The sequence below is a fragment of the Monodelphis domestica genome, chromosome 5, assembly GCF_027887165.1.
Source record: "Monodelphis domestica isolate mMonDom1 chromosome 5, mMonDom1.pri, whole genome shotgun sequence".
NCBI classification, from domain to species: domain Eukaryota; kingdom Metazoa; phylum Chordata; class Mammalia; order Didelphimorphia; family Didelphidae; genus Monodelphis; species Monodelphis domestica.
Window position 1 is genome coordinate 87459171 of NC_077231.1, and position 288358 is coordinate 87747528.

General features: G+C 38.7%; 4 protein-coding genes across 12 annotated transcripts; 3 read left to right on the forward strand and 1 right to left on the reverse strand.

Moving 5' to 3' along the window:
- The first annotated feature begins 31973 nt into the window (after window positions 1-31973).
- Window positions 31974-88217, forward strand: LOC103100157 (mucin-16-like). Of its 3 annotated transcripts, XM_056798740.1 has the most exons (16): window positions 31974-32081; window positions 33615-33731; window positions 45676-45714; window positions 59888-60015; window positions 60137-60204; window positions 61319-61488; window positions 62226-62264; window positions 63411-63527; window positions 70280-70378; window positions 71107-71739; window positions 72255-72368; window positions 80308-80435; window positions 80559-80626; window positions 81717-81889; window positions 82592-82627; window positions 86342-88217. In XM_056798740.1, exons 1-16 carry the CDS (start codon window positions 32036-32038, stop codon window positions 87784-87786), a joined length of 3420 nt encoding a protein of 1139 aa, XP_056654718.1. In that variant the 5' UTR covers window positions 31974-32035; the 3' UTR covers window positions 87787-88217. The 3 variants fall into 3 exon arrangements, with proteins under 3 accessions (XP_056654718.1, XP_056654716.1, XP_056654717.1); XM_056798738.1 differs by having other exon boundaries at window positions 80308-80626; XM_056798739.1 differs by having other exon boundaries at window positions 80311-80626.
- Window positions 64451-148471, reverse strand: LOC103099991 (transient receptor potential cation channel subfamily M member 2-like). 2 transcript variants are annotated; one of them, XR_008912138.1, is made up of 3 exons: window positions 148169-148471; window positions 78879-78962; window positions 64451-65876 (listed from the first exon to the last, which is right to left on the reverse strand). XR_008912138.1 is itself a non-coding variant. In XM_056798746.1 (2 exons), exons 1-2 carry the CDS (start codon window positions 148460-148462, stop codon window positions 65850-65852), a joined length of 321 nt encoding a protein of 106 aa, XP_056654724.1. In that variant the 5' UTR covers window positions 148463-148471; the 3' UTR covers window positions 64451-65849. The 2 variants fall into 2 exon arrangements, 1 of the variants encoding a protein (XP_056654724.1); XM_056798746.1 differs by lacking the exon at window positions 78879-78962.
- Window positions 134142-185511, forward strand: LOC103103158 (mucin-16-like). Of its 4 annotated transcripts, none has more exons than XM_056798741.1 (16): window positions 134151-135816; window positions 139214-139252; window positions 155047-155174; window positions 155296-155363; window positions 156480-156649; window positions 157436-157474; window positions 158661-158777; window positions 166696-166794; window positions 167523-168155; window positions 168671-168784; window positions 171995-172042; window positions 179041-179168; window positions 179292-179359; window positions 180451-180623; window positions 181327-181365; window positions 185055-185511. In XM_056798741.1, exons 1-16 carry the CDS (start codon window positions 135795-135797, stop codon window positions 185360-185362), a joined length of 2193 nt encoding a protein of 730 aa, XP_056654719.1. In that variant the 5' UTR covers window positions 134151-135794; the 3' UTR covers window positions 185363-185511. The 4 variants fall into 4 exon arrangements, with proteins under 4 accessions (XP_056654723.1, XP_056654722.1, XP_056654719.1 ...); XM_056798743.1 differs by having other exon boundaries at window positions 179044-179168; XM_056798745.1 differs by lacking the exons at window positions 179292-179359; window positions 181327-181365; window positions 185055-185511 and having other exon boundaries at window positions 134142-135816; window positions 180451-180600.
- A 30034-nt stretch (window positions 185512-215545) lies between these two features.
- On the forward strand, window positions 215546-258505 carry LOC100020306 (mucin-16-like). 3 transcript variants are annotated; one of them, XM_056798748.1, is made up of 13 exons: window positions 215546-221103; window positions 231774-231901; window positions 232023-232090; window positions 233207-233376; window positions 234152-234190; window positions 235379-235495; window positions 240791-241423; window positions 241939-242052; window positions 250626-250747; window positions 250871-250938; window positions 252029-252201; window positions 252905-252940; window positions 256630-258505. In XM_056798748.1, exons 1-13 carry the CDS (start codon window positions 221079-221081, stop codon window positions 258072-258074), a joined length of 3138 nt encoding a protein of 1045 aa, XP_056654726.1. In that variant the 5' UTR covers window positions 215546-221078; the 3' UTR covers window positions 258075-258505. The 3 variants fall into 3 exon arrangements, with proteins under 3 accessions (XP_056654726.1, XP_056654725.1, XP_056654727.1); XM_056798747.1 differs by having other exon boundaries at window positions 215547-221103; window positions 250623-250747; XM_056798749.1 differs by lacking the exon at window positions 252905-252940 and having other exon boundaries at window positions 215547-221103; window positions 250623-250747.
- Window positions 258506-288358: the final 29853 nt, after the last annotated feature.

Below are 288358 nucleotides of genomic sequence, written 5' to 3' on the forward strand. Positions count from 1 at the left end.
AGTCTCTGTGTACAAGATTTTCCTGGATCTGCTCTTTCACTCTGCATCATTTCCTGGAGGTTGTTCAAGTCTCCGTGGAATTCCTCCACGTTATTATTCCTTTTAGCACAATAGTATTCCATCACCAACATAGACCACAATTTGTTCAGCCATTCCCCAATTGAAGGGCATCCCCTCATTTTCCAATTTTTGGCTACCACAAAGAGTGCAGCTATGAATATTCTTGTACAAGTCTTTTTCCATATTATCTCTTTGGGGTACAAGCCCAGAAGTGCTATGGCTGGATCAAAGGGCAGAAAGTCTTTTATCACCCTTTGGACATAATTCCAAATTCACAACTCCACCAGCAATGAATTAATGCCCCTACTTTGCCGCATCCCCTCCAGCAGTCATTACTTTCCATAGCTGTCATGTTAGCCAATCTGCTAGGTGTGAGGTGATACCTCAGAGTTGTTTTGATTTGCATCTCTCTGATTATAACAGATGTAGAACACTTTTTGATGTATTTATTAATAGTTTTGATTTCTTTGGCTGAGAACTGCCTGGTCATGTCCCTTGCCCATTTATCAATTGGAGAATGACTTGATTATTTTGTACAATTGATTTAATTCTTTGTAAATTTGAGTAATTAAACCTTTGTCAGAGGTTTTTATGAAGATTGTTTCATACTTTGTTGCTACCCTTCTAATTTTAGTTACATTGGTTTTGTTTTTACAAAAGGTTTTTAATTTGATGTAGTCAAAATTATTTATTTTACATTTTGTGACTTTCTATGTCTTTCTTGGTTTTAAAGTCTTTCCCTTCCCAAAGGTCTGACATGTATACTATTCTGTATTTACCTAATTTACTTATAGTGTCCTCCTTTATGTTCATGTCAGTCACCTATTTTGAATTTATCTTGGTGTAGGGTGTGAGGTGTTGATCTAATCATTATCTCTCCCACACTGTCTTCCAGTTTTCCCAACAGTTTTTATCGAATAGTGGATTTTTGACCCAGAAGCTGGGATCTTTGGGTTTATCATATATTGTCTTGCTGAGGTCACTTGCCCCAAGTCTATTCCACTGATCCTCCTTTCTGTCTCTTAGCCAGTACCAAATTGTTTTGATGACTACTGCTATGTAATATACTTTGAGATCTGGGACTGCAAGGCCCCCTTTCTTTGTATTTTTTTTCATTATTTCCCTGGATATCGTTGATCCTTTGTTCTTCCAAATGAACTTTGTTATGGTTTTTTCTAAATCAGTAAAGAAATTTTTTGGAAGTTCTATGGGTATGGCACTAAATACATGGATAAGTTTGGGTAGGATGGTCATTTTTACTATATTGGCTCCTTCTACCCATGAGCAGTTCATGTTTTTCCAATTGCTGAAGTCTAGTTTTGGTTGTGTGGAGAGTGTATTCTAGTTGTGTTTCTGTGTTTGTCTTGGGAAATAGATTCCTGGGTATTTTATTTTGTCTAAGGTGATTTTGAATGGGATTTCTCTTTCTAGTTTTTGCTGCTGAACTATGTCGGAGATGTATAGAAATGCTGATGACTTATGCGGTTTTATTTTGTATCCTGCAACTTTGCTAAAGTTGTTGATTATTTCAATTAGCTTTTTGGTTGAATCTCTAGGATTCTTTATGTAGACCATCATGTCATCTGCAAAGAGCGATAGCTTAGTCTCCTCCTTGCCTATTTTGATGCCTTCCATTTCTTTATCTTCTCTAATTACTACTGCTAGTGTTTCTAGTACAACGTCAAATAGTAGAGGTGATAATGGGCATCCTTGTTTCACTCCTGATCTTATTGGGAATGCATTTAGTTTATCCCCATTGCAGATGATATTGGCTGATGGTTTTAGATATATACTGTTTATTATTTTTAGGACCAACCCTCTTTTTCCTATGCTTTCTAGTGTTTTCAATAGGAATGGATGTTGGATTTTATCAAAGGCTTTTTCTGCGTCTATTGAAATAATCATGTGATTTTTGTTGGTTTGCTTGTTGATATGGTCGATTATGTGGATGGTTTTCCTAATATTGAACCAGCCCTGCATCCCTGGTATAAATCCTACTTGATCATGGTGGATGACCCTTCTGATCTCTTGCTGGAGTCTTTTTACTAGTATCCTCTTTAAGATTTTTGCATCTATATTCATTAGGGAGATTGATCTATAATTTTCTTTCTCTGTTTTTGATTTGCCTGGTTTTGGAATCAGTACCATGTTTGTGTCATAAAAGGAATTTAGTAGAATTCCCTCTTTCCTTATTATGTCAAATAGTTTGTATAGTATTGGGGTTAACTGTTCTCTGAATGTTTGATAGAATTCACTTGTGAATCCATCGGGCCCTGGGGATTTTTTCTTAGGGAGTTCTTTGATGGCCTGTTGGATTTCATTTTCTGATACGGGATTATTTAAGAATTCTATTTCTTCTTCTGTTAGTCTAGGCAGTTTGTATTTTTGTATATATTCACCCATATCACCTAGATTACTGTATTTATTGCCATATAATTGAGTAAAGTAATTTTTAATGATTGCCTTGATTTCCTCTTCATTGGAGGTGAGGTCCCCCTTTTCATCTTTGATGCTGTTAATTTGCTTTTCTTCTTTCCTTTTTTTAATTAGATTGACCAGTACTTTGTCGATTTTGTTTGTTTATTCAAAGTACCAGCTGCTAGTCTTATTTATTAAATCAATAGTTCTATCACTTTCTATTTTATTAATTTCTCCCTTAATTTTTCGGATTTCTAGTTTGGTTTTCTGCTGGGGTGTTTAAATTTGATCGCTTTCGAGTTTTTTTATTTGCATTTCCAATTGATTGATTTCTGCTCTCCCTAGTTTGTTAATATTGTAAACCTTAAAATTTCTTAGACTTATGAATGTTGGAAATTTTCCCCATTGGGGAATCTTATACTTGAAAAATTACCTACTGATATAGTAAGAACTCTATTGGAATGTGAAACTCCTTGATATGGGAGGATCCTTCTCCTCCCTACTTTAGACTACTTTAGGACAGAAACCTTTTGCTAAAAAATGGAAAGGGCTTTGACCTATGCTTATGGATAGAACAGGAAGTTCTTTGAGTCATGATTGATTTTAAAATTGATACAATGGGATACTAACTATCTATAAATGTGGGGCAACTTGTAAACTTGCTTAAACCAAAAAAGGAAAAGATTTAATCAGAGTCTTCCTCTTGATGAAATTAAGACAACCCAAGAATGTTTTCTAGGGTTCAGATCAATTGAAGAGACTGAATCTACTCCGCTGTGAATTCAAATGGGCTGTCTTTTTTAAACATCTACAGTGATTAGTAGATGTGAGAACTGAGGGGAGGGAACTTAGATTTTTCCTTTAAAGATAGCAGGGTCTGAGCCAGGTGGGGGAGGCTTGAAGGAGTCTTTCTCTGGAGGCGTTTAACGGAGAACTCAGGGAGAGAGGCTGGAAGGAGAGAGGCTGGAAGGAGAACTCAGGAGGTGTCAGGAGTAGATTCTCTGGAAGGAGGCTTTCTTGAAGGTTCTTGGAGGAGCTCTTGGAGACTCTGTTGGTCTTGGGAGAAGGATTTGGGGAGACTCTCTCTTTGAGGAAGGACACTGGCCTAGTGTCATTAGAACCTTTACCTAGACAGATCTTGGGTGAGTCATAAAACAAACTGACTGATTTCTCTCTTAGGACTGAGGTCTAGGCCTTATTGGCTTGAGGCCCTTCATACTTATTCCTTTCTTACTTTCTCTCTTTTTCTATTGAATTATCAGTGTATTATGAATTAAATTTCTCTATAAAACCCAGTTGGCTTGGACATATTCATAATTTGGGAATATATTCCATGGCGGCCATCTTATATTAATTAAAACAAGACACTGTAGGAAACATATTTCAGAGGTCATAATTGTTATATATTTCCCTGGCTCCCAAACATTTTAATTATAACAAGATATGCACTCAGGGATATGAATTTACCTCTGATTACCACTTTGGCTGCATCCCAAAAAATTTGAAAGGATGTCTCGCCTTTGTCATTTTCCTAGATGAAATTATTAATTCTTTCTGTGATTTCTTCTCTAACTAAACAATTTTAGAGTATCATATTGTTTAACTTCAAATTAATTTTTGATTTGGTTTTCCATCTACTGTTACTGATCATTATTTTTATTGCCTTGTGATCTGAAAAGGCTGCATTTATTATTTCTGCTTTTCCGCATTTGTATGCCATGTTTCTGTGACCTACTGTATGGTCAATCTTTGTGAATGTGCCACATGGTGCTGGGAAGAAGTTGTATTCCTTTTTGTCCCTATTTATTTTTCTCCATATGTCTATTAACTCTAATTTTTCTAAGATTCCATTCACCTCTTTTACCTCTTTCTTATTTATTTTTTGATTTGATTTATCTAAATTTGATAATGGTTGGTTCAAATCTCCCACTAATATGGTTCTATTTATTCCTTCAATTCTCCTAGTTTCTCCATTAGAAATTTGGGTGCTTTATTATTTGGTGCATACATGTTGATTAGTGATATTTCCTCATTATCTAAAGTCTCTTTTAACAAAATATAATTATCTTCCCGTTCCCTTTTAATCAGGTCTATTTTTGCTTTGGATTTATCAGATATCATGATTGCAACTCCTGCCTTCTTTCTATCAGTTGAGGCCCAGAAGGTCTTACTCCATCCTTTAATTCTGACCTTGTGGGTGTCTACCCGCCTCATGTCTGTTTCTTGAAGAGAACATATGGTAGGGTTTTGGATTCTAACCCATTCTTCGATTTGTCTACGTTTTATGGGTGAGTTCATCCCATTCACATTCAAAGTTATATTTGTGAATTTTTAATTCTCTGGCATTTTGATATCCTTCCCTAATTCTAACCTTTCTTCTTTAGCTCTAACCTTTTAATCCAGTGATTTACTTTAAAACAGTCCCCCTTGTCACCTCCCTTGATATGTTTCCCTTTCTAGCCCCTCCCTTTTTGTTCCCTCCCCCTCCCCCCTCTCCTTCCCTCCCCTTTTGTTTTCCCTCCCCCCCCCCTTGGTTTTCCCTTCTCCCTACCCTTGTTGGGTAAGATAGAATTCAAGATCCCAATGAATCTGAATGTTTTTCCCTCTCAGAGATGATTTCCCTGAGAGTAAGGTTTAAGTAAAAACTCTCTTTCTCTCCTTATTATAGAACTTTTCTTCCCCTCCCATTCCCATGTGAATCTTTGTGTGAGAAAGATTATTCTATTTGATTTTTCTTTTCCCCCTATTTTCACATTACATTTTCCATATATTAATATATATAGATTGATATAAATGTAGTCCTTATAGAAGAGAGTTTGAATAAATGAAAAGATAACAATTTTCTCCTTTTCCCTTTCCATCATATTTACCTTTTCAGGTATTCCATGCTCTTTGTTTTTCAATATCGAACTTTCCAAAGAGCTCTGGTTTTTTCTTTGCAAAAAGTTGGAAATCTTCTATTTTGTTGAATGCCCATACTTTCCCTTGGAAGTATAGAGTCAGTTTTGCTGGATAGCTGATTCTTGGTTGAAGACCCAGCTCTATTACCTTTCTGAAAATCATGTTCCATGACTATACCATTTCTGGATATTGTCAGTTGAGGATTTAATGCAGGAGTGGATCTGTGGAATTTTCAGGCTCTAATTTACTCTCTTGTTTAAGAATATCAGGGAAGTTTTCTAGGATAATTTTCCTTTTGTCTTGATTTTCCAGTAATCCAATAATTCTTAAATTGTCTCTCCTGAATCTGTTTCCTGGTCTGTTGTTTTATCAATGAGGCATGGTATCATATTTTCCTCAATTTTTTTCATTCTTTTGATTTTGTTTTATAGAATCTTGCTGCCTTGTGAAATATTTTGATTCCAGTTTTTCAATGTTTATTTTTAAAGACTATATTTAATCCCTAAATTTTTTATCATCCTTTTCTGTTTCATCTATTTTTTTATAGGTCACCTTTCACTTTCTTTGCCTTGTTTTCAAGCTGATTAATTATGGCTTTGAGGATTGTTATTTTCTTGTTTCAGTTCATGTGCCTCTTTCCAGATGGTCTATTCTGCTTTTTAAGGTTTTTCCCCAAATTTTCTTCAGCCCCTCTTAATTATTTTTTGAGTTCTTTGAAAGCATGAGTCCAATTTCCTGGAATTCCTGAGATTTTGCTTGATGTTCTTTTGTCCTCCTCTGTTCCATTTGTTCTTTCTTCATTACCTGAATAGAAGTTGTTGGTTGTAATTACTTTTTTCTTTTTCACTTCTATTTTTTCCTTCTTTCTGACTCCTTATTGGCTATATTCTTGCAGCTCTGTTCATTTCCTGAATCTATGAGTTTGGGCTTTTCTGCCATGAAGGGATGACTTCTCTGATCTTCTGATTAACTGAATTAGGCTGATGGAATTAACCTGTTGTATTAATGATCCCTGAGAGCAGATCTTCCCTTGCTGTTAGCATAATCTGAAGGTGAAATTGAAGCTGTAGGTAGTTATCCTTGTCCTTCTCACTTCCTTTCTTCCAGCTGCCTGGTCAGAATCCTGAGCTTCCTGTGGTGGTACAAAGGTACTCTGTCATGGTTGTAGCCTTCTCCTTGGGATCCCCAGCTGCAGGATTCTTACTGCTGGTCTCAGCACAATAGGTGCTGAGTGGAGGAGGAGTAGTGTTGGAGGTTGAGCTTTTCTGTCTCCTGGAGTTTTTTCCTTCATTATCTATAGATTGGATAAATTCAGTTTAGATGACCTACAGAGCTCAGTGAGCTGTGAGGTCAAGCAGGGGCCCCAGATGGAGGAGTGAAGGAAGGCAATGACCAGGCTTCCCTCCTCTCTGCCCTTCTCCTCCAGCACTGCCTCTCTGCCAGCTGTGGTAATAACCCTGAGCCTAGGGTAGTAGCTGAAGCCCTTGCTCTGGGATCTCAGCAACCACCTCCTTCTCAGCAGAGTAGGTGGTGTAAGGGAACTGGAAATTTCCTTTTTCTATTCCTTAAACTAAGAATTCAACCTTCTCTGTGTACCTTTTAAGTTGAATCAAGTAGGAGGGTACCATAACTCTGTCCTGTTGTTGTATTTGGTTTTCTGACCACCTCAAAGAGCTTTGTCTTTCATTGCTGTGGATGGATTTTTCATAGAGGATTTGACTTTTGCTGCTTCTAAGACACCAACTTTACTCTTCCCCATTCCCTCACTTCCTAATTCTTTGCCTTCCCCCACAAAAGAGCTGTTTAAAATTTTTTGTATATGCAAATACTTCGCCCCCTTTTTTTTCTCCTTGATTTAATAACCAAATAATTGCATTACTAGCTCAAAGAGTATGTGCTGTTATAGGCCTTTGGACATAGACCAAGCTACTCTTTGGAATGGTTGAATCAGTTCACAACTCCCACAATGAGGCATTAATGTCTCAACTTTTCCATATCCTCTCCATGTTTTGTCATTTTACTTTTCTATCATAAGAGCAAATCTCATAGGTTGTAAGGTGGTACTTCAGGTTTGTTGTACTTTGAATTTCTCTAAATAATAGTGATTTAGAGTATTTTTGAATGTCTAGAGTTACATGTCTAAAGAGAGCTTTAATTACTTTGCCTGAGAATTCCCTTTTCATATCCTTTGACCATTCCTCAATTGGGAAATGACTTGTATTATATCAGTTTTGTGAAGGGTAATTTGATAGAGATCACATGAGAATTTGAACCTTCTTGAACACCTTGTCTCCAAGCTATGCTTTTACTCTTACAAATCTGAATTAGTGGAACCTGGAAAGAAGACACTTTTCAGAAGTATTGAAAGCAAAGGTCCACCCTATTACCTCATTCCTTCTAATTCTTTTACCTAAGCTGTTTTGTTTGGGAGAGGGGTATTTTAAATTTCATCTTAACAACATGATCTCGCCTGCCTGAAATCTATATAAGGTTCGATATACCCCTTAACCCCAATGGACCATGTTAAAAACCCGTCTTTCAGACATAAGTGCAGTTCTGCTGGACCATAGTCTAACATGGAATGAGACAGTGAACCATATTTTTAGAGCTAAAGAACTGTATTTAGTTATGAATTTGCACAAGGCAGGAATAGGAGAAAAGTAACCAGGTAGATGTTGTCTCCAACTAGGTCCCTCTCATAGAAAGCTGGACATGGTGATAAGTGAACAAGATGGGCAAAGGACTCTTGTTATGGGATGGACTCAAGGAAGTCCTTAAGCATCCATGAAAATGCTTCTGAACATTGTGACAGTAGAGTTGAGAAACTGGAATTACGAGGGGAGTGTAAGGAATGTTGGATTTAGAATCAGAAGAAATGGACTCATATCTTGACTCTGTTACTACTTAAGTGAACTTGGGAAAGTTATTTACTCAAATCCTTAGTTTCTTATTCTATCAAATGAGAGAGTTTAACTAGATGAACCACAATGCCCCTTCCAGCTCTAAACCCAAAGAGTTCATTTCCCACTAGAGCCAAGGAAAGAATTGAACCTCTTACCACCTAACTTGACCTAACATAACTACCTTCTCTGCTTGTGGATATAGATCTGGGCTCTCATTCTGAGATGGGAACTGAATGGGAAGAATTAGAAGGAGATCCATATGCTGCCTAGCCTGATCTTCTTCCATGAGCAGGAATCCCCAAGTCTGCTGCCTCCTCAAGGCTTTTCTCCCTTTTGAGTACTGCCCTTGTAGCATACAAGCTCCCTTAATGGAGACTTGAGATTGTCTTGGCTCTCTCAGAAGTGACATTACACTTGGAAAAATGTGACCACTCATCGTCTAAAGGAAGAATAAGATCTCCCTGTCTCCTGTCTTCTTAGAACCAGCATTAAACACAATTAGTACCACAGTGGAGATTTTGTTCGTTTCTTGGTCTTGACCCTATTCTTGGAGGGAACTTGGGTGAGTGAATAGCTGGCTTTCCTTTCCTGCCATCTGGAGAGGGTTTCATCCCAGCCAAAGGTCAACAAGTCCTGGCTGAGTCAAACACTGGAGTAATATTCAGATAGATAGGCTAAATGTCTTCTCTACCTTTCTGTATTTCTCTACTTTCAATCAATCTCTTTTGTAAATAAAAGCTATTAAAAAGTCATTTCAACTTTGAGCAGTACTACTTTAAATTGGTGACCACCATATTATTTATAATGTTCACGTGTTTTATTCAAAGTATTAAAATTTAATTCCTACAGTCAGAATTGGAGATGCCAGGTCAGATTCTACTCTTTCCCCAGGCATGGGGGTCAACTCTTCTTTCATTTCCTCATGCTTGGTCATGGGGGTCAGCTCTTCTTTCATTTCCCCAAGCTTACATCTGAGAAGCAAAGTGGATCTTCTCATATGACCATATCTCCAGGCCCCATGAATCTCAGGACCGATGTCTCAATCTCTAGGCCAGCCACCAGTTCAGGGTTGTGTTCACCTTCCCAGGGAAAATCAAATGGGAAATTGATTCCAGGTCAACTGCCCCTCTGCCCACCTGACTGCCAAACTTCATTAGCTCAGCTACTGAGGCAAACACCCCAAGGCTAGGGCACAACCATCAGGGACTGGCCTGCCCTTCAGCTCTCCCCTGACAAGGGACTCTAATTTTCTTCTGCACACATACTGACTCATGAACAAGTTTATCTAGATTTATGATCAGGTATCTAATGACATCAGACAACAACATTCTCACCCGGGTCACCACCTTGACTGAGGCAGCTAGACTTTTTCTGTTCATTCCCAGAGGCATGTACCTCTGGCAAGCTGCATTTGCTGTCCAACCTCACCTTAGACTCTTCTTCTATGTTCAACCACTTGTAAACCTTAAAATTTCTTAGACTTATAATTATTGGAAATTTCACTATTGGGAAATTTCATACTTGAAAAATTTCCTATTGATAGTGGAACTCTATTGGAATGTGAACCCCATTGGCATGGGAGGTTCCTCCTCCTCCCTTCTTAAGATTACTTTAGGACAGAAAGCTTTTGCTGAACAATGGAAAGGGCTTTGACCTATGCTTAAGCATAGAACAGGAATTTCTTTGAGTCATGATTGATTTTAGAATTGATACAAGGGAGATACTTGGAATGACAGAACCAGGTCTTGGAAATTGCAATCTCCACCCTACTCTGTCCTAACAGGATTTAGGAAGGGCTGCAGCATAGATCAAAATTTAATTATTCCAATCTCTACCCTACTCAGGGTAACAGGATTTAGGAAGGGCTGTAGCAAAAGATCAAGATTTAATTATTTGAGAATATGAACTTCAACAGACATGTGCAAAGCCACAGACCTCTGGGCGGTCCTGGGTTAAACTAGAGCCACCATTGGCACAGGGAAAATGATGGACAGTGATTGGTAGGTGTGAGAACTGAGGGGAGGGAACTTGGATGGTTTCCTTAAAGATAGCGGGGTCTGAGGACTAAAGAGGAGTGGTTGGAGAGTTTGGGCTCTGAGTGGTTGGAGAGGTGCCCTGAGAAGCTTGCTCAGAAGGAAGGTGGTGGTGGAGACCTCTGAGACTGTTTCTCCGTTTTGGTCACGTGAGTAATAGGGACTGATCTCCTTTCTTTGCCTCAGCTATCTAAGGGCTTGGGCCTTTTGGCCAAGCCTAAACAGAATGGGTATTTAAGCCCTATTCCCTTCTCTCCCCTTTCTCTCTCCCTCTCTCTCTCTATCTCTAATTCCTTTCTTCCTCCTGTTTGTAATTAAACTCTATAAAAGGTTGACGGCTGACTTGAGTTTTCATTTAGGAATTACATAGCTGAATTCCTTGGTGACCTTAAATTAATATATATCAGTCTTTTAAAGTGATTTCCTTGTCACATTGTGGCTGACCACACGGGAGTCTAAAGAATTCTCTCAATAAACTTCTGAAATTCCTTGCCTTTTTTCTATACCGTCTCACCACTTAGTCCCTTTTAACAAAAAACTTGGCTTAAAGACACAGCTGCTAGAATACATGAGTATGAAAAACTTTTTCTCTCTTCTATTTTCTCCTTAAGTTAAATTGGAATCAGCAGTTTTTATTTTTCTTCCCTTTAATCTTTTTTTTTTATTTTAATTTTTTTTAATATTATTTTATTTGGTCATTTTCATACATTATTCACTGGAAACAAAGATCGTTTTCTTTTCCTCCCCTCCCCTTCCCCCCCCCCCCCACCTTTCCCTCTCCCATAGCCGACGCATGATTCCACTGGTTATCACATGTGTTCTTGACTCGAACCCATTTCCCTGTTGTTGGAGTTTGCATTATAGTGTTCATTTAGAGTCTCTCCTCAGTCTTATCTCCTCCAACCCTGTAGTCAAGCAGTTGCTTTTCAGCGGTGTTTTTACTCCCACAGTTTATCCTCTGCTTGTGGGTAGTATTTTTTTTTAGATCCCTGTAGATTGTTCAGGGAAATTGCATTGATACTAATGCAGAAGTCCATCACCTTTGATTGTACCACAATGTATCAGTATCTGTGTATAATGTTTTCCTGGTTCTGCTCCTTTCGCTCTGCATCACTTCCTGGAGGTTGTTCCATTCTCCATGGAATTCCTCCACTTTATTATTCCTTTTAGCACAATAGTATTCCATCACCGACATATAACACAATTTGTTCAGCCATTCCCCAATTGAAGGGCATCCCCTCATTTTCCAATTTTTGGCTACCACAAAGAGGGCAGCCATGAATATTTTTGTACAAGTCTTTTTGTCCATTATCTCTTTGGGGTACAAGCCCAGCAGTGCTATGGCTGGATCAAAGGGCAGACAGTCTTTTATTGCCCTTTGGACATAGTTCCAAATTGCCCTCCAGAATGGTTGGATCAATTCACAACTCCACCAGCAATGAATTAATGTCCCCACTTTGCCACATCCCCTCCAGCATTCATTACTTTGCATAGCTGTCATGTTAGCCAATCTGCTAGGTGTGAGATGATACCTCAGAGCGGTTTTGATTTGCATCTCTCTGATTATAAGAGATGTAGAGCACTTTTTCATGTGCTTATTAATAGTTTTGATTTCTTTGGCTGAGAATTGCCTGTTCATGTCCCTTGCCCATTTGTCAATTGGAGAATGGCTTGATTTTTTGTACAATTGATTTAGTTCTTTATAAATTTGAGTAATTAAACCTTTGTCAGAGGTTTTTATGAAGATTGTTTCCCAATTTGTTGCTACCCTTCTGATTTTGGTTACATTGGTTTTGTTTGTACAAAAACTTTTTAATTTGATGTAATCCAGATTATTTATTTTGCATTTTGTAACTCTTTCTAATTCTTGCTTGGTTTTGAAGTATTTCCCTTCCCAAAGGTCTGACATGTATACTATTCTGTGTTCGCCTAATTTTCTTATAGTTTCCTTCTTTATGTTCAAGTCATTCATCCATTTTGAATTTATCTTGGTGTAGGGTGTGAGGTGTTGATCTAAGCCTAATCTTTCCCATACTGTCCTCCAATTTTCCCAACAGTTTTTATGAAATAGTGGATTTTTGTCCCAAAAGCTGGGATCTTTGGGTTTGTCATATACTGTCTTGCTGAGGTTGCTTGCCCCCAAGCTGATCCTCCACTATTCCACTGATCCTCCTTTCTGTCTCTTAGCCACTACCAAATTGTTTTGATGACCGCTGCTTTGTAATATAGTCTGAGATCTGGGACTGCAAGACCCCCTTCCTTTGTATTTTTTTTCATTAATTCCCTGGATATCCTTGATCTTTTGTTCTTCCAAATGAACTTTGTTATGTTTTTTTCTAAATCAGTAAAAAAAAATTTTGGAAGTTCCATGGGTATGGCACTAAATAGATAGATGAGTTTGGGTAGGATGGTCATTTTTATTATATTGGCTCGTCCTACCCATGAGCAGTTAATGTTCTTCCAATTGTTCAAGTCTAGTTTTAGTTGTGTGGAAAGTGTTTTGTAGTTGTGTTCATATAGATCCTGTGTTTGTCTCGGGAGATAGATTCCTAAGTATTTTATTTTGTCTTGGGTAATTTTGAATGGGATTTCTCTTTCTAGTTCTTGCTGCTGAGCTGTGTTGGAATTATATAGAAATGCTGATGACTTATGTGGGTTTATTTTGTATCCTGCAACTTTGCTAAAGTTGTTGATTATTTCAATTAGCTTTTTGGTTGAATCTCTAGGATTCTTTATGTAGACCATCATGTCATCTGCAAAGAGCGATAGCTTAGTCTCCTCCTTGCCTATTTTGATGCCTTCAATTTTTTTTCTTCTCTAATTGCTACTGCTAGTGTTTCTAATACAATGTCAAATAATAGAGGTGATAATGGGCATCCTTGTTTCACTCCTGATCTTAATGGGAATGGATTTAGTTTATCCCATTGCAGATGATATTAGCTGATGGTTTTAGATATATACTGTTGATTATTTTGAGGAATGACCCTTCTATTCCTATGCTTTCTAGTGTTTTTAGTAGGAATGGGTGTTGTATTTTATCAAAGGCTTTTTCTGCATCTATTGAGATAATCATGTGGTTCTTGTTGGTTTGCTTGTTGATGTGGTCAATTATGTGGATAGTTTTCCTAATGTTGAACCAGCCCTGCATCCCTGGTATAAATCCTACTTGATCATGGTGGATGACCCTTCTAATCACTTGCTGGAGTCTTTTTGCTAGTATCCTATTTATGATTTTTGCATCTATATTCATTAGGGAGATTGGTCTATAATTTTCTTTCTCTGTTTTTGGCCTGCCTGGTTTTGGAATCAGTACCATGCTTGTGTCATAAAAGGAGTTTGGTAGGACTCCCTCTTTGCTTATTATGTCAAATACTTTGTATAGTATTGGGATTAACTGTTCTCTGAATGTTTGATAGAATTCGCTGGTGAATCCATCAGGCCCTGGGGATTTTTTCTTAGGAAGTTCTGTGATGGCCTGTTGGATTTCTTTTTCTGATATGGGATTATTTAAGAAAACTATTTCTTCTTCTGTTAGTCTAGGCAATTTATATTTTTGTAAATATTCATCCATATCACCTAGGTTGGTATATTTATTGCCATATAGTTGGGCAAAGTAGTTTTTAATGATTGCCTTAATTTCCTCTTCATTGGAGGTGAGATCCCCCTTTTCATCCTTGATGCTATTAATTTGCCTTTCTTCTTTCCTTTTTTTAATTAAATTAACCCGTACTTTGTCTATTTTGTCTGTTTTTTCAAAGTACCAGCTTCTAGTCTTGTTTATTAGCTCAATCGTTCTGTCACTTTCTATTTTATTAATTTCTCCCTTAATTTTTAGGATCTCTAGTATGGTTTTCTTCTGGGGGTTTTTAATTTGTTCATTCTCAAGTTTTTTGATTTGCATTTCCAATTCCTTGGTCTCTGTCCTCCCTAATTTGTTAATATATGCACTCAGGGATATGAATTTTCCTCTAAGTACTGCCTTGGCTGCATCCCATAAGGTTTGAAAGGATGTTTCGCCGTTGTCATTTTCTTCAACAAAATTGTTAATTGTTTCTATGATTTCTTCTCTAACTATCCGATTTTGGAGTATCATGTTATTTAATTTCCAATTAATTTTTGATTTGGTTCTCCATGTACCCTTGCCGATCAATATTTTAATTGCCTTGTGATCTGAAAAGGCTGCAGTTAATATTTCTGTTTTTCTGCATTTGAGTGCCATGTTTCTATGACCTAGTGTATGATCTATTTTTGTGAATGTGCCATGTGGTGCTGAAAAGAAGGTGTATTCTTTTTTGTCCCTATTTATTTTTCTCCATATGTCTATTAATTCTAATTTTTCTAAGATTTCATTCACCTCTTTTACCTCTTTCTTATTTATTTTTTGATTTGATTTATCTAAATTTGATAGTGGTTGGTTCAAGTCTCCCACTAATATGGTTTTACTGTCTATTTCCTCCTTCAATTCTCCTAGTTTCTCTATTAAAAATCTGGATGCTATACCATTTGGTGCATACATGTTGATTAGTGATATTTCCTCATTGTCTATACTTCCTTTTAGCAGAATATATTTACCTTCCCTGTCCCTTTTGATCAGGTCTATTTGTACTTTGGCTTTGTCAGATATCATGATTGCAACTCCTGCCTTCTTTCTATCGGTTGAGGCCCAAAAGGTCTTACTCCGACCTTTAATTCTAACCTTGTGAGTGTCAACCCGTCTCATATGTGTTTCTTGAAGACAACATATGGTAGGGTTTTGGGTTCTAATCCAATCTGCTATTTGTCTGAGTTTTATGGATGAGTTCATCCCATTCACGTTCAAAGTAATGATTGTTATTTGTGGATTCGCTGGCCTTTTGATATCTTCCCCTAGTTCTGACCTTTCTTCTTTAGCTTTCTTCTTTTGAACCAGTGAGAAAGTGTCATTCCCCTAGTCCCCTCCCTTGAGATGCTTCCCTTTCTAGCCCCTCTCTTTTTATGCTCCCTTCTCCTCCCCCCTCTCCTTCCCTCCCTTTTTGTACTCCCTCCCCCCTCCCCCTCCTTGATTTTCCTTTCTTTCTTGCCCTAATGGATAAGATAGAATTCAGGATCCCACTGGAGCTAGATGTTCTTCCCTCTCAGATTTGATTTCACTGAGAGTAAGGTTTAAGTAATTCCACTTCACGCTCTCTTCCTCTCCTTCTCATATGAGAGTTCTTCCCCTCCCCTTCCCATGTGTATCTTTATATGGGAAAGATTATTCTATTGATTCCCCCCTATTTCTTGAAGTTAATCTTAGTATTATCGTGGTTCCCCCCTCCCTTTTCCTTTCTGTGCCCCAACTTTCCCCAAATCTTCTTAATGCCCCAATCTTTCCCTATGCATGTTTCTTCTAACTACTCTTATGATGATACAATTTATGAGAGTTATACAAAACATTTTCCCCACATATTAATATATATAATTTGATGTAAATGTAGTCCTTATAGAAGAGAGTTTGACTTAAAGAAAAAGATAAGATTTATCTCCTTTTCCCTTTCTTTCATATTTACCTTTTCATGTTTCTCTTGCTTTCTGTGCTTGGATATCGAACTTTCCACAGAGCTCTGGTCTTTTCTTAGCAAATGCTTGGAAATCTTCTATTTTGTTGAATGCCCATACTTTCCCCTGGAAGTATATAGTCAGTTTTGCTGGGTAGTTGATTCTTGGTTGGAGACCCAGCTCTCTTGCCTTTCTAAATATCGTGTTCCATGCTTTGCGGTCTCTTAGTGTATTAGCCGCTAAGTCATGTGTGATCCTTATGGGAGCCCCCTTATATCTGAAGCTCTTCTTCTTGGCTTCTTGTAGGATTTTCTCCTTTACTTGGAAGCTCTTGAATTTGGCAATTACATTCCTAGGCGTTGTCTTTTGGGGATTTAGTATACAAGGTGTTCTATGAATCCTTTCTATTTCTATTTTGCCCCCTTGCTCCAGAACGTGGGGGCAATTTTCTTTTATAATCTCCTGTAGAATAATATCCAATTTGTTGTTTACCTCTGGTTTTTCTGGGAGACCGATAATACGGAGATTTTCTCGTCTTCCTCTGTTCTCCAGGTCTGTGACCTTCTCAGTGAGATATTTTATGTTTTCTTCCAATTCATTAATTATTTGGGTTTGCTTTATTGATTCTTGCTGTTTTATCATCTCACTTTCTTCGAGGTGCTTAATTCTGGTCATTAGGGACTGGTTTTGCTTTTCAGCCTTGTCTGCCCTTCTATTGGATGCTTTGAGTTCTTTTTCCAAGTGAGCATCCTTATATGTCAGACAGCTGATCTCTTTCTCCCATTTTTCTTTCCAGGTTTCCATCTTTTGGATAAGTTCCAGTTTGAGATCTTCCAGAGCTTGTTGATAGTTTCCATTTTGGGAGGCGTGTTCTGAATTTTTTTGGATTTCCTCCTCATTCTCCTCTTTTCCTTGGGTACTTCCACCATAAAAGTTTTCAATAGTCAGTTTTTTCCCTTTCTTCCTGGAGGCTTGATTTTGGGCCATGTGAGCCATCCCTTTGGTGGTTTTATTCCCCTTTCCATTTTGGTCTGGGGTCTGGGTTATATGAGCGGTTTTTCTGTGAATTTAGGTTGCTTCAGACTAGTTCTTCCCAGCCTCCAAGCCCAGGTATTCAGCTCCGCCCAGATAATCAGCGCGTGGTCCGCGTTGTTCAGCGAATCCCGCCCCAAGTACAGTTCCGCTGGATTCTCCAGTGAAAGCGCCCTGAGACGTTTTTTCCTGGCAGTCCCCAGATCCCAAGGACCCTGGAGTGCCCCCCCAGACAGAGACGCTCCCCACTCACTCGCTGTCCCGGTGAGCGCTCACGTAGCTCACTCTGGTTTAGTGGGGGAGGTGGGGTGGGGGAAGGGCGGCTCAGTTCACTTTTCTGTGCAAGCTTTTCCTTCTTATTTTAGTGTGGAAATGTTCAAGCCCCATGTACCTTTGCCTCTGTGGGGTACTGGGGAGTCCTTCTGTTCCTCCAAAGGTGATTTTATGCTCCTTTGATGTAGTCTATTTCGTTCAGTGCCGGGGAGAGGAAGCGTGTGGCTTATAGATTGCAGCCATGATTACCCGGAAGTTCTCTTCCCTTTAATCTTAAGGGACAGCTGGGTGGCTCAGCGGATTGAAAGCCAGGCCTAGAGACAGAAGGTCCTGGGTTCAAATCGGACCGCAGATACTTCCCAGCTGTGTGACTCTGATAGGCAGAAAACAGCTGTTTTAAATCTCAGCAACAAGACCCTAAAGTCCTGGCTGGAAGAGCTGTTTCTAAATATCCTTTCCCTTAAGGAACAGCTTCCTGGATTAGGGAAAAAAAACCTGTGGAAAGCTTGTTGCTTTGCCCTGCTCCCCACATGTTTTGTGAAATTACAATATATATATATATAAATGAGTACTACATTCTTTGACAATTATATGGCAGCTGAAGAATTAGGGGCATTGAGGAATGAAGGATACCTCCAAATTTTTATATTAATAGGTACTGTCATTTTTGTACTCCTCAATACTATATTTAGAGATGCTAAAATAAAAATTATTGAGGATAAAATAGAAAAAATTGAGGATAAAATGCAAGCCCAATTAGAAGATCTAAAATGTTTCTTACAGGATCAATGGGCAAACACTCAATCTACCAGAAACAGACCTGTTTCTGAACCTTTGAATGAGGACATTTCCCTCCCTGAAATAGAGATGGAAAACACCTTCCCTATAGCCCAGTTAATAGACTGCTTCTCTCGTGTAGTGCAAATCTTGTCTGAATTTAATCCCCAAAAACCTTCCCCTGCAATCCCAGTTTCTCATGTTCCCTCTCCTACAGAAAACCAAATTCCAACACAAAGGAGATCTTGTCCTCCTAGAGAAACCTGTCCTTGTCAAACTGACCCACAGGTACAAAATTCAACTAGAGGCCTGTTTCCTCTAAGAGAAGTACCTGAAATTGGACGGAATGGGGATGTGGTGACTTTAAGACATAGGATACCGTTTACTCCCCAAGAAATAAATGAATTGACACAAAATATCCCCACATATGAACAAGATCCTTTTCTAGTAACAAAAAAGATGGGAGACATATTTTTTCAGTATAATTTGTCTTACAAGGACATTGAGAACTTACTACAGGCTTTTTTAAGTGAACGTGAAAAAAATAAAATAATTGCTCATGTTTTGTTGACATTTGTTGACAAAACCTGGGGGCGTAATGCAGCACATTGGCCATCTCAGGATCCCGAATGGGACTATAACAATCCTGAGGATTATCTACAACTATACCCTTGTAGAGAGGCCATCCTCACGGCAATGAAGGAATGTGCAGACAGTACAGATAAGTGGATGGAACTGGAAAAAATTAAGAAAAAGGAAGAAGAAGCACCCTCCAGATTTTTGGATAGAATTATCGAGTTTAGGGACAGATACTTAGATTGGGACTTAACTAAAGAGAGTAGTTTAAGACAAGTTAGAAGAATCTTTGTAAATAACTCTTGCAAAGTAATTAAGAATTATTTTAGAACACAATGCCCAAGATGGTCAGATATGGATCTTGAAGAATTGCGAAAAACAGCTATATATGTTTTAAAGGGAAACAAGGAAAAGGAGGAAGAAAATGATGATGACATGGAGGAAATGAAGAAAAAAATGAGATATTTAATAGATAGGATGACTAAATTAGAAAGTGGGCATGATAATGAACCAACGACAATTGCCCCTCTCCAGAAATCCAATTATCAATCCACTACTTGCCACTTCTGTGAGAAGAAGGGCCACAAAATGATGGAATGTAGAACCTTTCTTAAGATGATAGGAAGGAATACACAGTTTAATAATAGCTTTAGAAATAATAACTATAGACATGATGATAATGGTTATAGAAACCAGAATTCTAGAAATTATAATAATGACTATGGAAATAACTATAATGAATATAGAAATCAGAACTTTAGAAACCAGAATTATAGAAATAGGAATTGGGAAAATAATGACATTGCTCAAAATGAAGAAAATGATAATACTCAACAACAATATATGAGAAATGGAGCTCGTCCAAAACATACTCGAGGTGCTAATGACCCTCAGAGAGGTGCCCTTCAGGAGGGTGCCCAAGGAACTTCCTAATATAATGAAGATGATTCTTCTTAGATTGTATTGATTTTGTTGATATTAATTAACCTTTTTCAGTTTTTTTTTTCTCCTCTCCAAATAGTAGGAAAGAATGAACAAAGAACTTAAGACTATGATTGGCAAATTATGCACTGAGACCCATTTAAAATGGCCTGAAATTCTCCCTCTGGCCCTATTTTATCTTAGAAGCAGGCCTAGAGGAGACTTACATATTTCACCATTTGAGATGCTTTTTGGACATCCACCTATACAGGCTAAGCCTTTCTCCCCGGCTTATACATCGCTATTAGGGGGAGATATTACTATTGCTTCCTATATACAGGAGTTACAGCACAAACTATGTGAACTTCATGAATCCAGAGCTGCAGTACAAGCTGGACCATTAGACTTTTCTCTGCATGACCTGAACCCAGGAGATAAAGTTTATATCAAGAATTTCAAGCGAACTGGAGCAACTCAACCTTCATGGGAAGGACCATTCCAAATATTATTAACTACTCCAACATCTATAAAGATTGGAGAAAGGGACTCTTGGATTCACTGCTCACATGTGAAGAAAGCATCTTCTGCTGAGACTGATTGACTGTATCCTATCATATGAATTGTGACTCTATCTTATCATATGAATTGGAGATAATAATCCATAGACAAATGGAAGCTGTTTTTTTTTCAAGAATATATTGAATTACTGATTTTTTTCTCTTATTTTTATTATTTCTTTTCTTTTATTTTTTGATCAGAATATTTGATTTTTTTCTCATTTTTTGTACTGAAGGTACACAGAATTAATAGTAATATTATTTTTCCCTGCAGTAATATAAGTTAATATATATATACTTTTGCTATAATATCAATATATGCCTCAAAGCTTTAAACTATGGGAACCTGCCATTTATTGATAAAATATTATAGGACTGTGATTAATGTTTGTGTCTGATTCCAGGAAAAGGGATAAAAACAAGGAGCACAGACTAAACCTGAATAGTGCCAATAGAGCACACAAGAAATATTAAAGTGAGACTCGAGGTTGCGATGCTTAACTTATGTTTAAGTCGTAGGAATTCCTTGTATCTACACTCTTTATGAAGTACTCAAACAAGTACAAAGCTTGACTATCATGCTGGCTCCCTATATCCCTGAATGGAAAAAATCAGACAAGGGAATGACATTTCCCCATCAAAATAGAATTCTAATTCTTTTCTTCTTATATTATGGCAACTTCCTGTAGTCTTGGCTACAAATGGCTAAGTGAAATATTACTGCATTCTGTCCTACATACTTGTGGGATAGAAATTACTTTTAACTGGACCTATACACGACCTATTTTGAATTTTTCTTATGTTTTTATTATTTTTCTATTCTTTTGATAATTGACACATACATCCCCATAACTGAACATTGCATTCTGAGCTAAACTTGATATTTTTTTCAATACTACTTCAGGGGGGATTGTATTTTAATTTAAAATCTAAGAATTTTTTTTATTTTTGAATTTTTTTCATTTGTTTGTTTGAGATTGTATTTTTATAAAAACCCAAGAATTTTGAATTTTGTTTAAGATTTTACTGTTATAAAAATCAAAGATTTTGATTCCGTTCGAGAAAAGATCTTCAAGATAAAAGCTTGAAATTTTTATATCCAGAGAATGAACTGTTGCAGAACGATGCAGAAAACCTACACTTCATCAAGAAGATTAAGAATGAACTTTGGATGTGATTGATTGGACTCAACTTTTGATTGAACATTTATTGTAACTGTACACATTTATGCCAAAAGGGACTCCCCTAATTTGGGTTTCTGTCAATGCGCCTGGCAAACATTGGTTTTGCTTTCTTTTCTTTTCTATTTCCTCTCTCACTATTCTAATTTGTCTTAGAAAATTGAATATTGTGTATATCTTTAGTTAGAAGTGAATTTAGAACTACAAAATGATTATGTTAAATGATCAATGGGGAGACTAGTCTCAAAATGATCATCAGGGGGGATTGTAAACCTGAAAATTTCTCAGACTTATAATTGTTGGAAATTTCACTATTGGGAAATTTCATACTTGAAAAATTTCCTATTGATAGTGGAACTCTATTGGAATGTGAACCCCATTGGCATGGGAGGTTCCTCCTACTCCCTTCTTAAGATTACTTTAGGACAGAAACCTTTTGCTGAACAATGGAAAGGGCTTTGACCTATGCTTAAGCATAGAACAGGAATTTCTTTGAGTCATGATTGATTTTAGAATTGATACAAGGGAGATACTTGGAATGACAGAACCAGGTCTTGGAAATTGCAATCTCCACCCTACTCTGTCCTAACAGGATTTAGGAAGGGCTGCAGCATAGATCAAAATTTAATTATTCCAATCTCTACCCTACTCAGGGTAACAGGATTTAGGAAGGGCTGTAGCAAAAGATCAAGATTTAATTATTTGAGAATATGACCTTCAACAGACATGTGCAAAGCCACAGACCTCTGGGCGGTCCTGGGTTAAACTAGAGCCACCATTGGCACAGGGAAAATGATGGACAGTGATTGGTAGATGTGAGAACTGAGGGGAGGGAACTTGGATGGTTTCCTTAAAGATAGAAGGGTCTGAGGACTGAAGGGGAGTGGTTGGAGAGGTGCTCTGAGAAGCTTGCTCTGAAGGAAGTTGGAGGTAGAGGCCTCTAAAAATGTTTCTCCATTTTGGTCACATGAGTAATAGGGACTGATCTCCTTTCTTTGCCCCAGCTATCTAAGGGCTTGGGCCTTTTGGCCCAGCCTAAACAGAAGGGGTATTTAAGCCCTATTCCCTTCTCTCCCCTTTCTCTCTCCCTCTCTCTCTCTATCTCTAATTCCTTTCTTCCTCCTGTTTGTAATTAAACTCTATAAAAGTTTGACGGCTGATTTGAGTCATTTAGGAATTACATAGCTGAATTCCTTGGCGACCTTAAATTAATATATATCAGTCTTTTAAAGTGATTTCCTTTTCACACACTCCACATCCTAGGGTAGCACCTCTTCTCCTGGAATTACCCCATTCTCTGGGGCCCCAACAACATTTTTTACCCACACTGTCTCAGAGCAGAACAAAGGATAGATAGCAGAACAAGGGAGATAGGAGAACAAAGGAAATTATTTATATATGTCATCCTCAATTGACAAGGAGACCCAGTGGACATCTGCCTCTTCCCCCTCAGGGTCCACACTCACAAGCAGACATCCCTCCCTCATCTCTGCTTCAGGCTTTGATGCTTTCATTTCAACCCTATTCATGAGTATTTGTGCTCTCTCCCCTCCTATCTGGAGGGTCAGATTTGAGGTGGGGGAGGTGGATTCATTTGTGTCTTGATGGTTGATGAATCCCTGTGTCTTTAACAGGAAACCATGTCCCTCCTTGATAGTTCCCCCTCAGGTTCTCTATTTCCATCCACTCAAGATCCCTGACCTCTGTTGAGCCCTCTAGTTCCCCACACTGGTAATGAGGGTAGCCTTGCGGTCTTTGGGGTTAAAATGACCCTCTCCATTGGGTAAAAATTGCACTTTTTCATTCTTATCAAATACTTTTGATGTGATACAGAATTGGACTGTGCAATGTGTATAATCCTGGAGGTTCTTTAAGGAAGGGATGAAATTGTTAGGGTCAGTGTTGCAGACCACCCAAGGAGCACGCGAAGACAATGCAATTCAAGCAGGGAAAAGCCTTTATTACTAGTACACTATCACTAGCATGCTAGGGCACAGCTCAGCAAAGCAGTTCCATCCTCCCAGAGTTGGGACTCTACATATATACCTCACAATATTACTTAACCTGGAGGATTGTTTAAACCCTAGAGCACTTTATGGCTAGTTATTTCTCTGAAATGTTGCAACAGTTCTGAAACACCCTACCGTCAGCTATCTGCTGAAATGTTTGCAACTGGGCAGCATAGCTGGAGGATGTGTTTATCAAATGGGTTGGAGGTCCTGTGTCCCTTTTCCTTTACTTCATTCCTCACTTTTTTCAGGGACCGCCATGAGGAATCATCCTCATGGGAAAGGCCTCATCCCGGGGGAACCCTCTTCTGTAGCCATGGGTAGATCCAGGGCCCAAAGGTTAAGAGGAAGAGAAGTACTAGGAGGGGGCCTACAAATGCTGAGATCAAAGTCGTGAGCCTGGGGGATGTCTCAAAAACTTGCAGGTACCACGCCTCAGATTCGGACAGAGCCTGGTCGCAGGAACATAGGCTCTTCTGAAGTTCTGCCAGGAACTCTCCAATATGGTCTGTGTAGAAGCAACACCCCTCCCGAAGGGCAGCACAGAGAATAGAAGATCTAGCCCTCTCCAGTTAAGACCTTTGAGTCTATGGAGTCTTTAGCTACACAGGAGGTCAAACCTGAGGATGCGCACAACCATTGGGCGCCTTTGGGTGGGAGAAGGTATTTACTGTTGCTAGGAGTCACGAGGATGTAAGGGAGCAAAGGAATTTCCCTGACAATATTCAGCCCGAGTTTCTTGGGGTACAATGCCCATGTCATCTCCCCCCTCTCCTAATATGTAAGTGAAAAGGGATGGCGGTCTCTGTCTTCTGTAACTTCTTCACAGCTGAGAATGGGCATAGAGTATTCCCTGCCTATGTTAGGAGAGAGAGAGGTATTGACTGTAGGCCACGTCCAGAGCTTCAGGCTGGGATGCTCGCCGTGGTTAGGGTGGCATCTGGCATTGGGGTGACTCTCATGAGTGCTTTTACCCTAGAAGCAACTAGGGAGATGACAGGGTTACAAATACAAAGTCCACAGTCCCCACAGAGGAGTAGACAAAAATGGAGTGGTTGCTAATCTCCTTAAGGCCTCAGGTCTTGAATATACCTCAGAGGCACTGAGACCTTGGGCTAGAGGCCTGGGGTTCTCTCCACCTTGGGGGTGCTACATAGAGACCCAACAGTTAGAGGGCCCCACTTTGGCTGCTTCTTCTCCAAGCTGAATCAGAGAATTATATGTCCAGCTGGCTGGGCATGCATGATTTAAAACATAGAAGAAGACCCAAAATTTAAGGAAAGATATAGTTATGGCCATGTAGTTAAAGGCTAAAGTAAAAGGGGTTAAGAGTGCAGAGAGGGAAAGGCTGTGGGCACAGGGTCTTAGGGACATGTCCTCAGTGAGTGCCTGGGTCCTAGGTAGATGGGAATCTGGGCAAACACTAGAACACCAGAGAGAAACAGAGATTACACATTTGTCTTTGCGGATCTTAGCCAACAGACTTTTTCAGAAATCATCTTCTGACAGGAATAGATCCCTTTAGGAAATGGGATTCCTGAGTTGTTTGCAGAGCTTGTATGTGATGTCTTTGTTAAAAGAATATCCTTTTGCAAAACACTCATTAACTATAACCTCTATAAACACTTGAGTAACAACACTTTACAGATGTATTCCTTTACCTCAGATTCCGGGGGAAATTCAAGGAAGCTTTGAGCTATATTTCCAAACTCAAGATCCAAACCTCAACTGTGGTAAAATTAAGACTGCAAATACAAGTCATCTATGAATAAACTTCACCTACTTCTCAAAGTATGTTCCCTAACAATTTGAGAATGTTCAATTATTAACCTAATAGGTTGTTTGGGGAAATGGAAACTTTAATTTTCCAATTTGTATTATGTGCTGATTATGGGAATGTCACAAAGGTAGAAGGCCCAAAAAGGGAAAATATCTCCTCATGTCACAAAGGACACAGTGAGTGACTTCATGTACCAAGCAAAGCTGTCACTGCCATTATTGTTTCACTCAATTGGCAGTCTAGATGGTCAGGAAAGTCCAGTCCAAGGTGAGCTTTGGGCTGCCTTCTCTAACCATCCTAGGACTGTCTTTCTCCTTAGAGCACTTGCCATTGGATCCCAGGAGCCTTCTTCTGTTCTCCTGAAAGGACAAGTCTGACCCCATTACAGCTTCATAGAATTGCTGCTTATCCGCAGTCCAGAAACAAATTTCCATACCTTCAAACAAGCTTTTCTGACCATTTGCCCTCTCTAAGGATTCCCTGAAGCCTATGAGTCTACATAGCAATTATTCTTGTATATTTTGGCAATGATCAATTTATCACAATTTAGTCACAAAACCTGAACAGGAATGTTGAACTCATGAGCTCTACAGTAAACACAAGTCAGGGCCAGATCCAATCCTGACCTTAGGCCATCTGAAGAAATTAAGACAAGATCAGTCAGGAATTTCTCTAAGGAAGCTTTATGGACTTTAGATCAAAGTCCCTTCCTTCCAAATTCAAATCCAACACACTATCCCACCTTCTCTGACTAACTCATATCAAACAAACATTGGTGGTATTACTTCAATTTCTAATCAGTACCCCAAACGAATTCTGATTTAAAGGATTACATCATGGAAACACTGTCTGTAGCATAGTGCTCATCCATTATAAACTTCAGTTCATAGTACAAATTGGTAAACTGAGGTAACCACTGAGTATTGAACAAAATCTGTGGCACAGGTTTACAATGAGCTTTTGTTTACATCCAAACAATACTTAAAATACATATTTTAGCAGCAACTCCCATAAGAATTGTAAAATTCTGAGCAAGTATTTTCATATATATGTCATTTTCAACTTCCTATCCACTCTTTGGCTACTATGTGCCACAAATATCTTTATACAGATCAAAAATGTAATCAAGATGTCAGCCAATAAATCCCCAAAACTTGTGTGAGGTAACACCAATTACATATCACCCAACTCATTTTATCACTCTGGACATGGAATGTTTGCATTAACATCCCACAGCTTCAAGCAAGCATCTTGGTCAGACAGGGCTGACAACATTCACTTGCTGGAGCACCTGAAAACCTCCAAAATGTACAATTAAAATGTACTCATCTTCAAGTTCTAACACACAGTGATTGTCAACCTTTTGACGTCCCTATTTCAGGCCCTAAGTATCAGTGTGGAACTATTATAAAAACCTCTTTCTCTTTCCTGTGAGCAAGGAAGGGGTTAATAGCTTCTGAGCAATTGATCCTAAGGCTGTTTGGCTTGATTTAGATTTTATTACTTAGCTACCTTGTCCCATCCTTCTTTGCCAGTGAGCTCACTATAATTTAAAAGTTTGAATGCATTGAACCCCTTTTCATAATGATTCACTCTCAATAGATTTCAGTTTGAACCCCACAACTTCCAAATAACTGTGATTATGTCCTTTAGCGATGTTTCAGTGTAACTAGACTGAAGTGCGTAGCATTTTCCTGTACTTCTCTCAAACCTGTCCAAAGTAGAATAGAACCTTCAATTTAGTTTTCTTTTAACTCAAAATATTGCTGCATTCCTAATTAAATTCCATCAATATTATTCCAATTATATCTATTTCATTCCAGAATTCATAGTATCAGTTAGTATCTCTATTCATTACTCTTATTGAAGTGGAGCACTTCATAAAATGAATCCAGACACTCCCAAAATTCAATTATGAACTTATATAGATAGGTTATAAGACATAAAGTTATTTCCTTTCACATACAGGTTCTTATTTGGCAGGCAAGCAAACCTTATCACAGACGTAGTTATGCTTAGAGGTCAGTGAGGAGTGGACAATCCTTAGGTTTGTCCTCAGGGGTTGGTTACTTTCACATGTACTTAATCACTTCTCCTCTAGTTAGCTGCATGTTACCTGGCATTCCAGCCTGACCTCTTTGATATTCCTGAAATTCCTTTTTTTTCCCCCCGACCCTCCTAATTCTTATCCTTTGGCTAATTATAGTCCATTCCCTGGCCTGCCTAACCTGCTTGACCTCCTGGGGGTGGGGGGGAAGGGGAATGGGTTTGTTTCCTGAGAAGAATGTAGGAAGGGATATATCTACTTTTTCTCCTTCAATTTAATTGTCTTCTCTTATTGGGAGACTACTTCATTATTTCTTCTGGCTTCTCTTCTGTACCATTATTGTAAGTAGAGGAAAGGCACTAGACTGTATTTAATCCTCATGACAAGCCCTCTCAATTTCAGGGCTGCTTAAATTTGTCTTGTTAAGGACATACAGTTTGCATATCATAAGCCCTTAACCTTTTTAGGTGGAACAAATACAGTACAAATGCACACATAATTTTTGCTGAATACATGTTCATCTCTAGATCACAAATTCCTTTCTATGCATTTTAAAATAATTCCTATGACCGTAGTCAAATAAAATACTGTTTAGCTCAGTATTAGTATTATGAAATCCTAAGCACAGATTACCCACTTTGAAAACTTCTTGTGTTACATGATTTCTAGTTCTTACAGCACAAGCATTAAAATAAAACTGATCTGAAAGATCCCCAATTTTAAATCCTAGAATAAGTTGTTCTCAACAACATAACAGTTTCTTCTGGATGACTTTTACATCTATAAAGTAGCCATACAATTTCTGTCCTCATAGAATAAAACATTTCTTCTCTGTGTCAGGCAATCACATTTGGACAATCCTCAAAAAATCACCGAAACCATTATGCATTGCAATATCTAACAAAACAACCCTCTAACCATGAGTTTTTTGTGCTCAATAAAAATTCTGGCTAACATTTCACATGTACTGACAAACACCACAATACACTAAATTTGCACCATATCAAAATCATTAGCAATCCTCCCAAGTTGAGAATTGATTTTAAATGCAAATTGCTAACTGTGGAGTAAAAAATCTCCCTTTTCTGCTCAGAATTTCTCTCTTTCGCACCTTTAGGGGACCATCCAAGGGAAGAAAGAGGGAAATATAACTGAACAGGTATTTGCTTTTGTCCTCTGCTAAGGAATTTTGACAGTGGAAAGCTCAAGCATGCAACTCCACCCTTCTTTTCACATAGAGAAGAGACAGTGAAAAAGACAAAGAAAAACAGTAACATACAAAGGTGTGACAAGCATGCTTTGAGAGGAAAAAATAGGCGTTTTTAGGATCCATTCTTAAGAAAAAAATATTTGCAGGGAGAAAAATTCATTAAAACAGTTTCAGCATACTTGGGGAAGCTGTGATGAGCTAAGCCATCTGATTGGCTGATCTGACTTTCTTGTTTCCTCTCTCTCTCTGAACTGATCTTATAAAAAAAACCTGACTCTTTTTGACTGAGATTTCTTAACAAAATGCTCTTGGAGTATCTGGCCAGTTGAGCTGGAAGTGAGCTGTTTCCTGAGTCTGCCTGATTTTCTCAAGGAAGGAACTTTTAAATCCCCTCCTATTCAGATTCTCTCTCCTGCTTAGGAGCTTGCTGCCAGAGCAAGCACAGCCCCTCCCCCATAACCTAGCCCATTGAGATGCAGGTGTGGGAAGTGGAGGAACAGCCACTACATTCCCCACCTTACCTTCATTCCCAATTTATGGGCAAGGGCTTTGAAGTCCAGATAATGGCTCAGAAGCAAGTCCAGGGGGACTGACTGTCCCTGGCCCATGACTGGGATGGAGGAAAGGATCAAGGGTAAAAAAAGAAGAGGAAGAGAACAAGACAGAGAAGCCTTAAGCAGAGTGCCAAAAAGAGGATTTTTCTGTGGCTCAGTAACAAAGAGAACAAGACAGACAAAGAGACAAACAGGCAATGAAGAATTCTCTTTCAACTCCCTCCTTTTACTTGTCCTGTGCCTGCAGTGCACAGTCCCATTCACTTAATTGGTGCCCTAGTGCGTCCACTTCGGGACTTACCTTGCTGGGGACTCAAACCCCAGTCTCAGGGACTTGCACCCTGGACCACCAGAGACTTGAACGCTGGTGCCCCCGACACAATGTCAGGGCAGAGGGACTCAAACCCACTTATGTTCAGGATGAGATTTCAAGACACCGGACAATTCTCCCCATCCATCTCACCGCAATCACTTCCCACAGTTCCCTATGTGGTTCCTCGCAGAAAAACGGGAAATTCATATACTTGGTGGTACACACTCAGAAACAAGAGGATTAGGATTTTTTCCCTGGGGGCTTGGCATAGGACAACCCCTACAATCCGGGGGTACGGGATCTCTTGTCCACTAAGCCTTATGTCCAACCAGAGTCCAAATCTCCCTATACACATTCATACAACCATTCACACTTCCCCAGTCTCACCTCTTGAGAATTGTCACAGGGCCTGGAAAAAGAGCTTCCCTTGTCACGGTGGTCCTCAGGGGGTCACTGGGATGAGCCTCCAAATGTTAGGGTCCAAGTTGCAGACCACCCAAGGAACACACAAAGACAATGCAATTCAATTCAAGGAACACACAAAGACAATGCACACTATCACTAGCATGCTAGGGTACAGCTCAGCAAAGCAGTTCTGTCCTCCCAGAGTTGGGACCCTACATATATACCTCACAATATTACTTAGTCTGGATAATTGTTTAAATCCTAGAGCACTTTATGGCTAGTTATTTCTCTGAAATGTTGCAACAGTCCTGAAACACCCTACGGTCAGCTATCTGCTGAAATGTTTGTAACTGGGAAGCAAAGCTGGGGTATGTGTTTATCAGATGGGTTGGAGGTCCTGTGCACTTTTTCCTTTACTTCAAAATAACCAAAGACACAGAGATTATGCATGAACCTATGGGAGATCTTAGGTCTTTTTATGATGCTTCATATCTGAGGGGACTCCTTGCCTGGCATACAGCAAATAATCAGAAAATATATACTGATGGATAGATTGAACAATTCCCTTTTTTGCGAGCATCAATGAGAAATTGGGTGCTGGCACCCCCATTACAAGCTCAACCTTACAGGAACATACCAAGTTAACAGCCAGCCAGCCCTAGTGCCCACCACTACTGTCAGTGTTTCACGTTAGGAAAAGTCTCTCCTGTCCCCCCTGTACTGGCTAAATCTTCAGGAATGCTTGATTTCTCTTTCTTCCTTTTTGGAAGGTCTCGATTTCATGGATAATTCTTGGGCCCTAGAATCCTTTATTCCTCACAAAATTTAATTCTATCTTCCTCGATTTCTCTATTTAAAACCTTTTCCAATTTCTATTCCTTTGGGATTGTGAATTCGGACACTTCCTTTGGAAGAATTAGGGGAAGCAATATTTTGCCTATTGCTTTTCTTTTTTAAATTTTATTCAATAGTTTAAAAAACTCAATAAAACAAACATATCTATACACAATGAACAAGATTGTACATAAATGAAGTTACAAATCTCTGCTATGTTTAACTTACTTTTCTTCACATATAAATAATAAATTCTGAACACAAGTATCCTTCCTCCTCCCCACCCTATCTGCATCAAAGAAAGTATTATATGGGAGACCAGTATGTTTATACAATTTAAATCTTTAATGTTTTTACCTTTCAGTTTACATGCTGGAGGTAATATTCACAATTTATTCTTCTAGTATTAATTCTGTCATTGTGTATAGTGTTCTCTTGGTTCTACTCATTTCACTATTCATTAGCCTGTGTAGTTCTTTCCCAGTTCCTTAAAAATTTCCCGGTTCATCACTACTTACAGCATAGTACTGTTCAACCACAATCATGTACCACAATTGGTATAGCCAATTCCCAATTAATGGGCATCCCTTCAGTTGCCAATTCTTTGACCCCACAAAGTGAGTTACTTTAAATCTTTTAGAACATATGAGTTCTTTTCCCTTTCCTCTGATCATCTTGGAAAACAGACACAGTTATGGGATTCCTGAGTCTATACAATTTTATGACTATATGCGTAGGTCTGAATAACTCTTCACAATGGATGGATTGGCTGGTTTACAGTTCCACCAACAATGTATTTGTTCTTTTTTTCCACATCCCCTCCAATAATTGCCCTTTGGTCAGTTTAGCCAATCTGATGTGTATGAAAGAATATCTCAGAAGTTGGCATTTCTCTAATCACTAGTGACTTGGAGCACTTTTTTCCTATAACTATATATGGCTTTGATTTCTCCATCTAAAACTTGTCTATTTATAACTTTGGGCCATTTATCAATTTGGGGATGGCTGTTTTTCTTACAAACACCACAAAGATCTCTATATGTTTGACATTTGAGTGTATAAAAATGTCTTCCCAATTTTCTGCTTTCCTTCTAATCTTGACAGAATTTATTTTATTTCTACCAAATCTTTTCAAATTAATGCACTCAAAATTACCCCCATTTCACATTTCACAATGCTCTCTGCTCAGTCTACCAATTCCCACTATGAATTGTGCTACAGGGATACAATGTCCAGAGACACCCCCAAACAATCATTTCTTTTCTTTAAGGACCATCCCATCCCCAGAACTACTGAAGCTTCTTCAAGAGAGTCTATGGACACTAACTTTCTCCCACATCATTCCACATCAGTTGAGTCTAAAGGTATGCTAGACTCTGATCCTTCCTCAGACATCAGCCCAAAAGGGATCTCTTTTCTCTTTCCCCCCATGGGCACCCCTAGTGAAGCCACAACTTCAGGGTGGGAACCTATCACTAGCAGATATCCTGAAACTAGTCCATTCAACTGCTTCCACAAAAAGATCTCTTCTTCAGGGAAAGGCATTAGCTGAACATTTACTATTTTCATCTGACTCAGTCTCTATGAGCAATGTTCCCATTTCAAAGGCATCACATGCAGTTGATTCTGACATCACAATGAAGGCCCCTATAAAAAAATTTACTCAGCTCAGTTGGGCTACCTTGGACTAAGGTCCCCATCAACCCTTACCTTTTTCATTTTCTCCCCTGAACAATGGGTGCAATGTGCACCCATATGCATAGGAAAAAGAAAAAAGCAGGTAAAGTCTTTGGTTCAGTTCATGGTCCTTCATGAACTCTGTTTCTTCTCTGGAAGATCAGGGTCATGTTTGAGTTGGGGAGGTTGATTACTTTCTGCTTTAAGGTTGGAAGAAACTATATATATTTAACATGAAGACATTCCATTCTCTGATAGAGCCTCCCCTGGAGAATTTTGGATTCTAATGGTCACTTTAGTTTCTCCTACTCTTCTTCAATGTCATCTTGTCTTCCTTGAGCCTCGAATGATCCTTCCTTTCCTCACTTTGGTCAAAGCCTTTACATAGGAGTTAAAATTGGGCTGTGGTAAGTGCCTTGGGGCAGTTAAGAAAAGGGATAGATTGATCAAGGATACTCAGATTTTTTGTATGGACTTCTGTAGAACATCCTTATCTGAATGGGCTCTGCCTGGTATACAGTAATTCTCAATAAGTATGTGCTGAATAAGGGATTGACTGAAATCTCTTTTTTAAAAGTATGAGCAACAGCCTAGGTCTCAACACTGCCACTGGCAGACCTAACGTTACAGGAAGATACCATATCTCCAGCCAGTGAGTCCCTGGTGCCCATTACCAGTGCTAGTACTTCAGGTTTGTAAGAGTCAATGTCTGCTGACTCTGCTGGACAAATGTACATGGGACCCAGTTTCTGTTTCCTCTTTCTGAGAGTTCTCCATCTCATGGATATTAAAGTGCTATTCTTGGTTCTTGGTGATTTGCATTTGAATTTCCATTTCTGGGAACATTTTTGTTCTTTCTTCCTCAGTTTCTCTCTTTGGAGCTTTCTCCTAAGTATCTATTTTTCTTGATTGAAAGTAGATGGCCCTTTTTATCCTTTGGAAGATGTAGGAGAAGCGAGAGTTTGCCGGCTGCTTCTCTAGGAGGCTATTTGAGGAGAGTGAACATTTGTCAGTAGATGACATGTACTAGTCTGCCAAGGGGAGTCATTCAAAGGAAGAGGATTTGAGGAAGTGGTCTTTGCAGCCCAGGAGGGAGTAAGAGCACATTGCAGACAGGTCTTGTTCCCACCACCTCCAGTGGATTCACAAGGAAGCATCAACTCCTGCTGGGGATCTTGTTAGTCCATGGGAATCACTCCTGACTCTCTCCTTTCACAATCTGTATTGGTGGACCTGACTTCAGGGGTTTTACGATATTCTGTCATGGTCACTCCAGTTCCCTTTCAGACTGTCTGGAAGGGAGTCATTTGGCACTCAAAATAACTTCTTCCCCTCCTTACTTTTTTTGTCTTATCTTTTCTCCTTCTCCACTCCTACCTTCCTATTGGCTCAAATTGACTGTCATTATTTTGGGCAATTGATTTAAGTGATTCAATGGACTTTGAGAAAGAGGGACCTGTGGGGCCAATACAAGGAAGTAAAGGAGAGAGAGAAAGAAGACACAGGCAGTATATTTTGAATGTTGAATCTTTCTAAACAATTTTTGTACTTTGCCTTCCTCATGATGGTACTCAAGTCAATAAATGTTAATAAGTGTTATTTGATTGACTTTCTGACTGACTTCCTTTTCCCATAGAGTTAAACAGAAGACTAGCTTCTGGAAGAAAAAAATTTGACACATCTTTGCCTGATGGTACCATCGCCCCATCAGATGACTCCTCGGTGTCCACAATGACTGCCAACAATACTTCAGGTCAGTAGAAGCCTCCTTTTTGCCTTCTCTGTTTGACAGAAATTCTTTCCTCCCAGGTCATCCTTCCTCTTTTAAGGGCTTTCCATTTCACCATTATTTGTACTGCTTTTCCTTCATCTCATATTAATTACGTGGTTGATACAGTTGAATGAAGATAGTAGGAGGAAAAATTTGTGGTCTGAAGTCTCTTTATTTTTCAAAATGTTAGAATGAAATAGGTAGAAGAAGAAGGTTGTTAAAAGTTTTAATCACAGGGACCAGAGTTCACTGGAAGAAGATTACAAACAGTTTGTTTTTCTCAGAAGCCTTCTTCAGTATATGCTCTGTATAGGCTTTGTAGTAAGACTCTTAATATTTGAATTAAACATCGAAGCTCATCTATCACTAAGGGTTTTTTGATCATCAGAATAGATGATTACTTCTCCAACTCGTGTGTTGGATCTACCTGCTATTCCTTGAGTATCCATTTCTTTTCCATTACATCAATATTGAATATCTTTTCTATATTTTCCCCTAGGATAATAACTTGAGTTTTCAACCAAAATACCACCTGTTTATTGGCATCAGTTTGAGCACAAACAAATTTACTTATGATAGGCAATGTATTCAATTCAGCCTCAAACTCTTATTAGAGCTGCATGACCGTGATCAAATCAGTGGCCCTTAATTGCTGCCTGCCTCAGTTTCCTCATCTATAATATGGTGAATTTAAGATGAAATAATCAAATAATAGTAGCCTTTATAAGCACAGTGGTTGTCATACAGTGTTATTGAAACATTATTATTAGCTCTATATTATTTATATATATATATAATTTTTATATATATTATATTACTATATAATATAATTATAATATATATTTCCTCTGTAATGCCCTTCAGGAGAGAATACATTGCAGAACATCAGAGGGTTAGAAAATATATAAGTCTGGAGGGGAACATCAAGTTTATTTAGTACAAAGACCCCATTTTACAGATGAGGTTTGCCCAAAGTCACAGCAGGAGTAAGTATCCAAGTTAGGAATTGAACCCAGGTATACAGTGCCTTCTATTTCTTGAGCTCCTTCCATTTTACCATGTTGTCTCCTGGGTGAAATCTCTCCCCTGGCTTTTTCCTCTCTGGGTGCCTATTTTGGGCTACTTTGGAGCTTGGATTTCCAAGTTATGTCTCTTAAATCAGTCTTGTCTCCCTCAGATCACTATATAGGAGGGTAGCCTGCCTAAGTGGTCTGTGTGGCTCCACTGCTTGTTGGTGAAAACGGAATAGTCCTATTGGTCCTGGGATATCCAAATCTGAGATATAGTTTTGTAATTGGATTTTCCCTGGAGTCAGAGTAAATATTAATAACAGAATGCATACAATCTTAGGCTGTGAAGTGAGTACCATGCATTTGCTACCTTGCACACTATGAGTTAATCATGACAGATCCCTGGACCCCTCCCTCATTCCTTCCTGCAGACAAAGTAGCTGATGTGGTGTGCACCACACAAATGCTAAACCCAAGAGCAGCAGAAGGTCCTGTAGCAACTGACAAACAGCTTTCTAGCACTCAGCCACCCTCAGTTCTAATCTGGCCTCAGATATCTCCTGACTGTGTAACCCTGTACAAGGCATTTAACCCTCATCGCCTAGTCCTTACCACTCTTTTGTACATATAGTATGTATTGTTTCCAAGGCAGAAGAATGTAAGGGTTTAAAACATGCCCTTAACTATACAGGTTAGTAGATGCTGTGACAAGGAAATCACTTTAAAAGACTGATATATATTAATTTAAGTTCACCAAGGAATTCAGCTATGTAATTCCTAAATGAAAACTCAAGTCAGCAGTCAACCTTTTATGGAGTTTAATTACAAACAGGAGGAAGAAAGGTATTAGAGATAGAGAGAGAGAGGGAGAGAGAAAGGGGAGTGAAGGGAATAGGGCTTAAATACCCCTTCTGTTTAGGCTGGGCCAAAAGGCCCAAGCCCTTAGATAGCTGAGGCAAAGAAAAGAGATCAGTCCATATCACTCACGTGACCAAAATGGAGAAAGAGTCTCAGGGGCCTCCACCTCCAGCTTCCTTCAGAGAAAGCTTCTCCGAGCACAACCTCTCCAACCAACCACCCCTAGTCCTCAGACCCCGCTATCTTTAAGGAAACCATCCAAGTTCCCTCCCCTCAGTTCTCACATTTACCAATCACTGTCCATGTCTTCCCTGTGCCAATGGAGGCTCTACCTTATCCCAGGACAGCCCAGAGGTCTGTGGCTTTGCACATGTCTGTTGAAGGTCATATTCTCAAATAATTAAATCTTGATCCTTTGCTGCAGCCCTTCCTAAATCCTGTTACCCTGAGTAGGGTGGAGATTGGAATAATTAAATTTTGATCTATGCTGCAGCCCTTTCCATTGTTCAGCAAAAGGTTCCTGTCCTAAAGTAATCTTAAGAAGGGAGGAGGAGGAACCTCCCTTGCCAATGGGGTTCACATTCCAATAGAGTTCCCACTATCAGTATGAAATTTTCCAAGTATGAAATTTCCCAATGGTGAAATTTCCAACATTTATAAGTCTAAGAAATTTTAAGGTTTACAAAGCCCCTGATGATTATTGGGGACTAGTCTCCCCATTGATCATTTAACATAATCATTTTGTAGTTCTAAATTCACTTCTAACTAAAGATATACACAATATTCAATTTTCTAAAACAAATTAGAATAGTGAGAGAGGAAATAGAAAAGAAAAGAAAGCAAAACCAATGTTTTGCTAGGCCTATTGTCAGAAAGCCAAATTAGGGGCAGTCCCCTTTGGCATAAATGTGTACAATTACAATAAATGTTCAATCAAAAGTTCAGTCTAATCAAATCATATCCAAAGTTCATTCTTGATCTTCTTGATGAAGTGTAGGTTTTCAGCATCTTTCTGCAACAGTTCATTCTCTGGATATAAAAGTTTCAAGCTTCTTTCTTGAAGATCTTTTCTCAAACAGAATTAAAATCTTTGAATTTTTTATAACAGTAAAATCTTAAACAAAATTCTTGGATTTTTATAAAAATACAATCTCAAACAAACAAAAAAAATTCAAAAAAATATTCTTAGATTTTAAATTAAAATACAATCCCCCCTGAAGTAAGTATTAATAAATACATCAAGTTTAGCTCAGAATGCAATTTTCAGTTATGGGCTTGTATGTGTAAATTATCAAAAGAATAGAAAAATAATCAAAAACATAAGAAAAATTCAAAATGGGCCTTGTATAGATCCAGTTTAAAGTAAGTTCTATCCCACAAGTATGTAGGACAGGATGCAGTAATATTTCACTTAGACATTTGTAGCCAAGACTACAGGAAGTTTCCAAAATATAAGAAGAAAAGAATTAGAATTCTATTTTGATGGGGAAATGTCATTCACTCGTCTGATTTTTTTTTCCCTCAGGGATATAGGAAGCCTGCATGATAGTCAAGCTTTGTAATTGTTTGAGTACTTCATGATGATACAATTTATGAGAGTTACACAAAACATTTTCCCCACATATTAATATATATAATTAGATGTAAATTTGGTACTGGCTAAGAAACAGAAAGGAAGATCAGTGGAATAGACTGGGGGAAAGCGACCTCAGCAAGACAGTATACGATAAACCCAAAGATCCCAGCTTTTGGGACAAAAATCCACTATTCGATAAAAACTGCTGGGAAAATTGGAAGACAGTGTGGGAGAGACTAGGAATAGATCAACACCTCACACCCTACACCAAGATAAATTCAAAATGGGTGAGTGACTTAAACATAAAGAAGGAAACCATAAGTAAATTGGGTAAACACAGAATAGTATACATGTCAGACCTTTGGGAGGGGAAAGGCTTTAAAACCAAGCAAGATATAGAAAGAATCACAAAATGTAAAATAAATAATTTTGACTACATCAAACTAAAAAGCTTTTGTACAAACAAAACCAATGTAACTAAAATCAGAAGGTAAACAACAAATTGGGAAAAAATCTTCATAGAAACCTCTGACAAAGGTTTAATTACTCATATTTATAATGAGCTAAATCAATTGTACAAAAAATCAAGCCATTCTCCAATTGATAAATGGGCAAGGGAAATGGATAGGCAGTTCTCAGATAAAGAAATCAAAACTATCAACAAGCACATGAAGAAGTGTTCTACATCTCTAATAATCAGAGAGATGCAAATCAAAACAACTCTGAGGATAAACTATGGGAGTGGAAACACTGAGAAAAAGCAACTGCCTGAATACAGAGGTTGAGGGGACATGACAGAGGATAGACTCTAAATGAACACTCTAATGCAAATACTATCAACAAAGCAATGGGTTCAAATCAAGAAAACATCTAATGCCCAGTGGACTCACGCGTCGGCTCTGGGGGGTGGGGAGGAGGAAAAGAAAATGATCTATGTCTTTAACGAATAATGCTTGGAAATGATCAAATAAAATATATTAAAAAATATTTCTGGCACTATTCAGGTTTAGTCTCTACTCCTTATTTTTATCCCTTTTCCTGGAATCAGAAACAAACATTAATCACAGTCCTATAATATTTTATCAATAAATGGCAGGTTCCCATAGTTTAAAGCTTTGAGGCACATATTGATATTATAGCAAGAGTATATATATATTAACTTGTATTACTGCAGGAAAAAAATAATATTAATATTAATTATGTGTACCTTCAGTACAAATAATGAGAAAAAAATCAAATATTCTGATCAAAAAAGAAAAGAAATAAGAATAATAAGAAAAAAATCAGTAATTCAATATATTCTTGAAAAAACAGCATCCATTTGTCTATGGATTATTATCTCTAATTCATATGATAAGGTAGAGTCACCATTCATATAATAGGATAGAGTCAATCAGTCTCAGCAGAAGATGCTTTCTTCACATGTGAGCCGTGAATCCAAGAGTCCCTTTCTCCAATCTTTATAGATGTTGGAGTAGTTAATAATATTTGGAATGGTCCTTCCCATGAAGGTTGAGTTGCTCCAGTTGGCTTGAAATTCTTGATATAAACTTTATCTCCTGGGTTCAGGTCATGCAGAGAAAAGCCTAATGGTCCAGTTGTTCTGCAACTCCGGATTCATGAAGTTCACGTAGTTTGTTCTGTAACTCCTGTATATAGGAAGCAATAGTAATATCTCTCCCTAATAGCGATGTATAAGCCAGGGAGAAAGGCTTAGCCTGTATAGGTGGATGTCCAAAAAGCATCTCAAATGGTGAAATATGTAAGTCTCCTCTAGGCCTGCTTCTAAGATAAAATAGGGCCAGAGGGAGAATTTCAGGCCATTTTAAATGGGTCTCAGTGTATAATTTGCCAATCATAGTCTTAAGTTCTTTATTCATCCTCTCCACTTGGCCTGAGCTCTGGGGGTGATATGGAACATGGCATTTTAGAGTTATCCCCAAGCAAGAATATATTTGGTTTAAGACAGAATTGGTAAAATGACTCCCTCTATTGGAGTCAATATGTGCTGGCAGGCCAAAATGAGGAATGATTTCTTTTAAAAGTATCTTTGCAACAAAATCTGCTGTGGCTTGAGTTGTAGGAAATGCTTCCGGCCATCTGGTTAGTTGATCTACAATTACTAGACAAAATTTATAATGTCCAGCCTTTGGCATCGTTATGAAATCTATCTGTAGATGTTCAAAAGGTGTGTAAGCCAGAGGACATCCCCCAAAGGCTTTTCCACAATATGCATGTTGGTTATATGCATGGCAGATAGGGCAGGCTGAACATACTTTAGAGGCTATAGTAGTTATACCAGGGGCTATCCATACTCTCTTGACAGAGTCCACGATGCCCTGGGTGCCATAATGACCATTTTTATGAATAGATTGGCAAATTTGGTTATAGAAACTTCTAGGGAGCAGGGGTTTTCCTTCAGATGACACCCATACTCCATTAAACTGTTTTGCTTTAAATTTTTGTTTCTATTTTTCCACTTCCTTTTCATTATAGGAAAGTGATAAATTTAAATTATCAGTGGTTGTTAATGTTAAAATTAATCCAGGTCCTTCTATGGCTGCTAGTTTTGCAGCGGCATCTGCTCGGTCATTTCCTCTAGAGACAGGGTCAGAGCCACCTGTATGGGAAGAGCAATGAACTACAGCTAGGTCTTTAGGCAGTTTGAGAGCAGAAAGAACTTTATTAATAATTACTGCATTAGCTATGGATTTTCCAGCTGAGGTTAAAAATCCTCTTTGGAGCCATAGCATCCCGACTGAGTGACAAATGCCAAAAGCATACCTAGAATCCGTATAAATTGTTGCCTTTTTATCCTTGGCAATTATACAAGCTTGTTTTAGAGCTATGAGTTCTGCTCCTTGAGCATTAAAGTTAGAAGGTAGTGAAGCTGACCATTCAGTGGCAAATTCTGAGACTAAGGCAGCTCCAGTGTAACGTATGCCATCCCTCATAAAAGAGGAACCATTGGTAAATAAAATCAGATCTGCATTGTCTAAGGGAGTATCCAAGAGATTATCTCAAGGCTTTTCTGCCATGGACACTAATGTTTCACAGTTATGTAATGGTTCTCCAGAAGTGGGTAAATCTGGAAGCAAGGTGGCAGGGTTAAGAGTTGAACAGCGTTTCAAGGTAATATTTTCACTATTTAATGAGGTTATTTCATACCTTGTAATTCTCTGATCCGAGAATGCCTGTGTTCTATGTTTTATCAATAATGCTTCTATCTCATGTGGGCACATTATTGTTAATGGACATCCCAATGCTAAATCAACGGATTTTGTTACTAGTAAGGCTGTAGCAGCGACTCCTCTAAGGCATGGTGGTGCTCCTGCTGCTACTTGGTCTAGTTGGGCAGAATAATAAACAATTGGGTCCTGAGAAGGTCCCAAAGTCTGGGTTAACACACCAGAGGCTAGTCCTCTTCGCTCATGCACATATAAAGTATGGCTTGTTGTAATCTTGTTGTTGAACCCAGGACCTTCTGTCTCTAGGCCTGGCTCTCAATCCACTGAGCCACCCAGCTGTCCCTTAAGATTAAAGGGAAGAAAAAGAAAAACTGCTGATTCCAATTTAACTTAAGGAGAAAAGAGAGGAGAGAAAAAGTTTTTTATACTCATGTGTTCTAGTAGCTGTGTCTTTAAGCCAAGTTTTTTGTTAAAAGGGACTAAGTGGTGAGACGGTAGAGTAAAAAGGCAAGGAATTTCAGAAGTTTATTGAGAGAATTCTTTAGACTCCCGTGTGGTCAGCCACAAATGTGACAAGGAAATCACTTTAAAAGACTGATATATATTAAATTAAGGTCACCAAAGAATTCAGCTATGTAATTCCTAAATGAAAACTCAAGTCAGCAGTCAACCTTTTATGGAGTTTAATTACAAACAGGAGGAAGAAAGGTATTAGAGATAGAGAGAGAGAGGGAGAGAGAAAGGGGAGTGAAGGGAATAGGGCTTAAATACCCCTTCTGTTTAGGCTGGGCCAAAAGGCCCAAGCCCTTAGATAGCTGAGGCAAAGAAAAGAGATCAGTCCATATCACTCACGTGACCAAAATGGAGAAACAGTCTCAGGGGCCTCCACCTCCAGCTTCCTTCAGAGCAAGCTTCTCGGAGCACAACCTCTCCAACCAACCACCCCTAGTCCTCAGACCCCGCTATCTTTAAGGAAACCATCCAAGTTCCCTCCCCTTAGTTCTCACATTTACCAATCACTGTCCATGTCTTCCCTGTGCCAATGGTGGCTCTACCTTATCCCAGGACAGCCCAGAGGTCTGTGGCTTTGCACATGTCTGTTGAAGGTCATATTCTCAAATAATTAAATCTTGATCCTTTGCTGCAGCCCTTCCTAAATCCTGTTACCCTGAGTATGGTGGAGATTGGAATAATTAAATTTTGATCTATGCTGCAGCCTTTTCCATTGTTCAGCAAAATGTTTCTGTCCTAAAGTAATTGTAAGAAGGGAGGAGGAGGAACCTCCCTTGCCAATGGGGTTCACATTCCAATAGAGTTCCCACTATCAGTATGAAATTTTCCAAGTATGAAATTTCCCAATGGTGAAATTTCCAACATTTATAAGTCTAAGAAATTTTAAAGTTTACAATGCCTCCTCTTTGCTTCCTCTCCTGGAGAGTGATTCCTTCCTACTCTTTGCAGAAAACCCAGTGAAATCACCTCCAGAGACTGCAGTGAAGATACCTTTGTGAAGGGCACTTGGCTTCAAGCCTTTGTGGCAATAATGCTCTTTTGATCTCTCTTCCTAGGCATATTATATAGGGCTTCCTCTTTCCCCTGGGAGAAATATTTTCGGTTTGACCAACCAATGTAGGCCAGGATAAGAGCCCTTAATTAAGCCTGACCATCTATTGCATTCCCTGTTCTCATCTGTGCCTTCTTTAGACTTCATTTGGGATGAAACAAGGATATTGGTAAAAATAAAACATGGATCCCTTCAGAAACTTTTCTATGATTGGTAAATTTCTAATCAGAATTGGAGGCAGGTAGCCACCTGCCAAAGATAATGGCCTGTTTTTCTATGGGACCTAGCAAGCCACCATCAGGAGTTTTGGGTAGAGTCTGTCCCAGCCTAGACAAATGGACTTCTAGCCCCTGAGTCTACTGTCCATGTTGCATTAGAGAACTCCTCTATCCCTCCTCTGCCGAGGGTTTACCATTCCTGAGGTTTCATTTTCTGCTTTGTGGCAGTAATTCACTGGTTCATCTTTAGAATCTCAGAGGAACAGGCTTCTTGAGAATTGGTTTGGCCATAGCTTTCAAGTCCCCAAGGATTATTGAATGAAAAGCAGGTTATACTTGAGAAAGAGACTGGACTGAGTCCCACCCATAACTGCAGAATCCCCACTCCAGAGTAGCCAACAAGCATCCCCAGTGCAGCATTTCTAACTTTTTCAGTAAGATTTTACATAGAGGAGAACCCACTACTTTCTGGGGCAGCCTCTCATTTTGGGGCAGTGCTCAGTGGTAGAAAGTGATTTCCTGACACTCAACCTTAATTTCTCTTTGTTCTTTTGCATCTATTGCTTTTGTTCTTCCTCTGGGTAACAAACCAAAATAGTGTTTCCAAGAAAACACTTCCAAAGGAAAACCATTCAAATACTTAGAAAACAACCATCATGTTCCCTTTGAGCCATTACTTCTCTGAGTTAAAGTTCCACAGTTACTTCAACAGATACTTAGTGGATATGGTGTTGAGATGTTTTTTCATTCTGGTTACCCTCATAGGATCAGTTATCTAGAACTTGAAAGGGCCTTGGATTTATCTTGTGCTAATGTCTTATTTCAATGTAAAGGAAACTGAGTCTGAGGATGGACCTTGGTAAACCACTCCAGAGAAGCAGGATGCCCAGACAGTAACAGAGTCAGGCTTATCTCAACATCTGCTGGTGGAGAAACAAGCTCATTTCTGTCTACAGAAGGACCAAGTGATGGTAGAAACAGTGTTCAGCCTTTTTTTCAGAGAACACAGATGCTCCTGGAATCACTCAGAATGCATGTATTCCACAGCCCCACAGTCAGACAGGGGCTCCACTTCTTTGCCTAGCCTAAACAAAGGAACCAAGTAGTCCAGGACTGTCCCTTCACCCTTTGTTAGGAGTATGATGAACACTGCCATGATTGGAGCTCAGATTAGCCCAATTGTACCTTTTTCAAAGGAACCCACTGAGTCCCCACTTCCTAAGAGGGGGGACTCCCTCTGTTGCACCAGTGACTGAATTCAGAACCAGGACAATGGACAGCTCAGTGGTGTTTCCTCCTTCTCCCCCAGTTCCCCAGAATGGGAGGCCATAGAGTTGGTAGTTTAACTGTTTCATAGCTCAGTACACTCACATCTGGACAGTCTCCCTCAGAGGAGCTTGACTGGCTGTCTTCATGGCAAGTCCTGTGAAAGGGTCCAACCCAGAGCCAGATATTTATACTGCTTTCATCCAAATCTCAATTACTACAAGAACTAGGATCATAGAGTGTGTCTCAAACTTGACATCAACCAGTGAAATACCAGCTATGTCCACCAGAAGCAGCTCCCCAGCTTTTTCTGAAGGAAGAATGGGCACTCTATGGCCCTAAGGCTCAGAAGTCACAAGTCTCTCACAACTTCAGCCCGACTTGGCACATGACACTCTTTTCCCTCCAACTCCTATTCCAGTTATTCCTGTAGCCTCTTCCAGTTATACCCATGGCAAAAGAACAGGAGATCTGCTGAAACCGCTACTAGTAACAAACAGACAACTCTGTCTCTTAGCAGCAAAGTCAGACATAATCCTTTCTTCTATGAGCACTGTCACTCGAGCTCCAAGCACTGAGTCAGAAAGCAGCACAAGTCACCCCTTGACCAATTCTTTTTCTGAAGACCCCAAGGTGTCCTTAACCACTGTTTCTGCAGAAAAATCCCGATTAGTCACCTCTATTAAATAGCATCCCTTGACAATCACAGCCCATGGCGGCCAACATACAGAATCAGAGAAAATCTCTCTAATCCCCTTACCCACAGGGATCACAGCCAGAACTTTTACTGTCAAGGTGACAAACAGTACCTATCCTCAGCAATTTCATTGCTCAGCTCAACACCTGAAGTGAATTCAGTTCTGCCTCCTAGTACAATTCCACGGGATATCCCAAAGAGTTTAAGGTCATGACTCTGGAGAGACAGGTGGACTACTGTAAAGATTAAAATTTTGGGGAGACTGAAGCAAGATAGAAATTAGTTTATCTCTGCAAGGAATATTATATTTTTATGAGGTTTATTGAAGAATAAAATATAAAGAAAACACAAGTAAGAAAAGCACGTGTCTAGGCCCAGAGAGCCTATACACGACCACTCACATCTTGCCTGCTAGGTGGAGAGCCGACCACTCACATCTTGCCTGCTAGGTGGAGAGCCGCATGTGCTCTGAAAAGGAAGTAAAAAAGAAGGCTGAGCCTATTCACAACCAGGTTTAAATACCCCATCTCACTCTCGGCCCAGGTGAGAATTCAGTGAGATTCGAGGGCATTCTGGGGAAGTGGAGCAAGGATTTCTGGGGAATGAAGTCCTGGATTCAAGTCTATTTTTACATTATGCTAAACACAGTGACCACTGCCAATGCTGATTCAGGTTCAAATCCAGCTGCTGGGAACCAGGGTGGAGCTATGTATAACTCAAATTCCATTAGTCACCAAAACTCACAAGGGAGGGACATAGAATCCGTATTATTTTTTCATCCTATACTTTAGTCCAGTGGAACTAATTCAATATCAGCTTCCAATTTGATGCCAGGACTAGGGGACAGCCAATAGTCTATGGGTAACATAGGCACAGAGGCCAGCCATTAACTGTGCAATCTCATATCCTCGTATTTATGCAGCACAAACATATGAGTGTGCTGTGGACATTGTCACCCTCAATGGAAAGTAGTCTTTGAGGCCAAGGGTTGTGTCATTTTCCTCTTTGCATCTATAGATTTAAGCACTGAATATTTGTGGATTTGTTTGACAAGGAGACACTGGGGTCTCAGGAAAACAGGCCAAGGAAACAGAGGTTGGACCTCAGACATGTGTCCCATGAAGTGATCTCTTTTAAAACCTGACACCTAGCTTTCTAAGCTCTTGGACTTGGATTTAATCATCTAGGAGGTCTCTTGCAGCTCTAAAAATAATAACTAACATCTATATAATGCTTACTTTGAACCAGTCCCTATGCCAAGTGCTTGGCAAACATCTCATTCAATCCTCGCAACAACCTTTGAAGGTAGGTGCTCTTATAACCCCTATTTTTAGGATGAAGAACTTGAAGCAGTCAGAGTCAAGTGATTTGCCCAGAGTACCAGAACTAGTAATGTCTGAGGCTAATTTTGAACTCAGGTCTTTCTGACTCTAAGTCCAGTTCTCTGTCCACTGCACTACTTAACTATTGGATCATAGGTAGATTTATTTTCTTCTGTTTCTCTCCTAAACATAGTCTCTCCTCTCATGGCTGTTTTCTCTCCCTACAGGTTATAAACATCAAATGAGCTTCCCTTGCTTCACAAACAGTGAGTATTCTTATCCTGGCACTGAACAGAGGATACAGTTTGTGCATCCTGACCTTGTTCCAATAGCATCTTAGGAAAGAGAAGCTGGGATAGGAGGGCCAAAGAGAGAGAAAGACACAGAAAATCCTGGTTCCTTTCTCATATTTCAATCCCCACATGTCACCCTGTGACCATGTGAAACAGAAATAGTTTCCCTTGTATTTTATAGCCCCTCCCTATGATCATACATGCTTATCTGGTCCATAGTTTTCATTCATGATCTTTCTTCCTCAGTGCCTCAGAGAAAAACCATCACTTTAGCATTCTCTCTGACTTCATCCTCAGTTCCTCTCACTGCAGGTAGCATTCATTTGAATTTTTGATGAATGCTGGTAAATTTTGCAGCATTTTTTATGAAGTTGAAGCTAGCTACTGGTCCTAGACTCATAAGATGACAGACTTACATCTATAAGTGAACTTCCAGGCTATCTCGTTCAATCTACTCATGATAAAATTAAATAAAAAATTTCCAATGGAAAAAAAGCTATCTTTTCTACCTCCCCTTAAACTATAACTGTAAGAAATACTTATAATCTAATAAAACAAATTATTTCATTAGCCATTTCATAAACATATATCCTATTCTGCCCCCTGAATCCAACACCAATCTGTTCAAAAGTATGCTTCATCAATGATTCTCTGGTATTCTGATTAGTCATGGTAGTGATCAGAATACTTAAATCTTTTAAAGTTATTCATTTTTATGATGTTGTTATTGTATACATTGTTCTTCTGGTGCTACTCACAAGTCTCCTCAGGTTTTTCTGAAAATATCTCAAAATTTATTTTTAAGAAAGCCATGATTTTCTGTCTGAAAACTGGTAGTAAGTATCCATTCCAAGGCAGAAAGAATGTTACAAGCTAGGCAACTGGGGTCAAGTGACTTACCCAGAGTCACACAGCCCAGAAGAATTTCAGGCCACACTTGAACCCAGGACCTCATAACTCTAGAGGTGTCTCTCAGTCCATGGAGTTCTTTGTTCCTCTTCCATAATTTCTTATAGCAAAATAATATTTCATCACACTCATGAACATCAGAACTTGTTCAGTCATTCCCCAACTGATGAGAATATCTCCTCAACTTCTATTCTTTAGTATCCATTCATTCCAATCTTTGCCACATTAAAAATGTTTGGAATATATTCCTTAGGATATCTGGTTCTTTTTCTTTGAACTCTTTGGGATATAGATCTAGTAATGATACTTTTTCAGTCAAAGGGCATACGCATAGTTTCCTGGCATATTTCTAGTTTACTTTCTTAAAATTTGACTCCAATGTACAGCACTGCTCTAACAATAGTATATTAGTAGACCATTTTCTCTATTACCCATATTGGTCCTTTTCCTTTTTTCCAGCATTTCTAATCTTATCGGCTTATGTGAAACATCTAAATTATTTTAATTTTCATTCTATAATTATCAGTTATTTGGACAATTTCTTCACATAGATACAGTTTCTTCATTGAGACTCCCTATTCATAATCTTTGACTAGTATTGGAGAATCAATTTGATTTTTTCAAAATTAAGTTTTTCTGTTATATGTAACAACAGTTTCTAAATTTTTTTTAAAATATATTTTATTTGATCATTTCCAAGCATTATTCGTTAAAGACATAGATCATTTTCTTTTCCTCCCCCCCCACCCCCCATAGCCGACGCGTAAGTCCACTGGGCATTAGATGTATTCTTGATTTGAACCCATTGCTTTGTTGATAGTAATTGCATTAGAGTGCTGTCCCCCTTTTCATCTTTAATGCTGTGAATTTGCTTTTCTTCCTTCCTTTTTTTAATTAGATTGACCAGTACTTTGTCTATTTTGTTTGTTTTTTCAAAGTACCAGCTTCTTGTCTTATTTATTAAATCAATAGTTCTATCACTTTCGATTTTATTAATTTCTCCCTTAATTTTTAGGATTTCTAATTTGGTTTTCTGCTGGGGGTTTTTAATTTGATCGCTTTCGAGTTTTTTCAATTGCATTTCCAATTGATTGATCTCTGCTCTCCCTTGTTTGTTAATATAAGCTTTCAGGGATATGAATTTGCCTCTGATTACCGCTTTGGCTGCATCCCAAAAGGTTTGAAAGGATGTTTCGCCATTGTCATTTTCCTTGATGAAATTATTAATTGTTTCTATGATTTCTTCTTTAACTTAACAGTTTTGGAGTATCATATTGTTTAATTTCCAATTGGTTTTAGATTTGGCTTTCCATGTACCATTACTAATCATTATTTTTATTGCCTTGTGATCTGAGAAGGCTGCATTCATTATTTCTGCTTTTTTGCATTTGTGTGCTATGTTTCTGTGACCTAATGTATGGTTAATTTTTGTGAATGTGCCATGTGGTGCTGAGAAGAAGGTGTATTCCTTTTTATCCCTATTTATTTTTCTCCATATGTCTATTAATTCTAATTTTTCTAAGATTCCATTCACTTCTTTTACCTCTTTCTTATTTATTTTTTGATTTGATTTATCTAAATTTGATAATGGTTGGTTTAAGTCTCCCACTAGTATGGTTTTATTGTCTATTTCTTCCTTCAATTCTCCTAGTTTCTCCATTAGAAATTTGGGTGCTATATTACTTGGTGCATACATGTTGATTAATGATATTTCCTCGTTGTCTAGAGTCCCTTTTAACAAAATATAATTAACTTCCCTATCCCTTTTGATCAGGTCTATTTTTGCATTGGCTTTATCAGATATCATGATTACCACTCCTGCCTTCTTTCTATCAGTTGAGGCCCAGAAGGTCTTACTCCATCCTTTAATTCTGACCTTGTGGGGGTCAACCCGCCTCATGTGTGTTTCTTGAAGACAACATATGGTAGGGTTTTGGATTCTAATCCATTCTGCTATTCGTCTACTTTTTATGGGTGAGTTCATCCCATTCACGTTCAAAGTAATGATTGTCATTTGTGGACTCCCTGGCATTTTGATTGCCTTCCCTAATTCTAACCTTTTCTTCTTCGGCTCTACCTTTTAGTCCAGTGATTTACTTTGAATCAGTCCCCTTGTCCCCTCCCTTGATGTTTCCCTTTTTAGTCCCTCCCTTTTTCTTCCCTCCCCCTCCCCCCTCTCTTTAACTCCCTTTTTGTTCTCCCTCTCCCCCTCCCCCCTTGGTTTTCCCTTCTCCTTACCCTTGTTTGGTAAGATAGAATTCAAGATCCCAATGGATCTGGATGTTTTTCCCTCTCAGAGTTGATTTCCCTGAGATTGAGGTTTAAGTAACCCCCCCCTCTCTTCCTCTCCTTCTTATAGGAGTTTTCTTCCCCTCCCCTTCCCATGTGAATCTTTGTGTGAGAATGATTATTCTATTTGGTCTTTCTTTACCCCCTATTTATACATTACATTTCCCCCACATATTAGTATACGTAGATTGATATAAATGTAGTCCTTATAGAAGAGAGTTTGAGTAAAAGAAGAAGATAACATTTTTCCCCTTCCCTTAATATTTACCTTTTCAGGTATTCCTTGCTCTTTGATTTTCAGTATCAAACTTTCCACAGAGCTCTGGTCTTTTCTTTGCAAAAAGTTGGAAGTCTTCTATTTTGTTGAATGCCTATACTTTCCCTTGGAAGTATATAGTCAGTTTTGCTGGGTAGCTGATTCTTGGTTGGAGACCCAGCTCTCTTGCCTTTCTGAAGATCATGTTCCATGCCTTACGATCATTCAGAGTAGAACTTGCAAGGTCTTGTGTGACCCTGATTGGCATTCCTTTATATCTAAATTGTCTTTTTCTGGCTTCCTGTAGGATTTTTTCTTTTGTTTGAGAGCTTTGGAATTTGGCAATTACATTCCTGGGAGTTGTCTTTTGGGGGTTTAGTGTAGAAGGTGTTCTGTGAGCTCTGTCAGTGGCTGTATTGCCCCCTTGTTCTAGAATCTCTGGGCAATTTTCTTTGATTATATCTTGTATCACCATGTCCAGTTTGGTGTTTATTTCTGGCTTTTCTGGGAGTCCAATTATTCTTAAATTATCCCTTCTCCCTCTATTTTCCAGATCTATCACCTTGTCGGTGAGATATTTTATGTTCTCTTCTAATTTCTTGGTGTTTTGGCTTTGCTTTATTAATTCTTGCTCTTTTACACGATCGTTGTCTTCCAGCTGCCTGATTCTGGCCTTTAAAGCCTGGTTTTCCTTTTCAGTTTCATCATACCGGTTTTGTAGATGCATGAATTTCTTTTGCATTATTTCCAACTTTTCCTCCCAGAAGGCTTCCATCTTTTTGGTCATTTCTGATTCAAATTCTTCATAGGTTTGTGGAGAGTTTCCATTTCCTTTGGAAGGTTTTGGAGCATTTTCTTGTATATTATCTTCTATCTGCTCTGTATTTTGTATTTTGGCTCCATAGAATGTGTCCAAAGTTGCCCCTTTCTTCTTATTTTTCTTGGTATTTTGGGGCTTCTGTGCTTCTGTGGAGTTTGCCATCTCTGAATGTGGAGGATTAGCTTTTCTTATCTCTGTCTGGTGTTCAGAAGCTTTAGTCCTGGGCAGATGGTTCTATGAGCTTTCCCTGGGTTAAACTGAATATGCCTCACTGGAACTAGAATGGAAGGGTCAGACCACGTTGCTTTCCGGAAGTTGCCTTCAGAATCGCTGGCCGTGAGGCTGTTTTGTTGGCCTGCGGGGGGATGGGCTGCAGCTTCCCCAAGCTCCGAGGGCAGGGACTTTCACTGAGACTTTGATAGCAGGATCCAGCCCCTGAGGCTGTCTTGCTCCAGGCAGTGACTTTCACTGGGACTCGGATAGAGGGCCCTGAGGGTTGTTGTTCCGAGGACCCTGCTCTCTGAGCCGGGCCGGGCTGCGGCTTCCCGGAGCCTTGGACTCTGTGCTCCTACCCCTGAGGTCCGAGTGATCTCGGGTTCTGGCTTTTGAGGGGAGCCGTACCTTTTGAACCGGGTCCAGGTCCAGGAGGAGGGTTCCCAGGGTCTGGGCTGTTGATCGTTTTGAATTTCGGCGCCTTAGGAGCTTATAGTTTGAGATCGGTCGGGAAGGGTTTTCCAGAGATCTGAGCTTTAGCTTTCTCTAAGCCGCCATCTTAACCGGAAGTCCCCAGTTTCTAAATTTTTTAAGGATCATTGAGACACAAATTCCCCCACCCACTCCCCAATTTTGAAATAGTAAGTAAATAATATGTAGATTTTACATATGTAAATATATAAAAATTTTGCATATTAAACCTTTTATGAAATGAAACTGAAATTTAAAAAAATTATAAGGTGAAAATGCTCCTGTTTTCTTCTGGATTTAGAATTCATCAGTTCTTTTTCCCTGGAAGCAGATGGCATTTTAAAAAATCACGAGTCCTGAGGGAAAGTTTTGGATCATTATATTGCTGAGAAATAACTGTTATTCACAGTTGTTCATTTTACTGCATTACTGTCACTGTCTTCAATGTCCTCCTGGTTCTGTTTATTACCCTATGCTTTAATTCCTGTAAATCTTTCCAGGTTTTTCTGAGTTCCTCCTTTTTTTTTCTAATATCACAATAGTATTCCATAACAATCATATAATATAACTTTGTCATTCCCCAATTGATGGATATCCTTTCATTTGCCAATTATATACCCCTCATATCCCCCTCATATCCCCCAAAAAGAGCTGCTTAAAATATTTTTTGCACATATAACTTCTTGCCCCTCCCCCCCTTTTCATCTCTTTGGTAAAGAAACCTAATAATGGTATTACTGGCTCAAAGAGTATGTACTGTTATAGGCCTTTGCCTTTGGGCATAATTCCAAATTGCACTCTAGAATGGATAAATAAGTTCACATATTCCATAAAAGGGCATTAGTGTCTCAACTTTTCCATTTGCCCTCCAAGTTTTGTCATTTTCTTTTCTTCCATCATAGGAAATATTTTTTTCATTGTAAATTATTTATTTAATCAATTTTGAACATTATTCCTTGGTTACAAGAATAATATTCTTTCCCTGCTTTCCGTCCCCCCAACCTTCTAGTAGCTGACATGCAATTCCACTGAGTATTACCTGTGTCCTTGATAAAACCCCATTTCCATGTTGTTGGTGTTTGCATTAGGATGTTCATTTAGAATCTTCATCCCCAATCATATCGCCTCGACCCATGTAATCAAGCAATTGTTTTTCTTCTGTGATTCTTTTCCCACAGTTTTTTACTCTGAATGTGGATAGTGTTCTTTCTCATAGATCCCTCCGATTTGTTGAGGATCACTGCATTGCCACTAATGGAGAAGTCCATTACATTCGATTATACCACAGTGTATCGGTCTCTGTGTACAATGTTCTCCTGGTTCTGCTCTTTTCACTCTGCATCAATTCCTGGAGGTCATTCCAGTCCCCATGGAATTCCTCCACTTCATTATTCCTTTGAGCACAATAGTATTCCATCACCAAGAGATACCACAATTCCTTCAGTCATTCCTCCAAATGAATGGCATTCCTTCCTTTTCCAATTTTTTTGCCACAATAAAGAGCCCCAGCTCTGAATATTCTTGTACAAGTATTTTTCCTTTTTATCTCTTTGGTGTACACACCCCAGCAGTGATCAAAGGGCAGAGAGTCTTTTAAAGCCCCTTGGTCATAGTTCCAAATTGCCTTCCAGAATAGTTGGATCAATTTACAACTCCACCAGCAATGCATTAATGTCCCAACTTTGCCACATCCCCTCCAGCATTCAGATTGGATGAATAAGTTAACAAATTCCACTACAGGGCATTAGTGTCTCAACTTTTCCATATCCTCTCCAAGTTTTGTCATTTTCCTTTTCTTCCATAATAGCCAATCTCTGATGAGTTGTAGAGTGACAACTTAGAGTTGTTTTAATTTGCAATACTCTATATTATAGTGGTTTAGAACATATTTTGCACATCTGAAGAGAACATTAATTACTTTAAGAATTCCCTCTTCATCTCCTTTGACCAATTTTCATTTTGGGAAAGATTTGTATTCTTGTACATTCTACTCATTTCTCTACGTATTTGAGAAATAAGTCTCTTATTAGAGAGATGTGTAAATTTTTTTTTTTTGCTTCATTTTGATTAGTGAATATGAGAGTCTCCATCTTATTTACTCCTGGTTATGTTCTGGCCTCCATTTCCCCCAATTTGCGCTCTTTTCTTATCAGTTCTTTTAACCCCTTCTCTTACTCCCTTCACTTCCTTCTGTAATGCAGGGTAAATAGATTTTTAATACACACACATATGCTTTTTTTTCTTCATCTTTTGATTTTCTTTGATTATTTCTTGATATCTCATGGAGTCATTATCTTCCACTTTCAGAATTGTCATTTTTAATGTCTGATTTTTTTCCATTTTTATTTTTTAATTAATTAATTAAGAATATTTTTCCACTGTTGCATGATTCCTGTTCTTTCTACCTCCTGCCTCCCAGAGCTGAAAAACAATTCCACTGCATTATACAATTATTATTTTTCAAAACCTATTTCCCAATTACTAATAAAGTGATTTTTAAAAGTCAAAATCAGGACTTCTGGGTTAAGATGGCTGCTGTGTCTAAGCAGGACTTTTACTCTCCAAACCACCAACCAATATAGAATACCTCAAAAGGACAAAAAACCAAGTTCAGATGAAAAAAGGAATACCACAGTAGAACTCAGCATTGAAATGACAGTCGGAGCCAGCGAATCATAATCTGAATCAACTCTAGCTCCTTGGGAACTAATTAAGACCACCAGGGACTTCTTACCCCAGAAAGCAGCTAAACTTTTAGAACTCCAGAAGACTGAAGTTTGTAAACCTTGGGTACAGAGATAGAGCAGGGAGATATATCACCTCTAATTAAGAGGCAATTCAGGTAATCATTAAAAACTATTTTGCTCAATTATCTGGCAATATAAATATGGAAATCTAGGTGATATAGATGAATATTTACAAAAATATCAATTGCCTAGATTAACAAAAGAAAGCATAGAATACTTAAATAATCCCATATCAGAAAAAGAAATTGAATAAGCAATCAAAGAACTCCCTGAGAAAAAATCCACAAGACCAGATGGATTGACAAATGAATTCTATCAATCATTCAAAGAACAACTAATCCCAATACTATTGAAAATATTTAAAATAATGAGAAAAGAAAAAGACTTCTACCAAATTCCTTTTATGACACAAACATGCTACTGATTCCAAAGCCACATAGATCAAAAACAGAGAAAGAAATCTACAGACCAGTCTCCCTAATGAAAAATTTTAAATAGAATATTAGAAAAAAGAATCCAGCAAGTCATCATGAGGGTTATTCATTATGATCAGGTGGGATTTATACCAGGAATGCAAGGATGTTTCAGTATTAGGAAAACCATTCATATAATAGACCATATCAACAAGCAAACCAACGAAGTAACATTATTATCTCAATAGATGCAGAAAAAGCTTTTGACAAAATACAACAGTTATTCCTATTGAAAACACTAGAATGCATAGGACTAGAAGGACTTTTCCTAAAACTAATGAACAGTATAAATATATCCAAAACCATCAGTAAGCATCATCTGCAATGAGGATAAATTAGAATCATTCGCAATAATAAAAAGAGTGAAACAAGGATGGGCCCTATATAACCTCTATTATTTAACATTGTACTAGTAACACTAGCTATAGAAATTAAAGAAGAAAAAGAAATTTATTAAAATAGGCAGTGGGGAGAACAAGCTATCACTCTTTGCAGATGATATGATGGTCTACTTAAAGAATCCTAGGGAATCCACTAAAAAGCTGATGAAAAAATCAACAACTTTAGAAAAGTTGCAGCATACAAAAGGAACCCACATAAATCATCAGCATTTCTATATATTTCCAACACACACAGGCAGCAGATGTTAGAAAGAGAAATTCCATTTAAAAGCACCCTAGACAATATAAATTAATTAGGAATCTATTTGCAAAGACAAAGAGAGGAATTATACAAACACAACTACAAAATACTTTCTACCAAACTAAAACTAGATCTAAACAATTGGAAAAATATTAATTGATCATAGGATTAGCTAACTTAATAAAAATGATCATCTTACCCACATTAATTTACTTATTTAGTGCCATGCCTATGAAACTACCAAGAAAACTTTTTTCTGCATTTGAAAAAAAAAACTATGACAAAGTTAATTTGGAAGCACAAAAGATCAAGAATATCAAGGTTAATAATGAAAAAAAATGTGAAGGAAGGTTGCCTAGCAGTACCAGATCTTAAACTTATACTATAAAGCAATGGTCATCAAAACAATATGGTACTGGCAAACAGACAGAAGGAGAGGATCAGTAGAATAGGCTTGGGGTAAGTGACCTCAGGAAGACAGTCTATGATAAACTCAAAGGTCCCAGCTTTTGGAACAAAAATGCACTATTTGACAAAAACTGCTGGGAAAATGGGAAAATAGTATGGGAGAGATTAGGTTTAGATCAGTATCTCACACCCCACAACAAGATAAACAAAGAATGGGTGAATGACTTGAATATAAAGAAGGAAACTATAAATAAATTTAGTGAACACATAATAGTATACTTGCCAGTCTTTAGGAAAGGAAATAATTTAAGACCAAGCAAAAAATCACAAAATGTAAAATAAATAACTTTGATTACATTAAATTAAAAAGGGTTTGTTCAAACAAACCAATGCAACCAAAATCAGATGGGAAGCAAAAATTGGGAAATATTTTTTATAAGAAACCACTGACAAAGGTCTAACTAATCCAATATATAGACCTTAATCAATTGTATAAAAAATCAAGCCATTCCCCAATTGATAAATGGGCAAGGGATGGGACATGAATAGACAATTTTCAGATAAAGGAATCACAACTATCAATAAGCACATGAACAAATGTTCTAAATCTCTCATAATGAGAGAAATGCAAATCATAACAACTATTATTTACCACTTCACACCTAGCAGATTAGCTAACATGAAAGCAAAGGAAAATAACAAATGTTGGAGGGGATGTGGTAAAATTGGGACATTAATACATTACTGGTAGAGTTGTGAATTGATCCAACCATTTTGGATGGCAATTTGGAACTATGCCCAAAAGGTTTTTAAAGACTGTCTTCCCATTGATCCAGCCATATAACTGCTGGGTTTATAATTCCCCAAAGACATCAAAGGGAAAAAGACTTGTACAAAAATAATTATAGCTGTGTTCATTGTGGTGGCAAAAAAGTGAAAAATGAAAGGTGTTCCCTTCAAATGGGGAATGGTTTAACAAATTGTGGTATCTGTTGTTGATGGAATAGTATTGTGCTATAAAGAATTATGAACTGGAAGGATTCCATGTGAACTGAACAACCTCCAGGAAGTGATGCAGAGTGAAAAGAGCAGAACCAGGAGAACATTATACACAGAAACTGATACACTGTGGTTCAATTGAATGCAATGGACTTCTCTATTAGCAGTAATGCAATGATCCAAGAGAATTCTGAGGAACTTTTGGGAAAGATAGCTATCCACATTCAGAGGAAGAACTGTGGGAATAGAAACACAAAAGAAAAACATCTGCTTGATTACATGGGTTGTTGGGGATATGATTGGGATGTAGACTCCGAACAATCACCATAGTGCAATCAAAATTTGGAAACAGGTATTCATCACTATATATTTCCTTAATACATGTGACTTAGAATCATTTTGTAGTCCTTATCTTTCCTTGATAAATCAATGACACAAGTAAAACGCAGTGGAATTGTGTGGTGGCTATGGGGGAGGAGGAGGGGAGGGAAAGAACACGAACCATGTAACCATGGGAAAATCTTCTAAATTAATTAATTAAATGAATTTTTTTCATTTCAATGTAAAAAATATAATGTCCAAAAGTCAAAATCCCCAATCATTATCCCAATCAGATCATATGATGAATCATAAGTTTTTCTTAAGCATTTCTGCAATCACCCCTCTTTCTCTGGATGTAGGTAGCATTCTCTTATAAGTCCCTATAAATTGTCCTAGAACCTTGCATTGCTACTAGTAGAGAAGTTCATTACATTTGATTATGACACAATGAATCAGTCTCTGTGTACCATGTTCTACTTCTGATCATTCTCTCTGCATCTTTCTGAAGGTATCTTTCTGATTCACATGGAATTCCTTCAGTTCAACAATCCTTTCAACACAATACTATTCCATCACCATCAGATACCACAATTTTTCAGCAATTTTCCCATTGATGGACAACAGATGATTTTCTTGAGTGAGGTTTTGTAGTTCATATTCCCTTTGGCCAATTGTACTATCTAAAGTTGTTTTCCTCAGCAAATTTTTATACCTCTTTTTTTCTCCTAGTGTTAATTTTGCCTTTCAAGAAATTCTTCAGTGTATTTTTGTGTATCTTGTTCCATATAGCCAATTCTACTTTTTGAAAGAGTTCATCTCTTCTTTGAATTTTTATAAAATGTCTTTTACCATTTCGTATATTCTGATTTGAAAGATGTTCATTTCTTCAATATTGTTTGTGCCTTCTTTAATAAGGTGTTGACTTTTTACATGAATATCCTATATCACTGTCATCACTTCTCCTGAATTTTCTTCTACCTCTCCTACTGGATCATTAAATCTCTTTTTTGAGCTTCTTCCATCAATTCTTTTTTAGGCTTGAGAGCAATTCTTATTTTTATTGCAAAGTTTGCATGCAGAGGCATTGATTTTGTGTAGACTTCTACTGAGTTTGTGTTTTGGTTTTCTCTGTCACCAAAATAGCTCTCTGTGTTGAATTTCTTTTTCATCTTTTTGCTCATTTCCAGCCCTTTCCTTTCCATTTAAAAAAGACAGTTAAAATTGAATCTGTACCTGTGGTGATGTGAGTACTGCTCCAAGTTTAAGGTTCTTTGTACAGCTGCCCTCAGAGTTAAATCTGGGGATCAATCTGCTTACGGCCCTTCAAATTTGGAATCATGAAAGCAATGGTGTTTTCAATACCCTTCTGCTCTATATTCTGCCTTGTGAGTAACCTTAAGCACCCTTTTCTCCCCTGGAACAGTGACCAGGGAGAGTCTGATTCTCTCCTGTGGCTACAAGCACTGGTCTCTGCTAGCCCTCTCCACCCTGAGAATCTCTCCCACAGACTGGGATCTGAATATAAGCAATGCAACAAGAATTGCCTTAAGAGTGAGTGAAGGGACCCCATGTAATCTCCTTCTAAGCAATTGTCTGATCCCCCACTCATTTATTATCTGGGGCTTAATGCTCTAGAAGCCTTTCCTGTTACTTCAGTTGTGGTCAAGGCCTGCTGGCTTGGTGGTCCTGCCCTGGTGCAATGTGTTCCACTTCTACCTCTACCACAGTCCATCCCATCTGTCCTGCTAGCTTTTCTAAGTTGTTTTGTGCTGGAAAATCAGTTGTCTTTTTTGTGTTATAATACTGCTCCAGAATTCATTGTAAGACATTTTATCAGGATTTTAAAGGGTAATTTGATAGAGATCAGGTGAGAGATCACTATATTCTCTATCAATTTGACTCTGCACTTGGCTTTTATTCTTATAAATTTGAATTAGAAATGAGACCCCTAGCAGAAGAATTTGAAGCAAATATTTTTCCCCTCAAATACCTGATTCCCTTCTAATTTTACTACATTGGTATTGTTTTGAGGGGAAAACAATTTAATTTCATGTAAGCAACATTATCCATTTTACCTTGCTGTCCTATATATCCCTCATGTGACCATGAACTCTCCCCTGTCCATTAATATGTGAGTCAAAAATTTCCCCGTTACTCTCATTTCTTTTATATCAACTTTTGTATCTAAATCATGAACCCATTTGGAATTTATTTTGTTATGTGATGCAAGAATATTGGTCCATTCCTAATTTCTGCAAAATGAATTTTCAGTATTTTCAGGAATTTTTGTTATGTAATCAGTACTTAACATTGAAAATGGATTAACCTCCTCATTTTACTTGTGAGGAAACTAAGGCAAAAACATAGGACGTGGCAGGGCCACAATTTGAACCCAGGTCTTCTTTCAAGATATGTTCCATGGTCTCTCACAATGTGAGGTGTTACTCCTCCTTTGTGTAATGAATCAGTTGAGAAATAGAGTTGAGACCTGCTATGTGCTCAGTCCCACATGCCTAGGAGTCACATAGCAGTCTGCCATTGCATGGAGGCTTGTTTATTACATAGTTTAGTGATCACATACTTCTTTGGCACACAGTCAATTTTATACATATATGTTTCCATGCAACTTAACAGCAAACACCAAGCCTAAGTAAATACTCAATGAAACATTGTTGCTATAGATGAATGACATAACAACAGTGTGATCTAGATGTTAGTTATCCCTGATCTTAGGATAGTCATTGTTACTTTTGGTCAGCTTTCACAATCAATCACAATTACTTAGGATATGGATAACAAAACATTTCATACCTAGGTGCATGATTAGAAGGTTAATTTGAGACAGACCAGATTTGGGGTTTCCTTCAATTTACATGTTCAATTTTTTTTGGTGTTACTTTAAAGCACCTGGCAATGTTGCCTGGTTTCTATCTGCAGTGGAGTGTGTCTTGAAGGTTATTGATGTTCTTGGCTTCCCTGGCTTGTAATAAAAGTGAATGTAACAGTGGAGATGAAAAAGAAGGGGGATAATGATCTTTATGTTTATTTCTGTGAATGTAAACTTTTAGGGTAATAATCTGGGAGGATTAAGGTATGGTATGTATATGTGTGTTAATCCTATAAGTATTTGCTCTCATAGTACTTCTCCTGTATTGGGGAGGAGACAATCATCTTAACGAGACCATTGTAGTAAGGGATGTTGGAGAGAGAGAGAAGTCACTGAGAGGGATCAGTGGGAACCTCATTTTCAAGGAGCTGCCTTGCCAGGCTCCCATCTCCCAAACTGTGACTTTGCCAGACAGTAAGGATTTGTCAGCTTCCCTCAGTCTTCTAACTCCAAGTCCACAATTTTTAACACTGCTAAAAAAATTGTGTATGGCTGGAGGGATCCTCAGAATTTCATTAGTGGGTTCATTCTGCTGAGATTTCCTCTGAGGAAGGACTTGAACAGTGCCACCTGGAACAATGATGATGATCATTGTAATGATCATCACAATAACTAACTTTTAGATAGAACTTGAAGGTTTACAAAGCATTTCCTCTCATTTGAATGACATTTGCAAGTCTCAGCCAATGGGATACCTTTCCTTTTGTACAGTATCATGGAGCTCTTGCTACAAAACCTTCAAACTCAGCTTCACTATTACCAACATGTTTTACACAACAAAGATGAATCAAAAGGACACCAGAACATTCAAGGCTGCTGAGCATATCCTACAAATCTTGGTGAGATTCTACTCCCATTCCCTTCTACCTCCTCTGTCCCATGCTACCTTCCTTAGCCCTGTGTATTCAGGCTTGTTCTAGCCAGGTATACAGAAGTCCCCTTCTCTCTTTTTGTTTCCAGCTCAAGGTATTGTTTGGAAGCAGCAAGCTTGGCTCTCAGTATTGTGGATGCAGTGGCCTTTCACTGAGGTGAGATTCCTTCAAGACATCATCAGCTCAGATATTAGGGACCAGCAATTTCCATTTCACTCAGATGTTGCCCAGGCTGTTTCTTCTGCTTCTTAATAGAAATTCCTTCTTTCCCAAGCTGTAATGGATAAAATCTTCCAACCAAGAAGCCATTAAAATATTTTAGACTCCTTATTCTCTTTCTCAGGTAGAAAAATATTCATTCCCCATTACTCTTTCCAAAGATAAGTTTGCAACTGTTTTCACTTTATAACTCCACATGAAAGGAATAACCTAGGAGGCATCAAATGAGTGCTTAGAAAATGATTGATTAATAAATACATATCAACATTACCTTTCTCTAGAATCATATATAGGCTCCAAGCTGGAAGGGACAGTAGAGGTAACCTGGACCATTCTCTTCATTTACAGATGAAAAAATGAAGACCCAAGGAGATCCCAATAACTTTCCCCAGGTCAAAAATAGTCAGAGTTTGAACACTTGATCTTTGATTTTAAATTCATTGTTCTTTCCACTACTCTAAAGAAACTACTGAAAATAATCAGACCCCACAGACACTTGTAAACATACAAATAAGTGATGTTACAGAGCACTGCCAATTCCGTTGTCGTGGATAAGGTGGTAAGTGTGGAATCAGAAAGAACAGAGTTCAAATTTTCTCTCACTTACCAGATGTGTGATGCTATGCAAGTCACATAATCTGCCTTAGCCTCCATTTCTTTCCTCTATAAACTGAGAGGGCTATATTTGATGGCTTCCAATGTCCTTTTCAACTTTAAATCTACAATCATCTCTAAACCTTTATTCCAAGTCAGCCACTTCTCTCAAGAGTGTTCTCTGAATAACTAAATTTCAGAAACTAAACCAGTGGTGTCAAACTCAAAAGGAAATTTCTAAAGCCACTAAATTATACATCAGCAAGGTCCCTATAGCCTGCATTTTGGCTCAGAAAAACATATACATTTATATATATACATATACATATATATATGTATTACTTTATAAATTAATAAGCTAACACATTAAAATTAGATTGGCACTACCCTTAATATAGCTCATGTGACTCCTAGGAAGGTCTGTTTGAAACCACTTGTCTGAAACATTAATTTCCAGGTCTCTGAAGAACAGCATAGCAACTGGAGTAGATATACTCTGCACTTTCAAGAAGGACTCCTCCAACCTTGTCCTGGACAAAAAGGTGGTTTCCTGGGAGCTGACTGAACAGCTCTGTAGAAGAGAGCTAAAACACCTGGTTATAGACAATGATAGCCTTATTGTGAATGGTAACTAGCTTGACTTTTGGGATATGTGCCTCTCTTTCTCTGGGTAGGTTCCCTTTCCAGAAAACAACTCACCTGCCCCAAACTCTTCTTTCCTTTCGGGTCTCCTTTGTTTTCATGGTTTCTCTCTCACTCCTGGGAGCACTGGCCCTCAAAGTGGTGACAAACTATGAAGACATGGGGAGCTCACTTCTCAAGATCAGAAGAGACTGGATTGTTTTTAGACTCCTTCAACAAAGAAGTATGCCATGAATGCCTTCTTGAATGCTGAAGCACCATTTTTCCCCTATGGGCCCCAAACCAACTCCTCTCCATTACTCCTTTAACTTTTTTGCCCACAAAGAGATACCCTACTCAAATTCTCTTCCTCCCTCTCTCCCCCCTCTATCTTTACTTCCCTCTCTCCTTCTCTCTCCTTCTTACTCTCTCTCTCCTTCTCTCTCTCTCTCTCTCTCTCTCTCTCTCTGTCTCTCTCTCTGTCTCTCAACTTTCTTTATTTCTTCTATCTTTTCTCCCTCTCTTTTCTCTTTCTTTTTTGGCCTTCTTTTCTGTACCTTTCCCAAAATCTTGTGTTTATGTCTTCTGTCCCATTCTCTTTTTTTCCTCTGCTATTCTCTTCTTGTCTTCCCTCCTTTCATCTGCTGTCCCTTGCCTCGTCCTTCCCTGCCCTCATCTTCTCTCCAAAACTTGTTCCCTCTGAATTTTTCTTTCTTCTTTTCTTTTCCCTTCTCAAACTACAGGGTATCAACATAAGCTGCCAGGAATCAGATCCACAAAGAGTAAGTTTTAGATTTCTTTATTGTCTGTATCTATATTTATATCATTCTCTTTAATGAGACCCTACAATGAAAGATTTTTTTTATTTTTTTGGAAGGGATTAATGTAGGGCAGAGGATTAAAAGTGGTGTTAGGGATTCTTAGAATTAGATACACTATTAGATATGGCCAAAGTTTAGACTTCATTTACTCATTTGTCTATTCTCTTTTTGCTACTCAAAATATATATAAATAGTTCAAAAGGGAAAATTATCCCATGGGCCTGGGAAAGCAGGCTGTCCCTATCTCTTTCTTGTTCAAAATTAAGAGTCAGACCTTGTGGTCTTTGTAATCTTCTGATACATTGAGGGGATCTCCCAACATTCCAGAGAGACTTGTGGCTCTCCCTTATATTCTTCATTCACCAAAGTTGCCCAATAGTTTTCATTAATAATGTTTTTATTCTCTGCACCTTCAATAACTACACTCTCTCAAACCAGTGTCTTGCTCGGTTGCTCTCAGATTTGAGACTCATCAGAAAAGAGATGATAGATAAATTTATGTGAGTTTATGAGCACTGTTCAAAACCTTGTAGGGCACCTACAGGAAGGACTTAATTAAGTAAGAATCCAGCAAAGGAGACTAAAACAGGATAATCAGAAAAGTCCTAGGACAACCAGGAGAGTTTTGTTATGAAAATTAGAGAATTTGGGTATCAAGGAGTGCAGAGAGCTTAAGAAGAATGAGGATTAAGAAGAAGGCCATTAAGAGATTTTTGCAATTTCATTTGAATGATGAAGTTGAAAACCAGACTGTAGTTAAAAAAAAAGAGTAGGAAGAAGGGAAGTAGAAGCACCTTTCATAGATAGCATTTTCAAAAATTTCAATCCCAAAGGGAAGAGAGAGATAGGAAATGATAGCTATCAGGGATAGATGGATAAAATGAAGGCTGTTTTTCATTTGGGGTTGAAGGAAAGCTGCCAGTAGATGTGGAGAGTTTGAAAACAAAATGAAACAATGGGAATACTAGAGAGATTCTCTGCTGGGTGAAGGATGAAGTAAAGAGAGCACATATTTTGGCATTTCCTTCAGAATATATGGGGACAACATATTGTCCTTTCTACACCCACTCCTGTGGCTGAGATATATGTTTTCATCTATTGTTCTAGGAAGTGAGGTTGGTATAGGACCTGTCACCCATATCCCAGACCATGGAGAACCAGGAAAAATCATGACATCACTGACTAGTGGCCTCCTGATCCGTGAATCCCCTGTAAATGCTATAGGTAAGAAAATATATTTTCTTTCTTTTATACTGGCATTTATCTTTGCTTTGGGCACTTGTTTTCAATTTTGAGATATGGAGTGACCTTCATAGTCTGAGAACAGGACAATCACTTATGGGCGAAGTTTGTCATTAGGTTGTAAGATTTGACAATTTCCTCTGTCCTATTGCTTTCTGCCCTAAAATTTGCTGTGATAGTAGCCTTTGGATGAAGATCTCATGGGGGATTTTGCTATTTCTTTTGTTTGCTTGGGTGTATACATATAATAGCCTATTCTTTTTCTTTGATCATTTCTCAACTGTGGAATGACTCTTTTAAAAATAATTTTGTTAATTTATAAAACATATACATTCATAATGTGTATTAAATATTATATAGGACACATAAAATTTATAATTGTCCCCTCCAATGTAGAAATGTTTTCTTTGTTCCTTATGTGAAAAATTCCCCCATTCTAACTCTTCCATCCCTCTTCGTCCAGTGCTTCCCTCTTTATCATCCCTTCATTCTTTTTTGGAAATCATTCCAATATCATAGACTGATACACATGCTGAAATAGAGAAATATAAACTGAGGAAATTATTTCTTTAGCAATGACTACTCTGGCTGGCTTATGACTATAGAGAGTTGCTAGAGGGAAACTTGAAAACTGTTTGGGAGTAATGGAGGTAGTAATGAGAAATGCTGAGGGATGCTATTACAGGGATGCTACCACACAGGGGAACTGCCCTGGGGAATGCTCTGAGATTTGCCTACTGATCCCTACTGATGGCTGATGGATCAGTATCTGTTTCTAACTTCCTCCTCCCCTTCACTCCCTCCCTTCTCCAACACTCTCCTTCCTGCCTCCCTCACCTCCCACTTCTTCTTGAAGCTTTTGGCTTCTTCCCTCCTCCCTTGAGTAAAGTATAAAGATACTCTTTTCTTTTCCTTTTTCAAGTCAAGGGGTTTATTGGGATAACAGGATAGGAAACTGAGGTAAGAGGGATGAGGATTTCCCTCATCTATAATGAAGGGAGAATTTGAGGGTTTGAGAGAGTAGTCCATTCACAAACTGTGACTCTAAGACAGAGAGATGAAGGACAACAGCTGTTTAAAATCTTCTTTTACTTCACAAAGTCAGCAAGGTCTCTCAGCTTAATTAACCCCAGACAGAAAACAAAGTCCAAAGTCTCCCAGTTTCTCCTGTCCAGCTCAACTCTCAAAGAGACAACCAACTCCAAAAGCCAATTTCTCCTTCTTCTCCTCTCTCTGTCATAGTTTCTCCTGGCCAGCTTAACTGCCTGAGTCAGAGAGCCAAAGTTAAAGCCAAGTTTCTCCTTCTCCTCTCTGTGGCCAGAAACCCCCAACTGCCACTCCTGGGAACATTCCATTTGGAACCTTCCTCTTGATTGACAGGCAGGTTAGGTCCCCAGCTTGTTTCTTGCATCTTGGCTTACAAGTCCTCTCTCTCTCTCTCTCCATGTCTCTACCGCAAAGCCCCCCTTTTATTAGCAAAAAATGTAACTTTCATTTTTCAATGATACTTACCTTAATAATTTTATCTATCTTAACTCTTTGCTATCTGAAATATACTCTACCCCCCCCATTACAAAATGCTAAACTCATCTTAGCTGTTCTATCGAAATGCTAAGCTAAGAATGGGTTATAGGAAAATGGTTACATGAACATAGTTTCACATAACAAAGCAAATAACAATTTCCAAATCATCTCAACAATTCCCCTATCATTAAGAATATGCAAATATTCTAATTCCTAATGTCTATAAATTCACTAAGTAAAATTTCCTATCACTAATAAATGCTAACCTACAATCATAATACAATATAACTTCCATGCTTCAGAACTTCTATGTCTCTACTTTCTTAAGCCTTAAACAAATTCAATAGGCTATTACTAATGTTAGTAGTTAGACTATTAATAAACTTACTCTAAAAAGTTAGCTCGTTAGTCAATTAGTAAGTTTAGTACAGATTTAAATATATACATCATTCTAAATTTCTGTGCAAACTCATGCAGAAAAGGATATTACTTTCTGTTTGAATTTCCCACAAAAATTTCTCATCAGTGTGTCTTTGTTATCATGCATGTCATGTAATTACCCATTCCATGGATATCTTATTTTGCTATGTAGGATGTACATGCATACATGTGGTGTTTACATGTATGACACAGTCTTACACTTATTCATGGCCAAAATTTCAAAGTTCCAAAGTCCTTCCATGTCCATTCATGTTGCCTGTAGAAACTCTTCCATCCTTTCTGCTCAACATATCACTCTTCTGTCTTCCATCACTTGATTGAAGACTTGTGTTCTTCAAGTCAGGATCCACTGCAATAATCAGGAACCTGGGAACACACAAACAAACCACGAACATGTGTGCAAGTTAGATTTTTACATATGTGTGCAAGTAAATGTGAAAAGTTACTTTTGCATGGAAGTGAGATGAAATTTTTGAGTAACAGAATGTATCAATTTTTTGTGTGTGCAAGTAAGATAACATGATTTTCTTCATGAATGGGGGTAAGCTTTTTGCATTTGTACATCTTCGTGTTTACAAGTTAGGTCAACTTGTGTTTTTCCTCATGCAAGGGGGTTAGCGTTATGCATAGGTTTTCAAGTCTTTGGTAAGAATAATGACATCAATTTTTTTTTTCTTTCAAGGAGGTTTATCATATGGTTACTGTATGTAGTTCTTGGATGGTTACTATATGTAGAATTTGGAGATAGTTCTTTTTGTTTTGTTACTATGTCAGGCAGAGACTTTTATATCTTATATTGAGGCTTTGTGGCTGCTAATCTTTCTCATGCAAGGTTTTACTTTCATATTACTGTGTTACTGTCTGTATATTTTCAGGGTTCTATCCTTTCATTATTTTAACTTGTGCAGGGGTCTCTCTACTCTATTCTGGTGGCAAGTATTCATGTGCTTTCCTGTGTTTCTGGTAGGGACTGCATTTGCTTATCAATTATTTTCCTAGGGCTACTCAATATTATGGTTGTGATGCAATTTCACATGTGAAGCATGGAACCATGGATCTCTTTGATCAACTTTTATAGCTATTGGGGTTGTCATTATGACTGTAGTAGGTCCAATCCATCTTGGTTCTGTAGGAGATTCTCTATTAAAGTTCTTGACATAAACTTTATCACCTGGTTTTATCTTGGGCAATGAAAAATCTAGTGGTATTCTTTGCACAAGCAAACCCAGTTTCCTTAGTTCTTCAATCCTATGTTGTATCTGTTTTAAGTATTCATGAAGAACACATTCACCTCTTAACATGGATACAAGTAAGGTGGCTTTACTGTCCTAAGATGCCAAAGAGGGCTGCCCATACAGAATTTCAAAAGGTGATAGGTGCAGGTCAGTCCTAGGCCTGGTTCTAATGTTGAAGAAAGCAAGGGACAAAACATCTGCCCATTTTAAATGTGTTTCTGAACAGAGTTTACCTATTTGTGTTTTTAACTCTTTGATCGTCTGTTCGACCAGCCTGGAACTTTGGGGCCGATAAACTGAATGGTAACTGCACTTAATCCCCAAGTTCTTATAGATTTCTTGTAGAACCCGGGAAGTGAAGTGGGTCCCCTTGTCCGAGTCAATGGTATTGGGAATGCCATGTCTAGGTATAATCTCCTTCAATAGAAATTTCACTACTGTAGCTGTGTCACTTTTCTTATACGGACATGTTACAACCAATCTAGTCAGTCTATCCAATATAACCAATGCATATTTGCATCCCCTTTCCTTAGGCATGTTGATATCATCAATTTGAATACAGTGGAAAGGCATATAACTGAGTGGTCTGCCTCCCAATGCAACACTCTTAAAATGTCCTTGATTTTATCTCCTGCATGTTTCACGTGCCTTGACTAGTTCTAATGGCATTTGTAGTCATTCCTGGTGCTGTCCAATATCTCTTTATGCTATCCAAAATGCCTTGTACTCCGTAATGTCCCTTTGCATGAATTACGGTGCATAGATGTTGATAGAACTTTTTAGGGAGAATAGGATTACCCCCATGAGCAATACAGATGCCTTTGATCAGTTTAGTAGCTGCTCTTTCCATGAATGTATCTCTTCTCTGTCATAGGCTTTAGTAAGATTATTCCTTTTGATCAGAGAGAAATGCAGCACATGGTGGGAACCGAACCTAACAGCATACTTTGATGTTATGTCTGCTCTTTCATTGTTAGGGATATCCTGTCCTATCCATGAGTGTGTACCTTACAATGAATTATGGCCACCTCCTTAGGAAAGTCTACAACATTAATAATACTATCTATAAGATTGCCATATGCAATTGGTTTCCCAGCTGAAGTTTTATAACCTTTGTTTTTCCATATGTATGATGACCAATGCACAGTGGAGAAAGCGTAGTGTGAATCCAGAAATATATTAGCTTTTTTCCCCCTAGCTAATTCCAGGGCCATGAGCATAGCCTTAAGCGTGGCTCCCTGGGTGCTGACATGAATTGGCAACGATACATGCCAAAGCATTTTGTCATTGTCAACAACCGCTGACCCTGAGAATGTCTCTCCCATCACGAACATAGGAGGACCCATCTGTGTATAACTCCATTTCTGAATTGATAAGAGGTGTATCTTTCAGGTGTTCATTTGGCCTATGCATGAGTTCTACTATCTGATCACAATCATGCAATACTACTCCACCCATTGGCAAATCAGGGACCAGAGTTGCTGGGTTCACCTGTACAAATCTATGAATTGTGATGTTATCATTGCCTAACAAAATGACTTCATACTGGGATATTCTTGCATCGGTGAATGAATATGTAATCTGTGACCTTAACAGTTTTTCAATTTCGTGTGCAGAATACACCAGAATACACATATCTGTGGGTATGTCATATTTAGAAGTCACAACTTGAATTTTTTCAGGTTCTTCCTCAAGTTGCTCCAAGTAACAACGGATAGTGCTTCAGTGAATTCTTGGGTAGATGCAAAGAAATTACCCCATATTTTTCACATTGTAATGTTGCCTACATCTTGCACAAAACATCTTGTCCTAAAGATTGGCTAGGCATGATGAAATCAACAAGAAGTTATGATCTATGGTGAGAGGAACTAGTTTAACCATAGTGCTTTTGAGCTCAGGGACCTATTGTCTTTGTCCCATTGCTCCAGCTACAGAAGCCATACCCCCTATGTAGGTATCCCCTGGACTTGTCTTTAGGACAGACTTTGAAGCACCAGTATCCAAGAGAGCCTTAAGGTTTTTCTTCCACACCTTAATCCATACCTATGGTTCTGGCCTGTGTGTAGGTAAAGAGTTTATTGCCACCGAATTAGTACTCGTGTCTTTGCTACCCTCTGCCAGCTGCATATGTAACTCAGTTAATTCTTTTTGATTTGATCCATTCCCAATGAAGTCTTCAATGGTACATGAAGCTAAACCATCACAGTAGCTTTGGCTGGATATCCCTTTGCCACTTAGAATGCTGACTTCAAGCCTGCCTTTTGAATTCTTGGTGGTTATTCCAATTGAGAAGAATTCCATTCCATCCTGCTTTTCAAATTTAACTGAAATGTCACCTCCACTACTTTGAATATGATAATTATTTTCAAAAGTAATTTCAGCTTCATTATCAGTTAGTTTTTACTTAACTAAATCACTCAGTACTGGATGAAAGGTACTAGCTTCTCGATTCCAATTAGATGTCATTTCTGAGGGTATATCTGCCATAAAGCTCTTGGGAGAATTAACTAAGTTAAATGGGACTTCATCTGTGAATGTTTCTAGAGTCTTGTCATATTTAGCAACAGTAAACTTTAGGGAATTGAAATTATGATTTTTGGTATTAGTCACTAACTTTTTCTTGAGTTCTTGTGACTCTTTCTTTTTCTTTTGCATAATTCAATACTATTATCTATTCTACCCTGGAAAAATTTCTTAAGGAACAATCTGATTTCCCTTACAGACTTTTCCTGTGTGGGTACTATAGGTCTTATCAAAGTCTCTCATCTCATTTGCAATTGGAGATGTTATTTCATTAATCTCTGCCTCATTTTCTTTAATCTGGCTCTGCCTTTCTCTTGCTTTATTGAAATGGCTATCATTCATAGAGCATTTTCTTATACCAATTTCACTATTTCCCAAGCTTTTTCTATTATTTTTATCTGTAGCCTCATTATTACTACTTTTTCTACCTCCAAGTGTCACCCTATGTGCCTGGCTTCATAATTCTCTTCTAACCACATCTGAATACTTTGACTTTGCTCCAGTTGTTATAGCATTTTGTATTTCTCTCAAATCAGGAGCTTGCTCTGAGGACTTTAACTTGCAGTGTGAACAGTAAGTAGATTTCTTGTATCTAGTTTCGGCATTATGTTTGTCTCTGTTATTAATCTTATGTTTCTTCTTCAAAAAGCAGCTTCTAAACCAGACTGTATAGTTAAAAAGAGAATAGAAAGAAGGAAAGTAGAAGCACCTTTTATGAGCATCCTCAAGGATTTCAGTCAGAAAATAGAAGAGAGACAGGAGAATATAGCTTTCAGGGACAGGTGGATAAAATGAAGGGTTTTTTTCCAGATGGGGAAGTAATAAAGCTGTCATTAGATTAGAAGAGTTTGAAAAAATGAGAATATGGGAGTACTAGAGAGATTCTCTGCTCGATGAACGATGAAGAAAAAGAGCATATTTTGGAGTTTCCTTCAAAATATAAGGGCACAACATATTGTCCTTTCTACCCCGAGTCCTGTGGCTGATTTATGTTCTCACTTATTCTTCTAGAGAGTGACATTGGTGTAGGGCCCTTCACCCATATCCCAGAACATGGAGCACCAGGAGACATGACATCAGTGACCAGTGAATCTACTGTATGTGCCATGGGTAAGAAAAGATTTCTTTTTCTATTATATTGGTATTCATCCTTGCTCTGGGCCCTTGTTTTCCAGGTTTGAGATATGATATGGACTCATCTTCATAGTCTGAGAACAGGAGGCTCACTGATGGGGGAGTTTGTGATTAGGTTGTAAGACCTGGCAACTTCCTCTGTCCCATTACTTTCTGCCCAGATGTATTCTGTGATGGCAGCCTTTGGATGAAGAGCTCATGGAGGATTTTGTCCATTTCTTGTGTTAGTTTGTGTGTATACATATAATTTACTAAGATAAAAGTCAGCTACTGGAGGACAGGCTTTTCTATGCCCAGCACCTAAAACCCTGAATGGGGTACCTGATTCTTAACAAATGATTACTGCTTCATTTTCCATTTAACCTGAGCAGATATCTATCAGGCAGTTTGTCTGAGCCATGCGCCTTATCTCATCTGAGGGCAAGATGACAGGACAGATCCATCTATATATCAGTCTCAGCTTATTTAATACTTTCTCATGGTGGCCATTCACCCTAGAGCACAAGGAGATCCTAATTCCTGTCACAGTCTTTTTGTTTTGAAAGTGCTTGTCAGGGAGAAGGTGCTAATGTGAGGGGTTGGGGATTGGTTGCTCTTCTCAGAAAGTTCAAAATCCTCACAGGCTCTGGGGATCTCTGTCCAAATGACTCCAAACTTCCCCCATCAACTCTTAGGCATACTTCAACTAACTGCTTTGGTCACAGGATTCTCTACTGAGACTTCAGGGACACTGAAGAAAGTGAGTGGATCTGACCAGGGAAGAGAACCAACAAACTCCACCAGTATCCCTATGACTGGCTTTATCGGGAGAGATTCCATTGATGACACTGAAAAGGACATATGTGTCATGGAGACAACTCCAAGAGCCACAGCCACTCAAGACCTACTTCTCACTGTGCCCACTGGAGAAGGTGACCTCATCCCTGGGATGCACAGGAGAACTGTGTCCTCTCCCACCGAAACCTCAGTTCCATCTGAGATATCCTCTGGAGTCACCATTGCCATTGCAAGGACCTCACTCTCCATGACTCCAGTAGAAATCACAGCTAGGTCCGGCTACAGTGCTCCCTTAAACATCAGCCTAAGCAGAAGAACAGCTTCCCTTGAGCCTGCTACTTCGTTGGAGGACCCAAGGCCAGCCGGCCTGACTCCAGAAACTGAGAGAAACCCACAGGCAACACCAACTCCAGCTATCACCCTGCCTCCAGCCAGCACACAGGAAGTTTGCACAACAGCATCTCCCAGTCCTCCTGACACAACCACAGAGGGCAGCAGTGTCCAGGCAGGGACAGCCTCTGTTTCTGATCAGGTGCCTTCCACTTCCAGCCTCTTCCCAAGTAAGCATATTTTAAATAAACTTCCCAGGGAGGGAATTGGGGTGTGGTCTTGGAGGGAATGGAGAGTGTCTGTCCAGGGAGGGTTAGTTTGTGCCTTTCTAAGGGGAAGGGTCTTCTTCCCAGGTCCTTCCTCTCTTTAGCCTTCCATTGAGCCACTGTAGGGACATTTTCTTGGTTCCATATCTGTTGAATTAGTGTCATCTCTCCAGGCTTCCTCAACTCCATGCAAGGATAGTTTCACAGTCCCTGTGCTAAAGTGATTCTCCTCTTCTTATTGATGGGATTCTGATTCCACTTGATTTAGTGGAACCTCATGATTTAACATATATGGGGATTGTCCATCAGTGAGTCCATGCTTTGAAGGGGAAAATTTGATTATTTATCCTGTGGGGAAAAGTCAGAGAAGCCATGTATTTTTGGTCTCAGCAGTTAGTAGCAACAATGTACTTTCCTTTGGGAGTCCACTAATAAAGACTTGACTGAGCTCTGGTTTCTCCCCTCCTCTCATCCTGTAGGAGGTGATGCTGGTGTGTTGCCAGTCACACATGCCCAAGGCCATGATGCACCAGGAAGCACAGTAGCACCAATAAGTAGCCCCCTGACCCCTGTGTCTACTATTATTCCCTCAGGTAAGTAGGTACCTCCTCTCTGTCTCTGTGTTGGAGGTTTATCCTTTTTAGGGCCTTGTTTCCCAATCTTACAGAGGAAACATGAAATTATTTTAGAGATCAATCCTCAAGAACTCTTCTGAACCTCTGATTCCTTTCTATGTATAGCCTAGAGAAGAGAAGTTTTAGAGGTAGGAGTGAGATTCCCACTGCTAAGGTCTTTTATATAAGCAACCATAGGTATAAAGTTGGAAGGAAACTTTGAACCATCAGGTATTATAGATAGCCTCTCATTTTACTGATGTGGATACTGAGGTTTAGAGAAGTAAAGTAATTAGCTCAGGGTGACCGGATATGACTGGAAGGGACCCTTAAAGGTCATCTAGCTGGATCCCATCTTTTTACATATTGGAAAATTGGGGTGGAGAGAAGTTAAGTGACATTCCCTATGACACAAAAGTAGAAAGCAGCAGACGTGAGATTTGAACCTAGGACTCTATTATGCTGTATTTCAAGGTCAAGAGGAGAAGTCAGCCCTAACACCTCACATTGAATGGCTTCCACTTTGGGAAAGATTCCTTCTATGAACTCTCCCAAGTTCATAGCAGAGAATGTGTTTTTACATTTTTATTTACATCTTCAGTATTTAGGATAGAGCTGGGCACATGATAAATACTTAATTAATGGAAACTAATTGATTGCTTTGATCTAATGAGTAGATTTGTGAGATTCAGTGTATTAAAAAAACTTATACACCTACCAAATGAACTTGCCTATGGAAAAGTGAAGGAGAATGGAATAAGCAATTACGTAACACCTACTATGTGCCAGGCACTTTGACTAAGCATTTTTTATAGAAATAGTATCTCATTTGATCCACAGAACAACCCTAAGTGTTGGGCTTTATAGTTAGCCCCATTTTTCAGATGAGAAAAAGATGCAAGCAATGACTGCTTGACTTTCCCAGGGTCATACAGCTAATGAGTTCTTAGGTCACATTTGAACTCAGGTCTTCCTGACTCCAGGCTCAGCACTATCTCTACTGTGCCAACTAATTGCTTATATGGTCTGAGCCACAGAGTTCCTGGTGTCAAGAGTCAGGAATGGAGACAGATCCAAAGGCTGTGCTCTTTAGCAGTGAACTTGGGGAAGGTGGATGCTGCAGATATGGGCAAATCACTTTATTTCTATCAGCCTTGACTTGCCAAAGAGGAAAAGAATGGTTCTGGGACCTTCCCTTTAAGGTATGATTTCATGACCTTCTCCCTCATCTTAGCTTAATAGTTCACTTGGACCTTTGGTGATTGATTGCACTTGGCACACCCATTTAATACTGAATCCCAAGAATTTGCCTCTAGGTTTTTTCCTTTCTGAGAAGTTCTTGAACCAGGGATGCCTCTTGGTCACTAGTTTATGGATTGATTCCTACACATTAGCTCTGTGATTCCTGTGACCTGGTCCTACTCTACTATGGCCTCTGAGTGTTTCCAAGAACTTCTGTAGCCAGGAGATCCTAGATTGGTCAGAGGTCAGAACTGAAAAACTGGACCTCTCTGATGTCATTGTCTCCACATGGCTCCTGGCAGCCCTTCAGCCTGGTGGACAAGGTCAAATTTGGAGTTCTAGGTGTGATGATGTCATAGTTAAAATAGTTGTTTGTCTTAAACTGTACTGATTAAAATAGTGGAAGACTTAAATTGTAGTAAATAAAAGAGTGGATGAGTAAGTTGTGACCACAGAAAATATGTTTTTAAGACAGTGTCTTGTTTTAAATCAAATATAAGGTGGTCGCCAGGGAAAAATTCCCAATTATTAGAATATACCCAAGTAAACTGGGTTTTATAGAGATTTTAATTAATACAACGAGGAATTAAGAAAGAGAGAGAGAAAAGGGGAATAATGAGAAAAGGATAGGCTGGCCCAGGGCAGCCCTGGCCAACCTAGGCCTAAGCCTTAAGAGAAAGATCAGTCAGTCCTTAATCACTCATCACAAGATCTGTCCAAGCAAGGATTCTAGTGACACCCGGCCAGCTTCATCTCAGCTGATTCCACCAGCTCAATCCTGAATCTGAATGTCATCTGAATGAATCTGAGCTCCTATTTAAAGGGAATTTTCTACTATGTCTCCTCCCCTAAGTTCTCACATCTACCAATCACAGTAGACATTTTTCAAAGGACAGACCATTCTTAGTTCACACCTGATTAGAGTAGAATCTCTGAGTAAGTTTTCATCTCTTTGCTCCTTGTAAAATTCACAAGCTGCCTGACCTTTATAGGTACTTAGCACCCCTTTGTATTAGTTCTAAAAATAGGCATGGCTTAAGAACTTTTTGTCTTACTATAACTATGGGTTGACATACTTTGTATGTAAAAGTATCTTGTATCAAAAGTATCTTTCAATGTTTCAGCAAAGACTTTACAACTTCATCTTCCCCTAAGGAATGCTTGAGTATGGTGAAGTGGAGTTCTCACATTCCTGTTTTAAGTACCTTCACTGCCCAAATGGTGAATGGTCCAAATGGGGAATGGTCTTAACCCAACCTCATGAAGTAGAGTCTGAGAAATTTTAAGGTTCACAATGGGAGATGAAGATGAGGAGACAAGTGTCTCTAGATCAGTGACTCCTTACCACCTGGCCTTGCAGAGGATGAGTCCAGCTGATGCCAATAGCAGAGCCAAGCACCAGAAAAACAAGCAGGGCAGAGGGAGCATCAGTAACAGCAGCGGTGGTGGCGGTGGCCTTGAAGTGCCCCCACACACCGGCATGGCTTCCAAAGAATAATTTTTAATAATTACAAATATCCTCTTTCCATTTCGATATATTTAAACATTTTAACTCTTTAATGAGTCCATTCAATTTTCTCTTTTTGATTTACCATTTTGGGCTTCTCTTCTGTATCATGTTTGGACATAAAATGTTTTATTTTGGTCTGACTTATTCCTCAGGAATACTTGGAAATCTTCTATATTATTGAATTTCCATTTCTCCCCTGAAAAAATGTACTCAGTTTTGCTGGATAGGTGACTCTGGCTTACAAACCCAGATCTTTTGCCTTCCTGAATATCCTATTCTATAACACTCAATCCTTCAGTGTAGAAGCTGCTAGATCCTGTGTGATCCTGATTTTCAGTTTCATGGTATTTGAATTGGTTTTTATGGCTGCTTACAGTATTACAGTATTTTCTTTTTATCTTGATGGCTCTTGAATCTATTACATTCTTGAAAATTGTCATTTGAGCATTTCTTTCTAGAGGTGATCTGTGAATTCTTTGAATTTCAATTTTATTTTTGTGTCTGACAATATCTCAGGAGTTTCTTTGGTAATTTCCTGTAGTGTGACACCCTACACCAAGATAAACTCAGAATGGGTGAATGACCTGAATAGAAAGAAGGAAAGTATAAGCAAATTATGTGAATACAGAATGGTATACTTGTCAGATCTTTGGGAAAGGAAAGACTTTTAAAATCAAGCAAGAGCTAAAAAAATCACCAAATGTAAAATCAATCATTTTGATTACATCAAATTCAAAAGCTTTTGTACAAACAAACCTAATGGATCCAAAATTAGAAGGGAAGCAACAAACTGGGAAACAATCTTCATTACAAAAACCTCTGACAAAGGTCAAATCATCCAAATTTATAAAGAACTACAGCCAATTGTACCAAAAAACCAAGCCATTCTCCAATTGATAAATGTGCAAGGGTCATGAATAGGCAATTTTCAGTTAGAGAAATCAAAACTAGTAAATAAGCACATGAAAAAGTGTTCTAAATCTCTTATAATCAGAGAAATACAAATCAAAACAACTCTGAGGTTATCACCTCACACCTAGCAGATTGGCTAACATGATAGCAAAGGAAATAATGAATGCTAGAGGGGGTGTGGCAAAGTCTGGACATTAATTCATTGCTGGTGGAGTTGTGAATTGATCCAACCATTCTTCAAGGCAATTTGGAACTATGCCCCCAAAGGGTGCTAAAAGACTGCCCTTTGATCCAGCCATAGCACTGCTGTGTTTGTACCCCAAAGAGATAATATAGAAAAGGACATGTACAAAAATATTCATAGCTGGGCTCTTTGTGGTGGCAAAAAATTGGAATATGAGGGGTTGCCCTTCAATTGGGGAATGGCTGAACAAATTGTGGTATATGTTGGTGATGGAATACTATTGTGCTCAAAGGAATAACAATAAAGTTGAAGAATTCCATGGAACTCTGGACTGGACTGGAACAACCTCCAAGAAATGATGCAGAGGGAGAGGAGCAGAACCAGGAGAACACTATACACAGAGCCTGATACACTGTGGTACAATCAAACGTAATGGACTTCTCCATTAGTGGCAATGCAATGACCCCGAACAACCTGGAGGAATCTACGAGAAAAACTGGAATTCACATCCAGAGGAAACACTTTGGGAGAAAAAACACCAAAGAAAAAGAACTGCTTGAATGCCTGGGTCGAAGGGATATGGTTGGGGATGCAGACTCTAAATGAATATCCTAGTGTAAACAACAACATGGAAATAGGTTCTGATCAAGGACACAAGTAATACCTCATGAAATTGCGGGTTGGCTGTGGGAAGGGTAGGTGGAGTGGAGGGAGGGAAACAATGTGATTACTGTAACCAAGGAATAATGTTGTAAATTGACTAAATATACTAATTCAAATGGAAAAAATAAATAAAAGGCATGTTAACATTAACATTTAAAAATTAATATATAAATATATTTTGAAAATACAAGATTAAGTGTTCTTTTCATCAGTGAGTTCTTATACCACTTTTTAATATAGCTCCAATTTTGCCGTTCTAGAAGTTCTTCTTCTGTGCATTTTTGTATATCTTGTTCCATATGGCCAATTCTGCTTTTCAAAAGAGTTCCTCTCTCCTTTGAATGTTTATGCATCTCTTACCACTTTGTCTATTGTGATTTTACCCCCATTTGAATTAGTTTATTTAGTCAATTTAGAACATTAGTACTTGTTTACAATAATCACATTATTTCCCTACCTCCCTCTTCATTTGAGGTGGTCTCCCTATTCATCTTGGATACTGTCAATTAGATTTTTTTCTTTCCTTTTTTTAATTAGACTGTCTAGTATTTTGTATATTTTATTTGTTTTTTTTCAAAGTACCAGTTTCTAGTCTTATTTATTAAATCAATAGTTCTTTGACTTTCAATTTTATTAATTTCTGCTTTGATTTTTTGGATCTCTAATTTAGTCTTCATCTGAGGAGTTTTAATTTGTTTGCTTTCTAGATTTTTAATTTGCATTCCCAATTCATTGACCCTCTGCCCTTCTTAATTTGTTAATATATGAACAGACATCAGAGAAGTAACTAGAGAGGGAACATAAAGCTGGCTGCCTGGCCAGAGCTGTGTAGATCCTCCATATTTGCTCCAGCCTTACAAGAGGTGATGGCCTCAGAGCACACCCAGCCCAACCAATCTGAACTTAATCTCATCAAAAGTCTTCAGAACTCAGGGAAGTCCAGGGTCCACACCCCTTCCTCATTGACTGCTGGACTTTAATCCAATCAAAAGACTCCAGAGGACAGGGAAGCTCAAACCCCCAACAACCCTCCCCAACAGACTGCACCAAGAGATCTTCTGTCACAGCTCCAAGAGGGGAGACTGACAGAAGCCCCGAAATCCCCCCAAAATGAGAGGATCAAGATCACAGACAAATATAGGGAGCAAAGAAGGGGTGAATATGAGCAAAGAACAGAAAAAGAAGAAAGAAATTACAGTAGACAGCTTCTACACAGTGAATGGAGCAGAGGGGGAGGGATCAACAATCGATAAATCAGAAATCCCAGCGAATTGGATACAGGCTTTGGAAGAACTCAAAATGCAATTCAAAACACAATTAAGAGAGGCTGATGACAATTTTAATAGCAAGATAAGTCATCTGGAAACAGAAAACAGTGTCTTGAAAGCCAAAATTAATCAGCTGGAAAACAAGGCAAAGAAGATGAGCCATTGTGCTCAAAGGTATAGTGAACTGGAGGAATTCCATGTGAACTGGTACAGCCTCCAGGATTGATGTAGAGGGATGGGAACAGAACCAGGAGAACATTGTACAGAACCAGGAGACTGATACACTGTGGTAAAATCAAATATAATGGACCTCTCTATTAGTCACAATGAAATGATCTAGAACAATTCGGAGGGATTAATGAGAAAAAACACTATCCACGTTCAGAGGAAAAACTCTGGGAGCAGAAACACAGAAGCAAAACAATTATTTGACCATATGGGTCAATGGGAATATGATTGGGGATGTAGACTCTAAATTATCACCCTAGTATTATAAACATCAATAATATGGAAATAGATTTTGATCAAGGACACCTGTAAAACCCAGTGGAATTTCACACTGGCTCTGGGGGGTGGAGGGGGGGGAGGGGGAGGAGTGAGGGAGGTGAGGGAAAGAACGTGATTCATGTAACCAGGGAAAAATATTCTAAATTAACTAATTAAATTAAATATAAAAAATAAAAAGAGACAGTTAAACTTGGAATCTGTACCTGTGGTGAATGGAGCGCTGTTCTCAGTTTCAGATTCTTTGTGCAGCTACAGTATACTCTCTGGGGATCTATCTTCTTTCAGTTCTTCAAATGTGATATCATGCAAACAAAGGTGTTTTTAATAGCCTTCTGATCTAAATTCTGGTTTCTGAGTAACCCCAGCCATTTCCCCCCACTTTGAAATGTGACCAGGGAGAGTCTGCTGCCACCCCCCCACCCCCGTGGCTACAAGTACTCCTGTCTGCTCACACTCCTCCACCTTGAGATCTCCCCCACAGATTAGGATCTGTTTCTGAATATGAGCAATGCAGCAGGAGAATTGCCTTCACTGTCAGCAAAGGGATTCCTGTAATCTCCTTCTGAGCCACTCTCTGATCCCTCAACCCCTTATTGACTGGGGATGAATGCTCCAGAAGCCTTTCCTGTTGCTTCAGTTGTGGACAAGTCCTTTTGGCTTGATGGGGTCTGCCCTGGTACACTGCTTTACTTCCACCTCCACCTCTGTACACATCATCTGTCCTGCAGGTCTTCAAAGTCGTTTTGTGCTGGAAAATGATTTGCTTGTCTTTTTTTGTGATATACTCCTCCAGAATTCATTTTAGGACATTGTATCAGGTTTTGGGGTGGTAATTTGATAGAGATCAGATGGGGGATGTGTATCTTCTCCACCAACTTGGTGAGACTCTGCCCTTGGCTTCTATTCTTATACATTTGAATTATTGGAAATTGGAAATGAGACCCTTATCAGAAGAATATGAAGCAAAGATTTTTTCTCTCCAGTTAGCCAATTCCCTTCTCATTTTACCTACATTGGTCTTGTTCTGGAAGAAAACCCAATTTTAAGTTAGCAACACTCTCCATCTTATCTTGCTGTCCTATCTATCCCTCATGTGCACATGAACTGTCCCTCTGTCCATTAAAATGAAAGATACAATTTTCCAGATAACTCATTTTTTTACATCAACTTTTAGGTAGCTTGCTCATATTCCCATTTGGAGTTTACTTTGTTATGTAAAGCAAGAATATCGGTCTATCCCTAGTTCTCCTGGACTAATTTTCAGTATTACAAGCAATTTTTGTTAAGTAATGAGTTCTTACTCTTGAAACTGGATTAACCTCCTCATTTTACGTGTGAGGAAACTAAAGGCAAAAACATAGGATATGGCAGGACCATGATTTGAATCCAGGTCTTCTGACTCCCAAGTCCACAATTTTTAATACTGCCAGAAAAAAGTATAGTAGAGGTATCCTCAGTTTTCCTCTGAGGAAGGACTAGAATAGTGCCACCTAGAATAATGGTCATGATCATGATAATGGTCACCACAATAACTAGCATTTAGAGAGATCTTTAAGATTTACAAAGCATTTTCTCTCATTTGAATAACATTTGTAAGGCTCAGACAATTGGGTATCTTTCCCTTCTTTACAGCAGCAGGGAGATACAACTGGAAGAGCTTCACCCTTAACTTCACCATCACCAACATGTTTTATACAACCAAGATGGCTCAAAGGGATTCCAGCACATTCCGTCTTCCTGAATTTTTCCTGCAGCGCCTGGTGAGACTCAACCCCTCCACACCCCTCTTCCTCCTTGCATCCATGCTTCCTTCCTCATCCCTGGGTATACAGACTTCCTCTAGCCAGGTACTCAGAAGTTCCCTTCTCTCTTTTTGTTTCCAGTTCAAGGTATTGTTTGAAAGAAGCAGCCTTGGCTCTCAGTATTGTGGATGCAATGTGACCTTGCTGAGGTGAGAATCTTGAAAGCCATGAGCTCAAATAGCAGGGACCATAACATTCCCATTTGACAAAGATCACACACAGGCTGCTGCTGCTTCCCAATAGCAATTCCTTCTTTCACAAGCTGTAATGGATTCACCACCACCACCACCCCCACCCCCCCAACCAACAAGCCATTAGAAATATTGTGGGCACCTTCTACCTTTTCCCTGGTGGAGAAAAACTTCTTTTTCCACAAGTCTTCCAAAGACAAGGTTGTAAGTTTAATCACTTGAACTTTATAACTCCATGTGAAAGAAATAACATAGGAGGCACCAATAGAGTGCTTAGAAAATAATTGATTAGAACATATCAACATTCACTGTCTCTAGAATCATAGGATTATAGAATGGAAGCTTAAAGAGATAGTAGAGGCCATATGGACCACTCTCTTCATTTACAGATGAAAAAATGAAGACCCAAGGACATTCCAGTGACTTTTCCAAGATCAAAGATATTGTCAGATCCAGAATTTGAACACAGGCCATTTGATTTTAAATCCAGTGGTCTTTGTACTACTATAAAGAAACTACTGAAAATAATCTGATCCCATACACACTTGTAAACATAGATGTGAGTGAATTTACACAGCACTGCCAATTTCATTGCAGCAGATCAGAGTGCTGAGCTTGAAATCAGGAAGACCTTAGTTCAAATTCTCTCTGAGACTCTTAGCAGCTGCGTGACCGTCAGCAAGTAACATCATTTGTCTTAGCCTCAATTCCTTCATCTTTAAAATGATAAGGTTGGTTTTGATGCCTTCCAATGTCCTTTTCAACTCTCAAACTATTATTCTCTCCAAACCATTGTTCAAAGTGGGTCACTTCTTTCAAGAGTGTTTTCTGAATAATTAAATTTCATTAATTAAACCAAAGGTGTCAAACTCAAAAGGAAACAACATCACTGTCCCCTGCATGTTGACTCAGAAAATTATGCATATTTATATATTCCATCATCAACACTTTAAAATTATAGAGGAACAGTACTACACTATAGTCTTGTTCAAGTGATTTTCAGGAAGGGCCATGTTTGATATCTCTTGTCTAAATCATCAATTTCTAGGTCTATGAAAAATGGGGCAGCAACAGGAGTGGAGGTTATATGTTTTTATAAGGAAGTTTTCTCTGTCCCCATCTTGGACAAGAAGAAGATTTACCAAGAGCTGAGTCAAGAGACTAATGGAATAACAAGGCTTGGACATTATATTCTAGATAAGAAAAGCCTCTATGTGGATGGTGAGTAGCCCAAATTGGGACATACATTTTTATTTCTCTAGGTGATTCCATTTCCAGAAAACAACCCACCTACCCCAAATTCTTCTTACCTTTTTAGACCACCTTTATTTTCATGGTTTTTTTTCTATCCCTCCTGGGATGCTGGCCCTCAAAGTGGTGACAAAATATAGAGATATGGGGGTTTACTTCTAAAGATCATAAGTGGCTGGATTTTTCTTAGGCTCCTATAACAAAGGTGTATGCCATCAATCTCCCTTCCTTGTGATTGAGGAAGTGCCTTGAATGATAAAGTGCCATTTTACCAACCCTGTGGGCCCCAGAACATCTCTCCATTGCTTCCTTCAACGTTTGCCCAGATACCCTACTGAAACATTAATGTTTACTCTCTCTCTCCCACCCTCCCTGCTCCTCTCTCTCCTCTTCCCTCAACCATTACTTTTCCTCCTCATTTCATTTCTCCTTCATCTTTTCTCCCTTTTTTTATTCTTCTCTTTTCTCTATTTCCCCTCTCCTCTTGTCTTCACTTCCCTTCTGTCCAATTCTCTTCCATTCTGTTCCCTTCTCCTCTCCTCTCCCCTCCTTTCATCTCTGTTTCCCTGCCTTCTTTCCCTCCCTTCTTCCCTTCCCTCCCCCGAATCTCTCCTTCTCTCCTTCCCTCTGAATTTCTTCCTCCTCTTTTTCTTCTCCCCTTCCCAACTATAGGGTATAACCCTCAGATGCCACCCCGCTCCACAAAAGGTGAGTTTAAAATTTGTTACTTTCTCTATATTTTGACCTTTTTTTGGAAGGAGGGGAATAGGGAAGAGGGGAAATGGGTTTGGGGGGTTCAGAATGAAGTGTACTGTTAGAAATGGCCAATGTAGAGCCCTTCATTACTTCATATATCTATGTGGGTTATTTTGCTACTCAAAACATATACAAATTGTTCAAAAGGGTAAAAATTAATCCAATAGGACATGGAAAGCAGGTTACCCCATCCGCTTCTCATTCAATATTTAGTCAAACCTTGTGGTCTTTGTAACCCTGGTACAAAAAAGGCATCTCCAAGGATTTCAGGGAGACTTGTGCCCGTCCTCTATGATCTTCATTCAGTAATGTTGGCCAATGGTTTTCTTTTTTTTTTTTTTAATTTAATTTTTTTGTTGTTGTAATACTCACTTTATTTCCCTCCCTCCCTCCAACCACCCTTTTCCAGCAGCCGAATTGCAATTTCATTCGGTATTAATTGTGTCCTTGATCAGAACCTATTTCCATGTCCTTGTTTGCATTAGAATGTTCATTTAGATTCTACATCCCCAACCATATCCCTTCGACCCATGCATTTAAAGCAGTTCTTTTTCTTTCGTATTTTTACTCCCACAGTGTTTCCTCTGAATCTGGATACTGGTTTTCCTCGTAGGTTCCTCAGAGTTGTTCAGGGTCATTGCATTGACACTAATGGAGTAGTCCATTACATTTGATTGTACCACAGTGTCAGTCTCTGTGTACAATATTTTCCTGTTTCTGCTCCTCTCATTCTGCATCAATTCCTGGAGGTTGTTCCAGTCCCCATGGAATTCTTCAACTTTATTGTTATTCCTTTGAGCACAATAGTATTCCATCACCAACATATGCCATAATTTCTTCAGCCTTTCCCCAATTGAAGGGCATCCCCTCATTTTCCAATTTTGGCCAACACAAAGAGCGCTGCTATGAATATTCTTCTACAAGCCTTTTTCCTTATTATCACTTTGGGATATAAACCCAGCAGTGCTATGGCTGGATCCAAGGGCAGAAAATGACCTTTGGGGGCATAGTTCCAAATTGCCCTCCAGAATGGTTGGATCAATTCAGAACTTCACCAGCAATGCAATAATGTCCAGTCATTGCCAACACCTCCTCCAGCTGTCATGTTAGCCAATCTGCTAGGTGTGAGGTGATACCTTAGAGTTGTTTTGATTTGCATTTCTCTGATTATTAGAGATTTAAAGCACTTTTTCATGTGTTTATTAATAGTTTTGATTTCTTTGGCTGAGAACTGCCTATTCATATCCCTTGCCCATTTATCAATTGGAGAATGGCTTGATGTTTTGTATGATTGGTTTAGCTCTTTATAAATTTGTGTAATTAGACAAACACAGGAACTATATGAACACAACTACAAAACACTTTCCACAAAGTTAAAACTATATCTAAACACTTGGAAAAACATTGATTGCTCATGGGTGGGATGAACTAACATAATAAAAATGACAATCCTACCCAAATTAATTTGGCACTTATGGCACTTATTTAGTGCCATACCCATTGAACTACCAAAAAACTTCTTTACTGAATTAGAAAAAACCATAACTAATTTCATTTGGAAGAACAAAAGATGCAGGGAAATCATGAAAAGAAAATGCAAAGGAAGGAGGACTTGCAGTCCCAGATCTCAAACTATACTATAAAGCAGTGGTTATCAAAACAATTTGGTACTGGCTAAGAGACAGAAAGGAGGATCAGTGGAATAGACTTGGCGTAAATGATCTCATCAAGACAGTTTATAACAAACCCAAAGACCCCAGCTTTTGGGACAAAAATCCACTATTTGATAAAAACTGCTGGGAAAATTGGGAGACAGTGTTGGGAGAGTTTTGGGTTTCGGATTGGGAGAGATTAGGTTTGGATCAACATCTCATATTCAGAATGGGTGAATGACTTGAACATAAAGAAGGAAACTATAAGTAAATTAGGTGAACACAGAATAGTATACATGTCAGACCTTTGGGAAGGGAAAGACTTTAAAACCAAGCAAGACTTCGAAAGAGTCACAAAATATAAAATAAATAATTTTGACTATATCAAATTAAAAAGCTTTTGTACAAACAAAACCAGTGTAACTAAATTCAGAAGGGAAGCAACAAATTGGGAAACAATCTTCATAAAAACCTCTGACAAAGGTTTAATTACTCAAATTTACAAAGAGCTAAATCAATTGTAAAAAAAAAATCAAGCCATTCTCCAACTGATAAATGGGCAAGGGACATGAACAGGTAGTTCTCAGCCAAAGAAATCAAAACTATTAATAAACACATGAAAAAGTGTTCTACATCTCTTATAATCAGAGAGATGCAAATCAAAACAACTCTGAGGTATCATCTCACACCTAGCAGATTGGCTAACATGACAGCTATGGAAAGTAATGAATGCTGGAGGGTATGTGGCAAAGTAGGGACACTAATTCATTGCTGGTGGAGTTCTGAATTGATCCAACCATTCTGGAGGGCATTTTGGAACTATGCTCAAAGGGCGATAAAAGTCTGTCTGCCCTTGGATCCAGCCATGGCACTGCTGGGTTTGTACCCCAAAGAGATAATAAGGAAAAAGGCTTGTACAAGAATATTCATAGCAGCACTCTTTGTGGGGGCCAAAATTGGAAAATGAGGGGATGCCCTTCAATTGGGGAATGGCTGAACAAATTGTGGTATATGTTGGTGATGGAATGCTATTGTGCTAAAAGGAATAATAAAGTGCAGGAATTCTACGGTGACTGGAACAACCTCCAGGTAGTGATGCAGAGCGAAAGGAGCAGAACCAGGAAAACATTGTACACAGAGACTGATACACTGTGGTACAATCGAAGGTAATGGACTTCTCCATTAATGTCAATGCAATGTCCCTGAACAATCTGCAGGGATCTAAAAAACACTATCCTCAAGCAGAGGATAATCTGTGGGAGTAAAAACACTGATGAAAAGCAACTGCTTGACTATAGTGGTGGAGGGGATATGACTGAGGAGAGACTCTAAATGAACACTCTAATGCAAATACCAACAACATGGAAATGGGTTCGAATCAAGAACACATGTAATACCCAGTGGAATCATGCATCGGCTATGGGAGAGGTGGTGGGAGGGAGGGGGAGGGAAGAAAAGAAAATGATCTTTGTTTCCAATGAATAATGTTTGGAAATGACCAAATAAAATGATGTTAAAAATAATAAAAAATAACTTTGTGTAATTAGACCTTTGTCAGAGGTTTTTGTAATGAAGATTGTTTCCTAATTAGTTGCTTCCCTTCTAATTTTGGTTGCATTCACTTTGTTTGCATAAAAACTGTAATTTGAGGTAATCAAAATGATTGATTTTACATTTTGTGATTTTTTCTAGCTCTTGCTTGGTTTTAAAAGTCTTTCCTTTCCCAAAGTTCTGAGAAGTATACTACTCTGTCTTCACCTAATTTGCTTATAGTTTCCTTCTTTACATTCAGGTCATTCACCCATTCTGAGTTTATCTTGGTGTAGGGTGTGAGATGTTGATCCAAACCTAATCTCTCCCATACTGTCTTCCAATTTGCCCAGTAGTTTTATCAAATAGTGGGTTTTCGTCCCCAAAACTGGGATCTTTGGGCTTATCATAGATTGTTTTGCTGAGGTTATTTTCCCCTACTCTATTCCACTGATCCTCCTTTCTGTCTTTATATCCTTTCTAGAATCAGTCTACCACCATGGGACCAGAAGATGGAGGAAACTCTACCGAATGAATGGGCATCTGTTTCAATCCAAACGTTTTAACAGAAGAGCCTACTGTGGCCAGTGCAGTGAAAGGTTATGGTGTCTCGGAAGGCAAGGCTACAAGTGTATCGACTGCAAATTACTGGTCCATAAAGGTTGTCATATTCTTGTATCACAGACCTGCAAAAGGCATATGGATTTGGTGATGCCATCCCAAGAACCTCAAGTAGAGGATAAAAATGATAAAGTTGACCTTCCCTCCGAAGAAAATGATGGACTCGCTTATGTTCCCTCAACCTGGAAACATGACAGCCTTAAAGATGATTCTGGGGACATTAAGCCAGTTATCGATGGGATGGATGGAATTAAAATATCTCAGGGGCTCGGGCTACAGGACTTTGATTTAATCAGAGTTATTGGACGGGGGAGTTATGCCAAAGTTCTCTTAGTGCGATTGAAAAAGAATGACCAGATTTATGCCATGAAGGTAGTCAAAAAGAAGTTCGTCCATGATCATGAAAACACCAACTGGGTGCAGACAGAGAAGCATGTATTTGAACAGGCCTCCAGTAACCCTTTCCTTGTTGGCCTGCACTCCTGCTTCCAAACAAGAAGTCACTTATTCCTTGTCATCGAGTATGTGAATGGAGGGGATCTTCTGTTTCATATGCAAAGGAAAAATAAGCTTCCGGAGGAACACACCAGGTTTTATGCTGCTGAAATATGTATTGCTCTAAACTTTCTCCACGAACGAGGAATTATCTACAGGGACTTAAAACTAGATAATATCCTCCTAGATACTGAAGGTCACATCAAATTAACAGATTATGGCATTTGCAAGGAAGGTTTGGGCCCAGGTGACACAACAAGGACTTTCTGTGGGACACCAAATTATATTGCCCCTGAAATCCTAAGGGGAGAAGAATACGGGTTCAGTGTGGACTGGTGGGCTCTTGGTGTCCTGATGTTTGAGATGATGGTAGGAAGATCGCCATTTGATATAATCACAGACAAATTGGACATGGCCACTGAAGATGACCTCTTCCAAGTTATCCTTGAGAAGCCTATTCAAATCCCCAGATTTCTCTCTGTCAAAGCTTCCCGTGTTTTAAAAGGATTTTTAAATAAGGATCCCAAAGGGAGGCTTGGTTGCCAACCACAAACGGGATTTTCAGATATCAAATCTCATATGTTCTTCCGTAGCATAGACTGGGATCTGCTGGAGAAGAAGCAAGCCCTCCCTCCATTTCAGCCTCAGATAACTGATGATTATGGTCTGGATAACTTCGATACACAGTTCACCAGCGAACCTGTGCAGCTAACCCCAGATGATGAGAATGTAATAAAAAGAATAGACCAGTCAGAATTTGAAGGATTTGAATACATCAATCCTCTGTTGCTTTCTACAGAAGAGTCAGTGTGAAGAAATGGCATCTCCACTGTGGATAAATAATGTGAATGAACTATTAAATTTATCCATAACTACAGTATATGCATGCAAGGATGGGGAACTGTAAGGTTTTGAGTGGAGACCAATGATTTTTTAAAAAATTGCTGCTGAAAATCAAAGAAGAGAATAGATTTTGGTGGGTATCTTCCTCTACGTAATACTAGTTTTCAGTTTGGGGCACTGACATGATTGGCTTCTTTTCTGAGGGAATGTGCACATGTGCTTGCTTCCCCGAAAAATCTCATGTTTGTTACATCCTCGGGAAAGGAATGTTCAAACGACTTTGAAGGTGCAAACTTTCTGCAGAACAAAACTTGATGCAATGGCCAACAATTTCAAGAAAATTTGTGTAATATCCTGAAGAATAAAATGTTACAGTGGTGTTGAACCTCAAAAAAAATTAATTTTAATTTGCATGTCCAATTCATTGATCTCTGCTCTTACTAATTTGTTAATGTATGAACTCAAGGATATACATTTCCCCCTGAGTACTGCTTTGGCTGCATCCCATAGGTTTTGAAAGGATGTCTCATCATTGTCATTTTCTTCACTGAAATTATTGTTTCTATGATTTGTTCTTTGACTAATCAGTTTTGGAGAATCATATTGTTTAATTTCCAATTAATTTTTTATTTACCTCTCCATGTACCCTTACTAATTATTATCTTCATTGCATTGTGATCTGAGAAGGTTCCATTTATTATTTCTGCTCTTTTGCACTTGTTTACAATGTTTTTATTCCCTAATACATGGTCAATTTTTGTTAATGTACCATGTGCTGCTGAAAAGAAGGTGTATTTTTTGTCCCTATTTATTTTTCTCCACACATCTACTAACTCTAATTTTTCCAAGATTTCATTTATTTCTCTTACCTCTTTCTTATTTATTTTTTGGTTTGATTCATCTAGTTCTGATAGAGGATGGTTCAGGTCTCCCACTAGTATAGTTTTTCTATCTATTTCATCCTTGAGCTCCACTAGTTTCTCCTTTAGAAATTTGGATACTGTGCAATTTGGTGCATACATGTTGAGTATTGATATTTTCCTCATTATCTACATTCCCTTTATCAGAAAGTAAGTACCTTCCCTATCTCTTTTAACTAGATTTAATTTATTCTTACTTTGGCTTTGTCAGATATCATGATTGCGACTCCTGCCTTCTTTTTATCAGTTGATGCCCAATAGATTTGGATCCATCCTCTTACTTTCACCCTATGTGTATCTACTTTCTTCATGAGTATTTCTTGGAGACAGCATATGGTAGGGTTTTGGATTATTATCCACTCTGCTATTAGCTTGTGTTTTATGGGTGAGTTCATTCCATTCACATTCAGAGGTATGATAATCAGCTGTGTATTTCCCAGCATTTTGATTTCTACTTCTAGCTCTGCCTTTTCTTCATTCACTATTTCCTTCTACACCAATCTTTTTTTTTAATTAGTCCCATTAGTTCCCACCCTTAATATACTTCCCTTTCTACCCCCCTCCCTTCTTATTCCCCCCTTATTTTCATTACAGTATTTTTAAAATAATCTCTCACCCTCTCCCTTCCTTATACTGCTTCCCTCCCAACCAGTCCATTTGTTGCCCTTCTATGCCCCTATAGGGCACGAATCTATTCTCTGGCCCAATGGATTGGATTGTTCTTCCCTCTTTAGGTCAATTTCAATGCACGTGAGATTTGAGTATTTTCTATCACCAACATTTTTACCTTTCCAGTGTGTTGATGTTTTCCCTTCTCCCACCATGAGCTTCTTTGTGACAAATAAGTTTATTCCCTTTTGTTTCTTTTCCCATTTTTTTATTATTAATCTCTTTTTAGCTATAATTTTGTATATATATATACACACACATGTATATGTATTTATGTATATATATATATATATATATATATACCTATTTATATCTTGTTATTTCATCCTATACAGTTTGTCACTGTTCCCTCAAAGTGTAGTTCATCTAGCTTCCAAGTAGATAACAACACTTTTTAAGATTACCAATGACCTCTTGTCTTATAGGGATATATATATCATTTTAACTCATTGACTCTTAAAACAGGGTTTTTTTGTTGTTATTCTGTTTTGTTTTTCTTTTTCCCTCTTTTTAAATTATATTTTGATGATTCTCTTGAGTTCTGTGCTTGGACATCAAATTTTCTGTTCAGGTCTGGGCTTTCCTTTGAAAATTCTTGGAATTCTTCTATTTTTTTGAATGATGATACTTTCCCCTGTAAGAATATAGTCAGTTTTGCTGGGTAATTGATTCTTGGTTGTAGACCTAGTTCCCTTGCTGTCCAGAATATCATATTCCATGCCTTTCGGTACTTCAGTGTAGATGCAGCCAGATCCTGCGTTATCCTCACTGTGGTTCCATGGTATCTGAATGACTTCTTCTTGGCAGCTTGTAATATACTGTCTTTGGTATGATAGTTTTTGAATTTGGCTATAACATTCCTGGGTGTTTTCAGGGAAGCATTGTGGGTGATTCTTAGCAAGCTCAGTTGCCCAGCAAAATTCGTCAAACTGATCCAGCTCTTTCATGTCTACATGACAGGGGAAGTCCTATCTGGTGGAGAGACTTCCAATCGCTTCAACATCTCCAATGGCGTGAAACAAGGCTGTGTCCTTGCTCCAGTTCTATTCAACCTATTTTTCACCCAAGTATTACAACATGCTGTGATGTATCTAGACCTGGGTGTCTACATCAAATACCGACTAAATACCAAAGAACTTTGAAGAGACTAAAGGCTATGTTTTAAGGCATTTCAGACTCTCCAATGATTTATAAAAATCTCTATTCTATTGCATTTTTTGTTTAAGGTTTAACTTGGTGATTTTAAGTTCATATATTACTGGAGTCAATATTATTGTTATACTGTTCATTTAATGTACTGAGTTTTGACTACTGTTATATTCTGTTGTTTTCCCCCTATAACTGTGCTAAACAAATATTATTGAATAAGCCGATATGTGAAAAAAAGTTTTTTCCTATTTTTCCCTTTGCAAATTGTCATATAGAGGATAGATAGACTTCAGCAGAACTGGTTATAATTGTATAAGAACCTTTGGAAAATTTAATGTGCTAAATATCTCAACTGATTTCAAGGGATTTTTTAAACATGATTTTTGGAATTTTTCTTAACAATCTCTGGTCATTTTTGCCTGCCCCTACCATGAGGTAAGGCCCCTTCTAGTAGCTGAAGTGAAATACATTTTATAACCCCCAATCTTTCCGCATTTCTAAATATGTGAATGGAAGTAGGGGCAGTTAATCTCAGGGAATTTGTACCCCTAAAAAAGCCTCCAAAAAAGGAGCACCTCTCATTTATACTCTTCAGCTCACTACTTTACTTCCACCAGAATGATATATAGATTTCTTGATTATGTTCTTAACCCAAGATGAGTTTTACTTTCTTTTAAAATATGTTTATTACCAAGGTTGAAAGATTGCTGCTTTTGTAAAAACTTGTGACAAATATCCATCAGTTCATAGGTTTTAAAATGCCATACAGCAACTTATGTGAAATAGGAAAGTGTGTTTGTTTACTATTGTAATTAATTGGGCTATTGAGAATTTTGGGGATATTGATATCTACATACTTATACTACTATTCTTTATTTTAAAAAAATGTTACCTTGTTCAATTCATTTGCCTTATACTCACAGTGGAACATGGCCAGATATAAAGAGGAAATTGATCTCATTTTTGGTGAGAAAGCCTTGTATTATATATTTTCTTTTCTGACACCGTGTCAATGATTATAAGCTACATTTTTGAATTTTTTTAAAGCTCTTTTATTTTTTCAGTTTTTTTTTTATTTTTTTCTCTCTTCTTTATATTTGAAGCACATGTCACCAGTATTAAGATTTTCTTTAACCTTTTGATTTTTCAGTACTATAAGTTTAAGATACATTAGCTAATGCATGCCTTAAAAAGCTTGTGACTATAAAAACAATGCCACTAATTATTTAAATAAATGATGGGACTTTGCTTAATGATTCTGTCTGATTCCAGGAAAAGAGATACACACGAGAGCCATTGCACAGGGCCAAAGAAAAGCCAATCCAGGATGGATAGATGCACTTCTAGGCCAATACAAAGGTTTTGAACCTAGTGTGATACTTGGGGGTGCGACACTTGACTCATGTTAAGATGTAGGCCTTCCTTGTGTCCACACTCACTCTGAAGATACTCACAGACAAGTATCCTCAAAACCTTGGCTCTGATAATCTGGTGCCCTTTTCTGCCTCTCATAGTGTGGTACCTTTCTGTAGTCCTGGCTACTGACTGGGTAAATGCATCATTGCTTAGATCATTTTGATTGGGCCCTGATTCAAGGAACTGTTATAGATTTATTTTTCTTTTACGTAGAATTTTTTCACATAAGACTTTGATAATCTATATTTTCACCCAGAATTTTTTCTTTTTAATTTGGATTTTCTGATATCTTTTTAATATCTCTTACCAATTGGTTCATATACCTGATACCTCAACCATGCATCCCTAAGTGATCCTGTTTTTTTAATCACCCTCTTAATGGGGGGAATGTAAAAAAAAATCATTATTTAAATTGCAAAGTTTAAATTCCTTTTGAGAAGAATTTTAGGTAAGGAAAGATGCTACCTCTCTGAATCCAGAACTGAACTATTGGAGAAAACACAATGAAGAAGCCTCCAGACCACAAACTGCACAAAATTGAACTTTGGGTGTGGTTGATTGAACATTTATTTGTATGTATACTTTCATGCCAAAGGGGACTGTCCCCTAACTAACTCGACTGCCCCCTCATTGGCAATGCATCCAGCAATTATTGATTTTGTTTTTTTTCTCTTATCCTCAAATTACTGTAATGTTTAAGTTGATTATGTTTTCATGATCCTTTTTGGGGAAACTTCTCTCCCCAATGACGATCAAATGGGGGTATGTAAAAATAGACTCAAATTCAGGACTCCTTTCCCTAGAATCCTTTGCTCGACTTCCCCAGAGTGCTTTGTAATCACACTGAATTATCACCTTGTTGAGAATACAATTGATTATTTAAAGGAGTTCTCTGCCTACTGAGGGGTCTTTTGGACTTCCTTTTTGGAGCAGAGGTGGCTCTTTTCATAATGTAGGTGAGGTGTCTAGGCAAGAGGCCTAGACATGTGTTTTCTTATCCTGTATTTTTTTTAATCCTTAATCTTTAATAAACCTCATAAAATATAATACTCCTTGCAGAGAGAAAAACTAATTTCTACCTGCCTCAAATTCCTAAATTTTAACTGTTACACTCCAGAGTCATAGAGAAACTCAGAGGAAACACCAACTCCAGCTATCATCCTGCCTCCAGCCAGCACACAAGAAGTTTGCACAACAGCATCTCCCAGTGCTACTGACACAACCACAGAGGGCAGCAGTGTCAAGGCGGGGACAGCCTCTGTTTCTGATCGAGTACCTTCCACTTCCAGCCTCTTCCCAAGTAAGCATATTTTAAATAAGCTTCCCAGGGAGGGAATTGGGGTATGGCATTGGAGGAAATGGGGAATATCTGTCCAGGGAGGATTGGTTTGTGTCTTTCTAAGGTGAAGGGTCTCCTTCCCAGGTCCTTCCTCTCTTTTACCTTCCATTGAACTACTGGAGGGACCTATCATTACTGCCATATCTATTGAATTAGTGTCCTCTCTCTAGGCTTTTTTTTTTCTCCCTGAAAGGGCAGATTCACAATCCTTGTGTTAAAGTGATTCTCTTCTTCTTATTGATGGGATTCTGATTCCACTCAGTCTAACTTATGTAGGGATTATCCATCACTGAGTCAGTGCTTTGAAGGGGAATTTTTTTTTTATTCATCCTGTGGGGGAAAGTCAGAGAAGCCATGTATTTTTGGTCTCAGCAGTTAGTAGTAACAATGTGCTTTCCTTTGAGAGTCCACTAATAATGATTTGACTGAACTCTATATTCTCCCCTCTTCTCTTCCTGTAAGTGGTGATGCTGTTGTGGTGCCAATCACACCAACCCAAGGTCATGGAGCACCAAGATGCACAGTAGGACTGATAAGAAGTACCCTGATTAGGCCCCAGGGAAATTCCGGTTAAGATGGCGGCTTAGAGAAAGCTAAAGTTCAGATCTCCGGAAAACCCTTCCCGACCGATCTCAAACGATAAGCTCCTAAGGCGCGGAAATTCAAAACGATCAACAGCATAGACCCTGGGAACCCTCCTCCTGGACCTGGACCCGGTTCAAATGGTACGGCCCCCCTCAAAAGCCAGAACCCGAGATCACTCGGACCTCAGGGGTAGGAGTGCAGAGTCCAAGGCTCCGGGAAGCCGCAGCCTGGCCCGGCTCAGAGAGCAGGGTCCTCGGAACAACAACCCTCAGGGCCCTCTATCCGAGTCCCAGTGAAAGTCACTGCCTGGAGCAAGACAGCCTCAGGGGCTGGATCCTGCTATCAAAGTCTCAGTAAAAGTCCCTGCCCTCGAAGCTTGGGGAAGCTGCAGCCCATCCCCCCGCAGGCCAACAAAACAGCCTCATGGCCAGCGATTCTGAAGGCAACTTCCGGAAAGCAACGTGGTCCGACCCTTCCATTCTAGTTCCAGTGAGGCATATTCAGTTTAACCCAGGGAAAGCTCATAGAACCATCTGCCCAGGACTAAAGCCTCTGAACACCAGACAGAGATAAGAAAAGCTAATCCTCCACATTCAGAGATGGCAAACTCCACAGAAGCACAGAAGCCCCAAAATACCAAGAAAAATAAGAAGAAAGGGGCAACTTTGGACACATTCTATGGAGCCAAAATACAAAATACAGCAGATAGAAGATAATATACAAGAAAATGCTCCAAAACCTTCCAAAGGAAATGGAAACTCTCCACAAACCCATGAAGAATTTGAATCAGAAATGACCAAAAAGATGGAAGCCTTCTGGGAGGAAAAGTTGGAAATAATGCAAAAGAAATTCACGCATCTACAAAACCGGTATGATGAAACTGAAAAGGAAAACCAGGCTTTAAAGGCCAGAATCAGGCAGCTGGAAGACAACGATCGTGTAAAAGAGCAAGAATTAATAACGCAAAGCCAAAACACCAAGAAATTAGAAGTGAACATAAAATATCTCACCGACAAAGTGATAGATCTGGAAAATAGAGGGAGAAGGGATAATTTAAGAATAATTGGACTCCCAGAAAAGCCAGAAATAAACACCAAACTGGACATGGTGATACAAGATATAATCAAAGAAAATTGCCCAGAGATTCTAGAACAAGGGGGCAATACAGCCACTGACAGAGCTCACAGAACACCTTCTACACTAAACCCCCAAAAGACAACTCCCAGGAATGTAATTGCCAAATTCCAAAGCTATCAAACAAAAGAAAAAATCCTACAGGAAGCCAGAAAAAGACAATTTAGATATAAAGGAATGCCAATCAGGGTCACACAAGACCTTGCAAGTTCTACTCTGAATGATCGTAAGGCATGGAACATGATCTTCAGAAAGGCAAGAGAGCTGGGTCTCCAACCAAGAATCAGCTACCCAGCAAAACTGACTATATACTTCCAAGGGAAAGTATGGGCATTCAACAAAATAGAAGACTTCCAACTTTTTGCAAAGAAAAGACCAGAGCTCTGTGGAAAGTTTGATACCGAAAATCAAAGAGCAAGGAATACCTGAAAAGGTAAATATTAAGGAAAGGGGGAAAATGTTATCTTCTTTTACTCAAACTCTCTTCTATAAGGACTACATTTATATCAATCTACGTATACTAATATGTGGGGAAAATGTAATGAATAAATAGGGGGTAAAGAAAGACCAAATAGAATAATCATTCTCACACAAAGATTCACATGGGAAGGGGAGGGGAAGTAAACTCCTATAAGAAGGAGAGGAAGAGGGGGGGGGGTTACTTAAACCTCAATCTCAGGGAAATCAACTCTGAGAGGGAAAACATCCAGATCCATTGGGATCTTGAATTCTATCTTACCCAACAAGGATAAGGAGAAGGGAAAAGCAATGGGGGGAGGGGGAGGGAAGAAAAAGGGAGGGACTAAAAAGGGAAACATCAAGGGAGGGGACAAGGGGGACTGATTCAAAGTAAATCACTGGACTAAAAGGTAGAGCCGAAGAAGAAAAGGTTAGAATTAGGGAATTAGGGAATTTTACTCATCCTGTGGGGGAAAGTCAGAGAAGCCATGTATTTTTGGTCTCAGCAGTTAGTGGTAACAATGTACTTTCCTTTGAGAGTCCACTAATAATGATTTGACTGAACTCTGTATTGTCCCCTCTTCTCTTCCTGTAAGTGGTGATGCTGTTGTGGTGCCAATCACACCAACCGAAGGTCATGGGCAGAAAGTCTTTTATCGCCCTTTGGACATAATTCCAAATTGCCCTCCAGAATGGTTGGATCAGTTCACAACTCCACCAGTAATGAATTAATGCACCTACTTTGCCGCATCCCGTCCAGCAGTCATTACTTCCCATAGCTGTCATGTTAGCCAATCTGCTAGGAGTGAGGTGATACCTCAGAGTTGTTTTGATTTGCATCTCTCTGATTATAAGAGATGTAGAACATTTTTTCATATGTTTATTAATAGTTTTGATTTCTCTGGCTGAGAACTGCCTGTTCATGTCCCTTGCCCATTTATCAATTGAAGAATGGCTTGATGTTTTTTACAATTGATTTAATTCTTTGTAAATTTGAGTAATTAAACCTTTGTCAGAGGTTTTTATGAAGATTGTTTCACACTTTGTTGCTACCCTTCTAATTTTAGTTACATTGGTTTTGGTTTTACAAAAGGTTTTTAATTTGATGTAGTCAAAATTATTTATTTTACATTTTGTGACTCTTTCTATGTCTTTCTTGGTTTTAAAGTCTTTCCCTTCCCAAAGGTCTGACATTTATACTATTCTGTATTTACCTAATTTACTTATAGTGTCCTCCTTTATGTTCATGTCAGTCACCCATTTTGAATTTATCTTGGTGTAGGGTGTGAGGTGTTGATCTAATCGTAATCTCTCCCACACTGTCTTCCAGTTTTCCCAACAGTTTTTATCGAGTAGTGGATTTTTGACCCAAAAGCTGGGATCTTTGGGTTTATCATATATTGTCTTGCTGAGGTCACTTGCCCCAAGTCTATTCCACTGATCCTCCTTTCTGTCTCTTAGCCGGTACCAAATTGTTTTGATGACTACTGCTATGTAATATAGTTTGAGATCTGGGACTGCAAGGCCCCTTTTCTTTGTATTTTTTTTTCATTATTTCCCTGGATATCGTTGATCCTTTGTTCTTCCAAATGAACTTTATTATGGTTTTTTCTAAATCAGGAAAGAAATTTTTTGGAAGTTCTATGGGTATGGCACTAAATAGATAGATAAGTTTGGGTAGGATGGTCATTTTTACTATATTCGCTCCTCCTACCCATGAGCAGTTCATGTTTTTCCAATTGCTCAAGTCTAGTTTTAATTGTGTGGAGAGTGTTTTGTAGTTGTGTTCCTATCATTCCTCTGTTTGTCTCGGGAGAATGATTCCTAGGTATTTTATTTTGTCTAATGTGATTTTGAATGGGATTTCTCTTTCTAGTTTTTGCTGCTGAACTATGTTGGAGATGTATAGAAATGCTGATGACTTATGTGGGTTTATTTTGTATCCTGCAAATTTGCTAAAAGTGTTGATTATTTCAATTAGCTTTTTGGTTGAATCTCTAGGATTCTTTATGTAGACCATCATGTCATCTGCAAAGAGCAATAGCTTAGTCTCCTCCTTGCCTATTTTGATGCCTTCAATTTCTTTACCTTCTCTAATTACTTCTGCTAGTGTTTCTAGTACAATGTCAAATAGTAGAGGTGATAATGGGCATCCTTGTTTCACTCCTGATCTTATTGGGAATGCATTTAGTTTATCCCCATTGCATATGATATTGGCTGATGGTTTTAGATATATACTGTTTATTATTTTTAGGAACAACCCTCCTTTTCCTATGCTTTCTAGTGTTTTCAATAGGAATGGATGTTGGATTTTATCAAAGGCTTTTTCTGCGTCTATTGAAATAATCATGTGATTTTTGTTGGTTTGCTTGTTGATGTGGTCAATTATGTGGATGGTTTTCCTAATATTGAACCAGCCCTGCATCCCTGGTATAAATCCTACTTGATCATGGTGGATGACCCTTCTGATCTCTTGCTGGAGTCTTTTTACTAGTATCCTCTTTAAGATTTTTGCATCTATATTCATTAGGGAGATTGATCTATAATTTTCTTTCTCTGTTTTTGACCTGCCTGGTTTTGGAATCAGTCCCATATTTGTGTCACAAAAGGAATTTAGTAGAATTTCCTCTTTGCTTATTATGTCAAATAGTTTGTATAGTATTGGGGTTAACTGTTCTCTGAATGTTTGATAGAATTCACTTGTGAATCCGTCGGGCCCTCAGGATTTTTTCTTAGGGAGTTCTTTGATGGCCTGTTGGATTTCATTTTCTGATATGGGATTATTTAAGAATTCTATTTCTTCTTCTGTTAGTCTAGGCAGTTTGTATTTTTGTATATATTCATCCATATCACCTAGATTGCTGTATTTATTGCCATATAATTGAGTAAGGTAATTTTTAATGATTGCCTTGATTTCCTCTTCATTGGAGGTGAGGTCCCCCTTTTCATCTTTGATCCTGTTAATTTGCTTTTCTTCTTTCCTTTTTTAAATTAGATTGACCAGTACTTTGTCGATTTTGTTTGTTTTTTTTCAAAATACCAGCTTCTAGTCTTATTTATTAAATCAATAGTTCTATCACTTTCTATTTTATTAATTTCTCCCTTAATTTTTCAGATTTCTAGTTTGGTTTTCTGCTGGGGGGTTTAAATTTGATCGCTTTCGAGTTTTTTTTTTATTTGCATTTCCTGTATGGTTGCGAGACATGGACACTGTACAGGAAGCACATGAAACAGCTGGAGCAATTCCACCAACACTCTCTCCGGTCAATCATGAGGATCCGATGGCAGGACCGAATCACCAACCAGGAAGTCCTCGACAGAGCCAACTCCACCAGTATTGAAGCCATGATCCTCAAAACCCAGCTACGATGATCTGTACACGTCATCCGCATGGACCCACAGCGAATACCAAGACAGGTATTCTATGGTGAACTGTCAGCTGAACTCAGGAAATAAGGCCGACCAAAGAAAAGATACAAGGATCAGCTAAAGTCAAACTTGAAGTGGGCTGGCATTACACCAAAGCAACTAGAACTTGCTGCCTCTGACAGAAGCAGCTGGCATACCCACATTAACCATGCCGCCACCACCTTTGAAGATGAATGTTGTCGACATCTTGCTGCTGCGCATGAACGCCGACACCAGGCCACAACTGCACCTCCCCTAACAACTGGCGTTCCATGCCCCATGTGCCACAAAGTTTGCCCCTCAGTCTTTGGACTTCAAAGCCATATGAGGGTATATCGTAGATGAAAACACACAAAGACAATTGTTATTCTCGGTCACCAAGAGACAACGACAATATTTGTGTCATTAAAAGATTTTGATAAAACTCCTTCTTTGCTTACTTTGTCAACTAATTTGTATAGCATTTGGATTACTTGTTCTTTCAATGTTTGATAGAATTCATTTGTGAATTCATCTGGCCCTGGAGATTTTTACTAAGGGAGTTCCCTGCTGACTTGTTCAATTTTGTTTTCTGAAATGGGATTGTTTAAGTATTCTATATCCTCTTGTTAATCTAGGATATTTATATTTTTGTAGAGATGCACCCTTTTCACTTAGATTGTCATATTTATTATCATATATTGGGAAATAATGTTCTGAGTAATTGCCTAAATTTCCTCTTCATTAGATGTGAGGTCTTCCTTTTCACCTTTAATATTATTAATTTGATTTTCTTTGTACTTTTTTATTAGATTAATCATTACTTTCATTAATTTATCTAGTTAGTGTGTCTTTTTAAGTAAAAGCTCCTAGTCTTTTTATTAGTTCGATAGTTCTTTTACTTTCAGTATTATTAATTTCTTTTTTGATTTTTAGAATTTCCAATTTAGTTTTATCTGGGTATTTTAAATTCATTCTATTTCTAGTTTTTTTAAGTTGCATGCCCAATTCATTGAACACTTCCATCTCTGATATGTTGTTTTATGCACTCAGGGATATAAATTTTCCTCAGAGCACTCCTTTGGTTACATCCCACTGGTTTTGATATGTTGTTACCTCATTGTCATTCTCTACAATGAAGTCTGTAATTGTTTCTTTGATTTGTTCTTTGACCCACCACTTTTGAGGAATGAGATTATTTAATTTCCAATTAATTTTAAATCTGCCTTTCAACAAGCCCTCATTATTTTTATTGAAATAGGGTCTGAAAAATTGCATCCCTTCTGTTTTTCTACATTTGTTTGCACTGTTTTCATGCCTTAGTATCTGGTCAGTGATTGTATATGTACTATGTGCTGTTGAAAAGATGCTATATTCCTTTTTTCCCTATTTACTTTTCTCCAGATCTATTAGCTTTAATTTTTCAAACATTTCATTGATTTCCCTTACTTCTTTCTTATTTATTTTTTGGTTTGATTTATCTAGTTCTGAAAAGAGAAGGTCAAATTCCCCCACTTGCATGGTTTTTGTTTCTATTTCCTCCCTTATCTCCTTTAGAAATCTGAATGCTATACCTTTTGGTTCATATATGGTGAAAACTAATATTTCTTCATTTCTTCTGCATTTCATCAGAATGTAATTACCTTCTTTTCCTCTTTTAATGAAATCTATTTTGGGGTTAGCTTTGTCTGAAATCATAATTGTTTCTCTTGCCTTATTTGTCTCAATTGCAACCAAGTAAATTCTGCTGTACCCTCTTACCTTTAACCTGTTTATGTCTACCTGCCTCAAGTGTGTTTCTTATAGAGAACATAAGGTAGGATTATAATTTTTAATCCATTGTGTTATCCACTTCCATTTTATTGGTGAGTTCATCCCATTCACATTCATGATTATGATTACTGTTTGTCTGTATATTCCCCTCCATTTTGATTTCCTCCGTTGATTGTGCCTTTTCTCTTATCCCCTCCCCTCTTTTAAACTTTTCTTTTAGTCAGTTTCCCCCATTTCACCTCCCTTTTATTACTTCCCTTCCCACCCACTTCCCTCTTATTATTCTCTTCTCTCTATAGTGCCTTTTAAATGACCCCAGAACCTCTCTCTTGCTTGTATTGCTCCCCTCTCCACCAGCGCATTTATTACCCTTCTACTTCTTTATAGGGAAGGAAACAATTCTCTTCCCCAGGGGATCTGATTGTTCTTCCTCTGAGTCAATTCCAATGAGGGTAAATTTATCTGTCACCGACCTCTTCAGCCCTTCCATTACATTGATCTTCTCCCCTTTTCCCCCATGTGTTTCTTTATGAACTTTGTGTTTGCCAATGTTTTTCTCTTTTCACATTTCTCTTAGTATTAACCTCTTTTTTACTAGTTTTTAATATTTTTTGATATATAATCCTATACACTGTACCCTCTAAGTATACTTCTTTTTTCAATTTATGTATTTATTTATTTAGTCAATTTAGAACATTATTCCTTGGTTATAAAAATCATATTCTTTCTTTCCCTTCCCTCCCCTCACCCTTACCGTAGCTTACACACAGTTCCACTGGGTAGTACATGTGTCCTTCATCAAAACCTATTTCCATGTTGTTGATGTTTGCATTAGGATGTTCATTTAGAGTCTATATCCTGAATCATATCCCCTCAACCCATGTAATCAAGCAATTGTTTTCTTTCTACATTTCTACTCCCACAGTTATTCCTTTGAATGTGGATTGTGTTTTCTTGTAGATCCCTCCAAGATGTTCAGAATCACTGCATTGCCACTAATGGATAAGTCCATTACATTCAATTGTATTGTACCACACTGTGTCAGTCTCTGTGTACAATGTTCTCCTGGTTCTGCTACTTTCACTCTGCATCAATTCCTGGAGGTCATTCCAGTTCTCTGGAATTCCTCCAGTTTGTTATACCTTTGAGCACTATGTTATTCCATCACCAACGTATACCAGAATTTGTTCAGTCATTCCCCAATTGAAGAGCATTACCTCATTTTACAATTTTTTGCCACCACAAAGAATGTAGCTAGGAATATTCTTGTAGAGGTCTTTTTCCTTACTATCTCTTTGGAGTACCAACCCAGCAGTGCTATGGCTGGATCAAACGGAAGACAGTCTTTTAGCACCCTTTGAGCATAGTTCCAAATTGCCTTCCAGAATGGTTGGATCAATTCACAACTCCACCAGCAGTGCATTAATGTCCTCACTTTGCCATATCCCCTCCAGCATTCATTACTTTCCATTGCTATATTGTTAGGCAATATGCTAGGTATGAGGTGATACCTCAGAGTTGTTTTGATTTGCATCAATATGATTATAAGAGATTTAGAACACTTTTTCATGTGCTTATTAATAGTTTTGATTTCTTTGGCTGAAAACTGCCTATTCATGTCCCTTGCCCATTTATAAATTAGAGAATGGCTTGATGTTCTGTAAAATTGATTTAGCTAGCTTTTTATAAATTTGAATAATTAGACCTTTTCAGAGGTTTTTGTTATGAAGATTGTTTCCCAATTTTTGCTTCTCTTCTAATTTGGGTTGCATTGGTTTTGTTGATACAAAATATTTTTAATTTGATGTAATCAAAATTGTTTATTTTACATTTTGTGATTTTTTTCTAAATCTTGCTTGGTTTTAAAATTTTTCCTTTCCCATAGATCTGACATGTATGCTATTCTGTGTTCACCTAATTTGCTTATAGTTTCCTTCTTTATATTCAAGTCTTTCACCCTTTCTGAGTTTATCTTCGGGTAAGGTGAGGTACGTTGATCCAAACATAATCTCACCCATACTGTCTTCCAATTTTCCAGGTAGATTTTATCAAGTCATTGATTTTGATCACAAAAGCTGGGATCTTTGGGTTTATCATAGACTGTTTTGCTGAGGTCACTTACCCCATGATTTCCCTGGATATCTTTAATCTTTTGTTCTTCCAAATGAACTTTCTTATTATTTTAAATAGTACAGAAAAAAGTTTTTTGTTAGTTCAATGGGTATGGCACTAAATAAGTAAATTAATTTGGGTAGGATGGCCATTTTTATTATGTTAGCTCATCCTAACCATGAGCAATTTATATTTTTCCAATTCTTTAGATCTAGTTTTAATTATGCGGAGAGTTTTTTGTAATTGTGTTCATATAGTTCCTGTTTTTTTCTAGGCAGATAGATTCCTAAGTATTTTATATTGTCTAGGATGATTTTAAATGGAATTTCTCTTTCTAATTCTTGCTGCAGAGACATGTCGGAAATATACAGAAATGCTGATGACTTATGTAGGTTTATTTTATGTTCTTCAACTTTGCTAAAGTTGTTGATTATTTCAACTAGCTTTTTATTTGATTCTCTAGGATTCTTTAAATAGACCATCATATCATCAACAAAGAATGATAGCTTGGTCTCCTCATTGCCTATTTTAATACCTTCAATTTCCTTTTCTTTAATTCCTACTGCTAGTTTTTCTAGTACAATGTTAAATAATTGAGGTGATAAAGGGCATCCTGGTTTAACTCCTGGTCTTATTGGGAAGGCTTTTGGTTTATCCCCATTGCAGATGATATTTATTTGTTGATGGTTTAAGATATATACTCTTTATTATTTTTAGGAAAGGCCCTTCTATTCCTATGCTTTCTAGTGTTTTCAATAGGAATGAGTGTTGTATTTTGACAAAGCCTTTTTCTCCATCTTTTGAAATGATCAAGTGATTTTTGTTGGGTTTCTTGTTAATATGGTCAATTATATGGATGGTTTTCCTAATATTGAACCATTCTTGCATTCCAGGTATAAATCCTAACTGGTCATATTGAATAACCATTGTGATCACTTGCTGGAGTCTTTTTGCTCGTATCCTATTTAAGATTTTAGCATTCATTAAGGAGATTTTGGTCTGTAGTTTTCATTCTCTGTTTCTAACCTGCCTGGCTTTGGAATCAGTACCATATTTCTGTCATGAAAGGAATTTGGTAGAATTCCTTCTTTGTTTTTTCTGTCAAATAGTTTGTTTAATATTGGCATTACTTGTTCTTTGAATGTTTGATAGAATTAATTTGTGAATCCATCTGCCCCTAGGGAATTTTTCTTAGGGAATTCTTTGATGGCTTGTTCAATTTCTTTTTCTGATATGGGGTTGTATTAGGTAGTCTGTTTCTTCCTTATTTAGTCAAGGCAATTTATATTTATTTATATATATATTCATCCATGTCACTGAGATTGCCATATAATTGGGCATAATAATTTTTAATGTTTGCCTTAATTTCCTTTTCATTAGAGGTGAGGTCTCCCTTTTCATCTTGGATACTGTCAATTTGGTTTTATTCTTTCCTTTTTTAAATTAGATTGATTCGCACTTTGTGTATTTTATTTCTTTTTTCAAAGTACTAGCTTCTAGTCTTATTTATTAAATCAACAGTTTTTTGACTTTCAATTTTATTAATTTCTCCTTTGTTTTGTAGAATCTTTAATTTAGTCTTCATCTGAGGATTTTTAATTTGTTCACTTTCTAGTTTTTTAATGTGCATGCCCAATTTATTGACCTCTGCCCTCGCTAATTTGTTACTATATGAATTTAAGGATATATATTTCCCCCTGAGTAACTCTTTGGCAGGATCCCATAGATTTTGAAAGAATGTTTTCTTCATTGTCATTTTCTTCAGTGAAATTATTGTTTCTATGACTTGTTCTTTAACTAACTGATTTTGGAGAATTGTATTGTTTAATTTCCATTTAATTTTTTTCATCTGCCTCTCCATGTATCTTTACTAATTATAATTTTCATTGCATTGTGCTTGAGAAAGTTCCATTCATTATTTCTCCTCTTTTGCAGTTTTTTTGTAATATTTTTATACCCTAGTAAATGCTCAGTCTTTATGAATGTGCCATGTGCTGTTGAAAGGAAGGTGTATTCCCTTTTGTCCCTATTTATTTTTCTCCACATGTCTACTAACTCTATATTTTATAAGATTTCTTTCCCTTCTCTTACCTCTTTCTTATTTATTTTTTTCTTTGATTCATCTAGTTCTGATAGAGGAAGTTTCAGGTCTCCCATCAATATATTTTTTCTATCTATTTCATCCTTGAGCTTCACTAGTTTCTCCTTTAGAAATTTGGATGCTATGCCATTTCGTGCATACATGTTGAGTACAGATATTTTCCTCATTATCTATACTGCCTTTTATTAGGATGTAATTAACTTCCTTATGACATTTAACTCGATATAGTTTTTCTTTGGCTTTGACAGAGATCATGATTGTGACTCCTGCCTTCTTTTTTTTTTTAAAAATAATTTTATTTGGTTATTTACAAACATTATTCAATGGAAACACTGATCATTATCTTTTCCTCTCCCCGCCCCCTTCCCACCACTTCTCCCATAGTCGGCTCACAATTCCACTGGGTTTCAGATGTGTTCTTGGTTCGAACCCATTTCCATGTTGTTGATATTTGCACTAAAGTGTTCATTTAGAGTCTCCCCTCAGTCATTTCCTCTCAGCTACTGTAGTCAAGCAGTTGCTTTTCATCAGTGTTTTTACTCCAGTAGTTTATCCTTTGCTTGTGGATAGTGTTTTTTAGATCCCTGCAGATTGTTCAGAGACATTGCATTGTACCTAATGGAGGAGTCCATTACCTTTGATTGTACCACAGTGTATCAGTCTCTGTGTACAATGTTTTCCTGGTTCTGCTCCTTTCACTCTGCATCATTTCCTGGAGATTGTTCCATCTCCGTGGAATTCCTCCACGTTATTATTCCTTTTAGCACAATAGTATTCCATCACCAACATATACCACAATTTGTTTAGCCATTTCCCAATTGAAGGGTATCCCCTCATTTTCCAATTTTTGGCTACCACAAAGAGCGCAGCTATGAATATTCTTGTACAAATCTTTTTCCATATTATCTCTTTGGGGTACAAACCCAGCAGTGCTATGGCTGGATCAAAAGGCAGAAAGTCTTTTATCGCCCTTTGGACATTATTCCAAATTGCCCTCCAGAATGGTTGGATCAGTTCACAACTCCACCAGTAATGAATTAATGCATCCACTTTGCCGCATCCCCTCCAGCAGTCATTAATTTCCATAGCTGTCATGTTAGCCAATCTGCTAGGTGTGAGGTGATACCTCAGAGTTGTTTTGATTTGCATCAATCTGATTATAAGAGATGTAGAACATTTTTTCATATGTTTATTAATAGTTTTGATTTCTCTGGCTGAGAACTGCCTGTTCATGTCCCTTGCCCATTTATCAATTGGAGAATGGCTTGATGTTTTGTACAATTGATTTAATTCTTTGTAAATTTGAGTAATTAAACCTTTGTCAGAGGTTTTTATGAAGTTTGTTTCACACTTTGTTGCTACCCTTCTAATTTTAGTTACATTGGTTTTGTTTTTACAAAAGGTTTTTAATTTGATGTAGTCAAAATTATTTATTTTACATTTTGTGACTCTTTCTATGTCTTTCTTGGTTTTAAAGTCTTTCCCTTCCCAAAGGTCTGACATGTATACTATTCTGTATTTACCTAATTTACTTATAGTTTCCTCCTTTATGTTCATATCAGTCAACCATTTTGAATTTATCTTGGTGTAGGGTGTGAGGTGTTGATCTAATCATAATCTCTCCCACACTGTCTTCCAGTTTTCCAACAGTTTTTATCAAATAGTGGATTTTTGACCCAGAAGCTGGGATCTTTGGGTTTATCATATATTGTCTTGCTGAGGTCACTTGCCCCAAGTCTATTCCACTGATCCTCCTTTCTGTCTCTTAGCCAGTACCAAATTGTTTTGATGACTACTGCTATGTAATATACTTTGAGATCTGGGACTGCAAGGCCCCCTTTCTTTGTATTTTTTTTCATTATTACCCTGGATATCGTTGATCCTTTGTTCTTCCAAATGAACTTTGTTATGGTTTTTTCTAAATCAGGAAAGAAATTTTTTGGAATTTCTATGGGTATGGCACTAAATACATGGATAAGTTTGGGTAGGATGGTCATTTTTACTATATTCACTACTCCTACCCATGAGCAGTTCATGTTTTTCCAATTGCTCAAGTCTAGTTTTAATTGTGTGGAGAGTGTTTTGTAGTTGTGTTCCTATCATTCCTCTGTTTGTCTCGGGAGAATGATTCCTAGGTATTTTATTTTGTCTAATGTGATTTTGAATGGGATTTCTCTTTCTAGTTTTTGCTGCTGAACTATGTTGGAGATGTATAGAAATGCTGATGACTTATGTGGGTTTATTTTGTATCCTGCAAATTTGCTAAAAGTGTTGATTATTTCAATTAGCTTTTTGGTTGAATCTCTAGGATTCTTTATGTAGACCATCATGTCATCTGCAAAGAGCCATAGCTTAGTCTCCTCCTTGCCTATTTTGATGCCTTCAATTTCTTTTTCTTCTCTAATTACTACTGCTAGTGTTTCTAGTACAATGTCAAATAGTAGAGGTGATAATGGGCATCCTTGTTTCACTCCTGATCTTATTGGGAATGCATTTAGTTTATCCCCATTGCAGATGATATTGGCTAATGGTTTTAGATATATACTGTTTATTATTTTTAGGAACAACCCTCCTTTTCCTATGCTTTCTAGTGTTTTCAATAGGAATGGATGTTGGATTTTATCAAAGGCTTTTTCTGCGTCTATTGAAATAATCATGTGATTTTTGTTGGTTTGCTTGTTGATGTGGTCAATTATGTGGATGGTTTTCCTAATATTGATCCAGCCCTGCATCCCTGGTATAAATCCTACTTGATCATGGTGAATGACCCTTCTGATCTCTTGCTGTAGTCTTTTTACTAGTATCCTCTTTAAGATTTTTGCATCTATATTCATTAGGGAGATTTATCTATAATTTTCTTTCTCTGTTTTTGATCTGCCTGGTTTTGGAATCAGTACCATGTTTGTGTCACAAAAGGAATTTAGTAAAATTTCCTCTTTGCTTATTATGTCAAATAGTTTGTATAGTATTGGGGTTAACTGTTCTCTGAATGTTTGATAGAATTCACTTGTGAATCCATCGGGCCCTGGGGATTTTTTCTTAGTGAGTTCTTTGATGGCCTGTTGGATTTCATTTTCTGATATAGGATTATTTAAGAATTCTATTTCTTCTTCTGTTAGTCTAGGCAGTTTGTATTTTTGTATATATTCATCCGTATCACCTAGATTGCTGTATTTATTGCCATATAATTGAGTAAAGTAATTTTTAATGATTGCCTTGATTTCCTCTTCATTGGAGGTGAGGTCCCCCTTTTCATCTTTGATGCTGTTAATTTGCTTTTCTTCTTTCCTTTTTTTAATTAGATTGACCAGTACTTTGTCGATTTTGTTTGTTTATTCAAAGTACCAGCTTCTATTCTTATTTATTAAATCAATAGTTCTATCACTTTCTATTTTATTAATTTCTCCCTTAATTTTTCAGATTTCTAGTTTGGTTTTCTGCTGGGGGTTTTTAATGTGATCGCTTTCGAGTTTTTTTTTTATTTGCATATCCAATTGATTGATTTCTGCTCTCCCTAGTTTGTTAATATTGTAAACCTTAAAATTTCTTAGACTTATGAATGTTGGAAATTTCCCCCATTGGGGAATTTTATACTTGAAAAATTACCTAGTGATAGTAAGAACTCTATTGGAATGTGAAACTCCTTGATATGGGAGGATCCTTCTCCTCCCTACTTTAGACTACTTTAGGACAGAAACCTTTTGCTAAACAATGGAAAGGGCTTGACCTATGCTTATGGATAGAACAGGAAGTTCTTTGAGTCATGATTGATACAATGGGATACTAAGTATCTATAAAGGTGGGGCAACTTGTAAACTTGCTTAAACCAAAAAAGGAAAAGATTTAATCAGAGTCTTCCTCTTGATGAAATTAAGACAACCCAAGAATGTTTTCTAGGGTTCAGATGAATTAAAGAGACTGAATCTACTCAGCTGTGAATTCAAATGGGCTGTCTTTTTTAAACATCTACAGTGATTAGTAGATGTGAGAACTGAGGGGAGGGAACTTAGATTTTTCCTTTAAAGATAGCAGGGTCTGAGCCAGGAGGGGGAGGCTTGAAGGAGTCTTTCTCTGGAGGAACTTGACGGAGAACTCAGGGAGAGAGGCTGGAAGGAGAGAGGCTGGAAGGAGAACTCGGGATGAGTCAGGAGGACATTCTCTGGATGGAGGCTCGCTTGAAGGTTCTTGGAGGAGCTCTTGGAGACTCTGTTGGTCTTGGGAGCAGGATTTGGGGAGACTCTCTCTTTGAGGAAGGACACTGGCCTGGTGTCATTAGAACCTTTACCTAGACAGATCTTGGGTGAGTGATAAAACAAACTGACTGATTTCTCTCTTAGGACTGAGGTCTAGGCCTTATTGGCTTAAGGCCCTTCATACTTATTCCTTTCTTACTTTCTCTCTTTTTCTATTGATTAATCAGTGTATTATGAATTAAATTTCTCTATAAAACCCAGTTGGCTTGGACATATTCATAATTTGGGAATATATTCCCTGGCGACCATCTTATATTAATTAAAACAAGACACTGTAGGAAACATATTTCAGCGGTCATAATTGTTATATATTTCCCTGGCTCACAAACATTTTAATTATAACAACATATGCCCTCAGGGATATGAATTTACCTCTGATTACTACTTTGGCTGCATCCCTTAAAAATTTGAAAGGATGTCTCGCCTTTGTCATTTTCCTAGATGAAATTATTAATTGTTTCTGTGATTTCTTCTCTAACTAAACAATTTTAGAGTATCATATTGTTTAATTTCCAATTAATTTTTGATTTGGTTTTCCACGTACTGTTACTGATCATTATTTTTATTGCCTTGTGATCTGAAAAGGCTGCATTTATTATTTCTGCTCTTCCGCATTTGTATGCCATGTTTCTGTGACCTACTGTATGGTCAATCTTTGTGAATGTGCCACATGGTGCTGAGAAGAAGGTGTATTCCTTTTTGTCCCTATTTATTTTTCTCCATATGTCTATGAACTCTAATTTTTCTAAGATTGCATTCACTTCTTTTACCTCTTTCTCATTTATTTTTTTATTTGATTTATCTAAATTTGATAATGGTTGGTTCAAATCTCCCACTAATATTGTTTTGCTGTCTATTTCTTCCTTTAATTCTCCTACTTTCTCCATTAGAAATTGTAGCAGTCCAGCCCATAGACATTATGGGGAGACAAGGAATGTGAATGAGCACATGGCCATCCTGTGCATGGCAATAAATTTTATTGCCAGCGTGGCTGAAGTTTAGGCACGAAACCTTGCTTTCCTTTGTCTCACTCTCCCGGGCATAATAACCCCACCTTCACCTTGTCATAAGTTGCATTATCCAATGGGAATACCCCAGGTAACTCATCCATATGTATTGAGGTATCATATAACTATTCAATATGTATTGAGCTGTCAAGACTATAAATAAACGAGCCACAGTAAGCTCCGCCCACTTGAAGAGCATCCACAGGTTTGATAAGGAGCATCTTCTCCCCTGTCTCTCTCTCTTCTCTATCTTTCTCACTAAGGCCTGGTCTTTAGGCCAGGCCTGCCTTACTTCCTCTCTTTCTCCTAATGCTACCTAGCATTATCTATCTCCTGTTGTTTCTGATCTCCATTCCATCTGAGGTAGCATTATCCTCTGACCAGTATAGTGTTAAATTGAGATCATTGGGTGGTTTAGGCTGAATAACACTCAGTGGTCAGAGCTTAGCTGTGGGCTCATACAAATAATATTTGTCTACTGACTCAATTACTCACATCTCTAAAGTCGGTTCGTTCACGCCCTTCTCGGGATCAAAACTTCTACTCTATCTCTATCCTCTCTTTCTCACCCTTGCAGCCTCTCGCAGGCCGGGAGGCCATATCTGGCGCCCACGTGCCTAGGACCCACACCTGGCCCTTTCTCGTGGCATTCTACCTTTATTTCTCACGGCAGTAGGGAGGGCGCGCCCCAAGACGCGAAGGATTTCTCAGGCTTGGCGGAACGGAGCCAGAGGACGATCCCTTTGGGTCTGCCCAACGGAAGGTGAGTTGTTCTCAGAGATGGGTTTGACTATTTCCTCCCATGCAGGTTATATACGACTCCTCATGTTGTTAATTGAACAGGGAGGTAGGAAGGTCTCTAAAGCGCAGATCAAAGCCTTGCTACAGGTAATTCAAAAGGCTTTCCCAGCCTTCCCATCCATGGGGACGCTAGAAGTTGCTCAATGGGACCATATACGTCAATCCTTAACGGACTATCAAAAGGAAGGTAACAGAGTCAGGAAAACGGTATTTAACACCTGGTCAATTATCAGAACTATTCTAGAGGATTTAGCTATTCAAACCTCTAATGCAGGGGAGAAGGAATCTCCACAGACTCAGGAATTAAAAAAGCAGGATCTCAAATCCACTGCTCCTGAGGTGACTGATGGGGGAAGGGAAGGAGAGTGTTCAGGATGGTCTGGGGATCCTCCAGAGGCCCCAGGCTATAATTCAAAGGAGAGTAAAACAAAAGCGTCATTTACAACTCCAAAGCTGTATCCTTCTTTAAACACTCTGACCCCTCCCCCTCCCACCCCTCCCCCAGACTATGGGTTGGCTTCACGAGCCTCTCTCGTGGCCACCCCACCCCCACCTTGCTCGCCTGAAGTTTCTAAGCCTGATTCACTCAGGAATGAGCCAATCTCGCCTACTCAAAAAGGCAAGGAGGACATTTCTGCTTTCCCAGTCAGGTATATAGAGGACCGTGAGGATGCCAACAGACACATTGCTCAGCATAAGCCCATAGACTGTAAGGTCTTGAAAATGCTCAGAAGCAGCGTATTGAAAAACGGGGCAATCGCGCCATTCCCATTAGCGCTCCTCAGTAATCTGACTCAACAGACACTCACACCGGCTGACTGGTACCTGGCAGCCGAGTCCGCCCTCAGCGGAGGTGACTATTTGACCTGGAAACTGAAATTCCATGATCTATGTTCCCTACAGGCCTCAGAGAACAGGCAGGCAGGTATCAATGTGCCCTTTGAACAATTGGTAGGGCAAGGAGAATTCGAACCTATTGCTAGGCAAATCGCAGCAACAGAGCAGGTTTTTAGCCAGATAGCCAGCGCTGCCACTAAGGCATGGAGAGCCCTACCCGGGAAGGATTCAGAGAGCCTGTACACAGAGATTATCCAAAAGCAAAACGAATCTTTTGCTGACTTTGTGGATAGGCTCAGTACAGAAGTCCGCAGACATATCCCTCATGAAGATGCAGCTAAGGTTCTCATTAGGGACCTTGCTTTTTTTTTTTTTTTTAAATTTTAATATTATTTTATTTGGTCGTTTTCATACATTATTCACTGGAAACAAAGATCGTTTTCTTTTCCTCCCCTCCCCCCCCCCGCCTTTCCCTCTCCCATAGCCGACGCATGATTCCACTGGTTATCACATGTGTTCTTGACTCGAACCCATTTCCCTGTTGTTGGAGTTTGCATTATAGTGTTCATTTAGAGTCTCTCCTCAGTCTTATCTCCTCCAACCCTGTGGTCGAGCAGTTGCTTTTCAGCGGTGTTTTTACTCCCACAGTTTATCCTCTGCTTGTGGGTAGTATTTTTTTTTAGATCCCTGCAGATTGTTCAGGGAAATTGCATTGATACTTATGGAGAAGTCCATCACCTTCGATTGTACCACAATGTATCAGTCTCTGTGTATAATGTTTTCCTGGTTCTGCTCCTTTCGCTCTGCATCACTTCCTGCAGGTTGTTCCAGTTCACATGGAATTCCTCCACTTTATTATTCCTTTTAGCACAATAATATTCCATCACCAACATATACCACAATTTGTTTAGCCATTCCCCAATTGAGGGGCATCCCCTCATTTTCCAATTTTTGGCCACCACAAAGAGCGCAGCTATGAATATTTTTGTACAAGTCTTTTTGTCCATTATCTCTTTGGGGTACAAGCCCAGCAGTGCTATGGCTGGATCAAAGGGCAGACAGTCTTTTATCGCCCTTTGGGCATAGTTCCAAATTGCCCTCCAGAATGGTTGGATCAATTCACAACTCCACCAGCAATGAATTAATGTCCCCACTTTGCCACATCCCCTCCAGCATTCATTACTTTGCATAGCTGTCATGTTAGCCAATCTGCTAGGTGTGAGATGATACCTCAGAGTTGTTTTGATTTGCATCTCTCTGATTATAAGAGATGTAGAGCACTTTTTCATGTGCTTATTAATAGTTTTGATTTCTTTGGCTGAGAATTGCCTGTTCATGTCCCTTGCCCATTTCTCAATTGGAGAATGGCTTGATTTTTTGTACAATTGATTTAGTTCTTTATAAATTTTAGTAATTAAACCCTTGTCAGAGGTTTTTATGAAGATTGTTTCCCAATTTGTTGCTACCCTTCTGATTTTGGTTACATTGGTTTTGTTTGTACAAAAACTTTTTAATTTGATGTAATCCAGATTATTTATTTTACATTTTGTAATTCTTTCTAATTCTTGCTTGGTTTTGAAGTATTTCCCTTCCCAAAGGTCTGACATGTATACTATTCTGTGTCCGCCTAATTTTCTTATAGTTTCCTTCTTTATGTTCAAGTCATTCATCCATTTTGAATTTATCTTGGTGTAGGGTGTGAGGTGTTGATCTAAGCCTAATCTTTCCCACACTGTCCTCCAATTTTCCCAACAGTTTTTATGAAATAGTGGATTTTTATCCCAAAAGCTGGGATCTTTGGGTTTGTCATATACTGTCTTGCTGAGGTTGCTTGCCCCCAGTCTATTCCACTGATCCTCCTTTCTGTCTCTTAGCCAGTACCAAATTGTTTTGATGACCGCTGCTTTATAATATAGTCTGAGATCTGGGACTGCAAGACCCCCTTCCTTTGTATTTTTTTTCATTAATTCCCTGGGTATCCTTGATCTTTTGTTTTTCCAAATGAACTTTGTTATGTTTTTTTCTAAATCAGTAAAAAAAATTTTTGGGAGTTCCATGGGTATGGCACTAAATAGATAGATGAGTTTGGGTAGGATGGTCATTTTTATTATATTGGCTCGTCCTACCCATGAGCAGTTAATGTTCTTCCAATTGTTCAAGTCTAGTTTTAGTTGTGTGGAAAGTGTTTTGTAGTTGTGTTCATATAGATCCTGTGTTTGTCTCGGGAGATAGATTCCTAAGTATTTTATTTTGTCTTGGGTAATTTTGAATGGGATTTCTCTTTCTAGTTCTTGCTGCTGAGCTGTGTTGGAATTATATAGAAATGCTGATGACTTATGTGGGTTTATTTTGTATCCTGCAACTTTGCTAAAGTTGTTGATTATTTCAATTAGCTTTTTGGTTGAATCTCTAGGATTCTTTAAGTAGACCATCATGTCATCTGCAAAGAGTGATAATTTGGTCTCCTCCTTGCCTATTTTGATGCCTTCAATTTCTTTTTCTTCTCTAATTGCTACTGCTAGTGTTTCTAGTACAATTTCAAATAATAGAGGTGATAATGGGCATCCTTGTTTCACTCCTGATCTTAATGGGAATGGATTTAGTTTATCCCCATTGCAGATGATATTAGCTGATGGTTTTAGATATATACTGTTTATTATTTTTAGGAATGACCCTTCTATTCCTATGCTTTCTAGTGTTTTTAGTAGGAATGGGTGTTGTATTTTATCAAAGGCTTTTTCTGCATCTATTGAGATAATCATGTGATTCTTGTTGGTTTGCTTGTTGATGTGGTCAATTATGTGGATAGTTTTCCTAATGTTGAACCAGCCCTGCATCCCTGGTATGAATCCTACTTGATCATGGTGGATGACCCTTCTAATCACTTGCTGGAGTCTTTTTGCTAGTATCCTATTTAAGATTTTTGCATCTATATTCATTAGGGAGATTGGCCTATAGTTTTCTTTCTCTGTTTTTGGCCTGCCTGGCTTTGGAATTAGTACCATGCTTGTGTCATAAAAGGAGTTTGGTAGGACTCCCTCTTTGCTTATTATGTCGAATAGTTTGTATAATATTGGGGTTAACTGTTCTCTGAATGTTTGATAGAATTCACTGGTGAATCCATCAGGCCCTGGGGATTTTTTCTTAGGCAGTTCTTTGATGGCTTGATGGATTTCAATTTCTGATATGGGATTATTTAAGAAAACTATTTCTTCTTCTGTTAGTCTAGGCAATTTATATTTTTGTAAATATTCATCCATATCACCTAGATTGGTAAATTTATTGCCATATAGTTGGGCAAAGTAGTTTTTAATGATTGCCTTAATTTCCTCTTCATTTGAGGTGAGATCCCCCTTTTCATCCTTGATGCTATTAATTTGCCTTTCTTCTTTCCTTTTTTTAATTAAATTAACCAGTACTTTGTCTATTTTGTCTGTTTTTTCAAAGTACCAGCTTCTAGTCTTGTTTATTAGCTCAATAGTTCTGTCACTTTCTATTTTATTAATTTCTCCCTTAATTTTTAGGATCTCTAGTATGGTTTTCTTCTGGGGGTTTTTAATTTGTTCATTCTCAAGTTTTTTGATTTGCATTTCCAATTCCTTGGTCTCTGTCCTCCCTAATTTGTTAATATATGCACTCAGGGATATGAATTTTCCTCTAAGTACTGCCTTGGCTGCATCCCATAAGGTTTGAAAGGATGTTTCGCCGTTGTCATTTTCTTCAACGAAATTGTTAATTGTTTCTATGATTTCTTCTCTAACTATCCGATTTTGGAGTATCATGTTATTTAATTTCCAATTAATTTTTGATTTGGGTCTCCATGTACCCTTGCCGATCAATATTTTAATTGCCTTGTGATCTGAAAAGGCTGCAGTTAATATTTCTGCTTTTCTGCATTTAAGTGCCATGTTTCTATGACCTAGTGTATGATCTATTTTTGTGAATGTGCCATGTGGTGCTGAAAAGAAGGTGTATTCTTTTTTGTCCCTATTTATTTTTCTCCATATGTCTATTAATTCTAATTTTTCTAAGATTTCATTCACCTCTTTTACCTCTTTCTTATTTATTTTTTGATTTGATTTATCTAAATTTGATAGTGGTTGGTTCAAGTCTCCCACTAATATGGTTTTACTGTCTAATTCCTCCTTCAATTCTCCTAGTTTCTCTATTAAAAATTTGGATGCTATACCATTTGGTGCATACATGTTGATTAGTGATATTTCCTCATTGTCTATACTTCCTTTTAGCAGAATATATTTACCTTCCCTGTCCCTTTTGATCAGGTCTATTTGTACTTTGGCTTTGTCAGATATCATGATTGCAACTCCTGCCTTCTTTCTATCGGTTGAGGCCCAAAAGGTCTTACTCCAACCTTTAATTCTAACCTTGTGAGTGTCAACCCGTCTCATATGTGTTTCTTGAAGACAACATATGGTAGGGTTTTGTGTTCTAATCCAATCTGCTATTTGTCTGCGTTTTATGGGTGAGTTCATCCCATTCACGTTCAAAGTTATGATTGTTATTTGTGGATTCGCTGGCATTTTGATGTCTTCCCCTAGTTCTGACCTTTCTTCTTTAGCTTTCTCCTTTTGAACCAGTGATTTACTTTAGGTCAGTCCCCCTAGTCCCCTCCCTTGAGATGCTTCCCTTTCTAGCCCCTCCCTTTTTATGCTCCCTTCCCCTCCCCCCTCTCCTTCCCTCACTTTATGTGCTCCCTCCCCCCTCCCCCTCCTTAATTTTCCTTTCTTTCTTGCCCTAATGGATAAGATAGAATTCAGGATCCCACTGGATCTAGATGTTCTTCCCTCTCAGATTTGATTTCACTGAGAGTAAGGTTTAAGTACTTCCACTTCACGCTCTCTTCCTCTCCTTCTCATATGAGAGTTCTTCCCCTCCCCTTCCCATGTGTATCTTTATATGGGAAAGTTTATTCTATTGATTCCCCCCCTATTTCTTGAAGTTAATCTTAGTATTATCACGGTTCCCCCCTCCCTTTTCCTTTTTTTGCCCCAACTTTCCCTAAATCTTCTTGATTCCCCAATCTTTCCCTATGCATGTTTCTTCTAACTACTCTTATGATGATACAATTTATGAGAGTTACACAAAACATTTTCCCCACATATTAATATATATAATTAGATGTAAATGTAGTCCTTATAGAAGAGAGTTTGACTTAAAGAGAAAGATAAGATTTATCTCCTTTTCCCTTTCTTTCATATTTACCTTTTCATGTTTCTCTTGCTTTCTGTGCTTGGATATCGAACTTTCCACAGAGCTCTGGTCTTTTCTTAGCAAATGCTTGGAAATCTTCTATTTTGTTGAATGCCCATACTTTCCCCTGGAAGTATATAGTCAGTTTTGCTGGGTAGTTGATTCTTGGTTGGAGACCCAGCTCTCTTGCCTTTCTAAATATCGTGTTCCATGCTTTGCGGTCTCTTAGTGTGTTAGCCGCTAAGTCATGTGTGATCCTTATGGGAGCCCCCTTATATCTGAAGCTCTTCTTCTTGGCTTCTTGTAGGATTTTCTCCTTTACTTGGAAGCTCTTGAATTTGGCAATTACATTCCTAGGCGTTGTCTTTTGGGGATTTAGTATAGAAGGTGTTCTATGAATCCTTTCTATTTCTATTTTGCCCCCTTGCTCCAGAACGTGGGGGCAATTTTCTTTTATAATCTCCTCTAGAATAAAATCCAATTTGTTGTTTACCTCTGGTTTTTCTGGGAGACCGATGATACGGAGATTTTCTCGTCTTCCTCTGTTCTCCAGGTCCGTGACCTTCTCAGTGAGATATTTTATGTTTTCTTCCAATTCATTAATTGTTTGGGTTTGCTTTATTGATTCTTGCTGTTTTATCATCTCACTTTCTTCTAGGTGCTTGATTCTGGTCATTAGGGACTGGATTTGCTTTTCAGCCTTGTCTGCCCTTGTATTGGATGCTTCGAGTTCTTTTTCCAATTGAGCAGTCTTATCTGTCAGACAGCTGATCTCTTTCTCCCATTTTTCTTTCCAGAAGGTTTCCATCTTTTGGATAAGTTCCAGTTTGAGATCTTCCAGAGCTTGTTGATAGTTTCCATTTTGGGAGGCGTGTTCTGAATTTTTTTGGATTTCCTCTTCATTCTCCTCTTTCCCTTGGGTACTTCCACCATAAAAGTTTTCAATAGTCACTTTTTTCCCTTTCTTCCTGGAGGCTTGATTTTGGGCCATGTGAGCCATCCCTTTGGTGGTTTTATTTCCCTTTCCTTTTTGGTCTGGGGTCTGGGTTATAAGAGTGGTTTTTCTGTGAATTTAGGTTGCTTCAGACTAGTTCTTCCCAGCCTCCGAGCCCAGGTATTCAGCTCCGCCCAGATAATCCGTGCGCCTTGTTCAGCGCAGCCCGCCCGAAGTCCGCTGGCTTCTCCAGTGAAAGCGCCCTGAGACGTTTTTTCCTGGCAGTCCCCAGATCCCAAGGACCCTGGAGTGCCCCCCCAGACAGAGACGCTCCCCACTCACTCGCTGTCCCGGTGAGCGCTCAGGTAGCTCACTCTGGTTTAGTGGGGGAGGTGGGGTGGGGGAAGGGCGGCTCAGTTCACTTTTCTGTGCAAGCTTTTCCTTCTTATTTTAGTGTGGAAATGTTCAAGCCCCACGTACCTTTGCCTCTGTGGGGTACTGGGGAGTCCTTCTGTTCCTCCAAAGGTGATTTTATGCTCCTTTGATGTAGTCTATTTCGTTCGGTGCTGGGGAGAGGAAACGTGCCGCGTCTAGATTGCAGCCATGATTACCCGGAAGTCCGGGACCTTGCTTTTTTAAATGCTAATGAACAGGCCAGAAGAGCTTTAGCTCCCATTAAAGCTACAGGGACCCTGACAGATTTTTTAAGAGCATGCCAAGACATAGGCATGGGTGAGACACGATCTATTTTAACAGTACGTGAGCAGCCGAGAATGCCTAAAGGGCAATGCCATGCGTGCGGCAGGAGAGGTCACTATCGTAGAGCATTTCCAAATAAAAGAACAGGAAAGACCCCAGATATCTGCCCCAAATGCGGAAAGGGCAGGCATTGGGCTTCTGAGTGCAGAGCTGGCAATAAGCGAAGTCTTCCCAACACAGGGTCTAACACCCAGTTAAACTAGACTTCGGGCCAGCCTTGAGCCCAGGAGTAAATCAGGGCAGAACCATGAGGTATTCTTTTCGATTCCCTATAATTGCAGCCGAAAGCATAGTATTAAAAGAGAACTCAGAGCCTACTTGGATTCCAGCTAGCTTTCGTTTCCCAGTACCTCAAGGTGCTAAAGGGTTAATACTAGGCAACCCTGACCTCATTGCAAAAGGTTTAGAAATCTTTCCTACATTGTTTCAGGATAAGGGGACCAATGGGCTCCACATCCTGGCTGCTGCAAAGCCAGCATTTTGCATTTCAAAGGACACTAATCTAGCTTACCTGACCATATTCCCTGAAGCTGATTTTTCTCTAAAGAGCAAGCTTCAAAAAAGCAGCCTTGACTCCACAACCCTAGGATTGTTTTGGTCTCAAAAAGTGACTCAGGATAGGATGGTAATGTCTTTGTTTGTAGAAGACAGGGTTATCTCAGGCATCCTGGATTCTGGAGCAGACATCTCGGTGATCTCTGCTACGGATTGGCCAGAATCATGGGAAGTCATTGAACCTCACCAGAAGTTAATAGGCATAGGCACGCCTGAGCATATTCTCCAATCAGCGAATACTTTATCGTGGTCTGATAGTGAAGGACATAGAGGTATATTTAAACCTTATGTACTAGATATTGCCCAATCTCTTTGGGGCAGAGAGGTTATGTCCGCTATGAACATAACATTGACCACATCGGACAAACTGCACACAGAATTTGTGGGTGCGGCAAGCGTCTTCCCGCTATTCGCTGACCCTATCACGTGGTTAAATTCCAAACCCATTTGGATTAACAAATGGCCTATATCTAAGGAGAAATTAGTACATTTAGAGGCCATAATACAGGAACAATTAAGCTTAGGTCACATACGAGAATCAAACAGTCCCTGGAACACCCCGATTTTTCTGGTGCCAAAGAAGGCAGGGAAGTGGAGGCTAGTACATGATCTTAGGAAGATCAATGAACAGCTAGTGGACATGGGGACAAGGCAACCGGGATTACCTTCCCCGGGTCCGATTCCCATAAACTGGAATCTGATAGTTATAGATTTGAAGGATTGTTTTTTCAATATCCGCCTGTCCCCACAAGATTGTCACAGATTCGCATTCTCTGTACCCTCAATAAATTATAGTACTCCTTTCAAAAGATACGAATGGCTCTGCCTTCCACAGGGCCTTCGTGTCAGTAGTTGTTTATGCCAGAAATATGTAGCTTATGCCCTAGAAAAGGTTAGACATAAACACGCGAAATATCACATAATCCAATATGTGGATGACATTCTGTTAGTGGCGCCATCTAGTGGCGAGGTGGAGATATTGCTCTCAGATGCCACCAAAGCTTTAACAGCGGCAAATCTGGTGATCTCTAAGGAAAAGATTCAAACCACGCCCCCTTACAAGTACCTAGGAACGCTAGTGTATGATCAAGAGATCTGACCACAGAAAATTGAGATTCGTAGAGATTCCCTGAATACGTTGAACGACTTCCAGAAGTTGTTAGGTGATATTAATTGGCTCAGACCTTTTCTAAAAATCTCTACAGGACAGTTAGAAAACCTCTATGCCACTTTAAAGGGAGATGCTGCTTTATCATCCCCTAGAACACTGTCTCCCAAAGCGGAGGAGGAGTTAAAGGTAGTGGAAGAAGCGGTGTCAAAAGCCAGATTGTATAGAATTGATCCATCATTACCCTTAATAGCATCTGTTCTACAGACAAGGTATACTCCCACAGGTGCTTTACATCAGGATCAACACATCATAGAATGGATTCACTTAGCCAATCAAGAAACTAAATCCCTCACTAGCTATCTAGAACTTATCATTTTACTGATTACTTTGAAAATTGAGGACTTACTAGAAGTGGACATGGCTGGTTCTAGACTTGCTATTGAAGCAGGTCCTATACAGAACACGCAGTGGAAGATAGTGGCTGCCACACAGCCAATATACACGTTTAAGGTCAAGGTGAAAAACTCAGGACTTGATCTTGAGTATGACAGTCACATCAATGTCACTGCATGTGTTTTTGCTCCTTATGTAATGCTAGTAGGTAACAGCCTTCGAATTTTTAAAAATGACCAAGGTCTATATGAGATCAACTGCACAAAATGTCGACTACATCAATGCCTTAGTCCTAAAAACCAAGATTCATATGTTGCTATTATGTATCATCCACCTTTAATGTGGGTACCTGTCGACTTGACAGAGACGTGGGCATCTACGCCTACTGTGCACATTGTTCAAAAGGCATTTAACATGGTTATACACAGGTCCAAGAGAATGGTCTTGGAAGTTATAGGAGCCGTAGTCTCAGTAATTGCCATGATCACATCACTAACCACGGCAACATTGGCATTAACTTCCTCTATCCCGAACCATGAGTTCATACAGGAAGTGGTGTCTAACTCTTCCAAATTATGGCACACTCAGCAGAGTATTGACTTAGCTTATAGAGATGAGCTGGACAGTTTAAAAGATGCTGTGTTTTGGTTAGGTAAAGAGGTTGAAGCTTTACACGCAAGAATTACTTATCCCTGTCATTACAATCAAACGGGTTATTGTATTACTCCGTTGCCATATGATAATGTGTCATATGAATGGCAACTGATCGTTCAGCACATCAAGGGTGCTTGGGGAAGTCATAACAGCACCTTGGACATTATTAAATTGCAACAGCAGATCAACAGATTAGACCAAATTGTATATGAGAATGAGGCTGCAAACATAGCTGCAAATTGGGAAGCAACTTTATCTTCCCTGGATCCCCAAAATTGGTTTGGTAGAGCTAACTTAACCAGCATTGGTACTATCATTTTATTCATATTATTGGCTATTGGTTTGATTATACTTTGCAGCAGAAGCTGTAAAAACAGAGCCTACATTCAAGGCATACTGCCAGAATTGGCACGGTCTTATCACACTAGGCAATTGGTGCCTGAAAATGTTGAATTGAACACGACCGTTCCATGAAAGACCAGAGTATCATGATATTTTACATTCCAATCTTTGCTATATACTGAGAATGTGAAGGCATGTTTGCTATGTCACATGTCTGTCCCTCCTGAATTGTTCAGAGAGGATGTTTTTTCTTTAAAGGGATCTCTCCCACCACACAATCAAAAAGAAAAGGGAGAGGAATCTTATACAGATCAGTATTTCTAAGAAATCTTACAGAGATCAGTATTTTGCTATAAGATCAGTATTTATATTTTTAAAGGACACTTTTTAAAGTCACTTTTGATTGATCAACCTTGATTTTTTCTTTTACACTATTAAGGCCAGAACTTTGAGTATAAAGAAGGTACTGTTAATGCTCTGATCCAAATTATGAAGGTGCAAAGATTTCTAGAATTACAGTCACCTTACGGTCAGTAAACATGAGAACATGACAGCAATTGTTAATTTTCAGTTGACCATTCTGGAGAGTGATGTCTGATTGCATGTAAGGGGAATCACCCCACCTCCCCCACTAAACCAGAGTGAGCTACCTGAGCGCTCACCAGGACAGCGAGTGAGTGGGGAGCGTCTCTGTCTGGGGGGGCACTCCAGGGTCCTTGGGATCTGGGGACTGCCAGGAAAAAACGTCTCAGGGCGCTTTCACTGGAGAAGCCAGCGGACTTCGGGCGGGCTGCACTGAACAAGGCGCGCTGATTATCTGGGCGGAGCTGAATACCTGGGCTCGGAGGCTGGGAAGAACTAGTCTGAAGCAACCTAAATTCACAGAAAAACCACTCTTATAACCCAGACCCCAGACCAAAAAGGAAAGGGATATAAAACCACCAAAGGGATGGCTCACATGGCCCAAAATCAAGCCTCCAGGAAGAAAGGGAAAAAAGTGACTATTGAAAACTTTTATGGTGGAAGTACCCAAGGAAAAGGGGAGAATGAGGAGGAAATCCAAAAAAATTCAGAACACGCCTCCCAAAATGGAAACTATCAACAAGCTCTGGAAGATCTCAAACTGGAACTTATCCGAAAGATGGAAACCTTCTGGAAAGAAAAATGGGAGAAAGAGATCAGCTGTCTGACAGATAAGACTGCTCAATTGGAAAAAGAACTCGAAGCATCCAATACAAGGGCAGACAAGGCTGAAAAGCAAATCCAGTCCCTAATGACCAGAATCAAGCACCTAGAAGAAAGTGAGATGATAAAACAGCAAGAATCAATAAAGCAAACCCAAACAATTAATGAATTGGAAGAAAACATAAAATATCTCACTGAGAAGGTCACGGACCTGGAGAACAGAGGAAGACGAGAAAATCTCCGTATCATCGGTCTCCCAGAAAAACCAGAGGTAAACAACAAATTGGATTTTATTCTAGAGGAGATTATAAAAGAAAATTGCCCCCACGTTCTGGAGCAAGGGGGCAAAATAGAAATAGAAAGGATTCATAGAACACCTTCTATACTAAATCCCAAAAAGACAACGCCTAGGAATGTAATTGCCAAATTCAAGAGCTTCCAAGTAAAGGAGAAAATCCTACAAGAAGCCAAGAAGAAGAGCTTCAGATATAAGGGGGCTCCCATAAGGATCACACATGACTTAGCGGCTAACACACTAAGAGACCGCAAAGCATGGAACACGATATTTAGAAAGGCAAGAGAGCTGGGTCTCCAACCAAGAATCAACTACCCAGCAAAACTGACTATATACTTCCAGGGGAAAGTATGGGCATTCAACAAAATAGAAGATTTCCAAGCATTTGCTAAGAAAAGACCAGAGCTCTGTGGAAAGTTCGATATCCAAGCACAGAAAGCAAGAGAAACATGAAAAGGTAAATATGAAAGAAAGGGAAAAGGAGATAAATCTTATCTTTCTCTTTAAGTCAAACTCTCTTCTATAAGGACTACATTTACATCTAATTATATATATTAATATGTGGGGAAAATGTTTTGTGTAACTCTCATAAATTGTATCATCATAAGAGTAGTTAGAAGAAACATGCATAGGGAAAGATTGGGGAATCAAGAAGATTTAGGGAAAGTTGGGGCAAAAAAAGGAAAAGGGAGGGGGGAACCGTGATAATACTAAGATTAACTTCAAGAAATAGGGGGGGAATCAATAGAATAAACTTTCCCATATAAAGATACACATGGGAAGGGGAGGGGAAGAACTCTCATATGAGAAGGAGAGGAAGAGAGCGTGAAGTGGAAGTACTTAAACCTCACTCTCAGTGAAATCAAATCTGAGAGGGAAGAACATCTAGATCCAGTGGGATCCTGAATTCTATCTTATCCATTAGGGCAAGAAAGAAAGGAAAATTAAGGAGGGGGAGGGGGGAGGGAGTACAAAAAGGGAGGGAAGGAGAGGGGGGAGGGGAAGGGAGCATAAAAAGGGAGGGGCTAGAAAGGGAAGCATCTCAAGGGAGGGGACTAGGGGGACTGACCTAAAGTAAATCACTGGTTCAAAAGGAGAAAGCTAAAGAAGAAAGGTCAGAACTAGGGGAAGACATCAAAATGCCAGCGAATCCACAAATAACAATCATAACTTTGAACGTGAATGGGATGAACTCACCCATAAAACGCAGACAAATAGCAGATTGGATTAGAACACAAAACCCTACCATATGTTGTCTTCAAGAAACACATATGAGACGGGTTGACACTCACAAGGTTAGAATTAAAGGTTGGAGTAAGACCTTTTGGGCCTCAACCGATAGAAAGAAGGCAGGAGTTGCAATCATGATATCTGACAAAGCCAAAGTACAAATAGACCTGATCAAAAGGGACAGGGAAGGTAAATATATTCTGCTAAAAGGAAGTATAGACAATGAGGAAATATCACTAATCAACATGTATGCACCAAATAGTATAGCATCCAAATTTTTAATAGAGAAACTAGGAGAATTGAAGGAGGAATTAGACAGTAAAACCATATTAGTGGGAGACTTGAACCAACCACTCTCAAATTTAGATAAATCAAATCAAAAAATAAATAAGAAAGAGGTAAAAGAGGTGAATGAAATCTTAGAAAAATTAGAATTAATAGACATATGGAGAAAAATAAATAGGGACAAAAAAGAATACACCTTCTTTTCAGCACCACATGGCACATTCACAAAAATAGATCATACACTAGGTCATAGAAACATGGCACTTAAATGCAGAAAAGCAGAAATATTAACTGCAGCCTTTTCAGATCACAAGGCAATTAAAATATTGATCGGCAAGGGTACATGGAGACCCAAATCAAAAATTAATTGGAAATTAAATAACATGATACTCCAAAATCGGATAGTTAGAGAAGAAATCATAGAAACAATTAACAATTTCGTTGAAGAAAATGACAACGGCGAAACATCCTTTCAAACCTTATGGGATGCAGCCAAGGCAGTACTTAGAGGAAAATTCATATCCCTGAGTGCATATATTAACAAATTAGGGAGGACAGAGACCAAGGAATTGGAAATGCAAATCAAAAAACTTGAGAATGAACAAATTAAAAACCCCCAGAAGAAAACCATACTAGAGATCCTAAAAATTAAGGGAGAAATTAATAAAATAGAAAGTGACAGAACTATTGAGCTAATAAACAAGACTAGAAGCTGGTACTTTGAAAAAACAGACAAAATAGACAAAGTACTGGTTAATTTAATTAAAAAAAGGAAAGAAGAAAGGCAAATTAATAGCATCAAGGATGAAAAGGGGGATCTCACCTCAAATGAAGAGGAAATTAAGGCAATCATTAAAAACTACTTTGCCCAACTATATGGCAATAAATTTACCAATCTAGGTGATATGGATGAATATTTACAAAAATATAAATTGCCTAGACTAACAGAAGAAGAAATAGTTTTCTTAAATAATCCCATATCAGAAATTGAAATCCATCAAGCCATCAAAGAACTGCCTAAGAAAAAATCCCCGGGGCCTGATGGATTCACCAGTGAATTCTATCAAACATTCAGAGAACAGTTAACCCCAATATTATACAAACTATTCGACATAATAAGCAAAGAGGGAGTCCTACCAAACTCCTTTTATGACACAAGCATGGTACTAATTCCAAAGCCAGGCAGGCCAAAAACAGAGAAAGAAAACTATAGGCCAATCTCCCTAATGAATATAGATGCAAAAATCTTAAATAGGATACTAGCAAAAAGACTCCAGCAAGTGATTAGAAGGGTCATCCACCATGATCAAGTAGGATTCATACCAGGGATGCAGGGCTGGTTCAACATTAGGAAAACTATCCACATAATTGACCACATCAACAAGCAAACCAACAAGAATCACATGATTATCTCAATAGATGCAGAAAAAGCCTTTGATAAAATACAACACCCATTCCTACTAAAAACACTAGAAAGCATAGGAATAGAAGGGTCATTCCTAAAAATAATAAACAGTATATATCTAAAACCATCAGCTAATATCATCTGCAATGGGGATAAACTAAATCCATTCCCATTAAGATCAGGAGTGAAACAAGGATGCCCATTATCACCTCTATTATTTGACATTGTATTAGAAACACTAGCAGTAGCAATTAGAGAAGAAAAAGAAATTGAAGGCATCAAAATAGGCAAAGAGGAGACCAAATTATCACTCTTTACAGATGACATGATGGTCTACTTAAAGAATCCTAGAGATTCAACCAAAAAGCTAATTGAAATAATCAACAACTTTAGCAAAGTTGCAGGATACAAAATAAACCCACATAAGTCATCAGCATTTCTATATAATTCCAACACAGCTCAGCAGCAAGAACTAGAAAGAGAAATCCCATTCAAAATTACCCAAGACAAAATAAAATACTTAGGAATCTATCTCCCGAGACAAACACAGGATCTATATGAACACAACTACAAAACACTTTCCACACAACTAAAACTAGACTTGAACAATTGGAAGAACATTAACTGCTCATGGGTAGGACGAGCCAATATAATAAAAATGACCATCCTACCCAAACTCATCTATCTATTTAGTGCCATACCCATGGAACTCCCAAAAATTTTTTTTACTGATTTAGAAAAAAACATAACAAAGTTCATTTGGAAGAACAAAAGATCAAGGATACCCAGGGAATTAATGAAAAAAAATACCTAAGGAAGGGGGTCTTGCAGTCCCAGATCTCAGACTATATTATAAAGCAGCGGTCATCAAAACAATTTGGTACTGGCTAAGAGATAGAAAGGAGGATCAGTGGAATAGACTGGGGGCAAGCAACCTCAGCAAGACAGTATATGACAAACCCAAAGATCCCAGCTTTTGGGACAAAAATCCACTATTTCATAAAAACTGTTGGGAAAATTGGAGGACAGTGTGGGAAAGATTAGGCTTAGATCAACACCTCACACCCTACACCAAGATAAATTCAAAATGGATGAATGACTTGAACATAAAGAAGGAAACTATAAGAAAATTAGGCGAACACAGAATAGTATACATGTCAGACCTTTGGGAAGGGAAATACTTCAAAACCAAGCAAGAATTAGAAAGAATTACAAAATGTAAAATAAATAATCTGGATTACATCAAATTAAAAAGTTTTTGTACAAACAAAACCAATGTAACCAAAATCAGAAGGGTAGCAACAAATTGGGAAACAATCTTCATAAAAACCTCTGACAAGGGTTTAATTACTAAAATTTATAAAGAACTAAATCAATTGTACAAAAAATCAAGCCATTCTCCAATTGACAAATGGGCAAGGGACATGAACAGGCAATTCTCAGCCAAAGAAATCAAAACTATTAATAAGCACATGAAAAAGTGCTCTACATCTCTTATAATCAGAGAGATGCAAATCAAAACAACTCTGAGGTATCATCTCACACCTAGCAGATTGGCTAACATGACAGCTATGCAAAGTAATGAATGTGGAGGGGATGTGGCAAAGTGGGGACATTAATTCATTGCTGGTGGAGTTGTGAATTGATCCAACCATTCTGGAGGGCAATTTGGAACTATGCCCAAAGGGCGATAAAAGACTGTCTGCCCTTTGATCCAGCCATAGCACTGCTGGGCTTGTACCCCAAAGAGATAATGGACAAAAAGACTTGTACAAAAATATTCATAGCTGCGCTCTTTGTGGTGGCCAAAAATTGGAAAATGAGGGGATGCCCCTCAATTGGGGAATGGCTGAACAAATTGTGGTATATGTTGGTGATGGAATACTATTGTGCTAAAAGGAATAATAAAGTGGAGGAATTCCATGTGAACTGGAACAACCTCCAGGAAGTGATGCAGAGCGAAAGGAGCAGAACCAGGAAAACATTATACACAGAGACTGATACATTGTGGTACAATCGAAGGTGATGGACTTCTCCATAAGTATCAATGTAATTTCCCTGAACAATCTGCAGGGATCTAAAAAAAAAAATACTACCCACAAGCAGAGGATAAACTGTGGGAGTAAAAACACCGCTGAAAAGCAACTGCTTGACCACAGGGTTGGAGGAGATAAGACTGAGGAGAGACTCTAAATGAACACTATAATGCAAACTCCAACAACAGGGAAATGGGTTCGAGTCAAGAACACATGTGATAACCAGTGGAATCATGCGTTGGCTATGGGAGAGGGAAAGGCGGGGGGGGGGGGGGGGGAAGGGGAGGAAAAGAAAACGATCTTTGTTTCCAGTGAATAATGTATGAAAACGAACAAATAAAATAATATTAAAATTAAAAAAAATAATAATTGTCTACTGACTCAATTATTCACATCTCTAAAGTCGGCTTGTTCACGCCCTTCACGGGATCAAAACTTCTACTCTATCTCTATCCTCTCTCTCTCACCTTTACAGCCTCTCGCAGGCCGGGAGGCCATATTCACTCTCAATAGCTTTCAGTTTGAACCCCACAACTTCCAAATAACTCTGATTATGTCCTTTAGCGATGTTTCAGTGTAACCAAATTGAAGTGCGAAGCATTTTCCTGTACTTCTCTCAAACCTGTCCAAAGTAGAATAGAACCTTCAATTTAGTTTTCTTTTAACTCAAAATATTGCTGCATTCCTAATTAAATTCCATCAATATTATTCCAATTATATCTATTTCATACCAGAATTCATAGTATCAGTTAGTATCTCTATTCATTACTCTTATTGAAGTGGAGCACTTCATAAAATGAATCCAGACACCCCCAAAATCCAATTATGAACTTATATAGATAGGTTATAAGACATAAAGTTATTTCCTTTCACATACAGGTTCTTATTTGGCAGGCAAGCAAACCTTATCACAGATGTAGTTATGCTTAGAGGTCAGTGAGGAGTGGACAATCCTTAGGTTTGTCCTCAGGGGTTGGTTACTTTCACATGTACTTAATCACTTCTCCTCTAGTTAGCTGCATGTTACCTGGCATTCCAGCCTGACCTCTTTGATATTCCTGAAATTCCTTTTGTTTCCCGACCCTCCTAATTCTTATCCTTTGGCTAATTATAGTCCATTCCCTGGCCTGCCTAACCTGCTTGACCTCCTGGGGGTGGGGGGAAGGGGAATGGGTTTGTTTCCTGAGAAGAATGTAGGAAGGGATAGATCTACTTTTTCTACTTCAATTTAATTGTCTTCTCTTATTGGGAGACTACTTCATTATTTCTTCTGGCTTCTCTTCTATACCATTATTGTAAGTAGAGGAAAGTCACTAGACTGTAATTAATCCTCATGACAAGCCCTCTCAATTTCAGGGCTGCTTAAATTTCTCTTGTTAAGGACAAACAGTTTGCATATCATAAGCCCTTAACCTTTTTAGGTGGAACAAATATAGTACAAATGAACACATAATTTATAGCTGAATACATGTTCATCTCTAGATCACAAATTCCTTTCTATGCATTTTAAAATAATTCATATAACCATAGTCAAATAAAATACTGTTTAGCTCAGTATTAGTATTATTACATCCTAAGCACAGATTACCCACTTTGAAAACTTCTTGTGTTACATGATTTCTAGTTCTTACAGCACATGCATTAAAATAAAACTGATCTGAAAGATCCCCAATTTTAAATCCTAGAATAAGTTCTTCTCAACAACATAACAGTTTCTTCTGGATGACTTTTACATCTATAAAGTAGCCATACGATTTCTGTCCTCATAGAATAAAACATTTCTTCTCTGTGTCAGGCAATCACATTTCGACAATCCTCAAAAATTCACCGAAACCATTATGCATTGCAATATCTAACAAAACAACCCTCTAACCATGAGTTTTTTGTGCTCAATAAAAAATCTGGCTAACATTTCACATGTACTGACAAACACCACAATACACTATATTTGCACCATATCAAAATCATTAGCAATCCTCCCAAGTTGAGAATTGATTTTAAATGCAAATTGCTAACTGTGGAGTAAAAAATCTCCCTTTTCTGCTCAGAATTTCTCTCTTTCGCACCTTTGGGGGACCATCCAAGGGAAGAAAGAGGGAAATATAATTGAACAGGTATTTGCTTTTGTCCTCTGCTAAGGAATTTTGACAGTGGAAAGTTCAAGCATGCAACTCCACCCTTCTTTTCACATAGAGAAGAGACAGTGAAAAAGACAAAGAAAAACAGTAACATACAAAGGTGTGACAAGCATGCTTTGAGAGGAAAAAATAGGCGTTTTTAGGATCCATTCTTAAGAAAAAAATATTTGCAGGGAGAAAAATTCATTAAAATAGTTTCAGCAAACTTGGGGAAGCTGTGATGAGCTAAGCCATCTGATTGGCTGATCTGACTTTCTTGTTTCCTCTCTCTCTCTGAACTGATCTTATAAAAAAAACTGACTCTTTTTGACTGAGATTTCTTAACAAAATGCTCTTGGAGTATCTGGCCAGTTGAGCTGGAAGTGAGCTGTTTCCTGAGTCTGGCTGATTTTCTCAAGGAAGGAACTTTTAAATCCCCTCCTATTCAGATTCTCTCTCCTGCTTAGGAGCTTGCTGCCAGAGCTAGCACAGCCCCTCCCCCATAACCTAGCCCATTGAGATGCAGGTGTGGGAAGTGGAGGAACAGCCACTACATTCCCCACCTTACCTTCATTCCCAATTTATGGGCAAGGGCTTTGAAGTCCAGATAATGGCTCAGAACCAAGTCCAGGGGGACTGACTGTCCCTGGCCCATGACTGGGATGGAGGAAAGAATCAAGGGCAAAAAAAAAAAGAGGAAGAGAACAAGACAGAGAAGCCTTAAGCAGAGTGCCAAAAAGAGGATTTTTCTGTGGCTCAGTAACAAAGAGAACAAGACAGAAAAAGAGACAAACAGACAATGAAGAATTCTCTTTCAACTCCCTCCTTTTACTTGTCCTGTGCCTGCATTGCACAGTGCCCATTCACTTAATCTGTGCCCTAGATCGTCCACTAAGGGATTTACTTTGTTGGGGACTCAAACCCCAGTCTCAGGGACTTGCACCCTGGACCACCAGAGACTTGAACCCTGGTGCCCCCGACACAATGTCAGGGCAGAGGGACTCAAACCCCCTTATGTTCAGGATGAGATTTCAAGACACCGGACAATTCTCCCCATCCATCTCACCGCAATCACTACCAACCGTTCCCTATCTGGTTCCTCGAGGAAAAACAGGAAATTCATATACTTGGTGGTACACACTCAGAAACAAGAGGATTAAGATTTTTTCCCTGGGGGCTTGGCATAGGACAACCCCTACAATCCGGGGGTACAGGATCTCTTGTCCACTAAGCCTTATAAATCCAACCAGAGTCCAAATCTCCCTATACACATTCATACAACCATTCACACTTCCCCAGTCTCACCTCTTGAACATTGTCACAGGGCCTGGAAAAAGAGCTTCCCTTGTCACGGTGGTCCTCAGGGGGTCAAAGGGATGATCCCCCAAATGTTAGGGTCCAAGTTGCAGACCACCCAAGGAACACACAAAGACAATGCAATTCAAGCAAGGAAAAGCCTTTATTACTAGCACACTATCACTAGCATGCTAGGGTACAGCTCAGCAAAGCAGTTCTGTCCTCCCAGAGTTGGGACCCTACATATATACCTCACAATATTACTTAGTCTGGATGATTGTTTAAATCCTAGAGCACTTTATGGCTAGTTATTTCTCTGAAATGTTGCAACAGTCCGGAAACACCCTATGGTCAGCTATCTGCTGAAATGTTTGCAATTTATCACATGGGTTGGAGGTCCTGTGCACTTTTTCCTTTACTTCAAAATAACCAAAGACACAGAGACTATGCATGAATCTATGGGAGATCATAGGTCTTTTTATGATGCTTCATATCTGAGGGGACTCCCTGCCTGGCATACAACAAATAGTCAGAAAATATACACTGATGGATAGATTGAGCAATTCCCTTTTTTGCGAGCATCAATGAGAAGTTGGGTGCGGGCACCCCCATTACAGGCTCAACCTTACAGGAACATACCAAGTTAACAGCCAGCCAGCCCTAGTGCCCACCACTACTGTCAGTGTTTCAAGTTAGGAAAAGTCTCTCCTGTCCCCCCTGTACTGGCTAAATCTTCATGAATGTTTGGTTTCTCTTTCTTTCTTTTTGGAAGATCTCGATTTCATGGATAATTCTTGGGCCCTAGAGACTTTTATTCCTCATAAAATTTAATTCTATCTTCCTCAATTTCTCTATTTAAAACCTTTTCCAATTTCTATTCTTTGGGATTGTGAATTCGGACACTTCGTTTGGAAGAATTAGGGGAAGCAATATTTTGCCCATTGCTTTTCTTTTTTAAATTTTATTCAATAGTTTAAAAAACTCAATAAAACAAACATATCTATACACAATGAACAAGATTGTACATAAATGAAGTTACAAATCTCTGCTATGTTTAACTTACTTTTCTTCACATATAAATAATAAATTCTGAACACAAGTATCCTTCCTCCTCCCCACCCTATCTGCATCAAAGAAAGTATTATATGGGAGACCAGTATGTTTATACAATTTAAATCTTTAATGTTTTTACCTTTCAGTTTACATGCTGGAGGTAACATTCACAATTTATTCTTCTAGTATTAATTCTGTCATTGTGTATAGTGTTCTCTTGGTTCTACTCATTTCACTATTCATTAGCCTGTGTAGTTCTTTCCCAGTTCCTTAAAAATTTCCCGGTTTATCACTACTTACAGCATAGTACTGTTCAACCACAATCATGTACCACAATTGATATAGCCAATTCCCAATTAATGGGCATCCCTTCAGTTGCCAATTCTTTGAACCCACAAAGTGAGTTACTTTAAATTTTTTAGAACATATGAGTTCTTTTCCCTTTCCTCTGATCATCTTGGAAAACAGACACAGTTATGGGATTCTTGAGTCTATACAATTTTATGACTATATGTGTAGGTCTGAATAACTCTTCACAATGGATGGATTGGCTGGTTTACAGTTCCACCAACAATGTATTTGTTCTTTTTTCCCACATCCCCTCCAATAATTGCCCTTTGGTCAGTTTAGCCAATCTGCTGTGTATGAAAGAATATCTCAGAAGTTGGCATTTCTCTAATCACTAGTGACTTGGAGCACTTTTTTCATATAACTATATATGGCTTTGATTTCTCCACCTAAAACTTGTCTATTTATAACTTTGGGCCATTTATCAATTTGGGGATGGCTGTTTTTCTTACAAACACAGCAAAGATCTCTATATGTTTGACATTTGAGTGTATAAAAATGTCTTCCCAATTTTCTGCTTTCCTTCTAATCTTGACAGAATTTATTTTATTTCTACCAAATCTTTTCAAATTAATGCACTCAAAATTACCCCCATTTCACATTTCACAATGCTCTCTGCTCAGTCTACCAATTCCCACTATGAATTGTGCTACAGGGATACAATGTCCAGAGGCACCCCCAAACAATCATTTCTTTTCTTTAAGGACCACCCCATCCCCAGAACTACTGAAGCTTCTTCAAGAGAGTCTATGGACACTAACTTTCTCCCACATCATTCCACATCAGTTGAGTCTAATGGTATGTTAGACTCTGATCCTTCCTCAGACATCAGCCCAAAAGGGATCTCTTTTCTCTTTCCCCCCATGGGCACCCCTAGTGAAGCCACAACTTCAGGGTGGGAACCTAACACTACCAGATATTCTGAAACTAGTCCATTCAACTGCTTCCACAAAAAGATCTCTTCTTCAGGGAAAGGCATTAGCTGAACATTTACTATTTTCATCTGACTCAGTCTCTATGAGCAATGTTCCCATTTCAAAGACATCACATTCAGTTGATTCTGACATCACAATGAAGGCCCCTATAAAAAGATTTACTCAGCTCAGTTGGGCTACCTTGGACTAAGGTCCCCATCAACCCTTACCTTTTTCATTTTCTCCCCTGAATGATGGGTGCAATGTGTACCCATATGCATAGGAAAAAGAAAAAAGCAGGTAAAGTCTTTGGTTCAGTTCATGGTCCTTCATGAACTCTTTTTCTTCTCTGGAAGATCAGGGTCATGTTTGAGTTGGGGAGGTTGATTACTTTCTGCTTTAAGGTAGGAAGAAACTACATATATTTAACATGAAGACATTCCATTCTCTGATAGAGCCTCCCCTGGAGAATTTTGGATTCTAATGGTCACTTTAGTTTCTCCTACTCTTCTTCAATGTCATCTTGTCTTCCTTGGGCCCCAAATGATCCTTCCTTTCCTCACTTTGGTCAAAGCCTTTACATAGGAGTTAAAATTGGGCTGTGGTAAGTGCCTTGGGGCAGTTAAGAAAAGGGATAGATTGATCAAAGATACGCAGATTTTTTGTATGGACTTCTTTAGAACATCCTTATTTGAATGGGCTCTGCCTATAAGTATGTGCTGAATAAGGGATTGACTGAAATCTCTTTTTTAAAAGTATGAGCAACAGCCTAGGTCTCAACACTGCCACTGGCAGATCTAACCTTACAGGAAGATACCATATCTCCAGCCAGTGAGTCCCTGGTGCCCATTACCAGTGCTAGTACTTCAGGTTTGTAAGAGTCAATCTCTGCTGACTCTGCTGGACAAATGTACATGGGACCCAGTTTCTGTTTCCTCTTTCTGAGAGTTCTCCATCTCATGGATATTTACAGAGCTATTCTTGGTTCTTGGTGATTTGCATTTGAATTTCCTTTTCTGGGAACATTTTTGTTCTTTCTTCCTCAGTTTCTCTCTTTGGAGCTTTCTCTCCTAAGTATCTATTTTTCTTGATTGAAAGTAGATGGCCTTTTTTATCCTTTGGAAGATGTAGGAGAAGGGAGAGTTTGCCCTCTGCTTGTCTAGGAGGCTATTTGTGGAGAGTGAACATTTGTCAGTAGATTAAATTTAATAGTCTGCCAAGGGGAGTCATTCAAAGGAAGAGGATTTGAGGAAGTGGTCTTTGGAGCCCAGGAGGGAGTAAGAGCACATTGCAGACAGGTCTTGTTCCCACCACCTCCAGTGGATTCACAAGGAAGCATCAACTCCTGCTGGGGATCTTGTTAGTCCATGGGAATCACTCCTGACTCTCTCCTTTCATAATCTGTATTGGTGGACCTGACTTCAGGGGTTTTAAGATATTCTGTCATGGTCACTCCAGTTCCCTTTCAGACTGTCTGGAAGGGAGTTATTTGGCACTCAAAATAACTTCTTCCCCTCCTTACTTTTTTTGTCTTATCTTTTCTCCTTCTCCACTCCTCCCTTCCTATTGGCTCAAATTGACTGTCATTATTTTGGGCAACTGATTTAAGTGATTCGATGGACTTTGAGAAAGAGGGACCTGTGGGGCCAATATAAGGAAGTAAAGGAGAGAGAGAGAGAAGACACAGGCAGTATATTTTGAATTTTGAATCTTTCTAAACAATTTTTGTACTTTGCCTTCCTCATGATGGTACTCAAGTCAATAAATGTTAATAAGTGTTATTTGATTGACTTTCTGACTGACTTACTTTTCCCACAGAGTTAAACAGAAGACTAGCTTCTGGAAGAAAAAAATTTGACACATCTTTGCCTGATGGTACCATCGCCCCATCAGATGACTCCTCGGTGTCCACAATGACTGCCAACAATACTTCAGGTCAGTAGAAGCCTCCTTTTTGCCTTCTCTGTTTGACAGAAATTCTTTCCTCCCAGGTCATCCTTCCTCTTTTAAGGGCTTTCCATTTCACCATTATTTGTACTGCTTTTCCTTCATCTCATATTAATTACATGGTTGATACAGTTGAATGAAGATAGTAGGAGGAAAAATTTGTGGTCTGGTCTCTTTATTTTTCAAAATGTTAGAATGAAATAGATAGAAGAAGAAGGTTGTTAAAAGTTTTAATCAAAGGGACCGGAGTTCACTGGAAGAAGATTACAAACAGTTTGTTTTTCTCAGAAGCCTTCTTCAGTATATGCTCTGTATAGGCTTTGTAGTAAGACTCTTAATATTTGAATTAAACATCGTAGCTCATCCATCACTAAGGGTTTTTTTGATCATCGGAATAGATGATTACTTCTCCAACTGGTGTGTTGGATCTACCTGCTATTCCTTGAGTATCCATTTCTTTTCCATTACATCAATATTGAATATCTTTTCTATATTTTCCCCTGGGATAATAACTTGAGTTTTCAACCAGAATACCACCTGTTTATTGGCATCAGTTTGAGCACAAACAAATTTACTTATAATAGGCAATGTATTCCATTCAGCCTCAAACTCTAATTAGAGCTGCATGACCCTGATCAAATCAATGGTCCTTAATTGCTGCCTGCCTCAGTTTCCTCATCTATAATATGGGGATAGCACATACTTCCTAGGGTTAATTTCTGAAAAAATAAGATGAAATAATCAAGTAATAGTAGTCTTTAAAAGCACAGTAGTTGTCATACAGTGTTATTGAAACATCATTATTAGCTCTATATTATATATATATATAATTTATATGTATATTATATTACTATATAATATAATTAAAATATATATTAACTCTGTAATGCCCTTCAGGAGATAATACATTGCAGAACATCAGAGGGTTAGAAAATATATAAGTCTGGAGGGGAATATCAAGATTATTTAGTTCAAAGACCCCATTTTACAGATGAGGTTTGCCCAAAGTCACAGCAGGAGTAAGTATCCAAGTTAGGAATTGAACCCAGGTATACAGTACCTTCTATTTCTTGAGCTCCTTCCATTTTACCATGTTGTCTCCTGGGTGAAATCTCTCCCCTGGCTTTTTCCTCTCTGGGTGCCTATTTTGGGCTACTTTGGAGCTTGGATTTCCAAGTTATGTCTCTTAAATCAGTCTTGTCTCCCTCAGATCACTATATAGGAGGGTAGCCTGCCTATATGGTCTGTGTGGCTCCACTGCTTGTTGGTGAAAACGGAATAGTCCTATTGTTCCTGGGATATCCAAATCTGAGATATAATTTTGTAATTGGATTTTCCCTGGAGTCAGAGTAAATATTAATAACAGAATGCATACAATCATAGGCTGTGAAGTGAGTACCATGCATTTGCTACCTTGCACACTATGAGTTAATCATGACAGATCCCTGGACCCCTCCCTCATTCCTTCCTGCAGACAAAGTAGCTGATGTGGTGTGCACCACACAAATGCTAAACCCAAGAGCAGCAGAAGGTCCTGTAGCAACTGACAAACAGCTTTCTAGCACTCAGCCACCCTCAGTTCTAATCTGGCCTCAGATGTCTCCTGACTGTGTAACCCTGTACAAGGCATTTAACCCTCATCGCCTAGTCCTTACCACTCTTTTGTACATATAGTATGTATTGTTTCCAAGGCAGAAGAATGTAAGGGTTAAAAACATGCCCTTAACTATACAGGTTAGTAGATGTTGTGACAAGGAAATCACTTTAAAAGACTCATATATATTAATTTTAGGTCACCAAGGAATTCAGCTATGTAATTCCTAAATGAAAACTCAAGTCAGCAGTCAACCTTTTAAGGAGTTTAATTACAAACAGGAGGAAGAAAGGAATTAGAGATAGAGAGAGAGAGGGAGAGAGAAAGGGGAGAGAAGGGAATAGGGCTTAAATACCCCTTCTGTTTAGGCTGGGCCAAAAGGCCCAAGCCCTTAGATAGCTGAGGCAATGAAAAGAGATCAGTCCCTATCACTCACGTGACCAAAATGAAGAAACAGTCTCAGGGGCCTCCACCTCCAGCTTCCTTCAGAGCAAGCTTCTCCGAGCACAACCTCTCCAACCAACCACCCCTAGTCCTCAGACCCCGCTATCTTTAAGGAAACCATCCAAGTTCCCTCCCCTCAGTTCTCACATTTACCAATCACTGTCCATGTCTTCCCTGTGCCAATGGAGGCTCTACCTTAACCCAGGACCACCCAGAGGTCTGTGGCTTTGCACATGTCTGTTGAAGATCATATTCTCAAATAATTAAATCTTGATCCTTTGCTGCAACCCTTCCTAAATCCTGTTACCCTGAGTAGGGTGGAGATTGGAATAATTAAATTTTGATCTATGCTGCAGCCCTTTCCATTGTTCAGCAAAAGGTTCCTGTCCTAAAGTAATCTTAAGAAGGGAGGAGGAGGAACCTCCCTTGCCAATGGGGTTCACATTCCAATAGAGTTCCCACTATCAGTATGAAATTTTCCAAGTATGAAATTTCCCAATGGTGAAATTTCCAACATTTATAAGTCTAAGAAATTTTAAGGTTTACAACCCCCCCTGATGATTATTGGGAGACTAGTCTCCCCATTGATCATTTAACATAATCATTTTGTAGTTCTAAATTCACTTCTAACTAAAGATATACACAATATTCAATTTTCTAAGACAAATTAGAATAGTGAGAGAGGAAATAAAAAAGAAAAGAAAGCAAAACCAATGTTTTGCTAGGCCTATTGACAGAAAGCCAAATTAGGGGCAGTCCCCTTTGGCATAAATGTGTACAATTACAATAAATGTTCAATCATAAGTCCAGTCCAATCAAATCATATCCAAAGTTCATTCTTGATCTTCTTGATGAAGTGTAGGTTTTCAGCATCTTTCTGCAACAGTTCATTCTCTGGATATAAAAGTTTCAAGCTTCTTTCTTGATGATCTTTTCTTCTCAAACAGAATCAAAATCTTTGAATTTTTATAACAGTAAAATCTTAAACAAAATTCTTGGATTTTTATAAAAATACAATCTCAAACAAACAAAAAAAATTAAAAAATTAAAAAAAAATTCTTAGATTTTAAATTAAAATACAATCCCCCCTGAAGTAAGTATTAAAAAATATATCAAGTTTAGCTCAGAATGCAATGTTCAGTTATGGGGTTGTATGTGTCAATTATCAAAAAAATAGAAAAATAATCAAAAACATAAGAAAAATTCAAAATAGGCCTTGTATAGGTCCAGTTTAAAGTAATTTCTATCCCACAAGTATGTAGGACAGGATGCAGTAATATTTCACTTAGACATTTGTAGCCAAGACTACAGGAAGTTTCCATAATATAATGTTTTCTCTCCCTACAGGTTATAAACATCAAATGAGCTTCCCTTGCTTCACAAACAGTGAGTATTCTTATCCTGGCACTGAACAGAGGATACAGTTTGTGCATCCTGACCGTGTTCCAATAGCATCTTAGGAAAGAGAAGCTGGGATAGGAGGGCCAAAGAGAGAGAAAGACACAGAAAATCCTGGTTCCTTTCTCATATTTCAATCCCCCCATGTCACCCTGTGACCATGTGAAACAGAAATAGTTTCCCTTTTATTTTATAGCCCCTCCCTATGATCATACATGCTTATCGATAGTCCATAGTTTTCATTCATGATCTTTCTTCCTCAGTGCCTCAGAGAAAAACCATCACTTTAGCATTCTCTCTGACTTCATCCTCAGTTCCTCTCACTGCAGGTAGCATTCATTTGAATTTTTGAGGAATGCTGGTAAATTTTGCTGCATTTGTTTATGAAGTTGAAAGCTAGCTACTGGTCCTAGACTCATAAGATGACAGACTTACATCTATAAGTGAACTTCCAGGCTATCTAGTTCAATCTACTCATGATAAAATTAAATAAAAAATTTCCAATGGAAAAAAAAGCTATCTTTTCTACCTCCCCTTAAACTATTACTGTAAGAAATACTTATAATCTAATAAAACATTATTTCATTAGCCATTTCATAAACACATATCCTATTCTGCCCCCTGAATCCAACACCAATCTGTTCAAAAGTATGCTTCATCAATGATTCTCTGGTATTCTGATTAGTCATGGTAGTGATCAGAATACTTAAATCTTTTAAAGTTATTTATTTTTATGATGTTGTTATTGTATACATTGTTCTTCTGGTGCTACTCACAAGTCTCCTCAGGTTTTTCTGAAAATATCTCAAAATTTATTTTTAAGAAAGCCATGATTTTCTGTCTGAAAACTGGTAGTAAGTATCCATTCCAAGGCAGAAAGAATGTTACAAGCTAGGCAACTGGGGTCAAGTGACTTACCCAGAGTCACACAGCCCAGAAGAATTTCAGGCCACACTTGAACCCAGGACCTCATAACTCTAGAGGTGTCTCTCAATCCATGGAGTTCTTTGCTCCTCTTCCATAATTTCTTATAGCAAAATAATATTTCATCACACTCATGAACATCAGAACTTGTTCAGTCATTCCCCAACTGATGAGAATATCTCCTCAACTTCTATTCTTTAGTATCCAGTCATTCCAATCTTTGCCACATTAAAAATGTTTGGAATATATTCCTTAGGATATCTGGTTCTTTTTCTTTGAACTCTTTGTGATATAAATCTAGTAATGATAATTTTTCAGTCAAAGGGTATACGCATAGTTTCATGGCATATTTCTAGTTTACTTTCTTAAAATTTGAGTCCAATGTGCAGCACTGCTGTAACAATAGTATATTAGTAGACCATTTTCTCTATTACCCATATTGGTCCTTTTCCTTTTTTCGAGCATTTCTAATCTTATCGGCTTATGTGAAACATCAAAATTATTTTAATTTTCATTCTATAATTATCAGTTATTTGGACAATTTCTTCACATAGGCACAGTTTCTTCATTGAGACTCCCTATTCATAATCTTTGACTAGTATTGGAGAATCAATTTGATTTTTTCAAAATTAAGTTTTTCTGTTATATGTAACAACAGTTTCTAAATTTTTTAAGGATCATTGAGACACAAATTCCCCCACCCACTCACCCATTTTGAAATAGTAAGTAAATATTATGTAGATTTTACATATGTAAATATATAAAAATTTCCCATATTAAACCTTTTATGAAATGAAACTGAAATTAAAAAAATTATAAGGTGAAAATGCTCCTGTTTTCTTCTGGATTTAGAATTCATCAGTTCTTTTTCCCTGGAAGCAGATGGCATTTAAAAAAATCATGAGTCCTGAAGGAAAGTTTTGGATCATTATATTGCTGAGAAATAACTGTTATTCACAGTTGTTCATTTTACTGCATTACTGTCACTGTCTTCAATGTCCTCCTGGTTCTGTTCATTACCCTATGCTTTAATTCCTGTAAATCTTTCCAGGTTTTTCTGAGTTCCTCCTTCTTTTTTCTTATATTACAATAGTATTCCATAACAATCATATATTATAACCTTGTCATTCCCCAATTGATGGATATCCTTTCATTTGCCAATTATATACACCTCATATCCCCCTCATATCCCCCCAAAAGAGCTGCTTAAAATATTTTTTGCACATATAATGTCTTGCCCCTCCCCCCCTTTTCATCTCTTTGGTAAAGAAACCTAATAATGGTATTACTGGCTCAAAGAGTATGTACTGTTATAGGCCTTTGCCTTTGGGCATAAGTCCAAATTGCTCTCTAGAATGGATAAATAAGTTCACATATTCCATAAAAGGGCATTAGTGTCTCAACTTTTCCATTTGCCCTCCAAGTTTTGTCATTTTCCTTTTCTTCCATCATAGGAAATATTTTTTTCATTGTAAATTATTTATTTAATCAATTTTGAACATTATTCCTTGGTTACAAGAATAATATTCTTTCCCTGCTTTCCCTCCCCCCAACCTTCCAGTAGCTGACATGCAATTCCACTGAGCATTACATGAGTCCTTGATAAAACCCCATTTCCATGTTGTTGGTGTTTGCATTAAGATGTTCATTTAGAATCTTCATCCCCAATCATATCGCCTCGACCCATGTAATCAAGCAATTGTTTTTCTTCTGTGATTCTTTTCCCACAGTTTTTTACTCTGAATGTGGATAGTATTCTTTCTCATAGATCCCTCCAAGTTGTTCAGGATCACTACTTTGCCACTAATGGAGAAGTGCATTAGATTCGATTGTAGCACAGTGTATGGGTCTCTGTGTACAATGTTCTCCTGGTTCTGCTCTTTTCACTCTGCATCAATTCCTGGAGGTCATTCCAGTCCCCATGGAATTCCCCCAGTTAATTATCACTTTGAGCACAATAGTATTCCATCACCAAGAGATACCACAATTCCTTCAGTCATTCCTCCAAATGAAGGGCATTCCTTCGTTTTCCAATTTTTTTTCCACAATAAAGAGCCCCAGCTATGTATATTCTTGTACAAGTATTTTTCCTTTTTATCTCTTTGGTGTACACACCCCAGCAGTGATCAAAGGGCAGAGAGTCTTTTAAAGCCCCTTGGTCATAGTTCCAAATTGCCTTCCAGAATGGTTGGATCAATTTACAACTCCACCAGCAATGCATTAATGTCCCAACTTTGCCACATCCCCTCCAGCATTCAGATTGGATGAATAAGTTAACAAATTCCACTACAGGGCATTAGTGTCTCAACTTTTCCATATCCTCTCCAAGTTTTGTCATTTTCCTTTTCTTCCATAATAGCCAATCTCTGATGAGTTGTAGAGTGACAACTTAGAGTTGTTTTAATTTGCAATACTCTATATTATAGTGGTTTAGAACATATTTTGCACATCTGAAGAGAACATTAATTACTTTAAGAATTCCCTCTTCATCTCCTTTGACCATTTTTTCATTTTGGGAAAGATGTGTATTCTTGTATATTCTACTCATTTCTCTACGTATTTGAGAAATAAGTCTCTTATTAGATAGATGTGTAAATTTTTTTTTTGCTTCATTATGATTAGTGAATATGACAGTCTCCATCTTATTTACTCCCGGTTATGTTCTGGCCTCCATTTCCCCCAATTTGCGCTCTTTTTCTATCAGTTCTCTTAACCCCTTCTCTTTTCCCTTCACTTCCTTCTGTAATGCAGGGTAAATAGATTTTGAATACACACACATATGCTTTTTTTCATCTTTTGATTTTCTTTGATTATTTCTTGATATCTCATGGAGTCATTATCTTCCACTTTCAGAATTATCATTTTTAATGTCTGATTTTTTTCCATTTTTATTTTTAATTAATTAATTAAGAATATTTTTCCACTGTTGCATGATTCCTGTTCTTTCTACCTCCTGCCTCCCAGAGCTGAAAAACAATTCCACTGCATTATACAATTATTATTGTTCAGAACCTATTTCCCAATTACTAATAAAGTGATTTTTAAAAGTCAATATCAGGACTTCTGGGTTAAGATGGCTGCTGTGTCTAAGCAGGACTTTTACTCTCCAAACCACCAACCAATATAGAATACCTCAAAAGGACAAAAAACCAAGTTCAGATGAAAAAAGGGATACCACAGTAGAACTCAGCATTGAAATGACAGTTGGAGCCAGCGAATCATAATCTGAATCAACTCTAGCTCCTTGGGAACTAATTAAGACCACCAGGGACTTCTTACCCCAGAAATCAGCTAAACTTTTAGAACTCCAGAAGACTGAAGTTTGTGTACCTTGGGTAGAGAGATAGAGCAGGGAGATATATCACCTCTAATGATGAGGCAATTAAGGTAATCATTAAAAACTATTTTGCTCAATTATCTGGCAATATAAATATGGAAATCTAGGTGATATAGATGAATATTTACAAAAATATCAATTGCCTAGATTAACAAAAGAAAGCATAGAACACTTAAATAATCCCATATCAGAAAAAGAAATTGAATAAGCAATCAAAGAACTCCCTGAGAAAAAATCCACAGGACCAGATGGATTGACAAATGAATTCTAACAATCATTCAAAGAACAACTAATCCCAAAACTATTGAAAATATTTAAAATAATGAGAAAAGAAAAAGAGTTCTACCAAATTCCTTTTATGACACAAACATGCTACTGATTCCAAAGCCACATAGATCAAAAACAGAGAAAGATATCTACAGACAGTCTCCCTAATGAAAAATCTTAAATACAATATTAGAAAAAAGAATCCAGCAAGTCATCATAAGGGTTATTCATTGTGATCAGGTGGGATTTATACCAGGAATGCAGGGATGTTTCAGTATTAGGAAAACCATTCATATAATAGACCATATCAACAAGCAAACCAACGAAGTAACATGATTATCTCAATAGATGCAGAAAAAGCTTTTGACAAAATACAACAGTTATTCCTATTGAAAACACTAGAACGTATAGGACTAGAAGGACTTTTCCTAAAACTAATGAACAGTATAAATATATCCAAAACCATCAGTAAGCATCATCTGCAATGAGGGTAAATTAGAATCATTCCCAATAATAAAAATAGTGAAACAAGGATGGGCCCTTTATAACCTCTATTGTTTAACATTGTACTAGAAACACTAGCTATTGAAATTAAAGAAGAAAAAGAAATTTATTAAAATAGGCAGTGGGGAGAATAAGCTATCACTCTTTGCAGATGATATGATGGTCTACTTAAAGAATCCTAGGGAATCCACTAAAAAGCTGATGAAAAAATCAACAACATTAGAAAAGTTGCAGCATACAAAAGGAACCCACATAAATCATCAGCATTTCTATATATTTCCAACACACCCAGGCAGCAGATGTTAGAAAGAGAAATTCCATTTAAAAGCACCCTAGACAATATAAAATAATTAGGAATCTATTTGCAAAGACAAAGAGAGGAATTATACAAACACAACTACAAAATACTTTCCACCAAACTAAAACTAGATCTAAACAATTGGAAAAATATTAATTGATCATAGGATTAGCTAACTTAATAAAAATGATCATCTTACCCACATTAATTTACTTATTTAGTGCCATGCCTATCAAACTACCAAGAAAACGTTTTTCTGCATTAGAAAAAAAAAACTATGACAAAGTTAATTTGGAAGCACAAAAGATCAAGAATATCAAGGTTAATAATGAAAAAAAAATGTGAAGGAAGGTTACCTAGCAGTACCAGATCTTAACATTATAATATAAAGCAATGGTCATCAAAACAATATGGTACTGGCTAACAGACAGAAGGAGAGGATCAGTAGAATAGGCTTGGGGTAAGTGACCTCAGGAAGACAGTCTATGATAAACTCAAAGGTCCCAGCTTTTCGAACAAAAATGCACTATTTGACAAAAACTGCTGGGAAAATTGGAAAATAGTATGGGAGACATTAGGTTTAGATCAGTATCTCACACCCCACAACAAGATAAACAAAGAATGGGTGAATGAATTGAATATAAAGAAGGAAACTATAAATAAATTTGGTAAACACATAATAGTATACTTGCCAGTCTTTAGGAAAGGAAATAATTTAAGACCAAGCAAAAAATCACAAAATGTAAAATAAATAACTTTGATTACTTTAAATTAAAAAGGGGTTGTTCAAACAATGCAACCAAAATTAGATGGGAAGCAAAAATTGGGAAACATTTTTTATAAGAAACCACTGACAAAGGTCTAACTAATCCAATATATAAAGGCCTTAACCAATTGTACAAAAAATCAAGCCATTCCCCAATTGATAAATGGGCAAGGGATGGGACATGAATAGACAATTTTCAGATAAAGGAATCACAACTATCAATAAGCACATGAACAAATGTTCTAAATCTCTCATAATGAGAGAAATGCAAATCATAACAACTCTTATTTACCACTTCACACCTAGCAGATTAGCTAACATGAAAGCAAAGGAAAATAACAAATGTTGGAGGGGATGTGGTAAAATTGGGACATTAATACATTACTGGTAGAGTTGTGAATTGATCCAACCATTTTGGATGGCAATTTGGAACTATGCCCAAAAGGTTTTTAAAGACTGTCTTCCTTTTGATCCAGCCATATAACTGCTGGGTTTATAATTCCCCAAAGACATCAAAGGGAAAAAGACTTGTACAAAAATAATTATAGCTGTGTTCATTGTGGTGGCAAAAAAGTGAAAAAAGAAAGGTGTTCCCTTCAAATGGGGAATGGTTTAACAAATTGTGGTATCTGTTGTTGATGGAATAGTATTGTGCTATAAAGAATTATGAACTGGAAGGATTCCATGTGAACTGAACAACCACCAGGAAGTGATGCAGAGTGAAAAGAGCAGAACCAGGAGAACATTATACACAGAAACTGATACACTGTGGTTCAATTGAATGCAATGGACTTCTCTATTAGCAGTAATGCAATGATCCAAGACAATTCTGAGGAACTTTTGGGAAAGACACCTATCCACATTCAGAGGAAGAACTGTGGGAATAGAAACACAAAAGAAAAACATCTGCTTGATTACATGGGTTGTTGGGGATATGACTGGGGATGTAGACTCCGAACAATCACCATAGTGCAATCAAAATTTGGAAACAGGTATTCATCACTATATATTTCCTTAATACATGTGACTTAGAATCATTTTGTAGTCCTTATCTTTCCTTGATAAATCAATGACACAAGTAAAACGCAGTGGAATTGTGTGGTGGCTATGGGGGAGGAGGAGAGGAGGGAAAGAACACGAACCATGTAACCATGGGAAAATCTTCTAAATTAATTAATTAAATGAATTTTTTTCATTTCAATGTAAAAAATATAATGTCCAAAAGTCAAAATCCCCAATCATTTTCCCAATCAGACCGTATGATGAATCATAAGTTTTCCTTAAGCATTTCTGCAATCACCCCTCTTTCTCTGGATGTAGGTAGCATTCTCTTATAAGTCCCTATAGATTGTCCTAGAACCTTGCATTGCTACTAGTAGAGAAGTTCATTACATTTGATTATGGCACAAGGAATCAGTCACTGTGTACCATGTTCTACTTCTGATCATTTCTCTCTGCATCTTTCTGAAGGTGTGTTTCTGATTCACATGGAATTCCTTCAGTTCAACAATCCTTTCAACACAATACTATTCCATCACCATCAGATACCACAATTTTTCAGCAATTTTCCCATTGATGGACAACAGGAGATGATTTTCTTGAGTGAGGTTTTGTAGTTCATATTCCCTTTGGCCAATTTACTATCTAAAGTTGTTTTCCTCGGCAAATTTTTATACCTCTTTTTTTCTCCTAGTGTTAATTTTGCCTTTCAAGAAATTCTTCAGTGTATTTTTGTGTATCGTCTTCCATATGGCTAATTCTACTTTTTGAAAGAGTTCATCTCTTCATTGAATTTTTATAAAATGTCTTTTACCATTTCGTATATTCTGATTTGAAAGATGTTCATTTCTTCAATATTGTTTGTGCCTTCTTTAATTAAGGTGTTGACTTTTTACATGAATATCCTATATCACTGTCATCACTTCTCCTGAATTTTCTTCTACCTCTCCTCCTGGATCATTAAATCTCTTTTTTGAGCTTCTTTCATCAATTCTTTTTTAGGCTTGAGAGCAATTCTTATTTTTATTGCAAAGTTTGCATGCAGCGGCATTGATTTTGTGTAGACTTCTACTGAGTTTGTGTTTTGGTTTTCTCTGTCACCATAATAGCTCTCTGTGTTGAATTTCTTTTTCATCTTTTTGCTCATTTCCAGCCCTTTCCTTTCCATTTAAAAAAGACAGTTAAAATTGAATCTGTACCTGTGGTGAGTTGAGTACAGCTCCAAGTTTAAGGTTCTTTGTACAGCTGCCCTCAGAGTTAAATCTGGGGATCAATCTGCTTTCAGCCCTTCAAATTTGGAATCATGAAAGCAATGGTGTTTTCAATACCCTTCTGGTCTATATCTGCCTTGTGAGTAACCTTAAGCACCCTTTTCTCCCCTGGAACTGTGACCAGGGAGAGTCTGATTCTCTCCTGTGGCTACAAGCACTGGTCTCTGCTAGCCCTCTCCACCCTGAGAATCTCTCCCACAGACTGGGATGTGAATATGAGTAAAGCAACAAGAATTGCCTTAAGAGTGAGTGAAGGGACTTCCAGAAGGAGCACCTGCCCCGCCCTCGCCCCGCCCCTCGGCCGCGGCATGGCGGGGGGCGGGGAGGCCAGTTTTTCCTCCTTCCGCCTTATGCTCCCAACCCTTCGGGGGGCCCTTATGGCCATTGCTGCGCCCAAACGCTGCTCAAGTGGGCCGACGTGGAGGCGCCTGGCAGCCGGCAGCCTCCAACTCCCTCCTGGGCCTCAGGAAGCCCTCATTGGCCTGCTCGCGACCGCCCCCCTGAAGGCCCTGCGGGAAGGGGCTCTCCTGGGCCCTACCTGCCGCGTCTCCTCGCACACCAGGGAGAAGAGCCAGAAGTAGATGACGAGCTCCCGCCAGGATGGCAGGGGCTGGAAGTCGACCATGAGCACGTAGGCGAAGAGCCAGAGGAAGGTGAAGTAGGACAGGATGTTCAGGTGGAAGATCACCACTGGCGCCGTGAAGAAGGCTCGGAAGCGGGCTAGGCAGCTCACCAGCTGGAGCCTATTCTCTCTGAGGGGAGCAGAGCGGAGGGACACCGATGGGCCATGGCCGTCACCCTGGCTTGGCCTGGAGGGACCCCGAGACTCCATCCCGCTGAAGAGCCTCCCAATCTGGATTTGAATCCTGCAGGTGTGGCTTTGGGCAAGTTTCCTGGTCTGTCTGGCCTCCCTCTCCCTCTCTGCAGACTACCGGGCCTGAGCATAGGCTCTCCCCCCGAGGAAAGAGCTGGCGGGAAAGGAATAGCTGTGGGCACTGCACACAACCCTACCAGAATGGTCCTGCTGGTGCAGCTTCCGCCCCTGCCCCTGCCCCTGCCCAGACCGACCTCAGCTCTGCCTAGCCAAAGGCCAAAGAGGCAGAGATTCTGCTTAGGGCAGTAGCCCAACCCCTTTAAGGCCACACATCCTCGCTTAGCCCAGTCAGAGGACAAAAGAATGGAACTAGAGCATGGGAGCGGGATGGCCTGGGAAGAAGAAGAGGGAGAAGAAGGAGAGGAAGAGGATGGAGAAGAAAGAGAAGCAGAAGCAGAAGAAGAGGAAGGAGGAGAAGAGGATGAAGAGAAAGAGGGAGGAGAGGAAGAGGAAGGAGAAAAAAGAAAGAAGAGGAAGGAGGAGGAAGAAAAAGGAGAGGAGGAAGAAAAAGGAGAGGAAAAGGAAGGAGAAGAAGAAAAAAGCAAGAAAAGGAAGAAGAAAGAGGAGAGAAAGGAGAAGAAAAAGAAGCAGAAGGAGGAGAGGAAGGAGAAGAAAAAGCAGAAGAAGGAGGAGGAGAGGAGGAAGAGAAAGAAGAAGGAGAGGAAGAAGAGAGGAGGAGGAGGAAGAAGTTGAAGGAGGAGGAGGAGGAGAGGAAGAACAACTGACCAGAAATAAAATATAAGTGAAGAATAGTCTGAAAGAAATGGTCTCTTTGTATAGAAGCAAAATCCCCTCATCTTGAAAGCAGGATGTGTGGAGTCTAGAACAACCACAGTCCTCTCAAAACATTTCAAGCAAACCGTAACCAAACATCTAAATACTTGACTGCAAGAAATAATCTACTAAAACATCCCAGAAATTTTGAACACAGGAAAAATGCACCAATTGACATCTTAAGGGGAAATTTTGTTTTAAACTCCAAGATATATAGTAGTTAAACTCAACAATTTTAGGTACTTAAACTTAGCAAAAACACCTGCTGCAAGTGACCAGGAGAAAAACCTTCTAATAAAAAGAAAAGAAAATTAGAACAGCACAAGACTACTTTGTATTCACCAGAAATCTCAGGAGCAAATGGAATAATATATTCCAAAAAGCAAAGGAGCTCAAGATGCAACTCAAAAGGACACACCTTATAAGCCTTAGCCTAATCATCAATGATAAAAGAATAATCAATTCAGTAAAATAGAGACATTTGAAGCATTTTTGAAGGTGATAGAAGCTTAGATATGAGCAGATTATTTGACTTGTAAACACTATTGCAACAACAAAAATAGAAAAATGATAAATAAAAATGCAGTGGGTAGAGAAATTAATAAAATCAAAAGTGATAGAACTATTGATTTAATAAATAAGACAAGGAGCTGGTACTTTGAAAAAACAAACAAAATAGACAAAGTACTGGTCAATCTAATTTAAAAAAGGAAGAAAGAAAAGCAAATTCACAGCATTAAAGATGAAAAGGGGGACAGCACCTCCAATGAGGAGGAAATTAAGGCAATCATTAGAAATTACTTTGCCCAATTATATGGCAATAAATACACCAATTTAGGAGAAATGGATGAATATATACAAAAATACAAAACGCCTAGACTAACAGAAGAGGAAATAGAATTCTTAAATAATCCCATATCAGAAATTGAAATCCATCAAGCCATCAAAGAACTTCCTAAGAAAAAATCCCCAGGGCCTGATGGATTCACCTGTGAATTCTATCAGACATTCAGAGAACAGTTAATCCCAATACTATACAAACTATTTGACATAATAAGCAAAGAGGGAGTTCTCCCAAACTCCTTTTACGACACAAACATGGTACTGATTCCAAAACCAGGCAGGTCAAAAACAGAGAAAGAAAACTATAGGCCAATCTCCCTAATGAATATAGATGCAAAAATCTTAAATAGGATACTAGCAAAAAAACTCCAGCAAGTGATCTGAAGGATCATTCACCATGATCAAGTAGGATTCATACCAGGGATGCAGGGCTGGTTCAACATTAGGAAAACCATCCACATAATTGACCACATCAACAAGCAAACTAGCAAGAACCACATGATTATCTCAATAGATGCAGAAAAAGCCTTTGATAAAATACAACACCCATTCCTATTAAAAACACTAGAAAGCATAGGAATAGAAGGGTCATTCCTAAAAATAATAAACAGTATATATCTAAAACCAACAGCTAATATCATCTGCAATGGGGATAAACTAGATGCATTCCCAATAAGATCAGGAGTGAAACAAGGATGCCCATTATCACCTCTACTATTTGACATTGTACTAGAAACACTAGCAGTAGCAATTAGAGAAGATAAAGGAATTGAAGGCATCAAAATAGGCAAGGAGGAGACCAAGTTATCACTCTTTGCGGACGACATGATGGTCTACTTAAAGAATCCTAGAGATTCAACCAAAAAGCTAATTGAAATAATCAACAACTTTAGCAAAGTTGCAGGATACAAAATAAACCCACATAAATCATCAGCTTTTCTATATATCTCCAACACAGCTCAGCAGCAAGAACTAGAAAGAGAAATCCCATTCAAAATCACCTTAGACAAAATAAAATACCTAGGAATCTATCTCCCAAGACAAACACAGGAACTATATGAACACAACTACAAAATACTCGCCACACAACTAAAACTAGACCTGAACAAATGGAAAAACATTAACTGCTCATGGATAGGACGAGCCAATATAATAAAAATGACCATCCTACCCAAACTTATTTATCTATTTAGTGCCATACCCATTGAACTACCAAAATACTTCTTCACTGATTTAGAAAAAAAAACATAACAAAGTTCATTTGGAAGAACAAAAGATCAAGGATATCCAGGGAAATAATGAAAAAAAACACATACGATGGGGGCCTTGCAGTCCCTGACCTAAAACTATATTACAAAGCAGCAGTCATCAAAACAATTTGGTACTGGCTAAGAAACAGAAAGGAAGATCAGTGGAATAGACTGGGGGAAAGAGACCTCAGCAAGACAGTATACGATAAACCCAAAGATCCCAGCTTTTGGGACAAAAATCCACTATTCGATAAAAACTGCTGGGAAAATTGGAAGACAGTGTGGGAGAGACTAGGAATAGATCAACACCTCACACCCTACACCAAGATAAATTCAAAATGGGTGAGTGACTTAAACATAAAGAAGGAAACCATAAGTAAATTGGGTAAACACAGAATAGTATACATGTCAGACCTTTGGGAGGGGAAAGGCTTTAAAACCAAGCAAGATATAGAAAGAATCACAAAATGTAAAATAAATAATTTTGACTACATCAAACTAAAAAGCTTTTGTACAAACAAAACCAATATAACTAAAATCAGAAGGGAAATAACAAATTGGGAAAAAATCTTCATAGAAACCTCTGACAAAGGTTTAATTACTCATATTTATAATGAGCTAAATCAATTGTACAAAAAATCAAGCCATTCTCCAATTGACAAATGGGCAAGGGACATGAACAGGCAATTCTCAGCCAAAGAAATCAAAACTATTAACAAGCACATGAAGAAGTGCTCTACATCTCTTATAATCAGAGAGATACAAATCAAAACAACTCTGAGGTATCACCTCACACCTAGCAGATTGGCTAACATGACAGCAAAGGAAAGTAATGAATGCTGGAGGGGATGTGGCAAAGTAGGGACATTAATTCATTGCTGGTGGAGTTGTGAATTGATCCAACCATTCTGGAGGGCCATTTGGAACTATGCCCAAAGGGCGACAAAAGAATATCTACCCTTTGACCCAGCCATAGCACTGCTGGGTCTGTACCCCAAAGAGATAATGGACACAATGACTTGTACAAAAATATTCATAGCTGTGCTCTTTGTGGTGGCCCAAAACTGGAAAACGAGGGGATGCCCATCAATTGGGGAATGGCTGAACAAACTGTGGTATATGTTGGTGATGGAGTACTATTGTGCTAAAAGGAATAATAAAGTGGAGAAGTTCCATGGAGACTGGAACAACCTCCAGGAAGTGATGCAGAGCGAGAGGAGCAGAACCAGGAGAACATTGTACACAGAGACTAATACACTGTGGTATAATCGAACGTAATGGACTTCTCCATTAGTGGCGGTGTAATGTCCCTGAACAACTTGCAGGGATCCAGGAGAAAAAAACACCATTCATAAGCAAAGGATAAACTATGGGAGTGGAAACACCGAGAAAAAGCAACTGCCTGAATACAGAGGTTGAGGGGACATGACAGAAGATAGACTCTAAATGAACACTCTAATGCAAATACTATCAACAAAGCAATGGGTTCAAATCAAGAAAACATCTAATGCCCAGTGGACTTACGCGTCGGCTATGGGGGGTGGGGTGGAGGAAAAGAAATTGATCTATGTCTTTAACGAATAATGGTTGGAAATGATCAAATAAAATATATTTAAAAAAATGCAGTGGGTAGATCAGTCAGCCTCAAAAAAAAAAAAAAGAGTGAGTGAAGGGACCCCATGTAATCTCCTTCTAAGCAGTTGTCTGATCCCCCCACTCATTTATTATCTGGGGCTTAATGCTCTAGAAGCCTTTCCTGTTACTTCAGTTGTGGTCAAGACCTGCTGGCTTGGTGGTCCTGCCCTGGTGCAATGTGTTCCACTTCTACCTCTACCACAGTCCATTCCATCTGTCCTGCTAGCTTTTCTAAGTTGTTTTGTGCTGGAAAATCAGATGTCTTTTTTGTGTTATAATACTGCTCCAGAATTCATTGTAAGACATTTTATCAGGATTTTAAAGGGTAATTTGATAGAGATCAGGTGAGAGATCTCTATATTCTCTATCAATTTGACTCTGCACGTGGCTTTTATTCTTATAAATTTGAATTAGAAATGAGACCCCTAGCAGAAGAATTTGAAGCAAATATTTTTCCCCTCAAATACCTGATTCCCTTCTAATTTTACTACATTGGTTTTGTTTTGAGGGGAAAACAATTTAATTTCATGTAAGCAACTTTATCCATTTTACCTTGCTGTCCTATATATCCCTCATGTGATCATGAACTCTCCCCTGTCCATTAATATGTGAGTCAAAAATTTCCCCGTTACTCTCATTTCTTTTATATCAACTTTTGTATCTAAATCATGAACCCATTTGGAATTTATTTTGTTATGTGATGCAAGAATATTGGTCCATTCCTAGATTCTGCAAAACGAATTTTCAGTATTTTCAGCAATTTTTGTTATGTAATCAGTACTTAACATTGAAAATGGATTAACCTCCTCATTTTACTTGTGAGGAAACTAAGGCAAAAACAGAGGACGTGGCAGGGCCACAATTTGAACCCAGGTCTTCTTTCAAGATATGTTCCATGGTCTCTCACAATGTGAGGTGTTACTCCTCCTTTGTGTAATGAATCAGTTGAGAAATAGAGTTGAGACCTGCTATGTGCTCAGTCCCAAATGCCTAGGAGTCACATAGCAGTCTGCCATTGCATGGAGGCTTGTTTATTACATAGTTTAGAGATCACATACTTCTTTGGCACACAGTCAATTTTATACATATATGTTTCCATGCAACTTAACAGCAAACACCAAGCCTAAGTAAATACTCAATGAAACATTGTTGCTATAGATGAATGACATAACAACAGTGTGATCTAGATGTTAGTTATCCCTGATCTTAGGATAGTCATTGTTACTTTTGGTCAGCTTTCACAATCAATCACAATTACTTAGGATATGGATAACAAAACATGATTAGAAGGTTAATTTGAGACAGACCAGATTTCCTTCAATTTACATGTTCAATTTTTTTGTGTGTTACTTTAAAGCACCTGGCAATGTTGCCTGGTTTCTATCTGCATTGAAGGTTATTGATGTTCTTGGCTTCCCTGGCTTGTAATAAAAGTGAATGTAACTGTGGAGATAAAAAAAGAAGGGGGATAATGATCTTTATGTTTAATTCTGTGAATGTAAACTTTTAGGGTAATAATCTGGGAGGATTAAGTTATGGGATGTATATGTGTGTTAATCCTATAAGTACTTGCTCTCATAGTACTTCTCCTGTATTGGGGAGGAGACAATCATCTTAACGAGACCATTGTAGTAAGGGATGTTGGAGAGAGAGAGAAGTCACTGAGAGGGATCAGTGGGAACCTCATTTTCAGGGAGCTGCCTTGCCTGGCTCCCATCTCCCAAACTGTGACTTTGCCAGACAGTAAGGATTTGTCAGCTTCCCTCAGTCTTCTAACTCCAAGTCCACAATTTTTAACACTGCTAAAAAAATTGTGTATGGCTGGAGGGATCCTCAGAATTTCATTAGTGGGTTCATTCTGCTGAGATTTCCTCTGAGGAAGGACTTGAACAGTGCCACCTGGAATAATGATGATGATCATTGTAATGATCATCACAATAACTAGCTTTTAGATAGAACTTGAAGGTTTACAAAGCATTTCCTCTCATTTGAATGACACTTGCAAGTCTCAGCCAATGGGATACCTTTCCTTTTGTACAGTATCATGGAGCTCTTGCTACAAAACCTTCAAACTCAGCTTCACTATTACCAACATGTTTTACACAACAAAGATGAATCAAAAGGACTCCAGAACATTCAAGGCTGCTGAGCATATCCTACAAATCTTGGTGAGATTCTACTCCCATTCCCTTCTACCTCCTCTGTCCCATGCTACCTTCCATAGCCCTGTGTATTCAGGCTTGCTCTAGCCAGGTATACAGAAGTCCCCTTCTCTCTTTTTGTTTCCAGCTCAAGGTATTGTTTGGAAGCAGCAAGCTTGGCTCTCAATATTGTGGATGCAGTGGCCTTTCACTGAGGTGAGAATCCTTCAAGACATCATCAGCTCAGATATTAGGGACCAGCAATTTCCATTTCACTCAGATGATGCCCAGGCTGTTTCTTCTGCTTCTTAATAGAAATTCCTTCTTTCCCAAGCTGTAATGGATAAAATCTTCCAACCAAGAAGCCATTAAAATATTTTAGACTCCTTATTCTCTTTCTCAGGTAGAAAAATATTCATTCCCCATTATTCTTTCCAAAGATAAGTTTGCAACTGTTTTCACTTTATAACTCCACATGAAAGGAATAACCTAGGAGGCATCAAATGAGTGCTTAGAAAATGATTGATTAATAAATACATATCAACATTACCTTTCTCTAGAATCATATATAGGCTCCAAGCTGGAAGGGACAGTAGAGGTAACCTGGACCATTCTCTTCATTTACAGATGAAAAAATGAAGACCCAAGGAGATCCCAATAACTTTCCCCAGGTCAAAAATAGTCAGAGTTTGAACACTTGATCTTTGATTTTAAATTCATTGTTCTTTCCACTACTCTAAAGAAACTACTGAAAATAATCAGACCCCACAGACACTTGTAAACATACAAATAAGTGATGTTACAGAGCACTGCCAATTTCATTGTCGTGGATAAGGTGCTAAGTGTGGAATCAGAAAGAACAGAGTTCAAATTTTCTCTCACTTACCAGATGTGTGATGCTATGCAAGTCACATAATCTGCCTTGGCCTCCATTTCTTTCCTCTATAAACTGAGAGGGCTATATTTGATGGCTTCCAATGCCCTTTTCAACTTTAAATCTACAATCATCTCTAAACCTTTATTCCAGGTCAGCCACTTCTCTCAAGAGTGTTCTCTGAATAACTAAATTTCAGAAACTAAACCAGTGGTGTCAAACTCAAAAGGAAATTTCTGAAGCCACTAAAGTATACATCAGCAAGGTCCCTATAGCCTGCATTTTGGCTCAGAAAAGCATATACATTTATATATATACATATACATATATATATATGTATTACTTTATAAATTAATAAGCTAACACATTAAAATTAGATTGGAACTACCCTTAATATAGTTCATGTGACTCCTAGGAAGGGCTGTTTGAAACCACTTGTCTGAAACATTAATTTCCAGGTCTCTGAAGAACAGCATAGCAACTGGAGTAGATATACTCTGCACTTTCAAGAAGGACTCCTCCAACCTTGTCCTGGACAAAAAGGTGGTTTCCTGGGAGCTGACTGAACAGCTCTGTAGAAGAGAGCTAAAACACCTGGTTATAGACAATGATAGCCTCATTGTGAATGGTAACTAGCTTGACTTTTGGGATATGTGCCTCTCTTTCTCTGGGTGGTTCCCTTTCCAGAAAACAACTCACCTGCCCCAAATTCTTCTTTCCTTTCGGGTCTCCTTTGTTTTCATGGTTTCTCTCTCACTTCTGGGAGCACTGGCCCTCAAAGTGGTGACAAACTATGAAGACATGGGGAGCTCACTTCTCAAGATCAGAAGAGACTGGATTGTTTTTAGACTCCTTCAACAAAGAAGTATGCCTTGAATGCCTTCTTGAATGCTGAAGCACCATTTTTCCCCTATGGGCCCCAAACCAACTCCTCTCCATTACTCCTTTAACTTTTTTGCCCACAAAGAGATACCCTACTCAAATTCTCTTCCTCCCTCTCTCCCCCCTCTATCTTTACTTCCCTCTCTCCTTCTCTCTCCTTCTTACTCTCTCTCTCCTTCTCTCTCTCTCTCTCTCTCTCTCTCTCTCTCTCTCTCTCTCTCTCTCTCTCTCTCTCTCTCTCTCTGTCTCTGTCTCTCTCTATCTCTCTGTCTCTCAACTTTCTTTATTTCTTCTATCTTTTCTCCCTCTCTTTTCTCTTTCTATTTTGGCCTTCTTTTCTGTACCTTTCCCAAAATCTTGTGTTTATGTCTCTTCTGTCCCATTCTCTTTTTTTCCTCTGCTATTCTCTTCTTGTCTTCCCTCCTTTCATCTGCTGTCCCTTGCCTTGTCCTTCCCTGCCCTCACCTTCTCTCCAAAACTTGTTCCCTCTGAATTTTTCTTTCTTCTTTTCTTTTCCCTTCTCAAACTACAGGGTATCAACATAAGCTGCCAGGAATCAGATCCACAAAGAGTAAGTTTTAGATTTCTTTATTGTCTGTTTGTATCTATATTTATATCCACTCTCTTTAATGAGACACTACAATGAAAGATTTTTTTTATATTTTTGGAAGGGATTAATGTAGGGCAGAGGATTAAAAGTGGTGTTAGGGATTCTTAGAATTAGATACACTATTAGATATGGCCAAAGTTTAGACTTCATTTACTCATTTGTCTATTCTCTTTTTGCTACTCAAAATATATATAAATAGTTCAAAAGGGAAAATTATCCCATGGGCCTGGGAAAGCAGGCTGTCCCTATCTCTTTCTTGTTCAAAATTAAGAGTCAGACCTTGTGGTCTTTGTAATCTTCTGATACATTGAGGGGATCTCCCAACATTCCAGAGAGACTTGTTGCTCTCCCTTATATTCTTCATTCACCAACGTTGCCCAATAGTTTTCATTAATAATGTTTTTATTCTCTGCTCTTTCAATAACTACACTCTCTCAAACCAGTGTCTTGCTCTGTTGCACTCAGATTTGAGACTCATCAGAAAAGAGATGATAGATAAATTTATGTGAGTTTATGAGCACTGAGTGAAATCCCATAGAAGAAGAGAAGAAGAGCCCAGTTCAAAACCTTGTAGGGCACCTACATGAAGGACTTAATTAAGTAAGAATCCAGCAAAGGAGACTAAAACAGGATAATCAGAAAAGTCCTAGGACAACCAGGATAGTTTTGTTATGAAAATTAGAGAATTTGGGTATCAACGAGTGCAGAGAGCTTAAGAAGAATGAGGATTAAGAAGAAGGCCATTAAGAGATTTTTGCAATTTCATTTTAATGATGAAGTTGAAAACCAGACTGTAGTTAAAAAAAAAGAGGAAGAAGAAGGGAAGTAGAAGTACCTTTCATAGATAGCATTTTCAAAAATTTCAATCCCAAAGGGAAGAGAGAGATAGGAAATGATAGCTATCAGGGATAGATGGATAAAATGAAGGCTGTTTTTCATTTGGGGTTGAAGGAAAGCTGCCAGTAGATGAGTAGAGTTTGAAAACAAAGTGAAACAATGGGAATACTAGAGAGATTCTCTGCTGGGTGAAGGATGAAGTAAAGAGAGCACATATTTTGGCATTTCCTTCAGAATATATGGGGACAACATATTGTCCTTCTACACCCACTCCTGTGGTTGAGATATATGTTCTCATCTATTGTTCTAGGAAGTGAGGTTGGTGTAGGACCTGTCACCCATATCCCAGACCATGGAGAACCAGGAAAAATCATGACATCACTGACTAGTGGCCTCCTGATCCGTGAATCCCCTGTATATGCTATAGGTAAGAAAATATATTTTCTTTCTTTTATACTGGCATTTATTCTTGCTTTGGGCACTTGTTTTCAATTTTGAGATATGGAGTCACCTTCATAGTCTGAGAACAGGACAGTCACTTATGGGGGAAGTTTGTCATTAGGTTGTAAGATTTGACAATTTCCTCTGTCCTATTGCTTTCTGCCCTAAAATTTGCTGTGATAGTAGCCTTTGGATGAAGATCTCATGGGGGATTTTGCTATTTCTTTTGTTTGCTTTGGTGTATACATATAATAGCCTATTCTTTTTCTTTGATCATTTCTCAACTGGGGAATGACTCTTTTAAAAATAATTTTGTTAATTTATAAAACATATACATTCTTAATGTTTGTTAAATATTATATATGACACATAAAATTTATAATTGTCCCCTCCAATGTAGAAATATTTTCTTTGTTCCTTATGTGAAAAATTCCCCCATTCTAACTCTTCCATCCCTCTTCGTCCAGTGCTTCCCTCTTTATCATCCCTTCATTCTTTTTTGGAAATCATTCCAATATCATAGACTGATACACATGCTGAAATAGAGAAATATAAACTGAGGAAATTATTTCTTTTGCAATGACTACTCTGGCTGGCTTATGACTAGAGAGAGTTGCTAGAGGGAAACTTGAAAACTGTTTGGGAGTAATGGAGGTAGTAATGAGAAATGCTGAGGGATGCTAGGAGAGGGATGCTACCACACAGGGGAACTACCCTGGGGAATGCTCTGAGGTTTGCCTACTGATCCCTACTGATGGCTGATGGATCAGTATCTGTTTCTAACTTCCTCCTCCCCTTCACTCCCTCCCTTCTCCAACACTTTCCTTCCTGCCTCCCTCACCTCCCAGTTCTTCTTGAAGCTTTTGGCTTCTTCCCTCCTCCCTTGAGTAAAGTATAAAGATACTCTTTTCTTTTCCTTTTTCAAGTCAAGGGGTTTATTGGGATAACAGGATAGGAAACTGAGGTAAGAGGGATGAGGATTTCCCTCATCTATAATGAGGGAGAATTTGAGGTTTGAGAGAGTAGTCCATTCACAAACGGTGACTCTAAGACAGAGAGATGAAGGACAACAGCTGTTTAAAATCTTCTTTTACTTCACAAAGTCAGCAAGGTCTCTCAGCTTAATTAACCCCAGACAGAAAACAAAGTCCAAAGTCTCCCAGTTTCTCCTGGCCAGCTCAACTCTCAAAGAGACAACCAACTCCAAAAGCCAATTTCTCCTTCTTCTCCTTTCTCTGTCATAGTTTCTCCTGGCCAGCTTAACTGCCTGAGTCAGAGAGCCAAAGTTAAAGCCAAGTTTCTCCTTCTCCTCTCTGTGGCCAGAAACCCCCAACTGCCACTCCTGGGAACATTCCATTTGGAACCTTCCTCTTGATTGACAGGCAGGTTAGGTCCCCAGCTTGTTTCTTGCATCTTGGCTTACAAGTCCTCTCTCTCTCTCTCCATGTCTCTACCGCAAATCCCCCCTTTTATTAGCAAAAAATGTAACTTTCATTTTTCAATGATACTTACCTTAATAATTCTATCTATCTTAACTCTTTGCTATCTGAAATATACTCTACCCCCCCCTTTACAAAATGCTAAACACATCTTAGCTGTTCTATCGAAATGCTAAGCTAAGAATGGGTTATAGGAAAATGGTTACATGAACATAGTTTCACATAACAAAGCAAATAACAATTTCCAAATCATCTCAACAATTACCCTATCATTAAGAATATGCAAATATTCTAATTCCTAATGTCTATAAATTCACTAAGTAAAATTTCCTATCACTAATAAATGCTAACCTACAATCATAATACAATATAACTTCCATGCTTCAGAACTTCTATGTCTCTACTTTCTTAAGCCTTAAACAAATTCAATAGGCTATTACTAATGTTAGTAGTTAGACTATTAATAAACTTACTCTAAAAAGTTAGCTCGTTAGTCAATTAGTAAGTTTAGTACAGATTTAAATATATACATCATTCTAAATTTCTGTGCAAACTCATGCAGAAAAGGATATTATTTTCTGTTTGAATTTCCCACAGAAATTTCTCATCAGTGTGTCTTTGTTATCATGCATGTCATGTAATTACCCATTCCATGAATATCTTATTTTGCTATGTAGGATGTGCATGCATATATGTGCTGTTTACATGTATGACACAGTCTTACACTTATTCATGGCCAAAATTTCAAAGTTCCAAAGTCCTTCCATGTCCATTCATGTTGCCTGTCGAAACTCTTCCATCCTTTCTGCTCAACATATCACTCTTCTGTCTACCATCACTTGATTGAAGACTTGTGTTCTTCAAGTCAGGATCCACTGCAATAATCAGGAACCTGGGAACACACAAACAAACCACGCACATGTGTGCAAGTTAGTTTTTTACATATGTGTGCAAGTAAATGTGAAAAGTTACTTTTGCATGGAAGTGAGATGAAATTTTTGAGTAACAGAATGTATCAATTTTTTGTGTGTGCAAGTAAGATAACATGATTTTCTTCATGAATGGGGGTAAGCTTTTTGCATTTGTACATCTTCGTGTTTACAAGTTAGGTCAACTTGTGTTTTTCCTCATGCAAGGGGGTAAGCGTTATGCATAGGTTTTCAAGTCTTTGGTAAGAATAATGACATCAATTTTTTTTTCTTTCAAGGAGGTTTATCATATGGTTACTGTATGTAGTTCTTGGATGGTTACTATATGTAGAATTTGGAGATAGTTTTTTTCGTTTTGTTACTATGTCAGGCAGAGACTTTTATATCTTATATTGAGGCTTTGTGGCTGCTAATCTTTCTCATGCAAGGTTTTACTTTCATATTACTGTGTTACTGTCTGTATATTTTCAGGGTTCTATCCTTTCATTATTTTAACTTGTGCAGGGGTCTCTCTACTCTATTCTGGTGGCAAGTATTCATGTGCTTTCCTGTGTTTCTGGTAGGGACTGCATTTGCTTATCAATTATTTTCCTAGGGCTACTCAATATTATGGGTGTGATGCAATTTCACATGTGAAGCATGGAACCATGGATCTCTTTGATCAACTTTTATAGCTATTGGGGTTGTCATTATGACCGTAGTAGGTCCAATCCATCTTGGTTCTGTAGGAGATTCTCTATTAAAGTTCTTGACATAAACTTTATCACCTGGTTTTATCTTGGGCAATGAAAAATCTAGTGGTGTTCTTTGCACAAGCAAACCCAGTTTCCTTAGTTCTTCAATCCTATGTTGTATCTGTTTTAAGTATTCATGAAGAACACATTCACCTCTTAACATGGATACAAGTAAGGTGGCTTTACTGTCCTACGATGCCAAAGAGGGCTGACCATACAGAATTTCAAAAGGTGATAGGTGCAGGTCAGTCCTAGGCCTGGTTCTAATGTTGAAGAAAGCAAGGGACAAAACATCTGCCCATTTTGAATGTGTTTCTGAACAGAGTTTACCTATTGGTGTTTTTAACTCTTTGATCGTCTGTTCGACCAGCCTGGAACTTTGGGGCCGATAAACTGAATGGTAATTGCACTTAATCCCCAAGTTCTTGTAGATTTCTTGTAGAACCCGGGAAGTGAAGTGGGTCCCCTTGTCCGAGTCAATGGTATTGGGAATGCCATGTCTAGGTATAATCTCCTTCAATAGAAATTTCACTACTGTAGCAGTGTCACTTTTCTTATACGGACATGTTACAACCCATCTAGTCAGTCTATCCAAATTAACCAATGCATATTTGCATCCCCTTTCCTTAGGCATGTTGATATCATCAATTTGAATACAGTGGAAAGGCATATAACTGAGTGGTCTGCCTCCCAATGCAACACTCTTGAAATGTCCTTGATTTTATCTCCTGCATGTTTCACGTGCCTTGACTAGTTCTAATGGCATTTGTAGTCATTCCTGGTGCTGTCCAATATCTCTTTATGCTATCCAAAATCCCTTGTACTCCGTAATGTCCCTTTGCATGAATTACGGTGCATAGATGTTGATACAACTTTTTAGGGAGAATAGGATTACCCCCATGAGCAATACAGATGCCTTTGATCAGTTCAGTAGCTGCTCTTTCCATGAATGTATCTCTTCTCTGTCATAGGCTTTAGTGAGATTATTCCTTTTGATCAGAGAGAAATGCAGCACATGGTGGGAACTGAACCTAACAGCACACTTTGATGTTATGTCTGCTCTTTCATTGTTAGGGATATCCTGTCCTATCCATGAGTGTGTACCTTACAATGAATTATGGCCACCTCCTTAGGAAAGTCTACAACATTAATAATACTATCTATAAGATTGCCATATGCAATTGGTTTCCCAGCTGAAGTTTTATAACCTTTGTTTTTCCATATGTATGATGACCAAAGCACAGTGGAGAAAGCATAGTGTGAATCCAGAAATATATTAGCTTTTTTCCCCCTAGCTAATTCCAGGGCCATGAGCATAGCCTTAAGCGTGGCTCCCTGGGTGCTCACATGACTTGGCAACGATACATGCCAAAGCATTTTGTCAATGTCAACAACCGCTGACCCTGAGAATGTCTCTCCCATCACGAACATAGGAGGACCCATCTGTGTATAACTCCATTTCTGAATTTATAAGAGGTGTATCTTTCAGGCGTTCATTTGGCCTATGCATGAGTTCTACTATCTGATCACAATCATGCAATACTTCTCCACCCATTGGCAAATCAGGGACCAGAGTTGCTGGGTTCACCAGTGCACATCTATGAATTGTGATGTTATCATTGCCTAACAAAATGACTTCATACTGGGATATTCTTGCATCGGTGAATGAATATGTACTCTGTGACCGTAACAGATTTTCAATTTCGTGTGCAGAATACACCTGCAATTTACATCCCAGTACTATGTCATAGGACTTCTTGACCATTAGAGTTGTAGCTACTACACTCCTGAGGCAATGTACTATGCCCTGTACAACCGTGTCAAGGATAGAACTGTAAAATACAATAGCCCTTAGATTCAACTGAAAATACTGTGCTAACATTGCAGAAGCATTGCCTTTTGCTTCATGGACTTCCAAGTGGAATTCTTTCTTATATTTAGGTATTCCCAAAGCTGGAGCTGATAGAATATCTCCCTTCAACTGTGACAAAGCATGCAAATGTTCCTTATTCATTTGCAATGGTTCTTTGAAGTCTTTCTTTGTCAAATCAGTCAAGTACTTGGATATATGAGAATAACCCACTATGTACTGCCTCCAGAAACCAGCAACCCCCAGAAAAGCTCTCAGTTCTTTCTTAGTTCGAGGGATGCCTAGCTGTATATCTGTATATCTGCTACCTTTTTATTTGAAATTTTCCTGGTGCCCCCCTCCAGGACAAATCCTAATATTCAACTATTGGTAGGACCCTTTGAATCTTCTTTTTAGAAACTTTATGTCCCCTCTGATAAAGTTCTATTAACAATTTCTTTCAATGTTCTAAACAAGTTTTAGGGTCAGGAGATGCTAGCAACAAATCATCCACACAGTGTATCAATTTGCTATGTTTGATCTCTTTGCAACAGTTGAGAAAATATTGAAGCCGACTCCCAACAATCTTGCACTAATCTAGTATAGCACAGCTGGGTTTGTTGCCATTGGAAAGCAAAAATATTTTGAGAATCAGGGTGCAACGGTATAGTGAAGTAAGCATTGCTCAGGTCCAACACTGTACACCTCCTAGCTTCTGCAGGTATCTGAGTTATAATATCATTTGGAGATGGTGTTACAGTATATCTCTTCCTAATGAAATTATTCACAGCCCTCAAATCATCACAAATCTCCATGCAGGAGTGCCATCTTCATTCAGCTTATTCTTTTTAATGGCTAATATTGGGTTATTGTATTCAGATACCATAGGTCTCAATATACCTTGCTCAAGCAAGCTATTTATAATGGGTATTATCCCTTCTCTTGCTTCTCTACTCAACTTGTATTGTGGTATCTTAGGTGGTATCCCTTCCCTGACCTCAATCCTAACAGGAGTAATCGATTTAATCCGACCCACATCATTTTGGTGTTTTGCAAGCACCCCCTGTGGCATATCTGTGGGTATGTCATATTTAGAAGTCACAACTTGAATTTTTTCAGGTTCTTCCTCAAGTTGCTCTAAGTAACAATGGATAGTGCTTCAGTGAATTCTTGGGTAGATGCAAAGAAATTACCCCATATTTTTCACATTGTAATGTTGCCTGCATCTTGCACAAAACATCTTGTCCTAAAGATTGGCTAGGCATGATGGAATCAACAAGAAGTTATGATCTATGGTGAGAGGACCTAGTTTAACCATAGTGCTTTTGAGCTCAGGGACCTATTGTCTTTGTCCCATTGCTCCAGCTACAGAAGCCATACCCCCTATGTAGGTATCCCCTGGACTTGTATTTAGGACAGACTTTGAAGCACCAGTATCCAAGAGAGCCTTAAGGTTTTTCTTCCCCACCTTAATCCATACCTATGTTTCTGGCCTGTTTGTAGGTAAAGAGTTTATTGCCACCGAATTAGTACTCGTGTCTTTGCTACCCTCTGCCAGCTGCATATGTAACTCAGTTAATTCTTTTTGATTTGATCCATTCCCAATGAAGTCTTCAATGGTACATGAAGCTAAACCATCACAGTAGCTTTGGCTGGATATCCCTTTGCCACTTAGAATGCTGACTTCAAGCCTGCCTTTTGAATTCTTGGTGGTTATTCCAATTGAGAAGAATTCCATTCCATCCTGCTTTTCAAATTTAACTGAAATGTCACCTCCACTACTTTGAATATGATAATTATTTTCAAAAGTAATTTCAGCTTCATTATCAGTTAGTTTTTACTTAACTAAATCACTCAGTACTGGATGAAAGGTACTAGCTTCTCGATTCCAATTAGATGTCATTTCTGAGGGTATATCTGCCATAAAGCTCTTGGGAGAATTAACTAAGTTAAATGGGACTTCATCTGTGAATGTTTCTAGAGCCTTGTCATATTTAGCAACAGTAAACTTTAGGGAATTGAAACTATGATTTTTGGTATTAGTCACTAACTTTTTCTTGAGTTCTTGTGACTCTTTCTTTTTCTTTTGCATAATTCAATACTATTATCTATTCTACCCTGGAAAAATTTCTTAAGGAACGATCTGATTTCCTTTACAGACTTTTCCTGTGTGGTTACTATAGGTCTTATCAAAGTCTCTCATCTCATTTGCAATTGGAGATGTTATTTCATTAATCTCTGCCTCATTTTCTTTAATCTGGCTCGGCCTTTCTCTTGCTTTATTGAAATGGCTATCATTCATAGAGCATTTTCTTATACCAATTTCACTATTTCCCAAGCTTTTTCTATTATTTTTATCTGTAGCCTCATTATTACTACTTTTTCTACCTCCAAGTGTCACCCTATGTGCCTGGCTTCATAATTCTCTTCTAACCACATCTGAATACTTTGGCTTTGCTCCAGTTGTTATAGCATTTTGTATTTCACTCAAATCAGGAGCTTGCTGTGAGGACTTTAACTTGCAGTGTGAACAGTAAGTAATTTTCTTGTATCTAGTTTCGGCATTATGTTTGTCTCTGTTATTAATCTTATGTTTCTTCTTCAAAAAGCAGCTTCTAAACCAGACTGTATAGTTAAAAAGAGAATAGAAAGAAGGAAAGTAGAAGCACCTTTTATGAGCATCCTGAAGGATTTCAGTCAGAAAAGAGAAGAGAGACAGGTGGATAAAATGAAGGGTTTTTTTCCAGATGGGGAAGTAATAAAGCTGTCATTAGATTAGAAGAGTTTGAAAAAATGAGAATATAGGAGTACTAGAGAGATTCTCTGCTCGATGAATGATGAAGAAAAAAGAGCACATATTTTGGAGGTTCCTTCAAAATATAAGGGAACAACATATTGTCCTTTCTACCCCGAGTCCTGTGGCTGAGATTTATGTTCTCACTTATTCTTCTAGAGAGTGACATTGGTGTAGGGCCCTTCACCCATATCCCAGAACATGGAGCACCAGGAGACATGACATCAGTGACCAGTGAATCTACTGTATGTGCCATGGGTAAGAAAATATTTCTTTTTCTATTATATTGGTATTCATCCTTGCTCTGGGCCCTTGTTTTCCAGGTTTGAGATATGATATGGACTCATCTTCATAGTCTGAGAACAGGAGGCTCACTGATGGGGGAGTTTGTGATTAGGTTGTAAGACCTGGCAACTTCCTCTGTCCCATTACTGTCTGCCCAGATGTATACTGTGATGCCAGCCTTTGGATGAAGAGCTCATGGAGGATTTTGTCCATTTCTTGTGTTAGTTTGTGTGTATACATATAATTTACTAGGATAAAAGTCAGCTACTGGAGGACAGGCTTTTCTATGCCCAGCACCTAAAACCCTGAATGGGGTACCTGATTCTTAACAAATGATTACTGCTTCATTTTCCATTTAACCTGAGCAGATATCTATCCAGCAGTTTGTCTGAGCCACGCGCCTTATCTCATCTGAGGGCAAGATGACAGGACAGATCCATCTATATATCAGTCTCAGCTTATTTAATACTTTCTCATGGTGGCCATGCACCCTAGAGCACAAGGAGATCCTAATTCCTGTCACAGTCTTTTTGTTTTGAAAGTGCTTGTCAGGGAGAAGGTGCTAATGTGAGGGGTTGGGGATTGGTTGCTCTTCTCAGGAAGTTCAAAATCCTCACAGGCTCTGGGGATCTCTGTCCAAATGACTCCAAACTTCCCCCATCAACCCTTAGGCATACTTCAACTAACTGCTTTGGTCACAGGATTCTCTACTGAGACTTCAGGGACACTGAAGAATGTGAGTGGATCTGACCAGGGAAGAGAACCAACGAACTCCACCAGTATCCCTATGACTGACTTTATCGGGAGAGATTCCATTGCTTACACTGAAACGGACATACGTGTCATGGAGACAACTCCAAGAGCCACAGCCACTCAAGACCCACTTCTCACTGTGCCCACTGGAGCAGGTGACCTCATCCCTGGGATGCACAGGAGAACTGTGTCCTCTCCCACCGAAACCTCAGTTCCATCTGAGATATCCTCTGGAGTCACCATTGCCATTGCAAGGACCTCACTCTCCATGACTCCAGTAGAAATCACAGCTAGCCCCGGCTCCAGTGCTCCCTTAAACATCAGCCTAAGCACAAGAACAGCTTCCCTTGAGCCTGCTACTTCGTTGGAGGACCCAGGGCCAGCCGGCCTGACTCCAGAAACTGAGAGAAACCCACAGGCAACACCAACTCCAGCTATCACCCTGCCTCCAGCCAGCACACAGGAAGTTTGCACAACAGCATCTCCCAGTCCTCCTGACACAACCACAGAGGGCAGCAGTGTCCAGGCAGGGACAGCCTCTGTTTCTGATCAGGTGCCTTCCACTTCCAGCCTCTTCCCAAGTAAGCATATTTTAAATAAACTTCCCAGGGAGGGAATTGGGGTGTGGTCTTGGAGGGAATGGAGAGTGTCTGTCCAGGGAGGGTTAGTTTGTGCCTTTCTAAGGGGAAGGGTCTTCTTCCCAGGTCTTTCCTCTCTTTAGCCTTCCATTGAGCCACTGTAGGGACATTTTCTTGGTTCCATATCTGTTGAATTAGTGTCATCTCTCCAGGCTTCCTCAACTCCATGCAAGGATAGTTTCACAGTCCCTGTGCTAAAGTGATTCTCCTCTTCTTATTGATGGGATTCTGATTCCACTTGATTTAGTGGAACCTCATGATTTAACATAGATGGGGATTGTCCAGCAGTGAGTCCATGCTTTGAAGGGGAAAATTTGATTATTTATCCTGTGGGGAAAAGTCAGAGAAGCCATGTATTTTTGGTCTCAGCAGTTAGTAGCAACAATGTACTTTCCTTTGGGAGTCCACCAATAAAGACTTGACTGAGCTCTGGTTTCTCCCCTCCTCTCATCCTGTAGGAGGTGATGCTGGTGTGGTGCCAGACACACATGCCCAAGGCCATGATGCACCAGGAAGCACAGTAGCACCAATAAGGAGCTCCCTCACCCCTGTGTCTACTATTATTCCCACAGGTAAGTAGGTACCTCCTCTCTGTCTCTGTGTTGGAGGTTTATCCTTTTTAGGGCCTTGTTTCCCAATCTTACAGAGGAAACATGAAATTATTTTAGAGATCAATCCTCAAGAACTCTTCTGAACCTCTGATTCCTTTCTATGTATAGCCTGGAGAAGAGAAGTTTTAGAGGTAGGAGTGAGATTCCCACTGCTAAGGTCTTTTATATAAGCAACCATAGGTATAAAGTTGGAAGGAAACTTTAAACCATCAGGTATTATGGATAGCCTCTCATTTTACTGATGTGGATACTGAGGTTTAGAGAAGTAAAGTAATTAGCTCAGGGTGACCGGATATGACTGGAAAGGACCCTTAAAGGTCATCTAGCTGGATCCCATCTTTTTACATATTGGAAAATTGGGGTGGAGAGAAGTTAAATGACATGCCCTATGACACAAAAGTAGAAAGCAGCAGACGTGAGATTTGAACCTAGGACTCTATTATGCTGTATTTCAAGGTCAAGAGGAGAAGTCAGCCCTAACACCTCACATTGAATGGCTTCCACTTTGGGAAAGATTCCTTCTATGAACTCTCCCAAGTTCATAGCAGAGAATGTGTTTTTACATTCTTATTTACATCTTCAGTATTTAGGATAGAGCTGGGCACATGATAAATACTTAATTAATGGAAACTAATTGATTGCTTTGATCTAATGAGTAGATTTGTGAGATTCAGTTTATTAAAAAAATTTGTCTTAAAAATGTATCTTATACACCTACAAACTGAACTTGCCTATGGAAAAGTGAAGGAGAATGGAATAAGCAATTACGTAACACCTACTATGTGCCAGGCACTTTGACTAAGCATTTTTTATAGAAATAGTATCTCATTTGATCCACAGAACAACCCTAAGTGTTGGGCTTTATAGTTAGCCCCATTTTTCAGATGAGAAAAAGATGCAAGCAATGACTGCTTGACTTTCCCAGGGTCATACAGCTAATGAGTTCTTAGGTCACATTTGAACTCAGGTCTTCCTGACTCCAGGCTCAGCACTATCTCCACTGTGCCAACTAATTACTTATATGGTCTGAGCCACAGAGTTCCTGGTGTCAAGAGTCAGGAATGGAGACAGATCCAAAGGCTGTGCTCTTTAGCAGTGAACTTGGGGAAGGTGGATGCTGCAGATATGGGCAAATCACTTTATTTCTATCAGCCTTGACTTGCCAAAGAGGAAAAGAATGGTTCTGGGACCTTCCCTTTAAGGTATGATTTCATGACCTTCTCCCTCATCTTAGCTTAATAGTTCACTTGGACCTTTGGTGATTGATTGCACTTGGCACACCCATTTAATACTGAATCCCAAGAATTTGCCTCTAGGTTTTTTCCTTTCTGAGAAGTTCTTGAACCAGGGATGCCTCTTGGTCACTAGTTTATGGATTGATTCCTACACATTAGCTCTGTGATTCCTGTGACCTGGTCCTACTCTACTATGGCCTCTGAGTGTTTCCAAGAACTTCTGTAGCCAGGAGATCCTAGATTGGTCAGAGGTCAGAACTGAAAAACTGGACCTCTCTGATGTCATTGTCTCCACATGGCTCCTGGCAGCCCTTCAGCCTGGTGGACAAGGTCAAATTTGGAGTTCTAGGTGTGATGATGTCATAGTTAAAATAGTTGTTTGTCTTAAACTGTACTGATTAAAATAGTGGAAGACTTAAATTGTAGTAAATAAAAGAGTGGATGAGTAAGTTGTGACCACAGAAAATATGTTTTTAAGACAGTGTCTTGTTTTAAATCAAATATAAGGTGGTCGCCAGGGAAAAATTCCCAATTATTAGAATATACCCAAGTAAACTGGGTTTTATAGAGATTTTAATTAATACAATGAGGAATTAAGAACGAGAGAGAGAAAAGGGGAATAATGAGAAAAGGATAGGCTGGCCCAGGGCAGCCCTGGCCAACCTAGGCCTAAGCCTTAAGAGAAAGATCAGTCAGTCCTTAATCACTCATCACAAGATCTGTCCAAGCAAGGATTCTAGTGACACCCGGCCAGCTTCATCTCAGCTGATTCCACCAGCTCAATCCTGAATCTGAATGTCATCTGAATGAATCTGAGCTCCTATTTAAAGGGAATTTTCTACTATGTCTCCTCCCCTAAGTTCTCACATCTACCAATCACAGTAGACATTTTTCAAAGGACAGACCATTATTAGTTCACACCTGAGTAGAGTAGAATCTCTGAGTAAGTTTTCATCTCTTTGCTCCTTGTAAATTCAGAAGTTGCCTGACCTTTATAGGTACTTAGCACCCCTTTGTATTAGTTCTAAAAATAGGCATGGCTTAAGAACTTTTTGTCTTACTATAACTATGGGTTGACATACTTTGTATGTAAAAGTATCTTGTATCAAAAGTATCTTTCAATGTTTCAGCAAAGACTTTACAACTTCATCTTCCCCTAAGGCATGCTTAAGTATGGTGAAGTGGAGTTCCCACATTCCTGTTTTAAGTACCTTCACTGCCCAAATGGTGAATGGTCCAAATGGGGAATGGTCTTAACCCAACCTTATGACGTAGAGTCTGAGAAATTTTAAGGTTCACAATGGGAGATGAAGATGAGGAGACAAGTGTCTCTAGATCAGTGGTTCTCAACCTCTCAATATGTAGCAATGAGAATACATAATGCATATCAGGTATTTGCATTCCTAATCATAACTGTAGCAAAATTACAGTTTTGAAGTAGCCACCAAAATAATTTTTTGGTTTGGGGTCACTGCAACATGAGGAACTGTATTGCGGGGTCATGGCATTAGAAAGGTGGAGAACCACTGCTCTAGGTGATCTTAGGTGAGGATTGGAGGCAGACCATCAAGCCATTTTCTGGATAAGAAACTTCAAGGAAGGGAAGTGTGTCCCATGTACCATAAAATCCCTAAAGCATCCTCTTATTAAGTTGTGACTGATATTCCTCTCAATTTGTTTATTGCTTTTGTTAATAATCCTTGTTCAGACATCTATTTCCAATAGAAAATCACCTATGCTATTAGAGAAGCTATATGTCATTCAGCATCGCTGTTGAGAAATCAAGCCATATCTGATTAGCATGTTGCTTAATAATCTCTGATGCTCTTTATCTTTTAAAATTTGACTTTAATTAAAATAATTTTATTTAAAGATATGATATTTTGCTAATTAAATCTAGTAATAATTTTCAATATATGTTTTCTGAAATTATTAGGTCCAAATATTGTTCCCCCTTTCCTTCGGTCCCCCTCTTGGAGAGATGGTAAGTAATTTGAAATGGATTATACATATATTATCATGTAAAACATAATTCCATATTGGTCATTTTTATAAGAGAACACTCATTTCAAACCAGAGCCACATAAACTGTACATAAAATGATGTGAAAGGGAGTATGCTTTGAACTGCAGCTGACTCCCACATTTCTTTCTCTAGAAGCATAAAACATTCTTGGTCAAAAGTCCTTCAGAACTGTTCCAGATTGCTGTCTTTCTGAGAGTAGCTACAACTTTCACAGTTGATCAAATGCAGATCAAAGCATGCTCCCCTTTAAATTCAATTCAAAATTATTCATGTTATATCTTATAATACTCTCTGTTTCTTGTTTGGTCTTGTCATGGTTATTGTCTGCCTAGTAATTATTGATCTCTAGAGAGCTGTTAAAGATAGATAGATAGATGAGTGAGGAAAGGTAGTAGTCAAGGTGGAATGGCTCATGTTGTACTCTCTCACTCTCTTTCCTGGTCTATGGTAGCTGAGGAGTATCTCTGGGAAATGGTGATCCTGGGTGATGTGGTAGTGTAAGTAAGTTAGGGGAAGGTTTCCCCTATTGAGATATAAGAGGGTTACCCCAGAATTAATTGGCACAGTCTTTTAGAATTGTAAGCCTCTCCTCACTTCATGACTCAGTGAGGAGTCCTGACCTGCACTTTTTTTTTGCAATGGCTGATCATGCACAAAATATATCAATTTACTTTCCTTATAGTGGATGTTTGTAAGGTCTTTCATCAAAATTTGGGAAAATAATCACGAACTTTCACAGAACCCTTGGGACAGGCAGAAAGAGGTCAGCTGGATTCCTTTTCATATGAATGCAAAAATCTTTTGGGATTCCTCGTGTATTGGGATGGAGACAAAAGCAGTAAATAAATCAACTACTGTGAATGAGTGGGAATTGCATAAATTATCATTGCAGGACTTGGTACAACACAGTGGTTTTTTATCATATGGTCATTGACTGCTCTCAGATTTTGAACAAATATATAGACCACATTGCTCTTTGCATCTAACTTGGGCTTTTTCACAGTGAATATGGGGGTGTTTTATTTGGAGATACAGGGTACTAGTATTCCTCGCTGTAATAGGGACTCTATTATGTGGTTATGTCATCAATTGCTTCTTTGCTTAGTGGGTATTGTGGGATTTCTTGTGCTGAACCTTCTTTAGTTCTTTATCTTAACAGGGACTGCTGATTTCAATTACCCAACATCTATAGAATTGGTGGCCCATGAACCTTCAGGGATATCGGGTGATATTTCATTGATGTGATTTCCTTTACCCTCTGAATCTATTGCATCTAGAAACAATACTAGAAAAAAGATTTAGGGATTCTTCAGGTAGTTCTAGTGAAATATCTCCAGTAGGGGTTCTGAGAGAGATGGCTGACCAAAGCTGGGTCTGGGTAGTCCAAAAGCCCTAGGTAAAGCAGCAATGATGCTCAGACCACTAGCTCAGGCCTACTCAGTCCTCTTGAGGGAGCAATCCCAATGGAGGCACAACCTGAACTGTCTCTGCCAGCATGGAGACTTTGCCTCCTCAGCAGCCACAGCTCCTTACCACCTGGCCTTGCAGAGGATGAGTCCAGCTGATGCCAAAAGCAGAGCCAAGCACCAGAAAAACAAGCAGGGCAGAGGGAGCATCAGTAACAGCAGCGGCGGTGGCGGCGGCCTTGAAGGGCCCCCACCCACTGGCATGGCTTCCCCCAAGAGCGCTGTAGCAGGCCTGCTCCTGGCCCCGGCCGCGGAACCCAAAGGACCCCTGGACACTCCCTAATCCTCTTTCTAACTAAGTTTCTTCCATATTCTCTGCTCCAAAGAATAATTTTTGACAATTACAAATATCCTCTTTCCATTTCGATATATAAACATTTTAACTCTTTAATGAGTCCATTCAATTTTCTCTTTTTGATTTACCATTTTGGGCTTCTCCTCTGTATCATATTTGGACATAAAATGTTTTATTTTGGTCTGACTTATTCCTCAGGAATACTTGGAAATCTTCTATATTATTGAATTTCCATTTCTCCCCTGAAAAAATGTACTCAGTTTTGCTGGATAGGTGACTCTGGCTTACAAACCCAGATCTTTTGCCTTCCTGAATATCCTATTCTATAACACTCAATCCTTCAGTGTAGAAGCTGCTAGATCCTGTGTGATCCTGATTTTCAGTTTCATGGTATTTGAATTGGTTTTTATGGCTGCTTACAGTATTACAGTATTTTCTTTTTATCTTGATAGCTCTTGAATCTATTACATTCTTGGAAATTGTCATTTGAGCATTTCTTTCTAGAGGTGATCTGTGAATTCTTTGAATTTCAATTTTATTTTTGTGTCTGACGATATCTCAGGAGTTTCTTTGGTAATGTCCTGTAGTGTGACAGCCTACACTCAGAATGGGTGAATGACCTGAATAGAAAGAAGGAAAGTATAAGCAAATTATGTGAATACAAAATGGTATACTTGTCAGATCTTTGGGAAAGGAAAGACTTTTAAAACCAAGCAAGAGCTAAAAAAATCACCAAATGTAAAATCAATCATTTTGATTACATCAAATTCAAAAGCTTTTGTACAAACAAACCTAATGGATCCAAAATTAGAAGGGAAGCAACAAACTGGGAAACAATCTTCATTACAAAAACCTCTGACAAAGGTCAAATTATCCAAATTTATAAAGAACTACAGCCAATTGTACCAAAAAACCAAGCCATTCTCTAATTGATAAATGTGCAAGGGACATGAATAGGCAATGTTCAGTTAAAGAAATCAAAACTAGTAAATAAGCACATGAAAAAGTGTTCTAAACCTCTTATAATCAGAGAAATACAAATCAAAACAACTCTGAGGTTATCACCTCACACCTAGCAGATTGGCTAACATGATAGCAAAGGAAAGTAATGAATGCTAGAGGCGGTGTGGCAAAGTCTGGACATTAATTCATTGCTGGTGGAGTTGTGAATTAATCCATCCATTCTTCAAGGCAATTTGGAACTATGCCCCCAAAGGGTGCTAAAAGACTGTCTGCCCTTTGATCCAGCCATAGCACTGCTGGATTTGTACCCCTGAGAGATAATATAGAAAAGGACATGTACAAAAATATTCATAGCTGGGCTCTTTGTGGTGTCAAAAAATTGGAATATGAGGGGATGCCTTTCAATTGGGGAATGGCTGAACAAATTGTGGTATATGTTGGTGATGGAATACTATTGTGCTCAAAGGAATAACAATAAAGTTGAAGAATTCCATGGCGACTGGAACAACCTCCAAGAAATGATGCAGAGGGAGAGGAGCAGAACCAGGAGAACACTATACACAGAGCCTGATACACTGTGGTACAATCAAACGTAATGGACTTCTCCATTAGTGGCAATGCAATGACCCCGAACAACCTGGAGGAATCTACGAGAAAAACTGGAATTCACATCCAGAGGAAACACTTTGGGAGAAAAAACACCAAAGAAAAAGAACTGCTTGAATGCCTGGGTCGAAGGGATATGGTTGGGGATGCAGACTCTAAATGAATATCCTAGTGTAAACAACAACATGGAAATAGGTTCTGATCAAGGACACAAGTAATACCTCATGAAATTGCGGGTTGGCTGTGGGAAGGGTAGGTGGAGTGGAGGGAGGGAAACAATGTGATTACTGTAACCAAGGAATAATATTGTAAATTGACTAAATATACTAATTCAAATGGAAAAAATAAATAAAAGGCATGTTAACATTAACATTTAAAAATTAATATATAAATATATTTTGAAAATACAAGATTAAGTGTTCTTTTCATCAGTGAGTTCTTATACCACTTTTTAATATAGCTCCAATTTTGCCGTTCTAGAAGTTCTTCTTCTGTGCATTTTTGTATATCTTGTTCCATATGGCCAATTGTGCTTTTCAAAAGAGTTCCTCTCTCCTTTGAATGTTTATGCATCTCTTACCACTTTGTCTATTGTGATTTTATCCTCATTTGAATTAGTTTATTTAGTCAATTTAGAACATTAGTACTTGTTTACAATAATCACATTATTTCCCTACCTCCCTCTTCATTTGAGGTGGTCTCCCTATTCATCTTGGATACTGTCAATTAGATTTTTTTCTTTCCTTTTTTTAATTAGACTGACTAGTATTTTGTATATTTTATTGGTTTTTTTTCAAAGTACCAGTTTCTAGTCTTCTTTATTAAATCAATAGTTCTTTGACTTTCGATTTTATTGATTTCTGCTTTGATTTTTTGGATCTCTAATTTAGTCTTCATCTGAGGAGTTTTAATTTGTTTGCTTTCTAGATTTTTAATTTGCATTCCCAATTCATTGACCCTCTGCCCTTCTTAATTTGTTAATATATGAACAGACATCAGAGAAGGAACTAGAGAGGGAACATAAAGCTGGCTGCCTGGCCAGAGCTGTGTAGATCCTCCATATTTGCTCTAGCCTTACAGGAGGTGATGGCCTCAGAGCACCACCAGCCCAACCAATCTGAACTTAATCTCATCAAAAGTCTTCAGAACTCAGGGAAGTCCAGGGTCCACACCCCTTCCTCATTGACTGCTGAACTTTAATCCAATCAAAAGACTCCAGAGGACAGGGAAGCTCAAACCCCCAACAACCCTCCCCAACAGACTGCACCAAGAGATCTTCTGTCACAACTCCAAGAGGGGAGACTGACAGAAGCCCAGAAATCCCCCCAAAATGAGAGGATCAAGATCACAGACAAATATAGGGAGCAAAGAAGTGGTGAATATGAGCAAAGAACAGAAAAAGAAGAAAGAAATTACAGTAGACACCTTCTACACAGCGAATGGAGCAGAGGGGGAGGGTTCAACAATCAATAAATCAGAAATCCCAGCGAATTGGATACAGGCTTTGGAAGAACTCAAAATGCAATTCAAAACACAATTAAGAGAGGCTGATTACAATTTTAATAGCAAGATAAGTCATCTGGAAACAGAAAACAGTGTCTTGAAAGCCAAAATTAATCAGCTGGAAAACAAGGCAAAGAAGATGAGCTATTGTGCTCAAAGGTATAGTGAACTGGAGGAATTCCATGTGAACTGGTACAGCCTCCAGGATTGATGTAGAGGGATGGGAACAGAACCAGGAGAACATTGTACAGAACCAGGAGACTGATACACTGTGGTAAAATCAAATATAATGGACCTCTCTATTAGTCGCAATGAAATGATCTAGAACAATTCGAGGGATTTATGAGAAAAAACACTATCCACGTTCAGAGGAAAAACTCTGGGAGCAGAAACACAGAAGCAAAACAATTATTTGACCATATGGGTCAATGGGAATATGATTGGGGATGTAGACTCTAAATTATCACCCTAGTATTATAAACATCAATAATATGGAAATAGATTTTGATCAAGGACACCTGTAAAACCCAGTGGAATTTCACACTGGCTCTGGGGGGTGGAGGGGGGTGGAGGGGGAGGAGTGAGGGAGGTGAGGGACAGAACGTGATTCATGTAACCAGGGAAAAATATTCTAAATTAACTAATTAAATTAAATATAAAAAATAAAAAGAGACAGTTAAACTTGGAATCTGTACCTGTGGTGAATGGAGCGCTGTTCTCAGTTTCAGATTCTTTGTGCAGCTACAGTATACTCTCTGGGGATCTATCTTCTTTCAGTTCTTCAAATGTGGTATCATGCAAACAAAGGTGTTTTTAATAGCCTTCTGATCTAAATTCTGGTTTCTGAGTAACTGCAGCCATTTCCCCCCACTTTGAAATGTGACCAGGGAGAGTCTGCTGCCACCCCCCCCACCCCCGTGGCTACAAGTACTCCTGTCTGCTCGCACTCCTCCACCTTGAGATCTCCCCCACAGATTAGGGTCTCATTCTGAATATGAGCAATGCAGCAGGAGAATTGCCTTCACTGTCAGCAAAGGGATTCCTGTAATCTCCTTCTGAGCCACTCTCTGATCCCTCAACCCCTTATTGACTGGGGATGAATGCTCCAGAAGCCTTTCCTGTTGCTTCAGTTGTGGACAAGTCCTTTTGGCTTGATGGGGTCTGCCCTGGTACACTGCTTTACTTCCACCTCCACCTCTGTACACATCATCTGTCCTGCAGGTCTTCAAAGTCGTTTTGTGCTGGAAAATGATTTGTTTCTCTTTTTTTGTGATATACTCCTCCAGAATTCATTTTAGGACATTGTATCAGGTTTTGGGGTGGTAATTTGATAGAGATCAGATGGGGGATGTGTATCTTCTCCACCAACTTGGTGAGACTCTGCCCTTGGCTTCTATTCTTATACATTTGAATTATTGGAAATTGGAAATGAGACCCTTATCAGAGGAATATGAAGCAAAGATTTTTTCTCTCCAGTTAGCCAATTCCCTTCTCATTTTACCTACATTGGTCTTGTTCTGGAGGAAAACCCAATTTTAAGTTAGCAACACTCTCCATCTTATCTTGCTGTCCTATCTATCCCTCATGTGCACATGAACTGTCCCTCTGTCCATTAAAATGAAAGATACAATTTTCCTGATAACTCATTTTTTTACATCAACTTTTAGGTAGCTTGCTCATATACCCATTTGGAGTTTACTTTGTTATGTCAAGCAAGAATATCGGTCTATCCCTAGTTCTCCTGGACTAATTTTCAGTATTACCAGCAATTTTTGTTAAGTAATGAGTTCTTACTCTTGAAACTGGATTAACCTCCTCATTTTATGTGTGAGGAAACTAAGGCAAAAACATAGGATATGGCAGAACCATGATTTGAATCCAGGTCTTCTGACTCCCAAGTCCACAATTTTTAATACTGCCAGAAAAAAGTATAGTAGAGGTATCCTCAGTTTTCCTCTGAGGAAGGACTAGAATAGTGCCACCTAGAATAATGGTCATGATCATGATAATGGTCCCCACAGTAACTAGCATTTAGAGAGATCTTTAAGATTTACAAAGCATTTTCTCTCATTTGAATAACATTTGTAAGGCTCAGACAATTGGGTATCTTTCCCTTCTGTACAGCAGCAGGGAGATACAACTGGAAGAGCTTCATCCTTAACTTCACCATCACCAACATGTTTTATACAACCAAGATGGCTCAAAGGGATTCCAGCACATTCCGTCTTCCTGAATGTTTCCTGCAGCGCATGGTGAGACTCTTCCCCTCCACACTCCTCTTCCTCCTTGCATCCATGCTTCCTTCCTCATCCCTGGATATACAGACTTCCTCTAGCCAGGTACTCAGAAGTTCCCTTCTCTCTTTTTGTTTCCAGTTCAAGGTATTGTTTGAAAGAAGCAGCCTTGGCTTTCAGTATTGTGGATGCAATGTGATCTTGCTGAGGTGAGAATCTTGAAAGCCATGAGCTCAAATAGCAGTGACCATAACATTCCCATTTGACAAAGATCACACACAGGCTGCTGCTGCTTCCCAATAGCAATTCCTTCTTTCACAAGCTGTAATGGATTCACCCCCACCACCACCCCCACTCCCCCCAACCAACAAGCCATTAGAAATATTGTGGGCACCTTCTACCTTTTCCCTGGTGGAGAAAAACTTCTTTTTCCACAAGTCTTCCAAAGACAAGGTTGTAAGTTTAATCACTTGAACTTTATAACTCCATGTGAAAGAAATAACATAGGAGGCACCAATAGAGTGCTTAGAAAATAATTGATTAGAACATATCAACATTCACTGTCTCTAGAATCATAGGATTATAGAATGGAAGCTTAAAGAGATAGTAGAGGCCATATGGACCACTCTCTTCATTTACAGATGAAAAAATGAAGAGCCAAGGACATTCCAGTGACTTTTCCAAGATCAAAGATACTGTCAGATCCAGAATTTGAACACAGGCCATTTGATTTTAAATCCAGTGGTCTTTGTACTACTCTAAAGAAACTACTGAAAATAATCTGATCCCATACACACTTGTAAACATAGATGTGAGTGAATTTACACAGCACTGCCAATTTCATTGCAGCAGATCAGAGTGCTGAGCTTGAAATCAGGAACACCTTAGTTCAAATTCTCTCTGAGACTCTTAGCAGCTGCGTGACCCTCAGCAAGTCACATCATTTGTCTTAGCCTCAATTCCTTCATCTTTAAAATGATAAGGTTGGTTTTGATGCCTTCCAATGTCCTTTTCAACTCTCAAACTATAATTCTCTCCAAACCATTGTTCAAAGTGGGTCACTTCTTTCAAGAGTGTTTTCTGAATAATTAAATTTCATTAATTAAACCAAAGGTGTCAAACTCAAAAGGAAACAACATCCCTGTCCCCTGCATGTTGACTCAGAAAATTATGCATATTTATATATTTCATCATGAACACTTTAAAATTATAGAGGAACAGTACTACACTATAGTCTTGTTCAAGTGATTTTCAGGAAGGGCCATGTTTGATATCTCTTGTGTAAATCATCAATTTCTAGGTCTATGAAAAATGGGGCAGCAACAGGAGTGGAGGTTATATGTTTTTATAAGGAAGTTTTCTCTGTCCCCGTCTGGGACAAGAAGAAGATTTACCAAGAGCTGAGTCAAGAGACTAATGGAATAACAAGGCTTGGACATTATATTCTAGATAAGAAAAGCCTCTATGTGGATGGTGAGTAGCCCAAATTGGGACATACATTTTTATTTCTCTAGGTGATTCCATTTCCAGAAAACAACCCACCTACCCCAAATTCTTCTTACCTTTTTAGACCACCCTTATTTTCATGGGTTTTTTTTCTATCCCTCCTGGGATGCTGGCCCTCAAAGTGGTGACAAAATATAGAGATATGGGGGTTTACTTCTAAAGATCATAAGTGGCTGGATTTTTCTTAGGCTCCTTAAACAAAGATATATGCCATCAATCTCCCTTCCTCTTGAATGAGGAAGTGCCTTGAATGATAAAGTGCCATTTTACCAACCTTGTGGGCCCCAGAACATCTCTCCATTGCTTCCTTCAACGTTTGCCCAGATACCCTACTGAAATATTAATGTTTACTCTCTCTCTCCCACCCTCCCTGCTCCTCTCTCTCCTCTTCCCTCAACCATTACTTTTCCTTCTCATTTCATTTCTCCTTCATCTTTTCTCCCTTTTTTTATTCTTCTCTTTTTTCTATTTCCCCTCTCCTCTTGTCTTCACTTCCCTTCTGTCCAATTCTCTTCCATTTTGTTCCCTTCTCCTCTCCTCTCCCCTCCTTTCATCTCTGTTTCCCTGCCTTCTTTCCCTCCCTTCTTCCCTTCCCTCCCCCGAATCTCTCCTTCTCTCCTTCCCTCTGAATTTCTTCCTCCTCTTTTTCTTCTCCCCTTCCCAACTATAGGGTATAACCCTCAGATGATGCCACCCCCCTACACAAAAGGTGAGTTTTCAATTTATTAATTTCTCTATATTTTGACCTTTTTTTGGAAGGAGGGGAATAGGGAAGAGGGGAAATGGGTTTGGGGGGTTCAGAATGAAGTGTACTGTTACAAATGGCCAATGTAGAGCCCTTCTTTACTCATATATCTATGGGGGTTATTTTGCTACTCAAAACATATATAAATTGTTCAAAAGGGTAAAAATTAATCCAATAGGACGTGGAAAGCAGGTAACCCCTATCCCCTTCTCATTCAATATTTAGTCAAACCTTGTGGTCTTTGTAACCCTGGTACAAAGAAGGCATCTCCAAGGATTTCAGGGAGACTTGTGCCCGTCCTCTATGATCTTCATTCAGTAATATTGGCCAATGGTTTTCTTTTTTTTTTTAATTTAATTTAATTTTTTTGTTGTTGCAATACTCACTTTATTTCCCTCCCTCCCCTCCAACCACCCTTTTCCAGCAGCCAAATTGCAATTTCATTCGGTATTACTTGTGTCCTTGATCAGAACCTATTTCCATGTTCTTGTTTGCATTAGGATATTCATTTAGATTCTACATCCCCAACCATATCCCTTCGACCCATGTATTTAAAGCAGTTCTTTTTCTTTCGTGTTTTTACTCCCACAGTGTTTCCTCTGAATCTGGATACTGGTTTTCCTTGTAGGTTCCTCAGAGTTGCTCAGGGTCATTGCATTGACACTAATGGAGTAGTCCATTACGTTTGATTGTACCACAGTGTCAGGCTCTGTGTATAATATTTTCCTATTGCGGCTCCTCTCATTCTGCTTCAATTCCTGGAGGTTGTTCCAGTCCCCATGGAATTCTTCAACTTTATTGTTATTCCTTTGAGCACAATAGTATTCCATCACCAACATATGCCATAATTTGTTCAGTCATTCCCTAATTGAAGGGCATCATCTCATTTTCCAATTTTTTGCCACCACAACGAGCCCAGCTATGAATATTTTTGTATATGTATTTTTCCTTATTATCTCTTTGGGGTACAAAGCCAGCAGTGCTATGGCTGGATCAAAGGGCAGAAAGTGCCCTTTGTGGGCATAGTTCCAAATTTCCCTCCAGAATGGTTGGATCAATTCACAACTTCACCAGCAATGCATTAATGTCCAGTCTTTGCCAACACCTCTTCCAGCTGTCATGTTAACCAATCTGCTAGGCGTGAGGTGATATCTTAGAGTTGTTTTGATTTGCATTTCTCTGATTATTAGAGATTTAAAGCACTTTTTCATATGCTTATTAATAGTTTTGATTTCCTTAACTGAAAATTGCCTATTCATATGCCTTGCCCATTTATCAATTGGAGAATGGCTTGCTTTTTTGTATGATTGGTTTAGCTCTTTATAAATGTGTAATTAGACAAACACAGGAAGTATATGAACACAACTACAAAACACTTTCCACAAAGTTAAAACTAGATCTAAACAATTGGAAAAACATTGATTGCTCATGGGTGGGATGAACTAACATAATAAAAATGACAATCCTACCCAAATTAATTTGGCACTTATGGCACTTATTTAGTGCCATACCCATTGAACTACCAAAAAACTTCTTTACTGAATTAGAAAAAACAACAACTAATTTCATTTGGAAGAACAAAAGATGCAGGGAAATCATGAAAAGAAAATGCAAAGGAAGGAGAACTTGCAGTCCCAGATCTCAAACTATACTATAAAGCAGTGGTTATAAAAACAATTTGGTACTGACTAAGAGATCGAAAGGGGATCAGTGGAATAGACTTGGCATAAATGATCTCATCAAGACAGTTTATAACAAACCCAAAGACCCCAGCTTTTGGGACAAAAATCCACTATTTGATAAAAACTGCTGGGAAAATTGGGAGAGTGTGGGAGAGATTAGGTTTGGATCAACACCTCATATTCAAAATGGGTGAATGACTTGAACATTAAGAAGGAAACTATAAGTAAATTAGGTGAACACAGAATAGTATACATGTCAGACCTTTGGGAAGGGAAAGACTTTAAAACCAAGCAAGACTTAGAAATAATCACAAAATATAAAATAAATAATTTTGACTACATCAAATTAAAAAGGTTTTGTACAAACAAAACCAGTGTAACTAAAATCAGAAGGGAAGCAACAAATTGGGAAACAATCTTCATAAAAACCTCTGACAAAGGTTTAATTACTCAAATTTACAAAGAGCTAAATCAATTGTACAAAAAATCAAGCCATTCTCCAACTGATAAATGGGCAAGGGACATGAACAGGCAGTTCTCAGCCAAAGAAATCAAAAGTATTAATAAAGACGTGAAAAAGTGTTCTACATCTCTTATGATCAGAGAGATGCAAATCAAAACAACTCTGAGGTATCATCACACACCTAGCAGATTGACTCACATAACAGCTATGGAAAGTAATGAATGGTGGAGGGTATGTGGTAAAGTAGGGGCATTAATTCATTGCTGGTGGAGTTGTGAATTGATCCAACCATTCTGGAGGGCAATTTGGAACTATGCCCAAAGGGCGATAAAAGTCTGTCTGCCATTGGATCCAGCCATGGCACTGCTGGGTTTGTACCCCAAAGAGATAATAAGGAAAAAGGCTTGTACAAGAATATTCATAGCAGCGCTCTTTGTGGTGGCCAAAATTGGAAAATGAGGCGATGCCCTTCAAATGGGGAATGGCTGAACAATTTGTGGTATATGTTGGTGATGGAATGCTATTGTGCTAAAAGGAATAATAAAGTGGAGGAATTCCATGGGGACTGGAACAACCTCCAGGAAGTGATGCAGAGCAAAAGGAGCAGAACCAGGAAAACATTGTACACAGAGACTGATACACTGTGGTACCATCGAAGGTAATGGACTTCTCCATTAGTGTCAATGCAATGTCCCTGAACAATCTGCAGGGATCTAAAAAACACTACCCACAAGCAGAGGATAAACTGTGGGAGTAAAAACACCGATGAAAAGCAACTGCTTGACTATAGTGGTGGAGGGGATATGACTGATGAGAGACTCTAAATGAACACTCTAATGTAAATACCAACAACATGGAAATGGGTTCGAATCAAGAACACATGTGATACCCAGTGGAATCACGCGTCGGCTATGGGAGTGGTGGTTGGAGGGAGGGGGAGGGAAGAAAAGAAAATGTTCTTTGTTTCCAATTAATAATGTTTGGAAATAACCAAATAAAATGATGTTAAAAAATAATAAAAAATAACTTTGTGTAATTAGACCTTTGTCAGAGGTTTTTGTAATGAAGATTGTTTCCCAGTTTGTTGCTTCCCTTCTAATTTTGGTTGCATTAGCTTTGTTTGCATAAAAACTTTAATTTGATGTAATCAAAATGATTGATTTTACATTTTGTGATTTTTTCTAGCTCTTGCTTGGTTTTAAAATTCTTTCCTTTCCCAAAGTTCTGAGAAGTATACTACTCTGTCTTCACCTAATTTGCTTATAGTTTCCTTCTTTACATTCAGGTCATTCACCCATTCTGAGTTTATCTTGGTGTAGGGTGTGAGATGTTGATCCAAACCTAATCTCTCCCATACTGTCTTCCAATTTGCCCAGTAGTTTTTATCAAATAGTGTGTTTTGGTCCCCAAAACTGGGATCTTTGGGCTTATCATAGATTGTTTTGCTGAGGTCATTTTCCCCTACTCTATTCCACTGATCCTCCTTTCTGTCTTTATATCCTTTCTAGAATCAGTCTACCACCATGGGTCCAGAAGATGGAGGAAAGTCTACCGAATGAATGGCCATCTGTTTCAATCCAAACGTTTTAACAGAAGAGCCTACTGTGCCCAGTGCAGTGAAAGGATATGGTGTCTCGGAAGGCAAGGCTACAAGTGTATCAAGTGCAAATTACTGGTCCATAAAGGTTGTCATATTTTTGTACCACGGACCTGCAAAAGGCATATGGATTTGATGATGCCATCCCAAGAAACTCAAGTAGAGGATAAAAATGATAAAGTTGACCTTCCCTCCGAAGAAAATGATGGACTCGCTTAAGTTCCCTCAACCTGGAAACACGAGAGCCTTAAAGATGATTCTGGGGACATTAAGCCAGTTATCGATGGGATGGATGGAATTAAAATATCTCAGGGGCTTGGGCTGCATTCCCACTAATGGATAAATCCATTACCCTCAATTGTATTGTACCACACTGTGTCAGTTTCTGTGTACAATGTTCTCCTGGTTCTGCTACTTTCACTCTGCATCAGTTCCTGGAGGTCATTCCAGTTCTCTTGGAATTCCTCCAGTTTGTTATACCTTTGAGCACTATGTTATTCCATCAACAACGTATACCAGAATTTGTTCAGTCATTCCCCAATTGAAGAGCATTACCTCATTTTACAATTTTTTGCCACCACAAAGAATGTAGCTAGGAATATTCTTGTAGAGGTCTTTTTCCTTACTATCTCTTTGGAGTACCAACCCAGCAGTGTCATGGCTGGATCAAACGGAAGACAGTCTTTTAGCACCCTTTGAGTATAGTTCCAAATTGCCCTCCAGAATGGTTGAATCAATTCACAACTCCACCAGCAGTGCATTAATGTCCTCACTTTGCCACATCCCCTCCAGCATTCATTACTTTCCATTGCTATATTAGCCAATATGCTAGGTATGAGGTGATACCTCAGAGTTGTTTTGATTTGCATCAATATGATTATAAGAGATTTAGAACTCTTTTCATATGCTTATTAATAGTTTTGATTTCTTTGGCTGAACACTGCCTATTCATGTCCCTTGCCCATTTGTCAATTAGAGAATGGCTTGATGTTCTGTAAAATTGATTTAGCTAGCTTTTCATAAATTTGTGTAATTAGACTAATTAAACCTTTTCAGAGGTTTTTGTTTTGAAGATTGTTTCCCAATTTTTGCTTCACTTCTAATTTGGGTTGTATTGGTTTTGTTGGTACAAAACATTTTTAATTTGATGTAATCAAAATTGTTTATTTTACATTTTGTGATTTTTTTTCTAAATCTTGCTTGGTTTTAAAATTTTTTCCTTTCCCATAGATCTGACATGTATGCTATTCTGTGTTCACCTAATATGCTTATAGTTTCCTTCCTTATAGTGAAGTCTTTCACCATTTCTGAGTTTATCTTCGTGTAAGGTGTGATACGTTGATCCAAACATAATCTTACCCATACTGTCTTCCAATTTTCCCGGTAGATTTTATCAAGACGTTGATTTTGATCACAAAAGCTGGGATCTTTGAGTTTATCATAGACTGTTTTGCTGAGGTCACTTACCCCATGATTTCCCTGGATATCTTTAATCTTTTGTTCTTCAAATGAACTTTGTTATTTTTTTAAATAGTTCAGAAAGAAGTTTTTTGTTAGTTCAATGGGTATGGCACTAAATAAGTAAAGTAATTTGGGTAGGATGGTCATTTTTATTATGTTAGCTCATCTTTCCCATGAGCAATTCATATTTTTAGAATTCTTTAGATCTAGTTTTAATTATGCGGAGAGTGTTTTGTAATTGTGTTCATATAGTTCCTGTTTTTTTCTAGGCAGATAGATTCCTAAGTATTTTATATTGTCTAGGATGATTTTAAATGGAATTTCTCTTTCTAATTCTTGCTGCAGAGACATGTCGGAAATATATAGAAATGCTGATGACTTATGTGGGTTTATTTTATGTTCTTCAACTTTGCTAAAGTTGTTGATTATTTCAACTAGCTTTTTATTTGACTCTCTAGGATTCTTTAAATAGACCATCATATCATCAACAAAGAATGATAGCTTGGTCTCCTCATTGCCTATTTTAATACCTTCAATTTCCTTTTCTTTAATTCCTACTGCTAGTTTTTCTAGTACAATGTTAAATAATTGAGGTGATAAAGGGCATCCTTGTTTAACTCCTGTTCTTATTGGGAAGGCTTTTGGTTTATCCCCATTGCAGATGATATTTATTTGTTGATGGTTTAAGATATATACTGTTTATTATTTTTAGGAAAGGCCCTTCCATTCCTATGCTTTCAGGCGTTTTCAATAGGAATGAATGTTGTATTTTGACAAAGCTTTTTTCTCCATCTTTTGAAATGATCAAGTGATTTTTGTTGGTTTTCTTGTTAATATCGTCAATTATATGGATGGTTTTCTTAATATTGAACCATTCTTGCATTCCAGGTATAAATCCTAACTGGTCATATTGAATAACCCTTGTGATCACTTGCTGGAGTCTTTTTGCTCGTATCCTCTTTAAGACTTTTGCATCTATATTCATTAAGGAGATTTTGGTCTGTAGTTTTCATTCTCTGTTTCTAACCTGACTGGCTTTGGAATCAGTACCATATTTCTGTCATGAAAGGAATTTGGTAGAATTCCTTCTTTGTTTATTCTGTCAAATAGTTTGTTTAATATTGGCATTACTTATTCTTTGAATGTTTGATAGAATTTATTTGTGAATCCATCTGCTCCTAGGGAATTTTTCTTAGGGAATTCTTTGATGGCTTGTTCAATTTCTTTTTCTAATATGGGGTTGTATTAGGTAGTCTATTTCTTCCTTATTTAGTCAAGGCAATTTATATTTTTATAAATATTCATCCATGTCACTGAGATTGCCATATAATTGGGCATAATAATTTTTAATGTTTGCCTTAATTTCCTTTTCATTAGAAGTGAGGTCTCCCTTTTCATCTTGGACACTGTCAATTTGGTTTTATTCTTTCCTTTTTTAAATTAGATTGACTCGCACTTTGTGTATTTTATTTCTTTTTTCAAAGTACCAGCTTCTAGTCTTATTTATTAAATCAACAGTTTTTTGACTTTCAATTTTATTAATTTCTCCTTTGTTTTATAGAATCTTTAATTTAGTCCTCATCTGAGGATTTTTAATTTGTTCACTTTCTAGTTTTTTAATGTGCATGCCCAATTTATTGACCTCTGCCCTCGCTAATTTGTTACTATATGAATTTAAGGATATATATTTCCCCCTGAGTAACTCTTTGGCAGGATCCCATAGATTTTGAAAGAATGTTTTCTTCATTGTCATTTTCTTCAGTGAAATTATTGTTTCTATGACTTGTTCTTTAACTAACTGATTTTGGAGAATTGTATTGTTTAATTTCCATTTAATTTTTTTCCATCTGCCTCTCCATGTATCTTTACTAATTATAATTTTCATTGCATTGTGCCTGAGAAAGTTCCATTCATTATTTCTCCTCTTTTGCAGTTTTTTGTAATATTTTTATACCCTAGTAAAAGGTCAGTCTTTATGAATGTACCATGTGCTGTTGAAAAGAAGGTGTATTCCTTTTTGTCCCTATTTATTTTTCTCCACATGTCTACTAACTCTAATTTTTATAAAATTTCTTTCACTTCTCTTACCTCTTTCTTATTTATTTTTTGGTTTAATTCATCTAGTTCTGATAGAGGAAGTTTCAGGTCTCCCATCAATATATTTTTTTCTATCTATTTCATCCTTGAGCTTCACTAGTTTCTCCTTTAGAAATTTGGATGCTATGCCATTTGGTGCATTCATGTTGAGTACAGATATTTTCCTCATTAACTATACTGTCTTTTATTAGGATGTAATTAACTTCCTTATGACTTTTAAGTAGATATAGTTTTTCTTTGGCTTTGTCAGAGGTCATGATTATGACTCCTGCCTTTTTTTTTTTAAATATTATTTTATTTGGTTATTTACAAACATTATTCAATGGAAACACTGATCATTATCTTTTCCTCTCCCCGCCCCCTTCCCACCACTTCTCCCATAGTCGGCTCACAATTCCACTGGGTTTCAGATGTGTTCTTGGTTCGAACCCATTTCTATGTTGTTGATATTTGCACTAGAGTGTTCATTTAGAGTCTCCCCTCAGTCATTTCCTCTCAGCTACTGTAGTCAAGCAGTTGCTTTTCATCAGTGTTTTTACTCTAGCAGTTTATCCTTTGCTTGTGGATAGTGTTTTTTAGATCCCTGCAGATTGTTCAGAGACATTGCATTGTCCCTAGTGGAGGAGTCCATTACCTTTGATTGTAACACAGTGTATCAGTCTCTGTGTACAAGGTTTTCCTGGATCTGCTCTTTCACTCTGCATCATTTCCTGGAGGTTGTTCATGTCTCTGAGGAATTCCTCCATGTTATTATTCCTTTTAGCACAATAGTATTCCATCACCAACATAGACCAAAATTTGTTCAGCCATTCCCCAATTGAAGGGCATCCCCTCATTTTCCAATTTTTGGCTACCACAAAGAGTGCAGCTATGAATATTCTTGTACAAGTCTTTTTCCATATTATCTCTTTGGGGTACAAGCCCAGCAGTGCTATGGCTGGATCAAAGGGCAGAAAGTCTTTTATCACCCTTTGGACATAATTCCAAATTGCCCTCCAGAATGGTTGGATCAGTTCACAACTCCACCAGCAATGAATTAATGCCCCTACTTTGCCGCATCCCCTCCAGCAGTCATTACTTTCCATAGCTGTCATGTTAGCCAATCTGCTAGGTGTGAGGTGATACCTCAGAGTTGTTTTGATTTGCATCTCTCTGATTATAAGAGATGGAGAACACTTTTTCATGTATTTATTAATAGTTTTGATTTCTTTGGCTGAGAACTGCCTGGTCATATCCCTTGCCCATTTATCAATTGGAGAATGACTTGATTATTTTGTACAATTGATTTAATTCTTTGTAAATTTGAGTAATTAAAACTTTGTCAGAGGTTTTTATGAAGATTGTTTCATACTTTGTTGCTACCCTTCTAATTTTAGTTACATTGGTTTTGTTTTTACAAAAGGTTTTTAATTTGATGTAGTCAAAATTATTTATTTTACATTTTGTGACTCTTTCTATGTCTTTCTTGGTTTTAAAGTCTTTCCCTTCCCAAAGGTCTGACATGTATACTATTCTGTATTTACCTAATTTACTTATAGTGTCCTCCTTTATGTTCATGTCAGTCACCCATTTTGAATTTATCTTGGTGTAGGGTGTGAGGTGTTGATCTAATCGTAATCTCTCCCACACTGTCTTCCAGTTTTCCCAACAGTTTTTATCGAATAGTGGATTTTTGACCCAAAAGCTGGGATCTTTGGGTTTATCATATATTGTCTTGCTGAGGTCAGTTGCCCCAAGTCTATTCCACTGATACTCCTTTCTGTTTCTTAGCCAGTACCAAATTGTTTTGATGACTACTGCTATGTAATATAGTTTGAGATCTGGGACTGCAAGGCCCCCTTTCTTTGTATTTTTTTTTCATTATTTCCCTGGATATCGTTGATCCTTTGTTCTTCCAAATGAACTTTGTTATGGTTTTTTCTAAATCAGTTAAGAAATTTTTTGGAAGTTCTATGGGTATGGCAATAAATAGATGGATAAGTTTGGGTAGGATGGTCATTTTTACTATATTGACTCCTTCTACCCATGAGCAGTTCATGTTTTTCCAATTGCTCAAGTCTAGTTTTAGTTGTGTGGAGAGTGTTTTCTAGTTGTGTTCCTATCATTCCTCTGTTTGTCTCGGGAGATAGATTCCTAGGTATTTTATTTTTTCTAAGGTGATTTTGAAAGGGATTTCTCTTTCTAGTTTTTGCTGCTGAACTATTTCGGAGATGTATAGAAATGCTGATGACTTATGCGGTTTTATTTTGTATCCTGCAACTTTGCTAAAGTTGTTGATTATTTCAATTAGCTTTTTGGTTGAATCTCTAGGATTCTTTATGTAGACCACCATGTCATCTGCAAAGAGCGATAGCTTAGTCTCCTCCTTGCCTATTTTGATGCCTTCAATTTCTTTATCTTCTCTAATTACTACTGCTAGTGTTTCTAGTACAATGTCAAATAGTAGAGGTGATTATGGGCATCCTTGTTTCACTCCTGATCTTATTGGGAATGCATTTATTTTATCCCCATTGCAGATGATATTGGCTGATGGTTTTAGATATATACTGTTTATTATTTTTAGGAACAACCCTCCTTTTCCTATGCTTTCTAGTGTTTTCAATAGGAATGGATGTTGGATTTTATCAAAGGCTTTTTCTGCGTCTATTGAAATAATCATGTGATTTTTGTTGGTTTTCTTGTTGATATGGTCGATTATGTGGATGGTTTTCCTAATATTGAACCAGCCCTGCATCCCTGGTATAAATCCTACTTGATCATGGTGGATGACCCTTCTGATCTCTTGCTGGAGTCTTTTTACTAGTATCCTCTTTAAGATTTTTGCATCTATATTCATTAGGGAGATTGATCTATAATTTTCTTTCTCTGTTTTTGATCTGCCTGGTTTTGGAATCAGTACCATGTTTGTGTCATAAAAGGAATTTAGTAGAATTCCCTCTTTGCTTATTATGCCAAATAGTTTGTATAGTATTGGGGTTAACTGTTCTCTGAATGTTTGATAGAATTCACTTGTGAATCCATCGGGCCCTGGGGATTTTTTCTTAGGGAGTTCTTTGATGGCCTGTTGGATTTCATTTTCTGATATGGGATTATTTAAGAATTCTATTTCTTCTTCTGTTAGTCTAGGCAGTTTGTATTTTTGTATATATTCATCCGTATCACCTAGATTGCTGTATTTATTGCCATATAATTGAGTAAAGTAATTTTTAATGATTGCCTTGATTTCCTCTTCATTGGAGGTGAGGTCCCCCTTTTCATCTTTGATGCTGTTAATTTGCTTTTCTTCTTTCCTTTTTTTAATTAGATTGACCAGTACTTTGTCGATTTTGTTTGTTTATTCAAAGTACCAGCTTCTAGTCTTATTTATTAAATCAATACTTCTATCACTTTCTATTTTATTAATTTCTCCCTTAATTTTTCAGATTTCTAGTTTGGTTTTCTGCTGGGGGTTTTTAATGTGATCGCTTTCGAGTTTTTTTATTTGCATTTCCAATTGATTGATTTCTGCTCTCCCTAGTTTGTTAATATTGTAAACCTTAAAATTTCTTAGACTTATGAATGTTGGAAATTTCCCCCATTGGGGAATCTTATACTTGAAAAATTACCTACTGATATAGTAAGAACTCTATTGGAATGTGAAACTCCTTGATATGGGAGGATCCTTCTCCTCCCTACTTTAGACTACTTTAGGACAGAAACCTTTTGCTAAACAATGGAAAGGGCTTTGACCTATGCTTATGGATAGAACAGGAAGTTCTTTGAGTCATGATTGATTTTAAAATTGATACAATGGGATACTAAGTATCTATAAAGGTGGGGCAACTTGTAAACTTGCTTAAACAAAAAAGGAAAAGATTTAATCAGAGTCTTCCTCTTGATGAAATTAAGACAACCCAAGAATTTTTTCTAGGGTTCAGATCAATTGAAGAGACTGAATCTACTCAGCTGTGAATTCAAATGGGCTGTCTTTTTTAAATATCTACAGTGATTAGTTGATGTGAGAACTGAGAAGAGGGAACTTAGATTTTTCCTTTAAAGATAGCAGGGTCTGAGCAAGGAGGGGGAGGCTTGAAGGAGTCTTTCTCTGGAGGAGCTTGACAGAGAACTCAGGGAGAGAGGCTGGAAGGAGAGAGGCTGGAAGGAGAACTCAGGAGGGGTCAGGAGGAGACTCTGTTGGTCTTGGGAGAAGGATTTGGGGAGACTCTCTCTTTGAGGAAGGACACTGGCCTGGTGTCATTAGAACCTTTACCTAGACAGATCTTGGGTGAGTGATAAAACAAACTGACTGATTTCTTTCTTAGGACTGAGGTCTAGGCCTTATTGGCTTGAGGCCCTTCATACTTATTCCTTTCTTACTTTCTCTCTTTTTCTATTGATTAATCAGTGTATTATGAATTAAATTTCTCTATAAAACCCAGTTGGCTTGGACATATTCATAATTTGGGAATATATTCCCTGGCGGCCATCTTATATTAATTAAAACAAGACACTGTAGGAAACATATTTCAGCGGTCATAATTGTTATATATTTCCCTGGCTCACAAACATTTTAATTGTAACAACATATGCACTCAGGGATATGAATTTACCTCTGATTACCACTTTGGCTGCATCTGAAAAAATTTGAAAGGATGTCTCTCCTTTGTCATTTTCCTAGATGAAATTATTAATTCTTTCTGTGATTTCTTCTCTAACTAAACAATTTTAGATTATCATATTGTTTAATTTCCAATTAATTTTTGATTTGGTTTTCCACGTACCATTACTGATCATTATTTTTATTGCCTTGTGATCTGAAAAGTCTGCATTATTTCTGCTTTTCCGCATTTGTATGCCATGTTTCTGTGACCTACTGTATGGTCAATCTTTGTGAATGTGCCACATGGTGCTGAGAAGAAGGTGTATTCCTTTTTGTCCCTATTTATTTTTCTCCATATGTCTATGAACTCTAATTTTTGTAAGATTCCATTCACTTCTTTTACCTCTTTCTTATTTATTTTTTGATTTGATTTATCTAAATTTGATAATGGTTGGTTCAAATCTCCCACTAATATTGTTTTGCTGTCTATTTCTTCCTTCAATTCTCCTAGTTTCTCCGTTAGAAATTTGGGTGCTATATTATTTGGTGCATACATGTTGATTAGTGATATTTCCTCATTATCTAAAGTCTCTTTTAACAAAATATAATTACCTTCCCGATCCCTTTTAATCAGGTCTATTTTTGCTTTGGCTTTATCAGATATCATGATTGCAACTCCTGCCTTCTTTCTATCAGTTGAGGCCCAGAAGGTCTTACTCCATCCTTTAATTCTGACCTTGTGGGTGTCTACCCGCCTCATGTCTGTTTCTTGAAGACAACATATGGTAGGGTTTTGGATTCTAACCCATTCTTCAATTTGTCTACATTTTATGGGTGAGTTCATCCCATTCACATTCAAAGTTATACTTGTGAATTTTGAATTCTCTGGCATTTTGATATCCTTCCCTAATTCTAACCTGTCTTCTTTAGCTCTAACCTTTTAATCCAGTGATTTACTTTAAAAGAGTCCCCCTTGTCACCTCCCTTGATATGTTTCCCTTTCTAGCCCCTCCCTTTTTGTTCCCTCCCCCTCTCCCCTCTCTTTCCCTCCCCTTTTGTTTTCCCTCTCCCCCTATCCCCCTTGGTTTTCCCTTCTCCCTACTCTTGTTGGGTAAGATAGAATTCAAGATCCCAATGGATCTGGATGTTTTTCCCTCTCAGAGTTGATTTCCCTGAGAGTAAGGTTTAAGTAAAAACTCTCTTCTTCTCTTTCTTATAGGAGTTTTCTTCCCCTCCCCTTCCCGTGTGAATCTTTGTGTGAGAAAGTTTATTCTATTTGATTTTTCTTTTCCCCCTATTTTCACATTACATTTTCCATATATTAATATATATATATATATATATATATAGATTTATATAAATGTAGTCCTAATAGAAGAGAGTTTGAATAAATGAAAAGTTAACAATTTTCTCCTTTTCCCTTTCCATCATATTTACCTTTTCAGGTATTCCATGCTCTTTGTTTTTCAATATCGAACTTTCCAAAGAGCTCTGGTCTTTTCTTTGCAAAAAGTTGGAAATCTTCTATTTTGTTGAATGCCCATACTTTCCCTTGGAAGTATATAGTCAGTTTTGCTGGATAGCTGATTCTTGGTTGAAGACCCAGCTCTATTACCTTTCTGCAAATCATGTTCCATGACTATACCATTTCTGGATGTTGTCAGTTGAGGATTTAATGCAGGAGTGGATCTGTGGAATTTTCAGGCTCTAATTTACTCTCTTGTTTAAGAATATTAGGGAAGTTTTCTTGGATAATTTTCCTTTTGTCTTGATTTTCCAGTAATCCAATAATTCTTAAATTGTCTCTCCTGGATCTGTTTCCTGGTCTGTTGTTTTATCAATGAGGCATGGTATCATATTTTCCTCAATTTTTTTCATTCTTTTGATTTTGTTTTATAGAATCTTGCTGCCTTGTGAAATATTTTGATTCCAGTTTTTCAATGGTTATTTTTAAAGACTATATTTAATCCCTAAATTTTTTATCATCCTTTTCTGTTTCTTCTATTTTTTATAGGTCATCTTTCACTTTCTTTGCCTTCTTTTCAAGCTGATTAATTATGGCTTTTAGGATTGTTATTTTCTTGTTTCAGTTCATGTGCCTCTTTCCAGATGGTCTATTCTGCTTTTTAAGGTTTTTCCCCAAATTTTCTTCAGCCTCTCTTAATTATTCTTTGAGTTCTTTGAAAGCATGAGTCCAATTTGCTGGAGTTCCTGAGGTTTTGCTTGATGTTCTTTTGTCCTCCTCTGTTCCATTTGTTCTTTCTTCATTACCTGAATAGAAGTTGTTGTTTGTAATTACTTTTTTCTTTTTCACTTCTATTTTTTCCTTCTTTCTGACTCCTTATTGGCTATATTCTTGCTGCTATCTTCATTTCCTGGATCTATGAGTTTGGGCTTTTCTGCCATGAAGGGATGACTTCTCTGATCTTCTGATTAACTGGATTAGGCTGATAGAATTAACCTGTTGTATTAATGATCCCTGAGAGCAGATCTTCCCCTGCTGCTAGCATAATCTGAAGGTGAAATTGAAGCTGTGGAGGCTGAAGGTAGTTATCCTTATCCTTCTCACTTCCTTTCTTCCAGCTGCCTGGTCAGAATCCTGAGCTTCCTGTGGTGGTACAAAGGTACTCTGTCATGGTTGTAGCCTTCTCCTTGGGATCCCCAGCTGCAGGATTCTTACTGCTGGTCTCAGCACAATAAGTGCTGAGTGGAGGAGGAGTAGTGTTGGAGGTTGAGCTTTTCTGTCTACTGGAGTTTTTTCCTTCATTATCTATAGATTGGATAAAGCCAGTTTAGATGACCTACAGAGCTCAGTGAGCTCTGAGGTCAAGCAGGGGCCCCAGATGGAGGAGTGAAGGAAGGCAATGACCAGGCTTCCCTCCTCTCTGCCCTTCTCCTCCAGCACTGCCTCTCTGCCAGCTGTGGTAATAACCCTGAGCCTAGGGTAGCAGTGGTAGCTGGAGCCCTTGCTCTGGGATCTCAGCAACCACCTCCTTCTCAGCAGAGTAGGTGGTGTAAGGGAACTGGAAATTTCCTTTTTCTATTCCTTAAACTAAGAATTCAACCTTCTCTGTGTACCTTTTAAGTTGAATCAAGTAGGAGGGTACCATAACTCTGTCCTGTTGTTGTATTTGGTTTTCTCACCACCTCAAAGAGCTTTGTCTTTCATTGCTGTGGATGGATTTTCATAGAGGATTTGACTTTTGCTGCTTCTAAGACACCAACTTTACTCTTCCCCATTCCCTCACTTCCTAATTCTTTGCCTTCCCCCACAAAAGAGCTGTTTAAAATTTTTTGTATATGCAAATACTTCTCCCCCTTTTTTTTCTCCTTGATTTAATAACCAAATAATTGCATTACTAGCTCAAAGAGTATGTGCTGTTATAGGCCTTTGGACGTAGACCAAGCTACTCTTTGGAATGGTTGAATCAGTTCACAACTCACACAATGAGGCATTAATGTCTCAACTTTTCCATATCCTCTCCATGTTTTGTCATTTTACTTTTCTATCATAAGAGCAAATCTCATAGGTTGTAAGGTAGTACTTCAGGTTTGTTGTACTTTGAATTTCTCTAAATAATAGTGATTTAGAGTATTTTTGCATGTCTAGAGTTACATGTCTAAAGAGAGCTTTAATTACTTTGCCTGAGAATTCCCTTTTCATATCCTTTGACCATTCCTCAATTGGGAAATGACTTGTATTATATCAGTTTTGTGAAGGGTAATTTGATAGAGATCACATGAGAATTTGAACCTTCTCAAACACCTTGTCTCCAAGCTATGCTTTTACTCTTACAAATCTGAATTAGTGGAACCTGGAAAGAAGACACTTTTCAGAAGAATTGAAAGCAAAGGTCCACCCTATTACCTCATTCCTTCTAATTCTTTTACCTAAGCTGTTTTGTTTGGGAGAGGGGTATTTTAAATTTCATCTTAACTACATGATCTCGCCTGCCTGAAATCTATATAAGGTTCGATATACCCCTTAACCCCAATGGACCATGTTAAAAACCCGTCTTTCAGACATAAGTGCAGTTCTGCTGGACCATAGTCTAACATGGAATGAGACAGTGAACCATATTTTTAGAGCTAAAGAACTGTATTTAGTTATGAATTTGCACAAGGCAGGAATAGAAGAAAAGTAACCAGGTAGATGATGTCTCCAACCAGGTCCCTCTCATAGAAAGCTGGACATGGTGATAAGTGAACAAGATGGGCAAAGGACTCTTGTTATGGGATGGACTCAAGGAAGTCCTTAAGCATCCATGAAACTGCTTCTGAACATTGTGACAGTAGAGTAGAGAAACTGGAATTACGAGGGGAGTGTAAGGAATGTTGGATTTAGAATCAGAAGAAATGGACTCATATCTTGACTCTGTTACTACCTAAGTGAACTTGGGAAAGTTATTTACTCAAATCCTTAGTTTCTTATTCTATCAAATGAGAGAGTTTAACTAGATGAACCACAATGCCCCTTCCAGCTCTAAACCCAAAGAGTTCATTTCCCACTAGAGCCAAGGAAAGAATTGAACCTCTTACCACCTAACTTGACCTAACATAACTACCTTCTCTGCTTGTGGATATAGATCTGGGCTCTCATTCTGAGATGGGAACTGAATGGGAAGAATTAGAAGGGGGTCCATATGCTGCCTAGCCTGACCTTCCTCCATGAGCAGGAATCCCCCAGTCTGCTGCCTCCTCAAAGCTTTTCTCCCTTTTGAGTACTGCCCTTGTAGCATACAAGCTCCCTTAATGGAGCCTTGAGATTGTCTTGGCTCTCTCAGAAGTGACATTACACTTGGAAAAATGTGACCACTCACCGTCTCAAGGAAGAATAAGATCTCCCTGTCTCCTGTCTTCTTAGAACCAGCAGTAAACACAATTAGTACCACAGTGGAGATTTTGTTCATTTCTTGGTCTTGACCCTCTTCTTGGAGGTAACTTGGGTGAGTGAATAGCTGGCTTTCCTTTCCTGCCATCTGGAGAGGGTTTCATCCCAGCCAAAGGTCAACAAGTCCTGGCTGAGTCAAACACTGGAGTAATATTCAGATAGAAAGGCTAAATGTCTTCTCTACCTTTCTGTATTTCTGTACTTTCAATCAATCTCTTTTGTAAATAAAAGCTATTAAAAAGTCATTTCAACTTTGAGTAGTATTACTTTAAATTGGTGCCCACCATATTATTTATACTGTTCACGTGTTTTATTCAAAGTATTAAAATTTAATTCCTACAGTCAGAATTGGAGATGCCAGGTCACATTCTACTCTTTCCCCAGGCATGGGGTCAACTCTTCTTTCATTTCCTCATGCTTGGTCATGGGGGTCAGCTCTTCTTTCATTTCCCCAAGCTTACATCTGAGGAGCAAAGTGGATCTTCTCATAAGACAATATCTCCAGGCCCCATGAATCTCAGGACAGATGTCTCAATCTCTAGGCCAGCCACCATTTCAGTGTTGTGTTCACCTTCCCAGGGAAAATCAAATGGGAAATTGATTCCAGGTCAACTGCCCCTCTGCCCACCAGACTGCCAAACTTCATTAGCTCAGCTACTGAGGCAGACGCCCCAAGGCTAGGGCACAACCATCAGGGACTGGCCTGCCCTTCAGCTCTCCCCTGACAAGGGACTCTAGTTTTCTTCTGCACACATACTGACTCATGAACAAGTTTATCTAGATTTATGATCAGGTATCTAATGACATCAGACAACAACATTCTCACCCTGGTCACCACCTTGACTGAGGCAGCTAGACTTTTTCTGTTCATTCCCAGAGGCATGTACCTCTGGCAAGCTGCATTTGCTGTCCAACCTCACCTTAGACTCTTCTTCTATGTTCAACCACTTGTAAACCTTAATATTTCTGAGACTTATAATTATTGGAAATTTCACTATTGGGAAATTTCATACTTGAAAAATTTCCTATTGATAGTGGAACTCTATTGGAATGTGAACCCCATTGGCATGGGAGGTTCCTCCTCCTCCCTTCTTAAGATTACTTTAGGACAGAAACCTTTTGCTGAACAATGGAAAGGGCTTTGACCTATGCTTAAGCATAGAACAGGGATTTCTTTGAGTCATGATTGTTTTTAGAATTGATACAATGGAGATACTTGGAATGACAGAACCAGGTCTTGGAAATTGCAATCTCCACCCTACTCTGTCCTAACAGGATTTAGGAAGGGCTGCAGCATAGATCAAAATTTAATTATTCCAATCTCTACCCTACTCAGGGTAACAGGATTTAGGAAGGGCTGTAGCAAAAGATCAAGATTTAATTATTTGAGAATATGACCTTCAACAGACATGTGCAAAGCCACAGACCTCTGGGCAGTCCTGGGTTAAACTATAGCCACCATTGGCACAGGGAAAATAATGGACAGTGATTGGTAGATGTGAGAACTGAGGGGAGGGAACTTGGATGGTTTCCTTAAAGATAGAGGGGTCTGAGGACTAAAGGGGAGTGTTTGGAGAGTTTTGGCTCTGAGTTGTTGGAGAGGTGCTCTGAGAAGCTTGCTCTGAAGGAAGCTGGTGGTGGAGGCCTCTGAGACTGTTTCTCCATTTTGGTCACGTGAGTAATAGGGATTGATCTCCTTTCTTTGCCCCAGCTATCTAAGGGCTTGGGCCTTTTGGCCCAGCCTAAACAGAAGGGGTATTTAAGCCCTATTCCCTTCTCTCCCCTTTCTCTCTCCCTCTCTCTCTCTCTATCTCTAATTCCTTTCTTCCTCCTGTTTGTAATTGACGGCTGACTTGAGTTTTCATTTAGGAATTACATAGCTGAATTACTTGGCGACCTTAAATTAATATATATCAGTCTTTTAAAGTGATTTCCTTGTCACATTGTGGCTGACCACACAGGAGTCTAAAGAATTCTCTCAATAAACTTCTGAAATTCCTTGCCTTTTTTCTATACCGTCTCACCACTTAGTCCCTTTTAACAAAAAACTTGGCTTAAAGACACAGCTGCTAGAACACGTGAGTATAAAAAACTTTTTCTCTCTTCTAATTTCTCCTTAAGTTAAATTGGAATCAGCAGTTTTTCTTTTTCTTCCCTTTAATCTTAAGGGACAGCTGGGTAGCTCAGCAGATTGAGAGCCAGGCCTAGAGACAGAAGGTCCTGGGTTCAAATCAGACCTCGGATACTTCCCAGCTGTGTGACTCTGATAGGCAGAAAACAGCTGTTTTAAATCTCAGCAATAGGACCCTAAAGTCCTGGCTGGAAGAGTTGTTTCTAAATTTCCTTTCCCTTAAGGAACAACTTCCTGGATTAGGGAAAAAAAAAACCTGTGGAAAGCTTGTTGCTTTGCCCTGCTCCCCACGTGTTTTGTGAAATTACAATATATATATATATATATATATATATATATATATATATATATATATATATATATATAAATGAATACTACATTCTTTGACAATTATATGGCAGCTGAAGAATTAGGGGCATTGAGGAATGAAGGATACCTCCAAATTTTTATATTAATAGGTACTGTCATTTTTGTACTCCTCAATACTATATTTAGAGATGCTAAAATAAAAATTATTGAGGATAAAATAGAAAAAATTGAGGATAAAATGCAAGCCCAATTAGAAGATCTAAAATGTTTCTTACAGGATCAATGGGCAAACACCCAATCTACCAGAAACAGACCTGTTTCTGAACCTTTGAATGAGGATATTTCCCTCCCTGAAATAGAGATGGAAAACACCTTCCCTATAGCCCAGTTAATAGACTGCTTCTCTCGTGTAGTGCAAATCTTGTCTGAATTTAATCCCCAAAAACCTTCCCCTGCAATCCCAGTTTCTCATGTTCCCTCTCCTACAGAAAACCAAATTCCAACACAAAGGAGATCTTGTCCTCCTAGAGAAACCTGTCCTTGTCAAACTGACCCACAGGTACAAAATTCAACTAGAGGCCTGTTTCCTCTAAGAGAAGTACCTGAAATTGGACGGAATGGGGATGTGGTGACTTTAAGACATAGGATACCGTTTACTCCCCAAGAAATGAATGAATTTACACAAAATATCCCCACATATGAACAAGATCCTTTTCTAGTAACAAAAAAGATGGGAGACATATTTTTTCAGTATAATTCGTCTTACAAAGACATTGAGAACTTACTACAGGCTTTTTTAAGTGAACGTGAAAAAAATAAAATAATTGCTCATGTCAACAAAACCCGGGGGCGTAATGCAGCACATTGGCCATCTCAGGATCCCGAATGGGACTATAACAATCCTGAGGATTATCTACAACTATACCCTTGTAGAGAGGCTATCCTCATGGCAATGAAGGAATGTGCAGACATTACAGATAAGTGGATGGAACTGGAAAAAATTAAGCAAAAGGAAGAAGAAACACCCTCCAGATTTATGGATAGAATTATCGAGTTTGGGGACAGATACTTAGATTGGGACTTAACTAAAGAGAGTAGTTTAAGACAAGTTAGAAGAATCTTTGTAAATACCTCTTGCAATGTAATTAAGAATTATTTTAGAACACAATGCCCAAGATGGTCAGATATGGACCTTGAAGAATTGCGAAAAACAGTTATAAATGTTTTAAAGGGAAACAAGGAAGAGGAGGAAGAAAATAATGATGACATGGAGGAAATGAAGAAAAAAATGAAATATTTAATAGATAGGATGACTAAATTAGAAAGTGTGCATGATAATGAACCAACGACAATTGCCCCTCTCCAGAAATCCAATTATCAATCCATTACTTGCCACTTCTGTGAGAAGGTCCACAAAATGATGGAATGTAGAACCTTTCTTAAGATGATTGGAAGGAATACACAGATTAATAATAGCTTTAGAAATAATAACTATAGAAATGATGATAATGGTTATAGAAACCAGAATTCTAGAAATTATAATAATGACTATGGAAATAACTATAATGAATATAGAAATCAGAACTTTAGAAACCAGAATTATAGAAATAGGAATTGGGAAAATAATGACAATGCTCAAAATGAAGAAAATGATAATGCTCAACAACAATATATGAGAAATGGAGCTCGTCCAAAACATACTCGAGGTGCTAATGACCCTCAGAGAGGTGCCCTTCAGGAGGGTGCCCAAGGAACTTCCTAATATAATGAAGATGATTCTTCTTAGATTGTATTGATTTTGTTGATATTAATTAACCTTTTTCAGTTTTTTTTTCTCCTCTCCAAATAGTAGGAAAGAATGAACAAAGAACTTAAGACTATGATTGGCAAATTATGCACTGAGACCCATTTAAAATGGCCTGAAATTCTCCCTCTGGCCCTATTTTATCTTAGAAGCAGGCCTAGAGGAGACTTACATATTTCACCATTTGAGATGCTTTTTGGACATCCGCCTATACAGGCTAAGCCTTTCTCCCCGGCTTATACATCGCTATTGGGGGAGATATTACTATTGCTTCCTATATACAGGAGTAACAGCACAAACTACGTGAACTTCCTGAATCAAGAGCTGCAGTACAAGCTGGACCATTAGACTTTTCTCTGCATGACCTGAACCCAGGAGATAAAGTTTATATCAAGAATTTCAAGCGATCTGGAGCAACTCAACCTTCATGGGAAGGACCATTCCAAATATTATTAACTACTCCAACATCTATAAAGATTGGAGAAAGGGACTCTTGGATTCACTGCTCACATGTGAAGAAAGCATCTTCTGCTGAGACTGATTGACTGTATCCTATCATATAAATTGTGACTCTATCTTATCATATGAATTGGAGATAATGATCCATAGACAAATGGATGCTGTTTTTTTTCAAGAATATATTGAATTACTGATTTTTTTCTCTTATTTTTATTATTTCTTTTCTATTATTTTTTGATCAGAATATTTGATTTTTTTCTCATTTTTTTACTGAAGGTACACATAATTAATATTAATATTATTTTTCCCTGCAGTAATATAAGTTAATATATATATATATATATATACTCTTGCTATAATGTCAATATATGCCTAAAAGCTTTAAACTATGGGAACCTGCCATTTATTGATAAAATATTATAGGACTGTGATTAATGTTTGTGTCTGATTCCAGGAAAAGGGATAAAAAAAAGGAGCACAGACTAAACCTGAATAGTGCCAATAGAGTCTTTTAAAGTGATTTCCTTGTCACACACTCCACATCCTAGGGTAGCACCTCTTCTCCTGGAATGACCCCATTCTCTGGGGCCCCAACAACATTTTTTACCCACACTGGCTCAGAGCAGAACAAAGGATAGATAGCAGAACAAGGGAGATAGGAGAACAAAGGAAATTAGTTATTTACATCATCCTCAATTGACAAGGAGACCCAGTGGACATCTGCCTCTTCCCCCTCAGGGTCCACACTCACAAGCAGACATCCCTCCCTCATCTCTGCTTCAGGCTTTGATGCTTTCATTTCAACCCTATTCATGAGTATTTGTGCCCTCTCCCCTTCTTTCTGGAGGGTCAGATTTGAGGTGGGGGAGGTGGATTCATTTGTGTCTTGATGGTTGATGAATCCCTGTGTCTTTAACAGGAAACCATGTCCCTCCTTGATAGTTCCCCCTCAGGTTCTCTATTTCCATCCACTCAAGATCCCTGACCTCTGTTGAGCCCTCTAGTTCCCCACATTGGTAATGAGGGTAGCCTTGCGGTCTTTGGGGTTAAAATGACCCTCTCCATTGGGTAAAAATTGCACTTTTTCATTCTTATCAAATACTTTTGATGTGATACAGAATTGGACTGTGCAATGTGTATAATCCTGAAGGTTCTTTAAGGAAGGGATGAAATTGTTAGGGTCAGTGTTGCAGACCACCCAAGGAGCACGCGAAGACAATGCAATTCAAGCAAGGAAAAGCCTTTATTACTAGTACACTATCACTACCATGCTAGGGCACAGCTCAGCAAAGCAGTTCCATCCTCCCAGAGTTGGGACTCTACATATATACCTCACAATATTACTTAACCTGGAGGATTGTTTAAACCCTAGAGCACTTTATGGCTAGTTATTTCTCTGAAATGTTGCAACAGTCCTGAAAAACCCTACCGTCAGCTATCTGCTGAAATGTTTGCAACTGGGCAGCATAGCTGGAGGATGTGTTTATCAAATGGGTTGGAGGTCCTGTGTCCCTTTTCCTTTACTTCATTCCTCACTTTTTTCAGGGACCGCCATGAGGAATCATCCTCATGGGAAAGGCCTCATCGCAGGGGAACCCTCTTCTGTAGCCATGGGTAGATCCAGGGCCCAAAGGTTAAGAGGAAGAGAAGTACTAGTGGGGCCTACAAATGCTGAGATCAAAGTCGTGAGCCTGGGGGATGTCTCAAAAACTTGCAGGTACCACGCCTGAGATTCGGACAGAGCCTGGTTGCAGGAACTTAGGCTCTTCTGAAGTTCTGCCAGGAACTCTCCAATATGGTCTGTGTAGAAGCAACACCCCTCCCGAAGGGCAGCACAGAGAATAGAAGATCTAGCCCTCTCCAGTTAAGACCTTTGAGTCTATGGAGTCTTTAGCTACACAGGAGGTCAAACCTGAGGATGCGCACAACCATTGGGCGCCTTTGGGTGGGAGAAGGTATTTACTGTTGCTAGGAGTCACGAGGATGTAAGGGAGCAAAGGAATTTCCCTGACAATAGTCAGCCCGAGTTTCTTGGAGTACAATGCCCATGTCATCTCCCCCCTCTCCTAATATGTAAGGGAAAAGGGATGGCGGTCTCTGTCTTCTGTAACTTCTTCACAGCTGAGAATGGGCATAGAGTATTCCCTGCCTATGTTAGGAGAGAGAGAGGTATTGACTGTAGGCCACGTCCAGAGCTTCAGGCTGGGATGGTGGCCTTGGTTAGGGTGGCATCTGGCATCGGGGTGACTCCCATGAGTGCTTTTACCCTAGAAGCAACTAGGGAGATGACAGGGTTACAAATACAAAGTCCACAGTCCCCACAGAGGTGTAGACAAAAATGGAGTGGTTGCTAATCTCCTTAAGGCCTCAGGTCTTGAATATACCTCAGAGGCACTGAGACCTTGGGCTAGAGGCCTGGGGTTCTCTCCACCTTGGGGGTGCTACATAGAGACCCAACAGTTAGAGGGACCCACTTTGGCTGCTGCTTCTCCAAGCTGAATCAGAGAATTATATGTCCAGCTGGCTGGGCATGCATGATTTAAAACATAGAAGAAGACCCAAAATTTAAGGAAAGAAATAGTTATGGCCACGAAGTTAAAGGCTAAAGTAAAAGGGGTTAAGATTGCAGAGAGGGAAAGGCTGTGGGCACAGGGTCTTAGGGACATGTCCTCAGTGAGTGCCTGGGTCCTAGGTAGATGGGAATCTGGGCAAACACTAGAACACCAGAGAGAAACAGAGATTACACATTTGTCTTTGCGGATCTTAGCCAACAGACTTTTTCAGAAATCATCTTCTGACAGGAATAGATCCCTTTAGGAAATGGGATTCCTGAGTTGTTTGCAGAGCTTGTATGTGATGTCTTTGTTAAAAGAATATCCTTTTGCAAAACACTCGTTAACTATAACCTCTATAAACACTTGAGTAACAACACTTTACAGATGTATTCCTTTACCTCAGATTCCGGGGGAAATTCAAGAAAGCTTTGAGCTATATTTCCAAACTCAAGATCCAAACTTCAACTGTGGTAAAATTAAGACTGCAAATACAAGTCATCTGTGAATAAACTTCACCTACTTCTCAAAGTATGTTCCCTAACAATTTGAGAATGTTCAATTATTAACCTAATAGGTTGTTTGGGGAAATGGAAACTTTAATTTTCCAATTTGTATTATGTGCTGATTATGGGAATGTCACAAAGGTAGAAGGCCCAAAAAGGGAAAATATCTTCTCATGTCACAAAGGACACAGTGAGTGACTTCATGTACCAAGCAAGGCTGTCACTGCCATTATTGTTTCACTCAATTGGCAGTCTAGATGGTCAGGAAAGTCCAGTCCAAGGTGAGCTTTGGGCTGCCTTCTCTAACCATCCTAGGACTGTCTTTCTCCTTAGAGCACTTGCCATTGGATCCCAGGAGCCTTCTTCTGTTCTCCTGAAAGGACAAGTCTGACCCCATTACAGCTTCATAGAATTGCTGCTTATCCGCAGTCCAGAAACAAATTTCCATACCTTCAAACAAGCTTTTCTGACCATTTGCCCTCTCTAAGGATTCCCTGAAGCCTATGAGTCTACATAGCAATTATTCTTGTATATTTTGGCAATGATCAATTTATCACAATTTAGTCACAAAACCTGAACAGGAATGTTGAACTCATGAGCTCTACAGTAAACACAAGTCAGGGCCAGATCCAATCCTGACCTTAGGCCATCTGAAGAAATTAAGACAAGATCAGTCAGGAATTTCTCTAAGGAAGCTTTATGGACTTTAGATCAAAGTCCCTTCCTTCCAAATTCAAATCCAACACACTATCCCACCTTCTCTGACTAACTCATATCAAACAAACATTGGTGGTATTACTTCAATTTCTAATCAGTACCCCAAACGAATTCTGATTTAAAGGATTACATCATGGAAACACTGTCTGTAGCATAGTGCTCATCCATTATAAACTTCAGTTCATAGTACAAATTGGTAAACTGAGGTAACCACTGAGTATTGAACAAAATCTGTGGCACAGGTTTACAATGAGCTTTTGTTTACATCCAAACAATACTTAAAATACATATTTTAGCAGCAACTCCCATAACAATTGTAAAATTCTGAGCAAGCATTTTCACATATATGTCATTTTCAACATCCTATCCACTCTTTGGCTACTATGTGCCACAAATGTCTTTATACAGATCAAAAATGTAATCAAGATGTCAGCCAATAAATCCCCAAAACTTGTGTGAGGTAACACCAATTACATATCACCCAACTCATTTTATCACTCTGGACATGGAATGTTTGCATTAACATCCCACAGCTTCAAGCAAGCATCTTGGTCAGACAGGGCTGACAACATTCACTTGCTGGAGCACCTGAAAACCTCCAAAATGTACAATTAAAATGTACTCATCTTCAAGTTCTATCACACAGTGATTGTCAACCTTTTGACGTCCCTATTTCAGGCCCTGAGTATCAGTGTGGAACTATTATAAGAACCTCTTTCTCTTTCCTGTGAGCAAGGAAGGGGTTAATAGCTTCTGAGCAATTGATCCTAAGGCTGTTTGGCTTGATTTAGATTTTATTACTTAGCTACCTTGTCCCATCCTTCTTTGCCAGTGAGCTCACTATAATTTAAAAGTTTGAATGCATTGAACCCCTTTTCATAATGATTCACTCTCAATAGATTTCAGTTTGAACCCCACAACTTCCAAATAACTCTGATTATGTCCTTTAGCGATGTTTCAGTGTAACCAGACTGAAGTGCGAAGCATTTTCCTGTACTTCTCTCAAACCTGTCCAAAGTAGAATAGAACCTTCAATTTAGTTTTCTTTTAACTCAAAATGTTGCTGCATTCCTAATTAAATTCCATCAATATTATTCCAATTATATCTATTTCATACCAGAATTCATAGTATCAGTTAGTATCTCTATTCATTACTCTTATTGAAGTGGAGCACTTCATAAAATGAATCCAGACACCCCCAAAATTCAATTATGAACTTATATAGATAGGTTATGAGACATAAAGTTATTTCCTTTCACATACAGGTTCTTATTTGGCAGGCAAGCAAACCTTATCACAGACGTAGTTATGCTTAGAGGTCAGTGAGGAGTGGACAATCCTTAGGTTTGTCCTCAGGGGTTGGTTACTTTCACATGTACTTAATCACTTCTCCTCTAGTTAGCTGCATGTTACCTGGCATTCCAGCCTGACCTCTTTGATATTCCTGAAATTCCTTTTGTTTCCCGACCCTCCTAATTCTTATCCTTTGGCTAATTATAGTCCATTCCCTGGCCTGCCTAACCTGCTTGACCTCCTGGGGGTGGGGGGGAAGGGGAATGGGTTTGTTTCCTGAGAAGAATGTAGGAAGGGATAGATCTACTTTTTCTCCTTCAATTTAATTGTCTTCTCTTATTGGGAGACTACTTCATTATTTCTTCTGGCTTCTCTTCTGTACCATTATTGTAAGTAGAGGAAAGGCACTAGACTGTATTTAATCCTCATGACAAGCCCTCTCAATTTCAGGGCTGCTTAAATTTGTCTTGTTAAGGACATACAGTTTGCATATCATAAGCCCTTAACCTTTTTTAGGTGGAACAAATATAGTACAAATGCACACATAATTTTTGCTGAGTACATGTTCATCTCTAGATCACAAATTCCTTTCTATGCATTTTAAAATAATTCCTATGACCGTAGTCAAATAAAATACTGTTTAGCTCAGTATTAGTATTATGAAATCCTAAGCACAGATTACCCACTTTGAAAACTTCTTGTGTTACATGATTTCTAGTTCTTACAGCACAAGCATTAAAATAAAACTGATCTGAAAGATCCCCAATTTTAAATCCTAGAATAAGTTCTTCTCAACAACATAACAGTTTCTTCTGGATGACTTTTACATCTATAAAGTAGCCATACGATTTCTGTCCTCATAGAATAAAACATTTCTTCTCTGTGTCAGGCAATCACATTTGGACAATCCTCAAAAATTCACTGAAACCATTATGCATTGCAATATCTAACAAAACAACCCTCTAACCATGAGTTTTTTGTGCTCAATAAAAAATCTGGCTAACATTTCACATGTACTGACAAACACCACAATACACTATATTTGCACCATATCAAAATCATTAGCAATCCTCCCAAGTTGAGAATTGATTTTAAATGCAAATTGCTAACTGTGGAGTAAAAAATCTCCCTTTTCTGCTCAGAATTTCTCTCTTTCCCACCTTTAGGGGACCATCCAAGGGAAGAAAGAGGGAAATGTAACTGAACAGGTATTTGCTTTTGTCCTCTGCTAAGGAATTTTGACAGTGGAAAGCTCAAGAATGCAACTCCACCCTTCTTTTCACATAGAGAAGAGACAGTGAAAAAGACAAAGAAAAACAGTAACATACAAAGGTGTGACAAGCATGCTTTGAGAGGAAAAAATAGGCGTTTTTAGGATCCATTCTTAAGAAAAAAATATTTGCAGGGAGAAAAATTCATTAAAACAGTTTCAGCATACTTGGGGAAGCTGTGATGAGCTAAGCCATCTGATTGGCTGATCTGACTTTCTTGTTTCCTCTCTCTCTCTGAACTGATCTTATAAAAAAAAAAAACTGACTCTTTTTGACTGAGATTTCTTAACAAAATGCTCTTGGAGTATCTGGCCAGTTGAGTTGGAAGTGAGCTGTTTCCTGAGTCTGGCTGATTTTCTCAAGGAAGGAACTTTTAAATCCCCTCCTATTCAGATTCTCTCTCCTGCTTAGGAGCTTGCTGCCAGAGCAAGCACAGCCCCTCCCCCATAACCTAGCCCATTGAGATGCAGGTGTGGGAAGTGGAGGAACAGCCACTACATTCCCCACCTTACCTTCATTCCCAATTTATGGGCAAGGGTTTTGAAGTCCAGATAATGGCTCAGAACCAAGTCCAGGGGGACTGACTGTCCCTGGCCCATGACTGGGATGGAGGAAAGGATCAAGGGTAAAAAAAGAAGAGGAAGAGAACAAGACAGAGAAGGTTAAGCAGAGTGCCAAAAAGAGGATTTTTCTGTGGCTCAGTAACAAAGAGAACAAGACAGAAAATAGACAAACAGACAATGAAGAATTCTCTTTCAACTCCCTCCTTTTACTTGTCCTGTGCCTGCAGTGCACAGTGCCCATTCACTTAATCTGTGCCCTAGTGGGTCCACTAAGGGATTTACTTTGTTGGGGACTCAAACCCCAGTCTCAGGGACTTGCACCCTGGACCACCAGAGACTTGAATGCTGATGCCCCCGACACAATGTCAGGGCAGAGGGACTCAAACTCCCTTATGTTCAGGATGAGATTTCAAGACACCAGACAATTCTCCCCATCCATCTCACCGCAATCACTTCCCACCTTTCCCTATGTGGTTCCTGGCGGAAAAACAGGAAATTCATATACTTGGTGGTACACACTCAGAAACAAGAGGATTAGGATTTTTTCCCTGGGGGCTTGGCATAGGACAACCCCTACAATCCGGGGGTACGGGATCTCTTGTCCACTAAGCCTTATGTCCAACCAGAGTCCAAATCTCCCTATACACATTCATACAACCATTCACACTTCCCCAGACTCACCTCTTGAGAATTTTCACAGGGCCTGGAAAAAGAGCTTCCCTTGTCACGGTGGTCCTCAGGGGGTCAAAGGGATGATCCCCCAAATGTTAGGGTCCAAGTTGCAGACCACCCAAGGAACACACAAAGACAATGCAATTCAAGCAAGGAAAAGCCTTTATTACTAGCACACTATCACTAGCATGCTAGGGGAAAGCTCAGCAAAGCAGTTCTGTCCTCCCAGAGTTGGGACCCTACATATATACCTCACAATATTACTTAGTCTGGATGATTGTTTAAATCCTAGAGCACTTTATGGCTAGTATTTCTCTGAAATGTTGCAACAGTCCTGAAACACCCTACGGTCAGCTATCTGCTGAAATGTTTGCAATTTATCAGATGGGTTGGAGGTCCTGTGCACTTTTTCCTTTACTTCAAAATAACCAAAGACACAGAGATTATGCATGAACCTATGGGAGATCTTAGGTCTTTTTATGATGCTTCATATCTGAGGGGACTCCTTGCCTGGCATACAGCAAATAATCAGAAAATATATACTGATGGATAGATTGAGCAATTCCCTTTTTTGCGAGCATCAATGAGAAGTTGGGTGCTGGCACCCCCATTACCGGCTCAACCTTACAGGAACATACCAAGTTAACAGCCAGCCAGCCCTAGTGCCCACCACTACTGTCAGTGTTTCACGTTAGGAAAAGTCTCTCCTGTCCCCCCTGTACTGGCTAAATCTTCAGGAATGCTTGTTTTATCTTTCTTCCTTTTTGGAAGGTCTCGATTTCATGGATAATTCTTGGGCCCTAGAATCTTTTATTCCTCACAAAATTTAATTCTATCTTCCTCGATTTCTCTATTTAAAACCTTTTCCAATTTCTATTCCTTTGGGATTGTGAATTCCGACACTTCCTTTGGAAGAATTAGGGGAAGCAATATTTTGCCTATTGGTTTTCTTTTTTAAATTTTATTCAATAGTTTAAAAAACTCAATAAAACAAACATATCTATACACAATGAACAAGATTGTACATAAATGAAGTTACAAATCTCTGCTATGTTTAACTTACTTTTCTTCACATATAAATAATAAATTCTGAACACAAGTATCCTTCCTCCTCCCCACCCTATCTGCATCAAAGAAAGTATTATATGGGAGACCAGTATGTTTATACAATTTAAATCTTTAATGTTTTTACCTTTCAGTTTACATGCTGGAGGTAACATTCACAATTTATTCTTCTAGTATTAATTCTGTCATTGTGTATAGTGTTCTCTTGGTTCTACTCATTTCACTATTCATTAGCCTGTGTAGTTCTTTCCCAGTTCCTTAAAAATTTCCCGGTTCATCACTACTTACAGCATAGTACTGTTCAACCACTATCATGTACCACAATTGGTATAGCCAATTCCCAATTAATGGGCATCCCTTCAGTTGCCAATTCTTTGACCCCACAAAGTGAGTTACTTTAAATCTTTTAGAACATATGAGTTCTTTTCCCTTTCCTCTGATCATCTTGGAAAACAGACACAGTTATGGGATTCCTGAGTCTATACAATTTTATGACTATATGCGTAGGTCTGAATAACTCTTCACAATGGATGGATTGGCTGGTTTACGGTTCCACCAACAATGTATTTGTTCTTTTTTTCCACATCCCCTCCAATAATTGCCCTTTGGTCAGTTTAGCCAATCTGATGTGTATGAAAGAATATCTCAGAAGTTGGCATTTCTCTAATCACTAGTGACTTGGAGCACTTTTTTTCCTATAACTATATATGGCTTTGATTTCTCCATCTAAAACTTGTCTATTTATAACTTTGGGCCATTTATCAATTTGGGGATGGCTGTTTTTCTTACAAACACAGCAAAGATCTCTATATGTTTGACATTTGAGTGTATAAAAATGTCTTCCCAATTTTCTGCTTTCCTTCTAATCTTGACAGAATTTATTTTATTTCTACCAAATCTTTTCAAATTAATGCACTCAAAATTACCCCCATTTCACATTTCACAATGCTCTCTGCTCAGTCTACCAATTCCCACTATGAATTGTGCTACAGGGATACAATGTCCAGAGGCACCCCCAAACAATCATTTCTTTTCTTTAAGGACCATCCCATCCCCAGAACTACTGAAGCTTCTTCAAGAGAGTCTATGGACACTAACTTTCTCCCACATCATTCCACATCAGTTGAGTCTAAAGGTATGCTAGACTCTGATCCTTCCTCAGACATCAGCCCAAAAGGGATCTCTTTTCTCTTTCCCCCCATGGGCACCCCTAGTGAAGCCACAACTTCAGGGTGGGAACCTAACACTACCAGATATCCTGAAACTAGTCCATTCAACTGCTTCCACAAAAAGATCTCTTCTTCAGGGAAAGGCATTAGCTGAACATTTACTATTTTCATCTGACTCAGTCTCTATGAGCAATGTTCCCATTTCAAAGGCATCACATGCAGTTGATTCTGACATCACAATGAAGGCCCCTATAAAAAAATTTACTCAGCTCAGTTGGGCTACCTTGGACTAAGGTCCCCATCAACCCTTACCTTTTTCATTTTCTCCCCTGAACAATGGGTGCAATGTGCACCCATATGCATAGGAAAAAGAAAAAAGCAGGTAAAGTCTTTGGTTCAGTTCATGGTCCTTCATGAACTCTTTTTCTTCTCTGGAAGATCAGGGTCATGTTTGAGTTGGGTTGATTTAACATGAAGAATTTCCATTCTCTGATAGAGCCTCCCCTGGAGAATTTTGGATTCTAATGGTCACTTTAGTTTCTCCTACTCTTCTTCAATGTCATCTTGTCTTCATTGGGCCTCAAATGATCCTTCCTTTCCTCACTTTGGTCAAAGCCTTTACATAGGAGTTAAAATTGGGCTGTGGTAAGTGCCTTGGGGCAGTTAAGAAAAGGGATAGATTGATCAAAGATACTCAGATTTTTTGTATGCACTTCTTTAGAACATCCTTATCTGAATGGGCTCTGCCTGGTATACAGTAATTCTCAATAAGTATGTGCTGAATAAGGGATTGACTGAAATCTCTTTTTTAAAAGTATCAGCAACAGCCTAGGTCTCAACACTGCCACTGGCAGACCTAACCTTACAGGAAGATATCATATCTCCAGCCAGTGAGTCCCTGGTGCCCATTACCAGTGCTAGTACTTCAGGTTTGTAAGAGTCAATCTCTGCTGACTCTGCTGGACAAATGTACATGGGACCCAGTTTCTGTTTCCTCTTTCTGAGAGTTCTCCATCTCATGGATATTAAAGTGCTATTCTTGGTTCTTGGTGATTTGCATTTGAATTTCCATTTCTGGGAACATTTTTGTTCTTTCTTCCTCAGTTTCTCTCTTTGGAGCTTTCTCCTAAGTATCTATTTTTCTTGATTGAAAGTAGATGGCCCTTTTTATCCTTTGGAAGATGTAGGAGAAGCAAGAGTTTGCCCGCTGCTTGTCTAGGAAGCTATTTGAGGAGAGTGAACATTTGTCAGTAGATGACATGTACTAGTCTGCCAAAGGGAGTCATTCAAAGGAAGAGGATTTGAGGAAGTGGTCTTTGCAGCCCAGGAGGGAGTAAGAGCACATTGCAGACAGGTCTTGTTCCCACCACCTCCAGTGGATTCACAAGGAAGCATCAACTCCTGCTGGGGATCTTGTTAGTCCATGGGAATCACTCCTGACTCTCTCCTTTCACAATCTGTATTGGTGGACCTGACTTCAGGGGTTTTACGATATTCTGTCATGGTCACTCCAGTTCCCTTTCAGACTGTCTGGAAGGGAGTCATTTGGCACTCAAAATAACTTCTTCCCCTCCTTACTTTTTTTGTCTTATCTTTTCTCCTTCTCCACTCCTCCCTTCCTATTGGCTCAAATTGACTGTCATTATTTTGGGCAATTGATTTAAGTGATTCCATGGACTTTGAGAAAGAGGGACCTGTGGGGCCAATATAGGGAAGTAAAGGAGAGAGAGAGAAGACACAGGCAGTATATTTTGAATTTTGAATCTTTCTAAACAATTTTTGTACTTTGCCTTCCTCATGACGGTACTCAAGTCAATAAATGTTAATAAGTGTTATTTGATTGACTTTCTGACTGACTTCCTTTTCCCACAGAGTTAAACAGAAGACTAGCTTCTGGAAGAAAAAAATTTGACACATCTTTGCCTGATGGTACCATTTCCCCATCAGATGACTCCTCGGTGTCCACAATGACTGCCAACAATACTTCAGGTCAGTAGAAGCCTCCTTTTTGCTTTCTCTGTTTGACAGAAATTCTTTCCTCCCAGGTCATCCTTCCTCTTTTAAGGGCTTTCCATTTCACCATTATTTGTACTGCTTTTCCTTCATCTCATATTAATTACGTGGTTGATACAGTTGAATGAAGATAGTAGGAGGAAAAATTTGTGGTCTGAAGTCTCTTTATTTTTCAAAATGTTAGAATGAAATAGATAGAAGAAGAAGGTTGTTAAAAGTTTTAATCACAGGGACCAGAGTTCACTGGAAGAAGATTACAAACAGTTTGTTTTTCTCAGAAGCCTTCTTCAGTATATGCTCTGTATAGGCTTTGTAGTAAGACTCTTAATATTTGAATTAAACATCGAAGCTCATCTATCACTAAGGGTTTTTTGATCATCAGAATAGATGATTACTTATCCAACTGGTGTGTTGTATCTACCTGCTATTCCTTGAGTATCCATTTCTTTTCCATTACATCAATATTGAATATCTTTTCTATATTTTCCCCTAGGATAATAACTTGAGTTTTCAACCAAAATACCACCTGTTTATTGGCATCAGTTTGAGCACAAACAAATTTACTTATGATAGGCAATGTATTCAATTCAGCCTCAAACTCTTATTAGAGCTGCATGACCGTGATCAAATCAGTGGCCCTTAATTGCTGCCTGCCTCAGTTTCCTCATCTATAATATGGTGAATTTAAGATGAAATAATCAAATAATAGTAGTCTTTAAAAGCACAGTGGTTGTCATACAGTGTTATTGAAACATTATTATTAGCTCTATATTATTTATATATATATATAATTTTTATATATATTATATTACTATATAATATAATTATAATATATATTTCCTCTGTAATGCCCTTCAGGAGATAATACATTGCAGAACATCAGAGGGTTAGAAAATATATAAGTCTGGAGGGGAACATCAAGTTTATTTAGTACAAAGACCCCATTTTACAGATGAGGTTTGCCCAAAGTCACAGCAGGAGTAAGTATCCAAGTTAGGAATTGAACCCAGGTATACAGTACCTTCTATTTCTTGAGCTCCTTCCATTTTACCATGTTGTCTCCTGGGTGAAATCTCTCCCCTGGCTTTTTCCTCTCTGGGTGCCTATTTTGGGCTACTTTGGAGCTTGGATTTCCAAGTTATGTCTCTTAAATCAGTCTTGTCTCCCTCAGATCACTATATAGGAGGGTGGCCTGCCTAAGTGGTCTGTGTGGCTCCACTGCTTGTTGGTGAAAACGGAATAGTCCTATTGGTCCTGGGATATCCAAATCTGAGATATAGTTTTGTAATTGGATTTTCCCTGGAGTCAGAGTAAATATTAATAACAGAATGCATACAATCTTAGGCTGTGAAGTGAGTACCATGCATTTGCTACCTTGCACACTATGAGTTAATCATGACAGATCCCTGGACCCCTCCCTCATTCCTTCCTGCAGACAAAGTAGCTGATGTGGTGTGCACCACACAAATGCTAAACCCAAGAGCAGCAGAAGGTCCTGTAGCAACTGACAAACAGCTTTCTAGCACTCAGCCACCCTCAGTTCTAATCTGGCCTCAGATGTCTCCTGACTGTGTGACCCTGTACAATGCATTTAACCCTCATCGCCAAGTCCTTACCACTATTTTGTACATATAGTATGTATTATTTCAAGGCAGAAGAATGTAAGGGTTAAAAACATGCCCTTAACTATACAGGTTAGTAGATGCTGTGAGAAGGAAATCACTTTAAAAGACTGATATATATTAATTTAAGGTCACCAAGGAATTCAGCTATGTAATTCCTAAATGAAAACTCAAGTCAGCAGTCAACCTTTTATGGAGTTTAATTACAAACAGGAGGAAGAAAGGTATTAGAGATAGAGAGAGAGAGGGAGAGAGAAAGGGGAGTGAAGGGAATAGGGCTTAAATACCCCTTCTGTTTAGGCTGGGCCAAAAGGCCCAAGCCCTTAGATAGCTGAGGCAAAGAAAAGACATCAGTCCCTATCACTCACGTGACCAAAATGGAGAAACAGTCTCAGGGGCCTCCACCTCCAGCTTCCTTCAGAGAAAGCTTCTCCGAGCACAACCTCTCCAACCAACCACCCCTAGTCCTCAGACCCTGCTATCTTTAAGGAAACCATCCAAGTTCCCTCCCCTCAGTTCTCACATTTACCAATCACTGTCCATGTCTTCCCTGTGCCAATGGTGGCTCTACCTTAACCCAGGACCACCCAGAGGTCTGTGGCTTTGCACATGTCTGTTGAAGGTCATATTCTCAAATAATTAAATCTTGATCCTTTGCTGCAACCCTTCCTAAATCCTGTTGCCCTGAGTAGGGTGGAGATTGGAATAATTAAATTTTGATCTATGCTGCAGCCCTTTCCATTGTTTAGCAAAAGGTTCCTGTCCTAAAGTAATCTTAAGAAGGGAGGAGGAGGAACCTCCCTTGCCAATGGGGTTCACATTCCAATAGAGTTCCCACTATCAGTATGAAATTTTCCAAGTATGAAATTTCCCAATGGTGAAATTTCCAACATTTATAAGTCTAAGAAATTTTAAAGTTTACAATGCCTCCTCTTTGCTTCCTCTCCTGGAGAGTGATTCCTTCCTACTCTTTGCAGAAAACCCAGTGAAATCACCTCCAGAGACTGCAGTGAAGATACCTTTGTGAAGGGCACTTGGCTTCAAGCCTTTGTGGCAATAATGCTCTTTTGATCTCTCTTCCCAGGCATATTATATAGGGCCTCCTCTTTCCCCTGTGAGAAATATTTTCGGTTTGACCAACCAATGTAGGCCAGGATAAGAGCCCTTAATTAAGCCTGACCATCTATTGCATTCCCTGTTCTCATCTGTGCCTTCTTTAGACTTCATTTGGGATGAAACAAGGATATTGGTAAAAATAAAACATGGATCCCTTCAGAAACTTTTCTATGATTGGTAAATTTCTAATCAGAATTGGAGGCAGGTAGCCACCTGCCAAAGATAATGGCCTGTTTTTCTATGGGACCTAGCAAGCCACCATCAGGAGTTTTGGGTAGAGTCTGTCCCAGCCTAGACAAATGGACTTCTAGCCCCTGAGTCTACTGTCCATGTTGCATTAGAGAACTCCTCTATCCCTCCTCTGCCGAGGGTTTACCATTCCTGAGGTTTCATTTTCTGCTTTGTGGCAGTAATTCACTGGTTCATCTTTAGAATCTCAGAGGAACAGGCTTCTTGAGAATTGGTTTGGCCATAGCTTTCAAGTCCCCAAGGATTATGGAATGAAAAGCAGGTTATACTTGAGAAAGAGACTGGACTAAGTCCCACCCATAACTGCAGAATCCCCACTCCAGAGTAGCCAACAAGCATCCCCAGTGCAGCATTTCTAACTTTTTCAGTAAGATTTTACATAGAGGAGAACCCACTACTTTCTGGGGCAGCCTCTCATTTTGGGGCAGTGCTCAGTGGTAGAAAGTGATTTCCTGACACTCAACCTTAATTTCTCTTTGTTCTTTTGCATCTATTGCTTTTGTTCTTCCCCTGGGTAACAAACCAAAATAGTGTTTCCAAGAAAACACTTCCAAAGGAAAACCATTCAAATACTTAGAAAACAACCATCATGTTCCCTTTGAGCCATTACTTCTCTGAGTTAAAGTTCCACAGTTACTTCAACAGATACTTAGTGGATATGGTGTTGAGATGTTTTTTCATTCTGGTTACCCTCATAGGATCAGTTATCTAGAACTTGAAGGGGCCTTGGATTTATCTTGTGCTAATGTCTTATTTCAATGTAAAGGAAACTGAGTCTGAGGTTGGACCTTGGTAAACCACTCCAGAGAAGCAGGATGCCCAGACAGTAACAGAGTCAGGCTTATCTCAACATCTGCTGGTGGAGAAACAAGCTCATATCTGTCTACAGAAGGACCAAGTGATGGTAGAAACAGTGTTCAGCCTTTTTTTCAGAGAACACAGATGCTCCTGGAATCACTCAGAATGCATGTATTCCACAGCCCCACAGTCAGACAGGGGCTCCACTTCTTTGCCTAGCCTAAACAAAGGAACCAAGTAGTCCAGGACTGTCCCTTCACCCTTTGTTAGGAGTATGATGAACACTGCCATGATTGGAGCTCAGATTAGCCCAATTGTACCTTTTTCAAAGGAACCCACTGAGTCCCCACTTCCTAAGAGGGGTCCTCCCTCTGTTGCACCAGTGACTGAATTCAGAACCAGGGACAATGGACAGCTCAGTGGTGTTTCCTCCTTCTCCCCCAGTTCCCCAGAATGGGAGGCCATAGAGTTGGTAGTTTAACTGTTTCATAGCTCAGTACACTCACATCTGGACAGTCTCCCTCAGAGGAGCTTGACTGGCTGTCTTCATGGCAAGTCCTGTGAAAGGGTCCAACCCAGAGCCAGATATTTATACTGCTTTCATCCAAATCTCAATTACTACAAGAACTAGGATCATAGAGTGTGTCTCAAACTTGACATCAACCAGTGAAATACCAGCTATGTCCACCAGCAGCAGCTCCCCAGCTTTTTCTGAAGGAAGAATGGGCACTCTATGGCCCTAAGGCTCAGAAGTCACAAGTCTCTCACAACTTCAGCCCGACTTGGCACATGACACTCTTTTCCCTCCAACTCCTATTCCAGTTATTCCTGTAGCCTCTTCCAGTTATACCCATGGCAAAAGAACAGGAGATCTGCTGAAACCACTACTAGTAACAAACAGACAACTCTGTCTCTTAGCAGCAAAGTCAGACATAATCCTTTCTTCTATGAGCACTGTCACTCGAGCTCCAAGCACTGAGTCAGAAAGCAGCACAAGTCACCCCTTGACCAATTCTTTTTCTGAAGACCCCAAGGTGTCCTTAACCACTGTTTCTGCAGAAAAATCCCGATTAGTCACCTCTATTAAATAGCATCCCTTGACAATCACAGCCCAATGGCGGCCAACATACAGAATCAGAGAAAATCTCTCTAATCCCCTTACCCACAGGGATCACAGCCAGAACTTTTACTGTCAAGGTGACAAACAGTACCTATCCTCAGCAATTTCATTGCTCAGCTCAACACCTGAAGTGAATTCAGTTCTGCCTCCTAGTACAATTCCAGGGGATATCCCAAAGAGTTTAAGGTCATGACTCTGGAGAGACAGGTGGACTACTGTAAAGATTAAAATTTTGGGGAGACTGAAGCAAGATAGAAATTAGTTTATCTCTGCAAGGAATATTATATTTTTATGAGGTTTATTGAAGAATAAAATATAAAGAAAACACAAGTAAGAAAAGCACGTGTCTAGGCCCAGAGAGCCTATACACGACCACTCACATCTTGCCTGCTAGGTGGAGAGCCGCATGTGCTCTGAAAAGGAAGTAAAAAAGAAGGCTGAGCCTATTCACAACCAAGTTTAAATACCAGTGAGATTCGAGGGCATTCTGGGGAAGTGGAGCAAGGATTTCTGGGGATTGAAGTCCTGGATTCAAGTCTATTTTTACATTATGCTAAACACAGTGACCACTGCCAATGCTGATTCAGGTTCAAATCCAGCTGCTGGGAACCAGGGTGGAGCTATCTATAACTCAAATTCCATTAGTCACCAAAATTCACAGGGGAGGGACATAGAATCCCTATTATTTTTTCATCCTATACTTTAGTCCAGTGGAACTAATTCAATATCAGCTTCCAATTTGATGCCAGGACTAGGGGACAGCCAATATTCTATGGGTAACATAGGCACAGAGGCCAGCCATTAACTGTGCAATCTCATATCCTCGTATTTATGCAGCACAAACATATGAGTGTGCTGTGGACATTGTCACCCTCAATGGAAAGTAGTCTTTGAGGCCAAGGGTTGTGTCATTTTCCTCTTTGCATCTATAGATTTAAGCACTGAATATTTGTGGATTTGTTTGATAAGGAGACACTGGGGTCTCAGGAAAACAGGCCAAGGAAACAGAGGTTGGACCTCAGACATGTGTCCCATGAAGTGATCTCTTTTAAAACCTGACACCTAGCTTTCTAAGCTCTTGGACTTGGATTTAATCATCTAGGAGGTCTCTTGCAGCTCTAATAATAATAACTAACATCTATATAATGCTTACTTTGAACCAGTCCCTATGCCAAGTGCTTGGCAAACATCTCATTCAATCCTCACACGAACCTTTGAAGGTAGGTGCTCTTATAACCCCTATTTTTAGGATGAAGAACTTGAAGCAGTCAGGGTCAAGTGATTTGCCCAGAGTACCAGAACTAGTAATGTCTGAGGCTAATTTTGAACTCAGGTCTTTCTGACTCTAAGTCCAGTTCTCTGTCCACTGCACTATTTAACTATTGGATCATAGGTAGATTTATTTTCTTCTGTTTCTCTCCTAACCATAGTCTCTCCTCTCATGGCTGTTTTCTCTCCCTACAGGTTATAAACATCAAATGAGCTTCCCTTGCTTCACAAACAGTGAGTATTCTTATCCTGGCACTGAACAGAGGATACAGTTTGTGCATCCTGACCGTGTTCCAATAGCATCTTAGGAAAGAGAAGCTGGGATAGGAGGGCCAAAGAGAGAGAAAGACATAGAAAATCCTGGTTCCTTTCTCATATTTCAATCCCCACATGTCACCCTGTGACCATGTGAAACAGACATAGTTTCCCTTGTATTTTATAGCCCCTCCCTATGATCATACATGCTTATCTGGTCCATAGTTTTCATTCATGATCTTTCTTCCTCAGTGCCTCAGAGAAAAACCATCACTTTAGCATTCTCTCTGACTTCATCCTCAGTTCCTCTCACTGCAGGTAGCATTCATTTGAATTTTTGATGAATGCTGGTAAATTTTGCTGCATTTTTTATGAAGTTGAAAGCTAGCTACTGGTCCTAGACTCATAAGATGACAGACTTACATCTATAAGTGAACTTCCAGGCTATCTCGTTCAATCTATTCATGATAAAATTAAATAAAAAATTTACAATGGAAAAAAAGCTATCTTTTCTACCTCCCCTTAAACTATTACTGTAAGAAATACTTATAATCTAATAAAACAAATTATTTCATTAGCCATTTCAAAAACATATATCCTATTCTGCCCCCTGAATCCAACACCAATCTGTTCAAAAGTATGCTTCATCAATGATTCTCTGGTATTCTGATTAGTCATGGTAGTGATCAGAATACTTAAATCTTTTAAAGTTATTTATTTTTATGATGTTGTTATTGTATACATTGTTCTTCTGGTGCTACTCACAAGTCTCCTCAGGTTTTTCTGAAAATATCTCAAAATTTATTTTTAAGAAAGCCATGATTTTCTGTCTGAAAACTGGTAGTAAGTATCCATTCCAAGGCAGAAAGAATGTTACAAGCTAGGCAACTGGGGTCAAGTGACTTACCCAGAGTCACACAGCCCAGAAGAATTTCAGGCCACACTTGAACCCAGGACCTCATAACTCTAGAGGTGTCTCTCAGTCCATGGAGTTCTTTGCTCCTCTTCCATAATTTCTTATAGCAAAATAATATTTCATCACACTCATGAACATCAGAACTTGTTCAGTCATTCCCCAACTGATGAGAATATCTCCTCAACTTCTATTCTTTAGTATCCATCCATTCCAATCTTTGCCACATTAAAAATGTTTGGAATATATTCCTTAGGATATCTGGTTCTTTTTCTTTGAACTCTTTGGGATATAGATCTAGTAATGATACTTTTTCAGTCAAAGGGCATACGCATAGTTTCCTGGCATATTTCTAGTTTACTTTCTTAAAATTTGAGTCCAATGTGCAGCACTGCTCTAACAATAGTATATTAGTAGACCATTTTCTCTATTACCCATATTGGTCCTTTTCCTTTTTTCCAGCATTTCTAATCTTATCGGCTTATGTGAAACATCTAAATTATTTTAATTTTCATTCTATAATTATCAGTTATTTGGACAATTTCTTCATATAGATACAGTTTCTTCATTGAGACTCCCTATTCATAATCTTTGACTAGTATTGGAGAATCAATTTGATTTTTTCAAAATTAAGTTTTTCTGTCATATGTAACAACAGTTTCTAAATTTTTTAAGGATCATTGAGACACAAATTCCCCCACCCACTCCCCCATTTTGAAATAGTAAGTAAATAATATGTTGATTTTACATATGTAAATATATAAAAATTTCCCATGTTAAACCTTTTATGAAATGAAACTGAAATTAAAAAAATTATAAGGTGAAAATGCTCCTGTTTTCTTCTGGATTTAGAATTCATCAGTTCTTTTTCCCTGGAAGCAGATGGCATTTAAAAAAATCATGAGTCCTGAGGGAAAGTTTTAGATCATTATATTGCTGAGAAATAACTGTTATTCACAGTTGTTCATTTTACTGCATTACTGTCACTGTCTTCAATGTCCTCCTGGTTCTGTTTATTACCCTATGCTTTAATTCCTGTAAATCTTTCCAGGTTTTTCTGAGTTCCTCCTTCTTTTTTCTTATATCACAATAGTATTCCATAACAATCATATATTATAACTTTGTCATTCCCCAATTGATGGATATCCTTTCATTTGCCAATTATATACCCCTCATATCCCCCTCATATCCCCAAAAAGAGCTGCTTTAAATATTTTTTGCACATGTAATTTCTTGCCCCTCCCCCCCTTTTCATCTCTTTGGTAAAGAAACCTAATAATGGTATTACTGGCTCAAAGAGTATGTACTGTTATAGGCCTTTGCCTTTGGGCATAAGTCCAAATTGCTCTCTAGAATGGATAAATAAGTTCACATATTCCATAAAAGGGCATTAGTGTCTCAACTTTTCCATTTGCCCTCCAAGTTTTGTCATTTTCCTTTTCTTCCATCATAGGAAATATTTTTTTCATTGTAAATTATTTATTTAATCAATTTTGAACATTATTCCTTGGTTACAAGAATAATATTCTTTCCCTGCTTTCCCTCCCCCCAACCTTCTAGTAGCTGACATGCAATTCCACTGAGTATTACCTGTGACCTTGATAAAACCCCATTTCCATGTTCTTGGTGTTTGCATTAGGATGTTCATTTAGAATCTTCATCCCCAATCATATCGCCTCGACCCATGTAATCAAGCAATTGTTTTTCTTCTGTGATTCTTTTCCCACAGTTTTTTACTCTGAATGTGGATAGTGTTCTTTCTCATAAATCCCTCCGATTTGTTCAGGATCACTGCATTGCCACTAATGGAGAAGTCCATTACATTCGATTGTACCACAGTGTATCAGTCTCTGTGTACAATGTTCCCCTGGTTCTGCTCTTTTCACTCTGCATCAATTCCTGGAGGTCATTCCAGTCCCCATGGAATTCCTCCAGTTCATTATTCCTTTGAGCACAATAGTATTCCATCACCAAGAGATACCACAATTCCTTCAGTCATTCCTCCAAATGAAGGGCATTCCTTCGTTTTCCAATTTTTTTGCCACAATAAAGAGCCCCAGCTATGAATATTCTTGTACAAGTATTTTTCCTTTTTATCTCTTTGGTGTACACACCCCAGCAGTGATCAAAGGGCAGAAAGTCTTTTAAAGCCCCTTGGTCATAGTTCCAAATTGCCTTCCAGAATGGTTGGATCAATTTACAACTACACCAGCAATGCATTAATGTCCCAACTTTGCCACATCCCCTCCAGCATTCAGAGTGGATGAATAAGTTAACAAATTCCACTACAGGGCATTAGTGTCTCAACTTTTCCATATCCTCTCCAAGTTTTGTCATTTTCCTTTTCTTCCATAATAGCCAATCTCTGATGAGTTGTAGAGTGACAACTTAGAGTTGTTTTAATTTGCAATACTCTATATTATAGTGGTTTAGAACATATTTTGCACATCTGAAGAGAACATTAATTACTTTGAGAATTCCCTCTTCATCTCCTTTGACCATTTTTCATTTTGGGAAAGATTTGTATTCTTGTATATTCTACTCATTTCTCTACGTATTTGAGAAATAAGTCTCTTATTAGAGATATGTGTAAATTTTTTTTTTGCTTCATTATGATTAGTGAATATGACAGTCTCCATCTTATTTACTCCTGGTTATGTTCTGGCCTCCATTTCCCCCAATTTGTGCACTTTTTCTATCAGTTCTCTTAACCCCTTCTCTTACTCCCTTCACTTCCTTCTGTAATGCAGGGTAAATAGATTTTTAATACACACACATATGTTTTTTTTTCATCTTTTGATTTTCTTTGATTATTTCTTGATATCTCATTGGAGTCATTATCTTCCACTTTCAGAATTCTCATTTTTAATGTCTGATTTTTTTCCATTTTTTTAAATTAATTAATTAAGAATATTTTTCCACTCTTGCATGATTCCTGTTCTTTCTACCTCCTGCCTCCCAGAGCTGAAAAACAATTCCACTGCATTATACAATTATTATTGTTCAAAACCTATTTCCCAATTACTAATAAAGTGATTTTTAAAAGTCAAAATCAGGACTTCTGGGTTAAGATGGCTGCTGTGTCTAAGCAGGACTTTTACTCTCCAAACCACCAACCAATATAGAATACCTCAAAAGGACAAAAAACCAAGTTCAGATGAAAAAAGGGATACCACAGTAGAACTCAGCATTGAAATGACAGTCGGAGCCAGCGAATCATAATCTGAATCAACTCTAGCTCCTTGGGAACTAATTAAGACCACCAGGGACTTCTTACCCCAGAAAGCAGCTAAACTTTTAGAACTCCAGAAGACTGAAGTTTGTGTACCTTGGGTACAGAGATAGAGCTGGGAGATATATCACCTCTAATGAAGAGGCAATTAAGGTAATCATTAAAAACTATTTTGCTCAATTATCTGGCAATATAAATATGGAAATCTAGGTGATATAGATGAATATTTACAAAAATATCAATTGCCTAGATTAACAAAAGAAAGCATAGAATACTTAAATAATCCCATATCAGAAAAAGAAATTGAATAAGCAATCAAAGAACTCCCTGAAAAAAAATCCACAGGACCAGATGGATTGACAAATGAATTCTATCAATCATTCAAAGAACAACTAATCCCAATACTATTGAAAATATTTAAAATAATGAGAAAAGAAAAAGAGTTCTACCAAATTCCTTTTATAACACAAACATGGTACTGATTCCAAAGCCACATTAATCAAAAACAGAGAAAGAAACCTACAGACCAGTCTCCCTAATGAAAAATCTTAAATAGAATATTAGAAAAAAGAATCCAGCAAGTCATCATGAGGGTTATTCATTATGATCAGGTGGGATTTATACCAGGAATGCAAGGATGTTTCAGTATTAGGAAAACCATTCATATAATAGACCATATCAACAAGCAAACCAACGAAGTAACATGATTATCTCAATAGATGCAGAAAAAGCTTTTGACAAAATACAACAGTTATTACTATTGAAAACACTAGAACGTATAGGACTAGAAGGACTTTTCCTAAAACTAATGAACAGTATAAATATATCCAAAACCATCAGTAAGCATCATCTGCAATGAGGATAAATTAGAATCATTCCCAATAATAAAAATAGTGAAACATGGATGTGCCCTTTATAACCTCTATTATTTAACATTGTACTAGAAACACTAGCTATAGAAATTAAAGAAGAAAAAGAAATTTATTAAAATAGGCAGTGGGGAGAACAAGCTATCACTCTTGGCAGATGATATGATGGTCTACTTAAAGAATCCTATGGAATCCACTAAAAAGCTGATGAAAAAATCAACAACTTTAGAAAAGTTGCAGCATACAAAAGGAACCCACATAAATCATCAGCATTTCTATATATTTCCAACACACCCAGGCAGCAGATGTTAGAAAGAGAAATTCCATTTAAAATCACCCTAGACAATATAAAATAATTAGGAATCTATTTGCAAAGACAAAGAGAGGAATTATACAAACACAACTACAGAATACTTTCCACCAAACTAAAGGTAGATCTAAACAATTGGAAAAATATTAATTGATCATAGGATTAGCTAACTTAATAAAAATGATCATCTTACCCACATTAATTTACTTATTTAGTGCCATGCCTATCAACCTACCAAGAAAACTTTTTTCTGCATTAGAAAAAAAAACTATGACAAAGTTAATTTGGAAGCACAAAAGATCAAGAATATCAAGGTTAATAATGAAAAAAAAATGTGAAGGAAGGTTGCCTAGCAGTACCAGATCTTAAACTTATACTATAAAGCAATGGTCATCAAAACAATATGGTACTGGCTAACAGACAGAAGGAGAGGATCAGTAGAATAGGCTTGGGGTAAGTGACCTCAGGAAGACAGTCTATGATAAACTCAAAGGTCCCAGCTTTTGGAACAAAAATGCACTATTTGACAAAAACTGCTGAGAAAATGGGAAAATAGTATGGGAGAGATTAGGTTTAGATCAGTATCTCACACCCCACAACAAAATAAACAAAGAATGGGTGAATGACTTGAATATAAAGAAGGAAACTATAGATAAATTTAGTGAACACATAATAGTATACTTGCCAGTCTTTAGGAAAGGAAATAATTTAAGACCAAGCAAAAAATCACAAAATGTAAAATAAATAACTTTGATTACATTAAATTAAAAAGGGTTTGTTCAAACAAACCAATGCAACCAAAATTAGATGGGAAGCAAAAATTGGGAAACATTTTTTATAAGAAACCACTGACAAAGGTCTAACTAATCCAATATATAAAGACCTTAATCAATTGTACAAAAAATCAAGCCATTCCCCAATTGATAAATGGGCAAGGGATGGGACATGAATAGACAATTTTCAGATAAAGGAATCACAACTATCAATAAGCACATGAACAAATGTTCTAAATCTCTCATAATGAGAGAAATGCAAATCATAACAACTCTTATTTACCACTTCACACCTAGCAGATTAGGTAACATGAAAGCAAAGGAAAATAACAAATGTTGGAGGGGATGTGGTAAAATTGGGACATTAATACATTACTGGTAGAGTTGTGAATTGATCCAACCATTTTGGATGGCAATTTGGAACTATGCCCAAAAGGTTTTTAAAGACTGTCTTCCCTTTGATCCAGCCATATAACTGCTGGGTTTATAATTCCCCAAAGACATCAAAGGGAAAAAGACTTGTACAAAAATAATTATAGCTGTGTTCATTGTGGTGGCAAAAAAGTGAAAAATGAAAGGTGTTCCCTTCAAATGGGGAATGGTTTAACAAATTGTGGTATCTGTTGTTGATGGAATAGTATTGTGCTATAAAGAATTATGAACTGGAAGGATTCCATGTGAACTGAACAACCTCCAGGAAGTGATGCAGAGTGAAAAGAGCAGAACCAGGAGAACATTATACACAGAAACTGATACACTGTGGTTCAATTGAATGCAATGGACTTCTCTATTAGCAGTAATGCAATGATCCAAGACAATTCTGAGGAACTTTTGGGAAAGATAGCTATCCACATTCAGAGGAAGAACTGTGGGAATAGAAACACAAAAGAAAAACATCTGCTTGATTACATGGGTTGTTGGGGATATGACTGGGGATGTAGACTCTGAACAATCACCATAGTGCAATCAAAATTCGGAAACAAGTATTCATCACTATATATTTCCTTAATACATGTGACTTAGAATCATTTTGTAGTCCTTATCTTTCCTTGATAAATCAATGACACAAGTAAAACGCAGTGGAATTGTGTGGTGGCTATGGGGGAGGAGGAGGGGAGGGAAAGAACACGAACCATGTAACCATGGGAAAATCTTCTAAATTAATTAATTAAATGAATTTTTTTCATTTCAATGTAAAAAATATAATGTCCAAAAGTCAAAATCCCCAATCATTATCCCAATCAGACCGTATGATGAATCATAAGTTTTTCTTAAGCATTTCTGCAATCACCCCTCTTTCTCTGGATGTAGGTAGCATTCTCTTATAAGTCCCTATAGATTGTCCTAGAACCTTGCATTGCTACTAGTAGAGAAGGTCATTACATTTGATTATGACACAATGAATCAGTCTTTGTATACCATCTTCTACTTCTGATCATTTCTCTCTGCATCATTCTGAAGGTGTCTTTCTGATTCACATGGAATTCCTTCAGTTCAACAATCCTTTCAACACAATACTATTCCATCACCATCAGATACCACCATTTTTCAGCAATTTTCCCATTGATGGACAACAGGAGATGATTTTCTTGAGTGAGGTTTTGTAGTTCATATTCCCTTTGGCCAATTGTACTATCTAAAGTTGTTTTCCTCGGCAAATTTTTATACCTCTTTTTTTCTCCTAGTGTTAATTTTGCCTTTCAAGAAATTCTTCAGTGTATTTTTGTGTATCTTGTTCCATATGGCCAATTCTACTTTTTGAAAGAGTTCATCTCTTCATTGAATTTTTATAAAATGTCTTTTACCATTTCTATATTCTGATTTGAAAGATGTTCATTTCTTCAATATTGTTTGTGCCTTCTTTAATAAGGGGTTGACTTTTTACATGAATATCCTATATCACTGTCATCACTTCTCCTGAATTTTCTTCTACCTCTCCTACTGGATCATTAAATCTCTTTTTGAGCTTCTTCCATCAATTCTTTTTTAGGCTTGAGAGCAATTCTTATTTTTATTGCAAAGTTTGCATGCAGCGGCATTGATTTTGTGTAGACTTCTACTGAGTTTGTGTTTTGGTTTTCTCTGTCACCAAAATAGCTCTCTGTGTTGAATTTCTTTTTCATCTTTTTGCTCATTTCCAGCCCTTTCCTTTCCATTTAAAAATGACAGTTAAAATTGAATCTGTACCTGTGGTGAGTTGAGTACTGCTCCAAGTTTACGGTTCTTTGTACAGCTGCCCTCAGAGTTAAATCTGGGGATCAATCTGCTTTCAGCCCTTCAAATTTGGAATCATGAAAGCAATGGTGTTTTCAATACTCTTCTGGTCTATATTCTGCCTTGTGAGTAACCTTAAGCACCCTTTTCTCCCCTGGAACTGTGACCAGGGAGAGTCTGATTCTCTCCTGTGGCTACAACCACTGGTCTCTGCTAGCCCTCTCCACACTGAGAATCTCTCCCACAGACTGGGATCTGAATATAAGCAATGCAACAAGAATTGCCTTAAGAGTGAGTGAAGGGATCCCATGTAATCTCCTTCTAAGCAATTGTCTGATCCCCCCCTCATTTATTATCTGGGTCTTAATGCTCTAGAAGACTTTCCTGTTACTTCAGTTGTGGTCAAGGCCTGCTGGCTTGGTGGTCCTGCCCTGGTGCAATGTGTTCCACTTCTACCTCTACCACAGTCCATCCCATCTGTCCTGCTAGCTTTTCTAAGTTGTTTTGTGCTGGAAAATCAGTTGTCTTTTTTGTGTTATAATACTGCTCCAGAATTCATTGTAAGACATTTTATCAGGATTTTAAAGGTTAATTTGATAGAGATCAGGTGAGAGATCTCTATATTCTCTATCAATTTGACTCTGCACTTGGCTTTTATTCTTATAAATTTGAATTAGAAATGAGACCCCTAGCAGAAGAATTTGTAGCAAATATTTTTCCCCTCAAATACCTGATTCCCTTCTAATTTTACTACATTGGTTTTGTTTTGAGGGGAAAACAATTTAATTTCATGTAAGCAACATTATCCATTTTACCTTGCTGTCCTATATATCCCTCATGTGATCATGAACTCTCCCCTGTCCATTAATATGTGAGTCAAAAATTTCCCCGTTACTCTCATTTCTTTTATATCAACTTTTTTATTGAAATCATGAACCCATTTGGAATTTATTTTGTTATGTGATGCAAGAATATTGGTCCATTCCTAGTTTCTGCAAAACGAATTTTCAGTATTTTCAGCAATTTTTGTTATGTAATCAGTACTTAACATTGAAAATGGATTAACCTCCTCATTTTACTTGTGAGGAAACTAAGGTAAAAACATAGGACGTGGCAGGGCCACAATTTGAACCCAGGTCTTCTTTCAAGATATGTTCCATGGTCTCTCACAATGTGAGGTGTTACTCCTCCTTTGTGTAATGAATCAGTTGAGAAATAGAGTTGAGACCTGCTATGTGCTCAGTCCCACATTCCTAGGAGTCACATAGCAGTCTGCCATTGCATGGAGGCTTGTTTATTACATAGTTTAGTGATTACATACTTCTTTGGCACACAGTCAATTTTATACATATATGTTTCCATGCAACTTAACAGCAAACACCAAGCCTAAGTAAATACTCAATGAAACATTGTTGCTATAGATGAATGACATAACAACAGTGTGATCTAGATGTTAGTTATCCCTGATCGTAGGATAGTCATTGTTACTTTTGGTCAGCTTTCACAATCAATCACAATTACTTAGGATATGGATAACAAAACATTTTATACCTAGGTGCGTGATTAGAAGGTTAATTTGAGACAGACCAGATTTGGGGTTTCCTTCAATTTACATGTTCAATTTTTTTTGGTGTTACTTTAAAGCACCTGGCAATGTTGCCAGGTTTCTCTCTGCAGTGGAGTGTGTCTTGAAGGTTATTGATGTTCTTGGCTTCCCTGGCTTGTAATAAAAGTGAATGTAACTGTGGAGATAAAAAAGAAGGGGGATAATGATCTTTATGTTTAATTCTGTGAATGTAAACTTTTAGGGTAATAATCTGGGAGGATTAAGGTATGGGATGTATATGTGTGTTAATCCTATAAGTATTTGCTCTCATAGTACTTCTCCTGTATTGGGGAGGAGACAATCATCTTAACAAGACCATTGTAGTAAGGGATGTTGGAGAGAGAGAGAAGTCACTGAGAGGGATCAGTGGGAACCTCATTTTCAGGGAGCTGCCTTGCCAGGCTCCCATCTCCCAAACTGTGACTTTGCCAGACAGTAAGGATTTGTCAGCTTCCCTCAGTCTTCTAACTCCAAGTCCACAATTTTTAACACTGCTAAAAAAATTGTGTATGGCTGGAGGGATCCTCAGAATTTCATTAGTGGGTTCATTCTGCTGAGATTTCCTCTGAGGAAGGACTTGAACAGTGCCACCTGGAATAATGATGATGATCATTGTAATGATCATCACAATAACTAGCTTTTAGATAGAACTTGAAGGTTTACAAAGCATTTCCTCTCATTTGAATGACATTTGCAAGTCTCAGCCAATGGGATACCTTTCCTTTTGTACAGTATCATGGAGCTCTTGCTACAAAACCTTCAAACTCAGCTTCACTATTACCAACATGTTTTACACAACAAAGATGAATCAAAAGGACTCCAGAACATTCAAGGCTGCTGAGCATATCCTACAAATCTTGGTGAGATTCTACTCCCATTCCCTTCTACCTCCTCTGTCCCATGCTACCTTCCATAGCCCTGTGTATTCAGGCTTGCTCTAGCCAGGTATACAGAAGTCCCCTTCTCTCTTTTTGTTTCCAGCTCAAGGTATTGTTTGGAAGCAGCAAGCTTGGCTCTCAGTATTGTGGATGCAGTGGCCTTTCACTGAGGTGAGAATCCTTCAAGACATCATCAGCTCAGATATTAGGGACCAGCAATTTCCATTTCACTCAGATGATGCCCAGGCTGTTTCTTCTGCTTCTTAATAGAAATTCCTTCTTTCCCAAGCTGTAATGGATAAAATCTTCCAACCAAGAAGCCATTAAAATATTTTAGACTCCTTATTCTCTTTCTCAGGTAGAAAAATATTCATTCCCCATTACTCTTTCCAAAGATAAGTTTGCAACTGTTTTCACTTTATAACTCCACATGAAAGGAATAACCTAGGAGGCATCAAATGAGTGCTTAGAAAATGATTGATTAATAAATACATATCAACATTACCTTTCTCTAGAATCATATATAGGCTCCAAGCTGGAAGGGACAGTAGAGGTAACCTGGACCATTCTCTTCATTTACAGATGAAAAAATGAAGACCCAAGGAGATCCCAATAACTTTCCCCAGGTCAAAAATAGTCAGATTTTGAACACTTGATCTTTGATTTTAAATTCATTGTTCTTTCCACTACTCTAAAGAAACTACTGAAAATAATCAGTCCCCACAGACACTTGTAAACACACAAATAAGTGATGTTACAGAGCACTGCCAATTTCATTGTCGTGGTTAAGGTGCTAAGTGTGGAATCAGAAAGAACAGAGTTCAAATTTTCTCTCACTTACCAGATGTGTGATGCTATGCAAGTCACATAATCTGCCTTAGCCTCCATTTCTTTCCTCTATAAACTGAGAGGGCTATATTTGATGGCTTGCAATGTCCTTTTCAACTTTACATCTACAATCATCTCTAAACTTTTATTCCAAGTCAGCCACTTCTCTCAAGAGTGTTCTCTGAATAACTAAATTTCAGAAACTAAACCAGTGGTGTCAAACTCAAAAGGAAATTTCTGAAGCCACTAAATTATACATCAGCAAGGTCCCTATAGCCTGCATTTTGGCTCAGAAAAACATATACATTTATATATATATACATATACATATATATATGTATTACTTTATAAATTAATAAGCTAACACATTAAAATTAGATTGGAACTACCCTTAATATAGCTCATGTGACTCCTAGGAAGGGCTGTTTGAAACCACTTGTCTGAAACATTAATTTCCAGGTCTCTGAGGAACAACATAGCAACTGGAGTAGATATACTCTGCACTTTCAAGAAGGACTCCTCCAACCTTGTCCTGGACAAAAAGGTGGTTTCCTGGGAGCTGACTGAACAGCTCTGTAGAAGAGAGCTAAAACACCTGGTTATAGACAATGATAGCCTCATTGTGAATGGTAACTAGCTTGACTTTTGGGATATGTGCCTCTCTTTCTCTGGATTGTTCCCTTTCCAGAAAACAACTCACCTGCCCCAAATTCTTCTTTCCTTTCGGGTCTCCTTTGTTTTCATGGTTTCTCTCTCACTCCTGGGAGCACGGGCCCTCAAAGTGGTGACACACTATGAAGACATGGGGAGCTCACTTCTCAAGATCAGAAGAGACTGGATTGTTTTTAGACTCCTTCAACAAAGAAGTATGCCATGAATGCCTTCTTGAATGCTGAAGCACCATTTTTCCCCTATGGGCCCCAAACCAACTCCTCTCCATTACTCCTTTAACATTTTTTGCCCACAAAGAGATACCCTACTCAAATTCTCTTCCTCCCTCTCTCCCCCCTCTATCTATACTTCCCTCTCTCCTTCTCTCTCCTTCTTACTCTCTCTCTCCTTCTCTCTCTCGCTCTCTCCTTCTCTCTCTCTCTCTCTCTCTCTCTCTCTCTCTCTCTCTCTCTCTCTCTCTCTCTCTCTGTCTCTCAACTTTCTTTATTTCTTCTATCTTTTCTCCCTCTCTTTTCTCTTTCTTTTTTGGCCTTCTTTTGTGTACCTTTCCCAAAATCTTGTGTTTATGTCTCTTCTGTCCCATTCTCTTTTTTTCCTCTGCTATTCTCTTCTTGTCTTCCCTCCTTTCATCTGCTGTCCCTTGCCTTGTCCATCCCTGCCCTCACCTTCTCTCCAAAACTTGTTCCCTCTGAATTTTTCTTTCTTCTTTTCTTTTCCCTTCTCAAACTACAGGGTATCAACATAAGCTGCCAGGAATCAGATCCACAAAGAGTAAGTTTTAGATTTCTTTATTGTCTGTTTGTATCTATATTTATATCCACTCTCTTTAATGAGACACTACAATGAAAGATTTTTTTTTATCTTTTTGGAAGGGATTAATGTAGGGCAGAGGATTAAAAGTGGTGTTAGGGATTCCTAGAATTAGATACACTATTAGATATGGCCAAAGTTTAGACTTCATTTACTCATTTGTCTATTCTCTTTTTGCTACTCAAAATATATATAAATAGTTCAAAAGGGAAAATTATCCCATGGGCCTGGGAAAGCAGGCTGTCCCTATCTCTTTCTTGTTCAAAATTAAGAGTCAGACCTTGTGGTCTTTGTAATCTTCTGATACATTGAGGGGATCTCCCAACATTCCAGAGAGACTTGTTGCTCTCCCTTATATTCTTCATTCACCAACGTTGCCCAATAGTTTTCATTAATAATGTTTTTATTCTCTGCTCCTTCAATAACTACACTCTCTCAAACCAGTGTCTTGCTCTGTTGCACTCAGATTTGAGACTCATCAGAAAAGAGATGATAGATAAATTTATGTGAGTTTATGAGCACTGAGTGAAATCCCATAGAAGAAGAGAAGAAGAGCCCAGTTCAAAACCTTGTAGGGCACCTACATGAAGGACTTAATTAAGTAAGAATCCAGCAAAGGAGACTAAAACAGGATAATCAGAGAAGTCCTAGGACAACCAGGAGAGTTTTGTTATGAAAATTAGAGAATTTGGGTATCAAGGAGTGCAGAGAGCTTAAGAAGAATGAGGATTAAGAAGAAGGCCATTAAGAGATTTTTGCAATTTCATTTGAATGATGAAGTTGAAAACCAGACTGTAGTCAAAAAAAAAGAGTAAGAAGAAGGGAAGTAGAAGTACCTTTTATAGATAGCATTTTCAAAAATTTCAATCCCAAAGGGAAGAGAGAGATAGGAAATGATAGCTATCAGGGATAGATGGATAAAATGAAGGCTGTTTTTCATTTGGGGTTGAAGGAAAGCTGCCAGTAGATGAGGAGAGTTTGAAAACAAAGTGAAACAATGGGAATACTAGAGAGATTCTCTGCTGGGTGAAGGATGAAGTAAAGAGAGCACATATTTTGGCATTTCCTTCAGAATATATGGGGACAACATATTGTCCTTTCTACACCCACTCCTGTGGTTGAGATATATGTTCTCATCTATTGTTCTAGGAAGTGAGGTTGGTGTAGGACCTGTCACCCATATCCCAGACCATGGAGAACCAGGAAAAATCATGACATCACTGACTAGTGGCCTCCTGATCCGTGAATCCCCTGTATATGCTATAGGTAAGAAAATATATTTTCTTTCTTTTATACTGGCATTTATTCTTGCTTTGGGCACTTGTTTTCAATTTTGAGATATGGAGTCACCTTCATAGTCTGAGAACAGGACAATCACTTATGGGGGAAGTTTGTCATTAGGTTGTAAGATTTGACAATTTCCTCTGTCCTATTGCTTTCTGCCCTAAAATTTGCTGTGATAGCAGCCTTTGGATGAAGATCTCATGGGGCATTTTGCTATTTCTTTTGTTTGCTTGGGTGTATACATATAATAGCCTATTCTTTTTCTTTGATCATTTCTCAACTGGGGAATGACTCTTTTAAAAATAATTTTGTTAATTTATAAAACATATACATTCATAATGTGTATTAAATATTATATAGGACACATAAAATTTATAATTGTCCCCTCCAATGTAGAAATATTTTCTTTGTTCCTTATGTGAAAAATCTCCCCCATTCTAACTCTTCCATCCCTCTTCGTCCAGTTCTTCCCTCTTTATCATCCCTTCATTCTTTTTTGGAAATCATTCCAATATCATAGACTGATACACATGCTGAAATAGAGAAATATAAACTTGAGGAAATTATTTCTTTTGCAATGACTACTCTGGCTGGCTTATGACTAGAGAGAGTTGCTAGAGGGAAACTTGAAAACTATTTGGGAGTAATGGAGGTAGTAATGAGAAATGCTGAGGGATGCTAGTAGAGGGATGCTACCACACAGGGGAACTGCCCTGGGGAATGCTCTGAGGTTTGCCTACTGATCCCTACTGATGGCTGATGGATCAGTATCTGTTTCTAACTTACTCCTCCCCTTCACTCCCTCCCTTCTCCAACACTCTCCTTCCTGCCTCCCTCACCTCCCAGTTCTTCTTGAAGCTTTTGGCTTCTTCCCTCCTCCCTTGAGTAAAGTATAAAGATACTCTTTTCTTTTCCTTTTTCAAGCCAAGGGGTTTATTGGGATAACAGGATAGGAAACTGAGGTAAGAGGGATGAGGATTTCCCTCATCTATAATGAGGGAGAATTTGAGGGTTTGAGAGAGTAGTCCATTCACAAACTGTGACTCTAAGACAGAGAGATGAAGGACAACAGCTGTTTAAAATCTTCTTTTACTTCACAAAGTCAGCAAGGTCTCTCAGCTTAATTAACCCCAGACAGAAAACAAAGTCCAAAGTCTCCCAGTTTCTCCTGGCCAGCTCACCTCTCAAAGAGACAACCAACTCCAAAAGCCAATTTCTCCTTCTTCTCCTCTCTCTGTCATAGTTTCTCCTGGCCAGCTTAACTGCCTGAGTCAGAGAGCCAAAGTTAAAGCCAAGTTTCTCCTTCTCCTCTCTGTGGCCAGAAACCCCCAACTGCCACTCCTGGGAACATTCCATTTGGAACCTTCCTCTTGATTGACAGGCAGGTTAGGTCCCCAGCTTGTTTCTTGCATCTTGGCTTACAAGTCCTCTCTCTTTCTCTCCATGTCTCTACCACAAAGCCCCCCTTTTATTAGCAAAAAATGTAACTTGCATTTTTCAATGATACTTACCTTAATAATTTTATCTATCTATCTTAACTCTTTGCTATCTGAAATATACTCTACCCCCCCCCATTACAAAATGCTAAACTCATCTTAGCTGTTCTATCGAAATGCTAAGCTAAAAATGGGTTATAGGAAAATGGTTACATGAATATAGTTTCACATAACAAAGCAAATAACAATTTCCAAATCATCTCAACAATTCCCCTATCATTAAGAATATGCAAATATTCTAATTCCTAATGTCTATAAATTCACTAAGTAAAATTTCCTATCACTAATAAATGCTAACCTACAATCATAATACAATATAACTTCCATGCTTCAGAACTTCTTTGTCTCTACTTTATTAAGCCTTAAACAAATTCAATAGGCTATTACTAATGTTAGTAGTTAGACTATTAATAAACTTACTCTAAAAAGTTAGCTCGTTAGTCAATTAGTAAGTTTAGTACAGATTTAAATATATACATCATTCTAAATTTCTGTGCAAACTCATGCAGAAAAGGATATTACTTTCTGTTTGAATTTCCCACAGAAATTTCTCATCAGTGTGTCTTTGTTATCATGCATGTCATGTAATTACCCATTCCATGGATATCTTATTTTGCTATGTAGGATGTACATGCATACATGTGGTGTTTACATGTATGACACAGTCTTACACTTATTCATGGCCAAAATTTCAAAGTTCCAAAGTCCTTCCATGTCCATTCATGTTGCCTGTCGAAACTCTTCCATCCTTTCTGCTCAACATATCACTCTTCTGTCTTCCATCACTTGATTGAAGACTTGTGTTCTTCAAGTCAGGATCCACTGCAATAATCAGGAACCTGGGAACACACAAACAAACCACGAACATGTGTGCAAGTTAGTTTTTTACATATGTGTGCTTTCCTGTGTTTCTGGTAGGGACTGCATTTGCTTATCAATTATTTTCCTAGGGCTACTCAATATTATGGTTGTGATGCAATTTCACATGTGAAGCATGGAACCATGGATCTCTTTGATCAACTTTTATAGCTATTGGGGTTGTCATTATGACCGTAGTAGGTCCAATCCATCTTGGTTCTGTAGGAGATTCTCTATTAAAGTTCTTGACATAAACTTTATCACCTGGTTTTATCTTGGGCAATGAAAAATCTAGTGGTATTCTTTGCACAAGCAAACCCAGTTTCCTTAGTTCTTCAATCCTATGTTGTATCTGTTTTAAGTATTCATGAAGAACACATTCACCTCTTAACATGGATACAAGTAAGGTGGCTTTACTGTCCTACGATGCCAAAGAGGGCTGCCCATACAGAATTTCAAAAGGTGATAGGTGCAGGTCAGTCCTAGGCCTGGTTCTAATGTTGAAGAAAGCAAGGGACAAAACATCTGCCCATTTTAAATGTGTTTCTGAACAGAGTTTACCTATTTGTGTTTTTAACTCTTTGATCGTCTGTTCGACCAGCCTGGAACTTTGGGGCCGATAAACTGAATGGTAATTGCACTTAATCCCCAAGTTCTTATAGATTTCTTGTAGAACCCGGGAAGTGAAGTGGGTCCCCTTGTCCGAGTCAATGGTATTGGGAATGCCATGTCTAGGTATAATCTCCTTCAATAGAAATTTCACTACTGTAGCAGTGTCACTTTTCTTATACGGACATGTTACAACCCATCTAGTCAGTCTATCCAATATAACCAATGCATATTTGCATCCCCTTTCCTTAGGCATGTTGATATCATCAATTTGAATACAGTGGAAAGGCATATAACTGAGTGGTCTGCCTCCCAATGCAACACTCTTGAAATGTCCTTGATTTTATCTCCTGCATGTTTCACGTGCCTTGACTAGTTCTAATGGCATTTGTAGTCATTCTTGGTGCTGTCCAATATCTCTTTATGCTATCCAAAATGCCTTGTACTCCGTAATGTCCCTTTGCATGAATTACGGTGCATAGATGTTGATACAACTTTTTAGGGAGAATAGGATTACCCCCATGAGCAATACAGATGCCTTTGATCAGTTTAGTAGCTGCTCTTTCCATGAATGTATCTCTTCTCTGTCATAGGCTTTAGTGAGATTATTCCTTTTGATCAGAGAGAAATGCAGCACATGGTGGGAACCGAACCTAACAGCACACTTTGATGTTATGTCTGCTCTTTCATTGTTAGGGATATCCTGTCCTATCCATGAGTGTGTACCTTACAATGAATTATGGCCACCTCCTTAGGAAAGTCTACAACATTAATAATACTATCTATAAGATTGCCATATGCAATTGGTTTCCCAGCTGAAGTTTTATAACCTTTGTTTTGCCATATGTATGATGACCAATGCACAGTGGAGAAAGCATAGTGTGAATCCAGAAATATATTAGCTTTTTTCCCCCTAGCTAATTCCAGGGCCATGAGCATAGCCTTAAGCGTGGCTCCCTGGGTGCTCACATGACTTGGCAACGATACATGCCAAAGCATTTTGTCATTGTCAACAACCGCTGACCCTGAGAATGTCTCTCCCATCACGAACATAGGAGGACCCATCTGTGTATAACTCCATTTCTGAATTGATAAGAGGTGTATCTTTCAGGTGTTCATTTGGCCTATGCATGAGTTCTACTATCTGATCACAATCATGCAATACTACTCCACCCATTGGCAAATCAGGGACCAGAGTTGCTGGGTTCACCGGTACACATCTATGAATTGTGATGTTATCATTGCCTAACAAAATGACTTCATACTGGGATATTCTTGCATCGGTGAATGAATATGTACTCTGTGACCTTAACAGTTTTTCAATTTCGTGTGCAGAATACACCAGAATACACATATCTGTGGGTATGTCATATTTAGAAGTCACAACTTGAATTTTTTCAGGTTCCTCCTCAAGTTGCTCCAAGTAACAACGGATAGTGCTTCAGTGAATTCTTGGGTAGATGCAAAGAAATTACCCCATATTTTTCACATGGTAATGTTGCCTGCATCTTGCACAAAACATCTTGTCCTAAAGATTGGCTAGGCATGATGAAATCAACAAGAAGTTATGATCTATGGTGAGAGGACCTAGTTTAACCATAGTGCTTTTGAGCTCAGGGACCTATTGTATTTGTCCCATTGCTCCAGCTACAGAAGCCATACCCCCTATGTAGGTATCCCCTGGACTTGAACAGGAGGCTCACTGATGAGGGAGTTTGTGATTAGGTTGTAAGACCTGGCAACTTCCTCTGTCCCATTACTTTCTGCCCAGATGTATACTGTGATGGCAGCCTTTGGATGAAGAGCTCATGGAGGATTTTGTCCATTTCTTGTGTTAGTTTGTGTGTATACATATAATTTACTAAGATAAAAGTCAGCTACTGGAGGACAGGCTTTTCTATGCCCAGCACCTAAAACCCTGAATGGGGTACCTGATTCTTAACAAATGATTACTGCTTCATTTTCCATTTAACCTGAGCAGATATCTATCCAGCAGTTTGTCTGAGCCACGCGCCTTATCTAATCTGAGGGCAAGATGACAGGACAGATCCATCTATATATCAGTCTCAGCTTATTTAATACTTTCTCATGGTGGCCATGCACCCTAGAGCACAAGTAGATCCTAATTCCTGTCACAGTCTTTTTGTTTTGAAAGGGCTTGTCAGGGAGAAGGTGCTAATGTGAGGGGTTGGGGATTGGTTGCTCTTCTCAGAAAGTTCAAAATCCTCACAGGCTCTGGGGATCTCTGTCCAAATGACTCCAAACTTCCCCCATCAACTCTTAGGCATACTTCAACTAACTGCTTTGGTCACAGGATTCTGTACTGAAACTTCAGGGACACTGAAGAAAGTGAGTGGATCTGACCAGGGAAGAGAACCAACAAACTCCACCAGTATCCCTATGACTGGCTTTATCGGGAGAGATTCCATTGCTGACACTGAAAAGGACATACGTGTCATGGAGACAACTCCAAGAGCCACAGCCACTCAAGACCTACTTCTCACTGTGCCTACTGGAGAAGGTGACCTCATCCCTGGGATGCACAGGAGAACTGTGTCCTCTCCCACCGAAACCTCAGTTCCATCTGAGATATCCTCTGGAGTCACCATTGCCATTTCAAGGACCTCACTCTCGATGACTCCAGTAGAAATCACAGCTAGCCCTGGCTCCAGTGCTCCCTTAAACATCAGCCTAAGCACAAGAACAGCTTCCCTTGAGCCTGCTACTTCATTGGAGGACCCAGGGTCAGCTGGCCTGACTCCAGAAACTGAGAGAAACCCACAGGCAACACCAACTCCAGCTATCACCCTGCCTCCAGCCAGCACACAGGAAGTTTGCACAACAGCATCTCCCAGTCCTCCTGACACAACCACAGAGGGCAGCAGTGTCCAGGAAGGGACAGCCTCTGTTTCTGATCAAGTGCCTTCCACTTCCAGCCTCTTCCCAAGTAAGCATATTTTAAATAAACTTCCCAGGGGGGGAATTGGGGTGTGGTCTTGGAGGGAATGGAGAGTGTCTGTCCAGGGAGGGTTAGTTTGTGCCTTTCTAAGGGGAAGGGTCTTCCTCCCAGGTCCTTCCTATCTTTAGCCTTCCATTGAGCCACTGTAGGGACATTTTCTTGGTTCCATATCTGTTGAATTAGTGTCATCTCTCCAGGCTTCCTCAACTCCATGCAAGGATAGTTTCACAGTCCCTGTGCTAAAGTGATTCTCCTCTTCTTATTGATGGGATTCTGATTCCACTTGATTTAGTGGAACCTCATGATTTAACATAGATGGGGATTGTCCAGCAGTGAGTCCATGCTTTGAAGGGGAAAATTTGATTATTTATCCTGTGGGGAAAAGTCAGAGAAGCCATGTATTTTTGGTCTCAGCAGTTAGTAGCAACAATGTACTTTCCTTTGGGAGTCCACTAATACAGACTTGACTGAGCTCTGGTTTCTCCCCTCCTCTCATCCTGTAGGAGGTGATGCTGGTGTGGTGCCAGACACACATGCCCAAGGCCATGATGTACCAGGAAGCACAGTAGCACCAATAAGGAGCCCCCTGACCCCTGTGTCTACTATTATCCCCATAGGTAAGTAGGTACCTCCTCTCCGTCTCTGTGTTGGAGGTTTATCCTTTTTAGGGCCTTGTTTCCCAATCTTACAGAGGAAACATGAAATTATTTTAGAGATCAATCCTCAAGAACTCTTCTGAACCTCTGATTCCTTTCTATGTATAGCCTGGAGAAGAGAAGTTTTAGAGGTAGGAGTGAGATTCCCACTGCTAAGGTCTTTTATATAAGCAACCATAGGTATAAAGTTGGAAGGAAACTTTGAACCATCAGGTATTATGGATAGCCTCTCATTTTACTGATGTGGATACTGAGGTTTAGAGAAGTAAAGTAATTAGCTCAGGGTGACCGGATATGACTGGAAGGGACCCTTAAAGGTCATCTAGCTGGATCCCATCTTTTTACATATTGGAAAATTGGGGTGGAGAGAAGTTAAGTGACATGCCCTATGACACAAAAGTAGAAAGCAGCAGAGGTGAGATTTGAACCTAGGACTCTATTATACTGTATTTCAAGGTCAAGAAGAGAAGTCAGCCCTAACACCTCACATTGAATGGCTTCCACTTTGGGAAAGATTCCTTCTATGAACTCTCCCAAGTTCATAGCAGAGAATGTGTTTTTACATTTTTATTTACATCTTCAGTATTTAGGATAGAGCTGGGCACATGATAAATACTTAATTAATGGAAACTAATTGATTGCTTTGATCTAATGAGTAGATTTGTGAGATTCAGTTTATTAAAAAAATTGTCTTCAAAATGTATCTTATACACCTACCAACTGAACTTGCCTATGGAAAAGTGAAGGAGAATGGAATAAGCAATTACATAACACCTACTATGTGCCAGGCACTTTGACTAAGCATTTTTTATAGAAATAGTATCTCATTTGATCCACAGAACAACCCTAAGTGTTGGGCTTTATAGTTAGCCCCATTTTTCAGATGAGAAAAAGATGCAAGCAATGACTGTTTGACTTTCCCAGGGTCATACAGCTAATGAGTTCTTAGGTCACATTTGAACTCAGGTTGTCCTGACTCCAGGCTCAGCACTATCTCTACTGTGCCAACTAATTGCTTATATGGTCTGAGCCACAGAGTTCCTGGTGTCAATAGTCAGGAATGGAGACAGATCCAAAGGCTGTGCTCTTTAGCAGTGAACTTGGGGAAGGTGGATGATGCAGATATGGGCAAATCACTTTATTTCTATCAGCCTTGACTTGCCAAAGAGGAAAAGAATGGTTCTGGGACCTTCCCTTTAAGGTATGATTTCATGACCTTCTCCCTCATCTTAGCTTAATAGTTCACTTGGACCTTTGGTGATTGATTGCACTTGGCACACCCATTTAATACTGAATCCCAAGAATTTGCCTCTAAGTTTTGTCCTTTCTGAGAAGTTCTTGAACCAGGGATGCCTCTTGGTCACTAGTTTATGGATTGATTCCTACACATTAGCTCTGTGATTCCTGTGACCTGGTCCTACTCTACTATGGCCTCTGAGTGTTTCCAAGAACTTCTATAGCCAGGAGATCCTAGATTGGTCAGAGGTCAGAACTGAAAAACTGGACCTCTCTGATGTCATTGTCTCCACATGGCTCCTGGCAGCCCTTCAGCCTGGTGGACAAGGTCAAATTTGGAGTTCTAGGTGTGATGATGTAATAGTTAAAATAGTTGTTTGTCTTAAACTGTAGTGATTAAAATACTGGAAGACTTAAATTGTAGTAGATAAAAGAGTGGATGAGTAAGTTGTGACCACAGAAAATATGTTTTTAAGACAGTGTCTTGTTTTCAATCAAATATAAGGTGGTCGCCAGGGAAAAATTCCCAATTATTAGAATATACCCAAGTAAACTGGGTTTTATAGAGATTTTAATTAATACAATCAGGAATTAAGAAAGAGAGAGAGAAAAGGGGAATAATGAGAAAAGGATAGGCTGGCCCAGGGCAGCCCTGGCCAACCCAGGCCTAAGCCTTAAGAGAAAGATCAGTCAGTCCTTAAGCACTCATCACAAGATCTGTCCAAGCAAGGATTCTAGTGACACCCAGCCAGCTTCATCTCAGCTGATTCCACCAGCTCAATCCTGAATCTGAATGTCTTCTGAATGAATCTGAGCTCCTATTTAAAGGGAATTTTCTACTATGTCTCCTCCCCTAAGTTCTCACATCTACCAATCACAGTAGACATTTTTCAAAGGACAGACCATTCTTAGTTCACACATGAGTAGACTAATCTTTTTGAGTAATTCACACCTGAGTAGAGTAGAATCTCTGAGTATTAATTGGCACAGTCTTTTAGAATTGTAAGCCTCTCCTCACTTCATGACTCAGTGAGGAGTCCTGACCTGCACTTTTTTTTTTGCAATGGCTGATCATGCACAAAATGTATCAATCTACTTTCCTTATAGTGGATGTTTGTAAGGTCTTTCATCAAAATTTGGGAAAATAATCACGAACTTTCACAGAACCCTTGGGACAGGCAGAAAGAGGTCAGCTGGATTCCTTTTCATATGAATGCAAAAATCTTTTGGGATTCCTCCTGTATTGGGATGGAGACAAAAGCAGTAAATAAATCAACTACTGTGAAACATTTTGCATGAGTGCGAATTGCATAAATTATCATTGCAGGACTTGGTACAACACAGTGGTTTTTTATCATATGGTCATTGACTGCTCTCAGATCTTGAACAAATATATAGACCACATTGCTCTTTGCATCTAAATTGGGCTTTTTCACAGTTAATATGGGGGTGTTTTATTTGGAGATACAGGGTACTAGTATTCCTCGTTGTAATAGGGACTCTATTCTGGGGTTATCTCATCAATTGCTTCTTTGCTTAGTGGGTATTGTGGGATTTCTTGTGGTGAACCTTCTTTAGTTCTTTATCTTAACAGGGACTGCTGATTTCAATTACCCAACATCTATAGAATTGGTGGCCCATAAACCTTCAGGGATATCAGGTGATATTTCATTGATGTGATTTCCTTTACCCTCTGAATCTATTGCATCTAGAAACAATACTAGAAAAAGATTTAGGGATTCTTCAGGTAGTTCTAGTGAAATATCTCCAGTAGGGGTTCTGAGAGAGATGGCTGACCAAAGCTGGGTCTGGGTAGTCCAAAAGCCCTAGGTAAAGCAGCAATGATGCTCAGACCACTAGCTCAGGCCCACTCAGTCCTCTTGAGGGAGCAATCCCAATGGAGGCACAACCTGAACTGTCTCTGCCAGCATGGAGACTTTGCCTCCTCAGCAGCCACAGCTCCTTACCACCTGGCCTTGCAGAGGATGAGTCCAGCTGATGCCAAAAGCAGAGCCAAGCACCAGAAAAACAAGCAGGGCAGAGGGAGCATCAGTAACAGCAGCGGCGGTGGCGGTGGCCTTGAAGGGCCCCCACCCACCGGCATGGCTTCCAAAGAATAATTTTTAACAATTACAAATATCCTCTTTCCATTTAGATATGTAAACATTTTAACTCTTTAATGAGTCCATTCAATTTTCTCTTTTTGATTTACCATTTTGGGCTTCTCTTCTGTATCGTGTTTGGACATAAAATGTTTTATTTTGGTCTGACTTATTCCTCAGGAATACTTGGAAATCTTCTATATTATTGAATTTCCATTTCTCGCCTGAAAATATGTACTCAGTTTTGCTGAATAGGTGACTCTGGCTTACAAACCCAGATCTTTTGCCTTCCTGAATATCCTATTCCATAACACTCAATCCTTCAGTGTAGAAGCTGCTAGATCCTGTGTGATCCTGATTTTGAGTTTCATGGTATTTGAATTGGTTTTTATGGCTGCTTACAGTATTACAGTATTTTCTTTTTATCTTGATGGCTCTTGAATCTATTACATTCTTGGAAATTGTCATTTGAGCATTTCTTTCTAGAGGTGATCTGTGAATTCTTTGAATTTCAATTTTATTTTTGTGTCTGACGATATCTCAGGAGTTTCTTTGGTAATTTCTTGTAGTGTGACACCCTACACCAAGATAAACTCAGAATGGGTGAATGACCTGAATAGAAAGAAGGAAAGTATAAGCAAATTATGTGAATACAGAATGGTATACTTGTCAGATCTTTGGGAAAGGAAAGACTTTTAAAACCAAGCAAGAGCTAAAAAAATCACCAAATGTAAAATCAATCATTTTGATTACATCAAATTCAAAAGCTTTTGTACAAACAAACCTAATGGATCCAAAATTAGAAGGGAAGCAACAAACTGGGAAACAATCTTCATTACAAAAACCTCTGACAAAGGTCAAATTATCCAAATTTATAAAGAACTACAGCCAATTGTACCAAAAAACCAAGCCATTCTCCAACTGATAAATGTGCAAGGGACATGAATAGGCAATTTTCAGTTAAAGAAATCAAAACTAGTAAATAAGCACATGAAAAAGTGTTCTAAATCTCTTATAATCAGAGAAATACAAATCAAAACAACTCTGACATTATCACCTCACACCTAGCAGATTGGCTAACATGATAGCAAAGGAAAGTAATGAATGCTAGAGGGGGTGTGGCAAAGTCTGGACATTAATTCATTGCTGGTGGAGTTGTGAATTGATCCATCCATTCTTCAAGGAAATTTGGAACTATACCCCCAAAAGGTGCTAAAAGACTGTCTGCCCTTTGATCCAGCCATAGCACTGCTGGGTTTGTACCCCAAAGAGATAATATAGAAAAGGACATGTACAAAAATATTCATAGCTGGGCTCTTTGTGGTGGCAAAAAATTGGAATATGAGGGGATGCCCTTCAATTGGGGAATGGCTGAACAAATTGTGGTATATGTTGGTGATGGAATACTATTGTGCTCAAAGGAATAACAATAAAGTTGAAGAATTCCATGGCGGCTGGAACAACCTCCAAGAAATGATGCAGAGGGAGAGGAGCAGAACCAGGAGAACACTATACACAGAGCCTGATACACTGTGGTACAATCAAACGTAATGGACTTCTCCATTAGTGGCAATGCAATGACCCCGAACAACCTGGAGAGGAATCTACGAGAAAAACTGGAATCCACATCCAGAGGAAACACTTTGGGAGAAAAAACACCAAAGAAAAAGAACTGCTTGAATGCCTGGGTCGAAGGGATATGGTTGGGGATGCAGACTCTAAATGAATATCCTACTGTAAACAACAACATGGAAATAGGTTCTGATCAAGGACACAAGTAATACCTCATGAAATTGCGGGTTGGCTGTGGGAAGGGTAGGTGGAGTGGAGGGAGGGAAATAATGTGATTATTGTAACCAAGGAATAATGTTGTAAATTGACTAAATATACTAATTCAAATGGAAAAAATAAATAAAAGGCATGTTAACATTAACATTTAAAAATTAATATATAAATATATTTTGAAAATACAAGATTAAGTGTTCTTTTCATCAGTGAGTTCTTATACCACTTTTTAATATAGCTCCAATTTTGCCGTTCTAGAAGTTCTTCTTCTGTGCATTTTTGTATATCTTGTTCCATATGGCCAATTGTGCTTTTCAAAAGAGTTCCTCTCTCCTTTGATTGTTTATGCATCTCTTACCACTTTGTCTATTGTGATTTTACCCCCATTTGAATTAGTTTATTTAGTCAATTTAGAACATTAGTACTTGTTTACAATAATCACATTATTTCCCTACCTCCCTCTTCATTTGAGGTGGTCTCACTATTCATCTTGGATACTGTCAATTAGATTTTTTTCTTTCCTTTTTTTAATTAGACTGATTAGTATTTTGTATATTTTATTTGTTTTTTTTTCAAAGTACCAGTTTCTAGTCTTATTTATTAAATCCATAGTTCTTTGACTTTCGATTTTATTAATTTCTGCTTTGATTTTTTGGATCTCTAATTTAGTCTTCATCTGAGGATTTTTAATTTGTTTGCTTTCTAGATTTTTAATTTGCATTCCCAATTCATTGACCCTCTGCCCTTCTTAATTTGTTAATATATGAACAGACATCAGAGAAGGAACTAGAGAGGGAACATAAGGGCTGGCTGCCTGGCCAGAGCTGTGTAGATCCTCCATATTTGCTCCAGCCTTACAGGAGGTGATGGCCTCAGAGCACACCCAGCCCAACCAATCTGAACTTAATCTCATCAAAAGTCTTCAGAACTCAGGGAAGTCCAGGGTCCACACCCCTTCCTCATTGACTGCTGGACTTTAATGCAATCAAAAGACTCCAGAGGACAGGGAAGCTCAAACCCCCAACAACCCTCCCCAACAGACTGCACCAAGAGATCTTCTGTCACAGCTCCAAGAGGGGAGACTGACAGAAGCCCCCAAATCCCCCCAAAATGAGAGGATCAAGATCACAGACAAATATAGGGAGCAAAGAAGGGGTAAATATGAGCAAAGAACAGAAAAAGAAGAAAGAAATTACAGTAGACAGCTTCTACACAGCGAATGGAGCAGAGGGGGAGGGATCAACAATCGATAAATCAGAAATCCCAGCGAATTGGATACAGGCTTTGGAAGAACTCAAAATGCAATTCAAAACACAATTAAGAGAGGCTGATGACAATTTTAATAGCAAGATAAGTCATCTGGAAACAGAAAACAGTGTCTTGAAAGCCAAAATTAATCAGCTGGAAAACAAGGCAAAGAAGATGAGCTATTGTGCTCAAAGGTATAGTGAACTGGAGGAATTCCATGTGAACTGGTACAGCCTCCAGGATTGATGTAGAGGGATGGGAACAGAACCAGGAGAACATTGTACAGAACCAGGAGACTCATACACTGTGGTAAAATCAAATATAATGGACCTCTCTATTAGTCGCAATGAAATGATCTAGAACAATTCGGAGGGATTTATGAGAAAAAACACTATCCACGTTCAGAGGAAAAACTCTGGGAGCAGAAACACAGAAGCAAAACAATTATTTGACCATATGGGTCAATGGGAATATGATTGGGGATGTAGACTCTAAAGTATCACCCTAGTATTATAAACATCAATAATATGGAAATAGATTTTGATCAAGGACACCTGTAAAACCCAGTGGAATTTCACACTGGCTCTGGGGGGTGGAGGTGGGGAGGGGGAGGAGTGAGGGAGGTGAGGGAAAGAACGTGATTCATGTAACCAGGGAAAAATATTCTAAATTAACTAATTAAATTAAATATAAAAAATAAAAAACGACAGTTAAACTTGGAATCTGTACCTGTGGTGAATGGAGCGCTGTTCTCAGTTTCAGATTCTTTGTGCAGCTACAGTATACTCTCTGGGGATCTATCTTCTTTCAGTTCTTCAAATGTGGTATCATGCAAACAAAGGTGTTTTTAATAGCCTTCTGATCTAAATTCTGGTTTCTGAGTAACCCCAGCCATTTCCCCCCACTTTGAAATGTGACCAGGGAGAGTCTGCTGCCACCCCCCCACCCCCGTGGCTACAAGTACTCCTGTCTGCTCGCACTCCTCCACCTTGAGATCTCCCCCACAGATTAGGGTCCCTTTCTGAATATGAGCAATGCAGCAGGAGAATTGCCTTCACTGTCAGCAAAGGGATTCCTGTAATCTCCTTCTGAGCCACTCTCTGATCCCTCAACCCCTTATTGACTGGGGATGAATGCTCCAGAAGCCTTTCCTGTTGCTTCAGTTGTGGACAAGTCCTTTTGGCTTGATGGGGTCTGCCCTGGTACACTGCTTTACTTCCACCTCCACCTCTGTACACATCATCTGTCCTGCAGGTCTTCAAAGTCGTTTTGTGCTGGAAAATGATTTGTTTGTCTTTTTTTGTGATATACTCCTCCAGAATTCATTTTAGGACATTGTATCAGGTTTTGGGGTGGTAATTTGATAGAGATCAGATGGGGGATGTGTATCTTCTCCACCAACTTGGTGAGACTCTGCCCTTGGCTTCTATTCTTATACATTTGAATTATTGGAAATTGGAAATGAGACCCTTATCAGAAGAATATGACGCAAAGATTTTTTCTCTCCAGTTAGCCAATTCCCTTCTCATTTTACCTACATTGGTCTTGTTCTGGAGGAAAACCCAATTTTAAGTTAGCAACACTCTCCATCTTATCTTGCTGTCCTATCTATCCCTCATGTGCACATGAACTGTCCCTCTGTCCATTAAAATGAAAGATACAATTTTCCAGATAACTCATTTTTTTACATCAACTTTTAGGTAGCTTGCTCATATACCCATTTGAGTTTACGTTGTTATGTCAAGCAAGAATATCGGTCTATCCCTAGTTCTCCTGGACTAATTTTCAGTATTACAAGCAATTTTTGTTAAGTAATGAGTTCTTACTCTTGAAACTGGATTAACCTCCTCATTTTACGTGTGAGGAAACTAAAGGCAAAAACATAGGATATGGCAGGACCATGATTTGAATCCAGGTCTTCTGGCTCCCAAGTCCACAATTTTTAATACTGCCAGAAAAAAGTATAGTAGAGGTATCCTCAGTTTTCCTCTGAGGAAGGACTAGAATAGTGCCACCTAGAATAATGGTCATGATCATGATAATGGTCACCACAATAACTAGCATTTAGAGAGATCTTTAAGATTTACAAAGCATTTTCTCTCATTTGAATAACATTTGTAAGGCTCAGACAATTGGGTATCTTTCCCTTCTGTACGGCAGCAGGGAGCTACAACTGGAAGACCTTCACCCTTAACTTCACCATCACCAACATGTTTTATACAAGCAAGATGACTCAAAGGGATTCCAGCACATTCCGTCTTCCTGAATGTTTCCTGCAGCGCCTGGTGAGACTCAACCCCTCCACACCCCTCTTCCTCCTTGCATCCATGCTTCCTTCCTCATCCCTGGGTATACAGACTTCCTCTAGCCAGGTACTCAGAAGTTCCCTTCTCTCTTTTTGTTTCCAGTTCAAGGTATTGTTTGAAAGAAGCAGCCTTGGCTCTCAGTATTGTGGATGCAATGTGACCTTGCTGAGGTGAGAATCTTGAAAGCCATGAGCTCAAATAGCAGGGACCATAACATTCCCATTTGACAAAGATCACAGGCAGGCTGCTGCTGCTTCCCAATCGCAATTCCTTCTTTCACAAGCTGTAATGGATTCACCACCACCACCACCCCCACCACCCCAACCAACAAGCCATTAGAAATATTGTGGGCACCTTCTACCTTTTCCCTGGTGGAGAAAAACTTCTTTTTCCACAAGTCTTCCAAAGACAAGGTTGGAAGTTTAATCACTTGAACTTTATAACTCCATGTGAAAAAAATAACATAGGAGGCACCAATAGAGTGCTTAGAAAATAATTGATTAGAACATATCAACATTCACTGTCTCTAGAATCATAGGATTATAGAATGGAAGCTTAAAGAGATAGTAGAGGCCATATGGACCACTCTCTTCATTTACAGATGAAAAAATGAAGACCCAAGGAGATTCCAATGACTTTTCCAAGATCAAAGATACTGTCAGATCCAGAATTTGAACACAGGCCATTTGATTTTAAATCCAGTGGTCTTTGTACTACTCTAAAGAAACTACTGAAAATAATCTGATCCCATACACACTTGTAAACATAGATGTGAGTGAATTTACACAGCACTGCCAATTTCATTGCAGCACATCAGAGTGCTGAGCTTGCAATCAGGAACACCTTAGTTCAAATTCTCTCTGAGACTCTTAGCAGCTGTGTGACCCTCAGCAAGTCACATCATTTGTCTTAGCCTCAATTCCTTCATCTTTAAAATGATAAGGTTGGTTTTGATGCCTTCCAATGTCCTTTTCAACTCTCAAACTATTATTCTCTCCAAACCATTGTTCAAAGTGGGTCACTTCTTTCAAGAGTGTTTTCTGAATAATTAAATTTCATTAATTAAACCAAAGGTGTCAAACTCAAAAGGAAACAACATCCCTGTCCCCTGCATGTTGACTCAGAAAATTATGCATATTTATATATTCCATCATCAACACTTTAAAATTATAGAGGAACAGTACTACACTATAGTCTTGTTCAAGTGATTTTCAGGAAGGGCCATGTTTGATATCTCTTGTCTAAATCATCAATTTCTAGGTCTATGAAAAATGGAGCAGCAACAGGAGTGGAGGTTATATGTTTTTATAAGGAAGTTTTCTCTGTCCCCGTCTTGGACAAGAAGAAGATTTACCAAGAGCTGAGTCAAGAGACTAATGGAATAACAAGGCTTGGACATTATATTCTAGATAAGAAAAGCCTCTATGTGGATGGTGAGTAGCCCAAATTGGGACATACATTTTTATTTCTCTAGGTGATTCCATTTCCAGAAAACAACCCACCTACCCCAAATTCTTCTTACCTTTTTAGACCACCTTTATTTTCATGGTTTTTTTTTTCTATCCCTCCTGGGATGCTGGCCCTCAAAGTGGTGACAAAATATAGAGATATGGGGGTTTACTTCTAAAGATCATAAGTGGCTGGATTTTTCTTAGGCTCCTTTAACAAAGGTGTATGCCATCAATCTCCCTTCCTCTTGATTGAGGAAGTGCCTTGAATGATAAAGTGCCATTTTACCAACCCTGTGGGCCCCAGAACATCTCTCCATTGCTTCCTTCAACATTTGTCCAGACACCCTACTGAAACATTAATGTTTACTCTCTCTCTCCCACCCTCCCTGCTCCTCTCTCTCCTCTTCCCTCAACCATTACTTTTCCTCCTCATTTCATTTCTCCTTCATCTTTTCTCCCTTTTTTATTCTTCTCTTTTCTCTCTTTCCCCTCTCCTCTTGTCTTCACTTCCCTTCTGTCCAATTCTCTTCCATTCTGTTCCCTTCTCCTCTCCTCTCCCCTCCTTTCAACTCTGTTTCCCTGCCTACTTTCCCTCCCTTCTTCTCTTCCCTCCCCCGAATCTCTCCTTCTCTCCTTCCCTCTGAATTTCTTCCTCCTCTTTTTCTTCTCCCCTTCCCAACTATAGGGTATAACCCTCAGATGCCACCCCCCTCCACAAAAGGTGAGTTTAAAATTTATTACTTTCTCTATATTTTGACCTTTTTTTGGAAGGAGGGGAATAGGGAAGAGGGGAAATGGGTTTGGGGGGTTTAGAATGAAGTGTACTGTTACAAATGGCCAATGTAGAGCCCTTCTTTACTCATATATCTATGGGGGTTATTTTGCTACTCAAAACATATACAAATTGTTCAAAAGGGTAAAAATTAATCCAATAGGACGTGGAAAGCAGGTTACCCCATCCCCTTCTCATTCAATATTTAGTCAAACCTTGTGGTCTTTGTAACCCTGGTACAAAGAAGGCATCTCCAAGGATTTCAGGGAGACTTGTGCCCGTCCTCTATGATCTTCATTCAGTAATGTTGGCCAATGGTTTTCTTTTTTTTTTTTTAATTTAATTTTGTTGTTGTTGTAATACTCACTTTATTTCCCTCCCTCCCTCCAACCACCCTTTTCAAGCAGCAGAATTGCAATTTCATTCTGTATTACTTGTGTCCTTGATCAGAACCTATTTCCATGTCCTTGTTTGCATTAGAATGTTCATTTAGATTCTACATCCCCAACCATATCGCTTCGACCCATGTATTTAAAGCAGTTCTTTTTCTTTCGTATTTTTACTCCCACAGTGTTTCCTCTGAATCTGGATACTGGTTTTCCTCGTAGGTTCCTCAGAGTTGTTCAGGGTCATTGCATTGACACTAATGGAGTAGTCCATTACATTTGATTGTACCACAGTGTCAGTCTCTGTGTACAATATTTTCCTGTTTCTGCTCCTCTCATTCTGCATCAATTCCTGGAGGTTGTTCCAGTCCCCATGGAATTCTTCAACTTTATTGTTATTCCTTTGAGCACAATAGATTTCCATCACCAACATATGCCATAATTTGTTTAGCCATTCCCCAATTGAAGGACATCCCCTCATTTTCCAATTTTGGCCACCACAAAGAACGCTGCTATGAATATTCTTGTACAAGCCTTTTTCCTTATTATCACTTTGGGATATAAACCCAGCAGTGCTATGGCTGGATCCAAGGGCAGAAAGTGCCCTTTGGGGGCATAGTTCCAAATTGCCCTCCAGAATGGTTGGATCAATTCACAACTTCACCAGCAATGCAATAATGTCCAGTCTTTGCCAACACCTCCTCCAGCTGTCATGTTAGCCAATCTGCTAGGTGTGAGGTGATACCTTAGAGTTGTTTTGATTTGCATTTCTCTGATTATTAGAGATTTAAAGCACTTTTTCATGTGTTTATTAATAGTTTTGATTTCTTTGGCTGAGAACTGCCTATTCATATCCCTTGCCCATTTATCAATTGGAGAATGGCTTGATTTTTTGTATGATTGGTTTAGCTCTTTATAAATTTGTGTAATTAGACAAACACAGGAACTATATGAACACAACTACAAAACACTTTCCACAAAGTTAAAACTATATCTAAACACTTGGAAAAACATTGATTGCTCATGGGTGGGATGAACTAACATAATAAAAATGACAATCCTACCCAAATTAATTTGGCATTTATGGCACTTATTTAGTGCCATACCCATTGAACTACCAAAAAACTTCTTTACTGAATTAGAAAAAACCATAACTAATTTCATTTGGAAGAACAAAAGATGCAGGGAAATCATGAAAAGAAAATGCAAAGGAAGGAGGACTTGCAGTCCCAGATCTCAAACTATACTATAAAGCAGTGGTTATCAAAACAATTTGGTACTGGCTAAGAGACAGAAAGGAGGATCAGTGGAATAAACTTGGCATAAATGATCTCATTAAGACAGTTTATAACAAACCCAAAGACCCCAGCTTTTGGGACAAAAATCCACTATTTGATAAAAACTGCTGGGAAAATTGGGAGACAGTGTGGGAGAGATTAGGTTTGGATCAACATCTCATATTCAGAATGGGTGAATGACTTGAACATAAAGAAGGAAACTATAAGTAAATTAGGTGAACACAGAATAGTATACATGTCAGACCTTTGGGAAGGGAAAGACTTTAAAACCAAGCAAGACTTCGAAAGAGTCACAAAATATAAAATAAATAATTTTGACTATATCAAATTAAAAAGTTTTTGTACAAACAAAACCAGTGTAACTAAATTCAGAAGGGAAGCAACAAATTGGGAAACAATCTTCATAAAAACCTCTGACAAAGGTTTAATTACTCAAATTTACAAAGAGCTAAATCAATTGTACAAAAAATCAAGCCATTCTCCAACTGATAAATGGGCAAGGGACATGAACAGGCAATTCTCAGCCAAAGAAATCAAAACTATTAATAAACACATGAAAAAGTGTTCTACATCTCTTATAATCAGAGAGATGCAAATCAAAGCAACTCTGAGGTATCATCTCACACCTAGCAGATTGGCTAACATGACAGCTATGGAAAGTAATGAATGCTGGAGGGTATGTGGCAAAGTAGGGACACTAATTCATTGCTGGTGGAGTTGTGAATTGATCCAACCATTCTGGAGGGCAATTTGGAACTATGCTCAAAGGGCGATAAAAGTCTGTCTGCCCTTGGATCCAGCCATGGCTCTGCTGGGTTTGTACCCCAAAGAGAGATAATAAGGAAAAAGGCTTGTACAAGAATATTCATAGCAGCGCTCTTTGTAGTGGTCAAAATTGGAAAATGAGGGGATGCCCTTCAATTGGGGAATGGCTGAACAATTTGTGGTATATGTTGGTGATGGAATGCTATTGTGCTAAAAGGAATAATAAAGTGGAGGAATTCTACGGGGACTGGAACAACCTCCAGGTAGTGATGCAGAGCGAAAGGAGCAGAACCAGGAAAACATTGTACACAGAGACTGATACACTGTGGTACAATCGAAGGTAATGGACTTCTCCATTAGTGTCAATACAATGTCCCTGAACAATCTGCAGGGATCTAAAAAACACTATCCTCAAGCAGAGGATAAACTGTGGGAGTAAAAACACTGTTGAAAAGCAACTGCTTGACTATAGTGGTGGAGGGGATATGACTGAGGAGAGACTCTAAATGAACACTAATGCAAATACCAACAACATGGAAATGGGTTCGAATCAAGAACACATGTAATACCCAGTGGAATCATGCGGCGGCTATGGGAGAGGTGGTGGGAGGGAGGGGGAGGGAAGAAAAGAAAATGATCTTTGTTTCCAATGAATAATGTTTGGAAATGACCAAATAAAATGATGTTAAAAATAATAAAAAAATAACTTTGTGTAATTAGACCTTTGTCAGAGGTTTTTGTAATGAAGATTGTTTCCCAATTAGTTGCTTCCCTTCTAATTTTGGTTGCATTCGCTTTGTTTGCATAAAAACTGTAATTTGAGGTAATCAAAATGATTGATTTTACATTTTGTGATTTTTTTCTAGCTCTTGCTTGGTTTTAAAAGTCTTTCCTTTCCCAAAATTCTGAGAAGTATACTACTCTGTCTTCACCTAATTTGCTTATAGTTTCCTTCTTTACATTCAGGTCATTCACCCATTCTGAGTTTATCTTGGTGTAGGGTGTGAGATGTTGATCCAAACCTAATCTCTCCCATACTGTCTTCCAATTTGCCCAGTAGTTTTTATCAAATAGTGTGTTTTGGTCCCCAAAACTGGGATCTTTGGGCTTATCATAGATTGTTTTGCTGAGGTCATTTTCCCCTACTCTATTCCACTGATCCTCCTTTCTGTCTTTATATCCTTTCTAGAATCAGTCTACCACCATGGGACCAGAAGATGGAGGAAACTCTACCGAATGAATGGGCATCTGTTTCAATCCAAATGTTTTAACAGAAGAGCCTACTGTGCCCAGTGCAGTGAAAGGATATGGTGTCTCGGAAGGCAAGGCTACAAGTGTATCAAGTGCAAATTACTGGTCCATAAAGGTTGTCATATTCTTGTACCACGGACCTGCAAAAGGCATATGAATTTGGTGATGCCATCCCAAGAACCTCAAGTAGAGGATAAAAATGATAAAGTTGACCTTCCCTCCGAAGAAAATGATGGACTCGCTTATGTTCCCTCAACCTGGAAACATGACAGCCTTAAAGATGATTCTGGGGATATTAAGCCAGTTATCGATGGGATGGATGGAATTAAAATATCTCAGGGGCTCGGGCTACAGGACTTTGATTTAATCAGAGTTATTGGACGGGGGAGTTATGCCAAAGTTCTCTTAGTGCGATTGAAAAAGAATGACCAGATTTATGCCATGAAGGTAGTCAAAAAGAAGTTCGTCCATGATCATGAAAACACCAACTGGGTGCAGACAGAGAAGCATGTATTTGAACAGGCCTCCAGTAACCCTTTCCTTGTTGGCCTGCACTCCTGCTTCCAAACAAGAAGTCACTTATTCCTTGTCATCGAGTATGTGAATGGAGGGGATCTTCTGTTTCATATGCAAAGGAAAAATAAGCTTCCGGAGGAACACACCAGGTTTTATGCTGCTGAAATATGTATTGCTCTAAACTTTCTCCACGAACGAGGAATTATCTACAGGGACTTAAAACTAGATAATGTCCTCCTAGATTCTGAAGGTCACATCAAATTAACAGATTATGGCATTTGCAAGGAAGGTTTGGGCCCAGGTGACACAACAAGGACTTTCTGTGGGACACCAAATTATATTGCCCCAGAAATCCTAAGGGGAGAAGAATACGGGTTCAGTGTGGACTGGTGGGCTCTTGGTGTCCTGATGTTTGAGATGATGGTAGGAAGATCGCCATTTGATATAATCACAGACAAATTGGACATGGACACTGAAGATTACCTCTTCCAAGTTATCCTTGAGAAGCCTATTCAAATCCCCAGATTTCTCTCTGTCAAAGCTTCCCGTGTTTTAAAAGGATTTTTAAATAAGGATCCCAAAGGGAGGCTTGGTTGCCAACCACAAACGGGATTTTCAGATATCAAATCTCATACGTTCTTCCGTAGCATAGACTGGGATCTGCTGGAGAAGAAGCAAGCCCTCCCTCCATTTCAGCCTCAGATAACTGATGATTATGGTCTGGATAACTTCGATACACAGTTCACCAGCGAACCTGTGCAGCTAACCCCAGATGATGAGAATGTAATAAAAAGAATAGACCAGTCAGAATTTGAAGGATTTGAATACATCAATCCTCTGTTGCTTTCTACAGAAGAGTCAGTATGAAGAAATGGCATCTCCACTGTGGATAAATAATGTTAATGAACTATTAAATTTATCCATAACTACAGTATATGCATGCAAGGCTGGGGAACTGTAAGGTTTTGAGTGGAGACCAATGATTTTTTAAAAAATTGCTGCTGAAAATCAAAGAAGAGAATAGATTTTGGTGGGTATCTTCCTCTACGTAATACTAGTTTTCAGTTTGGGGCACTGACATGATTGGCTTCTTTTCTGAGGGAATGTGCACATGTGCTTGCTTCCCCGAAGAATCTCATGTTTGTTACATCCTCGGGAAAGGAATGTTCAAATGACTTTGAAGGTGCACACTTTCTGCAGAACAAAACTTGATGCAATGGCCAACAATTTCAAGAAAATTTGTGTAATATCCTGAAGAATAAAATGTTACAGTGGTGTTGAACCTCAAAAAAAATTAATTTTAATTTGCATGTCCAATTCATTGATCTCTGCTCTTACTAATTTGTTAATGTATGAACTCAAGGATATATATTTCCCCTGAGTACTGCTTTGGCTGCATCCCATAGGTTTTGAAAGGATGTCTCATCATTGTCATTTTCTTCACTGAAATTATTGTTTCTATGATTTGTTCTTTGACTAATCAGTTTTGGAGAATCATATTGTTTAATTTCCAATTAATTTTTTATTTACCTCTCCATGTACCCTTACTAATTATTATCTTCATTGCATTGTGATCTGAGAAGGTTCCATTTATTATTTCTGCTCTTTTGCACTTGTTTACAATGTTTTTATTCCCTAATACATGGTCAATTTTTGTTAATGTACCATGTGCTGCTGAAAAGAAGGTGTATTTTTTGTCCCTATTTATTTTTCTCCACACATCTACTAACTCTAATTTTTCCAAGATTTCATTTATTTCTCTTACCTCTTTCTTATTTATTTTTTGGTTTGATTCATCTAGTTCTGATAGAGGAAGGTTCAGGTCTCCCACTAGTATAGTTTTTCTATCTATTTCATCCTTGAGCTCCACTAGTTTCTCCTTTAGAAATTTGGATACTGTGCCATTTGGTGCATACATGTTGAGTATTGATATTTTCCTCATTATCTACATTCCCTTTATCAGAAAGTAAGTACCTTCCCTATCTCTTTTAACTAGATTTAATTTATTCTTACTTTGGCTTTGTCAGATATCATGATTGCGACTACTGCCTTCTTTTTATCAGTTGATGCCCAATAGATTTGGATCCATCCTCTTACTTTCACCCTATGTGTATCTACTTTCTTCATGAGTATTTCTTGGAGACAGCATATGGTAGGGTTTTGGATTATTATCCACTCTGCTATTAGCTTGTGTTTTATGGGTGAGTTCATTCCATTCACATTCAGAGGTATGATAATCAGCTGTGTATTTCCCAGCATTTTGATTTCTACTTCTAGCTCTGCCTTTTCTTCATTCACTATTTCCTTCTACACCAATCTTTTTTTTTTAATTAGTCCCATTAGTTCCCACCCTTAATATACTTCCCTTTCTACCCCCCTCCCTTCTTATTCCCCCCTTATTTTCATTACAGTATTTTAAAAATAATCTCTCACCCTCTCCCTTCCTTATACTGCTTCCCTCCCAACCAGTCCATTTGTTGCCCTTCTATGCCCCTATAGGGCACGAATCTATTCTCTGGCCCAATGGATTGGATTGTTCTTCCCTCTTTAGGTCAATTTCAATGCACGTGAGATTTGAGTATTTTCTATCACCAACATTTTTACCTTTCCAGTGTGTTGATGTTTTCCCTTCTCCCACCATGAGCTTCTTTGTGACAAATAAGTTTATTCCCTTTTGTTTCTTTTCCCATTTTTTTATTATTAATCTCTTTTTAGCTATAATTTTGTATATATATATATATACACACATGTATATGTATTTATGTATATATATATATATGTATATATATATATATATACCTATTTATATCTTGCTATTTCATCCTATACAGTTTGTCACTGTTCCCTCAAAGTGTAGTTCATCTAGCTTTGTAAAAAATAGACTCGAATACAGGACTACAATCCCCACGAGCCTTTGCTCCACTTCCCCAGAATGCCTTGTAATCTCACCTGGGCCAAGATCGAGAAGATATTTAAGCTGATTCAAAGGCTTTTGAGGGCGCTTGGCTCTGTTTGGACTTCTGTTTTGGAGCAGGCACGTCTCTTGCATGATGTGAGGTTATTTTGTCTGGGCCTCTGGCCTAGGCACATGTTTCTTATTTATATATTCTTTAATCTTTAACCTTTAATAAACCTCTAAAAAAGATAATACTCCTTGCTGAGAGAAACTAATTTCTACCTGCCTCAGTCTCCCCATCTCCCCTAAATTTTAACTGTTACAGATGGCAACCACTAGATTGGATGAGAACTTCTCAAAATTTTTTTAGCCTAGAGAATTTTTTTTTAAAGCCAAGGTTCTCCGAGATGCTCTTTAGAAAACCATCTTGATCAGCTCCTGCCTGCGGCCCTCTCTGGCTCCTGCTTCTGCTCCTGGCCTCTCACCTGATGCCCAAGCTGCACTCTGGCTCCTGGCCGACCCACCCCGGCGGTCTGTCTCTCACCCATCTGGCCTCCAACCCAGACGGCTCATCGCCCCAGCCCCAGACCCAGGAGTGTGACCCCAGCCGGCTCATCACCCAGATCCTTGGAGCAGATTGCTGAGGACTCATTGAGACCAGCTGGTAACAGTATTGGCCACGTGGGCGGAGGGGAGAGACGAGAGAGAAAAGAGAGACTAGAGAGAAAAAACAGATTTTTTCAAACAAAAAGTTAAAAAAGCAATGGGCTGTGTAAAAAGATACTTTTTTACTGTTCTGGTAATAGCATTGACTTCACCTGTGTGTCTGGGAAAAGATTCAACTAACTTTGAAGGGGAAAATGGGTGGCCCAGCGAACTGGAAGCCAGGCCCAGAGACGGGAGGTCTCTAGTTAAAATCTGGCCTCAGATGCTTCCCAGCTATGGGGCCCTGGACGGATCCCTTGAACCCTCTAGCCTAGCCTTTACTACTCTACCTTCGGACAATAGACATTTAAATGGATAATTAAAAACAAACAAACAAACAAACAAAAACCCCAAGGAACTCTGAAGAGACTAAAGGCTATATTCTAAGGCATTTCAGACTCCAATGGTTTATAAAAATCTCTGTATTCTATTGCATTTTTTGTTATGGTTTAACTTTGTGATTTTAAGTTCATATATTACTGGATTCAATATTATTCTGTGAACTGAAGGTTAATTGAATTTATTTTAAATGTACTTAGTTTTAAAAATTCTGTTGTTTTTCCCCTATAACTATTGAACAAATATTATTGTGAATAAGCCCATATATGAAAAAACAGCCTTTTTCTATTTTGCTGAGGATAGATGGACTTCAGAACTGGTTATAATTATATTAACAACCTTGGAAATTTTAATGTGCTAAATATCTCAAATGATTTTAAGGGTTTTTTAAAATATGATTTTTGGAATTTTTTTTTAACAATCTGGTTATTTTTGCCTGCCCCTAGCCAATAGTAGCTGAAGTGAAGTACATTTTATAACCCCCAACCTTCCCGCATTTCTAAATATGTGAATGGAAGTTGGGCAGTTAATCTCAGGGTATTTGTATCCGTATAAGCCTCCAAAAAAAGGAGCATCTTTTATTTATACTCTTCAGCTCACTATTTTACTTGCACCAGAATGATATATAGATTTCTTGATTATGTTCTTAACCCTGGATGAGTTTTACTTTGTTTAAAAAAATATGTTTATTACCAAGGTTGAAAGATTGCTATGTTTGTAAAAATTGTGACAAATGTCCATCAATTTATAGGTTTTAAAAAATGTCATACAGCAACTTATGTGAAATATGAAAGTGTGTTTGTTTGCTATTGTAATTAATTGGGCTATTGAGAATTTTGGGGATTTTGATATCTACATATTTGTACTACTGTATTTTTAAAAATGAAAAATTGTTAACTTTGTTCAATTCATTTTGCCTTCTACTCACAGTGATCATGGCCAGATACAAAGAGGAAATGGATCTCATTTTTTGGTGAGAAGGCCTTGTATTTTATATTTTCTTAACTGACAGAGTGTCAATGGTTATAAGCTATATTTTTGAATTTTTTAAAGGTCTTTTATTATTATATATTTCTTGCATGTGCAATATACTTTTTCAGTTTTTTTTATTATTTTTTCTCTCCTTTTTATATTTGAAGCACATGTCACCAGTATTAAGATTTTCTTTAACCTTTTGATTTTTAAGTTTAAGATACATTTGCTAATACATGCCCTAAAAGGCTTGTGACTATAAAAATGATGCCACTAATTATTTAAATAAATTATGGGACTTTGCTTAATGATTCTGTCTGATTCCAGGACAAGAGATACACACAAGAGCCATTTCATAGGGCCAAAGAAAGGCCAATCTAGGATGGATTGATGCACTCCTAGGCCAATACAAAGGTCTTGAACCTAGTGTGAAGACTCGAGGTTACTATATTTAACATGTGTTAAGACATAGGCTTTCCTTGTATCCACACTCACCCTGAAGATACTCACAGACCAGTATCCCCGAAACCTTGGCTCCTACTTGGCTTCTATAATCTGGTCCCTTTCTTTTCTGCCTCTCATAGTGTGGTACCTTTATGTAGTCCTGGCAATGACTGGGTAAATGCATCATTACTTAGATCATTTTGATTGGGCCCTGATTGAAGGACCTGTTATAGATTTATTTTTCTTCTACTTGGAATTTTTACACATAAGACTTTGATAGTCTATATTTTCATCCAGAAATTTTTCTTTTCTTTTGGATTTTCTGATGTCTTTTTAATATCTCTTGCCAATTGATTCATATACCTCATACCTCAGCCATGCATCCCTAACTGATTCTGAATCTTTCAATCACCCACAACACGGGGGAATGTAAAAAAAAATCATTATTTAAATTGCAAAGTTTAAATTCCTTTTGAGAAGAATTTTAGGTAAAGAAGATGCTACTTCCCTGAATTCAGAAACTGACCTGTTGGAGAAGCCATCATGAAGAAGCCTCCAGACCACGAAATGCACAAAAATGAACTTTGGGTGTGGTTAATGAACATCTATTTGCATGCATACTTTAATGCCAAAGGGGACTGCCCCCTAACTGGCTTTCTGTCAATGCGTCCAGTAATTATTGGTTTTATTCTTTTCTTTCTCTTATCCTCAAATTATTGTAATCTTTAAATTGATTGTGTTTTCATGATCCTTTGGAAAAAAATTAATTTTTTTGCAAACGATCAAAGGGGGGGAATGTAAAAAATAGACTCAAATACAGGACTACAATCCTCACGAGCCTTTGCTCCACTTCCCCAGAATGCCTTGTAATCTCACCTGGGCTGAGATCGAGAAGATATTTAAGCTGATTCAAAGGCTTTTGAGGGCTCTTGGCTCTGTTTGGACTTCCGTTTTGGAGCAGGCACGTCTCTTGCATGATGTGAGGTTATTTTGTCTGGGCCTCTGGCCTAGGCACATGTTTCTTACTTGTATATTCTTTAATCTTTAACCTTTAATAAATCTCTAAAAAAGATAATACTCCTTGCTGAGAGAAACTAATTTCTACCTGCCTCAGTCTCCACATATTCCTAAATTCTAATCATTACAGTTTCCAAGTAGATAACAACACTTTTTAAGATTACCAATGACCTCTTGTCTTATAGGGATATATATATATCATTTTAACTCATGAGTCTCTTAAAACAGGGGTTTTTTGTTGTTATTCTGTTTTGTTTTTCTTTTTCCCTCTTTTTAAATTATATTTTGATGATTCTCTTGAGTTCTGTGCTTGGACATCAAATTTTCTGTTCAGGTCTGGTCTTTTCTTTGAAAATTCTTGGAATTCTTCTATTTTTTTGAATGATGATACTTTCCCCTGTAAGAATATAGTCAGTTTTGCTGGGTAATTGATTCTTGGTTGTAGACCCTTGCTGTCCAGAATATCATATTCCATGCCTTTCGGTACTTCAGTGTAGATGCAGCCAGATCCTGCGTAATCCTCACTGTGGTTCCATGGTATCTGAATGACTTCTTCTTGGCAGCTTGTAATATACTGTCTTTGGTATGATAGTTTTTGAATTTGGCTATAACATTCCTGGGTGTTTTCAGGGAAGCATTGTGGGTGATCCTTAGCAAGCTCAGTTGCCCAGCAAAATTCGTCAAACTGATCCAGCTCTTTCATGTCGACATGACAGGGGAAGTCCTATCTGGTGGAGAGACTTCCAATCGCTTCAACATCTCCAATGGCGTAAAACAAGGCTGTGTCCTTGCTCCAGTACTATTCAACCTATTTTTCACCCAAGTATTACAACATGCTGTGATGTATCTAGACCTGGGTGTCTACATCAAATACCGACTAAATACCAAAGAACTTTGAAGAGACTAAAGGCTATGTTTTAAGGCATTTCAGACTCTCCAATGATTTATAAAAATCTCTATTCTATTGCATTTTTTGTTTAAGGTTTAACTTGGTGATTTTAAGTTCATATATTACTGGAGTCAATATTATTGTTATACTGTTCATTTAATGTACTGAGTTTTGACTACTGTTATATTCTGTTGTTTTCCCCCTATAACTGTGCTAAACAAATATTATTGAATAAGCCGATATGTGAAAAAAAGTTTTTTTCTATTTTTGCCTTTGCAAATTGTCATATAGAGGATAGATAGACTTCAGCAGAACTGGTTATAATTGTATAAGAACCTTTGGAAAATTTAATGTGCTAAATATCTCAACTGATTTTAAGGGATTTTTTAAACATGATTTTTGGAATTTTTCTTAACAATCTCTGGTCATTTTTGCCTGCCCCTACCATGAGGTAAGGCCCCTTCTAGTAGCTGAAGTGAAATACATTTTATAACCCCCAATCTTTCTGCATTTCTAAATATGTGAATGGAAGTAGGGGCAGTTAATCTCAGGGAATTTGTACCCCTAAAAAAGCCTCCAAAAAAGGAGCACCTCTCATTTATACTCTTCAGCTCACTACTTTACTTCCACCAGAATGATATATGTTCTGAACCCAAGATGAGTTTTACTTTGTTTAAAAATATGTTTATTACCAAGGTTGAAAGATTGCTACTTTTGTAAAAAATTGTGACAAATATCCATCAGTTCATAGGTTTTAAAATGCCATACAGCAACTTATGTGAAATAGGAAAGTGTGTTTGTTTACTATTGTAATTAATTGGGCTATTGAGAATTTTGAGGATATTGATATCTACATACTTATACTACTATTCTTTATTTTAAAAAAATGTTACCTTGTTCAATTCATTTGCCTTATACTCACAGTGGAACATGGCCAGATATAAAGAGGAAATTGATCTCATTTTTGGTGAGAAAGCCTTGTATTATATATTTTCTTTTCTGACACCGTGTCAATGATTATAAGCTACTTTTTTGAATTTTTTTAAAGCTCTTTTATTTTTTCAGTTTTTTTTTATTTTTTTCTCTCTTCTTTATATTTGAAGCACATGTCACCAGTATTAAGATTTTCTTTAACCTTTTGATTTTTCAGTACTATAAGTTTAAGATATATTAGCTAATGCATGCCTTAAAAAGCTTGTGACTATAAAAACAATGCCACTAATTATTTAAATAAATGATGGGACTTTGCTTAATGATTCTGTCTGATTCCAGGAAAAGAGATACACACGAGAGCCATTGCACAGGGCCAAAGAAAAGCCAATCCAGGATGGATAGATGCACTTCTTGGACAATACAAAGGTTTTGAACCTGGTGTGATACTTGGGGATGCGACACTTGACTCATGTTAAGATGTAGGCCTTCCTTGTGTCCACACTCACTCTGAAGATACTCACAGACAAGTATCCTCAAAACCTTGGCTCTGATAATCTGGTGCCCTTTTCTGCCTCTCATAGTACCTTTCTGTAGTCCTGGCTACTGACTGGGTAAATGCATCATTGCTTAGATCATTTTGATTGGGCCCTGATTCAAGGAACTGTTATAGATTTATTTTTCTTTTACGTAGAATTTTTTCACATAAGACTTTGATAATCTATATTTTCACCCAGAATTTTTTCTTTTTAATTTGGATTTTCTGATATCTTTTTAATATCTCTTACCAATTGGTTCATATACCTGATACCTCAACCATGCATCCCTAAGTGATCCTGTTTTTTTTAATCACCCTCTTAATGGGGGGAATGTAAAAAAAAATCATTATTTAAATTGCAAAGTTTAAATTCCTTTTGAGAAGAATTTTAGGTAAGGAAAGATGCTACCTCTCTGAATCCAGAACTGAACTATTGGAGAAAACACAATGAAGAAGCCTCCAGACCACAAACTGCACAAAATTGAACTTTGGGTGTGGTTGATTGAACATTTATTTGTATGTATACTTTCATGCCAAAGGGGACTGTCCCCTAACTAACTCGACTGCCCCCTCATTGGCAATGCATCCAGCAATTATTGATTTTGTTTTTTTTCTCTTATCCTCAAATTACTGTAATGTTTAAGTTGATTATGTTTTCATGATCCTTTTTGGGGAAACTTCTCTCCCCAATGACGATCAAATGGGGGTATGTAAAAATAGACTCAAATTCAGGACTCCTTTCCCTAGAATCCTTTGCTCGACTTCCCCAGAGTGCTTTGTAATCACACTGAATTCTCGCCTTGTTGAGAATACAATTGATTATTTAAAGGAGTTCTCTGCCTACTGAGGGGTCTTTTGGACTTCCTTTTTGGAGCAGAGGTGGCTCTTTTCATAATGTAGGTGAGGTGTCTAGGCAAGAGGCCTAGACATGTGTTTTCTAATCCTGTATTTTTTTTAATCCTTAATCTTTAATAAACCTCATGAAATATAATACTCCTTGCAGAGAGAAACTAATTTCTACCTGCCTCAAATTCTTAAATTTTAACTGTTACACTCCAGAGTCATAGAGAAACCCAGAGGAAACACCAACTCCAGCTATCATCCTGCCTCCAGCCAGCACACAAGAAGTTTGCACAACAGCATCTCCCAGTGCTACTGACACAACCACAGAGGGCAGCAGTGTCAAGGCCGGGACAGCCTCTGTTTCTAATCGAGTACCTTCCACTTCCAGCCTCTTCCCAAGTAAGCATATTTTAAATAAGCTTCCCAGGGAGGGAATTGGGGTATGGCATTGGAGGAAATGGGGAATATCTGTCCAGGGAGGATTGGTTTGTGTCTTTCTAAGGTGAAGGGTCTCCTTCCCAGGTCCTTCCTCTCTTTTACCTTCCATTGAACTACTGGAGGGACCTATCATTACTGCCATATCTATTGAATTAGTGTCCTCTCTCTAGGCTTTTTTTTTTCTCCCTGCAAGGGCAGATTCACAATCCTTGTGTTAAAGTGATTCTCCTCTTCTTATTGATGGGATTCTGATCCTCCACTCAGTCTAACTTATGTAGGGATTATCCATCACTGAGTCAGTGCTTTGAAGGGGAATTTTTTTTTATTCATCCTGTGGGGGAAAGTCAGAGAAGCCATGTATTTTTGGTCTCAGCAGTTAGTAGTAACAATGTGCTTTCCTTTGAGAGTCCACTAATAATGATTTGACTGAACTCTATATTCTCCCCTCTTCTCTTCCTGTAAGTGGTGATGCTGTTGTGGTGCCAATCACACCAACCCAAGGTCATGGAGCACCAAGACGCACAGTAGGACTGATAAGAAGTACCCTGATTCCTATGTCTACTATTGTTCCCACAAGGTAAGTAGGTACCTCCTCTCTGTCTCTGTGTTGGAAGTTTATGTTTTTTAGGACCTTGTTTCCCAGTCTTACAAAGGAAACATGAAATTATTTTAGAGATCAATCCTCAAGAACTCTTCTGAACCTCTGATCCCTTTCTATGTACAGCCTTGAGAATAGGAGTTTTAGAGGTAGGAGTGATGTTCCCACTGCTAAGGTCTTTTACATCATAAATCATAGGCATTAAGTTGGAAAGAACCTTAAGAAGTGCCAGGTATTGTGTATAGCCTCTCATTTTACAGATATGGATACCAAGGCCTAGAGAAGTAAAGTAAATAGCTCAGGGTAATTGGATAAGACTGGAAGGGACCGTCAATGGCCACCTAGCTGAACCCATCTTTTTACATATGGGAAAACGGAGGCCCAGATCAATTAAGTGGCATGCCCCAGGACACAAAAGTAGAAAGAATCAGAGGTGAGATTTGAACCCAGGATATCTTCTTCCAGAGTTATTGTTCTTTCCATTCTATTATATACTACTTCAAGGTTAAGAAGAGAGTTCAGGCAGAGCACCTCCCATTGGATGGCTAAGGCTCTTTCCACTTCAGGGAAGGTTCCTTCTATTCTCTACCCTAAAAAGGGTAGAGAATCTGTTTTTAAATATTTATATTTATACCCTCAGTATTTAGGACAGTGCTGACCAACATATGGGAAGAGGAAGACATGCCCTCAGAACTCAGAGATGCCTCAATCGTAGTCCTATACAATGACAAAGGCACATGAGCAGCCTGTGACAACTACAGAGGCACCTCACTACTTTCCACTGCTGAAAAGATCCTCACCCGTGTTATACTCAACAGACTCCTGTCATCTGTTTCTGAGCAGAACCTGCCTGAATCACAATGTGACATCCAACCAGATCACAGCACCTTTGACATGGTCTTCACGGCGATGCAAATGCAGGAAAAATGCCTTGAGCAGAACCTAAGTCTCTACATTGTCTTCATAGACCTGACAAAGGTGTTCGACACAGTGAACAGAGACACATTGTGGGTGATTTTCAGCAAGCTCAGTTGCCCAGCAAAATTCGTCAAACTGATCCAGCTCTTTCATGTCGACATGACAAGGGAAGTCCTATCTGGTGGAGAGACTTCTGATCGCTTCAACATCTCCAATGGCATGAAACAAGGCTGTGTCCTCACTCCAGTAATATGCAACCTATTTTTCACCCAAGTATTACGACATGCAGTGATGGATCTAGACCTGGGTGTCTACATCAAATACCGGCTGGATGGCTCACTATTCGACCTTTGCCACCTGACCGTAAAAACAAAGACAACAGAGAGACTCATCCTGGAAGCTCTCTTCACAGATGACTGTGCTCTCATAGCCCACCAAGAAAATCCTCTTCAATCCATTGTGGACAGGTTCTATACAGCAAGAAAACTGTTTAGCCTGACTATCAGCCTCAGCAAAACAGAGGTGTGCTCTTCCAACCTGCACCAGGGAGGCCAACTAACCAGCCTTGCATTACTATCGACAGCATGCAGCTTTCTAACGTCAACACTTTCAAGTACCTGGGCAGCAACATCGCCAAGGATGGGTCCCTAGACCACGAGATTAATGCCAGAATCCAAAAGGCCAGCCAGGCACTCGGGCGGCTGCTCTCCAAAGTCCTCCAACACAGTGGTGTAAGCACTGCGATGGAGCTCAAAGTGTATAATGCAGTGGTCCTCAGCTCGCTCCTGTATGGTTGCGAGACATGGACACTGTACCGGAAGCACATGAAACAGCTGGAGCAATTCCACCAACACTCTCTCCGGTCAATCATGAGGATCCGATGGCAGGACCGAATCACCAACCAGGAAGTACTCGACAGAGCCAACTCCACCAGTATTGAAGCCATGATCCTCAAAACCCAGCTACAATGATCTGTACACGTCATCCGCATGGACCCACAGCGAATACCAAGACAGGTATTCTATGGTGAACTGTCAGCTGAACTCAGGAAATAAGGCCGACCAAAGATATCGTTGATCCTTTGTTCTTCCAAATGAACTTTGTTATGGTTTTTTCTAAATCAGGAAAGAAATTTTTTGGAAGTTCTATGGTTATGGCACTAAATAGATAGATAAGTTTGGGTAGGATGGTCATTTTTACTATATTCGCTCCTCCTACCCATGAGCAGTTAATGTTCTTCCAATTGCTCAAGTCTAGTTTTAATTGTGTGGAGAGTGTTTTGTAGTTGTGTTCCTATCATTCCTCTGTTTGTCTCGGGAGATAGATTCCTAGGTATTTTATTTTGTCTAAGGTGATTTTGAATGGGATTTCTCTTTCTAGTTTTTGCTGCTGAACTATGTTGGAGATGTATAGAAATGCTGATGACTTATGTGGGTTTATTTTGTATCCTGCAAATTTGCTAAAAGTGTTAATTATTTCAATTAGCTTTTTGGTTGAATCTCTACGATTCTTTATGTAGACCATCATGTCATCTGCAAAGAGCGATAGCTTAGTCTCCTCCTTGCCTATTTTGATGCCTTCAATTTCTTTATCTTCTCTAATTACTTCTGCTAGTGTTTCTAGTACAATGTCAAATAGTAGAGGTGATAATGGGCATCCTTGTTTCACTCCTGATCTTATTGGGAATGCATTTAGTTTATCCCCATTGCAGATGATATTGGCTGATAGTTTTAGATATATACTGTTTATTATTTTTAGGAACAACCCTCCTTTTTCTATGCTTTCTAGTGTTTTCAATAGGAATGGATGTTGGATTTTATCAAAGGCTTTTTCTGCGTCTATTGAAATAATCATGTGATTTTTGTTGGTTTGCTTGTTGATATGGTCGATTATGTGGATGGTTTTCCTAATACTGAACCAGCCCTGCATCCCTGGTATAAATCCTACTTGATCATGGTGGATGACCCTTCTGATCTCTTGCTGGAGTCTTTTTACTAGTATCCTCTTTAAGATTTTTGCATCTATATTCATTAGGGAGATTGATCTATAATTTTCTTTCTCTGTTTTTGATCTGCCTGGTTTTGGAATCAGTACCATGTTTGTGTCATAAAAGGAATTTTGTAGAATTCCCTCTTTGCTTATTATGTCAAATAGTTTGTATAGTATTGGGGTTAACTGTTCTCTGAATGTTTGATAGAATTCACTTGTGAATCCATCGGGCCCTGGGGATTTTTTCTTAGGGAGTTCTTTGATGGTCTGTTGGATTTCATTTTCTGATATGGAATTATTTAAGAATTCTATTTCTTCTTCTGTTAGTCTAGGCAGTTTGTATTTTTGTATATATTCATCCATATCACCTAGATTGCTGTATTTATTGCCATATAATTGAGTAAAGTAATTTTTAATGATTGCCTTGATTTCCTCTTCATTGGAGGTGAGTTCCCCCTTTTCACCTTTGATGCTGTTAATTTGCTTTTCTTCTTTCCTTTTTTAAATTAGATTGACCAGTACTTTGTCGATTTTGTTTGTTTTTTCAAAGTACCAGCTTCTAGTCTTACTTATTAAATCAATAGTTCTATCACTTTCTATTTTATTAATTTCTCCCTTAATTTTTTGGATTTCTAGTTTGGTTTCCTGCTGGGGGGTTTAAATTTGATCGCTTTCGAGTTTTTTTATTTGCATTTCCAATTGATTGATTTCTGCTCTCCCTAGTTTGTTAATATTGTAAACCTTAAAATTTCTTAGACTTATGAATGTTGGAAATTTCCCCCATTGGGGAATCTTATACTTGAAAAATTACCTACTGATATAGTAAGAACTCTATTGGAATGTGAAACTCCTTGATATGGGAGGATCCTTCTCCTCCCTACTTTAGACTACTTTAGGACAGAAACCTTTTGCTAAACAATGGAAAGGGCTTTGACCTATGCTTATGGATAGAACAGGAAGTTCTTTGAGTCATGATTGATTTTAAAATTGATACAATGGGATACTAAGTATCTATAAAGGTGGGGCAACTTGTAAACTTGCTTAAACCAAAAAAGGAAAAGATTTAATCAGAGTCTTTCTCTTGATGAAATTAAGACAACCCAAGAATGTTTTCTAGGGTTCAGATCAATTGAAGAGACTGAATCTACTCAGCTGTGAATTCAAATGGGCTGTCTTTTTTAAACATCTACAGTGATTAGTAGATGTGAGAACTGAGGGGAGGGAACTTAGATTTTTCCTTTAAAGATAGCAGGGTCTGAGCCAGGAGGGGGAGGCTTGAAGGAGTCTTTCTCTGGAGGAGCTTAATGGAGAACTCAGGGAGAGAGGCTGGAAGCAGAGAGGCTGGAAGGAGAACTCAGGAGGAGTCATGAGGAGATTCTCTGGAAGGAGGCTTGCTTGAAGGTTCTTGGATGAGCTCTTGGAGACTCTGTTGGTCTTGGGAGAAGGATTTGGGGAGACTCTCTCTTTGAGGAAGGATACTGGCCTGGTGTCATTAGAACCTTTACCTAGACAGATCTTGGGTGAGTGATAAAACAAACTGACTGATTTCTCTCTTAGGACTGAGGTCTAGGCCTTATTGGCTTGAGGCCCTTCATACTTATTCCTTTCTTACTTTCTCTCTTTTTCTATTGATTAATCAGTGTATTATGAATTAAATTTCTCTATAAAACCCAGTTGGCTTGGACATATTCATAATTTGGGAATATATTCCCTGGCGGCCATCTTATATTAATTAAAACAAGACACTGTGGGAAACATATTTCAGTGGTCATAATTGTTATATATTTCCCTGGCTCCCAAACATTTTAATTATAACAACATATGCACTCAGGGATATGAATTTACCTCTGATTACCACTTTGGCTGCATCCCAAAAAATTTGAAAGGATGTCTCGCCTTTGTCATTTTCCTAGATGAAATTAATAATTGTTTCTGTGATTTCTTCTCTAACTAAACAATTTTAGATTATCATATTGTTTAATTTCCAATTAATTTTTGATTTGGTTTTCCACGTACTGTTACTGATCATTATTTTTATTGCCTTGTGATCTGAAAAGGCTGCATTTATTATTTCTGCTTTTCCGCATTTGTATGCCATGTTTCTGTGACCTACTGTATGGTCAATCTTTGTGAATGTGCCACATGGTGCTGAGAAGAAGTTGTATTCCTTTTTGTCCCTATTTATTTTTCTCCATATGTCTATTAACTCTAATTTTTCTAAGATTCCATTCACTTCTTTTACCTCTTTCTTATTTATTTTTTGATTTGATTTATCTAAATTTGATAATGGTTGGTTCAAATCTCCCACTAATATCGTTTTGCTGTCTATTTCTTCCTTCAATTCTCCTAGTTTCTCAGTTAGAAATTTGGGTGCTATATTATTTGGTGCATACATGTTGATTAGTGATATTTCCTCATTATCTAAAGTCTCTTTTAACAAAATATAATTACCTTCCCGATCCCTTTTAATCAGGTCTATTTTTGCTTTGGCTTTATCAGATATCATGATTGCAACTCCTGCCTTCTTTCTATCAGTTGAGGCCCAGAAGGTCTTACTCCATCCTTTAATTCTGACCTTGTGGGTGTCTACCCGCCTCATGTGTGTTTCTTGAAGACAACATATGGTAGGGTTTTGGATTCTAACCCATTCTGCAATTTGTCTACGTTTTATGGGTGAGTTCATCCCATTCACGTTCAAAGTTATACTTGTGAATTTTGAATTCTCTGGCATTTTGATATCCTTCCCTAATTCTAACCTTTCTTCTTTAGCTCTAACCTTTTAATCCAGTGATTTACTTTAAAACAGTCCCCCTTGTCACCTCCCTTGATATGTTTCCCTTTCTAGCCCCTCCCTTTTTGTTCCCTCCCCCTCTCCCCTCTCCTTCCCTCCCCTTTTGTTTTCCCTCCACCCCCCCCTTGGTTTTCCCTTCTCCCTACCCTTGTTGGGTAAGATAGAATTCAAGATCCCAATGGATCTGGATGTTTTTCCCTCTCACAGTTGATTTCCCTGAGAGTAAGGTTTAAGTAAAAACTCTCTTCCTCTCCTTCTTATAGGAGATTTCTTCCCCTCCCCTTCCTGTGTGAATCTTTGTGTGAGAAAGATTATTCTATTTGATTTTTCTTTTCCCCCTATTTTCACATTACATTTTCCATATATTAATATATATATATATTGATATAAATGTAGTCCTTATAGAAGAGAGTTTGAATAAATGAAAAGATAACAATTTTCTCCTTTTCCCTTTCCATCATATTTACCTTTTCAGGTATTCCATGCTCTTTGTTTTTCAATATCAAACTTTCCAAAGAGCTCTGGTCTTTTCTTTGCAAAAAGTTGGAAATCTTCTATTTTGTTGAATGCCCATACTTTCCCTTGGAAGTATATAGTCAGTTTTGCTGGATAGCTGATTCTTGGTTGAAGACCCAGCTCTATTACCTTTCTGCAAATCATGTTCCATGACTATACCATTTCTGGATGTTGTCAGTTGAGGATTTAATGCAGGAGTGGATCTGTGGAATTTTCAGGCTCTAATTTACTCTCTTGTTTAAGAATATCAGGGAAGTTTTCTTGGATAATTTTCCTTTTGTCTTGATTTTCCAGTAATCCAGTAATTCTTAAATTGTCTCTCCTGGATCTGTTTCCTGGTCTGTTGTTTTATCAATGAGGCATGGTATCATATTTTCCTCAATTTTTTTCATTCTTTTGATTTTGTTTTATAGACTCTTGCTGCCTTGTGAAATATTTTGATTCCAGTTTTTCAATGGTTATTTTTAAAGACTATATTTAATCCCTAAATTTTTTATCATCCTTTTCTGTTTCTTCTATTTTTTATAGGTCATCTTTCACTTTCTTTGCCTTGTTTTCAAGCTGATTAATTATGGCTTTTAGGATTGTTATTTTCTTGTTTCAGTTCATGTGCCTGTTTCCAGATGGTCTATTCTGCTTTTTAAGGTTTTTCCCCAAATTTTCTTCAGCCTCTCTTAATTATTTTTTGAGTTCTTTGAAAGCATGAGTCCAATTTGCTGGAGTTCCTGAGGTTTTGCTTGATGTTCTTTTGTCCTCCTCTGTTCCATTTGTTCTTTCTTCATTACCTGAATAGAAGTTGTTGTTTGTAATTACTTTTTTCTTTTTCACTTCTATTTTTTCCTTCTTTCTGACTTCTTATTTGCTATATTCTTGCTGCTCTCTTCATTTCCTGGATCTATGAGTTTGGGCTTTTCTGCCATGAAGGGATGACTTCTCTGATCTTCTGATTAACTGGATTAGGCTGATGGAATTAACCTGTTGTATTAATGATCCCTGAGAGCAGATCTTCCCCTGCTGCTAGCATAATCTGAAGGTGAAATTGAAGCTGTGGAGGCTGAAGGTAGTTATCCTTATCTTTCTCACTTCCTTTCTTCCAGCTGCCTGGTCAGAATCCTGAGCTTCCTGTGGTGGTGCAAAGGTACTCTGTCATGGTTGTAGCCTTCTCCTTGGGATCCCCAGCTGCAGGATTCTTACTGCTGGTCTCAGCACAATAAGTGCTGAGTGGTGGAGGAGTAGTGTTTGAGGTTGAGCTTTTCTGTCTCCTGGAGTTTTTTCCTTCATTATCTATAGATTGGATAAAGCCAGTTTAGATGACCTACAGAGCTCAGTGAGCTCTGAGGTCAAGCAGGGGCCCCAGATGGAGGAGTGAAGGAAGGCAATGACCAGGCTTCCCTCCTCTCTGCCCTTCTCCTCCAGCACTGCCTCTCTGCCAGCTGTGGTAATAACCCTGAGCCTAGGGTAGCAGTGGTAGCTGGAGCCCTTGCTCTGGGATCTTAGCAACCACCTCCTTCTCAGCAGAGTAGGTGGTGTAAGGGAACTGGAAATTTCCTTTTTCTATTCCTTAAACTAAGAATTCAACCTTCTCTGTGTACCTTTTAAGTTGAATCAAGTAGGAGGGTACCATAACTCTGTCCTGTTGTTGTATTTGGTTTTCTGACCACCTCAAAGAGCTTTGTCTTTCATTGCTGTGGATGGATTTTCATAGAGGATTTGACTTTTGCTGCTTCTAAGACACCAACTTTACTCTTCCCCATTCCCTCACTTCCTAATTCTTTGCCTTCCCCCACAAAAGAGCTGTTTAAAATTTTTTGTATATGCAAATACTTCCCCCCCCCTTTTTTTTTTCTCCTTGATTTAATAACCAAATAATTGCATTACTAGCTCAAAGAGTATGTGCTGTTATAGGCCTTTGGACATAGACCAAGCTACTCTTTGGAATGGTTGAATCAGTTCACAACTCCCACAATGAGGCATTAATGTCTCAACTTTTCCATATCCTCTCCATGTTTTGTCATTTTACTTTTCTATCATAAGAGCAAATCTCATAGGTTGTAAGATGGTACTTCAGAGTTTGTTGTACTTTGAATTTCTCTAAATAATAGTGATTTAGAGTATTTTTGCATGTCTAGAGTTACATGTCTAAAGAGAGCTTTAATTACTTTGCCTGAGAATTCCCTTTACATATCCTTTGACCATTCCTCAATTGGGAAATGACTTGTATTATATCAGTTTTGTGAAGGGTAATTTGACAGAGATCACATGAGAATTTGAACCTTCTCCAACACCTTGTCTCCAAGCTATGCTTTTACTCTTACAAATCTGAATTAGTGGAACCTGGAAAGAAGACACTTTTCAGAAGAATTGAAAGCAAGGTCCACCCTATTACCTCATTCCTTCTAATTCTTTTACCTAAGCTGTTTTGTTTGGGAGAGAGGGAATTTTAAATTTCATCTTAACAACATAGTCCATTTTATCTTGCTATCTATCCTCTATCCCTCATGTGATCATAAACTGTCCACCTGTTGATAAATTTGAAAGTTAACATTTTTCTCATTACTCTCATGTTTTTTAGCATTTCACCCTTTACATCTTACTAATTTGAAGTTCATTTCTCTAAGTCAGGCAAGATGTCGGTTCATCCCTAGATTTGTCAGATTAATTTTCAGATTTCTTTGAAATTTTTTTCAAATAATGTGTTCTTACCCTTGAAGGTGGACAGATCTCTTCATTTTACATGTGAGGAAACTAAGGCTCAAAGTAAGACATGGGAGGGTAAGGATTTGAAGCCAGGTTTTCTGACTCCAAATTCACAAGTTCTTTATAGTGCCAGAGTAATGATAATGATAATGATTATAACAATCAACATTTGAATCAAATTTGAAGGTTAACAAAGCATTTTATCTCATTCATGTAACATTTCTGAGGCTCAGACATGGGATTCTCTTTCTCTCCTGTACAGCATCAGAGAGTTCCTACTTGAAGGTTTTCAAGCTCAACTTCACCACCATCAACCTGTTCTACACAACAGACATGGCTCCAGCAAATTCAACTCCACTGAGGATGTCCTGCAACCCCTTGTGAGACTCTACCTCCACTCGTCCTCTACCTCCTCTCTCCCAAGCTTTCTTCCTTAGTCCTGGGTATCCAGGCTTGCTATTTAATTAGCCATGTACTCAGCAGTTTCTTCCTTTCCTTTTCTTTCTAGATCAACTCCTTGTTTAGAAAAAGCAGCTTTGGCCCTCACTATTTTGGATGCAGGCTGACTTTGTTAAGGTGAGAGTCGTGGGAGCTGATGGTTCAAATAGTAGGAACTAGCACATTCCCATCTGACTTAGATGGTGTCCAGGTTGGTTCTTCCTCCACTTCCCTGTTGTAATTCCTTCTTTCCCAAACTGAGGTGGGTAAAATACCCCAACCAATAAGCATTCAGAAATATTTTGGGCTCCTTATAGCCTTTTTCAATTGTAAAAAAAAACTCCTTTCCCCACAACTTTTCCAAAGACAATGTTGCAACTTTTTTTTTTCATTTTCTTTATATTCCACATACAAGGAATACCTTAGGAAGAACCAAGTGGTGCTTAGTAAAGGACTGCTTAGAAAATATCAACATTACCTTTCTCTAGAATCAGAGAATTATAGATTGTAAGCTGGAAGGGACTTTCAAGGTCATCTGGATGACTTTCTTCATTTACAGATGAAAAATGAAGACCCAAGGAGTGGGTGACTTTTCCAGTGACTTTTCTAGAGTCAAAGATACTGTGAAATCCAGAATTTTAACACAGGCCCTTTGCCTTTAAATCCAATGATCTTTCCACTACTCTAAAGAAATTACTGAAAATAATCAGACCCCATACACACTTGTAAACATAGATATGAGTGAATTCACCCAGCCCTGCCAATTCCACTGTGTCTGATGAGAGAGCTAGGCTTGCCAACAGGAAGAACTGAGTGCAAATTCTCTCTCAACCTCAATGAACTGATGCAGAGTGAAATGAGCAGAGCCAAGAGAACATTGTATACAGAAAGTAAACCATTGTGCAACAATTCAGTGTAATAGATTTTGCTACTAGTAGCAATTCAAGAATCGAGGACACTCTTGAAGGAATTGTGGGAAAGAATGCTAACCACATTGAGAAAAAGAACTATGGAAGTCGAAATGCAAAAGAAAAACATGGAAATTGGTATCAAGTGATAACAATTTCTGCATCAAGTGATAACAATTTGTACAAACCAGTGGAATGGTTTCTAGGCTCTGGGAGGGGAGATTGAAGAAGGGAGGGAAAGAAAATGAAGCATGGAAACAGTGAAAAATATTTTAAAATAAGAATTAATTTAAAAATTCTCTCTCAGACACTTACCAGTTGTATGATTCTCAGCAAGTCACATAACTGCCTTTAGCCTCAATTTCTTCATCTTTAAAATGGGAAGGTTAGTTCTGATGGCTTCCATGTCCTTTTCAACTCTAAATCTATAATTCTTTCCAAACCTTTTTTTCAAAGTAGGCCACTTCTCTCATGAAATATTCTCTGAATAACTAAATTTCACTAACTAAACTATTGCTGTCAACCTCAAAAGGTGACATGGGCACTGTACCCCAGAAACCCAGGCAAACTATTATCAGGGTAACTTGCTTGTTTTTTTTCCTGACTCTGAGATTTAAAACACCCAATGACCCCTCTAGGATCCTGAGATGACTATCTTCCTTTGATCATCCTCTAGATGGACAGAAAGATGCACCTTCCAGCCACACCTTGATCCTATCAGACATCTGTTTGTCCCCTAAAACTAAGGAATCTTTATGTCCCCGGGCAGACCCCAGTATGATCACCCCACCTCATGCCTAAGTGACTAACTGTTGTGAAAAAAGTATAAAATCCCCAGAACTGACGTCATCTGGGGAAAGAGCCTTTCCTTCCATGCTGTCCTCCCAAGGAACTGCTCCCCATTTTGCTGTTTTACCTTGCTATCTTCCTGGCCACTCTCAACATTAATTTCCAAATTAATAAATCTCTTTTTGTTTGTCAGCTAAGTTTTGGAGTCACTGCATGCTTGCAAAAGGCATCCTTCCTGAACCCCAAAAAGGGTATCCTTCCTGCCCATAACATTTTTGGCTCCAACGTGGTTTTTTGGCTCTCCTGAAAGCTACGCTTGTACCCTGGATCATCCACGAGTACACAGCTTCTCAGCTAGGAAGGAGCTTTTCTTTGACTCCTGAAAACCCCATCTTTTGGGCAATATCTCTGTGGGAACTCCTTCGTGCTCTCTCTCCCATCGGCCCCAGGTCAACCTGGCCCCTGGAGTTTCGGGTCTATCTGTCGGCTTCCCAGTATACTAGAAGACGTTTTAGTTGTGTGGGAAAGTCTTGCTGCCTCAGTGTTCAGCTGAGTGCTTGCCTAAGTGCTAGAACTGAGTGCTTGGTTGGGCAACCTGTGGACGCACAGTTCCTGACCCTCAGTGTGGAATTGTCCACTTTTGCATCTAAATGGGACAGAGACAGAGCTTACCCCGAGATTCCCCTTTGGGATGTATACTTAATAATTGGAAAAAATTGGCACTAAACAGCTTAAATAAAAAGCAATTAATTTCTTTTTGTAAAGTTTTCTGCCTACGTTACATCCTTGGTAATCAAGAATCATGGCCTATCCATGGTACCCTACATTATGATACCATCAGACAATTGGATTTATTCTGCAGAAGGTAGGGAAATGGACAGCCATTCCCTACATTTCCGCTTTCATTAAACTCAGCCAGAATCCTGAGCTAAGACGATTATGTCGCATGTGCCTTGCCACCTCCTTACTGAGCCCTTCTGGGGAAAGTCCCCAACAGGATGTTCTGGATGACTTAGCTCTCCCAAGCAATTTAGCTTCTGTGAGGGGTGGGGAGATAACATCTCCTACACTGACTGCGGAGCAGTCAAGACCTTCCCCTCCCCCAAACTAACCTCTACTACAGAATCCCCTCCAGATCCTCCTGGTTCCTCTCCCCAACCCTGGGCTCCAAACCCTCTGCCTTACTCTCGGGGTTCAGAGCCAGAGACCACTCCTCTCTCTACTCCCAACTTATCCGTTTGTACCCGCCACTGCCTGAGGATATTGTTACCTCACCCATTCCTCAACCAAGCCCACTCCACACCAGGAGCAGACTGAGCTATGGCGACAGGGCCCACCTCCTTCCCTATGAGAGAGGTCCCCTCGTCAGATGGGCTGGCTCAGGTACATGTTCCCTTTTCTATGACTGATCTAGCCCAGATGAAGGAGAAATTGGGTCGCTACTCAGAACCATACCAAATTCATTGAGGGTTTTAAATCCCTGACCCTGCAGTTTGACCTGTCCTGGGCAGATCTGCATATTATCTCCACCTGTTGCAGCCCAGATGAGAAAAAAAGGATCTGGGACTTGGCTGTAGAAATAGGGGATGAGAAGGCTCTAGCCGGCACATGGGCAGGAGTTCCTGATATGATGTCGCCACAGTCCCAGGGCAAGATCCTGGGTGGGACTATATGAATGAAAGGGACAGACTTAGGAGAGACCATATGATAGACTGTCTCCTTGAGGCCATGCAGAAAGGGATTAAAAAGCGAGTGAATTGCACTAAGCTCAAAGAAATCACTCAGAAACCAGGAAGCAATATACCAACATCCACCCAGACACTGATGAGGGGGCGATTAACTTAAGGCTCCACTTTATAGGGCAGTAGCCCCCGACATCAGGCGAAAGCTGTAAAAGCTGGATCTGGGACCTCAGACTCCAATTAACCAATTAATGGATGTCGCTTTTAAGGTTTTTCATAACAGAGATCTTGTTGAGACAGGAGGACAGAGACCTGAGAAACTCCTCACGGCAGCTCTCACCTCTCTGACCTATGGGCAGAGGCCAAGGGGCTCTTGCTACACCTGCAGGTGGGATGGGCACTGGTCGAAGGACTGTCCTTTGAAGGGAAAACGGCCCACCACTCTGTGTCCAGCCTGTGGCTGTCAGGGACACTGGAAACGGCAGTGCCCCTCCAACCAGAGACCCCAGTGACCCCAGAGACACATTCCTGACCTCCAGTCTCCTGAGGACTCGCAATAGGGCTGCCCTAGGGTTTGAATGCTCCCAGTTTCCATCACCATGGCTGAACCCAGGGTTATTCTGGAGGTTGAAGGTAAGAAAGTTACCTTTCTAATTGAAAGGGGAGCCACTTATTCTGTTCTCCAAACTCACAATGGTCCTACATTCTATTGGCAGCACAAGGTAATTGGAGTTGGGGGAAAGACTCTTAGCTGTAGAGAGACGGCACCACTAACATGTGCCCATGAAGATAAATTATTCCAACATATATTCCTGGTTATTCCTTCCTCCCCATGTCCTCTACTGGGCAGGGACATTATGAAAAAATTGGGCTCACAATTTTCGCTTATCTCAGTTCTACACTCTCCAAACAGTGCTTTGCATAAGCCTGCAACAATCTCTTCAGCAATCTGGGAGAAAGTACCTTCCATTGTCTGGGATCAAGGCCTACCAGGAAGAGCCCTCCAGTCAGAGCCAGTAATGATAAGCCTCAAGCCTGATTCCCTTTACCCTCACAGGAAACAATATCCCATTTCCCCAGAGGCCAGAGAAGGATTACAACCTCTCATAGATAAATTCCTGGCCTAAGGCCTCTAAGAAAAGTGTACCTCACCTTGCAATTGCCCCATCCTACCAGTGAAGAAGCCAAATGGGAACTGGCCCATTGGTCAAGATCTCAGGCATATTCATGAAGAAATAATTTCTGCTCACCCCATTGTCCCAAACCCGTATACAATCCTAACTAAGATACCAGGGAATTCTCAGTGTTTCTCTGTCATTGACTTAAAAGAGGCCTTCTTTTGCATACCCTTGCACCCAAAATGCAGATTCCTCTTTGCCTTTGAGTGGGTTTCTTCCTCAGACTCCCAGACCCCATCAAGTCACCTGCTCTGTCCTACCACAGGGCCTAAGAGACAGCCCCCACTACTTTGGGGCTGCCCTCAACAAAGATCTTAGAGCCCTGAGACTCAGGAGCAGCAATGTTGATGACATTTTAATATCTAGTCCATCTGAGACTGCCTGTATCACAGAAACCATTTCTACCCTAACTTTTCTAGGAGAACGGGTTTACAAGGTTTCTGCTTCTAAAGCCCAACTTGTCTCCCAGTCTGTAACTTATTTGGGGCACACCCTAACCCCAAATTCCCGCTCCCTCACCACAGAGAGGAAACAGGCCATACTGTCCATTCCTGTCCCCTCTACCAAAAGACAGTTTCGAACTTTTCTGGGTATGGCAAGATTTTGCCCTATCTGGATACCTAATTTTGGGATCGTTGCAAAACCTCTCTATGAAGCCACTAAGGGGCCTGATTCGGAACCCCTAGATTGGAGGGGAGACCAGGAAAAAGCCTTTTCACTCTTCAAAACCTTGCTTTCTTCCACCCCCACCCTAGGGATTCCAGACTGTTTTTCTTGTTTACTGATGAGAGAAAGCAGTTCACCCCAGGCTTTCTAGCCCAGTACCTAGGACCTGACCTCCTCCTCATTGCTTACTTCTCCAAACAACTCCACTCAGTCAGCAGGGGATAGCCACCATACTTGAGGGCAGTCTCTGCCATGGTCCTCATGGCAGAAGAGGCATTTAAACTAACTGGGTCAACCCCTAGAAATCCTGACCCCCCCCATCGGGTCCTCAGCATTCTGGAGGCCAGAGGTCACAGATGGCTGTCTGGGGGGCCGCCTCACTAAGTACCAGGCTCTTTACTGGACACACCCGGCCTTACCCTGAAAGTATGCAGGACACTGAATCCAGCTACCCTCCTGCCTCATCCTGGAGACCCCTCCTCCCATGACTGTGAGGAATTGATAGACCACACTTTCTCTAGCTGAACAGATCTTTAAAATTCTCCCCTCCCTGAGGCAGAAGTCAGCTGGCCTCCTTTATGGAGAATGGGGTAAGGAAAGTGGGGTACTCCCTAGTCTCTCAGAAAGCCACCATTGAGGCAAAGGGACTCCCCCCAGGGACTTTAGCACAAAAAGCAGAGCTGATCGTCCTCACAAGAGCATTGCAGCTCACTGAAGGGAAAAAAGCAAATACTTTCATAGATTCAAAATATGCCTTTCATGTTTTACATGCTCATGGGGCTATATGGAAAGAAAGAGGTTTATTAACTACCAAAAACTCTCCCTTGAAACACGGGAAAGAAATCCTGAGGCTATTTGAGGCATTTACTTTACCCAGCCAAATCACTGTCATCCACTGCAGAGGACATCAGGGTCTGGATTCCAACATAGCCTGAGGGAATCATAGGGCAGACCTAGCCCCAAAGAGGCTGCAAGAGCCACTTCCTCGATTGCTCTGACCCTAACCCCACAACACCCCAAAATACCAAAGGGCATTTCTCCCTCATACACTGAGGAGGAAATTGCACAGGCAGAACTTCAGGGATTCACCCTTGAACATAGTGGGTGGTGGCGCTCTCCCTCTGGACCTCTGCTCCTCCCTAATATTCTTATGTGGAAGCTGGTTATGGGATTACATAACTCCACACACTGGGGCAGGGAAGCACTTACCACTCTGATAAAGCCACTTTTCACAGGCAAAGGTATTTCCAAAACCATTCGGGAAGTTTGCAGCTCCTGTGCCCTCTGTGCCCAGACCAACAGCACTGGAGCTCTTGGGCCACCTCTCCTCCTTAAGCCCATCCAAAGGAGAGGGGAATCACCTGGTGAGGCTTGGCAGATAGATTTCATCCATTTGCCACCTTGTAAGAGGTACAAGATCCTTTTAATGTTTGTAGATACCTTCACAGGCTGGCCTGAAGCATTTCCCTCCAGATCAGAGAAAACGCAAGATGTCACAAAGGCATTACTCAATGAAATCATTGCCTTCCAAAAACCCTTCAGAGTGACAATGGTCCTGCTTTCATTTCACAGATCACTCAGATGGTCTCTAAGGCTTTGGGAATCACTTACCATTTACACTCAGCCTGGCATCCCCAATCTTCAGGGGAAAACAGAACGTATGAATCAGACCCTAAAAAGAGTCCTCACCAAACTGTGTGAGGAGGCTAAAATTGATTGGGTCCAAACTCTCCCCATTGCCCTAACTAGAATCAGAATTGCTCCCTGGGCAAAGTTAGGGTTGAGCCCATTTGAATTACTTTATGGGAGACCTTTTCTAACCTCTGATGTTCTTTTAGACACAGAAATACACAGTCTTGTTCAGTTCTCTAGACAACTTGGCCCAACCCACTAGGTTCTGAGAGAATATGCTAATCATATCTTCCCCAAACCCTCCACAGAGGATACAAAGGAATCTCTCCACCCAGCCCAAACAGGAGACTTGGTATATCTGAAGACATGGAGTGGATTAAACCACCTAACACCCCGATGGGAGGGCCCCCATAGGGTTATTTTGTAACTCCTACAGCTGTAAAATTAGAGGGGCAGAATACATGGACTCGTGTCTCTCGTATTAAACCCTTTATCCCTCTAGAAACAGGTGGTGAAGGGGGAACAGAAGCCACTTATTCCTGTGAGCCACTGGAAGATCTCAAATTCCTCTTCTGCAGAAAGACCCAACCTAAGGACACTTTGGAATAAGTAGCTCCATCACCTCCTCCTTGTTATCTTAAATCTCTTTTTCTCTAGCCATGATTATCTCTTTACTTACATTCTTTGTCCTTTTTCTATATCAATAATTCCCACAAAGTGGAAATACAAGCCCAAGAGTTACATGAGGTGTCCACTTGGATGGCTGATGTCCGTAGAAAACTGTTTCCTGGCTCATCCTCCTGGAAATCCTGGCTATATGCCCTTCTTGCCCCATTTATCCCTATCATCCTGATCATTGGGGGTATCTTGATATATGGACCATGCATTTGTAACCTTGTCATCTCTCTAGTTGCTTCTAGGATAAAAACACTCACGGGAGTCACCCAAATGCCAGATTCCACCATAACTTCAGCAACAATCCCAGCCTGATGCTCTGGACATTGCCTACAGTCAATACCTCTCTCTCTCTCTCTCTTTCTCTCTCCTAAGGGGTAGGCAGGGACATCTCTATGCCCATCCCCAGCTGTGAAGAAGTTACAGAAGACAGTCCGCCCTCCCTTTTTCCCTTACATATTAGGAGAGGGGGGAGATGACATGGGCACTGTACTGCAGAAAACGAGGTGAACTGTTATCAGGGGAACTCCCTTGTTTTTATCCTGACTCTGAGACTAAAAACACCCAATGACCCCTCTAGGATCCTGAGATGACTATCTTCCTTTGATCATCCTCTAGATGGACAGAAAGATGCACCTTCCAGCCACACCTTGATCCTATCAGACATCTGTTTGTCCCCTAAAACTAAGGAATCTTTATGTCCCCGGGCAGACCCCAGTATGATCACCCCACCTCATGCCTAAGTGACTAACTGTTGTGAAAAATATATAAAATCCCCAGAACTGATGTCGTCTGGGGAAACATCCTTTCCTTCCATGTTGTCCTCCCAGGGAACTGCTCCCCATCTTGCTGTTCTACCCTGCTATCCTCCTGGCCACTCTCAACATTACTTTCTAAATTAATAAATCTCTTTCTGTTTGTCAGCTAAGTTTTGGAGTCATTGCATGCTTGCAAAAGGCATCCTTCCTGAACCCCAAAAAGGGTATCCTTCCTGCCCATAACAAAGGAAACACTAAAAAAAAAACACTAGAAAAACACAAAAGGTCACTAAATTGTACATCAAGATCCTTGTGCCCCACATATTGACTCAGAAAACCATGCATATTTATATATTTCATCATCAACAGTTTAAAATTAGAGAGGAACTATGAACTACATTTTAGTCTGGTTCAGGTGACTTTCAGGAAGGGCCATGTTTAATACTTATTGTCTAAATCATCAATTTTCAGGTCTATGAAGAATAGGACAGCAACAGGAGTGGATGTCGAATGTGCTTATCAGGAAGATTCCTCCACCCCTGTCCTGGACTGAGAGAAGATTTGCTGGGAGCTGAGTGAACAGACCCATGGAATAGCAAGGCCGGGACCCTACATTCTACATAAGGAAAGCCTCTATGTGGATGGTGAGTGAATTGGAACATGTATCTTTGTTTCTCTAGGTGGTTCCATTTCCAGAAATCGATCAGCCTGCCCCAAATTCTTTCCTTTTAAACCACCTTTGTCTTCATGGTTTTTTTTTTCCTACCCCTCCTGGGAGCACTGGCTCTCTAAGTTATGGCAAACTATAAAGACAAGGGTGGGTTTACTTCTAAAGATTATAAGTGACTTGGTTTCTCTTAGGCTCCTTAAACTATTTACTCCATGAATCCCTTCCTCTTGAATAAGTAAGTGCCTTGAATGATGAAATACCATTTTACCAAACCTATGGGTCTCAGAACATCTCTCCATTCCTTCTGTCAACTTTTTCACAGATAAAACTACCATATCAAATATTTATATCTCTCCCTTCCCCCCTCTCTTTCTCTCTCTCTCCCCACACCAATCACTACTTTCTTTTCTCCTTCCTCTTTTGTCTCCTTCTGCTCACTCTTCTCTTTTCTCTATCTACCCTCTTCTCTTATCTTCACTTGTCTTCTGTCCTGTTCTCTTCCATTATGTTCTATTCTCCTTTCACCTCATTTCATCTGTTTCCCTGAGTTTTTTTTCCTCCCCTCTTCTTTGCTTCCATCCTCATTCATCTTTCCTTCTCTCCTTCCCTCTAAATTTCTTTTTTCCTTCTCTTATTTTTCTTCTCCCTTTCCAAATTACAGGGTATAATCATCAGATACCAACCACCACCACAAACAGTAAATTTTAAATTTCTTAATTGCTTTATTTTATGGGAGATTGCAATGAAATTTTCTTTACTTTTTGGCGAAGGGGGGCTGTGGTAGGGCAGAGGAGAAAGAGTGGGTTGGGGGTTCAGAATGAGGTATTCTGTAAGATGTGGCCAATATACAGATTTTCTTTACTCATTTGCCTAGGTTTTTTTTTTAATTCAAAGCATATCTAAATTATTCAAAAAGGGGAAAATACCCAATAGGACTTGGAACACCCCTATCCCCTTCTTCATCTGTATTTAGAGTCAAACCTTTGTGGTCTTTGTAACCCTGGTACACAGAAGTGATTTCTCAGCATTACAGGGAGACTTGTGCCCCTCCTCTATAACTTTCATTCAGCTATGTTGGTAAATGGTTTTCATTAAAAATATTTTACTTTTTCCCTCCTTCAATAATTGCATTCTCTCCAAACTTGTCTCTTGCTTGGGCATCATTATCCTCTAGCATTATAGATAGGAAATGAGTGATGGTTTACTTCCTCTCCTGGCAAGGTTTAATTAAGACTAAAGTACCCAAGAACATAAAGCAGGAAATGGGAGGGGTCAGGAAAGATGTACTCCTAGGTGTCAGGTATGACAATGAATGTAATGATCTCTTCTCACAAGGACCCTGTATTCTAAAAAGAGTGACAACTATTCCAGAGAGAAATCTAAGTAGAATAAAAACAAAGAATAACTATAACTACCATGTAGTTAGTGACAAAGAGTTTATATACTGAGAGGGCAGTCAGGAATGGTTTGATGTAGGGGTAGTAGTTGGAGCTGCATCTTGAGAGAAGAGTTGGGGTTTGGGGTCCTCTGAAGTGAAAGGGAGAAATGAGGGCTTTCCAAGTATAGATAAAATCTAAGGCAAAGGCAGAGTGGTGGGAAATAAAATATCCCATAGCAGGGAAAGGGAGAAGAACAGATTAGTAGAAATATATATTATAAGAGGAAGAATAACATCCAATGACCTTGGAAAAGTGGGTTAAGGCTGTTATATAAATGTAAATACCTTATATTTATAAAATAGAGAAAAAGCAGATCAAAGATTTGGGACTGCAAGTATAAAAACTAGAAATAAGTCTGAATGAGAAAACCCCAATTTAAGGCCGAAGTAGAATTCCCAACAGTCAAAGGAAAAATTAAGAACTATTTACCTAATGAATAAAACTAGGAACTGGTTTTATGAGAAACTGAATAAAATAGAGCATTGGCTAATTTTATTTAAAAAGCAAAAGTAGAAAATTAAATGACCAGTATCAAAACTAAAATGAGTGAATCTGCCACCAATACAGAGGAAATTAAGGCATTTAATAGGAGTTGTTTTACCGAATTATATGACAAAAGTTACAACCTAGTTGGATTAGTGAATATTTACAAAAATGTAAATTGCTGAGATTAACAAATGAATGAAATAGAATATTTAAATGACCCCATCTTGGAAAAAATAAATTGAACAAACCATCAAAGAACTCCCTTAGGGGAAAAAAAAACCCAGGGCCAGATGAATTGACAAGGGAATTC

Coding starts and splice junctions, on each gene's coding strand:
- LOC103100157 (XM_056798738.1), top strand. CDS start 32,036: ATGGGTGCAATGTGCACCCATATGCATAGGAAAAAGAAAAAAGCAG. Junction 60,205..61,318: donor TGCAGTGGCCTTTCACTGAG/GTGAGATTCCTT, acceptor ATTAATTTCCAG/GTCTCTGAAGAACAGCATAG. Junction 62,265..63,410: donor AGGAATCAGATCCACAAAGA/GTAAGTTTTAGA, acceptor CTATTGTTCTAG/GAAGTGAGGTTGGTATAGGA.
- LOC100020306 (XM_056798747.1), top strand. CDS start 221,079: ATGAGCTTCCCTTGCTTCACAAACA. Junction 233,377..234,151: donor TGATAGCCTCATTGTGAATG/GTAACTAGCTTG, acceptor CTCAAACTACAG/GGTATCAACATAAGCTGCCA. Junction 252,941..256,629: donor GCCACCCCCCTCCACAAAAG/GTGAGTTTAAAA, acceptor TATCCTTTCTAG/AATCAGTCTACCACCATGGG.
- LOC103103158 (XM_056798741.1), top strand. CDS start 135,795: ATGACTGCCAACAATACTTCAG. Junction 139,253..155,046: donor CTTCCCTTGCTTCACAAACA/GTGAGTATTCTT, acceptor CCTTTTGTACAG/TATCATGGAGCTCTTGCTAC. Junction 157,475..158,660: donor AGGAATCAGATCCACAAAGA/GTAAGTTTTAGA, acceptor CTATTGTTCTAG/GAAGTGAGGTTGGTGTAGGA.
- LOC103099991 (XM_056798746.1), bottom strand. CDS start 148,462: ATGGAGTCTCGGGGTCCCTCCAGGCCAAGCCAGGGTGACGGCCATGGC. Junction 65,877..148,168: donor TGTGCGAGGAGACGCGGCAG/GTAGGGCCCAGG, acceptor GTGTGTTCCCAG/GTTCCTGATTATTGCAGTGG.